Here is a 249,336-nt window from a genome sequence, read left to right as displayed (position 1 = left end):
CATGTGGAAAAAGTCATTATCCAACATGTTCATGCTCCATCAGCATTACAGCAGATCGTTTGCTGGATTGGATCAAGGTGGTAAAAGGTGGTGGCACTGCTCCACCAGTGCAGTCCACTGCTTTTGAGGAGCGTGATGTGTTCAGGAGCACCTGCATCCTACTGTAGATGGACTAAGGCTGGCTACCCAGTACGACTGCAGCAACGCTCTGCTGCTCTGAAGGCGTGGGGAAAGTTAGTCTCAAAAAAGATATTTTAGTTGGGGAATTCATAACATCATGTGTATCCAGGTCTATAAATAATATATAAAACCAGCTAATTGTATTACAGCTTACTGTGCTAAGATTTAAGGTTCAAGCACCCATGAGTCTACTGTTCAATCCATTGTTAAGGCTTCAGTTAGCCTAACATTTTGCAAATTCAGGTCAAAATTCTGCCCTACAGAATCATAGTGGTTTGGGTTGGAAGGGACCTTCAAAGACCATCTAGTCTACTTCCTTTGCCACAGGCAGGGGCATCTTTCAGTTGAAGCCCTGTCCAACCTGACCTTGAACACTTCCAATGATGGGGCATCCACAGCTTCTCTGGGCAAATTACACCACCCTCATTGTAAAAAAATTCTTCCTTATGTCCAATCTGAACCTCCCCTCTTTCAGTTTAAAACCATCGTCCCTTGTCCTGTCACTGCAGGCCCTGGTAAAACGTCTCTCTCCGTCTTTCTTATAAGCCCCCTTTAAATACTGAAAAGCCGCAGTAAGGTCTCCTTGGAGCTTTCCCTTCTCCAGGCTGAACACCCCCAACTCTCTCAGCCTTTCTTCACAGCAGAGGTGTTCCAGCCCTCTGATTTTTTTCGTGGCCTCCTCTGGACCCGCTCCGACAGGTCCATGTCTGTCTTGTGCCCCCGGAGCTGGACACAGTGCCCCCTCCAGACAGGGCAGCATGAGAGCAGAGTAGAGGGGGAGAATCACCTCCCTTCACCAGCTGGCTGTGCTTCCTTTGATGCTGTCCAGGATATGATTGCCTTTCTGGGCTGCAAGCGCACATTGATGCCTCATGTCCAATTCTTTGGTATGCCCAAGTCCTTCTCCGAAGGGTTGCCCTCAATTCACTCATCCCCCAGGCTGCATTGATGTTGAGGATTGCTCTGACCCACGTGCAGGACCTTGCACTTGGCTTTCTTGAACTCCATGACATTCGCATGTGCCTGTTCCTCAAGCCTGTCAAGGTCCCTCTGGATGTTATCCCTTCCCTGCAGGTAATGAGGTGCACCACACAATTTGGTGTCATCTGCATACCTGCATGCAGCCCCCCTGTCTGCATCATTGATGAAGATACTGGTGCCAACTCACATCCTTGAGGGACTCCACTCATTGCCCCAGCAAATTTGGCCTTTCTCTTATAAATTGTATTTGAGCGAGTACGTATTTAGCAAGAGATCCAGGGGTTTTTTTGGGGGGGAGTGATAAAAGAGACCAACTAGAACTCAATACTTTTTCCTGTGCTTAATTACACTAAAAATGACGTGTCTTCTCATTTGAACTTTTTTTAATTTCAGCTTCTGCATCTCATATTGCTTAGTCCTGGTAACTTAAATAGCTTTATGGTATCAGAAATTTCTTCCTGCATATTTGTAGTCATAATTAACTCCATACATAATTTGCTGTATGAGCTAAAGACACTTGCTAGTCTCAGTCAAAATAGGTTTTTCTTTTGTTTTCTTTTTTTGTTGTTGTTCTTTGCTGATATATGTTGATCTCAGTGTATTTTTGGCTTTTTAAGTCCAGAGGGAGGAACCAGGAACCAACTGCGGTATTCTGTAATAGTCTGGTTTACGTAGAATACAATGATAAGGTTACTCTGCTCTTAGCTACCTCTTTTTTCCCTCACCCACTGCTTCATTATACTGTTTACATTCATTTTGTGAGTTACCCTCCAAAGCGCATTTTTTAGTTGTTCTGAAAATGCATCTGAGGGCCCATTTATTTTGTTTCTAGGAATTCAAGTTAACAGGGTTTAAGGGAGACAGCACATGATGAGCTCATCTGTCCTTTCTAAAAAATTATGTAATATTTCACAGAGTTACTCTAGCAGAGACCTTAATAATGGTATTTTTTGTTGAGAAACTTTTCCAGAAAACTTTGTTGTATAGTCAGTCTTCATTGCTTTCATTTGTCATCAGCTTTTTTAATCTGTGGATTTTCTTTGCGATTGTTTTATAAATTCATGAACGTTCTTGATAAAAAAGCCGAATAGCTGCAGACTCTGGGATTCTCTAGGACAAATCCTTATCTACAATCATTTACTAACTAGCATTTAATGTGCTCCACCAATATTTGTATAGCATGTGGGGCCAAGCGCAATGCATTTACAATGTCAGTAGCTACTTTTACCAACCCGGACTTGTAATTAATTAAAAAAATAATGTTTACAGGAAACTGTTCTTTGTGAAGCCACATTGGTTGGTTTTACTTATGATATCCTTTAATGTCAACTGTTCTGTTGGTTTGCCTGGGAGATTTCAGACTGATAACCTGTACTTACACTGACCACGCAGCTTTTAATTCTTTAAATACTGGCACAACATTAGAGTTTTGTTTCCTTTTTTTTTTTCATGGCAGAGGAGAGTGAATATCTTGTTGTTTGGAGGGTTGTTTTGGTGTTTTTTTATGTTCTTAATCCTCAATGATTTCCCCATTGTCCATGAATTGCTGAAAGCCAATAATAATAATTCAGAGAGCTTTTCAGATTACTTAGCATCCTTCACTGCAAGTTATCCGGTGCTGTAGTTTTAGAGATGTTTAAGCTGTTTTAATGGTGCCAGAATGTCAAAAAAAATGGAGCTGTTCTGTCAAGGTTTGAGGAAGCGTGAAACAGGGGATGCACCTTATGCAGAGACAACAGCAGCAATTTGTCATTCCTTTCGGCTTGAAACAGCCCAATGGGAGCGAAGGCACTGCAGCACATCACGCACATAGCTATATAGCTATATTGGTATGGAATACATCCAGCTTCTTTTTTCAAACCTCCATTGGTGAGGACACCATGCCTTCGCCAGGCAGGCTCTTCCACTGCGTCATTTTCCCTGCAGTAATGTTATCTGTAACTGGGATGTTTCACTGTGCAGCTGCATTGTGTTCAGGAGCGGGGCCAGGGCCTGGGGCCAGCTTTTGGGGCAACCTGGTCCGCAGTACTTGCCCAGTGACCTGTATGATGAGCATACGGCTGGAGCGCTGGCATCACCTTGGGACACTTCACGACCCTGATGCTCATCGTGAAACCAACACTAAGCGTGGCATTATTTCCCAGAGTGTTGCTTGACTCTGAAGGCCAGCTGTCTTCAAAATTAAGTAGGTCATTTTCATAATTAAAATACAGCAGGTTAACATTGAGATTGGGGGGGTGGTGGCAGTTATATTGGGCAGCTACACAGCTCCACTGAGACATTAATTAGTGCAGTGTCCCTTTTTATGCATGTTGTATCAGGTCCAAAATCCATCTGAGTTATGCGCAAAGGTCTTCTAAATATCAGAGGCATTTGTTTTTAAAAAGTGCAAGAAGCAAGAGCTTCAGAAGCAAGCCTCCCGCCTTTCTTCAGAAGCAGGTAACAAAAGACAGTTATTCAAATAAAGCCTTTTTTTAAACATAGACTAACCATAAACAGAAACAATCCTAGTGATTGCTGGGTGAGACAGAACCAGATAAAAGGATAAGAAAACCATGGCCAACGTTGTCAGGTTTCTCTCCAGCTCCTCGTGACCATGGCGGGCTCTTGACCCCTGCAGCAGATGCTGGCCCTTACCTAAGCTGTGGTGGACAGAGAGGCCTGCCCTCACAGAATCCCAGGCTGGCAGGGGCTGGAGGGGACCTCTGGAGATCATCCCGTCCAACCCCCGGCCAGAGCAGGGTCACCCAGAGCAGGTGGCACAGGAACGCGTCCAGGCGGGGTTGGAATGTCTCCAGAGATGGAGACTCCACCATCTCTCTGGGCAGCCTGTGCCAGGGCTCTGCCACCCTCAAAGTACTTTAAAAAGTGACACTGCCATGCATTAAACAGGATGGTTGTCTTGTTGGATGTTTGGGGAAGCATTTGGAGGAGACATTTGGCATTTTCAGTGGAGTGAGACCACTGGGGGAATCCCGTAGGGATCCACAGTAACACTGTTCTGTTCAAAATTTTCCCCACAATCTAGGAAGTGAGTGGACAGGGACTAAGACCAGGTTTGAGGATTACATAGAGCAGTAAAAACTGAAAGGTAACCACAAAGAAATGCTGAAGCATTTTAGAATACTAAGTGGTTGGGAGATGGAAGAGCAGATGAAATTGAGTATTATGACATTACAGTAACCTCTGTACATGCCCTTGCAGCCCTCAGATTCCTTCAAAGATGGTTTGAATTTCACCTGCTGAAAAGATTGCTGCATTTAAAATGGGGATAACCTGACAGCCTGCAGGAATACTTCACAATTTACTGCTAAAGCGAGCTGTATATTGATGCTCTTTCCTCTTCAAAACGTCTTGCCATGGCTACATCAAATACTATCTTTCAGGTTAGACTCCAACCACCCTTAGTTATTTAACACTGGATATTCTTTTTGCACATATGCTTCCTCTCCAGATGTAAAATTATAGGCCTCAGCAACCTTCCACATGAGGTTTATTGCAGCCCATTTGTTTGCGTGGAACTGGGGGTTAAGCATCAAATGACCAAGTGTTCATTTCACTTCAGCTCTCCCTTCTTTTAATTTATGGCAGAGAACGGTATTTTCTTTGAAAGTGTGTGTTTGTGCATGTATACAAACATATATATATGTAAAAACTTATATCTATATACTGGACCTATTGCTCACCAACGCAGTAGAACTTATTGGAGAGGTCAAGACTGGTGGTAGCCTGGGACGCGGTGATCGTGCCCTCGTGAAATTCATGGTCTCGAAGGGTATATGCCAGGCAAAAATATAGCCATGACCATAAACCTTAGGAAAGTGAACTTTCAGTTGTTTAAGGCAGTGGTGGATGGGACCCCCTCAGAAACTGCCCTCAGGAGTAAAGGAGCACAAGATTGCTGACAACTCTTTGAACACATTTTTATTAGAGCATAAGAATTGCGAATTCCCATGTGCAAGGAATCAGGAAAGGAAGGCAGGAGACCAGCACGGCTGAGTAAGGACCAGGTCAAACTGAAACACAAGGGGGAAATGCATAGGCAGTGGAAGCAGGGACACACATCCTAGGAAGAATATAGGGATACTGGACAAGAGTTTAGGGATCACGGAATCACGGAATCTTCAGAGTTGGAAGGGACCTCTAGAGATCATCTAGTCCAACTCCCCTGCTAGAGCAGGATTGCCTAAAGCACATCCCTCAGGGCTGCATCCAGGCGGGTCTTGAAAATCTCCAGAGAAGGGGACTCCACACCCTCCCTGGGCAGCCTGTTCCAGTGCTCTGTCACCCTCACTGTAAAGAAGTTTTTCCGTGTATTTGAACGGAACTTCCAATGTTCTAGCTTGTGCCCATTGCCCCTTGTCCTGTCGCTGGGAACCATTGAAAAGAGCCTGGCTCCGTCCTCCTTAAACCCACCCTTTAGATACTTGTAAACATTAATCAGGTCCCCCCTCAACCTTCTCTTCTCCAGGCTAAAGAGTCCCAGCTCTTTCAGCCTTTCCTCATAAGGGAGGTGCTCCAGTCCCATAGTCATCTTGGTTGCCCTTCGCTGGACTCGCTCCAGTAGTTCCCTGTCCCTCTTGAACTGGGGAGCCCAAAACTGGACACAGTACTCCAGTTGTGGCCTCACCAGTGCAGAGTAGAGGGGGAGAATGACCTCCCTCGACCTACTGGCCACAGTCTTCCCTATGCAGCCCAGGATGCCATTGGCCTTCTTGGCGACAAGGGCACACTGCTGGCTCATGGATAATTTGCTGTCTACCAGGACCCCCAGGTCCTTCTCCTCAGAGCTGCTTCCCAGCATGTCCGCCCCTAACCTATACTGGTGTTTGGCATTCTTCCTTCCCAGCTGCAGGGCCCTACACTTGCTTTTGTTGAACCTCATTAGGTTCTTCTCTGCCCAGCTCTCCAGCCTGTCCGGGTCACGCTGGATGGCAGCACGGCCCTCTGGAGTGTCGGCCACCCCTCCCAGCTTGGTATCATCAGCAAACTTGCTGAGGATACACTCTGTCCCCTCATCTAGGTCATTAATGAATATATTGAACAAAATTGGTCCAAGTATTGACCCCTGAGGGACACCACTCGTTACAGGCCTCCAACTGGACTCTGTGCCGCTGATCACAACCCTCTGAGTTCTGTCACTCAGACAGCTCTCGATCCACCTCACTGTCACCTCGTCTAGCCCATACTTCCTCAGCTTCCTAATGAGGATGTTATGGGAGACAGTGTCAAAAGCCTTGCTAAGGTCAAGGTAGATGACATCTACGGCTCTCCCCTCATCCAGCCAACCCGTTATAACATCATAGAAAGCTATCAGATTGGTCAGGCATGATTTGCCCTTGGTAAATCCATGCTGACCACTTCCAATAACTTCCTGTTCCTCTATGTGTTTGGAGACGACATCCAGAATGAGTCGCTCCATTACCTTCCCAGGGACAGAGGTGAGACTAACCGGCCTGTAGTTCCCTAGGTCCTCCTTCTTGCCTTTTTTGAAGATTGGAGTGACGTTAGCCTTCCTCCAGTCCTCAGGCACCTCTCCTGTTCCCCATGACTTTTCAAAGACGATGGAGAGTGGTCTAGCGATAACATCTGCCAGCTCTCTCAGCACTCGCGGGTGCATCCCGTCAGGGCCCATGGATTTATGAATGTCCAGCTTGGCCAAGTGGTCTCTGACCCGGTCCTCCTCAACTAAGGGAAAATCTTCCTCTCTCCAGACCTTCCCCCTTGCCTCCAGGGTATGGGATGTGTGAGGGACGGCTTTATCAGTGAAGACCGAAGAAAAGAAGGCATTCAGTAACTCTACCTTCTCTGTGTCTTCCTGCAGACACAGCTTCCTGTGCAGCTGTCCCAGTCCTCAGTTGTGGTCTCTCTAGAAATGCACGGCTCTGAGCAGCCCGTGCCATGATGAGCCCTTCCTGCATGACCTGCGCTGCTCTGCATGGCTGTGGGGTGATGGAGAGGAGAGTCGCTGGCATGGCCCTGCATTTGGCAGCATTTCCCAGATCTTGCTCTAACAGTGCAGAGGGGCTTGACAGAGACTGGGTCCTCCTTGCCAAGACATTGCACAGGGCAGACAGACAGCAGCAGGAGCAGGCGCTGGGATGAGCAGGGTCAGACGTGGCTGCTGGCCAGGGACCACATCTCAGGGTAGGAAAGTCTGAAAGGGGATGGGACACAGCAGAAGGAGAGAGAGAATGACCCATCCACGAAATCAGACCTTTCCTGCCCACCAAAACTGTGTATAAGCACATGGAGGCTTGAGGGTAGGAAGTAATGATCTACAGAGGGTATCAGATGATGCAGTCAGTGGACAGAGGGGGCTGTGTGCAGGGATCCCCATGCCTTCATCTCAGCCTACAGGGGTGCTCCCTGTCAGTCTGAGAGCGGTTGGGCCAGCACAGGAGCGGGTGAGGACAGGAACGGCCATGGCCCTAACCTCAGAAATGCAGCTGTGCAGAGTAGGGGCAAAGCAGGGAGGACACTTACAGCCTACAGGCTCCAGGCACTACGTGGGAGCCCCATGACCTGATGCAGGGACAGGCCATGTCACTGTCAGCAGTGGCAGGCACAAGGTTCCGAGGCCAATCTGTGTGGTCTCATAAATCCTGCTCCCTCCAGGCAGGGTGGCTGGGTCCCCACTGTGTAACAAGATAGTCTGGTTTCCGACGTCCCTGGACACGCCTGGTCCCTGACGGCTTCCATGCAAAGGCTACCCCCCCGTCAGTCCCTGTGCTGGAGAGGGAGGTTCCATGCCACCACACCACTGCCATGCCTGGCACATGTAATACCCCAATCACAGAGGGGTCTCCCTTGCACGGGGCGCCCATGGGGCAGCGTTGTCTTGCTGTCCCGTGTCCCTGACAGTTGCCTGCCCATAGCTGGTGACATGCAGGCTTTGCACATATTTTCCCTCCTTCCCATGCCACCCTGGCTCTTCCCTGACCTTGCAGAGCACCACACCAGTGGTGCAGGTTGACACACTACCCGCGCTGAAGAGGCACCTGGAGGAGCCAGGCAGGCTGGCAGGCACAACCTCTCTGCTTCAGTCGGGAGCTTCAGCTCTACTCACAGATAAGGGGGACAATCCCACAATCACCACAAGCAAACAATGAGCAGGTGCCAGTGTTAGTGATGCAGATGGCAAACTATTGTGTCCCTGTCAGAAGCAACAGCAGGGAGGAGAGCTCAGAGGAAAGGCAGCAAGACAGCCCTTGGGGGAGGGAGGGACTGGAAACCAGATCAGCATCCCCCTGTGTCACACTGAGAGGAGTGGCCAGCCCTGGTCTCCATGCAGGCCAGGCCAATGTGGGCTCCAGTTCTACCCCCAGACACAGAACAGACCATTTCAGTCTCTGCAGCACCCTTGTATATACTTGGCAGCTGTCAGGCATATAAAGAGAAGCTGTCAGCACATCCCCCTCAGTTTCATAGTTTCTAGGCTAAACAACCCAAGCTAATTTGGGCTTTCACCATGACCTGTTTTTCCCAAACCTTCCTCTTAAGGATTCTTAGGTGAGTTTTCTCTCTTCTTCAAGCCCAAGCACCTGTCTGGACACCAAGCCCCAGAAGAGGTACCAGCGCTACCAGGCAGAAGATCATAGAATCATAGAACGTGTTGGGTTGGAAGGGACCTCTAAAGGCCATCTAGTCCAACCCCCCTGCAGTGAGCAGGGACATCTTCAACTAGATGATTTTCAAGAAGGAAGTCTGAAAGGCGCAGGAGCAGGCTGTCCCCATGTGCCAGAAGACAAGCCGTTGGGGAAAAAGACCGGCCTGGCTAAACAGGGAGCTAGTGTTGCAACTTAGGGAAAAAAAGAGGATCTATGGCCTCTGGAAGGAAGGGCAGGCCACTCAAGAGGACTACAAAGAGGTAGTGAAGCTATGTAGGGAAAAAATCAGGAGGGCCAAAGCCCAGCTGGAGCTAAACCTGGCTTCTGTTGTCAAGGACAACAAAAAAAGTTTCTATATTAGCAATAAGAAGAGGACTAAGGATTATCTCTGTCCTCTAGTAGATGGGGCCGGCAACATAGTGACCAAGGATGAGGAAAAGGCTGAGGTACTTAATGAAGTCTTTGCCTCAGTCTTCAGCAGTAGGACCAGTTGTTCCCTGAGTACCCAGACCCCTGAGCTAGAAGACAGGGATGGGGAGCAGAATGAAGCCCCTGTAATCCAAAGGGAAACGGTGAGGGACCTGCTTCAGCACCTGGAGGTGCACAAATCTATGGGGCCAGATGGGATCCACCCAAGGGTATTGAAAGAGCTGGCGGAAGTGCTTGCCAGGCCACTTTGCATCATTGATGAGCAGTCCTGGACAACCGGGGAGGTCCCAGCTGACTGGAGGTTAGCAAATGTGACACCCATCCTCAAAAAGGGCCGGAAGGAGGATCCGGGGAACTACAGGCCAGTCAGTCTGACTTCGGTGCCTGGGAAGGTCATGGAACAGATCCTCCTCAGTGCCATTACACAGCACGTGCAGGAGAACAGGGTGATCAGGCCCAGTCAGCATGGGTTTGTGAAGGGCAGGTCATGCCTATCAAACCTAATATCCTTCTATGATAAGGTGACCCACTTAGTGGATGAGGGAAAAGCTGTGGATGTTATCTACTTGGATTTTTGCAAAGCTTTTGACACTGTTTCCCACAGCATTCTCCTGGAGAAACTGGCTGCTCATGGCCTGGACAGGTGTACTCTTCGCTGGGTAAAAAACTGGCTGGATGGCGGTGCCCAGAGAGTGGTGGTAAATGGAGTTAAATCCAGTTGGCGTCCGGTCACAGAGTGGTGTCCCCCAGGGCTCGGTGCTGGGGCCGGTTCTCTTTAATATCTTTATCAATGATCTGGATGAAGGGATCGAATGCACCCTCAGTAAGTTCGCAGATGACACTAAGCTGGGCGGGCATGTTGATCTGCTTGAGGGTAGGTTGGCTCTGCAGAGGGATCTGGACAGGCTGGACCGATGGGCTGAGACCAGTGGTATGAGGTTCAACAAGGCCAAGTGCCGGGTCCTGCACTTGGGTCACAACAACCCCATGCAGTGCTACAGGATTGGGGCAGAGTGGCTTGAAAGCAGCCCGGCAGAAAAGGACCTGGGGGTGTTGGTTGACAGCCAGCTGAATATGAGCCAGCAGTGTGCCCAGGTGGCCAAGAAGGCCAACAGCATCCTAGCCTGTATCAGGAACAGTGTGGTGAGCCGGACTAGGGAAGTGATCGTCCCCCTGTACTCGGCACTGGTGAGGCCCCACCTCGAGTACTGCGTTCAGTTTTGGGCCCCTCGCTACAAGAGGGACATTGAGGTGTTGGAGCATGTCCAGAGAAGGGCTACAAAGCTGGTGAGGGGTCTGGAGGACAAACCTTATGAAGAACGACTGAGGGAGCTGGGGTTGTTTAGCTTGGAGAAGAGGAGGCTGAGGGGAGACCTTATCACCCTCTACAACTACCTGAAAGGAGGTTGTAGAGAGATGGGGGCTGACCTCTTCTCCCTGGTGACAAGTGATAGGACGAGAGGAAACAGGTTCAAGTTACGTCAGGGGAGGTTTAGATTGGATGTTAGGAAACATTTTTTCACTGAAAGGGTTATTAAACATTGGAATAGGCTGCCCAGGGAGGTGGTGGATTCACCATCCCTGGAGGTGTTTAAAAAAAGGGTAGATGGGGCACTTAGGGACATGGTTTAGAAGTGGCTTTTGTCAGGGTAGGTTAAAGGTTGGACTCGATGATCTTAAAGGTCCCTTCCAACCTCAGCAATTCTATGATTCTATGAGTCTATGATTCTAGATCAGGTTGCTCAGAGCCTCATCCAGCCTGGCCTTGAATGTGTCCAGGGATGGGGCCTCCACCCCCTCTCTGGGCAACCTGTTCCAGTGTCTCACCACCCTCATTGGAAAGAATGATGAGGCATCTGAGCCCGATCAGGCTTCTTGCAGGCTATGGGCCCATTTACACAGGTGCATGACACCTTCTTTTGCATGGCAGCTGGTCACTACAGAGCAGTGTTCAGCTTGGGATGCAGCATTTGTCCAGTGCCCCTCATCCTTTTTCTCACTGGGGTTAGCTTTCCTGCTCCAGGTTCAGTGCTTTGTACATTTCTCTGCTCATCTGCATTCTCCTTTGTACAATGAGCAATAAGCAATTGGGATAGTGAATTGTGTGGCAGCATAGACACAAGGAGTAGTGATAATTTGGTAACTACAGTAGTGTCCGAGAATGATCAGGTGCAAATCAGGGCCTGTCCCCCCAAGAAAGTGGTAGGACAATTAACCCAACTGAAGTGCATCTACACTAATGCACGCAGCATGGGGAATAAGCAGGACGAGCTGGAGGCCATCGTGCAGCAGAGAAACTATGATGTGGTTGCCATCACGGAAACGTGGTGGGAAGACACACACAAGTGGAGTGCTGTAATTGATGGCTACCAGCTTTTCAGAAGGGATAGGCAAGGGAAGAGAGGTGGTGGGGTGACCCTCTATGTTAGGGGCGGTTTTGAATGTCTGGAACTCAACAGTGTGAATGACAGTGTTGAATGTGTATGGATAAAAATCAAGGGGAAGGCCAACAAGGCAGATATCGTGATGGGAGTTTGTTATAGACCCCCTAATCAGGATGTAGAAACCGATGAAGTATTCTATAAGCGGCTGGCAGAGGTCTCGCGATCATCTGCCCTTGTTCTTGTGGGGGATTTCAACTTCCTGGATGTCCGCTGGGAATACTACACCGCAGAGAGGGAACAGTCCCGGAGGTTCCTGGAGTGTGTGGAAGACAACTTCCTAACACAGCTGGTGAAGGAACCTACTAGGGGAAGTGCCCTACTGGACCTACTGTTTGTTAACAGAGAAGGTCTTGTGGGGGATGTAAAGGTTGGAGGTCGTCTTGGGCAGAGTGACCATGAAATGATAGAGTTTTCAATTCTTGGTGAAGGGAGGCGGGGAGCCAGCAAAACTGCCACCTTGGATTTCCGAAGGGCAGACTTTAGCCTGTTTAGGAGCACGGTTGAGAGTGTCCCTTGGGAGGCAGTTTTGAAGAGCAAAGGTGCCCATGAAAGCTGGTCATACTTCAAGCAGGTGCTCTTAGAAGCACAGGTGAAGGCCATCCCCATGTCCCGAAAGACGAGCTGACGGGGAAGAAGACCAGCCTGGCTAAATAGAGAGCTTTGGCTGGACCTCAGGAAAAAAAGGAAGGCTTGCATTCTCTGGAAAAGGGGCTTAGCAACTTATGAGGATTATCAAGATATAACAAAGCTATGCAGGGGGAAGATTAGAAGGGCCGAAGCTCAATCAGAACTCAGCTTGGCCACTGCAGTTAAAGATAACAAGAAGAGATTTTTCCAGTATATCAACAGAAAAAGGAAAACTAGGGAAAACATAGGTCCACTGATGAATGAGACGGGTGCCCTAGTGGTGGAAGACACAGAGAAGGCAGAGTTACTGAATGCCTTCTTTTCTTCGGTCTTCACTGATAAAGCCGTCCCTCACACATCCCATACCCTGGAGGCAAGGGGGAAGGTCTGGAGAGAGGAAGATTTTCCCTTAGTTGAGGAGGACCGGGTCAGAGACCACTTGGCCAAGCTGGACATTCATAAATCCATGGGCCCTGACGGGATGCACCCGCGAGTGCTGAGAGAGCTGGCAGATGTTATCGCTAGACCACTCTCCATCGTCTTTGAAAAGTCATGGGGAACAGGAGAGGTGCCTGAGGACTGGAGGAAGGCTAACGTCACTCCAATCTTCAAAAAAGGCAAGAAGGAGGACCCAGGGAACTACAGGCCGGTTAGTCTCACCTCTGTCCCTGGGAAGGTAATGGAGCGACTCATTCTGGATGTTGTCTCCAAACACACAGAGGAACAGGAAGTTATTGGAAGTGGTCAGCATGGATTTACCAAGGGCAAATCATGCCTGACCAATCTGATAGCTTTCTATGATGTTATAACGGGTTGGCTGGATGAGGGGAGAGCCGTAGATGTCATCTACCTTGACCTTAGCAAGGCTTTTGACACTGTCTCCCATAACATCCTCATTAGGAAGCTGAGGAAGTATGGGCTAGACGAGGTGACAGTGAGGTGGATCGAGAGCTGTCTGAGTGACAGAACTCAGAGGGTTGTGATCAGCGGCACAGAGTCCAGTTGGAGGCCTGTAACGAGTGGTGTCCCTCAGGGGTCAATACTTGGACCAATTTTGTTCAATATATTCATTAATGACCTAGATGAGGGGACAGAGTGTATCCTCAGCAAGTTTGCTGATGATACCAAGCTGGGAGGGGTGGCCGACACTCCAGAGGGCCGTGCTGCCATCCAGCGTGACCCGGACAGGCTGGAGAGCTGGGCAGAGAAGAACCAAATGAGGTTCAACAAAAGCAAGTGTAGGGCCCTGCAGCTGGGAAGGAAGAATGCCAAACACCAGTATAGGTTAGGGGCGGACATGCTGGGAAGCAGCTCTGAGGAGAAGGACCTGGGGGTCCTGGTAGACAGCAAATTATCCATGAGCCAGCAGTGTGCCCTTGTCACCAAGAAGGCCAATGGCATCCTGGGCTGCATAGGGAAGACTGTGGCCAGTAGGTCGAGGGAGGTCATTCTCCCCCTCTACTCTGCACTGGTGAGGCCGCAACTGGAGTACTGTGTCCAGTTTTGGGCTCCCCAGTTCAAGAGGGACAGGGAACTACTGGAGCGAGTCCAGCATAGGGCAACCAAGATGACTATGGGACTGGAGCACCTCCCTTATGAGGAAAGGCTGAAAGAGCTGGGACTCTTTAGCCTGGAGAAGAGAAGGTTGAGGGGGGACCTGATTAATGTTTACAAGTATCTAAAGGGTGGGTTTAAGGAGGACGGAGCCAGGCTCTTTTCAATGGTTCCCAGCGACAGGACAAGGGGCAATGGGCACAAGCTAGAACATTGGAAGTTCCGTTCAAATACACGGAAAAACTTCTTTACAGTGAGGGTGACAGAGCACTGGAACAGGCTGCCCAGGGAGGGTGTGGAGTCCCCTTCTCTGGAGATTTTCAAGACCCGCCTGGATGCAGCCCTGAGGGATGTGCTTTAGGCAATCCTGCTCTAGCAGGGGAGTTGGACTAGATGATCTCTAGAGGTCCCTTCCAACTCTGAAGATTCCGTGATTCCGTGATAACAGATAAATTGCTTTCCCAGGGGTGCCACTGTGGGCTTTGATAGAGGCAAAGCAGCTCAGTAACTCCATCATTCATGGGCTCAATGACCATGTTAACACTGGATACTTTTGCTGTCAACACACCTCTCAGGTCCCTTTTTAGCTTTACTAGGCTCTTGGCTTCGATACCTTCACGTGGTATAAATTATCTGGGAAAAGGCTGAGTGGCAACATTATTATCAATGTATTGATAACACAGGACACTCACATCTCAAACACCACATGCTGTCTAGGTGTCCCACCTTAAAAGGGTAGAAAAAACATTATCAGCTGGGAAAGATGATAAGGATCTATGGTGTCATAAATGGTGCAGTGTATATACATAGCAAACAATTATTAACTGTTTCTTACAATAGAAACTACAAAGTGCCAGAAGAAATAATTGAGTGGCTGGTCTAAACTCAACAGAATAAATTACTTTTTGCATTGCACACAATTACATAGCAGAACTCTTGACTTCACAATACCCTGTGAAAATCAAAAGTATAAATGTCTGGTTTTGGGCAGCACTGAATTCCCCAAAACCAGTTATGCAGCATATGGTAAAAAAACACCACCACCAAATGAACCAAGAAGGAGTACTGGGAATTATTAATGATTAGCAGGGGGCTTTCCACATTTCATACAGTTCATAAAGCCTCAAAGGGCTGATATCCACAACCTGGCGACGGATCTGAGACCGTTCTTTGGCTGAAGACAATGAGGGAGTTTCCTGTAGCAGCTTTATAGAAAACATCTGTGGTTTGCTGTACCTTTGCCCTCCGTTATTATTATTATCACAAGGGATCAATGAGTTAATGCCACCTCCATGGGAAGGAAATGAAAAACAGCAGCACACAGACATGGCTGAGTTGATGTGAATGAACCCTCACAACGTACCTTGGACATTGTCTTCCAGAACAGTCAGTGCAGAAGAGCAGCCATAGAAGCTTTGGCGAGAGCGTGTGGTGGGTCACCATGGGGCCAGTTGGGATACAAGGTCTGGGGGTGCAGATCTGGTGTTTGCACCCTCTCCAGCCCTCCTCTAGGACAGATGGCAGCTGATTGAAGGATGATGCTCACCTGGAAAAGGCCACCCTGAGTCACAACAGCAGCTGCTGGCGATTTCCATAGGCATAATCCTGCCAAAGTGAGCCCCGCTCATGTCACAGCAGCCCATGGGAGGCTCTGCCCTGGGGAGCTGGGACAGCCAGGTTTTCAAGCTGGGCCAGCACTGTTCTGCCACTCTCTGGAGGCAGATACAGGCAGAACAGGGCCCACACAGACCTGCTGTGTCAGGGAGAGGATGGAGACTTGCACAGACATTCATAAACTTGGTGTTTCTTGGGGAAATAATTGCAGGAGTGTGGCGTCCCAGGAAGGGAACAGTCGGAGGTCCAGGACCGCCGGGTCAGGACCCAGTTACTGCAGGTCACGTCATGTTAATTTCTTTAGTAAATTTGTGAATGCTGGTTAAAAGCTGCCTAAGGCTTAGATTAGGGACACAAAATCCATGCATCCATTGTGGGTTTCATTTAATCAATAACATTTGTATGATACAAAGTATGGGCAGTTTCTGCACAGGCACATCATAAACCTAAAACTTTCCCAGCTTCCAAGGGCCACAGATACAGACACAGAGATAAATGCCCAATGCTCTGGGAACCTGTGCCGGTGTATTCAGTGTTGGGCAGAGACAGATGACAGCAGGGTGACATGATGCAGGCACAGGAGGCTCCTGCGCCACAGTCAGGGCATTCCCTTGCTGCCAGCAGCTCTCCCAGAGCCTCGCATTTGCCTCAGAGACTGCCAAAATGAAAGACTGATGATGAGTGTATTTAAAGGCTTCCAGAACCAGGGAGTCCATGAAGTTCTCTCTTTGCTGAGTGAGCCTCCTACGGCACATGTGTGCGCAAGGCCGGGTGTGTGGGACACAGGAGGGAGCCAGCACAGAGGCAGCGGAGCATCTGCACCCATCCGCCGTCGCACAGCCGGTGCCACACGCTGCAGCCACACAGCTGAGGGGGCAAGTGCTCCTCGCCTGCACGCAGCATTTGCCCATGGGCAGCTTGTGCGAGCGAAGAGGGGTGCAGCGCACCCCGGATGCAGGCCAGCAGGAGGGATGGCTGATGGGCAGAGCACCCTAGGGGGATGGCCAGGGATGGGGGGCACGGCCAGGGATGAGGCTCTGGCCCGGCGGGACAGCAGTGCAGGTCTGGCTGGCGGGGAGAGGAATGGAAGGGAACCGAAGCAGGCTGGGGCTGTGGGGCCCGCAGCCCAGGCTGCACGGGTGAGGATGGGATCTTGAGCCTGCTGCTGGATTTCCGCACTGAATTCCAAGTATAAGGCGCTGCAAGGCACATAATACAATTTAGATGTATTAGTTCCTGATTTGCGACTGCAAATTGAATTTCGCCTGGCCAAAAACCCAAACACTCAAATGTTAATAAAATATGTGTGGAAAGTTTGCACTCTAAGTATTTATTGTTTATAGACTGAACCCACAGATATAAATGCTATCCTCTGCTCCCAAAGCACATCGTGCTTCTCCGTGCACAGTCACAGGCTTCTCCACCGGTGCAGTGCACAAGGGGATGGTGTGGCACTGGAGAGAGATGGCTGCTAAACTCCCAGGATTGCCCAGAGAGGCACAGGGTTTCCCTTCCCCACGTCCAGGACAACCAGTCTGGCGGGTGTATGAAGCCTGGGGATGCCACTCAGCCAACAGTGGTGGCCAAGGGTGGTCAGATGTAAACTTCCACCGATCACAGCATGATACTCCCCCTGTGTGAGCAATAGGGGTGCAGCCTGGAGCGTAGGGAAAGGACACAGAAACCTCATCCCCTGAAAGTGGCTTTGTGGGGATGCAGAATAAACTGTCCCACAGTGCTAATGGACACCCATTTCTGCTATCAAAGAACCGCATTACCCACCAATACCTACACCTACAGTGCTGAGCTCTCCAAAAATGTCTTAAAAGTTGCCATGTCGCCGTCATCTGACCACACCAGTGCAGGCTACTGTAATGCCGGGCAAGCCAGGGAGCAAATGAGCAACTGCTGCAGCTATGCAATCTGAACTGAAGGGACCCAAACCATGCAACTGATAAGCAACTAGACAACATGTCAGTGTTCAAGATTGTACTCCAAGGGCTCTGAGAGATGCTACTTATGCGTAGCAAGAGCATACTGAGAAATGCCCAGAAAAGCATGCAAACATATGTATAGCAGGAAGCAAAGTCATGGTACTGATAACTATTGGAGCTGAAGTAACAGCTTAGCATGTTCCTTGGTAAACATATTATTGGTAAAATAACCAATCCACTAAAACGTAAGCATAACAAATGACAGAAGTCAATCTGCCACAGAAAAAAGCATGGCTTGAAGTTAAGCCAGTGTTTGGGAGGAAGGACCTGACTTAGGTTATTTGGGTTAGAGCTGCAGTATGACCAGAAGCTTTTGACATCTGTACACACATTTGTGCTGCTGCTTAGTGGTCTGCCTGAACAGAGGAACCTATGCTACAGAGCAGTCAGCAGCAAGGAAGCTCAGTATGGGAGAGAGGTAATATGCTGATCCACCAAGAGCACCCAAGAAACGCGATTGAACAACCCAGACAAGGCCAAAAGGCCACCCAACCTGCCATACAGCTGGAAAGCTAACCCAGATTCTGCCAGACTTCTGTTTTCACTTGGATGGAACTTGTCCCTTACACACTGACATTGCAGATTAAATCCTTCCCATGGCAACAGCACTACCCTGGTCTTCCACAGCTCTCTCCAAAGCACAGACTATAACTAGGAAAGACCTTCTGAAGTGACCGGGAAAGAGTTTTGGGGGTGCTAGTGCATTGACTTATGCATGTGCATGCTCAATGCTCATCAATGTACCTTTGCCGCAGGCTGACCACATCCAGGGCTTGGTCTGTCTGCTGTTTAGCTCCAGCTGTGCTGCACAGCCAGGACAACACAGGCTGCAGCAAATGACATCAGCTGGGCAGGGAGGAGCCTCAGGAGTCCCCAGGTCTGCCCAAAGTCGCAGCTAGTCTGAGCCACCTTAGCAGCCCCTTGGAACCAAGGGAGCTCACAGATTCCCACTTGGCTTGACTCCTCTTTTCAGTCTCCCTCGCCAACAGAAAACAGTGTTTTACTGCCTGTAGGGCAATAGAGGATGGTTTGGGTTCATTTCCTTGTTTTCCTACCACTTCACTAGCCCAGTGCTGCCTTTCTTGCAGATGGGACACAACTCATGCCTGTGCCTTCATGCTGACATGGAGCAGCACCCCGGAGAGGCCAGAGCATTCCCAGCTGCCCAGGAGCTGATGGGACTGTGCTGGGGGCACCAGCCTGAGTGTCTGCATCTCTCAGTGCCCCAGCAGTCATGGCACCAGTGAGCCAATGGTGTTCACTGTCACTGGGCATGACCATGGCCCCACTGCCCAGGACGCTTGCCTGCATGTGGAGCCCCAAGTGCTGATGGATCCCTGCTTGGATACAGTCCTCTCACATCATCCGTATGCTCAGGGACAAGCCCTCCAGCCCACTTAGAGGCGGTGCCATCGCCTCCTCAACACACAGAGGTGAGGACGGGTCGTGTTCCCCCATAAACTGGAGAAGCCATGCTTGCTCCTCTTCCCAGGCCTCACCTCACATACGACACCTCTGAGAGGTCTCCCGCCTCCTGGATTGTCTCCTCAGGGCTGTCCCATTCCTTGCCTGGTGCTGCAGCAGAAAGCACCATCACTCTAGTACTGAAGTTCCTGCAACTTCACCAGCCCCAGGCTTTCCTCGAATCTTCCAGCAGCCCCTACCTGTCTCTTGCTTCTGCCTTCTGCTGCAGCTTCTGCTTCTCTGGCAGCCTGCCCTTCCACGCTGTGCTGTGCTCTGCCATGCTGCACCACGCCATTCCTTGCGGTGCTGTGCTGTGCCCTGCCACACCACCCCACGCCCTGCCATACTCTGCCCCGCTGCACTGTGATACGCCTGGCCATGCTGTGCTGCGTCGTGCCATGCTCCGCACCACCACGCTGCTCCCTGCTACACCATGTCCCACCATGCTGTGCCCTGCTGTGCCATGCCATGCCATATCACCCCTGCCATGCTGTGCCATGCTGAGCTCTCTGTGCTCTGCTATGCCCGGCCATGCCCTGCCATGCCCTGCCCTCCCTTGCCCTGCTGTGCCTGGCTGTGCCACGCTGTGCTGTGCCCTGCTGTGTGCATCAAGACATGCTGTGCTGAGCCTTGGCCAGCCTTGGTCATGGTGCCCCCGTGGCTCTGCACACGTGTCTGCTTCTCCAGTTTGCCCCCAGCAGCAAAGTGCCAAAGGGCAGGGAAGGTCCTACAAGTAAAACCCATTATGCCCAGCATCCGACAGCTCCACACAACACCTGTTTGGTCAGACTGAAGGCAAGAAGAGGCACCTGAACATGGGCGTTTATGGTTAATCACTGCCTGTGGACAGTCTGCAGCACAGCTGGCCCTGCAGAAAGCACTGCACCTGAGTCTGAGGGGCAACAGCCTGGACTACAACAAGGATGAGTTACGTCCAGGACAGCCAGCATCCCACAAATGACTAAAGATTGCTCTCAGCAGTACTTCGAAGTGTCACTGCCTCCATTCAGACTTCTCTAGCAGGTGAGCAAGAGACCATGGCTGGACGTAGGTCTGCAGCTCAATGGGGCAAAAGGGAAGCTGTTCTGCAGTGGCTGCCCCCATTACTGAGCATTCAGGTGCCATGATGCAGGAGCATCTCCAACTGCAGCTCTCTTCCACGTGTGCCTGGCAAGAACCCTGCCCCAGGCACAGCCCCTAGGAGCAATCAGAGCTCTGCTGGGGCCAGCTCTTGTCAAACGCCCAGACAGCCCCTTGGGGTGCTCAAGGTCAGGGGAATTTTGCAAGGATAAACTCGTTAATTGATGACCACACAGATGTGAGAGGACCGTCTGAGCTGCACTGAATGGATTAGGGTGGTGGGCGAGCACTCTGCATCTGCAGCTCCAAGGGTCGCGGCTTTGGCCAGCACCACCTACACCTGTGCCAAACAGCTCAGTGTTGCAATGAAACCCCAGAAGGATGGGACAGGTTTCTCCCCATGCCTCCCAGGAACCTTCTGCAGCACAGCCCGGAGATGCAGGAGAACCCTCTGTAGGACAAGAAGGTGACTGAGGCCCCCGCCATCTGTCACCGCTGTCTGCAGCAGCACGGGCAGGGCTGCGTGGGGCGGCCCCGTGCCCCAGTGAAGTGACTGGCTGTGGGCACGGCAAGCGGACAGCCAGTGCTGGCCCAGCCTGAGGCCGCCCCATGCAGGAGCCTCCAGAGGGACCGGGGGAGAGCCCTCCACAGAGACAGACGCCATCCTTTTGCACGATGGCCACTTTCCACATACCGATGCTCCCATAGCAGGACAGAGAGTGCAGCCAGGCCCGGCACGACACTGGGGAATTGTTGTGCTGCCATGGGATGTGCAGCCTCAGCATAAACCCGTGGGGCAGGAGCCACAGGCTGTGGAGGAGCGTGTGGGTGCATGGACGTGCCACAGCAGGACAGTGGAGCAGGGAGGGTCTTTGTGCAACACGGGACCATGAACATGCCGCAGGAGGGAAAACTTCCTGGGGAGAGTTGGCACTGGTGGTTACTGGGGGTTTAGCATGCGGGGGGAGTGGTAGTTACTGGGGGTTCAGCACGCGGAGGGACTGGTGGTTACTGGGGAACTGCACAGGCGTCAGCACTGGTGGTTACGGGGGCACGGCCCGGGGCGGGGGGCAGTACTGGCGCTTTGGCGGGTACCTCCCGGGGGCGGCACTGGTGACCGGGGCCACGGCCCGGGGTCTCGGGGGCGGCACCGGCGGGGGCGGGGGGCGGTGCCGGAGCCTCTGCGGCGCCGCTCGGGGGGCGGTGCTGGGCGGAGCGGGCCGGGGGAGGACCGGGCGGCCGTTCCGCCCCCCCCCGCGCTGCGGTCGGGGCTCGGCCCCGCACCGTCCCGCGGCGCAGGGAGCCGGGCCGTGGCCGTCGCCCGGGCCGGGGCCGCAGTCCGGGCCTCCCCTGCGCCGGCCCGCCGCCATGGCCCGCTTCTCCGCCTTCCTCAACCCCGTCCTGGTGCTCTTCAGCTGCGACCTCTGCCTCGTGCGAGCCAGTAAGTGCTGCTGGGACGCCGCGACGGGGACGGGACGCCGCGCGTCGCCTTGCTCTCTGCCGCGGGGCCCGGTCGCCCGTCCCGCTCCTCGGGCGCCCGCGGCGGGGCCGGGCCAGGCCAGGCGTGGAGCCGGCGTTCCCCGGGCGGGGGACTGGGCCGGGCGCCGGGCGGGGGGTCCCCGTCCCTCGCCGTGCCCCGGCCCCGTTGCGTGACCCTCCCGCCGGCCTCCCCCCGCCCCCGGCACGGCTTCAGCCGCGACCCTGCGGGGCCCTCCCCCAGCCCCCCGAACCCTGCTGGGGCTGCGCCCGGCCCCGGGGCGCCGCGGCCTCCAGGCCAGCCGTGCCTTCGGCCGTGTCGCCCCCCTTCCCCCGGGGCGGGTGCGATCGTGTGGCCGGGCTGCCCTCCGGGGAGGGCCACCAGGCTCCTCCGGGGCACCTGGAGTCGCCCCCTGCGGCTTTGGCTCCTGGAGCCTCCCGGTTCTGGGCCGGGCGGTGGGGAAACGCGGGCTCTCCTGGTGCCCCCGCGGAGAGGGCTCCCCGTGTCCCGTCCTTGCCCCTCAGCGGAGTCCTGCGGGCGTTGGACCCCCCGGGCAGGGATGATGCGGTGCTAACTGCCGTCCCTGCGTGCCTTCCAGCATTGCCTTCTCTGGGCTGGTGTTCGCTGAAGCACGGGGTCTTGTAAGCGCCCAGGGTACCTTCTTCCCCTGGCTCATCTGAATGCCTCTCTGTCAGCGGCAGCTTTCTGCTGTCTGTTTGCCCCTTGTCAGGTTACTGATGTATTAAACTGAATTGCGGGAATCAGACATGGTCTGGTATGTTCTGCCATGTTTTCAGTCTCCTTGCAAAATACATACTCCAGAGCCTGACGGATTCAGGAAGAAATGCAGTCAGGGTTGTTAAAAAGGGGCCACTTATTTTTAGATGTGCAGTCTGATGCTTACCTCCCTTTTGCAGGGGTAAGTTGGGCAAACATCTAGGTGCCCTTGAGCAGCAGTCCCAAGGGCACGGGCTGAGGGGCAGGTGAGGTCCCCTCTCCTGAGTCACAGCGGGATGGGGAAGGCGCCGGTGGGGCTGTGCCACATCCCTCTGCCAACATCGTTCTTGAGGGGCATCTGTCTGGCCCCTTCTCTGACCCATGAAGCCAGGTTGCGTGGCAGATCTAGCCCAGTGCTCAGCTGCACACAGGGCACCCTCCATGCTGCCCAGCCTCAGGCTGGTGTGCTGTGGTGCCAGCACGCAGGACCAACTCTTCCTCTTCAGCAGGCCTGAGAGGAATGCACTGCTGTAGTGCCAGGACAAAAGGGTGCGCCAGGCCTTAAGTGATTGCTCCTTTTGTGGTAGTGCCCATTTCTTAATATGGCTTTAATCAAAAGTGAAGCTGGGCAACTTATAAATGATGCAGAATCATTAGCGATTAATGCATTGGGCAGGGCTTAACTGTGGCATGCTTTTGCCAGAGAGCCCAGCAGAGTGTTGGAGCATCTTGGCATTACAGGAATGTTTTTAACAGTTGGCTTCAGAGACTACATTTTTTGGAGCCCTTGCGCTCGCTGATCTTTATGGCAACAGCTCTAGCATGAAAATGCTCTGACCTCAGCTGCAGAGCAGGCTGGAGAACATTAGGCTTGATGTGGGGATCATATGCAAAGCTTTCTATGGTGTGGGCTGTCATAGAACCATAGAACAGCCTGGGTTGGAAGAGACCTTTAAGATCATCGAGTCCAACCATTAACCTAACATTGCCAAAACCACCGCTAAACCATGTCTGTCAGCACCACGTCTACCCATCTTTTAAATACCTCCAGGGATGGTGATTCAACCACTTCGCTGGGCAGCCTGTTCCAATGCTTGATAACTCTTTCTGTGAATAAATTATTCCTAATATCCATCCTAAACCCCCCCGGCACAACTTGAGGCCGTTTCCTTTTGTCCTATGGAGGTCTCATCTTTCATATCCTCGTGATTAAACATTGCCCCATGTTTCTAGGGTGAACTTCTCTAGTTTTGACTTCTGAAACTTCTCGTTCTGTCTCTTCCTGCTAGGCCTGCAAATCCCATGTGCTCAGAAATATCTTTTCTGCAGTTTTCTGAACTGCAAACTGACCATGGGACACTCATTTTTCCAACGAAGAGCTGCGGGCTGGACACCCTCAGGTGTCGCTGTCACACAGGTTCGGGTCTGCTTGCCTGGAGCCTGCACACTGTGTGTTTATGATGCATGAGGGCTGAAGCACTGATCAGTCACGTGTGCTGTGGCTCCGCAGTGCCCCTCATGTGCTCTTGCCCTCTTTCTATTTGGGACATTTGGAGATTGACTCTGAGTGCAATAGCAGATCATGCTGTCTTTGAGTGTGCTGTCTCTGCAGTTTGATACCAGGGTGGTATCCCCCCTGGGATGCCCTTCTGCTGCCAGCGAGTGAAGGTCCCTACACAGGGCCTGTGCAAGCTCTGGCTAAGTACGGTTCAAGCAATACTGTCAGCCCTGTGTGGACCCAGCAGCATGGCTCATGGATCAGTGCAGTGCGCTTGTTCTCAAATTGTAGAGTGACTCAGCCCCAGGGCCATGTCTCAGCATCCCCAGCTTGAAAACCTGGGCTGGGCCAGGTTGGGCTCCCTGCGTAATCCTAGAAAATTCTTGTGCAGAGCTGAGAGCCTGCTGCAAACTTCATCCACAGACTTCTATGTTGCAGAAATGTCAGACTCTGCCTTTAATTTCCTCACATACACTTAAAGGTTGGGAATTCCAACTGCCCAGTTTGGGCATGTTCAGACCTCTTCTTATTTTGTTAAAAGCTGCCCAATTTATTACTGTAGATGTATCCTGTGAAGCACCAGGTCCTCTTCTTGTCCTGAGGCCAGCTGGCAGGATCTGGTCACGTCTGTAGCACTAAGCTGACAAGTTCCAAAGAGGGGAGCACATCGATGATACCTACTAGGAATAGTTCCTGGCTTGTGCTAGCTCCTGACCCGTGCCCAGGAGTGGTTTGGGCACATGCTGCTGGTTCAGACCGAAGTAGTTGCCGGGACCGGTCTCCACCACTGGATTCCTGGGCTGTTCCTGACCTCATTACATTTGCTAGCGTAGTGGTAGCCTTGCACAACTGTTCTTACGCCTGAAGGTTAGCAGAAACATTGCAGCACCCGACACACACACACTGAAATGCTTCTGCGTGGGGCAGTGCAAGGGAGTGGTTATTTGATAGCGGACAGGGTGCTGTCTACAGCTCAGCTCTTAGTTGTGCAGCGAACTTGCACGCTGTCCGTGGCTGGAGTAGAAACCAGAGCATATGTGTGGGGAGCTCAACTCCTGTGCGCACAGAACACGCATGCCCCAGTCAGTGGCCAGTTCTGGGGAGCACAGCTTTATTCAGCCTGTTTTGCTCTTGGCTTGTGGGAGACCAGGGTGTGCAGATAAGGACGTGGCTCAGAGACTCTCTATCACAGGTTAGAGTGATGAAACAGAGTCCCACTGGTAAAACTCTAAGGAGACACACTCTTCATGGGATAAAGGATATTCAAGTGTCTTTGAATCCTTTCTAGTTTCCAGCCTCCTGTTCTGGAAAAGAGGGCGCAGCATCCTGTGATGTCCTTGTTTGTGTTGTCTCCAATGACTATCTCCTGGTGATGCAGTAGGCTTCTGTTGGTGATGCACTCAGCCCCGCTGTCTCTGAGAACGTGTTTTCTGGACTCTGTGGGTAACCCTCCTGGCTGTCTCAGTCGCCTGAGGCCAACCACAAGCCCGCATTTCTCAGAGTGCGAATCGCAGCCTTTTCCTGTTAGATCTGTCATGGGGCTGGGTGTATTCAAATGTGAATGAATGCATTTAAATAGCTGACTTGCAGAAATGACTGTGGTTGTTGTTGGTGTCTACGGTTGTCTTTTTTCCTGTTCTTAGGTATCCTCTGGCACTCTTTTTCTATCTGTATAAATCACAGCATTGAACTTGTGCTACACAAGCAGCTTGTAGAAGGACACTGCCTTGTATACAGGGAGAAATGATGCTCAAACAGCAGCCTCAGTGTCTTTATTCAGGCGCTCCTGTGTCTAATTTCCAGACAAAATTTGGCTTTGTATGTGTACCTGTGTAGGATCCTGCCATGCTCCTAGTGCTGTGAAATCTCAAAATGACGGTGGTGCAGACCATGGGTCAATCAGGACAGCTTTCCAAAGGATAGCGGCAGCTGAGTGTTGCTGCCAGCTTTGCAGCCGATGGCATTGCGCTGCTGGGAAAGTCAGCTCTGCCTTCTGCATTGGACTTTCCTCCCCACTCTAGAGCAGGGAGTAATGCCAGGCAGATGAAATCGCCAGATTGAGTTGCATAGTGTTTTTATTCCAAGCTGCCCCATTTTTCTGTCACAGTTGATATATAAATACTGTGTCTGGGCTGCTTCCTACGCAGTTCTGGGTGGCGTGCCAGGCATTCATGATGTGCACATCCGTGGGACAGCCACAGAGCTTAGAGGATTCTGATTTTACCATCACAGTCTTGGTTGAAGAATTGCATTAATGTAGGATTTGTTTGGACTTTCTGGACCCTACAGGACTTCCCTGCCAAGAATATACTCTGTTCCCAGGCTGAGCAGGAGCATGTCATGCCAGGCAGCCCTGCTTCTGCTGGTGCTGGAGCTGAATGAAGTACACTTTCCAACAGATTAACATCTGCGCAGCAGTGAAGGTACCTGAGATCTGCAAGCAGATGCCTTCATGAAGAGCTGATGTGAATGTCATCCTCCTGTCTGATAGCAGGGTCTCTGCAGTGCTCTGAGACAGGCTGCAGAGATGTTTAATGTGATTTTGAGCTGCAGGGATTGGTTAAATTATCATGACAGTCTCTTAAACTCTGTAATTCTTTTTTGTTCAGGACAGGCCTTCATGCGTTTCCCATTTCAGTGTCTGCAAGGTGGAAGGAGACCACTGGTGGCCCTTTGTGTCTTTAGCTGGGTCTTGCAGCCTGGGCACATGGTCAGCACTGCTAATCCCTTTTAGGTGGAACATGTATTATGAGCAATGGGCTATGTCTGCCACCGCAAGCAAGCCCTTTAGAGAAGAGCCAGGCAGACGCCATGCGAGCTTGTCCTCCTTTGCTGCTGTAAGACATTGCAGAGGGTAAGGTGTGCAGTGAGCGCATTTCTCACCAACAGCCAGGCAGGGAGGAGTCCTGGCCAGCAACTGAGAGCTGCTAAAGCCAGCAGGCGTCACAGAGGGGCAGCTGCACAGGCAGGGAGCTGCTCTGTGCCTGCGCACCTTCCTGTCACAGTGGGCAGCTACCACGAGGCCAGTAAGCACCATGCCGTGCGTGTGCTGCTGCTGTGAGGGGCTCAGCCTTGTGCACCAACTGTGCCACTCCTCTCCTGGGGACAGGTTCACCAGAGAAGCTGCTCCCTGTCGCCCTGGCCACTGTGCTGCCAAGGGCAGGTGTTGGAGAGGCCACGCATGGTGGTGTGCAGGGGCAAGTGCCTTTTCTGAGACATCTTCTTTTGCCTCTTTCCTGTGCCTTGCCTTTGTCCATCCCTGGCTCACCCAGACAGGCCACCATCCCCCGTCAACGTGACTGTGACACAGCTGAAGGCAAACTCTGCCACAGTCTCCTGGGACGTCCCAGAAGGAGACGTGGTCATCGGCTATGCCATCTTACAGCAGGTATCCATGCTCTGTCCCTGGGGGTTGGGGACCCCTCTCACTGATTACCAGCATGCTCCTATGTCAGCCCTTTTGCCGCAGTTTGGAGCTCCTCTGGCATCTGCCTGAGGACACTTCTGCTGTTGAGCAGCCCCTGCCAGGGCACCCTGTCTGAGCCATCCATCCTGGTGGGAGGCAGCAGACCGTGGGCTGTGCTGGGGGCAGCTGTCCCTCCAGTGGCTTCCCTGTGATTTCTCTGGATAAGTATGGTGCTTCAGCCATGACATAACTCTTCTTTGCTTGCCTTGCTCTGCCTCCACAGCCCCAGACAATGGTGGCTTCTCCAGGGAGGCACCTGGCTCTGGCCACACAGGGGTGCTGCATAGCCAAGTGCTGGCCAGCCTGGCACACCCCAGGGGTGGATGGTTGCCCAGGAAGGGAGGAGTAAGGGCAGTGTGCCCAGCACAGCCCTGCAGACAGGGGCCTGTGTCTAGTGCCGCTGGGAACAGCCTCTTGGGGATGACAGCTCTTCACTCCGGCAGCGGCAAGATGGACAGATGCAGCGGTTCATCCGGGAGGTGAACACCACCAACCGGGCCTGCGTGCTGTGGGACTTGGCAGAGGATGCTGATTACATCATCCAGGTGCAGAGCATCGGCCTCTACGGGGAAAGCCAGGCCAGTAAGCGCGTCCACTTCCGAACCCTGAAGGAGACTGACCGCCTCCCTTCCAACAGCTCCAACCAAGGTGAGGCAGCTCCTTCCAGCTCGCCCAGGTGCCACTGGTGGGGCCACACCTGTAGGTCTCCACAGCCAGCGAGGAAGGTGCTGCCCTGAGCCACAGGCTGCTTGGGACACACAGGGTCATAACTGGTAACAGGGTTGTACAGGCTGATGTTGCGTCCACTATGGCCATGTCCCCAAGCCCTGGTTTACAGCCCTCCTATCCCAGGTCTTTGCACCCTATTCACCTAAGCAGGCTGTGGCCAGGACAACTGCTATGGCCTGCTCAGCTGCTGCCTGTAGGAAGCAAATATTGAACGGGCTCTCAGATCTCCCAGCCTGCAAGCTACCGAAGCACAAATGACGGAGCCCCTCATCCTCCTTTCCTACTCATATCCATGTTGTGCCTCCTGGCCTTGACGTTGTCTACATGCTGGTCCATGAGATATGATCTAAGACTCTAAAAGACACAATGCCCAGAGGGCATCCACTGGGCATGGGAATTGGTCTCCAGCACTAGCCATAAGAGAGGGACTTGAGAAGAGTATAACAGGACAAGCAGATGGCTTACTTTCCTCAGAATTTTTGTGTTCAACTCAGGGCCTTCTAACCTGCCCTGGTCTCTATGTAGGGACTAATCACTGAGATGTATTTTGCAATCCCTAGTAGAACCCAAACAAGCTGTTAGAATCCCTGACCACCTTTGGTAGCGAGGATGGTTTATGTGAGACAGAAAAGCCACAGCCTGCATGTCCTCTCCCCAGCCAAGATGTCATCCCACACCTGTCCTTGTCTGGGGGAGGTGGGCCCCTCTGCACTGGAGCTCCTTCTCATATCCTTGAGCGTTGCTGGTCCTGAAGTAGGTTCTGGTGGGAGGGCATCTGCTGCCAGCCCTGCCTGGGCTCTCTTCTCTGCAGGTGACATCACCATGGAAGGGCTGGACAAAGACAGGCAGCTGCAGACAGGCGAGATTATCATCATCGTGGCTGTGCTGCTCATGTGGGCAGGTGAGTGCCACAAGCAGCATTCCAGCAGGATGGGGCAGAGGTGCAGTCCAGGGTCCACAAAGAGGATGGGTCTCGAGAGTTCAGAGGCATGTTGGTATGGGTCTGGCATCCTCTACAGTAAGTCCGTTGAGTCTCTGTAGAGCTCGAGCCAGTGGGGTAAAAGGAGCAACCACAGCCACTGCTCAGCAGCGATGGCCTGGAACACGTGGGCTGGCTGGCCTGACTGCTGGGCTGGAAGAGCAGGAGGCAATGTGGGACACAAATAAAACAGAATTACAGGGTGGGAGCATCCCAGCTGACATTAACTGTCATGTAACTTGGGCCTTAGCTAGCTTGTCTGACATCAGATAACATTGCCTCACTGGCTGGTAGTGGCTGTGCCTCAATCTGCTGATGCTGTAGGATGGGTGGTTTGCTCCTCTACAGCACGTGATTAAAGCCAGTGCTCCAGCAAACAGCAAGTTGTACGGGAGCAGGGAAGTCTAGGAGATAACAGTCAGCTCCTGACTGGTCACGTGCAGCTGCTGTGAGTGGGAAATCATTTGTCCCCTACTCCCTTCCCAGTAAATGTGGATTTTCTAGTGGCATCTTGCAGGAATCTCTCCTTGTCCTGGTCTTGAACACTTTTCTAGTGCACTGGAAGAAAATACAAGATGGCTGCTGCTAGCTTACACCTCGCACAGGTTGGTCTGTCAGAGTGCCAACAGGGAGAAATTAGGTCCAGTCTGCGGGTGGCTGTGATAACGCCCTGTGGTTTGAATGGGTTCAACACAGCTAATGATTATAGTTCAAAGCATTGCTCCAGAATCCTGCCGCCAGGCTCCCACGGTGTGGGACGTGTGCTGCGTGAGATGGGTGCTGTAAAACCATGACAGAGTGACCGACCCCACAGCCAGTTTGCAAGACAGGACAAAGCCAAGGGCTGGCTTTTGTGAGTCGCAAGCACTGGACCAGTAACTTCAGTGCTTTGCTGGAGGCGCTCAGAAACTCACTCAGCTGCTCACTGACCTCAAGGGCTGTCCCTCTCCGAGTGCCTCACCACCCACCTTTGGCCTCAGAGCCCTACGCCGTAGGCACCGAGCACCTCACGTGTGCCCTGATGGCTTTAGCCTTGTCTGTCTGAGGAGACTGGCCTGGCCACACGTGCAGAGGTGCCTGGGGTGGCCCGGGCTGGCACAGGTGGAGGGTGCGGGTGAGCAGACACCAGGGTGCCCTGGGCTGTCCAGCTGGGATGCTGTGGGGAGGGGAGGCTGTGGGCAGCCGGTGTGAGGGAGTCCTTCATCCCCTGTCTTTCGGCAGCGGTGATTGCCCTCTTCTGCAGACAGTATGACATCATCAAGGACAACGACTCCAACAACAACAAGGAAAAGACAAAGCCCTCCTCAGAGCACAGCACACCAGAGCGACCGAGCGGAGGGCTGCTGCGGAGCAAGGTGAGTGGGGAGGGCTACCAGGAGGGATGGTGTATGACGTCTGCTGTGGCTTGCTGCCCAGACAGGTTCTGTCTCTCTCCAAACACAGAAACACCCCGGCTCATGCTCTTACCCTAAAAACGGAAGGTTTTTGGGGTGCAGTGAGCCCTGGTCTCTCTGGGGCAGTGTGTGTGCCCCATGGGGTGATTTCAGGAGAGACGTTGGACGAGATATCAGCTCCCACATTGCAGAGTGGTACCTGTCCTCTCACTGTAACAGCCCCTTCACCGTGCCCCTCCAAGGCTGCACCTCTTCTGCATCCCATAGGCAGGTCTAGCTCCTGTTGAGGCAGACAAGCTGGGCAGCTGTTCCTATGGTTCCTGCACTGGTCTATCGCTGCTCGTTTTCTGCCTTCACTGAGGCCAGCTCCAGGCCATCACCACACAAGTTGTTCACAGGAAGGACCCCAGAGCCTCTTCCCCATCCTAATGGAGGTACTGTGCTGGGCTATGGATGGGGAGGCAGCAGTACTTTCATCTGGCTGCTCCCTCAGCACCTGACACTTCTCCCTTCCTGGTTTGAACTCCAAGGCCCCAGTTCTCCTCCTCCAGATTTTTCTAGTTTCCTGATTACTCCTTGCCAAAAAGATCCCTCCTCTTGGATCCCTTTTCCAAACCGACCCTGCTCATATAGGGCTGCAAAGGCAGGTGCAAAGGCCTGTTCCTACTGCTTGCAAAGTTCACCTGTACAGTGCTGATGCACCTCAGTTTGTCTTTATGCCACACTCTTGGCATCCTTGCAGGTGACAACACTGCAAGTTTATTCTTGCAGACCTTAATTACAAAGCTGGGAGCAAGGTATAGGAAAGAAAAAGCTCTGCATTCACTTCCCCTCCTGGCTTTGGGGCCAAGCTGCTGTAAAGTAGCAGGCAATGGTGCAGCTCTTGATCTGAGCCCTGTTATAAAGCGTGGGCATGGGGACACACCTCCTGCACCCTGCTTCAGCGTGAAAAGGCTGAGCTACAAAACACAGGTGCAGCAACCAGAACCCCTTCCCTTCCCAACACCTTCTCTGAATTCATGTATCCACTGTGCTCTTCAATAAGTACATTCCTTTTAGCATAAAGGAAAGTGCCTGCTCGTGCTTGTAACAGTTTTTGAGAAAATCTGCCTCACCACCTGCAGCCTTTAGTTCCCTTGGTACATGCCAGCGCTGTCATGAGGGACATGGCAGCGAGACGTGCCTGCCACTCAGCAGCCTCATCTGTCCCTCCGCTGCCAGTCATCCCATGCTTTGTGGATTCTCTGCCCCATGGCAGTTGGTCTCCTAACCCCGCACATTTTCTGCTCTTACCCTGCAGCTGCCTCCTGTCCAAGGGCATCAGGTGTAGCATGGCTACCACTAGGGACCAGGCAGAAGTCACCAGACATTGCAAGCCCTGGAGGTTGAAGAGTGTAGGGCACAGGGGGACTTTGTTCACCCAGGAGTACTGGGGCACAGCAGTGGGCAGAAAGGCTTCCTGGGGAGGCAAGTGTGTGTGGTTGAAGGGACTTGCCTGAAGGGAGGCACCAGGGGTGCAGCTGAGCCACCTGAACCATTCTGCAAAAGGCCGGGGTTCCAGTGCTGGCTCCCTTGGTGCCCTGAGGGAGATGCTGAAGCCTGGGCTCGGCTGCAGCTCACCCACACCTCAGCTCAGGGCAGAGGGCTCAGCTGCAGCCGGCAGCCCTTTTGCAGAGGAGATCTGCTGGCCTCAGTGCCTGCCGTGGGAGCCTGGGGGCTCTGCTGTGGGGTCTGCATCCCAGGGGCTTAGCAAAACAGGGCCTTAACACAGATTTTTCTCTCATAGAAGAAGTCTCCCTCGGTCAATATAATCGAGGTGTAAGTGCAGCACCACCTCTGCATCTGGGGTCCTGGGCGTCCTGCCAGAGCCAAAGCAGGCCTTGGAAGAAGAGGCAGCACCAGGTGCCCAGCCTGGAACTCTGCATGCGAAGATCCATGTATCAGAACTTACGCTTTCCCGAGGGCACCTGTGCGGGGGTGTGCATGGAGCCAGCTCCCAGCCGTGCATGCAGTGCACGGCCCTGCTCATCCCGCATGACTGGCCCTGCTCTCCTGCCGCTGCGGAGCGCGGAGCTGCGAACGGGCCAGGGGACACGCCACCAGCCCAGGGGGGCAGAGGGGCTGGTGTGCTGGCCTGGGGGGAGGCAACGTCCCTGCGTGATGGCTTGGCCAAAGGCCGGGGTGCAACCATGTGGCACCAGCCGCCTGCCTGCAGGCAGCCGGGAGCAGACCTTGCTCTCAGCTGCTGTGTCGGGGCTCGGAGGGCAGGGGCTGCTCCCCTTGTGGCCCCAAGACTGAGAGGATGGGCAGTGGGGGCATTCGCCCGAGCGCTGCCAGGGAGGTTGTGGCCAGGTGGCAGGAGGGTTTGTCTGCAGGGCTGGGCCCAGTGAGCACAGCTGAAGAGGGGATCCCTGCTGGAGAACAGGGCTCTGCTGCACCCCATCGTTGCTGTGCAGGGGCTTCAAGGCCTCTCCCTGCTGCAGGGGACAAGAACACAAATGAGCACAAGGAGCTAGTGCTGCCATGGCCTGCAGAGCGTGCAGCCAGGCAGGGAGGGCTGGTAGGAGCCGTTCTGTGGGGTGGCATGAGCCTCACAGAGCTGTGGGAGCCGGCAGTGCCAGGGCATGGCTGTGGCTTTGCTGTTTCCCTGGTAGGACACAGTCACGCTGTTTGCGGGGAGCTGCTGGGCACCCTGTGAGCAGAGCGGTGCCTGTGCTGCCCGGAGGAGAAAATGTGGTGAGGCCCAGCAGGGGCTCAGAGGGGCTCAGCAGGATGCGGCTGCAGAGCTCATCACTGCTCTGGGGATAATTAGCTTCAAAAACATCGCATCCTGCTCCTGGCTCCTTCTGTCTTGTGGGGGTATGGTCGCTGATGATGCTCCCGCTCCTGGAGCTGGTCCCACAGCCTGCACCAGGGTTGCTGATGTGGCACAGACCCATTGGAAAGGGCTGGCCCTGAATGCCCGGAGCTGGTGGACTGTTGGCTCGCTGTTACCTGCCCAGTCTGCCTGCTCCTGCAAGGACAACGTGAGCCATTGACCACCGTGGGGCTGTGAAGAGGTGATGTCTGCTCTGTGCTTGTTGCTCCCCAGAGCCTGCAGGCTGAAGTCTGTCACTGGGTATCCACACTGCCCTGTGGCTGAGGCCAGGCCCGGGCATGCCCCCTTGCCGGTGGTAGGAGGGAACAGGGACAGGAGGAGGCTCTCTGCTGCAGAGAGGCTCTCTGCAGCACCACTGGTGCCCTGGCTCCTGCTCTTCCTCCATGCTCTGCTCTGCAGCCTGTCACTGAGCTGGGCTGCTGGCTCTGCAGCCCTGGACTCCAGCATCACAGGATCCAGCGTCTTCCAGGAATAAACCTCCAGTAAAGCACTTTCAGGACTCTTCATTCCAGGTGCTGCTTAGCTCCTGCTGCAGGACTAGGCGGGGAAGGGACAGGATAAGCAACTCCCTGTGGCAGAGTCTTTTCAATAAAAGCATCCTGGCTCAAAGGCAGCGTTGGCCCTGCAGAGTTGCAGGTCTCTGTGTGTGCGCGCATGTGGATATGTACCAGCACTTCTGGAACTTGTGTGTTTGGCCCTCAAAGGAAGACCTGCTCTTGCATGCTGTGCAGGTCCACTAATGTCATCCTGCACACCTCGTCTTGCACAACCGCAGTAACTTCTACAGGTTGCTCTGTGTCTCAGCTGTGGGAGGAAAGGCACAAGACCAGGCCTGAACATACAAAAACCTCAAATGAGGAAAAGAGTGTGCAGCTCTTGACTGACCTTTAGGGACCCAAACCTCCCCAGAGCGCCAGCCTTCCCCACAGCACCTGCCTTCAGCATGGGCTAGGAGATGCTGAATGCAGTGAGTACTGCCCGGCTGGGGCTGTCAGTGTCACCAGCCTTAGACAGGGAGATGGGCTGCAATGTGACAGGAACGCGGCAGCAAGGTGCTCAGCCAGAAAGCAGCTGCAAACTCACTTGCTGGAGAAACCAGACATCCTGCTGTGGCTGCAGCCTCCCCTGCTCTCTCTGGGGAAGGAAACCAAGTGTGTGGCTTGCCCATGTCTGCAGACCACAGCCAGGCGTGCAGTAGGGCAAAGACACCCCAGAGCAGAGTGGGCACATGGGGTGAGAGGTTGAGACCTGCTGGCACACAGCGGGCTGGTGTCCTCCATGGCCTCAGCATGGCCAGCTCCCGCCAGTGCAGGTGACATGCACCATCCCAGCACAGCCCAGACCAGCTGCCCCCAGATAACAATGCCCACCCTGGGCCCGGGCAGCCCTCAGCACAGGGGAATGGCTCCATCAGGGCCAGCAGACAAGGAAGATATGGGAGCTCCAGGGCTCCATGAGCTCAGGGCACACGCAGCAGAGACACAGTACCTTGCACACTTGTGCTTGGCATCCCATCCAGCACTCAAACCCCAATGACAACAGTAAAAAACGTAAGTTTATTTCCCTATAAAGGCAGAGCTTTCCCTTAAAAACCAGCTCATTTCACTCATGAGAGGGTGCGGGGCTGAACTGCAGGGGCAAGGGCTTCCTCACTCACTCCTCCAGGCCAAGAGCTCCCCGAGGGGGACACATGCCCACCATCTCCAGGGGCTGCTCAGCATCAGCTGGTCCCCAGCGGCCACCATGAGGAGCAAGGCAGGACTAACAAGCGAGGCAGGTCAGAGGCAGTGCTGCCCCAGGCACGCTGGCTGCACCCTGCAGGCTGGGAGCTGGTGAGGTGGCTCTGCGTGCCCTGGGAGCAGGCAGAGTGAGAAGCACGGGTCCACCCACCCAAGCTGGGAGCAGCTGCAGCTTGAGGCGGTTCATGCAGGTGGAGAGCAGGACAAGGAGCGGGTGTCGTGGTTGGCGCGCTGCACGGCAGCGGTGCCAGCAGACCCTGCGCCTGGTGGGCAGTGCCGGGGCAGGGCAGGCACTGCCTGGCCCGGGTGCAGGCACAGGGTGAGTCCTGAGTGGCTGGTCCATTGCTGCGGAGATTTGGCTTAGCCCAGGGGAGGCTTGGGGCCAGCAGTCCTGGGGCCGGGCGTGGGGAGGTCTCCAACCCCTGCCAGCCCCTTCCAGCTGTCTGGGGGTTGCCCCAAGCGGTAGCACAGTAGCCGCGTAGTAGGAGAGCTCGCTCTGGGCACAAGAGGTGCTGACTCTGAAATGCAAGAGGGAGGAAGACCCGGTCCATGAGGCAGGTGTTTGGGAACCCAGCACAGCCTGGGAGGGAAAGCAAACCTTCCCAGGCGAGCCACCAGCCCCCTCCCCCTGCAGAGGACACGCTGGGGCATGTGGCAAAGCAGCACTGAAGGAGAGAACTTACCTGCTGGGCTGTGGGCTCCCCGTCCCAGCTCCTCCATGCTGCTTTGGAAGAGAACAGAGCACCCATCATACCCCAAGCAAGGCCTGCCGAGAGACGCAGCACGCTCGTGACCCCAACAATGCAGGCACAGTGCAGCAGTACCAGGCACTCAGTGCAGAAGGCCCAGGCCCCCTTCCAAACCCCTTCCCAGGCCAGCCTGTCCTGAGACTGTAAAGCCATATCTCCTTCCCACCAGAAGGCCCCACGTACAAAGGGCGTACAAAGGGCTGCCACATCATAGGGCCACATGCATATCTCCAGTCTGTGCACGCACTTGTTCCCAGCTGACACCAGCTCAGCCCAGGCTCAGCCCTGCGGCACTGGCAGACCCCAGCCAGGTGCTGGCTGACAGGCACATGGAGAACAGCCACAATGGAACCGGCCTCTCGCACCCAGCACCGCAGGCACCTCTGCAAAGACCTACGGGTTAATCCTCCATTGCTGGTCTGGTACCATCAACTCCTCCCAAACACAGGACACACACCAGCAAGCTCAGCCCCAGGCCCTAGTCCATGCAAAAGTCACTATGACCAGGCCTCCATCCTGGCCCAAGCCCAAGAGAAATCAGTGGGAGGAGAGGGACAGCTCTGAGTCCCACCTGAGAAAGCCCTCACGCCAAGAAAGACCTTGAGGGTCTGGAGCGTGTCCAGAGAAGGGCAACAGAGCTGGTGAGGGGTCTGGAGCACAAGTCTTGTGAGGAGTGGCTGAGGGAGCTGGGGGTGTTCAGCCTGGAGAAGAGGAGGCTGAGGGGAGACCTTCTCGCTCTCTACAGCTCCCTGAAAGGAGGGGGTAGCCAGGGGGGGTCGGGCTCTTCTCCCAAGGAACAGGCCATGGGACAAGAGGAAACGGCCTCAAGCTGCACCAGGGGAGGTTTAGGATGGAGAGTAGGAACAATTTCTTCCCCTCCCCAATGCTTGGCAGTCCCCAAGCATTGCAAGAGGCTGCCCAGGGCAGCGGTGGAGTTGCCATCCCTGGAGGTATTTAAAAGATGTGTAGACATGCTGAGGGACATGGTTCAGTGGTGGAGTTGGCAGTGCTGGGTCAATGGCTGGACTCATGATTCTGATTCTAAGCACGTCTGGGTAGGCTGGCCTCAGCAGAGTGGCAGAAACAGAACAAGTAACATCTCTGGGTACATGCTCAGGGTCACCATCTGTCCCCCACAGCTCCACTGCAAAAGCTGAGCTGCAAGATGTGCCCCTCCATAGCTCAGCTCCCTGTTCACTCGACCTCTCAGCTGGCAGAGGCAGAGAAAGCAGCTCCCCCTTGCTCCCATGCAGATCTCCTCCATGCTCCCACCATGACTGTGGCCCCAGCAGCTCCCCTTGCGTGGGGTGCAGAGAAGGAAACAAGACAGAGTTCACCAGAGAGATCCCTGAATGCAAGCAGCAGTTCACCACCTACCCAGGTAAGGTGTCACCGACATTATCATCTTCCTCCTCCTCTTCCTCCTCCTGGCAAACAAACAAACAAACCAAAACAAACAAAAAACCCACTATGACACCTCGCTGCCTGTGCAGCTCTCTGTCAGGAGTGAGCTGGGGCTGCCCAGAGCCTGTTCTGGAGCAGCAGGGCAGTCCCCAGTGCCTTCACAAGACACAATCACCCCCCAGGCATGGCACAGACAAAGGGTGCCTACAGGCAGTAGGGAGAAAGATGGCACCTGCTGAAAACCTCAGGGCTCAGACACATAGCCACACAAGTGGAGAGACAGACCACGGCTCTTCTCACATCTCCTCCAGCCAGCAGAGCACCAAACACGGGCTGTGAGCGCAGAACAAGCCACCAAGCTGAGAAGCTGCCGCCCTCAGCGCAGCTTTGCCCAGAGACAGGAGTGGGGTGAGCACATCTTGCAGCTGGATGGCCAGGCGGAGGAGACTGGGAGCGGGCTGTAAGCAAGGATGACCCCAAGCACTGCCAGGCTGGGCCAGCACTGGCAGCATGAGGCCAAGGACCAAGTGTCCAGAGGCTCCTGGGCAGGGACACAGTGAGACCGGCAATGCTCTCATCGGCCCTGGACATGCAGTAGGTGTAGTGCAGATGGGCAGGGCTGAGCCTTAGCCCAGGCTGGCAAGATGATGACTAGACAAAGGCTCCTCTCCTTCAGAGACAATGTCTCACCCCTAGGCACAGCACCAAGCGTGCAGAGCAGGTCCCAGCTCCCTGTCTGACAGTGCCAGCAGAGCAGAGCTGGGAGCTGTTGCAATGCTGGGGCTGACAGGAGAGCTCCTGGAGCAAAGACCACCTGAGGAACCACGCTGCCTTGTGAGCCAGAGCACAGAGTGCCCCTCTTCATGTCAGGCCACCATGTGTGAGGGAGGCTGCGCAGATACCGCCAGGGTCCTGGAAGCCAGGAGGAGGGAGCTGCATAAGGGTTACTCTCTTCCTGCTCTCATGTGAGACAGACCTGGGTATGGGCTAGACTTGCACATACTGTACCCCAAACTGGTGTCTGAAGGGAGGGCTCCCCGGGGGGGCTGTCTCACTTGGTCTGCCGGGCTCACTGCTCTCCAAGACACATGAAGGGTGAAGGGGCTGTTCCTGCCTAGAGCCTGGGACAGGGCAAAAGCAGCAGAGTTAGTGCTTGCAACCTGGAGAAGGCCCAGCAGGGGATGTACAGGCAGGACTGTGGGCAAGGGACAGATACCCCTGCAGTGCTCGGGGAGGGTACAAACAAGGTGGTGGTGGGGAATCACTGCTCAGGGCAGGTAGCATAGAGCCCTGAGCTGTGCTACAGCTCAGCAAAGCAGAAGAATTCAGCATGGACAGCGTGGACACCCCCATCCCACCCCAGCCAGAGACAGGGCAGGCTCCCCAGGTGGGGCAGTGGCAGAGAACACAACAGCAGGGAAAAAATTCTCCATGTTTGGCGTTTTACACCAGCCAGGCAGCGAGTGTAAACCCCATCTCTCCTCCATACAGCCCAAGACGGGGTCCCACACTGGACTCCCCGATCCCAGGGCTAGGCAGAGGGACATGTTTGAGAAATTCCTCCTACCTGCATGTGCTGCTTCCCAGAGATCCAGTGCCATCTGGAAGGCCTGGGCCACAGTCAGAGTCACAGCCTGGGCCTGTGTACAAGAAAAAGGGGGAATGTCTGCTTCCATCTGGGCCCTCAAGCCAGGACAACACCAGTACCACGAGATCTGAGAGCCCCCAGGCCTCCCTCACTGCCTTTGCCTGCAGAGCATGCACATGGAAGGCTACAGTTCAATGCTGTGTCTGTACACCCATGTGGGACAGCCATCCCCAACAGCAGATCCCAGAGGAGCTGGGACAGAAGAATCTCCTTCCACTCACCACCTGCCTCTGCAGTGTGTGAGCACACATGTGCTCCCATCACTCCATTCCCAGCTGAGATGCACAGAGGAAAGGGCCCCCTCTCTCTGACAGGGGAGAGGAAGGGCCTTGCTCCCACCCTTACCTTACAGAGCCAAAAGTGATAAGGGCAGTGCTTACAATCTTCTTCTTGGGTGAGAGGAAGGCATGGCACTCCAGTGCCCCGCTCTCCTGGCTCTGCGCAACGTAAGCAAAGACTTTGTTCTGCAGCTTGTCTGTTGTGCAGTAGGAGATCCTGCAGGCAGAGAGGAGCTGCTCAGGGCAATAGGGGACCCCAGCACAGGTCTTCTGCTGTGCTCTCAGTACACCAACAAGCAGTGCTGACAGCCTCAGGCTTTGCTTTCATCTGCCCAAATGATCAGGCAGCCCAAACCCCCAACAAAGGACAGAGGCTGCCTGGCACCTACAGCTAGTAAGAGGTCACTGCATCCACAGGCATTCCCTCCATGCTGCCCCAGTGCGCTCCTCAGTCTTCTGGTGCCCAGTTCAACCCAAGTACTGAGACAGAAGGAGCACAGAAGGGTGAGTGACTACCTCCAAGGACACGATTTGAGGCCAGGCAGCACTAGTAGATTTGAGGCCTTGGTACCTCAGCTCTGGTGCTGAGACACAAATTTTGCACCACAGAGATGTCCTGTCTCTGCTTCCCATCTGGCCACCACCCTGCAGCCATGCTCCCTTCGCATCCATCACCCACAGACACGCAACCCAGCCAAAGCACAGCTGGCAGCAGTAAAAAAGCCCACATCAGTTCTCCCAGCAACTGCCTTTAGCCAGCCCGAGTACGCTACAGTCCACGGCACCCTCATTCCATTGCAGCCAGAAGGGCGGTCCTGTGTCAGTGGAGAGGGCCAGACACGCAGTCCTGCCCTAGCTGTGGGGGCTTGGACCAGCCATCAGCCTCCACATCCTGCTTGAATGCCAGAAGAGAACAAGCAGGGCCCAGGGAAAAGACAGATGGACTGACCCAGAACTCAAGGCCACGCAGGACCCTGCCCACGTTAAGCTCCAAGCAGTGCAGTGGGGCACAGCAGGGAGAGGGCACGGGCCTCAGGGAGCCAAGGGAAGACCTAAGCTTGAAGGTACCACAAACAGAAGGCCCACCCTCCCTGGCTGCTCAAGACCCCACCCGTCTCCAGCTCGCTGCTGGGGAACACCCAGGCTCTCCCACATGCCATGCCCACCTGTAGATAGAGATGTTCTCGACCATCTCCTTTGTGTCTGCATCCTGCAGCGAGATGCCCCTCGGAGACACTGTCAGTATCACCTTCTGGAACTTGCGAGCTCCCACCCGTGCCTGGCAGAAGGGAGACACCAGACGCCTTTGCAAATCTGACAAGAATCTGGTCTTCACCCCGGCCTCACTGGCAGGAGTCCCCCAGACTCTGTATGAAGTGCCACCCACTTGGACCCTTGCTGCAAAGGCTTCTGTAGTAGGGATGGGAAAGCAGCGCCTGGACATCAGGTATGCCCTACATAGAACAACCCTGGAAACCGTTCACACTACTGCTGTGCACGTGGGAAAGGACAGACCCCACCATCCCCGGTACGTCACCCTCCTCTCCATGCTGTGAGAGGCACAGCTCTGCTCTGAGCCATGCTCCCGCTGCAGGAGCAGGCAGCGGCAGCAGCTTTCCCCACAGCACACAGGCAGAGACCAGCCAGCCTCTTGCGTGCCTCCCTCCCCCTGGGAACAGCATGGTCCCTAGCTGGGCTTCAGGGCTGGGACACGGACACTTCCCAGAGTCCAGGGGCTCCGAATTGGCTCTTCTCCGCCCCGGCACGGGAGGGCACCAGGGCCAGCTCTCACCGTGGCCACGATCCGGCGGATGGCAGCAGCAGCCATGTCTTCTCCTTTGGGTTTTTCTACCAGTGTCATGCCGAGATACTTGAGCGTGAAGCACATCCCCTCAAGCAGCGGCTCCTGCATATCAGCCCAGCTCTCGGGAAGCTCTGCAGAGACAAAATCCCTCAGCAGCATAAGCCACGTGCCAGCAGCCCCACGGCTGCCCCTAGCAGAGCTGGGGCACCTTGCTGCAGCTTCACCGCTCCCAGCAGCAGTGCCGCTACCTGCACGCAGCAGGGCACTCTCCTGGCTCTGTGACAGTCTTGAAAGAGGAACAGAATGAGAGGACAGCTCACTCTCAAAGCTTTTAGTCCTCCATCCCTGGAGATTCAGACTGTTAGCACATACAGTAAGCTCCTCCGTATCTGCACAGAGCCTCAGATGCTGCAGTGTTCAGTGCTACCTGCAAAAACCTTCCATTCCTGGGTCTCATCTATTTCATTACAAGCAGGTTGTGCTCTGTACTGCATTCATCTCACCCACCTAAGCTGCTGGCACACCTCAGGAATAGCACCATTTGCTGCCACACTCGGTCAGATCAAAATCCCCAAGCTGTCCCAATGTAACCAAAGCCGGACCCTCTGTTGCAGCAGCAGGCTGCCAGGGAAAGGGTAGCTTGTCCAGCACTCACGGTGCAAGCTGAGCGACTGGCAAGATTCTGTGTTAAGGAAGAGCTTGGACTAGTATTTCAAGGACACAAACTAGCTTCCAGGAAAACACATTTTATGGATGAACTCCAACACACAGAGGGAGGAAGATCATCAGTTGGACTAGATGACCTTAAAGGTCTTTTCCAACCTAAATGATTCTGTGATTCTATGAGGGCTCCCACGTGCATTACTTTGCAGGTCACAGATTTAAAGGGGCACTGGCTTCTGTTTCCTGTGTCCTCTCTTTTCAAACCCCATTGCTGCAGTCAAGAAAAATAATAATAATAAAAAAAACAGTGGTCAGAGTGTCTGTTCACTCAAGGAATATTCCCCTAGGGACAATCCTCAGCATCTCTAGCTTCCTCCAGAACCCAGTCCCCTTCACCAGCACGTTCTGCCACACAGTCGGTCCCAACACCACTACCGTGTGCAGAGAACACACAAAGCAAGCACCGTAGAAGCATCCATTCAACCTCTGCTCCCGCAAGACAATGCTGTTGGCTTCAACAGGGAGTTCACTCTCATTGAAGGCAAACACTTTAGTTATCAGACTAGTGTGCCACACGCAAAGGAACACTTCTCTTGTGCCAAGTACTTCCTGGTGATAATTTTGAAGGACAGCTGAAGCAGATGTTAGCACACATTTACTTTCCTGTAATACCAAAGAGCACAAGGATGGTGAGAGAGGAGATACGCGGAAGGGCTAAGACACAGGGAGTCACAGTCTCTCTCTCCTTCTTGGGGATTCATCCCACACAGGAGGGAAGGAACAGGAACACAGAAGTTACACACTCTGCTGCAAACACCAGGTTTGTACACTTCCCTGGGAATTGCCTAGGTATCTACTATTCACACTAAGCTAATACTTTTCAGGGTTATTTTTCATCTCTTTCCTGGGATTAGCTCCCTGAGCATTACTGGCACACTTGCAGAAGGCTCTGACTCATAATTGGAATAACCTGAACCCACAGGGAAATCAGGAGACCTTATTTGCACAGCGTCCTCCTGCACAAACTACAACTACCAGGGAACCCGCCTCGTGCTGTGCGGACATCAGGGATCTCTCCCCAGGGCAGAGGAGCACCGTCTCACTCTGAGCTTTGAGAGCAAGCTCTGCTGCTCCGATAGAGCCTCTGAGCAGCGACAACTGGCAAAGCCCAGGCACAGCCCAGCTGTGGGGGCTGTGGGGTCAGTCTCAGACCTGGCTGTGCTGCAGATGGCGGAGCAGCCAGCGACATCCATGCCCACCACACTGGCTGCACGCACGTCCATGCCTGCGGAGGACTGGGTGCAGCCATTGGGGAGGCCAAGGCCGGGAGGATGTCTGCGGACAGATGGGGTACAGCCTGCTCCAGCGCCAGCCCACGGCGCTGCCCGCCGCAGCCACCCGAGGCCTTTCGGCCGCGCTGGGCAGGTGGCCCCAATTGGAAAGTGGGGCAGGAGGCTGGCAGCCAGGGCAGCAGGTGGGGGGGCCCGGGCAAGCGGCTCCTAGCGCTGCTGCCCGCCGCAGCCTACACCCCACTGCCCGCCTCACAGCCCCCCACTGCCTACCGCTGCTCCCAGCCCACCCCGGCCCGCGGCACCACGGCACGGCCACGGCCCGTCCCCGGCCGACGGCCCCCGCTGCCCCCCGCAGCATCACCAGTCCCCCCTGACCCGCGGCACCGCCCGTCCCCCGAGCCCCGCACCGCTCCCCACGGCGGGCAGCGGCCGCCTCCCGAGCCCGGCCAGCCCGAGATGCGGGCTCCCCGCCCCATCCTCGCCGCACCGGCCCCGGGGCAGCCCAGGAAGGGCAGCCCAGGAGCGACCCCCCGCACGCCCCCCGTCAGCCACGGCCCGCACTCACTGCGCCGCCGGCGGAGCGCCAGGCCGTGACGGGCGAGGCGCGGGCTCCGCAGCACGGCGCGCCCCGCCGCCCGAAGCGCCTCCATGGCCGAGCCGAGCCCGATCGCCGCCGGTACAGGCGCAGCGCGAGGCGCGGGCGGGGCGGGGGGGCGTCCGCCGCTGAGCTCGGCGCGCTGACGTCAGCAGCGGCGGAGGCGCTGGGGTTGCCGGGGCAACGGCGGGCGGGGCCAGGCTAGGTGGGCCCGACGGTGTCGGCGGCACGGTCCCCCCGGTCCCGGTCCCGGTCCCGTCCCGGCGCGATGCAGCTGCGGCACGTGCGGACTCTGCTGGCCCCGCAGGTACGGTGGGTCGGCCCGGGGGGGTCGGGCCGGGCCGGGCCGGCCCGGGGAGGGCGGTGGCGGTGCTGAGGCTGTGTGTGCCCCGCAGGACGGGACGGCGCGGGTGACCTGCATGGCCTGGTCCGCCAGCAGCGCACGGTTCGCCGTCTGCACCGCCGACCGGGTGGTGCTGCTGTACGATGAGCAGGGCGAGCGGCGCGACAAGTTCTCCACCAAGCCCGCCGACGCCAAGGTGAGGGCCTGAGGGCCCGGGGCCGGGGCCCGGCCTGCTGGCGCCGGGGCTGCTCCGGGGCAGAGCTGCGGCCAGGGGCCGGGCGCCGGGGGCAGAGCAGCCTTCCCCTGCGGCTCACACTGCCGCTCTCTCTGCAGTACGGCAGGAAAAGCTACGTGGTCAAAGGCATGGCCTTCTCCCCGGACTCCACCAAAATCGCCATCGGCCAAACGGACAACATTGTCTACGTCTACAGGATTGGAGAGGAGTGGTGAGTCTGGTGTGGAGGGTCCAGCGGCTGTGAGGAGGGGATGGCACCCTCCTTCCTGCCGTACAGCATGCTCGCCAGGCGTTGATGCTGCCTGCATCTGTGTCCTGGCCTGCTCCTACACCCAGTACGTGCTGTGCATCGTCTGACCTGCAGTGAAGCACTCAGACGTTTCTGTGGTGAGCAGCAGATAAGATTTCCTTGAACCCCTGTGACCACGCACCAGCTGAGCTTCTGTGGAGCTGGAGCTGTAATGCCCGTGCTGCTCTCCCCTGTTTCATAGATGTGGAACTGTGTAACCTGCCTCACTTCAGCCTCGTTTGCTGGTGTGTGTTGTGCTAAAGCTGCTCAGAAAGGCAGGTCACCAGAGTTTTGTAAGCTCTGGAGTTGTTTTTTTTTTAATTTTCTGCCTAAAGTTGCCTTGTGATAGATAGCCAGTGTGCAAAACTTAAAGGGCCTGTGTTTGGCAATACTAAAACAGACTGAATACAAACAGCAGGGTAACCAGAATGGGCAGTATTACTAGCTTCGCTGACAGTCGTTTTTGTCTGCCTTTTTCTGCAGGGGTGACAAGAAGGTGATATGCAACAAGTTCATCCAAACGGTGAGACCCAGACTCCTGTTTAACTCCATTTTCTCCAGCATATGTAGGATAAAGACAATTAAATGTCTCTCTGCTGATACTCAGAGGTGTACTTGGCCAAACTGCCAGTGGTACTTGGTCTTCAAAAGGTGCAGGAAGATCGTAAGGTAATCTCTACATTTTGAGGCTTGTATTCCTCATCAAGCTTCAGAGGCCTCATAATGCCTGGGTACAACACAGTAATTAATTGTTGAATGAACAATGCAGCCAATTACAAAACTTTGGGGCTACTTCAGGCGTCAGAGGACAGAATGTTTTAAGGGAATTGAAAGGGAAAAACAGGAGAGACTCTGAGCCCAGCTGTTTTTCACAGGTTGGCAACTCTAAGCCCCAAGATTCCTTATTAACCCAAATGTAAAGTGTGCAGAATGCAGTCAAACTGCACAGTTTCTGCATGTTCAAAGATCTCAGGTTTGTAAGTCTGGTTTTGTCCTTGGCCGCCTTCATGTTCTGCTCCCCTAGCTCTGCCTGTGTGGTCAGAGCGTACTCTACTCAGGAGGTCTCTGGCAAGGATTGTCCGAGGTTGATGTCAGTATCTGGAAAAGACAAAGGTGTTATAAATTCTTCCGTTTAAATGTGAAGCAGTTTCATTAACTCTCTTGGCCCTCTCTTGTAGTTTGGTTTTGGGCTCCCCCACCTCAGTTTTTGAGAATACCTTTGGTTTGGGTTTAATGAACCCATTTCTACTTGACCTACTTTGTAGTATGTGATAACCGTCTTGCTTGTAAACAAAAAATATAAATAAAGACTATTTCTGATTAATCAAATGAAGATCCAATGTACAAATATTCTTGTATTTATTACAGAAGCTAGCAGAGTCAAATTATTTTTATGTTTTATACTTGTTGCAAAAGAATCTTAAAATAGCCGTGATTTTATACATTCAACAATAGCATGTGGAAAACCACACGTCTGATCAATAAGTAATCCTCTCAGAAGAGCATCCATGCTAGTATAACTCTGATGCCGTGCTTTAGCCCTTCTGAGCCTGCTACTTTACCCCAGCTCACTATTATCTAGTTCAAGCTTCAGCATGGGAGGCCTCAATCCTACTTTAAGGTCTGTCCAAATGCCCCCATCTCTTCTCTTTCTTGGTCTGAGTCGTCTTTGTGTTTGTGAGCTGTGTTATGTAGCAATGGGGCAAGAAGCTTTCTAAGTAGGGTGGAGCTCTTATCTCTCTTTTTACCTCCTCCTTGGCAGAGTTCTGTGACCTGCTTGTCGTGGCCAGCGGAGAATATCATTGTCTTTGGTCTTGCTGAAGGAAAGGTAGAGAAGCTTGTTATTTGCCTGATTTCCTCTTCCATGCAGGGGCTACCAGCACCTGGGCTGCAGGGTAGGAGCTGTTACTGTGTGGCTCTGGGCACCAAATAGTAACAAAGGGATTACACCACTGACTTTAATTTTCTGGTTCCCTTGGAAGGAACCAAGTTCTAGTCCTTGGAGGTTCTACTGGACCATTTGGTCCTTTTCCTGAGCCTTTCTAGAAATGTGGAAGTGCGACTCCAACTCTTCCACTTCTTCTCCAACCTGCTGGAAAGCAATGAGCTTCCTGTTATTTCATGGACAGGGAAACCTCTAGGGATGTTACGCTGGGGGAAATCCACATTCTGCAGACAGAAGCAACATTGATCAGATTCTCTTTCTCAGGTTCGTTTAGCAAATACAAAGAACAACAAGTCTTCCACCATTTATGGGACAGATTCCTATGTGGTATCGCTAACTTCCAAGTGAGTATGGCATTGCTTTAGCCTATGCTGCTTTGGCTCAGTCTCCTACCCCACTATTGGCCCTGGCATAACTGGTGGCACTATGGGAGGTTGCCAGAGTGTGTTTCTGCTGTCAGTTCCTTGTCGAGATAATAAAGGACTGTGCTTTCCAGAAGGAATTCCTTCTTAAAATCTGACACCTGGCGATGCCACTCCGGCCCATGCATTTTGGTTGTCCCTCAAACACATATCAGGATGCCAGTCGCCATGAGATTACTTATATATATTGATTTATTTGAATCCAGGACTTTATAAAGATTAAATTTGTCAACTCCGTCTAGCTAATTACTACATTAGTTGAGTTTAAGGGCTAGAAAAAGTGAAAATATTCTGCCAGATAAATTGTGACAAGGTTATGATTAGAAATATAACCATAAGGTGCAATTTTAAATTAATTAAGATTTAATTTTAACTACTTCAGTGTCCTTTTCCTAAAAAAATTAAGATATGTTGTGGTCCTAGCAGTGAGATTTTCACTAAATGGTGACATTCTGGGTTTTGAGTGCTAATCAAATTTAAAAAACCTAAAGCTAGTCTCAGACTCTGACTTCCTACTGCTGAGAAATCTCTCCAAAGTCTGTCTGCCTTTGTCCAGAGGGTTTCTGTTTCCTCGCTCTTCACCCCTACTCCCTCACCCACATCTCTTCCCTGTTTGCCCCCCTCTCCCTCAGTCTTTCCCCACGCTCTCTCCCCCTCTTCTTTTATTTCTAAACACAGCTTATGCTATTATTGCTATGGTATGAATGGCAAATCTGGGATTGCAATCAACAGAAGACAGATGTATGATTCCTGGATTGTTAAAGTGTTCATAGAATTTGTATTCTATACTTGAATCATCGTTAAAAAGTATCTTTCTAGTACGTTATGTTAGGCTTCTCTCCTCTTCCGTGCCCTCTTCTCCTTGCTCGTGTCAAGAATTACACAAGACGTTAGTGCTACAAATAATGGACTTAGGCCTGGAGTGTTTATCCAGATGTTTTTTTCTCTAAATTGTGTTGCTTTTAGAGATTCCTGGCATCACAATATCCAGCCTCATTTCTGGAACAGTTCCAATGCAAGAGTTGTTTCATGTATCTTGTTATAAGAAATTGTGTGCATAGTTATTATTCCACTTAAGGTAACTTAGTCTGTCTGTGTTTTAGTAATACCAAAAGTTGGTTATTGTGATTTTACATGATGAAGTTACTTAACTGGCTGCTCTCCTTTCCACTCTCCGTACTTTTATCTGCTTTGTTTTTACAGACACCAATACAGGTACCAGATATTCTTGTGTTCATCACCCAGCTTGTCTTTGGTAAAAGTTCCTTTAATGAAGAACATCAGTGATGACCCTATGACTGGCTCCTGTGGGCAGGGATATGGGATATGAAAATAAAGGTGCAAGTCTTACGGCAGTATTGCATCATCCTGTCTGTGTTTCTTTGCAGTGTGTCGGGGAAGGGAATCCTGTCTGGCCATGCAGATGGAACCATAGTACGCTTCTTCTTTGATGATGAGGGCTCAGGTGAATCACAGGTATCAACGATTCTTCTTCAGTGAGCAAAATTCCTGTTTGCACAGCCTACTCCCCAGGTCAAGAGCTCTGGAAAGGGATCAGGCCATGGAGGGAGTGCGAGTCTGGAGAAGAGCTGCAGTTTGTGCTTGCTAGCGTAGGTTTTATGGAGCATTGATGAAGACAGAACAGTGACTAGATGCTTTGAAGTACACTGAATGCAGTGGTAAGAGCAGAAATTACGTTTTTGTGTATGAGACATAAGACTTTTCAGGTGTCTAGAAAGATCTGATGTTAGAGTGTCCAGGAGAATGATGCTTGAATAGGTTGGGTTCCAGGGAATAGCAACTGTCGTCTTCTCAGTAAGCAATGTATAGTTATCTCAGTTAACTCCGAATCCCAGGTTCAGACTCTGCCTGTGGATGGGATACTCTAGTCACCCAGCATTTCTCCTGAGCCTCCTGCTGCTCCCCAAAAGACGTAGTCTCTGTGCTTCAAACTGTGGTGAAGGGAATGCTATTGTCACTCAGATCTTTTCTCTTCAGCTGAAGCAGTTTGAGTATGTCTGCTCTCTAGAATGACACGCTGAATGCCCCTATATCCTCTGATGTGTTAAGAGTGTATCCCAGTCTAGTTAATGGTACTGGTCTTTTTCTGGCACCAGGAATCTTCTCTTCCAGTTAAACGCATGGAATAGTCAAAACATTTCTCAGTTCTGGTTTCTGTCTACCTTCCTACAGACGGGCAGGCAGACAAAGCAACCTTCACGAACTGGACGTTACAGAAGGGCCTCAGACTGGTCTCGTTGTGATAGCTGAATACAGAGGCCAGCTGGGGGCTAGAGCCATTCACGTTTTCAGGATGTTCTTTCTTGTCTAATGTAGGGTAAGTTGGTGATGCATCCCTGTCCTCCTTATGCCCTCGCCTGGGCTTCCAACAGCATTGTGGCTGCAGGCTGCGATAAGAAGATTGTAGCTTATGGGAAGGAGGGCAATGTGATTCAAACCTTTGACTATAGCCGGGACCTCTCGGAGAAGGAATTCACCACAGCAGCTGCCAGTCCTGGTGGCCAGTCTGTGGTCATTGGCAGCTATGATAGGTATGGTGCTTGATAAAGTCTCCCCTTTATGCTGCTTTCTTCTTCAACCATACGCAGTTCTTCATATCTCTGCTGGCTCATCTGTTCTCACAGGTTACGGGTTTTGAACTGGAGCCCACGCCGCAGCGCCTGGGAGGAAGGCAAACCCAAAGAAATAGCTCACCTCTACACCATCACAGCTTTAGCGTGGAAGAGGGATGGTTCACGGATCTGTGCGGTTTGTATCATCAGTCAGCAACCTTGAGCCTATGAGTCACACACCAGGAACAGTCTTACACATGCTCCTGAGAACAAAGTGACGTGATACAAGGAGAGCTTATAAGAGTGGTCACACCATCACCAAGGTGTGCGATGCAGGTGCCTGGGCTGAGACGTCGTGCAAAGGACTCTGCTGCAGTCAGATGTGCAGCATGCAGAGTATGAAGCTGGAAAATATAATGGAGGATTGTGTAATGGCTCATTGGCAGCAGCAGTCCTCCTTTTTTCATAGAAGCGTAATAAGGTCAGGATAGCTTCTCTAGAGCAGTCTCGTGAGCATTCTTTCCTCTGAGCACCTGTGAGAAGCAGTATAAAAACTGATCTTATACCCTGTGTTTATGTGCTATGTTTTCACTTCAGAGTTGTCTTTCTTCTACTTTCAGCCATTGGGCCTTGGTCTGCCTTTCTCTATCAAGTTTAATTCCTTAAAGCTCTTTAAATTAATCTTTCTGCAAATCTTTGTGTATTAACCTCTCCTCTTCCTTTGCCATGTATGTGGCAGTATTTGCTAAGCTCTGTTTCTCTGAGAATTTCTCAATATTTCTGTTCTCTCAAAAAAGTCAAGATAGGGCTGGTCCTCATGCATCTGGGGCTTGAGCCGTGTTCCTCAGAGCATCCAGGACCTGTGGATTTCTGTCTCACTTTTGATCCTCTTCATGAAATATGGTCTGGAATACCTCTTCATAACAGAATTCACTGACTGTGTGCAATGTGTTTGTTTCCCCAGGGCACTCTCTGTGGAGGAGTTGAACAATTTGACTGCTGCCTTCGCAGAAGCATTTATAAAAATAAATTTGAAATTACATATGTGGGACCAAGCCAGGTAAGAGAATATCCAGTGAGGTAATGTCTGTTGATGAAAAGGGTTACTTACTAAAACTAGACATGTTTGGAGTTCTTGGTGCCGTCAGCTTCTTTCCTGTCCGTCATCTGCCTCTGGTCCTTGGCCCAATCTTTCATAGAATCACAGGATGGTTTGGGTTGGAAGGGACTTTTAAAGGTGATCTAGTCCAAACCCACTGCAATGAGCAGGGATGTCTTCAACTAGATCAGATTGCTCAGATCCCCATCCAACCTAGCCTTGAACACTTAGAGAGATGGGGCATCTACTGCCTCTCTGGGCAACCTCAGCCAGTGTCTCATTACCCTCGTTGTAAAACATTTCTTCCTTATACCGAATTTGAATCTACCCTCCTTTAGTTTAAAACTATTACCCCTTGTCCTATCACAGCAGGCCCTGATAAAAAGTTTGCCCCCATCTTTCTTATAAACCCCCCCTTAAGTAGTAAAAGGCTGCATTAAGGTCTCTCCAGAGCCTTCTCTTCTCCAGGCTGAACCCCCCCAGCTCTCTCAGCCTGTCCTCCCAGCAGAGGGGCTCCAGCCCTCCCAGCATCTCCGGGGCCTCCTCTGGCCCCGCTCCAACAGCTCCGTGTCTCTCCTGTGCCGAGGCCCCAGCGCTGGAGGCAGCACTGCAGGGGGGTCTCCCCCGAGCGCAGCAGAGGGGCAGAATCCCCCCCTCGCCCTGCTGCCCACGCTGCTGGGGATGCAGCCCAGGCTGCGGGGGGTTTCTGGGCTGCCAGCACACGGTGCCGGCTCATGGCCAGCTTTTCCCTGCCCCAGCACCCCCAAGCCCTCAAGCCCTTCTCTCAGGGCTGCTCTCCATCCCTCCATCCCCAGCCTGGCCTGGGACCAGGGGCTGCCCCCACCCAGGTGCAGGACTCTGCACTCGGCCTTGTTGGACCTCATGAGGTTCACACAAGCCCACTTCTTGAGCTTGTCCAGGTCCCTCTGGATGGCACCTCATCCCTCAAGTGTGTCACCGCACCACTCAGCTTGGTGTCATCTGCAAGCTTGCTGAGGTGACACTTGATCCCACTGTCTGTGTCATTGATGGAGACATTAAACAGTACAGGTCCCAATACGGACCCCTGAGGAGCAGATTCCTTGTAATCAGCTGAGGGAACTCTGTAAATTCTGTAGTTAGCTTCAGCCCCATTAAAACTATACTTGAAAGAATTAGGAGTGATGGTGATTTCTCTGAGTTCATTTACCTCATTCCCTCCTCCCTTTAAAGCAGTTACACTGTTCATAGCAACTTGTCGGGAAAGGCATAGGGAATATTCCAGGGACAGCATCAAAGTTGTGTGGAAATTGGCTAGGAGCAAAGACAATGCAGTTTATTCCCTCGCTTGTGAATTTGTGTGGGGTACCTCCATGCCAAATGCAGGCTCCTTAATTGGTTTAAATTCAGCCAACTTTACCTGTTTCAAAAGCAGGTAGTAAGGGTGATCTGACAGTCTAGACACCCTGCTGTAGTCAGTGGAGAGACTGTAGGACTCTCAGAGGGTGACTCATCCTCAAGGGCCTGAGTAGTCCTCCGGTTAGGCTAGAAACTTCTAAATGGCAGAAGTGAGAATTCCACACTTTATTACAGTTGTCATCCCATACAAAAGGAATGATAAGGTTTCTTTAAAAAGCAGAGTGAAATGATGTGAGGGGACATCTAAATATCCGAATTTTGTCTGTTACATAAGAACCTCATGAAGTTCAACCAGGCCAAGTGCAAGGTCCCTTCACCTGGGTCATGGCAGTCCCAGGCACAAATACAGGCTGGGTGGAGAATCGATGGAGGGCAGCCCTGAGGAGGAGGACTTGGGGGTGCTGGTGGACGAGAAGCTCAACATGAGCCAGCAATGTGCGCTTGCAGCCCGGAAAGCCAACCGCATCCTGGGCTGCATCAAAAGAAGTATGGCCAGCAGGGCGAGGGAGGTGATTCTGCCCATCTGCTCCACTCTGGTGAGACCCCACCTGGAGTACTGCATCCAGCTCTGGAGTCCTCACCACAAGAAGGACATGGACCTGTTGGAATGGGTGCAGCGGAGGGCCACAAAGATGCTGCGAAGCCTGGAGCCCCTCTGCTGTGAGGACAGGCTGAGAGAATTGGGGTTGTTCAGCCTGGAGAAGAGAAGGCTCCGGGGAGACCTTTGAGCCCCTTCCAGTCCCTAAAGGGGGCTTACAGGAAAGATAGGGAGGGACTCTTTATCACGGAGTGTAATGATAGGACGAGGGGTAATGGTTTCACACTGAAGGAGGTTAGATTTAGATTGGACATTATGAAGAAACTCTTTACAGTGAGGGTGGTGAGACAGTGGAACAGGTTGCCCAGAGAAGCTGTGGCTGCCCCATCCCTGGAGGGGTTCAAGGCCAGGCTGGATGGGGCTTTGAGCAGCCTGGGCTGGTGGGAGGTGTCCCTGCCCATGGCAGGGGGGTTGGAACTAGATGGTCTTTAAGGTCTCTTCCAGCCCGAACCATTCTATGATTCCATAGGGCAAGAAGTCTGCGTTCTTCCTCTGTATGTGGAAACAGGGCCTTGTATTGGTTTTTCCTACTTTCTCTAGGTCATTGTGAAGAACCTCTCAACAGGAACTCGAGTTGTGTTGAAATCCCAGTATGGTTATGAGATTGATGAGGTGAAGATCTTAGGGAAAGACAGGTATCTGGTGGCCCATACCTCAGACACGTTACTGCTGGGTGACATCAGCTCCAACAAGCTCAGTGAGGTACTGGAAAATCTGTAGCATTTCCTGAGTGTCAAACTTTGTAACTCAAAGGATATGTTTTCTGCGTGGGAACAATACATTTATTTTCAAAGATTCATAGAATAATTTTGGTTGCAAGGGACCTTGGGAGGTCTTTTATCAAACTTCCTACCCAAAGGAAGGTCAACATTAAATTCAGATGTCGTTGCTCAGGGCTTTATCCCGGTTGGTCTTGAAAACCTTCAAGGATGGAGATCCCACAGTTTCTCTGGTCCCCTGTTCCAATCCTTTACTGTCCTCATGGGGGAAAGCTTTTTTTTTTTTTTTTTTTTTTTTAAGTCTTTTTGGAATCTCTGTTTCAGCTACATATGGTGTGAAGGTTCTGAGGAAAAGATTTACTGAGGCAAAGGGGCTGCTGGGGATGCTTTTTATAATAAAGTTAGTCTAGGGGAAGGTGGAGAAGTGCCTGTGAGAGAACAGGATAGAGGGAGTACATTGGTCATGTAAAGGCCTCTTGTCCAGAAGGCAGTAAGATACCACACAAAGAGAATAGGAGTCTGAAGCAGAGGGAGACTTTAAAAAAAGGAGAGGGAAGTGAGGAACTTGGAAGCTGGGAATGGCTGAACAACACCGTTGGCAGCTGAAGTGTTGGAACATGATCCCTTGTGGGGTGTAATCCTTGCTGTCTGTTGTGGGAGTTGACAGCTGGACAATAGAGCACAATGTCTGCAACCTGGTCCCCTGCAGGAGCTCACTCCATGCCATTGTATTGTAGGTAGCCTGGCAAGGATCTGGAGGGAATGAGAAGTTCTTCTTTGACAATGAGAACGTAAGTTGGATGGGACAGGATGATACCCATGAATGGTGAGTAAAGCTGTGTGTGCACCGGCAGAAAAAGTGTCAGCTGCACTTCTGGAAAATCCTGTTTCCCAGGAGTTTCCTGGACTTACCCTTTCCATGCAGATCCTGATCTGCATTCTCCCCATACTTGCCCTTTCCATATGCCAGGTACAGAACACACTCAGTGTGGTGGAGGAGCAATAAAAGAGCAACGGCCGGAGAGGATGTTAGAGGTACAGAATACAGCTGCCAGGGTGACAGTTTGGCTCCTCCTGCAGGTTACTGATAGGCCCAGAACTAAAATCCCCAACTCTGAGGAAAAGCTGTCAGTCACAACAGGAAGCCAAGGACAATTCCCCACTCATCCCAGAGGGTCTGAATTTAGACTTGTGTGCAGCAGAGTTGTCTTCTGCACACTTCACTGGTAGGTATGTGTGCTTACCTGGGTTTTCTGTAAGAGTGTATTCCCCTCTCACCTTCAGGTCTGCATGATCTTTAATGCTGGAGAGCTGACACTGGTGGAATATGGAAGCAATGACATCCTAGGGTCTGTCCGCACAGAGTTCATGAACCCTCATCTTGTCAGGTGAGTGTCAAACCTGCCTGTGTGGCTAGTACTGTATTTTGAGAGAGTGACCTCAGATATAGACACTTGGAAGTGTACCACTGTGTAGAATGCAGCACCCAGACACCAGGACCTGAGTAATCTGCTTTTGACAGTGAACAATGGTCATAGCATCATAGAATGGTTAGAAGTGGAAGGGACCTTAAAGACTATCTAGTTCCAACCCTCCTGCCATGGGCAGAGACACCTCCCACCAGACCCGGTTGCTCAAAGCCCCGTCCAACCTGGCCTTGAACACTTCGAGGAATGGGGCAGCCACAGCTTCTCTGGGCAACCTGTTCCACTGTCTCACCACCCTCACTGTAAAGAGTTTCTTCATAATATCTAATCTAAATCTCCCCTCTTTCAGTTTAAAACTGTTACCCCTCGTCCTATCATTACACTCCCTGGTCCAGAGTCCCTCCCCAGCTTTCCTGGAGCCCCTTTAGGGACTGGAAGGGGCTCGAAGGTCTCCCCGGAGCCTTCTCTTCTCCAGGCTGAACAATCCCAACTCTCTCATCACGTCCTCACAGCAGAGGGGCTCCAGCCCTCTCAGCATCTCTATGGCCTCCTCTGGACTTGCTCCAACAGGTCCATGTCCTTCTTGTGGTGAGGACTCCAGAGCTGGATGCAGTACTCCAGGTGGGGTCTTACCAGTGCAGAGCAGAGGGGGAGATTTCCCCGCCTCGCCCTGCTGGCCACGCTGCTGGGGATGCAGCCCAGGATGCGGTTGGCTTTCTGGGCTGCAAGCGCACATTGCTGGCTCATGTTGAGCTTCTCGTCCACCAGCACCCCCAAGTCCTTCTCCTCAGGGCTGCTCTCCATCCATTCTCCACCCAGCCTGTATTTGTGCCTGGGACTGCCCCGACCCAGGTGCAGGGACCTTGCACTTGGCCTTTTTCAACTTCGTGAGGTTTGGGCCCACCTCTCAAGCCTGTCCAGGTCCCTCTGGCTGGCTTCCCTTCCCTCAAGTGTGTCAACTGCTCCATACAGCTTAGTGTTGTCGGCAAACTTGGTGTTGTTGTCAAACTTGCTGAGGGTGCACTCAGTCCCACTGTCCGTGCCACCAACAAAAACGTTAGACAGCACTGGTCCCAGTACCGAACCCTGAGGAACGCCACTCATCACTGGTTGCCACTTGGACATCAAGCCATTGACTGCAACCCTTTGAGTGCGGCCATCCAGCCAATTCCTTATCCACTGAGTGGTCCATCCGTCAAATCCATGTCTTTCCAATTTAGAGACAAGGATGTTGTGCGGGATGGCATCAAATGCTTTGCACGAGTCCAGGTAGATGACACCAGTTGCTCTTCCCTTATCCACCGATGCTGTAACACCATCACAGAAGGCCACCAAATTTGTCAGGCACAACTTGCCCTTAGTGAAGCCATGTTGGCTGTCATCAGTCACCTCCTTATTTTCCATGTGCCTTAATGGTGGGATTTAATTGCTCGATTACACTTAATGGTTGTAAAGTTTTAGAAGCACAAGAGCCCATTTTCCTCTGGTACATGCTTATTGAATCCTGACTTGAGTATTGCTGAAGAGGGACCTCCTGTGCATGTACTCAGGCTCTTCTGCATCTAGCTGGTCCTACCACAGCATTAGCATGGACTCTATGCCAGTGTGTCCTCCTTTGTGGCTCTGAAATACCATACTCCATTTTCTGATTGAAGAGAAGGAAGGATCATGGGCTGCTCAGAGGTGGAAGCTGAACTGTAACTAATTTGCTGTTGGGGACCCTGGTTCCAGAGGGGCAGCTTCCAAAGTGAAGCCATGAATCAGAAAGGTTTGCTCTCATTTGAGGCAGCTGTAGGTACTGTGCAAGAGTCACAGGTCAGAGAACTGCAAGAGGATCGATGTGCTTGGGGAAACTGCAGTTAAGTCTGGGGTGGACTATGTGATTCAGTCCTGTGAATTTAGAACGTAGTAAAGGTAACTGTCATCATTTCCTTCTACTAATAGTGTCCGTATCAATGAGAGAAGGCAGAGAGGCGTGGAGGAGAACAAGAGACTGGCTTATCTGATAGACATCAAGACTATAGCAACAGGTAAATGTTAACCTCTGTCCCCTGTATTTTGCCAACCTTACTAATACCTTTGTATTTTCTGTGCCCAGCAGCGTGTCCCGGAAGGCCCCTGTCGCATTCACTCTGCCTGGCAGCAGACCACTAGAGACCAGGGTACCCTGCTTTTGGCAGGTTGGCTGCCTGGTGCGGACACAGCTGTGGGGTGGCTGTGACTGTCCTGGGCCTGAGATTCTGTGCACTTTAGCAGATGATATCGCTGCCTGCAGTGCCTGTAATCTGTGCATGCGCACAAAAGGGTGGAGAGAGTCACTGCTGTTGATAAGGCATCAAGATAAAATGTCACTGCAGTCTGCTTTTCATGTCACAGTGTGTTTGCCAGTGGGTCCTGCCCTAATTATGTCCCAGGCACCTGGTCTCCGTGGGAAAGAATTGAATGTTCAGCATTTTGGGGCACGTTAGGTACTTACACTGTTTCCTTTCTTTCCTTCCCAAGTGGACCTTGTTGGTAGCTACAATGCTGGCACTATCAGCCATGACAGCAAGATTGATTGGCTGGAGCTGAATGAAACAGGCCACAAACTACTCTTCAGGGACAAGAAGATGAGGGTGAGGCGGGCACATCTGTGGGAGTGTGGCAAGATGGCATGCCTGGGGAGAGGTAAAGACAGATAGGCCCAAATGGAGGGAGGGAGGTGAGAAGCACATCTGAAGTGCTTCTGATTTTTTGACTACTGCTTTGGGAAAGATAGACCACGTTCAGATTGCATGAGCTGGCAGCATTGCATGTTTGGTCTTGAGTCCCGGCTAATTCTGAAGTTAGTTACTAAACATCTTGCTTCATCTCATCACCCCTGAAAATCAAGATCATAGACTCTTCTGCTGTGAGATGGAGACAAGTGGGTTAATCTCAGGATGAGGACCCTCATGTTGCATCTAAACATGTAAATTGAAAAAAGGTGTTCTCTGCAACAGCTTGGCTTATGTCTGTAAGGTGAACTCTCTAATTCTCTAAAACATAGGTAGTCATAACCAAGTAGCTTTTTCGGTATGGACCTTGGCTTGTGCTGATTCCTAGACCATGACTGAATGTTGTCTGGGAGAGCACTAGTAAGCCCAGGACAGAATTATGCCCAAAATCATGGTAATGGTTTCACACTACAGATTATGAAGTGCAGGTACTCACCTCATGTACTAGCCTTGTTTAGTTTAACTGTACAGATAGAGCTGAAGAAGCTCACTGCAGCAGGCCAGAAGGTGTATTTATCAATTGCATTACAGTTCCACTCAGTTCAGAGTGGCAGACCCCAGCTATAGCACTGCAGCTCATCACAGGATGGTTTTAATTGCTCCAGAGTTCAGATCGCGTTGGGGGTTGTCAGTCTGTGGAAGAATATTTCCATGTTGGCTGTACCTCTCTCCTTAGTCCAGGGATGGGTGAAGTGTTATGTTAATACATGCATATGTCTTGAAAGCCCTGAGAACTTTCTCAGCCTCATCTCGGAAGAAACTCTGAATTCACCCCTCACATTTCACACAGGAACCCCAGGCTTCCTCACCGTCATTTTTGCAGCTTGACCCCTAAGGTTGCATCATAGATTGTAGGGGTTGCAAAGATATCTTCTTGCTTGGGAATCACAGATCTCCAATTAATTACCTGTCTGCTGATTCATTGCTGCCACGCTGATCAGCTAGCAACTAGAGTGCTCAACTTTGCAGTCAAAGATTGCAGTGCACACATCTGCTACCTCACAAACTCTTTACCACAGACCACTCACAAGAGTGTGCTGGAGATGGGCTTTCTTGCACGAAGACTGTAGTTCTGGTTCTGGGCCATCACAGAACCAGGAATCCTACAGGTACCTTGTGATTCCAGAGAAACAGAATCATAGAATCTTCATGGTTGGAAAGGACCTTCGAGATCATCAAGTCCAACCATACACGCACCAAAAAAAACCCCCCAAAAACCAACCAACCAAAAAAAAAAAAAAACCCACCCAAAAAACCCACAAACCACCACAAACAACCAACCTACAATCTCTGCCACTAGAGCATGCCCTGAAGTGCCACATCTAGACGTTTCCTAAATACCTCCAGGGATGGTGACTCAACCCCCTCCCTGGGCAGGCTGTTCCAGTGCCTGACCACTCTTTCAGTAAAGTAATTCTTCCTCATATCTAATCTAAACCTCCCCTGCCGCAGCTTCAGACCATTTCCTCTGGTCCCGTCATTATTCACCTGGGAGAAGAGGCCAACCCCCACCTCTCTCCACCCTCCTTTCAGGGAGTTGTAGAGGGCAATGAGGTCTCCCCTCAGCCTCCTCTTCTCCAAGCTAAACATGCCCAGCTCCCTCAGTCTCTCCTCAAGGAGCAGCCCAATGTGGATTTGCAAAAAATGTAATGCCTGCATCTGCATCAGAGTGCCTCTCTAATCAAGACCCTCTTAACTCTCAGAAGGAGGATTGTTCCGTGTCTACAGCTCTTTAGGACACTACTTTCACGTATCATAAAAGAATCAAGAAAAACCTTTGCTAGAAAGGAGACTGAATCACTGCCAGTAGCGAGGGCTTCTGTTTGGGTTTTGCTGCACTGACACTCTTCAGAAAGGTACTAACAGTCATTGCAGCCTGCAGCAAGTGAAACAGGCTTCTATTTGTGACTTGTCCATTTCCACAAGGCCGTATATGTCCTATCATGTGAGAAGAGAGAACTTTCACAGCAACATATCTTTTTATATTTATTTCAGCAGTCTTGTTCAGTTTATATTTGGGTCCTGTAATTCACTGTCTCAGCAAGAGGCAGTGGCATCATCAAGATCACTGCTGCCTCTTCTGGCTCCTTTTCAGACAACTCAAGAGGCTACATAGCCAGCCCCTTCATTAGGCACTGCCACCAGCCTCAATCAGGCAGTACCACAATTCTCCTAAGCTATGTCTGTGCATATTTCTCCAGCCAGTTCGGTACAGACTGAAACAGGGACTTTATTGTTCTCTTTTGATTAGTATGTCATGAGATTAGCACAATTCCCTTGTCTCTGTCTCATCTTTGCTAGGTGAGGACAATTATGACGAGGCGCAGAGACAGCCTAGAACTTTTAAGTTACAAGGCATCATACACCTTTGTGTCAGGTTACACCTTCCAAATTGTCAGGTTTGTTTCAGGGCAGTGTATTTTACAAACAAGCACCCTCTCACCTTATTGGCAACAGTTCTTGCAATAGTATGTTGCCTAAGATGGACAATTCAGCCAGAACTGCAGAGGAAGGCCGTTCTTGGTCCCCCAGTTTGTTTGCATTAAGAGACCATTCTCCTGTTCCAGCTCTATAACTGAGAGGGAATTGAAGTACCCTCTCAGGGTGTATTCTGGTTTATGTATTTATCAAGGAGGCAGGATCTGAGCATGCTGCTTAAAATACTGCAGGGGTTAAAAAGGTCTTAAGTCTTGGATAGTAAGGCATATAAATAACAGTGTGGAGGTTTGGGCTATGTATTTTGGAAAAAGTTTGATTCCTGGTTGGTAATACCTGTTCACAAGATGCTTGCTCAGATGTTCCTACCATGTTCATGTGAGCTAACAGCCCAGCCATGAGCCCAGCTGAGCCTTTTTCTCCTCTTCCCCCCTCTAGTTGCAGCTCTATGACATTGAAAGCAGCACCAAGACTACCATTTTGAACTATTGCTCCTATGTGCAATGGGTCCCAGGCAGTGATGTGGTGGTGGCTCAGAACAGAAACAGCCTCTGCATTTGGTATAACATTGATGCTCCAGAGCGAGTCACCATGTTTCCTCTGAAGGTAAACCTCTTGAGACTTTGACCACCTCCAGCGGTTTCTGTTACTTGCTCACATGTTTGGAAATAGTCAGGCTAGTATTGCAAAAGGAAGACAGAAGGGAATTGCTAGTTTCTCTTGGACAAAATGTGAGCTCATCTTGTCAACTTTGTAGCAGGGATTTCTGGCAGAACATGGAGACAGTTAATACGGGAAGGAGCTGCTCAGTGGCTTTTTCCTTCCCTCTGGTAAGATAAGGATGATGTCTGCTCAGTGTCAGCTCATTCAGCAGAACTAAATCAGCAGAGCCGTCGCAGTGCTCTCCTCACATCCCTGCTACCCCACATGCTTTTGGAAAACATGGGAGTGTTGACAGCTGGTACTCTTTCCAGGGGGATATTGTAGACTTGGAACGGAATGATGGAAAGACTGAAGTGATAGTGTCTGAAGGGGTGAACACTGTGTCCTACACCCTGGACGAAGGCCTCATAGAGTTTGGAACTGCCATTGATGATGGTGATTATCACAGGTAAGTGCCAGGTACCCCACATGGTGATGGCAGGTAGCCCACTTCACGTAGCAGACATCTGAGAGTCATCAATCCATGAACTACAGCAGCACAGCTTTCCACACAGAGTTGAAGTTTAGTCTCAGAGCATGAAGTTGATGCCAGGTCTGGCTATAATGCGCAGCAGAGTCCTTCAAGAGTGAATATTCAGCTTTTTCATCCTCACAGCTTTGTGGTTTCAACTCTGTGGCACAAAAGACTGGCCAGTCTGGTCCCATTGACACGGACAGGAGTTCACTGAAGGCAGTTTTCACTTAAATGTAGTGACTAAGTGTGTCTTCTGTAGTAACCGGGTGTGAAGTGGTGGTACTCAAGCGCTTTTGCTGCTACCCCTCCAGGGATGGTGACAGTGTCATGGAAACATTCAGGAGCTGTGCAGGGTGAAAACTGACTGACTGAAGCAGTCATGGTAGCCACCTGAATATGACTGACATGGTTATAGGGCTTTAAAATCGACCAGGGAAGAAAATTTCACATGTTCATAGCACTGATACCACTTGAAAGACTTCTTTGCAGCAGGGAGTTACTTCAGACACGCTTTGGACTTCTCCCACGCTGCTACAGCCTTCTGGTGACCATACGCCTCTAAGTACCTTAGCCCAGATAGGGATCGCTTTGATCACTGATTTTTTTCCCTGATGCGTTAAGCCTTACGTTATACAGTCCTCTTCAGAACTGGTCACACACAGCTTGCTTTGTTTTCAGTGCAACTCTTGTTAGGAAGCTCCTGCCTCAGCCTAGGACTTTTCTCAGAGAGCTCTTCTGTTCTGTTATTGAAAGTCTGCAAATCTCTCTGTCTTAAGGGCTACTGCATTTTTGGAGACACTGGAAATGTCCACAGAGACGGAAGCCATGTGGAAGACCCTAAGCAGACTGGCTTTGGAAGCTAGACAGCTGCACATTGCAGAGAGGTAGAGGAAGAAGCTATAACATATTTCTGTCTTAAACACTCCCTCTGCTGAATCCCTCACAGAAACCCTTTTTACGGTCTCACTAAAGATGTGATTTTTTGTGTGGCCTAGAATATTCACTGCATTGGAGAATTAAGTGTTCTCTATTCCAGACAATGACTTTGCCCTTTCATCCTAGACAGTAATGCTAGAACTGGGGACAGGAAGACATCACTCTGTAGCACAAATTTTTGCTGATGACACCCCAAAGCAGTGTATAGCAAGGCTTCGGGGAGCTGACAGACATGGACAAGCTCAGTGCATCTCTGAAGTATGGGGAAATGAAGCATGAGGTTGCCCTGAGAAGCTGTGGATGCCCCATCCCTTGAAGTTTTCAAGGCCAGATTGGACAGGGCTTTGAGCCTGGAGAAGAAAAGGCTCTGGGGAGACCTTAGGGCCCCTTCCCAGTCCCTAAAGGGGCTCCAGGAAAGCTGGGGAGGGATGTTTGATCAGGGACGGCAGCGATAGAAGGAGGGATAATAGTTTTAAACTGAAAGAGGGCAGGTTTAGGTTAGATATTATGAAGAAATTCTTTACTCTGAGGGTGATGAGGCACTGGCCCAGGTTGCCCAGAGAAGTTGTGAATGCCCCATCCCTGGAGGTGTCAAGGCCAGGTTGGATAGGGCTTGGAGCAACGTGGTCTAGCGGGAGGTGTCCCTGCCCGTAGGAGGGGGTTTGGAACTGGAGGATCTTTAAGGTCCCTTCCAACCCAAAGCATTCTGTTATTCTATGATTCTGTGAGCACTGGTCATGTCCATGGCTTCTCCCATGGAGTAGGGCTAGAGGGCGTGTCTTGGCAAAATTCTTCTCTTGAAGCAGGGCTAGCCCACCTCTCCAGCTTGCAGAGCTCGGTCTGCTGCCCAGGTTCTGATTTTCTTTTCATGGACCAAAAGTGGGCAACAAAACCCAGTTATTGACTAACTGTTTTGCTCTTTCCAGGTGCTTTGCAGCTCTGGGCAACATGGCCAAGGCTCGATTTCTGCATGAAACCAATACCATTGCTGACCAGGCAGCTCAAGAGCACGTGAGTCAAACTTTTTCTACTGTGCAGGGCAGCTGCTTTTCTGTAAACACTTGCATAGACATTGTCTTCTGTGCCCATGCTCACCATTATCCTGCTAGAGACCAGGACCTGGTCATGTAGAAACTGCTGACAAAATCCTTCATCCACGCTTGCCAGGTCCCTCTTCTGGCTAGCCATTTCACATTGCTCCTGTCTTGTCACTTCTGTGTTTCTCATCTGTCTTCAGTTTCTGTAATGACACAGAGCCCACCTGCAATCACCTCCCTTGTACCACTCCAGAGCCTGTTCTTTCACTCAACAAAGTGATCGAGCTAACTGATGTTGTCTGCAGGGTGGGGATGGTACAGACCATTATCTGGTGCGTGCCCGCTTGGCCATGCTAGACAAGAACTACAAGCTGGCAGAGATGATCTTCCTGGAACAAGTGAGTAAAGGAGCCAGGAGCAGAAAAGGTCTCACTTATTTCTGAGCAGGGCATTTTCTGTCCTGGTGTGAAAGAGAAAAGGAAGAGGTTGCTTATTCCTGGGAGTAGAGTTTTTGCCATGAAATAGGAGATATTTCTTGTTCCAAGGTGTAGGATTGCCCTGAGGTGCATGAAGAGGGTAAGGGAGGATGTATATCTGTGTAAAGGGGACGGTACACTTTTTCAAGTGTTTTCTGCACATCTAACCCTGTCCACTGTGAGACCTTAATGGCAGCATGTCTGCTAAACTGAGCCTTCAGGTTGACACTTTGCTCTCTGACACAGAATGCCACAGAGGAGGCGATGGACATGTACCAGGAGCTGCACATGTGGGATGAATGCATTGTGGTTGCTGAGGCCAAGGTACAGAATATAGCTGCACTGGGTGGTGGGCTGGGCTTGCTTGGTAAGTTGTCTGGTTGGGAGTACATTCAAGGTGTGGGTTCTTTTCACCTGCTCTATCAGAACATCACTTCTGCTTGGAGGGGCTCCAAGGAGAAGGGAAGGTTGCAGTGATGTAAGTATGGACCTGGGTGAATAGTGGGGGAGAAAAGCTACTGAAATTGGTTTAGGAGTGTCTAGGGCTTCGGAAAAGAATAGATGATGCGTGGTACACAAGACTGGCATTGTGGTTTCTGCTAACTGCAGTTGCTTAGTTTAACTGGGCAGCAAGGAGCATGGTGCCATGAGCTAGTTGTTCAGAGCCTGCAGGATGAGTAGGACAACATCTTGCCTTGCCCCGTCAACCAATGCTGCATTTCTCAACAGGGACACCCGATGCTAGATAAGTTGCGTCGGGGTTACTACCAGTGGCTGCTGGATACCCAGCAGGAAGAGAAGGCTGGGGAGGTCCAAGAAGGACAGGGCGACTACCTGGCAGCCATCAGCTTATACCTGCGGGCAGGGCTGCCAGCCAAAGCAGCACGGCTGGCCATGGGCAGGGATGAGCTCCTGACCAACGGGGATGTCATCAATAGGGTCTCCACAGCACTGATCAGAGGGGAACTGTATGAACAGGTGAGTGGACCAGCCCCCTGGAATTTCTTCTTAGTGGCACCAAAGCTCTTACCCTGTCCTCTGCATCTGTGAAATGCAGGGGGACTGAGCTGGAAAGCAGCAGATGTAATTCTGTATCGATAAATTTGCAGTTAACGTTTGGGAGGAAATCATAACTGCATCCATTATACATAAGTGGGGTCTAGAATTGCTGTTATTAGTCAGGAAAAAGATTGGCAACATGTCTCTGAAACATCAGCTGAGTTCAGTAACAGTCAAGGAGGCCCTTGGAAAGATAGCAACCAACAGGAAAGGAGTTGTGAATCAAACAGAAAGCTTGATATCGCTGTGAAAATGTACAGTGCTTCCTCATAGTAGAATAAAAAATGATGGTACAGCTTTCATATAAGGATAGTCTAAATGGAAAATCTAAGGAAGAAAAACAAAGGAGGTTATGAAGACAATCTGTGGAACCGTTAATATCATAGAGAAAGGAAGTGATTATTCTCTGTGTCTAATAACACAAAAAATTGGTAACTAATTATTATTAGGTTTTAAAACAAAAAGATGTTTTTTACATAGCACATAATCATGTGCTGAGTCTGACCAGTGTACAACTTGGTATCCTGGCCAACAGTGGCCTCTTGCAGATGTTTAAGAAAGGAATATAAAGAACAGGGCAGGCAAATACAGGGTGATACTTCCCCTAGTGGATATTCGTGTTTTACAGCAGTTTGCAGACTATAGCGTACCTGAACAGTTTTATTTTTATGTTTAAGAGCTCCTGATAGATTTTACTTCCGTGAGCTTGTCAAATTGCTGTTTGAACCATCTGTACTTTTTGATATACAATATTGGCTATGAGTTGTCCCATTCAGTTATGTGTGTGAAAAAACTCCACGTCTTTTTGATGGCCTACTTTATGTGCCCTGCTTAAGGTACATTTCTCCGGTCTCATTTTACCTTCAGCATTTCCTGACCATTTCATTTTGACCCAGGAGAGTTCTGTGATTTTTCCAAACTTGTCACCTTTTCTTAAGCCTTCAGTTGAAAGCGTAACTGTGGAACTTATTGCTGCCAGATGCTTTGTTACCAAAAAGTATAAAGTACAAAAGTGATTAGAGAAATCATGGAGGTAGAGTCTGTCAGAAGCCTTTAAGTATGATGATATGAGGGCATCATGACACAAACTCGGGAAGCTTCTACAATGCAGATGGTCAGAGATGGATAGATATAACAGAGGAAAGGCTGGTGTATACTTGATCTGTTCTTGCAGTCTTTCTCCAGACTTGTGCTTTCATCACCATTCAGATACAGAAGGGAATGAATCTTTGGTCTGCTGGGATGGCCTTTCTTCTATTATGTTCTAAATTCTACAAGCTTTGAGCCTCATCCCACCCTGTTGGCTGCCACCCTTTCCTACAGGGAAAGAACTTTCTGATGCAAGAGGCTGAGATTCCCCCTTTGCTACTCATGCCCAGAGCTCCTGTATGAGCATCTGCATAGCAGAGCTCCTAGGGGCTGTAGTCGTAGAAAAGGCTGTTGCTGTACCAGACACTGTGCGAAGAAGAGAGGTTGTCTCAAAAACTCATCCTGTTAGAAGATGATGCCCCAGAAAAACACTTGGGATATGTGGATCGGCAGAGAGGACAATGGTCTCGGCATATGCAGTCTTTCGTAGAAGTTACCTTTATCCCCATGCTCTTGGTTAGTGGGGAAGGCATAGCTGATGGAGAAGTCTGTGTGGTAGGACTGACAAGCTCTGTACATGGGGCTGGTAGGGTACATGATGGTGTGGGGAAGTAGTGGCTCTGGAAACTGGCAGCTTTTATTTGTCATTAGGCTGGAGACCTGTTTGAGAAAGTTGGGAACCCACGGAAGGCTCTGGAGTGCTATTGCAAGGGCAATGCCTTCCTGAAAGGTATTGTGCTAAATATGTTCCTCCCCGCATCCATGCCCAGAAGGAGCCTGGGTGCTCTGGCCTGGTGGCAATGGCAACATGAGCTATTGCCCTGGAGCCCAGAGATGCCTAGATGCTCTGAAGCTTCCATGTATCATCTCATTCAACGTATGTATTTTCACATAGTTGTACCTGCACACATAGTCCTAGAACAGCATCCTGTTCCCAAGGCCTTGATCATGCTGGTTGCACCAGCATGGATTTGGTCCAGCTCTCCAGGGGTCCAGATTGTTGGGTAGCCCATGGGAGCTGGAATGGATCAGTCAGTCACCATTCCCCTCCCTCTGTGCCCCATCCAAGGCCCTTGTTCTCCTCGCAGTTCTGGCTCCTTGCTGGATTCTCTGTAACAGCTATCATGTCCCCTTACAGCAGTGGAACTGGCTCGCCTGGCGTTTCCCGCAGAAGTTGTGAAGCTGGAGGAGGCCTGGGGAGACCATCTGGTACAGCAGAAACAGCTGGATGCTGCTATTAACCACTATATTGAAGCCAGGTAGAGGCAGGTGATGGCTATATAACCTGCAGTATAACTGGGCAAGCTCTGAAGTTGTTATGGTTTGCTTAAATCAGCAGGGGGTTTGCCTGAGTAAGCCCCTTTGACCCCACTTTGCCAGTGCCACTGGTGCTTATGTGCAGTCTCTGCTGGCCCCAACTGTGGATGCCTTCCTGCATCTCTCCCAAGGTCTTCCAGCCCTGACTACTCTTCCCTGCTGTCCTAGCTTTTCGTTCTTTCCCCTTAGCTTTGCCAGGTATTCAGATCCCTTTTTCTGCTCTAACCCAGGAAGAAGTATCAAGCAGCAGACCACTTTGCTCTCCCTGCCTTAGCTCAGCTGGAGGAGATGGCTGCTGGCTGGCTATAAAGAGTTATGTTTTTGATGCTAGGTGCTCAATTAAGGCCATTGAGGCAGCCTTGGGAGCCCGGCAATGGAAGAAGGCCATCTACATTTTGGACTTGCAGGACAAACAGACAGCAGCCAAATATTATCTCAAGATTGCCCAGCACTATGCAGCTTTACAGGAGTATCAGGTGAGGCCACAGAGGACCATCATTGCTGCTCTTTGTGTCCCTTGTAACTGCTGAGTATGGTCATTTCCCTGCAGGTTGCAGAGGAGCTGTACATCAAAGGAGACCGGACCAAGGATGCCATTGACATGTACACACAGGCTGGGCTCTGGGAACAGGCTCACAAGGTAGAGTCGGGAGCCAAAGCTTCTGGGGACCTCACCCTGCTTGGTGAAATGTCTTTCATCAGAAGGTGGCAGTGCCTTGTACAGCAACACCTGATCAACAAGCACTCTTCCCAAAGGATGCACGTGGGGGCATCCAGAAGTAGTCCCTGGTATTCATATGCTGTCTGTGCCCAGCCCTGTGTGGGTGCGCCTGTGACACAAAGAGCACTCTCCAAGGGGGTTGGTCCTGTGTGCTTTGACCACAGTGACAAATGGCTACCCATTCTCTGCAGATCATATGGCATATACACCTGGTTGTAATGGGAAGGAGGACGGGTTCCCCCTTTTCTTTCACTACCACGTATCAAGAAATTGCTGTGCAGCGTGCTGTAGTTTCTCCCACGTGTGTTCCTTTTGGCAGCTGGCAGTCAAGTGTATGAGTCAGGAAGATGTGTCGGTGCTCTATGTGACCCAGGCCCAAGAGATGGAGAAGCAGGGCAAGTACAAAGAAGCAGAGAGGTGAGCATCTTCCTTGGTACTAGTCCAAGACTGAGTTCTGAAAACAGGGCTGCAGTGAGGAGGAGCCCTTTCCGGGTGGGTGAGTAGAGTTTGAGACTAGGGTTTGGGAAGGTCAGAGGTACGCTGTCCACATGTGGAGACTTAGAGCTGATATTTCAGAGTTCATAGGAAGAGAAGTCACTGACTATTAATGTATCTTTGTCCACCAGAACAGAAAGGAGGTCCAGGTTGGGTGCAAGTGTCTCATGGAGTAGAGGAAATATGTCAAGGCTTTTCCCCACTGCAGAGCGCTACATCTGATCTGTCATGGTCAGCTGAGGATAAGATATGGAAAGTGGAGTGTTTCCCATCCAGGTTACTAATGTCAGTTCTAGATTAATAACAACACAATAGCGTTAGTGGGTACATGAACAAACACAGCTGTGTATCTGATGCCATGGTGCTTGATCTCAAGGATGCCCGGTACGTGAAAGGGGGCATTACAGCTGGTGAGGTCACATTTGGTTTAATCTTTCTGCTGGCCTGTATGAGTAAGTTGAGCTGACATTGTCATGTTACCATCCCAACAGGACAGACAGCCTCAGGTTGGAGGCCAAGATGAGAACAGGTCACAGAAGCCCAGAGGCTCCCTCTAAGTCACAGCTTAGGTTGACAATTGAGGATGGAGGGAATAACTTTGCCCTACTGCAGCTGATGGTGGCATAACAGAAGGGCTCTATCTAAGCAGTGTTCAGCCTTGCATGCCACACCACCAGTCATGCCTTTTGACAGTGTGCCCAGGACCTGGCTCCAGGAGGGCAGGATGCAGAGAGGCTGCAGGGACTGCTCGTGTCCTTGGCTGAACCGTTTGAATGTGCTTGTGTTCCCAGGCTGTATATCACTGTGAATGAACCTGATTTGGCCATCACCATGTACAAGAAGTGTAAGATGTATGATGAGATGGTTTGCCTAGTGGCCAAGTATCACAAGGACTTACTCAGCGATACCCACCTGCACCTGGGCAAGGTGAGTGCATCTCATGGCAGGGGATCAACTGGGCCAAGCAGAGACAAGAGCGTCACTAACTCATGGCCTCTAATTGCAGGAGCTGGAGGCAGAGGGGCGATTACAGGAGGCCGAGTACCACTACCTGGAAGCTAAGGACTGGAAGGCCACAGTAAACATGTACAGAGTGAATGACATGTGGGAGGAAGCTTACAGGGTATTAATCACTTCACAGCTATCCCACTGTGCAGGGGTCAGGCTTTGACTGCAGGATCCTGGTAGGAACTGCTCTGTCTCTGTTCACTGCAAAATTTGAAGACTTGGCATACACTACCTAGCTTCAGCATGTGGCACAGCACTGGAGGCCCTTGCGCCTTCTGCTCTGCAGCATCGCACCCCAAAAGCAGGGCTTGGCCCCTGGCCACTGTGCAGCACTGCCTTCCTGCAGGCACTGGTCTGCTCCTAACCACTGCACCGCATTGTACCGCAGAGGTGTTGCTCTGCCCATAGCCACCCTGTCACAGCCCCCCCCGGCACTGCTCCCCTCCAGTGGGGACACAGACTGCCAGGGGTCACTTCTGCTGACCTAACATCAGTGTGAACCAAGCTGAGGAAGCAGCAGCCTCTTCTTTGCTTTGCTGTATAAACCTTTGTCTCATTCTCCCCGGTCCAGTGGTGGCTACAGAAGGGTTCCTCAGGAGAGAACAGTTGGTTTTGGTGCTCCCTCATGACAACAGGGATCATGTGAGAGGGAGTCCTGGCTCAGCCTGCGGAAGACGAAATGGATGAATCGGGCTCTTCCCCTTTCTTTGCTCTGAATAGGTGGCCAAGGCACACGGAGGAGCAAACTCCTATAAGCACGTGGCTTATATGTGGGCAAAGAGCCTGGGTGGAGAGGCAGCTGTGAAACTCCTCAGTAAATTTGGACTTCTGGAGATGGCCATTGACCATGCAGCAGACAGCGGGTAAGGAGGTCCATCAGCGCAGTACTTCTCTCCCATCTGCCTGACCTAAGAAAAAAGGGGTGACTCAAGATAACCGTATGCAGATGATAGCTGCAGGTGCAGGATATGGCATGTCTTCCCACCCCACCTGTACTTCTTCACACAGGCGTTGCTCTTCCTTGACACATCATGTCCACCTGTTAGCCTCTCTAATGTCAAGTCAGAGCTGGGCAGGCAAAAGGAGTTTGCCCTTTAGCCTCAGCAGGGGGGCCTTGTGAGAGCCTCTGAACACGGGAGGAGGTATTCCTCATGTCACCATAAGTAACTGCCTGCCAGAAGAGTTTTGGCCCCACTCTGCACCTGGCTAGCCATCCGACTGCACTGCCATTCCCTGCTGCTCTCCCCCAGCTCTCCCACATCGCCAGGCTCGGGGGAGTCTTGTGATGTCCCCTTAGGGTTGAACTAAGGGCCTCTGGCACTAATGACGAGTGTGAAGGAGTTGAATTTCCTTAGTGGGGACTCTGAAAGTTCCTGTTCTCTGGTCAGGAGCACGAGTGGGCAGTGCCCATTCACTTGGCACCCTCTGTGTTCCCCTCTCTCTTCTCACAGTGTCTCGTGCTGTAACTGATGTCATGCGCTTGATGAAGGCATGACCTCACAGAACATAGTCCTGCTCTCACCCCGTTTTCTCTTTTGTTGCAGGGTCTTTGAATTTGCTTTTGAACTGGCTCGCCTCTCCATGAAGCAGAAGATGCCAGAGATCCACTTAAAGTATGCCATGTTCCTAGAAGATGAGGTAATTTTACCCCCTGGAACAGGTGAGAGTTCCCTGGTTGCTCAGGTCATTGAATAGTTGTCCTTAAGGGTTGCTGCAGCAGGGCCTTTAATGGCTGTGGTCACTGTTCACCCACAAAGCTCCATGATTACCGCCTCCAGCTTCCACACAAATCTTTGTTTCATAAATCTCTCTGCCTCATAGTCAGTAGAGGAGGTCATGCAATGGTATCAGGGCAGGAAGGCATGCAAGCAAATTCCTTCCTCTCTCCTAGGGCAAATTTGAAGAGGCTGAAGCAGAATTTATTAAAGCTGGGAAACCCAAGGAGGCAGTGCTGATGTATGTATCCTTCCCTGTCCTGGCCTGCTGCATCTCCTCTCCCTACCTGATGCCAGCCTGGTTGCTTCCCCAGCACTGGTCTGCTCCTTGCTGTCCTTCTTATTACATCATATGTTGATTCCCCTAGGTTCGTGCATAATCAGAACTGGGATGCTGCACAGCGGGTGGCTGAGGCTCATGACCCAGACAGCGTGGCTGATGTGCTTGTGGGACAGGCACGTTTTGCCTTTGAGCAGAGAGAGTTCCAGAAAGCAGAGGCCTTCCTCCTGCGAGCACAGAGACCTGAGCTGGCAATAAAGTACTACAAGGTGAGTGTAGTCTGCAACAATATCATTGTCTTCCTCACTGGACAAGAACCCAGTTTGGATGGAGGAGGAGTGAAATCCATCTCCCAGCCCTCCCTGTCAGCAGCTAAAGAGAAACCATTTACTCAGGTGGTTCCTAGTAGAACTGCTATTAGAAGATTGAACCAGTAGAGATTTCACAGCATAGCTGAGCTCTCTTACAGCTCTGGGAGAAGTATCGTGCCAGAAGGCTATGAGCGGTCCTCAGGGGTAGCAGGAGGGGACGCATTTGGAGACTGTAAGTGTCCATTCCACAGAGGTAGCTAGAATGGATAAACACTTTCCGCCGAGGTAGCCTGGGTGAATGGATAGACATAGGTGCTATTTTGGGGGAGGAAAGAATTGGATGGTGCTGCTGTGGTTGTGTCTTCCAGTGGGTCCTGTGATGACATGAGAGGCAAGATGCCATGAGAGGCTAGATGTGTTGTGTGATGCCAGGAGCGTGGGGGATCCTGGTCAACTGGTGAAAATTTTTCCTCCCTTTTGGGCTTGTGCAGGAGGCTGGGATGTGGAGTGAGGCCCTGCGGATCTGCAAGGAATACGTGCCTAGTCGGCTAGAAGAGTTACAGGAGGAGTGTGGCAGGGAGGCTGCCAAGAAGGGCACCAGGTAAGGAATGCTGTGGTCAGGCTGCAGGGAACAGACGGGTAGCTTTTCCCCTAGAGCATTGTGCGGACTGATGCCTTACAGAGATAGCCTGACCCTGGACTTCTTCCTACATAGATTTCCTAACATCCTTCCTCCCTGCTCTGGGAGACTCCAGGCTGCTTCTTGCCATACAAGGTCTCCCAGATGTCTTCTCGCCACTTACAGATCTCCCAGGTCTCCTGTACCACCAGTGCATCTCCCCAGGGTCCTTTATCAGCTCTCCCCTCAGCACTGGCTGTGTGCATTCCCTGTTACACGCACAGCCCCCTTTGAGGTCCCAGCTTACCTCTGCTGTGCACCTCCCTGCCCATGCCCTACACACTGTCTACAGGATCTCTGTGGCAGCATCCCAGTCTTGCTCACAGCCTGCATTCCTCCCTGCAGAGGAACAGAAGGGCTGCTGGAGCAGGCACGGGAGTGGGAGCAGGCTGGGGAATATGCCAGAGCAGTGGACTGCTATCTGAAGGTGCGGGATCCCAGCAACAGCGTCCTGATGGAGAAGTGTTTGCTGAAGGTACAGTCAGGAGGCTATGATTCCCTTCATCTGTTCTGTGGTCTAGGAGCTCTCCCACAACCTGCAGAGCATCCCAGAGATAACCTCAATCACTGCAGGGCAAGAGAGAATCTGCAGACTCCAGTGACCACAGGGTCTGAAAGCCTTCACGGCCATTCTCTTGAGCCATGATGGGCTGTGTGCTTATCCTGCATTGCACTGACATCCTTGCTGTGACACCACTTCCAGGAGCATGACAGTGTCTTTGTGCCCATACCTCCGTGCATGGAAGAGCTGGACTGTATGAGTTAGACCTTGCCTAGATGAGCACCCTTTCTTCTTCTTGTGGTCCATGTCCACCAGCCTTTGGGTTGTGTTCTTGTTCATACTTTTCACTTGTACCTGTGCCCTTGTACCAGTTTCAGCAACAATTATGTCCTTGTCTGATCTTCTCCCATGTGTGAAAGTAGCTGGGCTTTGCTTCTCTGAATTGCTCAAGTGTGCTGTCATTTCTTCTCTTACCTATAGTTCAAATGCTCATGACTCTCAGTCTTTTAGCTAGGACTGAGCTCTTCCTAGCTTCATCCCTCTCTCAAAGAACTCATCACTTGTGCTGCTGATAATTTCTCTTCACAGGCTGCTGAGTTGGCCATTAAATTCTTGGGTCAGTCACAGAGCATGGAGGTGACGCGGACTGTGGCTCCTCAGCTGGTGGCCATGAAGAAATACAGTGCGGTAAGGGCTGGCTTCTGCCCCCAGACTACTGAAGAAGCGGTGACATAGGAAGGGAGAGCTCTATCCAAGGGAAGGAGGCCAAATCACATCCTGAGGTGATGGGTGGGTGGCCCTATCCAGAGTTAGGCAGCACAGAGTCCTCAAGGAGGAGGAAGGAGGGGAAGGGATAAGATCCTGGAATAGAGTGAGAGAGCCAGGCCTTGGGAGGAGGCAGGAAGCAGAGAAGGGGAGTTATCTTTTGGGAAGAGACTTTCTGTCATTGCTATGTGCTGGTCATTTCCCACAGCATCAACTGCAGCCTGGGCTGCAGGGTGCCTTTGGGTTTTCATCTCCCATGGAACTGTCTCTGACCCTGCAGGCAGCTGAACTCTACCTCAACTTGGACCTCATCCAAGAAGCTATCGATGCCTTCATTGAAGGGGAGGAATGGAGCAAAGCCAAGCGCGTCGCTAAGGAGTTGGACCCCAGGTATGCCCTGAACGTCTCAAATTCTACTCTTTCTGCTCCCTCTCCCACCCCCAGGTGATTCCTTGTCCTGGCCTGGTGCCCCCAGGTTCCCTGGATTCTCCCCACAGTGGCCTTCCCAGGCTCAATAGGGCACATACTCCAGCTGCCCTTCCCAAGCCATTTTCCGTCCTGACACCTTTCTGTTGCCACACATCCCATGGAAATTGTTATCCCCTTTTACCCCATCCCTATTTCCCCTTCCCTTGTCATAATCCTGTACATGCACTTCCTTCTGAAAGTCCTGTGATGCCATATGCTCCTCACACATTACATTGCAAAGTCTAGATGTCTAGACCCTTTCTTTCCCCTTCCACCTATGCTCCCAGCTGGCACGAGAAAGACATGGCACAGCTGTAGGTCCTCTTTTTCCCAAAGTAGACAAAGTTGAATCCAGTCTCTGCACTGACGCAAGACACTATTAGTCTTGCTGCCTATTAAGATTCTTTCTGCCCAGCAGGTCAGAGGAGTATGTGGACCAGCGTTACAAGGAGTATTTAAAGAACCAAGGAAAGGTAGATTCGGTACGTATTTGGGGTGTCTCACAGGCTAGGGAGTGATGTCAGGATCTGTGTCCATCCTTGGGGCCTTTCTCATGGGGCTTTTGCCTGAGTATGCCCACAGGCGAGGAGTCTGTATGTGCCTGTGAGTCATGGTTTCTGCACACCAGATGGGTCTCACTGGCTCTGTGCTTCCATGCCGTCGAGGGGGAGGGACTGTGTGTATGCAAGACCTGGGTGGGCTGATGGCCTGCCTTGATGCTGGTAGGAAACCTTGCCTGCACAGTGAATTTATGGTTGTTTCCATCCCCAGCTGGTGGGAATAGATGTCATGGCCGCTTTGGATATGTACGCAGAGCAGGAGCAATGGGAGAAGTGCCTAGAGGTTGCGGCTAAGCAGGTGAGTGCCTGTGTGAGCCCCCAGGAGACAGACATGGGTCCTGGCTGGCTGAAGCAGGATCAGCAGGAACGAGTGGGAAGGACAAAGCAGTCGTTCCTGGGGGGAGCACGGGGGTCACTGCAGCAGCTCAAAAAACACCTCCTCACTGTCCCCATGTTGCCCAATCAGGCCTAGTAGGCCTAGCATTAGAACCCAGAAGCATATTGGGTTTAAATTTTGTGATTAATGGAGCATTGGGAAAAGCTAAGTGAGTTGTTTGGGCTGGAAGTAATTGGTACCCTGGAAGCAAAGAGATTTGTAAAAGAAAGCTGCCTTTCTACATGTTCTGTAGAGGCCTGGTGTTGGTAGAAATTAGACATCCTTGGTCTCTTCTCCCGAGGAACAGGCAATTGGACAAGAGGAGACAGCCTCAAGTTGCACCAGGGGATGTTTAGACTGGATATTAGGAAAAATTTTTATGCTAAAAGGGTTATTAAGCATTGCAACAGGCTGCCCAGGGACGTGGTTGAGGCACCATCCCTGGAGGTATTTAAAAGATGGGTAGATGTAGTGCTTAGAGATACGGTTTAGTGATGGTTTTTGTCTGTGTTAGGTTGATGATTGGACTCAACGATCTGAAAGGTCCCTTCCAACCTAGGTGATTCTATGATTCTATGAAAGCAAATTTTACATATTTTAGTTTTTATTGACCAAAAACTAACAAAACTACCTCAGCAGAGTAATAAAAATGGAGAAAAGCAAAATGAGACTTTTACAGTGCTATTCCAATGCAGTAACAGGAGGAGAAAACTCTAGATTACCAGGATCCACTTCAAGCATCTGTTTGTATTCGATGGTTATTGATTGGTTATTGGTTATTGATTCAATAGTTATTGATAAAGGAGCTAAACTAAGAGCGGGTGCTGATTCTTCGAAGTGAGGTGTTACTTCAGATTAAGTAACAGGGCAGCCCCTGGCAATGGAGTCTGCAGTTAGTGGAGTCATCACAGACAGTCACTTGGGCAAACACTGGTAACTCGGACAAGCACTGGTATTGTGTTGTGCTGTATTTTTATAACTAGGTTTCTAATGCAGTAACCAGTAACCTGAGTTTGGGCTCTACTACAGTAAACTTGATTTATTTTTGACTCGGGCTTCTCTGGTGATACAAATGGTCTTTGCTGTAGTAGCTGTTATCTTGGAGACTTCTCTGCTGATGTTCTAATTATCAGGGGATACCACTGTTGATCTTCTTCCATAAAGAATAACTTCATGCTCAATTTAATGGTAAGGGCTTAATCAGTTTTATTGTGAGCACACAGTGCTACCGCATTCAGTCCAAGAAGATGTTAGTCTGTTTATGCCTCTAAAAGAGCGTTAGCACAACCTTGCTCCAGGTTGTGCACAACCTTGCACTGACCAGTGCAGAATTTCATGACTTTTGACTCACCTGTTCTACGTTGATTGTACAGGAAAAAAGTTACATTTATCAAAAGAGGTCATGTACCAGACTAAGTCTTTATCCCAAACTGTCCTGCCCCTCGTGTTTCACCAGCATCCACATCTGGGTGTTCAAATTGTAGGCATATCACTGAGGCGCTGGTCTCTCTTGTGCTTAATAAACTTGTTTCCATTGCTCAGTTTTGACAGGATTGCACATTTTGCACCATGTTCTTCATCTCATTAGTGGATTTAAGCCTGGGTGAAGTGGGTCTTTGCTTAGTTGAATTTCTGTAAGGCCTATGACACTCAGTCCTTAGCAAAGTGTTTATGGGATCAGCATGTGTGTAAGCCAACACTCCAAGGAGGCCTCCAGTCCCAGAGACCTGACAGCATTTGAGTAACGGACTAGAGCAGCCTTGCAAATTACAAATATCTTCAGTCCACAAAGTGTTTTGATCCATTCTTTCATTAGACAAAGGGCCAGTTTACAATTGGTACCTGAGGTGCCACATTGTGGAGATACTGCATCCTTTAGGTATTTGGCAGTATTCCTTTGGCAAGTTCTGCAATTTGGCAAAATTCCTTTGAAAAACAGCTTTATTTGCATGTGTGAAGGATCAGCACAGTACCAGCTAGCCAGGACTAGAGGTGTCCAGTGAGGTCCAGATGCAGTCTGTCTCGGATTAGCTGGTCTCGCCCTTTGGGACTCAGGTGTATGGGTGTGTGTCCATGCATCTGAAACTGTCCCTACTGAGTGACAAATGTTCAGGTCATGAATCTCATGCTGCTGCTTTCTGTGTGCCTTCTCCAGAACTATAAAGTCTTACACAAGTATGTAGCTCTGTATGCAACCCACCTCATCCGGGAAGGAAGCTGGGACAAAGCCCTGAGCCTGTATGTCCACCATGGAGCACCTGCCAACCCACAGGTAATGAAGACAGCGTGACATCCCAGTGGGAATTGCCAGAGTGTGCTATGACCTACATGAGTCAGGCTTCCCGTCCAGAACTGGGACTGCCAGGGGTTCAGCACGTCCAAGGCCCTTCAGCCCTACTGTGCATTCTTCCAGAGGCTCCTCAGCTAGAGGACTAAAGGCAACCTCCTTCCAGAGGGAAGGAGCAGGGGGAAGCTGAGTATTCGTGTTTGTTTTGAACACCTTAACCACCAGAACCATGTTTGTCTCTCTGAGAGCACTGGCTGCAGGAGGCGTTCTTCCTCATTTCCCTGCCGTGTCCTGCAGCAGCCCTTGCCGCGAGCAGCAGGTCTGCTCCAGGAGCCTTCGTGCAGAGCAGCCATTCCCTTGGACTGTGCTTGACAGCAGGAGAGCTCCAGACTTCTGCTGGCTCCCTATCTGTCTCCCTGCAGATTCCTCTCCTTTTTGTTGCAGAATTTCAACATTTACAAGCGTCTCTTTGTGGAGATGGTGAATGCGGCCGGCATGAATTGTGCCGAGGCCTACTCCAGCTGGGCTGACCTGCGCGAGGTTCTCTTCCATCTGGTGAGTGTGGACCATGGCTACCAACTGCCTGTCAGACTCCAACACCCTGCTGGCTCCTAGCAGGGGAGAAAGAAGAACCAGACTCTAGCCAGGTGACATGGGAAGTATTTGTAGAACACAAGCGGAGGGGAAATGAGGAAATGTCCACAATGTGGACAATAGAACAACAGGATCCTGTGAAGTGGACGGGCAAGAGAAGTCAGGGAAGATGACCCTGCACTCGAGGCCAAATCATAGAAGTGGGTCTGGACACTGGTACTTGCAGAGCTCACTGTGTCCTTGCTACATGGGAGCCTCGCACAACATGCTGCTTTTCATCCTACACCTATATTCAGCAGCCTGGGTGGGCAAGCACAGAACTATGGACCCTAGGAAATGAGAGTCCTCCCCATCTCCACATCTGTAGAACCAGAGCACCCAAGGCCCAGCCCGTCTTCAGTCCCCAGAGGTGCCTAGATATTTCAGATCCTTCTCTCCCACAGCTTTTCCCTGAACTCAAGTGGATGAAGAGTGCCCAGTGCTCTCAAGTTCTCATTTACTCTCCTTTTCTTCAGTGTGAAAACTTAGTAAAGTCAAGCGAGGCAAACACTCCAGCACATGAAGAGTTTGAAACGATGCTGCTGATCTCTCACTACTATGCCACCCGCTCCGCTGCTCAGGGCGTGAAGCAACTGGTAAGGTTTTTGAAGTTCCTTTGCCAGGTCACCACCCTGAGTGCAGAGCCCTGTGGGGACGTGCAGGTTCAGGGCTATCCATAGTTCACTATTCCACTTCATGGATCACTTGCACATCATGGATGCATGAGAATGGGACTATAGTGATCTGTGAGCCCACCACTATCAGGTGGAACTGGAGATAGTCTTCTCTGGCTCCTTATAGTGGGACCTGCCCCCAGCCACTGGGACTGAGATGTAAAGCAGTGGGAAGCTGATCCATATGCTTGGCATGACTTGTGAGAGCAGAGGCACCAGCAGAAATGTAGGGATCACAGAAAAATCTGGTCTTCCCAGGAGAGGCATTGCTTCCTCTTAAGCTGTCCTGGGCCATGAGAGCTGCTGGGCTTCACGCATGGTCTGGAGAGCAGATTGGCATTGCACAGGGCTTTGGGAGCTCATGGGCCTTGGTGCTTGCCATCACACAGGGCTTTGGCAGATACTGGACCTGTGTGTTGGGCCTTCTATGGGGCTTCCCCATGGCTGCACGTGTAGATACTGGGGGCCCACAGACTTGTCAGAAAGAGCCAAGTCTGATGTCTTGGAAACCTGTACAGACCCACACAGTTTTGAAATGTTGAGGTGTTGGGTAGTCTGTCTGGGGCCATGAAGAAGGGGTGGTCTTCCCAGTTCTGGTGTGAAGAGACCCTATCTGGCAAGCAGAAAACTGAAATCTCCCTTCAATTCTTCACCCCTGCTCTAAAATTCTTACATGACTGAATACAAGAAAAAACTTACTGTGACTTTGGCTGAGCACCGGAACAGGTTTCTTGGAGAGGGTGGAGAGTTTCCGTCCCTTGAGATACTCAAAACCTGACCAGACACGTTCACGAACAACCTGCTGTAGCTTACTCTGCTTTGAATGGGGTGGGGGAGGATGGACTAGGCAATCACCAGAGCTCCCTTCCAAGCTCAACTGTTTGGTGACTCAAATGGTGGGATTTTGAGTGTGGCTTCTAGTTAAAAAAAAAAAAACCCGCAAGGTTTATAAAGCAGAAGAACTTCATCTTCTGGTGACAGTCTTCCTGTGTGTTCACATAGTGAGGGTACTTACAGTCAGGACTGAAGTTTTTAACCTTTGTTGCATGTCAGAAATATGTGGGTGCAGTGTCCCTGCCATGAGTGCGGGGCAGGATGATCTCATGAGACCCCTTCAGACCTGATTTTTCTGAACTGATTGTTGTGGCTTTACTGTCCCCTGTGGCTGCAGGACACTGTGGCTGCCAAGTTGTCCATTTCCTTACTGCGCCACACTGAGCTCCTGCCTGCAGACAAGGCTTTCTATGAAGCTGGGATAGCTGCCAAGGTAAGAGCTATCTGCCACCAGAGCAGCTAAGGAAGTGGAGGACCCTGGGCTCAGGGATTCTCAACTTTATCTTCCCCTATCGTCCCCTAGCTGCACTGGTAGACCAGTAGCCAGACACTGGCATTGGAGGCCTTTCCTCAAACAGCTTGCTAGCCTCTGTACTTTGTCATGGAACAGCAGTAGGTGTGGGAGGGCAGACCTGAACTAGCAAGGGGGACATGAACCGCAGACCCAGGGGTAGACTGGGGGCCACATTGTATTTCATGGCTCTGTTAGTGTAGATTCAGGACTCCTAACTGATCTGCCTTGCTCTGGGTCACCTACGTGTTACCTTACTCCTGAGGCTATAGGCTCTGCCAGCCCATAGCAATGCCACATGGAAGGCAGAGCAGCATGTTCTCACTGTCTGATGCTGCCTGTACAATAATGCCCAACTCAGTCCTGTAGGACAGCCTGTGGCCAGTGGGCTGGTTATCCCAGTGGTCACCTGTGAAGCAGTCTCCGGGATGGTGAGCTGGGATGTGCACTCTCCTTCTGCATTACCCATGCTGCAAGCAAGATGTAGTGGCACAAACAGAACCACGTGCTTTCTAGCCATCGCTCAGGCAGGACAGTTGTGTCTGTGCAGATAAGCTGTCTGGTCTTACCTGGGGTTTCTCTCTCTACTAGGCAGTCAGCTGGGAGAACATGGCATTCATCTTCCTGAACCGCTTCCTGGACCTCTCAGATGTGCGTATAGTCTGATGGAGGGAGGGCTATTGTACTGAAAATGACAAGGGGCTGTAGGGCCAAAACAGGCCTCAGCCTGGCCACAGGACTCCTGAGGTCTGAACGTGGCAGCACGCAGTTGAGCTCGTGCTGATGGAGGACACTGCTGGGTGTACCTGTGTGTAACACTAGCTGTGGAGGCACTTGCCACACAGAGCACCTGAGCAGCTCTGGCTGTGTCACCATGCGTGTGCCACCATGCGTGTGCCAATGCCACCACGCATGCGGGCTGCAGCAAAGAGCAAGTTGGCCTAACAGTTCAGGCCTGTGGTCTTCATGGCTGCAAGTGCCATTACAGTTTTCATGATGATCTGAGTTGTTCCAAGGGAAGGAAAATTTCCTGAGGGGTGGAGGGCATGGCCCAGTGCTTTAGCCACTGTGATACAAGACTCAGGCACACCCCCCTGCCAGTCATCGCCTTCCTTGACTACCAGGTTGGTCACCAGACAACACCAAAGCCCAGGAAGCTGACAGACATTTCTGCACTAGTCTTCCAAGTGCTGTCACCAGCTGCTGGGGAAAAAAGCTCCCCATTTCATTTTTCCCTTCTCTGAGGCCACCTGACAAGTTTTAATTCAGTGTTTCAGGGGCACACATCCTCTGACACTGCAGAGGATGACCATAAATGCCACGTCCCAGGAGGGCCCAGTCACCCCAGCGCTATTAAAGAGGGGCATCAGTAATGGCATCCTCACAATGTAGATTATGCTCTCAACTCCAAGGAGGGGTTGCCTAGTGCTCCACCACTTTTCCTTCCTCAGGCCATTGAAGAAGGGAACCTGGATTCTCTGGACCACTCTGATTTCCAGAACACAGACATTCCCTTTGAAGTGCCACTTCCAGCCCAACAGCACGTCCCTGTGAGTGTCATCTGCCGTCTCCAGCTCCCATGACCAGTGATGCTGCTTCAGGGCCCTCTCTGACCAAGGACTGGGGCAAGGGTGGGACAGCAGGTGCTAGAGGAGATGGAAATGTGCACAGCATTGCCCCCTGCACACAGCCCCAGCACACACAGGCACATACACACATTCTTTCTCATGTTCTCCTCCCAATATACACGTGTGTTTCTGCACACATGCAAACAATCCCCCACCCCCAGATATGTGCACACGCACGTGTGTGCACATCCTGTGTGCACACGCATGTCCTGCCCCCTCCGTGTACGCCCTCGCACTGTGGAGCAGCAGCTGGGCAGGATCACAGGTGCCGTGTCAGGAGGTGCCCTGTCCTCTGCCCTGCAGGAGGAGAAGCGGGAGGAGGTCAGGGACTGGGTGCTCACCATGTCCATGGACCAGCGGCTGGAGCAGGTGCTGCCACAGGACGAGCGGGACACATACGAAGCCTCACTGGTGGCAGCAAATACCGGGGTGCGCTCCCTGCCCTGCGTGCTCACAGGTACGCTCCAGGCAGCTCACACATGGTGCCAGATGGGGAGTGGGAATACATTGCAAAGGGGGATCTGGGAGGGAATTCAGGCTCTGCTGAAAGAGGAGCAGGGAGACTGGCTGGCTGCGGGACCAGTTCTGCTGGAGGAGATAGAAGGGTCCATTTTCTACTGTGAGGGTGACTGAGCACTGGAACAAGTTGCACAGACGTTGGGGCATCTCTGTACTTGGAAACAGCCGAAAGCTGTCTGGACACAGTCCTGGGCAACTGGCTGTGGCCCTGCTTGAGCTGGGGCAGGGTTGGGGGTGGACTGGACCATATAGACTCCAGAGGTCCCTTCTAACCTCCACCATACTGTTTCTACCATTCTGTGACTATGATTAACAGACTGCCTGGGCAGCACTGACATGTGCACTCGCAGTGCCTGGCCCTGCTTTGCCCCGCTTTACAAAATCTGTTCTGGCAAGTGCTAACCGCGCCCCCCCCCCCAGGTTTCAGACAGCAGGGGATTGCGCTGCAGGACTCAAAAGAGTGGGTTGGAGAAGGGGGAGCTGGCATAGGCCACCAGCAGCAGGGCTCCGTCTCCAAAGATCAGGGGCAGGATGCACGCATTTCACGTCGCTGGGTGCCCTCGCCAGAGACACAGGCCTCCATTTTCCTTTGATCCTACCACTGCAGGCACCCCCTTCCTCAATCTGTCTCTAGAAGCCAGGGGTCTGCTGTGGGTCTTGGCTTGTTTCTGAGGGTGTCACTGTGTGACCAGGGTACCCTGTGCTGAGGAACAAGATAGAGTTCAAGCGGCCAGGCCGAGAAACCAACAAGGACACATGGAACAAGTTCCTGATGGCTGTCAAGGTGAGCCAGGCACCCCGTGGGGCAGGGAGATGGGCTGGGAGGGGTGTGCAACCCCTCACGCTGACAATAAAACATTGTCCTGTGGGGTGGAGATGGGGAACTGGGGTGGTTTTAGGGGAACCTGGGCAGGGGTTACCCTCGCTCGTGGAGCCGGGGCAGGCCCAGCCCTGGCTGTGCAGCTCTGTCTGCCCCAGGGATATCCTTGGCAGGGAGAGATGGCACTGCCCCTGGCCACTGCCAAGGCCTCTTTCGTTCTGCAGACGTCCCACAGCCCTGCGTGCCAGGATGTGCTCAAGTTCCTCAGCCAGTGGTGTGGGGGACTCCCGAGCACTAGCTTCTCTTTCCAGTGAGCTGGACCATGGCAGCTCTCGGGCCTGTCCTGCAACACCCTCCACTTTCACCCCCAGTAAACATGTTTCTCAACCCTGCTGTGCTCCTCTTTGTCAAGGGATGCGAGTCCAGGAACACGTGTAGCTCCCAGCGCACAGGGTGATAACCCTGCACACGTGTCTGCTGGCCCTGCTGGGTGACTGTCACACTGCAACCATGCGTTTGTCTACATCCCTGGTCCTGGTGGGGCGAGCATGGAGATGGGCTTACACACCAGCTGCGCCATCGTTCCATCACTGGGCCCATCTCCCAGCTGGCATCCACCCGGGGGAGCCACTTACAGCAGCCAGTGTGAAAATTAAAAGTTTATTTACCCAGAGAAACAACACAGGCTCCCAACAAAGGGGTTGTTCGCCTTCCCCTCTTTGGCCGGCTGGCCCTGCAGCAGGCCCACCAGCACCAGGACAGCCCTGGCTGTTGCCAGGCCCCAGCACCTCCGCCTGCTCCCATCACCACACGTAAAACACCAATGGAGCCTTCGGTGTCCCAGCAAGGGCCTTGGGGGAGGACGGGAGGGTGTCTGGGGCCCATGGCGCCTGCTGGGCTAAGGCTGCCTGGTGACCCCTGGCAGCTCGTGTCTGGAATCTGCGGGGTTTGTCCCAGGAGGGGTGGTGGGTCTGGGGGGGAGGAAGATGCACCCCTTCCCCCTGCAGCCCACCCTCCCCACGCCTGCCTCTGGGGCAGGAGCACAGTGCAGCTGAAACGTCACCTGGCTGATGGCAGCCCTCCTGCAGCACCACCTGGAGTGAAAGAGGACTCGTGAGAGCAGGACCACGCTGCAGGGCCAGGCACACGCCAACACCCATGTCCAGTACTTGCGTTTGGAAAGAGGCGTTTCAGGGAGCTGGTGTGGGCAGGGGCGCTCTTGCCAGCAGAGCCTGCCCCCGCTCGCCCCCTGCCAGGCACAGCCCACGCACAGCACTCACCTCTCCAGCTCTAGGCACGAGTCTCAGCCAGGAGTTGCTGCATCTCACGCGGTGGACCCTCCTTCACTGTACTCAGCCCGGCCAGCTACAGAGAGAAAAATGGAGGTGGAGGGTCCCAGTGATGTATGAAGGGCTGGGCCAGGTGGGGGGGTGGGGGTGGCACTCGCTCAGGGCAGCCAGGACAGACCAGCTTGGCTATCAGTGGGATGAAGAGGAGGGTCCCTCTGCAACTCCCCAAGGTGAAGGGGTGCCAGTCTGTCACCAAGGCTAGACAGAAGATGTTCAAACTTGTCATTCCCCCCCCCCGCCATCACCTTCCCCTTGCACACATTCCCCCCCTCCCCTTGCTGCACAGCCTGCTTGTACAGGAAGGATGACCGAGCAGCACCCAGCACCTTCAAAAGGCAGCAAAAAGGCAGCAATGGTGGGGCAGAGGCAGGGAGCCCAGTCCGGGCCAATGGGACATACCTGCTCTTTGCTGTAGCCGCGTGCGCAGGGCCCAATGCCCCGGAAGATCAGGGCCACCAAACAGCACCTGCCAGACAGCACAGCTTCTGCGGCTGCCAGCAGCATGGCAGGGAACCAGAGCGCCAGGGCCGTGTCCTGCAGGGCAGAGGGTTGCAGGTCCCTCAGGGAGCCAGGTCCATGGCACCCAGCCTGCCTGCAGGCGGCTGAGCAGGGGCTGCGCAAGCAGCAGGGGAAGGAGAGAACGAAGGGAACGGGGGGGAGAGGGAGAGGGGCAGAGAGAGGGTGGGCGAGAGAGAGTGAGAAAAAGGAAAAAGAGAGGAAGCAGAGACAAAAAGAGGAAGAGCGGGAGGGGCCCTGCAGACTCACGTAGATGCGTGTGGTGTTGAAAGGACAGTCGTTGGTCGCTATGGCTGCACGGGCATCATCAGGCAGCGCGGAGCTGTCACAGCCCCTGACAAGGTGCATGCCCCGGCTGTGAACGGTGAGGGCGATGGCCAGCGCCAGGCCCACACTGCACGCTGTGGACAGGAGGCAGTTCAACAGGGACATGCTCAGCAGGGTCCAATGCTGCGGGCAGCAAGAACACGTGAGAGCTGGGGGAAACACCAGGGGCTGGCACTGCAGGGGGCCAGGCACACCGCACTGCCGCACGCCAGCTCCGCAGGGTAACCCCGCAGACATTGGCACCAAGTGAGCACATGCGGTCTCCTGCCCCTTCCAGCACGGCTCAGCCCCGCACTTGGATGGGGCTTTTGCACCCTTCGCATCCCTTGCCCCCCCCATGAGCCCAGAGCCACCGGAGAGCGCCATCCATCCCACCGGCTCCTGCACCCGGGAAGCCCCAGCCCGGGCCCAGCTCTGCCGAGAGCCGAGGCCCCACCAGCAGCTCTGCCTGAAGCAGGCCCACCCTGTGCGACCACAGGGAGATGCCTGACCCCGGACGCAGCTTCGCCCACGGGCACGGTGCCCGGTGCCCAGGCTGCTGCCCACCCGCCCTCCCTCCTTCCCAGCGGGGCTTATCCGGGGCGAGAGGCGAGAGGCGACACCCGCAGCCCGCGCGAGGCCCAGGCGGAAGGAGCCTCCGGGGACAAGGTCCAGGGGAGCGGCGGCGGGCGGGGGCTGGGCGGCGGCGAGGCCCCCGTCCCGCTCCGCTGCTGTCCCCCCGGCCCCGCACTCACCAGCGCTGCCCGGGACAGGTTGTGCGACACCAGGATGGCCACGATGCCCGCGGCGATGCTCTGCGGGGAGAGACCCGCGCTCAGCCCGCGCCCGGGGCCGGGCCGGCGCCCCCCTCCCGCTGCCCGGCCCCCGGCGCGGCCCAGCTCTCACCAGCAGCCCGGAGCCCACCGACACCACGTTGGCCGCCGCGTACTCGGGGGTGACGGCGCGGCTGGCGCCGGCCACGTGCCGCAGGACCGAGCCATGGACGATGCCGCCCAGCACCAGGCTGCCGTGGCCCAGCACGATCAGCCCCAGCCCGCCCCGCATCAGCCGCCGCGGCTCCGCCAGCGCCCCCGGCGCCCACCGCCCCCCGCGCCCGCCCGCCATGGCTGCCGCCGCCGCCGCCCCACGGCACCGCCCCGGGGCCGGGCAGCCCCGTCCCGCCCCCGCCCGCCCCGGAAAGAGGCAGCACTCGCATATTTACAAAACAGTTTATTAAAAATAGGAAATGATAGAAATGAGATGCAGGAGCGGCACTGGGCCCAGCCCCGCACCCCGGGACGGGACGGGAGGGGTGTCCCAGCGCTCCGCCGGGAGCGGGGCGGAGGTGGCGGGGGGGCCCCAGGGGGCAGCCCCGTGTCCGCACCCGCCGCAGCCGCAGGGGCGGGCGGGCGGCCGTGCAAAACCAGTAAACAAAGTGCGGCCCGGGGCGGGGGGTCGGCGGGGAACAGGGGGCGCCCAGGCACCCCCGTCCGGAGGGGGGGGAAGGGGAGGGGGTGGGCGGTGCCAGAGGCAGCGGCAGAGGGGGGTGCAGAGAGGGGGCGGGGCTGGCGGGCTCCCCCCCCGCTTACCTTTAAATTAAAAAAAAAAAAAAAAAAAAAGAGAGAAAAAAAATTTCTGTGCTGTGCAAAAGACACTTTGTACAATTCAAACAGAACAAACTCCATGCACATGAATGGGGCTACAGAACACCCCAAGCCAGGACCCGGCTCCCCGGCACCACCTGGCAAAATCCCAACAAAAACAGGGCTGGAAATAATACTGATGCTCAAAGTCCCCTTTAATAGGCGGGCAGGAGGGAGGATTGTCGCAGCCCAGCCACGGCACATGCAGGATGAGCTTCCAAGCGCTGCAGCTGGGGTCTCGCTGATGCCCTACAGTGATGGACAGACACAGAAGGGGTCACAGGCAACAAAGCCGCACTGGCCGCCCGTGAGCCAGGGCTGCTAAGATGACACAGTCACTGCCGTCAGGGCTCCGTTCCGGGTGTAGTAGAACTTGCTGAACGCCTCTTCAAGTAAACAGGTAAGTCTGCTCTGGTCAGCCTGGGAAGAACAAGCTGCAGTGAGGGGCAGGCCCGTGCAAAGCAGAGAGCTTGGCCAAAGCCTGGCAGGGCACCAGCGCAGGGACACGTCTCATTTCTCCCACCTTCCCAGCTAGAAAAGGAGTGATCTGGCATAAACCATTTGAGAAGGGAACGCAGACCTGTTATCCCTACCTGAACCCCAGGACTGCTTACCTCGCTAATGAATCCAAGCTGGACCAGTTCAGCTGCCAGCTCCTGGATGTTGTCATCTGCAACACAGGGACGGCTGTAAATCCTGGCTCTGAGCGTGCTGCTGGCCCCAGAGCACAGGAGGAAAGGTACTTACTGGGCTGCAGGTCACAGCTCAAGTGTCGATTCAACTTGTCTTCCAGTTTCAGCAGCAGCGTTAACTGCAGGGTAGAGAAGTTCTCATGAGGGACCACACCGTGGCCACAGACAGCCAGGAGCATCCCCAGAACTCCCCACTGGGGTATGAACCACCCCCCTCCAGAGTCCCACAGGGGTCTAACAGAACCACCACAGCCAGTTCCGCTCCAAACCCAGCCAGCAGCGCGCTGGAGCCATTTCTCTCAGCTGCCCTGGTATACCCTGACACATGCTCAACCAGGAGCTGGGAACGTACGTGATGCTTCACTCCCTCCTCCACGGACTCGATGTTGCACTGCATCAGCACCACCTGAAACAGAAGCAGAGATGCCCTGTGACCAGCTGCAGCTGCGGAGCTTGGCCAGGGAGGGGGAATGGAGCTCCCATCACTCACCTTGCGGGTCTCCACCTCAGCAGGCTCCGGAGTTGGTGTCTTCACTGATGGAGGAGCAATGGGAGATTTCACCACTACCTGCTGGGGCTGCTGGGGTCGTGGCATCCCAAAGGCTGTGAGTGGGTAGATCCCATTCCTACAAGAAAGGAGCCGTGTCCAAGGTTATGCCTCTCCAAAATTTTTCCAGTCTCACACACAGTTAAAATCACCCTTTATAAAAAAGAAAAAAAAAACAAAACACAAACAAACCCTCTTACCTTACATCCTCCAGGAACTTGTCCAGCTCCAGTGCTGGAGACTGTGAGAAGCTGGGGTGGGAAAAAAAAAAAAGTGTACTGAGGTGAGAAGTCATTTAACAGAACCATCACTCAAGCCTCTTTGGATGCAATTTCAAATCCCCATGTCCTAGCCTGCAGCCGTGTCACTGGGCAGGATGGGTACAGCCAGCCAAAGGTGAGACGGACTCCAGTCTTCCTGCACAGGAAGGAACCATTCACAGGAGCTAAGGATGAGGCAACATTTTAATTATGGCAGAACAGGTACCGCCTCCCTGTAGAGAGCTGTCTGATGTGAACGATTACGTGGAATCTGGCCCAATAACACCACGTTCTAGCGAGGTTTTTCAAAGACATCCGTCACAGCAGACCCACAAAGCCGGCATCCCATCTCCAGCAGAGCGAGGACACTCGGCACTGTAAAGGCAAGAGCCCCTCAGCAGCTGGTGGCACAGCATGACCGGCCGTATCACTCCAGACCAGAAACTACACCTCAGGATTTAACGTCCTGCCCAAATACTTCTCACTGGAGTCCAGGATACTTTTGTTCCCTCTGCAGTTTCTTTCCTAGATTGCTCATTCATCTTGGTGGCTGCTTAATGAAGTACCTCGGAGGAAAGTCTTCCCACCAGTTCTTTTTTAATTTGCCAGCCTCTCATCTGCTCCAGGACTGCTCACAAAGGTTGCCATTTTGTACCCGCACATCGCACTGATAACGTCTTCAGACACTTCACCCAACCACCGTAACCTTCTCTCCCACGATCGGGCACCCTGAGACCACATTTGCTCTCGTTTGCAGCTGCACAGAAGAGCATTTCCAACAAGCTGGAAATGGCGTTTTCCTGTGCTGTTACTTCAAAGCCTTCTCAGACAGAAAAGCAGCTATTATTGTCCCTTGCGCGGCACAGGGAGTTAGCAACACCAGCACTGTCCACAGCGAGTACCTCACTTTCTGGTTTTGACTAACAAGGAGACACAGGTTCTCCTACTTTACTAATTCCCCAGTAAATCACTTTCCTCATCACCTTAGTCAATTCAGCTTTTCAGTGCCCACTTGCCCACAGCTTCTTTTAGACTCGTTAAACAAAAGTTCTGAACAGCCAGCATTCCCCGTACCGCTTGTTTTAAGAATTTCAGAGGTTAGCCAGAGGCTGCAAATGGGTCGAATGCTGTCACGGTGCCCTCCAGGGGCTTTGCGGTTCCATCAGATCTGGCAGGGGCTGCACGTCTGCCTCAGTTCCCCAGACGGCTCCACAGCCCTCTTCAACACACACAACTGTCACTTTCCCATCCTCTACTATATCAGGAGTTTTCAGCAAAATTTACAATTTTTTCTAGCAGCTCAGTTTGCATGGCACTCCAATAGCCATCTGGAAAGGACGCTCTCTGACATTTCAAGTCATTCCTGCACTTTCTTTTTCTTTTTCCAGCACTCCAGCCTGGTGTGTGCCAGCTAGCCAATGCTCTGCAGACTGACACCCAATATATGCAAATAATTTCTCTTGCACAGCTTTGGCTATTCACTCTTTATCCTCCATTTTCAACCTTTAATTAACAAAAAACATTCCAAAGGGAATTCAATGCTATTATTTACTAGCGCTGTGAAGACCGGAATGTCAGTTCTTAGAAAGGTCTATATGGGCCAAAGAGCTTTTTTTATTTTCCTTGTTGTCTTGATCACTTTTGTTCAGTAGCCTGAGCATCCCAGAGTGCTGGGCTACCCTGGAAACACCCTGGTCTTCTCTGGAAATACAGTATCCACATCTTAGTCTTTTCAGCTAAACCCTCAACCAGCTGAGGTTTCATTATCCAGAATCTACCATCAATTCTCAGCACCCTACTTGCCCCATACATACTATGCTCCCTCACTTAGGAAGCCACCTCCATAGTTTAGGCGGCTGCAGCGTGTTACTGACAGCTGCCCAAAACAGCCTTTCCCTTTGCATATCGCAGAGTAAGCTGCTCCGTTAAGAAGACGCTGAGGAACTGTTTCTCCAGTGTATTGGATTCCATTTGACAAGCCTGTGGCTGGTCCGAGTCACCTCCCCTGACTGTTCAGCCAGGCTTTGCTAAGGGCTGTTCCAATACAGTGAGTTAACTTCCCACCTCTCCATCTGGGTAACAATTCACATCTCCGCTGCACGGAATCTGTTCACAGAACATGGCTGCAAAGTCGTCTTCCACCCAGGAGATTCCCTCCACAGAACATGTTCTGTGCCCAGAGCGTGACTGCTCCTCACCAGCAGCACCATCAGCTCCCTTTTGTTTCCCAGTGGGTGGTGAAATGCCAACACTAACTTGAAGGGATCCTTCAGTGCTCACCCCGGTGCCCCGGCACCCATTCCACACGCACCCCATCAGCCCCCTCCAGGCAACAACACAGGTACTCACATCATCTTGACTCCTTCCCTGTCCGCATGATTAATCTCTGCCAACACTGCACTCATGTCAAGGTTTTTGGTCATTTCTTCTAAAGCATTTTCAGGAATCATATCTATTTAAAAAAAAAAAAAAAAAAAACAAAACCGAACAACTGCAATTCCTTTCCAACCTAAGAAGAGCAATAAAACCCCCAGAGGCTCCTGGCTGTTAATCCCCTGTGCCTCTCAGAGCAGGCAGGGCACCACCGTCCCCCAGGCCCTGCAGTGACGGCAGCTCTGTTTCACCAGGCTTGGTCCCTGCCTGTTAAGAGCAGCCTGAAGGTCCCGTTTTCCAGGATGCCAGCAGCACTGACAACTTAGGGAAGCTTTGCAGAAGGCAAGATGTAGCACCCTGGGGCTCCATACTCACGCTGATGTCCAACGATGCAGTGAGCAGCGAGCAGCTTTAGCGATGGCACCTCAAACAACGCCTGATGAAAAAGGAGCTCCCGGGCAGTAGGACGCTTGCCAGGGTCCTGTTCTAGACACTTCTGAATGAACTCCTGAAAGACAAAAATCACATGAGACCACGTGCAACGCCAACACGTCTGCAGGGATGCTGATCCCTCCTCGCTCACCCTCTGCAGGGGGTCCTCCAGCAGCTGGATGGCACTGTTAATGGCCTCCTGGGGCACGTACGACGACTCTCCGTTACCCTGTATTTCCAGCACCGCCATCTGCAAACACAGAGCAGGGCGTCAGTCTTCACGGAGAACTACTGACTGCACTGGACAGAGCTCGAGGAGACCACTGCCAAGCGTGAGATGGCAACAGCCAGGTTGGTTGGTGCTATTTAAGGTCACAGTGTGTGGAGGCAGAGAGAGAGTGACTGCCTCGTTACAATAGCTTGTTTGCAGCACCCCAACGGCTTGCCAGGAGACCTGAAAACTACGCCAGCATCACCTCGGACAGTAAGTATCTCCATTCTGAACCTCATGATGCATTGGCCTGTACTTGTGCTTGATAATTCCCACCCTCTAATGAAGCAGTAACTGGATCACTGCCAGAATCCAACAGCACACCCCCGGCTGGATGAATAGCCCTGTAATACAGGCAGAAAAGCAAGCAAACAATGCCATCCAGAACTGGCTCCAGCCAACACATATTCCAACATATGCACTAATTCCCAGCTAGGAAAGGCTGGCAAGAAGATTCCAGAGAACACCTTAGGATGCAACTCAAGTTTTGTGTTCCCACAGTTCTCTTCCTGCTTCACTTAGGGGATGTGCAGCATCGGTTCAGAATTCTTTGTGTTGGCTCTTTCTGACAATTCTTCCCAGAAAATACTCTTACCAACAACTCCCATTTCCTAGACTTGGGCCTGCAGATTGCAAGGACAGAGAACCACTAAGCTGCTAAGGTCAGGTACCTCAGACTCACGCCTGACTGCAACCAGCACCTGTATCAGGTGGGGACAGGCTGTCCCAGAGAAGGTACGGACTACATCTGTCCTCTCCTCCAGACCCCACAGGAAGAACGGGTCCTCCCCAGACAGGGAGGTCCATTCTCCATGTACATTAAGCGCAGTTTGTAGCGGTGACTGCTCCCACCAGCCAGCACATCATACTTCAGAACTGGCCAAGACCCACAGAGTAATGAATTACATGTTAGGAATTTCAGAAAGAACTACACATTACTGAGCTATTTACTCCTCAGTAAGGCATTTGGGGGAGCCTCGACAGGGATCCCCCCCAAGGCAAAGTGCAGTTGGCTCAGGGAACAAAACGCACTTGTTGCCAAGCTAACCCACCCACAACCACGGCGTCCCCACAGAGCCATCTCCTTCCCTCAAATTCATTCTCTCTGTCCCACAGCCAAAGTGTTCCATACTCACCTCCAGCGCGCACATCCCAAAGGAGTAAATGTCCACAGCAGTGGTGACATTGGCAACTTCTGTAACACAGAAATAACGCTGTTATCAGCCCATCCCTGCATGCAGCAGTACCAGCAGGACCGCCTCTGTATCAGGTATCCTCCCCCGCCCCGCTATCAAAAGACAGAAGAGTTGAAAAATTTAAGCAGGCAAATAACTCAAAATCATTAATGTGACATTTGTCATGAGCCTGTAGTTGAAAACAAGACACAGAACAGCTTGGAAGCATTAGTAAGGCCAACAAAACCAGGCTGGCAGCTGTAGCCACACCATACCTCCATATTCTGGGGCAAAGAAGTGCAGGTTCTTCTGCTCCTCGCGACAGGTCTTCACGTGGTTGTTAATTGTGTCCGGTGCCACTAGAAGAAAGTAATGAATGCTCAGGGTACAGGAAACCATAGCCCATCCCCGACAAGATCCCAGGGAGCACATGCAGCTCCAGGGCCTTCTGGTGCCTAAAGGGGCAGCACAGTGGAGTTAAGTTGACCCTTCATCAGCCCCTCATCTCATGTCACCTGCCCTGATACACTTCTCCATTGTGTCCTTGGCTGCAGATGGATTAAGGCAGCTCAGCATTACTCTCCAAGAGCAAACCTGGAGACCACAGCTTCTCCCGAATGGGAAGACAAGCTGGGAAGGACTCCTTGTTGAAGTGCAAGTCCTGAAAGCACCTAACTTACATCAGTTCTACAGCGTTTGTCACAAGCAACTCAACAGGAGCCCCAGGAACAGCCAGAGATGCCCAAGATCACTGTAATTAGTCACTGCCTCAGGGCTCTAGGAGAGGGACAGAACTACAAGGCAACTCTTCCACATGTCAGCAGGGCACCCATGCCAAAGTGCCTCAAGACAAAAGTCGAGCAAAGCTGCTGAATGAGGAGACATGACCACGCTGACAACAGAGGCCTCCCAGCAGCCAACACCTCCACAGCAACAACCGCACTCAGAGATACAGGGAGGGAACAGATCCCAGCCACAAGGACAACGAGCAGAACACAAGTATGGGCCCCCCATAAAAGATAAGCTTTCAGGACAGCCACCTCTGAAAAGACCACAAACAACTCTCCAAAGCTAAGCAACTGCTCCACCAGGGAGAAACACCGAGGTAGGGAGGGAGCACGGAGTCACCACCCCATCTGAAGCTCCACTTCCACGCTTGAGCACGGCCTGTCCCAGTCTGAGGTCCACCTCCCGCTTTGTCAACCTCCTGGACAATCGCAAGTGGTCCTGGTGTCCGTACTGCTACAACATGGACTTACAAGGGACATGCCAAACCACCTGTACTTTTTCAGGTGTTCCTGGATTAGGGCAGGACACACCAAAGAGGATTCCCAGTTGAACGGGACTGAACTATTTACCAGCCTCAGGGGAGAGATGTTCTTTGGGCTCTAGTCCGACATGAAGGATCTTCCTTGGTAACTCAGCTCAACTTTGCTGTGCGGCACATACCAAATCATATTATCTTATTCAAGCACCAGAAACTGAGCTTGCTCCAATGGCCGGTGTCTACTGTCCCAACCAACCATCCATGAGCGGCTTACTGCTTTTTGTTCTTGTGCTAGCTTTTCTCTTGCGAGTCCAGTGAGATTACTTCATTCCTAGTGCTTACGTGTTTACTTCACAGCACTAAGCAGAATTCTTTGTCCTCTTCTGAAGACCTGCTCTGCGTTTTCCCAGTGACATTGACCGCTTTAGACGAGCTCTGGCTGGGGCCATGCACAATCACACCAACTCCCTCTACTGGGGACTCTGCCCCATCGGACCTTAACACTGCACACTAGGCAAGTGGGTCAAGTTCCTCCCTTGAATGGCTCGTAGCCACCAGATCCTCCTCAGTTCCCGAATGATGAGCTCTTTTGTGCAGCTTTGCATTACCAAGTTACAACTGGAATTTGTCCAGTCCTCTGATGTCCTGTGCTTCTGGAGGATAACCTGACCTACCTCAACATCACACGTTCCCCCGTTTCTATTAACGGCCCCAACGTTCATGAGCTCAGTGCCTGAGGGACCCCAAGCCCCCTGGCAGGGCAGCCCTTTTTCCACTTGCACCCCATCACCCCGCCTCCAGCCAGCGCCTGACCGGCACAAGGGCAAACCACCCAGCACAACCCGTTCTCCCACCGGGCCTGCTGAAGAGGTTCTGTTAGACCTGCTCTTGTCTATGCCGGTATCTGCCTTAAGGAGCCCACCGTGTGTGTCTGGTCTATAGGTGGCTACTAAGAGAGGAGAGGCTACGTCGGGTCTTTTCCAGCAGCTGGATTTCCTCATTATTCCTGCTCTTTACTGTTTCTTTCTGTAGATGTTTTGGCCCAGGAATCAAGATAAGGTTTAACAGTATTGACCCCTCCCCACTCTAAGTAAGTTATTCTTTTCTACTCAAAAGAACAATCCACCACTGTAAACCCAAAAAATTTAATGCTGTCAAGTGAGGTTTTGCCTTCTTAAAAAAAGCGCCACACACATGCACACCACACACAAAGCCACTCATGACTTTCAGAATTGCTGCTGGAGACTTGCAGGAGCTTAAAATAATTTCACCTAAATCTGTAGTGGCGGCCGGAGGGCGTGAGAGGTGGAGATACGGATGGCTACAGCCCCTGTGAGGGGCCAGAGGCTGATCGCATCCAGAAACACAATATCGCTGCAGAGGCACAGACACATCAATACTGCGAAGTTTTTGATCAGAAACAAGTTTTTCCTCAGAGTGACCAACACCATTAGGATTTTAGCATTCCCCCGAGGCCTAGGCTGTAACGCAATCACAGGATCTCGCTGACCCAAACCTGTTTGCTCTCTGTCTACAAGAACTATTACTTTGTCACAGTTTTTGTAGAAAAGGGCATTCAAGGCTTCAGAAACCCTTCTGCTCCGAAGTCTGAATTTTATTTTTTTAATGGAATACTATATGTCTTTGTGCAGCATGCAGCACATGTGAACTATCACAGAGGTGTTTTTGTGAACCCTGCCAATCCTAACACCCATCACATGCATGATGGCCTCTGACTGCCGAGAACTAACTAGACCATCTGAGGATATAAAAATAAGACTTATAAGTCTTCTATTCACTCTGCCTTTCTTATCGGTACAATGGTCTGTAAGAGCAAACAGGAACCCAAACCCCACCTCAGCTTTGCAGCTTTGTGCAGCCAGAGGTCTGTGAACCACCACCGGGAGCTGCTGCCAGCCAGGGCACTGGAGAAGGGCAGAGACATCAAGGTCTGCCCCGAGAGAGGGGCACGTGTCAACAGCGACAGCCTTGGGGAAATTCAGCAACACCCAGGACAACACTATCCCATCAAACACGGAGCAGGATCAGCCAGGTATAAAGTCACCTTCTTTATTAGCTTCATTTTCCAACATGTGTTTAAATACTGTTACTATGCGTGCTGGATGGCAAGGGTCAGTTCACTACCCATCCATTTGCTCCTGTTTCACAACAGGGCAGAGGCAGTCATCAACCAATCAATCACAAAAAGGCGTGATCGACAGAAACCTCAGCCAGTGATGCAACTTAGGCACTCCCACACCAGAAAGGCGAGTACAATGGAATCCTTGCCCAACCTCTGTAGTGGCTGTCTGCGCCTCACTAAGGACTTGATAATAAGCTTCTCTGTGTCCAAGTCCTACGGACGTTCTGCAGTGGCATCAGCATTTCTGGGAGGAGCGGGGCTTGCACCATCTGTGGGAACTTCCAACTCAGACACACCAAAAGGCGGTTTGGAATTTGCTGTTGTAGGTCATCCAGGGACCTCTCCACTCTGATACTCTGGTCCTTGTGCCTCCAAACTTGCAGAGTCCCACTGGAACTCCCCAATGCATTTCTCCGTCACTGTTGCAGAGACTGGCTATGCGGCTGGCTTTGATTAGCCATGCATGGCAAGCTTTTTTCCTGTCCTAGCACTTTATATCACAGCTCATGTGCAACTTGGCTGGAAGTCACATGCATAACCTTGCTCTGCTATTGCAAAGCTGAAGCGATGCAACAGTAGAGCAACAGCGTAAGACTGTACCAGGTTCTTCCACTGGGTGCCTTCACACCGAGCAGAGACGGCCTGGCCGGACACACATCTCTTCCGTTCATCACCACAACAGCAACAACCCGCTATTGAAGTCAGCTCGGGAAAACCCACTGCTGGCATGTTAAACAAGGCAGACAAAAGTGATCTTACACCTTGTGACAGTATTTTAGATGTTGGGGCAAGAAACTTTGGGTTTGGTCTGGTCTAGTCACCATTGCAAGTCCATTACATCGGTGTTCAAGCCACTTAGCTTGAGAGGAGTTTCACCTGAACATGCATTTTAAAACAAACTGTTAACTGCAAAAGATAAGAATACACACTTTAAGGTACCTCTGACACAAACTCTTCTGACCGATTTGCACATGGTTGCTACCTGCCATCCACTACTATATCTGGTGATGACTCTTAATTCTGTGAATGATCAGGTGCATGAAGGCTAAGGACAGTTACGGTCAGCAAGACAAAAAATGAAGGCCAAAAAGGAAAGCCAGATCACCAACATTAACAACAAACAAGCCTTTCTCAGCCACAGAGAAGACGACAGCAAGGGAGACAGACTACAAGACGTAGCACCGCATGACTGACCAGCGTGGTAGGAAATTAGCAAAGCAAAGATGAACTTTAGAAAGGATTCAACCAAATATGGTGTCCATGCAGAGCAGACGACAGGAAGAGACGTGATGTACAGTAGAAGGTAGGACAAGCAACTTGCCTTTGGCAAGCTGAACTCAATCTGACAATAAAAGCACAAAGAGAAACAATCAGTACAGGAACACGCAGAGCTTGCTAGGCTTCTCAAACCCCCAAGGACAAGCTAGAGCAGAGAGCTCAGCAGGGTCAATGGCTTGTCAGAGCACCCATCAGTCAATAGGTGTGTCAGCCAAGAACGCACTGGGTGGTTTTGCTTCCCAGCTATCACCAGCAGCAGGTTTGAGCAGAGATGCCCAGCCGCATAGCAACTTGCCCTTTCAAACACTACACGCTGCAGGAGAAGTTGTCCTCTTGTCCTGTGTCCAATTCACACCCACCTTTGTTCCACGTTCAACACTTCCTCCTCGCAAGAAGGAAAGAGTCTGCCCAAGTCCTCCCTTTCCTCCCGAGGACACCACTGAACCACTCTGTCTCTTGGAAATGCCTAAGCGTTCTCTAAAGCAAGAGTATATGACTCTGCTCTTCTAGCAAAGTGCTCAAGTACTCTGCACTCCAGAAAGCAGAGGAAAACAAGATGACAACGAGCAGGATCAACAACTAACCCTTCAGATTCGTCCCAGGCTTGCTATGCAACGCAGCAACAAGGGACAATTAACACGTTACCTGTGCTGCACCATACCAGCACCACAGGGACCCAAAAATAACCAGCTGAGTGCAACTATAAAGGGATGGCCACAGGATAGGTATGAGGCCACATTATTATCCCTGCACTCATACACTCAAGGCATTTTCACCACTGCAGAAGAGCATAAGGCTGCACAAAACCAGGACATTTCACAGTTCATTTCATTTGCACACTAAGATGACAAACGCATTTTTATTAGGGAGGGCAAAGCCTAGAAAATAAGCAACTAGGAAGCTACTGGAAACAAAAAGAGGCAGCAAGCCATTAACCAGCCAGTCAAACACGAAAAGCAGTGGCAGATTTAAGTTGATCACAGAACACAAGCATCCTACAGCCCTGCAGATCTATGTCAGGGATTGTAAACAGTATCTGCAAAGTTATTTGCAACATTGAGCACCAGAAGAAAGAGGATTTTATTATTTTTTTTAACAGTTGAATATCTAATGAGATGAAGAGACAAAGACGGTCACTACATAGTTACCAGTGCCAGGTAACAATCCCCCGGCTGCTCACATCCATGTTCATTCTTGCCACATCCATTGAATTCTATAAGTAATCTCTTCTTAAAACATTGTCCACGTCTTACTTCTGAGAAAACACTGCTGAAGCAGAACCAGTGGTACTCGCAACAGAGAGCTGGCATCATACAAGAACTCATGTACCTTGAAAGAGGTATCCCTCTCCACAGAAATAAATATAGAATCATAAAATCATGGGATGGTTCAGGTTGGAAGGGACCTCTGGAGGTCACCTTGTCCAACCCCCTGCTCCAGCAGGGACACCCACAGCCAGTTGCCACACAACTTACGAATAGCTCCAAGGATGGAGACTCCATCACCTCCCTGGGCAACCTGTGCCAGTGCTCAGTCACCCTCACACTGGAAAAGTGTCTCCTGATGTTCAGAGGAAACCTCCTGTGGTCCATTTTATGCCTGTTGCCTCTGGTCCTGGCACTGGGCACCACTGGAAGAGCCTGGCTCCGTCCTCTTGGCACAGCCTCTCCAGGTATTTACACACATGGATTTAATCCCTCTGAGCCTTCTCGGCTCCAGGCTGAGCAGCCCCAGCCCCCTCAGCCTCTCCTCACCGGAGAGATGCTGCAGTCCCTCAGCATCCTGGTGGCCCCTCGCTGGGCTCTCTCCAGCCTGCCCATGTCCCTCTTGTGCTGGGGAGCCCAACACTGGACCCAGCGCTCCTGGGGTGGCCTCTCCAGCGCTGAGCAGAGGGCAAGGATCCCCTCCCTCGACCTGCTGGCAGTATTTTGCCTAACACAGTCCAGGACATCTTTAGCCATCTTTGTGGCAAGGGCACATTGTTGGCTCATGTCAATATGAAGGCATACAAATGAATGATGGGAAGGAAAACAATCATGCTGTGTCAGGTTTCTTGTGAAGCAGTGGATGATGTTTTCATGTTTAAATAAAACATGTGTGACCACATCCATTACATGGAAGCAGAAAGCGGAAGTAGGCAGAGCAGGAAATGCAAGACCGTAGACCTAGGAGAGATAAAGAGGACCTGTAAGATAAGTACTTGTCGATCCTGGCTGCATGCAGGCTCTTAAGCAGGGACTCAGGAGCTTATTAGCACTTTATCTGGAAGAGTTCATGGTACAAACAACTTCATTCCGAACAAAGTGTGTAGGGAGATCTGAAATCTGCACTTAAAACCAAGTTCTAATTTCTAGACCAGAGGAACGAAGGTCCTACGGACCGGGGAAACCCCTGCTTGGGTTGCATCATCCAACTGCAATGCAGTATTTATATCAGAAAGATGAAGGGGCAGCAAGACTGCCATTCTTGCTCAGTTCTTTCATAACTGAAGTGGCAGGGCACTGATTAACTGCCGTAGCCTCACATCACAGCGCAAAAATTACATGCAATCAGAAAAACAAGAAAAGATACTCACTGAAATGCTACGGACTGAGCTACTCTGGGGAATCTTTTACTCCCAGAAGACACACACTGGAAAACAAAGTCCTCAGAAACAAGACTATGAAAATTATTTTATGTTTTGATTGGCTCTGCTTAACAGAAGTTTTGAACTTGCATACATACATATTTGATTAAAATGCAATTAGGGTCCACAAGTTTGAGTATTTCAAGTTTAACCTCCCTGAATTTCAGACTCTGATTACTGTTGTTTCACAACATGCCAGTGAAGCTGCACAAATGACCTTGGAAGACTTAATAACTAGAAGAGGTCATCCCCTGAAAGCAGAAGCCAGAGGGAAAACACTACTTGTCCCACACGCCTCAAGGCCTAAATCACGAAATTGTCTAGGTTGGAAGGGACCTCTTGAGAATACAGCTCACCCCCTGCTCAAGCAGGGGCAGCTACAAGTCACCCAGGACCGTGTCTGGTTTGAATTATCTCCAGGGAGGAAGATTCCACAATTTCTCTGTGCAACCTGTTCCAGGGTTTGATACCCCCAAAGTAAAAAAAGTTTATTCTTGTGTTAGATGGAACTTCACGTATACCAATTTGTGCCCATCGCCTCTTGTCCTGCCCATGGGCACTATAGAGAAGTGACCGTCTCCCTCCTCTTCATTCTGTCCCATCAGGTATTTATATACACTGAAATGATCCCACCGAGCCTTCTCCTCCCAGGTCAAACAGTTTCATCTCTCTCAGCCTCTCCTCCTGTGGACAGACGCTCCAGTCCCTTAATTGCCTTCATGGCCCTCTGCAGGATTTACTCCATTAAGTCCATCTCTTTCTTGTACTGTGCAGCTCAGACGTAGGCACAGCACTCCAGATGCATCAGAGAGAAGAAGGATCACCTCCCCCAGTCTGCCAGCAATGCTCTTCCCAACACAACCCAAGATGCCGCTGGCCACCTTTGTTTGTCAGGGTGCGTTGCCGGCTCATGGTCCGGAGGACCTCCCCTCCAGGACCCCAAGTTCCCTCTCTGCAGAGCTGGCTTCCAGAAGGTTAGCCCTGAGCACGTTCTGGTACACAGGGCTATTCCTGCCCAGCTGTAGGACTTTACATTCCTCCTACTGATGAACCAAGAGACTCCCCTCTGCTTAATTCTCTAGCCTGTCCGAGTCCCCGTGAACGGCAGCACACCCACCTGGTGTACCACCACTCCTCCCAGCTTTGTATCATCTGTGAAGTTGCTGAGGGTGCACACTGTCCCACTGTCCAGGTCATTAATGAAAATGTTAATCAGTACTGGCCCCAGCATTTACCCCGGCGTACACCACTAGTGACGTGCCTCCAGCTAGACTTTGTGCTGCTGATCACAGCCCTCTGGGCCTAGACGTTCAGCTGGTTTTCAACCCACTGCACTGTTCACTTATTTAACCCATACCTCTACCCTGTATACCGGGCCAGTCACCTCACTGCAGAAGGCCATCAGGTTTGTCAAGAACAATTTCCCTTTCATAAATCCGCACTGACTACTCCCAACCACAGTTTTGTCTGTCTTGTATTTGTAAATAGTTTCCAGGATTAGTTGCTCCATCATCTTCCCAGGGACAGAGCCGAGGCTGACTAGCCTGTGGTTCCCCAGATCTTCCTTCTTACCCTTCTTGAAGATAGGAATGACATTTGCTCTCTTTCAGTCTTCAGGAGCATCTCCAATTCTCCATGACCTTTCAAAGATAACGGACAGTGGCCTTACAATGGCAGGAGCCAGCTCCCTCAGCATTTGTGTCTGCATCCCGTCAAGCCCCATGGAACTAGGTACGTCCAGTCTTTTTTAAAGTGTTTCCTGAACTGATCCTCCTCCACCGAGGGTAAGTCTTTATTGCTCTAGACTTTCCCTCTGGCCTCAAGGGCCCGGGATTTCTGAAGGCCAGCCTTAGCAGTAAAGACTGAGGCAAAAAAGGCAGTGAACACCTTGGCCTGTGTGTCCTTTGTCACCAAGGCCCCTATCCTAATAAACAGAGGGCCACCATTTTCCTTACCCTTCCTATTGCTGTTTACTTGTAGAATCCTTGCTTGCTGCCCTTCACATCCCTTGCCAGATCCAACTGGTGGGCTTGGCTTTCCTAACCTCACATGACTGGACAGCATCTCTACAGTCCTCCTGCATCAACTGCCTCTGCTTCTACAAAAAAATTTCACATAAAATTCCAATAAAACTGTTCAGCAATTAGGGAGAATGCTGAGCATTTCATCCTGTAGATGTAAAATACTTGCTAAGTTTGTATTCAAGTGATTTTTCAAGAACTGGCACAAAGGAGCCTTCTAAAATGCTAATGTTCCACATGCCTTCAACCAAAGGACCCCAAAAGGAGCAGACACGTGTAACTGCCTTACTAATACTAAAATGGGTAGATGAAGACCTGGATGACTATAAGATATTCCCCGACCTATCCTGGGAATCCACAGAAAGGCACAGAAAAAACACAATCCAGCAAAGCTGAAGCAGCAGGTGCCTTCAATGCAACACAAAGAATAAATCTGACGACAGAAAAGGCAAGTTCTTATAACCTGCAGCACTAAACTGGGAAATTGAAACCTTTTCAGAAGATCCTATTTAATTGAAAATGACAACCAGTCTAGAAGATAATTGTTTTCTGGTGTTTTCACGAATGAGGTAACTCATAGCAGCACACAGAAGGTATACTGAGCAAGGAAGGCAAGCACATGAAGCAAGAGCCAGCTTTTAAACCTTCTGCAAAATAAAAATGAGAGTTCATTACCATCACGGCACAGCAGGAGGTAGATCTGTTAAGTACACATTCCACTCAGTGACTTTGCAATAAAGCCAAAGACACCAAATCTTACCACTAAATCTGACTTTAAAAACAAACCAACACCCTCCCCACAAAAGCACACAGCACATCATCACACACACGCACATTCAGTCGGGTCTTAGTGGCAATTTCAGAAACTAACCCCAGCAACTAGAAGCCCACCGATTGTCACTTACCTATGACTGCTCCTCCTGCCTTGAGGGGTGAGCTTAGATACGAAATCAAGGCAGGTCTCTGGTAACCATTTTTGCCACTTTAGCGGCAGCCAGATCATGAGATGTTTGTCAATTTATCACACCTAGAAATAAACCTCATGCTATTCCATCTGGTTTGTTCAACAGTTTCTCAAGAACAATCCAAATACGAAGAATCTTCACTTTATGACAGGCTTTTACACTACTGGGAGTCTCAGGGACTCGAACACAGACCAAGGCGAGACAAAAAAAAAAAAGAAGTAACCTGCATACCACTTTGGACTTTCTGAAGCATTCTGGGCAAAAAAAGTTCCTCTCAAGCCACATCTCATTCCCAGCAGCACCTGTAGTCAGAGACAAGCTTCTTCCTCTGCTTGTGAAAGTCTGCCTCAGTTTCGCCGAGTTTCTAAGCAACTGAAAGTGTTTGGCTTGGCAGGGGACGTGCTTGGCTCTGCACACAAAACTGTATGGCGAGAAGGTAAACTACATCAACTCATGTTATATCTTCCTAAATGAATGCCAACACGGGTGAAAAAGTTTTCCATTTTTATAATAGATTTGTCCATGTTCGTTGATTTCAACTGTCTATTATTTTTTCTCTAAACCACACTTGCCTCAGTTAAAAAAAAAAAAACAGATCCAAAATATCCTAGTAACCCCTATTTTATTTCCACATCACCTATTAAGTGCCTCAGGTGTCTGTTAATAGCAGCATGACAACTCTTTAAGCATCAGGTAACAAAATCCAAGAGAGTGAAGTAATGACTAAAATAAGATTAGTTACGAAAGCATGTCACTCACAACCTTATTAGCTCAACGCTCAAGCAAAACAGGAGCTTTATATCCTACATTTAGTGTTTTCAAACCCAAATCACAGTTCAAGATCTAAGGATTAAACAATTCCCAGCTCTCATATGAACAGTACATAGTGACATGACAGTACTGTTAAAACAAGTTCTCAGGAAACTGCTCTGGGTGACCCTGCTCTGGCAGGGGTTGGACTAGATGATCTCCAGGGGTCCCTGCCAACCCTGCCAGTCTGTGATTCTGTGAAACCAGCCAAGGAAGCTCAGTATTTCAAGGCCACTGATGCTGTTTCAGCACAAGAGAGGTACCGCAGCATCTTCTCCAGCCTGAACACCACTGTCTGCAGCCCTTTTCTTGCCTTGGCAGAACAAGGGCCTTTTGTTCTGCTCGCAGCGGCAACTTGATTCCTGAAAAATGGCTTGTTAGTCTTCAGCCTTGTTGCCGTCAGCGTGACTGAGCCCCCGCCAGAGCCCAGACTCAGTCGTGTCCCCACTCTGGGCTGGTTCTGGACCACCACCCTGCTGCATGTCCCCTCACCTCTGCCACCCGAAAGGCAGCCCAGCCTGCCCGACTCGCAGTGCTCCGGCAAACCAGCCATCCCCAAGGAAACCTGGCCTCCCAGCGCCGCGAGCCCCGAAGACATCAGCTTCCCCCTCAGCTACGCAAGATCCCAGACTGAGCTTTTTGAGAGCCTCTGCTCCGCCGGCGACGCGGAGAGCACACCACGTCCTCCTCCCGCACACAGAGGGAGCCCCTTCCCACCACCTCCAGCTGACAGTTGGTAGGTTCCTGACACAGCAGAAACAATCTCTAACCATCGAGAACAACCCTGATAGCAAAAAAAAAAAAAAAAAAAAAAATTATTTTAAACATAAACATGGCATTCTATTTAATAGAGTTACAAATTGCAGCACTCAAATTCTTCTCCAGCCCCCGGCACCCCAACTCCCTCCTCATATGCACAAGTTTCCCCCAAACCAGAGCTTTGTCCGGGGGAACAGAAATAGCAAACCTTACTTCACAATCAGGGACTCATTTGGGCGGGACGTCTCTCTGGCCATCGGGAGCCAGACACATTCACTGAAACATTCATCTTAGAAACAAAACATCTAAGGAGTTAAAACTACAAGCAAGCAATTGGATAGCCAAGCACAAAGCAAGGGCTAGTCCAGGTTTGGTGCCCAGCCAAGTCTAGCGGAGCAGCAGCAGGACAGAGCCTAATGTATGTGGAAAGTTCAGCCGGGAAGAGCTCGGAACAACGCATCGGCTTGGCTTGACATGCAGGAGCCGGCATGCACAAGGGTCCACAGACTAGCACGCTCTAGGAACAAGGAGAGGAGGAGAACTAACAACCAGGAGACTTCACAAATGGCGGTGCTCCCTCTCTGTAAGGCTTAGGCTGAGAGCACCGGGAACAGTCGGCATCCCAGCACAGAACACAAGGTCTCACAGGAGGATGCACCTGAGCCAAACGGTGTTACATCCAGCCTTATAGCAAGGGAACACGGTAGAAATAAATTAGAGTGTGTATGTTTGTGTGTGTTACAAATATAGATATACACACACATATATATATAAATATATATATATACACACACAAATAATGTACATTACATATATAGTGGTAGTCACATCACAGGAGCGGAGAAGTTTGCTCACCATTAGCAAATATCCTATGAAAGACTGTTGGTAACAGAGCAGCCCGTAAGCGGGAAGTAAAACAAGATAGAAGTCAATGAGTTGATGAAATAGCAAGCACTTAACGTTGATAGAGACAGCTAGGTCAGAATCATGGCAAAACACGGACAAGACTGAGAATCTGGCCCTGCCTCCAGTCACCTTCTAAAAATAAATGTACATAAGGAACATTAGCGTTTCTAATTGAGAACCAGGCTGGGCAAGGGAGACAAGACACCTCTGACCAAATAGAAAATCACGGCTGACACTGAGGCTACGCAGCTGGAAATTCTCTTCTGTCTGCGAGCGCTCTACAGTCCCGTAGCACCCCTTCAGCAGACAACTACCTTTCTCTACGTCCCAGCAGCTTCTCCTGGGCATGGATCTTGGCAGCAGAACCCACACTTACACACCCGGCCACATAATTTAATAGCAGAGATAATACCAAGTAAGACTCGGTCTCCTGGCACCTTGGCCTGGAACTGGAAGACGACTCTGGACAGACTGCCGTTAAATACATAACGGGTCCTAGAGGTCAGGTACATTGAAGACAGGAAAACACACGCATCAGCTGAGTGCCTGGAGGCACTGTTTGGAAATGCGCTAGCACAACATTGAGCTTCCCCCTAGCTCTGCTGAAGTCTCGCTCAGCACATGCCGATACGCGGCCATGTCTCAGGGGCACCAGAAGACATTACAAGACACTACAGTTTGAGGCCTCAGTTCTGTTAGGGCACTCCAAGAGCTGCCCAAAAGGATTTTTAATTCAAAACCCATCACCTCTTTCCACCTGTGACTGGTTCTTACACTCCCGATGAGAATTACAAGACACAACTCCATTGCTGCTCAAGAGGCAGCAGCATCCATCCCGTCTAAACACACCACTCTCCTTCGTGCTCAGAGTACCTGCGACCGCTCGCAGCAAAACACCCTGCAACGTGCTCCCTTCGCAGGTCCACTTGCTAGACAAGAAATTCACACGTGGATCCTGGGGAAGGGTACACAGAAAACAGCTTGGGCCTCTCACAAGGAACATTTTCACCTGACCACAACTCCAGAAAGCAGCTGGAACATTCCAGTCTCTGGGATCACCACTGGCAAGTTTAAGAACTATCGGTGTCTTTCCTGTTCTGATCACAAGTTCTCCAGAGCTCCCCACTCATTTGACACTCTTCCTCCTTAAATCTATTAGCCCTGCACTTTATGGCACTGAAAGATAAAGTGAGTAAATTAATGGATTATGGACAGCTTTTGCACTTAAGCAGCATGAGAAATCCTCCCTCTTTCCCACACCCTTTTTCTTCTGCAGATAGCCCCCAGCATATAAAGACTTCATCCCTCTTCCCAAAACTCAGTGCAATAGTAACAGCAATACCCTGCTACTAAATTAATTTATTTTCTTCCTGCAGTGCACAGGTGGCTCTAGAAAAAAAAGAAAATAAAAGAGAGACTGATCCAGAATTACATGTAGAACAAGAAAAGCAGTGTTCAGTCCTGCTAGCGCTTGTGCTTCTGCCTGAAGCAGCAGTGAGGAACGACAGGCAAAGGGCTGCTCTCACACCTAAACACGGGTGTTATGGGAACACACAAGTACCGGCCATTTCCAGCGCGACAAGTCACGGGCACGACTCTTCTAGCACTTCCTTACCTCGCAGACAGAAGGATGTTCTGCAGAATACACTAGGAGCTTCCTTTCCCCACATTTTTGCCCCACATTCAGCAAGAATTCTGTTTTGCTTAAATCAGAGGGAAGAGGAGCTTTCAGGAGCGCAGCCCGGAATGGTGCCGGGGACAGAGACAGTATCAAAGCACAGATCATAGTGCATTGAATCACTGTTCACCTTAGATACATGAGAATTACTGCCCCACTTCTTTTAAGTAAACACGGGGAAGTTTCAGATACCAGCCAGCTGTAAGAAACAAGGACATGAAGCAATAAACATGGGGCTAACATTGTCGGTGACCCCAAAGTGACTGCTGCTCGAGGGCCTGGAAGTGAAAACAGCCTGTCTGGCTACTGCAGTGTCAGCAGTACGAGAGAATCTCCAGCTCTGCTGCAGCCAGCAGTTCCAGTGGTGTAGTTCTGATGTTCCCAGTTGGGTGGACACTACAAGAATACGAATGTATTCTGCAACGTGGGCAAATTTAATTCCAGCCTGCGCTGGAGCCACAGCGTTCACATCTGGAGGATTCCTCTTCTGACCACAAGTCTTCTCGTGCTCACTTCCTTTTATATCTAAGAAAGGACCAGAATCTCCCAGATAAATTATTTTGCTACTGAACACAAGGTGAGCAAAGAAGGGTAACAACTGTGGAGGAGAAGAAAGCTTGCTCGGGAGCAGCTGCAATTAAGCATGCTCGCAGCATGCATCCCCTTCTCACTGAAGATACATTTGTTACAGCAGGCAGACACCTGCTACTCTTCCAAGGAGCCCTTCAGTCTCACCGCCTCCATCCCTCCTGCCATGCCTAACAGAGACAAAGCTCTGTGGAACTGGAGGGAGCAGGCAAAGGTGTAAATCCTTGAGGCAACTGTTTGTGACCCACGCTCAAAGAGCCGCCCTTCTTCTGGACAGCCTCTGAACGCTCTTGAGAACATCGCGTCTGCTGATCAGCCGAGCCTCCTCTGGTAAAAAGCCGTGTCTCTAGATACCAATGTCAAGTGGTTTGTTTTTACAAACAAAGTGCTGGCTACCAATCAGAAAGACTGCACCTGTATAATACCTTCAGACTAAACTAGAAAGAGAGGGATCTCTTATGTACTCGAGCCTACAATAGACTTCCCGTAAGTGGCCTGAACTGAATGCCAGGAAGCCAGTTCCACTTGCCAGCATACGGGTATCAGATATACACAACTCTTGGAAATTCCTCCCACTTGAGCTAAGTCAGGGAAAGATGACGAAGTGAACTCCATCAGCCTGTATGAAGAGCAAGACGTCACCAAGTTTTCAGGCAGGTAGAGAACTGAGCGTTCCTTCTGCCATGACCCCACCTTCCTGGGTACAGGCTTTGTTACAGAGAACAGAGACCCCAATTCTGGAACAAAGAGACAACACAAGAGTTCTTTGATGGGAAGAAAAGCCACAGAGGTCTGCAGTTTGAAGAGAGGCTATTTTTAGATGCCAGGCAAAGCAGAGCATTCTTTCCTGTGCGCTGTCAACATCAAACCAGGAATTCACCCAGACAAAAGCCTACAGGGTGGCAAGCGCACACTCCAGGTTTGAGGATACTTGCAGAAGTTGGATGACAGATAGCAAAGCTGTCACGTGAAATGGTACGTCAAAGTACAATATAATGCACCCTGACTGCAGACAGATTTTTAGAGACATAAGAACAGCAACAGTGAAAAACCCAGAGTATGCAAGGATGCACTGCACTGCCAGAAAAATCACTTCCTTCTTCCGAAATGAAACATTTCAGCACACGTGACTGCCTGAACGGGGCATGTCTTTGCCAAACAAGCCCAAGGCAAGCTAGCACCCTGAAGTCCAGGCCAAAGTGAGTGATGCTGGATGAGGATGCCAAGACAAGCAGCTTGCTGCAGCCAGAGTCTATAACCTTGATTATAAGCGTTGGTTGCTACAAGAAGCACTCATGTGGCCTCAGCGGACACAGCTCTTCGGAGAGCTCCCAAAGCCTCACAACACTGGGAAGAGAACTCTGTGTATTAATGTGAAAAAGACTGCAGAGAAGATGAATCCAAGGATAATGTGCATAGGAAGTTTCAGTGCCATTTCTCTGGTCAGTCCTTTGAGATCAAAAACTGGAGAAGTGGATAACAAGGGAAACAGTATGCAGTATCAGTCCTTCCTGCACATGAAGGTGGTCCACCCAGAATCGAATTCTACTACCAATTGCTGGCACAACTGATGTGGAGGAACATGTGTACGTACATGATTATCATGCCAGATAACTTTGAAAGGATTAGATGCCTTTTTCTGTTGGAGTAGTTCGTCTCATAGGCAAGGGTCACCTCCAACAAGTCTTACCTGACCCAATTTTGATCAGTCCGTTGTGCTGAATGAAGATGGTGTCGCAGGTCAGGTTACCGTGGATGATCGGGGGATCACAGGAGTGGAGGTAGCTAGAGATGCAGAACAGAGCACTGGTCAGGCTGAGGCCAGGAATCCCTCCCTTCATCCCTTCCCTGTCCCAACCAACATCAGAAGAGAACGGGAGGGCAACGGGCACATGCCAGGGATTTACAATAGCAGGGAGGTACAATTAAGTGACTGTACGTCAACCTCTAGGCTAGGAGAGAATCATGAAAACTAAGCAATTGTCTCTAACGAACAACCTCCAGAACATGAGATAAAAATAAAGCTTTCTCTGATCGGTTCCCAGGAAACCCAGGGTACCATGGGTAAAGAAGCCATTTCATCAATCCCGATACTGCTAGGTTGCTGCTAAAAGGGTTCTGATTTTATACCAAAAAGATTAGAGCCTTATTCTGGCCCTGCTCACAGGGCATCAAAAAGGCGCTCAGTGCTGCACAAACACGACGGGTCAAGTTTTCCAGCTGGCACAAATAAAGCTTGGCAGTGCTAGGGTCCCAGGTACATTTGAGGCTACCTGGTTTTGTGCCTCACTCTGCTTAGTTTTACGTTAGCAGCCAGCACAAATAAGGACTGTCAGCTCCCAAAAGCTTATTAGAACCCCAACTATTTATCAACAGCTATATCTAGCCAAGCAGCAATAGAATTTTCATTATGGAGCAGGAGCCTTGTTCTGACATCTGGGTTATTGTTTTCCAAGGCTGTTACTAGCTACACACCAACTCTGGCTCAGGCAGAGGAGTCTTTAAAATCAAAACAAAAAAATCCCACATTCTATTCAACTGGGTTATACTCGGATGGCTTCAGAAGACCTGCATCATCTCCACAAACACTTCTAACAATATCACACCAGAATAACCATGAAGCTACTGCATGATACAGGACCACAGCCTGCCAAGACTAAGACAATTTTCCTCACTCCTCTCATGTGGAATTTGATTTCTTTGAGACTTCTTTGCAACAGCCTCTTGGCCGTGGTTAGATCCAGGTTATAAAGCTGGATGCTCTGGAGAGCTCTCTGATGCTCAACTCCCACACTCACTATCACATCAGTCGCAGCTGTTGGGATCTAAAACCTACATTGCACATGTGCGTCTATTCTAGAAGCTTCAATACTGTCTAACTGAAGACTCGGATTGTTATAGGAAGCACAGTTGACTCTCTGCTGACCATGACTGGGATAGAAATCAGGCTGGTTGACTGAAAGCGCTCTCTAGGCTCCATTCCATGAAGTCTGCTAACATTTGGCAGCACGTATGTTTATAGCTCTTAACGTTCTAGCACAAGAGAGGCTCCACTTAAACAGATGGCTAGACCACAAAATCAGTAACTCGCATACCTGAGAGCAGAGAGGATCTGGGTACACCATCGCTTCCAGGCCTACAGACACGAGAGAAAAAAGGATAAAAATCATTCAAGGAAGAGGAACTAAACCATAGTTCTGCAATTCGTAGCCCATTCATATGAAGGAATACACGCTCCATTCTGTGTTACCTTAGCTTTTACTTCCTACACACCTGTACTGGGTAAGAATTTAGAGGATCAGTACTCCCCCACTCAGTTTAGTTTCTATGTATTTGTATGGGTCAAGAAACACACCTCCCCTCCTAACTCTTCTCATACACAGACGCCTTCCCTCTTTCCTGTGTGCACACATGGACGGGGATGTGCCTGTCACACCATACCTATGAAGCTGCAGAACTGCTGGAAACAAAGCAAAGAGCACAGAACTGCTGTCCAAGAGAACCTGCAACTAAACTACTTTACAGTAATAAAAAGGAATTGCAGCCACATGTTATCACCAGGTTGCCTTCTCATCAGGATCCTCTGCTGAAGGAGCTTGCAGGGGCTGATGGCACTAAGTGGAAACAGGCATACACAGAAGAGTTACCTTTTCATTCATAGTTTTGTGGTTTTTCTTTGTCTTCTTCAGGAACTGTTTCAAGCTCCCTGAAGACATATATTCAGTGATGAAGATCACCTGTAGGGGCAGCACAAGGCACAAGACATTACCCTCTGCTTCACTAAGTACCTACAGGACATACAGTGAGAAAACCCCACACTTAGCTTTACTTACCCTGGCCTTATTCTCCTTCACATCGGCCCAGTATTTGTGAAACTTCACAATGTTCAGATGTTCCAGCTGAATTAAGTTGTCAAACACCGCTTTAACTTTTTCCTTAACATCAGAAAGACAAAGACATGTTACATCAGAGGCCACATCAGCCCACATCTTCCTTTCTTCTTGGGTCTTGGTCCCCTTAACACTGTACACTTCAAGCTCCTACGCGAAGAACAAACAGCATCTGATTTCATCCTACACTGCACCTCAGCTGAGCACGGTTTGATCACCAAGACTAAATCAACACAAGAGACCATGGAAATAGCAGAACAGCAGCTCTCCACCACATTTTCTGCACAGACCAGGTTTAAGCTGAATTTGCTACATTTGAGCAGCGCAGCACTCCAAATCCAGCCAATAATCCACACAAAAGGTCACCAGTATCTATAATCCCACCCTCGCGCATTGTATGTTTCCTGCATCTTGTCGGGAAACACATCAACTTACTTCCTGAAGCTTGAAGTTCTTCCGCTCGGAAAACTGAACCTCATTCCAAACAACTTCCACACCTTCCTCCGTATCCATGGCCAGGTAGGCACTATCGATCCCCGGGACATTGCGCTGATTCACCTGTACAGGAAGGATGGAGACAGAAGTGAGTTCTAGAACAGCAAGACCAGATTACTACCATGCATCCTTCATTTGAGTATTAGGAACTTTGTTCGTTAACTTTTAATTAAATGAGCATTCCAGGACAGGATTGTGCACATTTGTTTCAGGAATGGGACATACCCCAACGCGAAGACACTGTAGGCCACATAAGCAGCAAGGCCTGGGCATATTTGAGGGAAAACTTTTGCACAAAGGATGTTTTGTAGTAAAAGCTGCCTTTTGGCAACAATACATGGGATTTTTATGTTTTATGGTATCATTAGTTAGTTTAACCACAAAAAAATACCAACTCCAACCCCAAAGAAAGGGATACAAAGAGTCTCAAGAACTCAGACACAACTTTCTGGAAGAATTTTCTGAAGGTGATGAAACACAAAACTCAAGAGGAAATTGATCCAAGCAGAGAGAAACAAAGTGAAAGCTGAAATTTGGGAACAGACTTAGGAATGGATTACACAATTGAAACTGCCACAATAATTTCTTTAGTTAATAAATGCAGAAGTTAACCTAGCACAAGTACATCCACACCAGGTGTTAAAGACGTCAGTGAGCACTAAGAAAGCTAGAAGGGGAGGGGACCTGACAAAGCCGGAGTTTAAAGCCCGGCATGAGAATAGCTAGGGCTGTGGAAGTATCTAATGCTACAAGACTCGCTTAGATGCAAGATGAACACTCCCAGCAGCAAATTTACCATAATCCTGTTTTTCCTCAGATATGTAGTGGCATCCGAAGATGTACCTGGATTCCTTCCTCCAACATCTTGAGCATTTTGCTGTTCTGTAATGCCTTTTACAGGCTATTTCACGGGCCTGTACCGTTACAGTCATGGTTAAAGTCCTACTGCACCAGGCAATATACAGTGATAAAAAGGGGTTCCTATCTCAAAGTACTTAGAGGAGACAGAGGGTAGAATTTAACTTTTAATTGTCAATCATCAACCATTACTATTCACTATCAACTGGCCACATACCCAGAGTCACTTCACTTTCAGCTGATCCAATTCCCCTCTTGAAGTAGAAGTTAACACAGACATTTGGCTAGCAAATCCAGACTCATCTTCCATTTATATTCCCATTTCACAGCTTTTCCTGCTCATATTGTCTCATCTTCTCTTCCCTCACCAGGGACCAAATCAGCATCCGTTTGCTGGAAGCTTCTCACCATATATAAGGGCTTCCTCAAAAATCCCTTCCCCCGGGCAGCCACTTTTAACATGATCAAATTTACTCAATCTCAGCTACAGTGTTATGCTAATGAGAACTGACCCAAATGTTCTGCCATCCATGAAACTTAAATGAATGAAACACTACACTATAGGAAACAACTAGTGGCAAGGGGCTGGGAGGCCCGTCCTCTGGGGGCGGCCGAGGGCTCAGGGCTGGTCTCCTCTGGAGAGAAGGCGGCCGAGGGGCCACCTCATGGCTCCCTGCAGCCCACTGAGGAGGGACGTGGAGAGGGAGGTGCCGAGCTCTTCTCCTGGCACCCGGGGACAGGGCGCCTGGGAACGGCTCAAAGCTGCGCCCAGGGAGGCTCAGGCTGGACACGACGAGGCATCTCTGTACCGAGAGGGTGGTCAGACCCTGGCACGGGCTTCTGGAGAGGTGGTTGATGCCCCGAGCGGGGCAGAGCTGGAGAGGCATTTGGGCGATGCCCTTAATGACGTGCGTTAGCATGGGGTCTGCCCTGAAGGGGTCGGGCGGTGGGACCAGATGGTTCCTGGAGGTCCCTTACAGCTCAACTATTCTACTCTACTCCATCAGCAGGCTGACACTTCAACTGACAGACAATCAATAGAGCTGGGATTCTTTTTCATGATCTTTCAAGGGAATCCTAACAGGCCCGGTGACATTCAATATTCTGAAATTGCAGACGACACACTGGAGCGATAAACAAGAAGAGCATAACTAGTGAAACAGATTGCTCTGTAAGCTGAGCAGTAAATTACTGTGACAAAACCAAATGCAATGGGGTGACACAGGCAGCAATAAAGCATATAGGCCATAATTACACAAAGACAGCCTGAGTTACAGAAAATAACTGTTGAAAACAATCACAAGAGACAAGCAGCTTAGCATGAACAACCCTGTTCCCTTCCCACCTCTCACCTCCTGCAGAGCTGAGGGGTGAAAGGCCTGAGATTTGATTTAAGGAGACATTCATCATATCTATCCTAAGAACTTGATTTGATATATACATACACACACACAGAGATACTGACAGCTAAGTAGCAGGCCAGGCCTGTCATGCTTCATCATTAAAGAAAGCTGAAAGAATGAAGATAATTAAGGAGACATAAAATTTATTCCTTCAAATTTTAGTATGAGAAATAGCTTAGGGGTGACAGTAGTATAAGAACGCCTAGTACAATTAATAAAGCTGAATGCCAAAAGGCTTTGACTTTAGAGAAGTTTAAACGAGCCCCCAGCCAACAGAAAGGCAGGTACGCACCAGTAGTGCGGGGACAAGATAAAAGCCATGGCTACCGACACCCAATGCCCATGCATCCCTCATATGCTATTCCTTCCGCGTATTTGCTGCCTATTCAAAGACCTTCTAGCTTTACTGGATTAATTAAGTCCTCACATACGGACAATAACTCAAAATCTTACAGCCAGTGGATGTGGATTCATCATATCTTCTCCCATTTCTGGGGAAGTTTACCAAACGTAAATAATTTCCATGACTCATAGGCAATATTCCAGCGCAACAGATATGACTCAAACACCAAACCCATCTGACATCACCGATGGCAATTGTCAGTTCAAGGGGAGTTTCAACAGCTTGCGCAGAAGAGTAAAAGGGGAAAAATGCAGACAGACAACTGAAAGGGTAGCAGCAAATTCATCCTTTGTTCAGCTTGCCAAATCACTGTTCCAAATCCCTCTCCACGCTCAGCAAAGTGGAATCCCAGACCCTCATGACAGCATGCTCTGGCGCTTGTCCTGTGCCTTCCCGAAGGCTGCGGCTGGCTGTTGCCCCCAGACAGCTATTGGTGAACGATGGATGGTTTCAAACTTAACAGCCCAGTTCAGAAGCAAAATCACGGAATCACGGAATCTTCAGAGTTGGAAGGGACCTCTAGAGATCATCTAGTCCAACTCCCCTGCTAGAGCAGGATTGCCTAAAGCACATCCCTCAGGGCTGCATCCAGGCGGGTCTTGAAAATCTCCAGAGAAGGGGACTCCACCACCTGCCTGGGCAGCCTGTTCCAGTGCTCTGTCACCCTCACTGTAAAGAAGTTTTTCCGTGTATTTGAACGGAACTTCCTATGTTCTAGCTTGTGCCCATTGCCCCTTGTCCTGTCGCTGGGAACCATTGAAAAGAGCCTGGCTCCGTCCTCCTTAAACCCACCCTTTAGGTACTTGTAAACATTAATCAGGTCCCCCCTCAACCTTCTCTTCTCCAGGCTAAAGAGTCCCAGCTCTTTCAGCCTTTCCTCATAAGGGAGGTGCTCCAGTCCCATAATCATCTTGGTTGCCCTTCGCTGGACTCGCTCCAGTAGTTCCCTGTCCCTCTTGAACTGGGGAGCCCAGAACTGGACACAGTACTCCAGTTGTGGCCTCACCAGTGCAGAGTAGAGGGGGAGAATGACCTCCCTCGACCTACTGGCCACAGTCTTCCCTATGCAGCCCAGGATGCCATTGGCCTTCTTGGCGACAAGGGCACACTGCTGGCTCATGGATAATTTGCTGTCTACCAGGACCCCCAGGTCCTTCTCCTCAGAGCTGCTTCCCAGCATGTCCGCCCCTAACCTATACTGGTGTTTGGCATTCTTCCTTCCCAGGTGCAGGACCCTACACTTGCTTTTGTTGAACCTCATTAGGTTCTTCTCTGCCCAGCTCTCCAGCCTGTCCAGGTCACGCTGGATGGCAGCACGGCCCTCCGGAGTGTCAGCCACCCCTCCCAGCTTGGTATCATCAGCAAACTTGCTGAGGATACACTCTGTCCCCTCATCTAGGTCATTAATGAATATATTGAACAAAATTGGTCCAAGTATTGACCCCTGAGGGACACCACTCGTTACAGGCCTCCAACTGGACTCTGTGCCGCTGATCACAACCCTCTGGGTTCTGTCACTCAGCCAGCTCTCGATCCACCTCACTGTCACCTCGTCTAGCCCATACTTCCTCAGCTTCCTAATGAGGATGTTATGGGAGACAGTGTCAAAAGCCTTGCTAAGGTCAAGGTAGATGACATCTACGGCTCTCCCCTCATCCAGCCAACCCGTTATAACATCATAGAAAGCTATCAGATTGGTCAGGCATGATTTGCCCTTGGTAAATCCATGCTGACCACTTCCAATAACTTCCTGTTCCTCTATGTGTTTGGAGACGACATCCAGAATGAGTCGCTCCATTACCTTCCCAGGGACAGAGGTGAGACTAACCGGCCTGTAGTTCCCTGGGTCCTCCTTCTTGCCTTTTTTGAAGATTGGAGTGACGTTAGCCTTCCTCCAGTCCTCAGGCACCTCTCCTGTTCCCCATGACCTTGCAAAGACAATGGAGAGTGGTCTAGCGATAACATCTGCCAGCTCTCTCAGCACTCGCGGGTGCATCCCGTCAGGGCCCATGGACTTATGAATGTCCAGCTTGGCCAAGTGGTCTCTGACCCTGTCCTCCTCAACTAAGGGAAAATCTTCCTCTCTCCGGACCTTCCCCCTTGCCTCCAGGGTATGGGATGTGTGAGGGACGGCTTTATCAGTGAAGACCGAAGAAAAGAAGGCATTCAGTAACTCTGCCTTCTCTGTGTCTTCCACCACTAGGGCACCCGTCTCATTCATCAGTGGACCTATATCAGAGGTAGCTGCAGCAATATAAATTTCACCTTCTGCAAAACCTGACTGAGCAAGAGGAAACAGAAACAGCCCGTTGAAAACGCTGCCCTCCATGCCTCCTCCCCTGAAGGACAAGGAGAGCAACCAGCAAGGTCTGCAGCCTGGTACAGCCATGCCCTGAAGAGACAGCAGAAATACTGTTCTTGCCCCAAAGAGCGCTGGTGACCCAGGCATCACACAGGATGGAGATGACAACGGTCCTCTCCTCACTTTGCCCCAGCTTCCTGCATCCTCTATCATGTAATTTAAGACTGACTGTTTAAACTGGTTTAATTTTCAGTGCTCTTTTATGACCCAGACCAAAGACAACAAGCCGCCCATGAACTATGCTGATGAAATGACAAAACAAGACTGTCTCAAATAAAATACCCTGTGTTGCTACAGATAAAGTATTACTCTGAAGTGTTTCTTTTCCAGAAAGCCCACGTAGACAAGGCAGCTGCTAAACTATGAAGGAAGATGCTAACTCAGTTTAGCGTGAATCTCTGACATACGACAAAGGAAGCAGTTTCACAACCACAAAAAAGTCTATAGCAGAAACACTAATGTAGCTCTTTGTCCATATACACAAGAGGTAAAGAAACTCAAGAAGAATTTCAAGTTAATTTAAGTAATTAAAGGGGAGTGGGGGCAAGAGATTTAAATGCTGTTACTTCAAGGCATAACTTAGCTCTAAGGGAAAAAAGTCTGGAAGATGTATTTCCCTTAGGCAGGTTATTCCAATTGTCCAGTGCATGTTTTTTGCAAAGCTCTCAAACTTCTGGATATCTATCACTGAAAGCACACAGACTTTTGGAGAGATGTTCTGTAGTTCACATGATCTGTCAGTTTAAAAATACAGCCTAAGCCAAAAGTGACAGCGATGATTTACAATTAAAAAAAAAAGTATAAAAATTGGAAAAAAACCCATAATAATTAGAATATCAGTACAGAATGAAGCTGCACATTGAAGAAAAGAGGTTAGGAATGGCAGCACATTAGGCCAGGCACTTACAAAAAGTCATATATCTGATTAAGAGTAGCATGAATACGTTAAAAAGTTACCCTGGCCACTTGTTCGGACCAGAGAAAGAGATCAAAGCTCTGTTCGACCAGCTTGGCAAAGGCTTGAGAACAGAGACAATACACCTACAGAGGAGAGCAGCCGGAGCAGAGGACCTTCACTTGGCGCTGAACTGTGGTGAAACAAAAAGTAGCATATTTACCAGGAGAAAGAGGAAACAAAAGCAGCTGTCTCAGAGATTTGAAGCTGATCTAGAGTGTAACAAAGTCAAAGAACACAAAGGGAAATGGAAAAAAAATCAAACAAAATAAAGAAGCAAGCCTACTTCATGTCTGAATTAAACTGACAGCACTGGCCTTTGCAATTATATTCGTGGTAGTAAAATGCTTAGGTGTTAATTCAAAAAGAAAATGAAAATAACTAGTGTAATATAACAATCTCAAGGAAAGGAAGATATCAATTATCACCACGGCTATACAATCCAATTCATACAGCAACCAAAGTATAAGGAAAAGAAATGCAACACCTGATTCTTCCAGACAGCTATGTGCTGGAACAAGTAATAAGATAAAACACAGAACTGCCCACCCCCGCCCCCCGCAGCCTGGGCTGCATCCCCAGCAGCGTGGGCAGCAGGGCGAGGGGGGGATTCTGCCCCTCTGCTGCGCTCGGGGGAGACCCCCCTGCAGTGCTGCCTCCAGCGCTGGGGCCTCGGCACAGGAGAGACACGGAGCTGTTGGAGCGGGGCCAGAGGAGGCCCCGGAGATGCTGGGAGGGCTGGAGCCCCTCTGCTGGGAGGACAGGCTGAGAGAGCTGGGGGGGTTCAGCCTGGAGAAGAGAAGGCTCCGCGGAGACCTTCCAGCCCCTGCCAGTCCCTCAAGGGGCTCCAGGAAAGCTGGGGAGGGACTCTGGAGCAGGGAGGGGAGCCGTGGGACGAGGGGGAAGGGTTTTACACTGGAAGAGGGGAGATTGAGATGAGCTATTGGGAAGAAATTCTTTGGTGTGAGGGGGGTGAGCCCCTGGCCCAGGTTGCCCAGAGAAGCTGTGGCTGCCCCATCCCTGGAGGGGTTCAAGGCCAGGTTGGCCGGGGCTTGGAGCAACCTGGGCTGGTGGGAGGTGTCCCTGCCCAGGGCAGGGGGTGGCACTGGATGGCTTTTAAAGGTCCTTTCCCACCCAACCTGTTCTATGATTCTACATTAGTAATAAGCTTGTCTATGTAACCAAACAAACCTTGACCATTTAAATAGAGAGTGAAAAGTCTTCCATGAGTTGGAACTTGCCCTCACTTGTAATTTCACACACAATAGCTCAGGAGATGCCATCTGGAGAAACACGTCAAAACCAGACAGGCTTGAAGCACACACACCAAGTGTCCCTGCCACCTCCCAGAGGCTCCTGCTCCGTGCTGGCGCACAGGGTGGGCTACAAAGGGCAGAGCACGGCTCGGAGCCCAGCTCCATCCTGCCAAAAGCAGTGAGATTTGAGTCACACCACCATCACCAGACTGTAGCCCAGTGGCCAATGCAGCCTCTCCAGAAGCATTTTGACAGTTCTGGCTAAACAGCATACTGAGGGACAGGCTTCACTAAAAATTCATGTCTGGTAACTCTCCGGTCAGTGGATTGGCAACTTTTTAAAAAAAAAAAAAAAAAACACACACACAAAAGTATGACAAGGGTCAAGTTGCTCTGAACAGAAAAAGCACTGCTCTTGATATCCCACAGGGAGACATGCATCATTCCCATCCATTTAATGGATAATGGAAACGAATACATAAGTTGTCTACTGGGAGCACAAAGGGACAAATGCTTGGTTTCGTTTGGTGCTTCACAACAAACAAGCAACCCAATGGAGCCAAAGAGAGTTCAGTATTACTGAGCTGAACTATGGAAGTAGGAAGAGGCAACGAACTCCCCATCCCTAATTCCCAGAGAGAAACAGAAACAGCACAGCAAAATAAATAAGGGAGTAGGGGAGAAAACCCAATATCCTACAAGGAGAAACCATTCAGATATAAGTCCATCAGGAAGGTTACGGTAACTCTCCAGTACCTCTGTATTTACTGTACTATTATCACCCCTGTATCATTATTAAAACCCTCATCAAACACACAACAGCAAGGACATACCACAGACAGTTCATATCCCCGAGAACAGCCAGAAATAAAACTGACCGTGAGGTTCTGGAAGTTCTCAGCACAGAACCCAAGGGCACTAAGCTCAGATGAGCGCCAGTAATGCAAAACACCACAACGAGGGGAAACACCAGGCAGGATAAACTCCAAATTAGCTACTTTCACTCTGCGCTAGCCCATCCTGTTATGCTGTGACACTTTTCACCTGGTAAAGCCATCTTCAAATCACTGCAGGTAACTCTGAAAAACATCACTTCGTCTTAGGAGGCGTTAAAAGCTCAACAGTAGGAATTACAGGGAAAGGAAGAGAAAATGTCATAAAAATTGGTATGCTGCTGTAAGTACAAATCTTAAATAGGCTTACAAAAATCGCTCATGGCACACAGAATACGAATAGAAAGTATTTCGTGTTTCTGATAATACAAGAGCAAGAAAGCAGGCAATGAAGTGATCAAACACTGTATTTTAAAGCAAATTATGAGGAAGCATGTGATCCTGACACATATACATATATATGTATATATACATATATATATATATAAAAAAAATTAAACTGTAAAGCTGACTACCACAGGATATGTGTCAGAAGTAAAAATGGCTGCAAGTTGAGACTAAGCTAGCTATCGGAAATGTGTGCATTTGTAACTACTAAATACAACAGTCCAAATCAGTACCTGGCTCAAATTGCCTCAACTCGTGATTACTGTGAGAGCATGTCACAGCAAAACATCTTAGTGTTTTTTCCATTCTCTCCTATTCCCTTTCTTATTTGGTGGTTTAACAGCAGGAGCTCTGGCTCTGACACCTAAACATGAAAAAGTTAGAGCAGAATTCCACATACTCACAAGATACTCATTTTCTATCCAGAACGGGTAGTATTATAATTATACATTTTCTCTTCATTCTTGCTACTGCTGTAATTACAATTTTAAAAGCTGTATTTTTCCACCTTCTGCGTTGTAACAGTTGTTCACTCAACTCCAGGCAGAGCTACAGAAGTCTCCCTGAATTAACAGGCCAGAAAAGTTTCATCAAACTCCTGTGGAAAGGAATCTGGGCAGGGGCTATTGAAAGCAGAAGCAAGAACCACATCAGTGATCAGAGGAACCACAACAGGGCAGCGAACCCAGACAGCCTAATCCGCGATGGGTGAGACACTGTACCGAGGGCTCCCAAGGCCAGAAAGGTGTGCAATTAAGTCACCGTCCCAATTAGGAAAACCCACGTAGGCAATTCAACAGGAGAAACCCCTTCAGCAATATTACACAAGCCAAGTGGAGATGCCATGTAAAGGAATACAGGACTTATAATAGGATGTCAGAGATAGGCAATTTTGGGATTGAGCAGGAGAATTCAGGCACAATATTCATAGGATGTTTGAGGGAAGGGCCCAAAGTGTGAAAAAAGAAGGATCAAGGAGAGTCACTAGCCAAGTCCTGTGCCTGATCACCATCACCTGTACTGCCTTTTTGTTAAATTATATTTATAACTATTTTCTGTGTAACCATGCTCCTACTCTCTGTGTATGTGCACACACATCTGCTAGGACAAAAGGTCTTGGGGCCAGATTTTGCAGAGACAAAGGGCCTGAGACACAGGCACTAGAGACAGCCGTGAAATGGGATTTTCCCTGAGCACTGACCCTTAGAACCAAGGGTACGGCTATTCATGTTACCAGTGTTAACACGGGATGCTTGAAAAAGCACTGTGCTCCCGTTTGTGCTAACCTGTGTCTGGCTGGCCACACTTTAACAGTGTTCCTGTCCATCAGCATTTGCCGTGTGGCCTCTCCATGGGCAGGACCCGGAGCCAGAGATGTCAGTCAGCCTCTCCCTTCCGCTGGCCCGGCAGTGAGCTCCTTCCCCAGTGCTGACCACCACCGAATGGGCAGCAGCAGCCACCACACTATGATCACTCCCCCTGGGCCTCCCAATGCAGGTCTAACGAGACAGAGCTGTGACGAGGGGAAGGCTTTGGTGCTGCTGGTAAGCTACGCGCACCACATGAATGCTACAGGCTAGGGGACAGAGTGGCTGGAGAGTTGCCCGGTGGAAAAGGACCTGGGGGTGCCCAGGGAATTGGTTGAGGCACCATCCCTGGAGGTATTTAAAAGACAGGTAGATGTAGTACTTAGCAATATGGTTTAGTGACAGTTTTCATCAGTGCTAGGTCAATGGTTGGACTCGATGGTCTGAAAGGTCCCTTCCAACCTGGGCAATTCTATGGTTCAATGATTTATAGAACAGCTCTATGAAGAACGCAGAGCAAACACTATCCCTCGATTGCAGGCGTCTGGAGTAACCAGCACCTCCAGCCACCCAGGAGAGTGGCAGGGAGCTGCTCCAGCTGCAGAAGGGCTGAGCAGCAACGCTGGCACCGAGCGAGCTGCCAGCCGTCTGCTACAGTCCACGAGCAGGAATGTAATGGGTCTTCTGACAACCAGCCCAAGACAAAGGCTCAATTCCCTCTACGTCCTGCAGTGCCCCTCGTCTCATTCAAGCACATCTCAACAGTTCTTTCCTTCCAGGAAGCTCCCAGATGAGCCAATGAAAACGTTAAAAGGCTTCACATACTCCCTCTTTTGAGCATCTTCCCAATGGTCAAGTAAAATCATATCAACTACAGCATGTCATTGGTTTTCTCCACCAGCTGGAAAAAAACACATCTGTTGCCAAAGCCTGTCAAAAAGCTGGCAGGCCTCCTAGCACTAGTTTGCTTTGAGAATCTCCACAGTCTGTCGTCATCCAGCAGCAGAATCCAAAGCTCGGAGCATCTCAAATGCCACCTTTCCAAGGAACAAGGCCTCACTTTCACCACAGACAGAAACTCAGATGTGTGATAAGAAAAGACAGACTGGTGCTTATCTTTTACTACCCCAGCAAGTTTCTTTTCAGTTACAACAGCATCTAAGAAATCAGGCTTAAGCATCAGAGAATCCAAAAACCTAGTCTATTGGCATTTTCTCTCCAAGAACCCTGCACCCTGTCTCCTTGAAGAAATGTAAATCCAGAGGTGTGAAAGTCACCAACTGGCTCCAGATGAAGTCACCAACTGGCTCCAACTGGCTGGATGGCCGTGCCCAGAGAGTGGTGGTAAATGGAGTTAAATCCAGTTGGTGTCCAGTCACAATTGGTGTCCCCCAGGGCTCGGTGCTGGGGCCGGTTCTCTTTAATATCTTTATCAATGATCTGGATGAAGGGATCGAATGCACCCTCAGTAAGTTCGCAGATGACACTAAGCTGGGCGGGCATGTTGATCTGCTTGAGGGTAGGTTGGCTCTGCAGAGGGATCTGGACAGGCTGGATCGATGGGCTGAGACCAATGGTATGAGGTTCAACAAGGCCAAATGCCGGGTCCTGCACTTGGGACACAACAACCCCATGCAGCGCTACAGGATTGGGGCAGAGTGGCTTGAAAGCTGCCCGGCAGAAAAGGACCTGGGGGTGTTGGTTGACAGCCGGCTGAATATGAGCCAGCAGTGTGCCCAGGTGGCCAAGAAGGCCAACAGCATCCTAGCCTGTATCAGGAACAGTGTGGTGAGCCGGACTAGGGAAGTGATCGTCCCCCTGTACTCGGCACTGGTGAGGCCCCACCTCGAGTACTGCCTTCAGTTTTGGGCCCCTCGCTACAAGAGGGACATTGAGGTGCTGGAGCGTGTCCAGAGAAGGGCTACAAAGCTGGTGAGGGGTCTGGAGGACAAACCTTATGAAGAACGACTGAGGGAGCTGGGGTTGTTTAGCTTGGAGAAGAGGAGGCTGAGGGGAGACCTCATCACCCTCTACAACTACCTGAAAGGAGGTTGTAGAGAGATGGGGGCTGACCTCTTCTCCCTGGTGACAAGTGATAGGACGAGGGGAAACGGGTTCAAGTTACGTCAGGGGAGGTTTAGATTGGATATTAGGAAACATTTTTTCACTGAAAGGGTTATTAAACATTGGAATAGGCTGCCCAGGGAGGTGGTGGATTCACCATCCCTGGAGGTGTTTAAAAAAAGGGTAGATGGGGCACTTAGGGACATGGTTTAGAAGTGACTCTTGTCAGGGTAGGCTAAAGGTTGGACTCGATGATCTTAAAGGTCCCTTCCAACCTCAGCAATTCTATGATTCTATGAGTCTATGATTCTATGAAAAATGATTCGAGAAACTAAGAGTCCCACTAGAAGTGAAAAAGACAACAACTAGGTAAAATAAAGATGCAGTAGACACAGCATTTCATTTAATTTATTTCTGGGTTCAGGTCCTCATAAACCACAGCTCCTTCCTTAACATTTGATAGCAGTAGCGTGGATCAAGAGCATCTGTTGTCCAGCCAGCTAGCCATCAAGGACCCCCTGCATGGCTGGGAACCACCTGCCCAAACGACAGCAAGGTCTTTCACAGAAAAAGAGAAGCGAACTAACGGCAGCGGTGTTGCCTGTATTAATTTTCTGAACTTCCAGAAACAGTATACGATGAAGAACAGCAAGACTGAACGCCGTACTCAGATATACCCACAGGCACAGTACATACTGCTTCAAACCCTTCTCTCAAGTCCTGCACCTGACCTGACACCCAGGTCCAAATGGAACTCCATCATCCTACCTTAGCCTGCACACCAGTGTAAAGGGAGCTATGAAGGACTGCACCTTTCATCTAGTTTACCTGACAGCAGAAGATACCAGAGACAGGAAGACAAGGATTAATCAACACATCAACCACTGTACGCACAGACACACTATATACAAGAGATTTGTCTCCAAAACGAACCTCTCGATCTCAGCAGCCACTAAGTGGGGGCACAATGCGGAAAGCACTGTAGCAGCTGAGCTTGCAAAAAAGTTAGTAATATGTCAAGCACAGAACAACGATCACACAACAAGGTCATTTCTTTCTCAAGGGAGGTTGCTGATGGCTAGCAAGAAGTCAGACAGCACCTTTCAGCCACCTCAGAAATCACCCCCAAAATTTCAGAATCTGTAGAAAAGTACAACCCCTCTGTCTGCCACCCACACAGGACAGAGCTAGTCAGCACTCGGGCAAGTTTCCAGTCAAGGGACTGAACAAAAGCAGGACTGCAAGAACAGTACAAGGTTCTCCTGCTAATCTTGAATGGCCTGACATATCCTCAGGGAAAGGGTAAAGGTGTTTAATCAGAGACCTGTACCCTTTCTCCCATTATCTCTCTTTTCCCCTGTAAGTGCCAGGCTTCACATCCTTGCAAAGTCTTCTGTATGAGGGAACGAAGCAGCAACTGGCAAGAGCTGTACCACCACTGGCGATACCTCCCAAGGAGCCTGCAGGAGAGGAAGCCCAGCATACCCGCGTCTGCTTGGTCCTTTTCTCTCCCTTAGCCATGACAGACGTGCTCATACAGATACCGAAATGGGAACCTGCTTGCTCCCACACCCACAATGATACAGATTCACTCAATAGCTCTAAATGGGTTATTTGCTAAGCATGTTACAAAGATGTCAACAAAGTGTTTATTATAAACTCTTGGCTTATGCAATCACACAGTGTTTTCCTACCCAAAAAAGGTATAGAGAAATCCAGTCAATAGATAGCTATCAACACATGAGAAACTACAGGACCACCTAAGTCTGGGCGTGGTTAAGTCTCTCCCACTAACATGAGCTTCACAAGCCCGACACAGCAATACCGGGATGAAAACTAAAAAGATTCTGCTGCAGCAGAGCACAAGTTTTCCTACAATTCTGTTTGGGTGACTTTTCTGTTTGATCTGTGCAGCTCTCAGGGACAGCAGGCTCTCAGTCCAATCTCTCAGTTTCAGGTCTAATACCAGCCAGTGGCAGGAGTCTAAAAATGAACTGCAAGTGTGTCGCTGCAATCCATCTCTTAAGAAGTTTCTATTCCTAGGAGGCATAGCAGATAATTCTGAAGATACTTGGACAACCTAAGAAAAATAAATTATGCATGCTGAGTGAAAGAAGAAAATAGTGTGTCACATGGGGACAGCAGAAAAAGAGGTTTTTGTCAGGGAGAAAAGCCAAAAGGGACCGAGGCATGCACAAGCCTGGAGAGCCTGTTAGCCTGGGGCTGTCCCTCCTATGACCCCCCTAACCTCATGCTGTAGGTCCTTTCTCTGTGCCTCTCTGCTATGAGACAAGATTCCCCTGTTAAAAGTTTATTTTCAGTTCCTTGCAGAGGCTAAAGCCTCACCTTTGTATACATTCCAAGAGCAACCAGGGGTGTGGTTCCCATTGCAGAGAGGGATTCAGCTCAGGTATTCAGCAACACACTCTGCAACACACCAGGAGACCCACACTTCGATGTACACTCAGCAGCAGCAGGAGAAAGGAGATTGTCATGGCCCCTGCAGCACTTCAGGACAGGAGAGACACGCCTGAAAATGCCCACATTGGTCATACACTGCAGGAAAGAGCAGAGCGATGCCAAGTCTTCTCTTGTGTAAGTCATTCAACCAACAGGAAATAAGTATCTTATGGGACAAGCCACAGTGACCCTCCACCCTCCCCCCCGTCCATCTCCCCCTGCAGCAACTTCACCCTTCAGGTGACCACACGCACGATTCATTAAACATTCCACAAAGAAGTGAACTTTGGGGAAGGTAAACGTTGGGAAGGTAAGCGTTCTCTGTCTAGTTAAAATAGGTGCTCAGTTAAAAACTTCACAGCAGTGTTTAATTTTAAAAGACTACTCTGAACTTCCACAGCAATTACACAATTACCACTACAGAACTTCCTTGTGTATAGGAAAAAATTGCAATCAGTGAACTCAACACAACTCTTTTACATTTGAAGTTTACGTAGGACTAGAACAGAATACAGAATAGTTCAGCTGTAAGGGACCTCCAGGAACCATCTGGTCCCACCGCCCGACCCCTTCACGGCTGACCCCACGCTAACGCACGTCATTAACGGCATCGCCCAAATGCCTCTCCAGCTCTGCCCCGCTCGGGGCATCAACCACCTCTCCAGAAGCCCATGCCAGGGTCTGACCACCCTCTCGGTACAGAGATGCCTCGTCGTGTCCAGCCTGAGCCTCCCTGGGCGCAGCTTTGAGCCGTTCCCAGGCGCCCTGTCCCCGGGTGCCAGGAGAAGAGCTCGGCACCTCCCTCTCCACGTCCCTCCTCAGTGGGCTGCAGGGAGCCATGAGGTGGCCCCTCGGCCGCCTTCTCTCCAGAGGAGACCAGCCCTGAGCCCTCGGCCGCCCCCAGAGGACGGGCCTCCCAGCCCCTCGCCAATCTTGGCTGCCCTCCTCTGGGGACATCCTGGCCCTTCACACCCCTCTCAATCGGTGGGGCCCAGCACCAGCACAGAGCTCCTGGTGGGGCCGCCCCAGCACCGGACACATCGGGGGGACCCCTCTCTGGACTGGCTGGTCCTGCCATGTGTGACACGGTCTGTGCTCAGTTCCAGGGCAGCTGCTGGCTCCAGCTAAGCTGTGCCCACCAGCACCCCGGGCCCTCTCTGTCCGCCTGCTCTCCAGCCACTCTCTCCAGCCTGTACCAGTGCCCGCCATTATTGTCCCATGTGAATGAGCACATTTTCAGTTATATCATAGAATGGTTTGGGTTAGAAGGGACCTTAAAGATCATCTAGTTCTAACCCCCCTGCCCTGGGCAGGGACACCTCCCACCAGTCCACGTTGCTCCAAGCCCCGGCCAACCTGGCCTTGAACCCCTCCAGGGATGGGGCAGCCACAGCTTCTCTGGGCAACCTGGGCCAGGGGCTCACCCCCCTCACACCAAAGAATTTCTTCACAATATCTCGTCTAATTCTCCTCTCTTTCAGCGTAAGCCCATTACCCCCTCGTCCCATGGCTCCCCTCCCTGCTCCAGAGTCCCTCCCCAGCTTTCCTGGAGCCCCTTGAGGGACTGGCAGGGGCTGGAAGGTCTCCGCGGAGCCTTCTCTTCTCCAGGCTGAACCCCCCCAGCTCTCTCAGCCTGCCCTCCCAGCAGAGGGGCTCCAGCCCTCCCAGCATCTCCGTAGTCTCCTCTGGCCCCGCTCCAACAGCTCCGTGTTGTTCTTGTGACGAGGACCCCACAGCTGCACGCAATACTCCACATATATATATATGTATCTCGGTTAGTATAGCTCAGGCTGGGCTGCTGCAGCTGAAATACCACCAAGTAACTCACAACCCCACTCACGCGGCTGCGCTGAGACTCCCCCCCGCCTCCACGACGGCCCCTGCTGACTCGGTAACTCCGGGCACACCCCACCCGGGGCGCTGCGGGCACCGGGCGGGGCTGCGAGCTGCCGTGTGGCTGCAGCGGGACAAAGGGCCGGGGCTCCGGCAGCCCCCGGAGTCGTCGTCCCCCCCCCTCCCCCCCTGCTCCCGGTCCCGCTCCCGCTCCCAGCCCCGGGCCGGGCCCCGACGGCGGCGGAGCCGCCGACGACGCGAGGGCGCCGCTGGGCGTGCCCAGGGCGGCCAGCAGCCTATGGGAGCGGGCGCTGGTGATGTAACGCTTATCGCACCCTGCCATTGGCTGTCTTAGCCGTCCTTCGGGGCGCCGCCCCGCGGCCCCCGCCCGCCCCGGCCCCGGAGCGCTCCCACCGCGAGGAGGGGCGTCTCGGCGCCTCGGGGAGGCAGCGGGACCCGCGCGGCCACCGCAGGCCCCTCTGCCGCCCCACGGCCACTCCGTGCCCGAAACCCGCCGCCCGGGTGCTGCGCGGGGCGGGCGTGCTCCGGCAGTGAATTCTGCCGAAATGCGCTCATTTACGGCAAATCCCGAGCGTTTACACCCGTTCACGCGGACAGCCCGCCCTCCGCACAGCCCCCGTGCGACATCACCACTGCTCGGTGGAAGGTGATAACAAAGAGGCTACAGCTATTAAAAGTAATTCAGAAAAAAAAAAAAGTGACGTTATTACATTTCCAAACGTACATCCAAACTCAAAGCAAGTAGTAAAGAGCGTTAACACCCAGGAATGCCGGACACGCAATCTCACTGTGATCACACGTGCTGTTTTCTCCCCGGAATACCGCATTAAGTCCAAGGTGGCCGCCCAATTCAGCGCCCAGCGAGGTGTTGCTGAGGTAATGGTCCCGGATTGCTCCACGTCCCTTCCCCACGCCGCAGCACCTCCTCCCTGCCCAGGGGCCATCGGGAAGAGCCCATCCACCCGTCACAGGACCCCAGGACCACTGACCCGTCCACCTGCCACATGGCCCCAGGACCACTGACCGGGCACCACAGGGACAGCCCCACACAGGGACAGCGCTGGCGCCGAGACACTTCACTCCGGTGTGCCAGGATGCTCAGAAAGTAAAGCTGTTATTCCTAAGTAAACTTCATGCTGGAACATCTGCAGTGGGAGAGTTTACTCCCAGGAACAGATCTGCCCAAAAGCTGAAGGCAGCAAAAAGAGTATGATGTCATACAGTTAAAGTGTGTGAATGCAACTCCACACGCCAGGGTCTCATCAAGCCACAAAATTAGATACAAGATTAAGAGGCAAAACTGAATTTAACTGCATGATCCCTAGAAGCCCGTGTTCTCCATACAGGCACAAGACCCAGGGCCCACACATGGGGTATCACCCTGTGGGGCAGTGGTGCAGCCTTGACAGGCAAAGGCTTGAGAACCAGAGGCCCCGAGTTTACCACAGGACAGTCAACGATTCATTTTGTGGCCTTCAACAGCCATTCCTCTATCTGCAAGGTGGAACAAAGCTCCTACATTTAACACACAGAGGCAGCTTTTGCCTTCACACCAACCAGCCACTCTCGTTCTCAAGCCAGAAGACAGTAACTTAGCCATGCTGAAATTTTAAGGAACTTCTTGTGTTTGGGTCTTAATTTGTCTGCAGATGGAGAAAAGGAAATCTAAAGAAAACACTAGAGCCTATCAAACCCTACATTTATGTAGAAGAGTACAGAAAAGCCTGGAAGGAAATTTATCTTTCTATGTCAAAATGACTGGTACTAAATAAAACATATTGAAAAGACTACACGAATGAACATCGGCTTTGTTCCCCAACGTTTGCCAATTCAGCACAAGTCACAGGAAAAATCACTTCAGGTTATTGTCAGGATCATATTCTGGAAGCTAGAATTAACACTTCATACAGATACCCTCCCCGTTCCAACCCAAACCATACAGCTTCACCAGAAAAGGCACATTCCTACTACACCATGCTAGGATTTGGCTTATGTTAACAAAACCAAGAGAGCTTTCAAGCAAGCAAAGGTAAGGAACTGCAGGGAATCCTTGACCTTACTTTGACCTCCAAATTTACATCAGAATAAGTGATTCTCTCACCACCACCAGAGTCTGAACTACCCATGTCTACAATAATGGATAAAGCAGACAAACCTCTATGCTCAGCCCTGACTTGGCTGAGAAAAGCTACATCAGCACTTGTGCCGCAGCATTGGAGTTGACGTTTGCTGTCTTTCAGCAACTACCACAGCTTACGCAGCTTGCCCAGACAGCGCAGGTCTTACTGAGCCAACACGAAGCAGAAACCAGTTTGCAGAGACAGCCCCCAATAAGATAAACAGAGCACGGCAAAGGATGGAAAAAGGGAGAAGTCCAAAACAACAAGATCTAATCTACTTCTGTCATCATACAGCAAAATTCTGATACATGCACAGAGCAATGGATGCAAATTGGGCAAGCCAAGAAACAAGTCTGCATGAACTGGCTACTCTTTACCCAACTGAAGGCTTCAAAGCAAACCAAAACCAGGGCATAATCAAAAAGCAGATGAGACTGGGTAACTAGCTGCCTCTGCAGTGGGTACCATTCCCTTCACACTCTCTAACAAACACCAAGGACTATCTAGTCATTGCTCTTCATTATTATCAGAGAAAAAGACCCATGAAACACAAGGCACACAGGAGTGCCAGAGGCACTCCCTGCTCCGCACAGCAACACCACCTGGCCCTGACACCACCGCACAGAGGGGCCGGCAGCACGATGGACACGCAGGGAGAGCGACAGGCGCTGCTCCGGCCTCGGCACTCCGCAGCCCGAGGAGGGACTGCCCGGCAGCTGGCGAAGGGCCATCCATCTCCCTGCGGCCCCGGGAGCATGACGGGCGCTCGGCACCGGGCCCGAGCTGACCCGGGGACAGGTGGGGGGCGGGCAGCCGGCGGGGAGGATGAGGGCCCGGCCGTGGCCCCCCCGACCCAGGCTCCCCTGCGCACCCGGTGCTCACCTCCTCCCGCCGCTTCTGCCAGCGCCCGCACGGCGACTCCTCCAGGATCTCGGACTCGTCCTCACTCTCCTCCTCCTCCTCCTCCTCCGGGGGCGCCGCGGAAGTCACCGGCGCAGACACCGAGGTCATCCCCGGCCCGGACGATGCCGACTCCGGCTTCGAGTCGGAGCCGCCACTCGGCACCTGCTTGGACTCGCCCTCCGACATACTGCGGTCGCACAACCTGCGGGCCAGAGGCGTGGGCCGTGAGGCGCGGTGCGGCGGCTGTAAGGCCAGGCCAGGCCCGGCGGGCCGGACCGGGCCGCGCCCCGGGCCTGTCAGCGGGGGCTGCGGCCCGCGCCCGCTGGCAGCGCCGAGCCGCGCCGGTTCCGGTCCGAGGCAGCAGGCAGGACAGGGAGGGGGGGAACGTGGGGGGGGTCACGCACTCACCGGGCTCACCCGGCGCCTCCCGGTCCCCGAGCGCGACGCTGCTCTACCGAGGGGCCGCCGCCAACCGCCGCGCTGCGTAACGCGCCGTCCGGGGCGGGGCCTGCCGCGCCTCGGCCAATCAGAGCCCGGAAGCGTGCCGTCAGCCTCCGCAGTGGCCGGTGGGCGGGGCTTCGCCGTACACAGCGCCGTAGAGGGCGCCCGCGCGCGCGCTGTGTGAGGGGCCGTGCGGCGGGGCGGGGGGCGGGGACACTTGGCCGTGTGCGCCAGCCAATGAGAGCCCGGAAAGCTGCCATCAGCCTCTGCTGATTGGCCGGTGGGCGGGGCTTCGTTTATATAAGCGGGGGGGGGGCGCGGTGGGGCGCGCGCGCAGAGCCCGGCAGTGTCTGAGGCGTGGGGGTTAGTACGTGCTTTCTGGCCCGGCGGCTCCGGGCGCCAGCCCTGGGGCCCGGCGTGGCGGGGCCGCCGCCCCGCCACGGGTAGGCGGGGGTACCGCCAGTCCTGAGTCCCCTGTTCCTCTTCCCCAACACACGATGGGCGCGCTCCAAGCGTGGCTGCCTGGGGCCGCCTCCGTCTCCCCGGCCGGCAGGGCCAGCTGGCCCACCTAGGGCAGCTCGCAGCCAGAGGTGGGCAGCGCCGGGCCGGGCCCGAGCACTGCTGACACGGGGATGGAGGGAGCAGCGGCCGATCCCCACGGGCCCGGGTCCGCCTGTCGGAATGCGCTCCCGGCCCCTGGTGCCGCGCTAGCCGCCGCGCGTCTCTATGGTAGGCGCTTCCGGCCCATGTGCGGCAGCCGCGCGGGCAGAGCGCCGTCCCCCCGCGGCGACGCTCTAGCCCGCGCTTCCGGCCGCGCGACTTCCGCTCGGCGGCTCCTCGGTGGGAGGTTCTGCCGCCTCGCCGGGCCGTTCGCGCCGCCGCCCGCTCCGCTCCCTTCCCGCCGCCGCCCCTCCGCCCAGCGCCGCCGCGCCGCGAGCCGGGTCCGCCGGCGGAGGCCGCCGCGGCGCCATGGGCGCCTACCTGTCGCAGCCCAACACGGTGAAGAGCTCGGGGGACGGGGCCGGGCTCGGGCCGCGCCCGCTCCACTTCGGCTTCAGCGCCATGCAGGGCTGGCGCGTCTCCATGGAGGTGAGCGGGGCACGGTGGGGCGGCTCCCTTCTCCCCCCGCCCTTTCCCGCTGTCCCTGCCGGCGCCCAGCGGAGGGACGGGGCGTGCGGGCGGTCCTCGCCGAGGCCGCGGTGCCCCCGCCGCCGGAGCGGGAGGGGCTGCCTGCCCCGGTGCTGCCGTGGCCTGGCCGGTGTCCCCTGGGCCGCCGCTTGCCCCAGCTGGCCCGCTCACCCGCCGGTGAGTCGCCCCCCGAGGCGAGGGGGCAGCGGTGCCTCGTCGGGGCCTCTCCGGGCATGCACAGCCCGGGAAACCGCGGCTGGGAACGAGATACTAAGGTTAAAAAGTGGCGGCAAGGACAGCGTAGTGCTTGGGGTGCATGAAAGCAAATGGAAAATCCTCGGCTGAAATCCCTGCTTTTTTTTCCAGGCAGAAACGAAGCATCAGTCTCTTTCTATTCTCTCTCTCCCTGTCCTTGTTTTTTTTCTAGGCAAATTTATTGGAGAAATTCTCAGTGATACCTGCAGTCTCCTGTAGCCAGGCCTGGCTTTACCATCCTGTTAGCTGGGCTTGTTATGTGGCAAATGAATTATCACAAGATGAATATCTGGGTGCAGGACACGGGTGTTTGCCCACGCTTCTCCCGGTGGGGAACTTTGCTGGAACTTCTTTGTAAAGCTGCTTATGTAAGGGTGATGTTGAGCTGCTGGGACTGCTCTGCCTGGCCAGCAGTCACTCCTTCTTTGAATTTATCACCCTCTGTGAGCACCATTAATGTGCAGGTTTATTTTCCCTTCCAGGCAGCCAGCAAAGAGGCTAAATTAGATAAATATTAATATTGGTCCCTGCAGTTCCCCCCCCGGGTACATCTTCTCTGAACACGGTAAAACAGCCTTCTTGTTTGTAGTTTGGAGACAGGGTCCCATTCAGGCTGACAGGGATTGATTTTTTGCAAATATAGTTTCATAAGCCATGCTCTCAGATACTTTACAGCTACTGAAAAGTTACAGCAGTCTCAATGGTGATAAAACTGCAACCAGGTGTTTCCTCCTTTCTGTGTGCATCAGAACTTTGTGAAACCATGGGCTCTGGTCTGCAGGGTAGAAGGGGCAGGAGAACTGATGCTTGTGCTCTTGAGACAGACTCAGAGTATGTGTGTGTTTAGCTGGCTGTGACTGAGGGTGTCGCAGCTTGTCCCTCCTGGTGACCTCTGGAGGGGTGAAATGGTGGCACAGAGACATTGCTGGAACATTGAGGTGATGCGCAGTATAATCTCTGCAAGGCGATTAGCTCGTGTGTAAGAGGCTGAATGCAGGTAGTGTTCTGGCATCCTTGGTGCACAGAGGCTGAAAGCATTTTAAAGAGGTGGGCTTGGGTGAGGGAAAGCAGAGAGCTGCCCCTATTTATAATGCTGATGGGCTAAAGTAGTCCTCCCACAGGTGGGACATTGGCTCATAATTTCACTTATTTGAGGTCTGTTCTTGCTGTTGTTGACCTTTATGGACATTGGGTGAGGCCCAGAGCTTGCAGCTGTGTTTTCTGCACTAGCTTATCTCCCTGTTGGCAGAAACAATGCTGAGGCCATTGGTGTGGACGTGTTTTAGCTGTGTTATCACAAGAAATGAGAAGACAGCAGGAGCGCTTCTGTTACAGGTTGAACCTGCTGGAAATTCTTTCTAAGTCTGTGATGGGAGAGAGATCACCACGACACATGTATTGTTTGACATACAGCTGAGCAGAAGTTCTTCTGCATTCCCCACTTGCATGGGGAAGTGGTGTTCTCCAGGGCTCGGTGTTGGGGCCGGTTCTGTTTAATATCTTTATCAACGGCCTGGATCGAGTCAGGGAATCGAGGGGATTGAGTGCACCCTCAGTAAGTTGGTGCAGGAGTGTTGATCTGCTGGAGGGTGTAGAGAGGGGGGGGGGTCAGTCTCTTCTCCCAAGGAACAGGCCATGGCACAAGAGGAAATGGCCTCAAGTTGCGCCAGGGGAGGTTTAGGATGGATATTGGGAACAATTTCTTCCTGGAAAGGGTTGTGAAGCATTGGAAGAGGCTGCCCAGGGCAGTGGTGGAGTCGCCATCCCTGGAGGGATTGAAAAGCCGGGCAGACGTGGTGCCGAGGGGCGTGGGGTAGTGGTAACTTGACAGTGCTGGGTTAATGGTTGGGCTCGATGATCTTAAAAGTCTTTTCCAACCAAAACAATTCTGTGAATCTGTTTTCTTGCATTCCAGTGCTATGTGTTCCTCTCTGTGTCTCGTCTTGTGTTTTTACCTTTTCTTCATGTTTAGTTGTACTTTTGCTCCTCTGCAAGGCTTGGAGAAAGTTCTGAGCAAATGTTTAGGCTTTAGTTATGGATTATGTTAGTGAAGCCAGTCAGAGTGTGTGCAAGTGGTAGGACACAGGCTTTTTTGGGTAGCAGAAATTTGTGTAAAAGAGTGGTCTGTTGTCTTTAACTTACGTTTTAGGAGCCCCCAAGTGAGGTAGGTGTGCAGGGGCCTTAAGAAATACTACAATAAAAATCCATTCTTAGTCCAGAGGAGTTGCTTTGTGTATATGGCAGTGTTTTGGGCAGATGAGTGACTCAAAGGATACGGATACCAAAAAATAGTGTTAGGTACTACGAGCAAATAAGAAAAGAGAAAAAGCTGAAGACGGCTTTATGGTACAGAGAGGAGTGCTCTGGGATACAGTGAAAGGTGCAGGAGGCATTTTGGAGGTGGATGGTTGGTATCTCTGAGCTCTAGTGCTCTTCTGACTCCGTCTCCAAGATGAGACACCAACAACCCCTGTGCAGCTTCATTTCATCCTGGGCTCAGAAAAAAGTCCTTGTTTGGGTGGGTTCAAAATATGGATATTTGTCAAATTAATTCTCAGTTTTAACTTGTTTGCTAATTTCAACTGAATTTGGTGTTTCACCAAATTTCAAGCATACTCATTTTCAGTACTGCTGTAGCAACCACTGAGGTAGCTGGGGGAGTCCTAGAATCGTGCCGCCCTTGAGGGGAAGCCTTGATAGCAGAAAGCTGGTATGGAGGGGGTTGCTGGCATCCAGGCTTCGTGAGCTCTTGCTCGATCTGAAGAGGATGAGATCCTGGTTACTTGGAGGACAATGGCTGCAGACAGCTTACCAGCTCTACTTGTAGCTGACAGCCCCTTCTCCTGGCAGCACAGGGTGGTCTTGGTGGTCAGTTGGGTGCTCTCTGGGCTGCTCTCAGTGTTGAAAATGCCAGGGACTGGTGTGCAGCCCGGCTGGTGGAACCACCAGCACTCGAGCTCAGAGCAGCATAGGACAAGCCCTGTGTGTGGCATGGAGCTGAGCCCTGTCCTGCCAACGTGACTGCAGTGAGGACGAGTTGCGGTCGGTGCTCTACAAATGGAGAAAAGAGACTCTTTTGGCTGCCAATATTGGGTTTCCTCCCCAGCAGCATTTGCATTACTTGCTCTAATTAAACTGCTCTTTAGTCACCTGGGACTTATCCCAGTTACTTTGTTGTGGTTTTGCCGTCTCGCTAAATTCTGTAAATGCTCTGAAAAGTGAGCATAAAAATGTTGACTTTTTGCTTATTCTTATTTTCATTTACTATCTGCAGTGAACTCTTTGGTTAAATTGCCAACATTATAATTCAGAATCATTTTTTTCATTTTGAACTAAGTTTGTAATTGGTATGTTCAGATATTGTTTTCATCACGGTGTCAGGAGTTTTGTTGGACTAAGTGCTGCATAAACCCAGAACCTCTCTTTTTCTGTTTTTGATAGAAATTGCACAGCAATGTAGTTCTCTTCTTATAAGATTGTAGGACTTCCGAGGGTGAAAAGCTCTTATCCAAGGAGTCCTACAATAAAAAAGTAAAGGAGCTCAACAGTTGCTTGGCTGAGCAGCAAATGTAGCTCTGTGTGTATATAGAAATTTTGGGTTATGGCTGGCAATATGGACACATGCAAATCTTGGACCCAGCTATCTTGAAGTAAGCACAGGGTTTTGGGGCAACTGTAGCACATTTAACTTTGAGGGGATGAACTTGAACCACAGCAAAGAGACTAGATCACATTTTTTAGAATATCCCATGATTGCTCTTGAACAAAAGCACATGGGGTGTAGTCAGGCTGTAATTTGGTAGGTTAGGGCTTGAACTTTAAGGAAAGTTACATTAGTTGGGCAGGGGAAGGGTTTAAGAGCAGATTCAGTCCATCCATCGGTTCTAGGCTTTGCACTGGAATAGCTGAGTTGGGTTTGGTTACCCATAGGCTGATAGAGGCCAGGCGTTTGGGTGTAAAATCCAGTGGTGCCTTCTTCAAAGTCTGCTGTTCCTGTGAGACCTTGCGGAGAGAAGGGTTGCTCAGTGTATATAGCTTATATGTTGTTGATCTTTGTAGTTTGGGAGCACGCACAGGGAAAGGCTGGAGGCAGTTTGATATTTCCGCCCAAAATGCCCCAGGACACACCATCCCTCCAGTTTGTCCCCGGAGATTCTCAGAGTTTCTGGACAGTTGACAGAACCAAGACATATGTCTTACCTTAGGAAGTGATACCTGGGCTTGTACTTTGGTTTTTGCACTGTTAGGTGACTAGTTGCTTGCTTGTCCTTTGCTTCACTGCTTAAGAGGCCCTCGAGAGGCCAGCCTTTGTGACTTGCTTGTCAGGTAGCCATGCCTGAGGCAAGCAGTGCCTTCATGGAGCATCCTACGTGGCAAGAAGAGCAGGAAGGAGCCTTTGTCCCAAGAGAAGGTTGGTTGTTCTCACTGGATATGGTAGTCCTGTGTCCTGCAGGGCTGCCTTTCATCGGGCTGTTGGGATAGACAATTGCTGTTGCCTGCAACCATATTCACCAGGACAAGCAAAGGCAAACCCTCATGGTTGAAGGCATGAGGTCAGGAGGCTCCATATTTGACCTTTTGGCTTCATCATCAGGGCATCACAGTGGCTTTTCAGTTTGCGTGACTCTTGTTTGGCAAGAACTGGGGAAGAGAGCATCTGTGGGAATGGCCAGACTCCATAGGTGACCCTCAGCTAGTTGCGCTTGTCTGTGTGGGGGAAGTTGCCAGTGTACCAGTATAACTTGTATTTCTGTAGTTACACTCGGCTAGACGGCCCACAGCATTACAGCAGTTTGTACACTGCAGCACAGCTTGCTGCCTCGTGTTCGCTAAGGACCGTGAGCTGCTACGGTAACGCAGGCATTACAAGTGAGCAGAGGGATTTGATTGTGGCTTGAGCTTGGGCATATCTAGAGGATATGTACTGAGGATCTGAAGGGGTTTCCAGTACGACCTCATGGTGACAAGGATGTGTTACTGCTCTAGCACAGAGCACCATAACATTAAAGATCCGTGCCCTGTTTTTGAAGAAGGGTGCGCACCAGGTAAGCTTTCAAGCATGAGAGGAGGCTTTCTTACTGTTCTTGCTCTCTCTCCAGATTGGAGAATCCCCGTGTCAGTGCTCATGGCCTCCCTGCTCCTTTCTCCCACTTCTCTGCAAGGTCTAGTGCTATCCACATCATTGCAGACTTCTGCTCTCTCTCTTTCAGGATGCGCACAACTGCATACCCGAGCTGGACAGTGAAACAGCCATGTTCTCAGTCTACGATGGACACGGAGGTAACTGCATCCCGTTCTCTCCTGAGTCCTTCGGTGTGCCTCCTCCAGGCTGCTCAGGGGCTGCTGGGGCAACCATCTGTCTGTCGTTAGAAATCGTACTTCTCGGGAAGCAATTTCTTTGATAGCTATCATTGAAATTTTCTTAGGGTTTCTAGAAGGAAGGTCTTGGGTTGATACAAAATTGAAATGGGATTTGCATCCCATCTTCTAAAACTTTTAAGAATGACTTTTTTTTTTTTTGGTGGGCAAGCTGGACAAATAGTCACAGAAGAGTGGCAGTAAGAAAAACTGCATGAGATTGGACTGAAGGTCTGACTTTAGTCAGTATATTCTGGTGGTTGCCAGTACTGGTTGCCCCAGGAAAGAGTGGAGGAAACAGACCAGGCAGATCCATTCCCTGACACCTTCCCAGTTGCCATTCCCCGCTTAAGGGCTCCTTGAGCTACAGGTTGTGGCCATTCGATCTTATAGACACACTCGAGTCTTCTTGACGCCTTCATGGATTTGTTTAATTGCATTTTAAAACCATGTTTATATGTTTGGTAATTATTTGCTTAGGATGTTTTATATAGAACTTAATTTATTATTTGAAAAAAATACTTCGATCTAAATGTGCTGCCTGATAATTTCACTCAGTATCCCAACACTTATGAGAAATCAGTGAATAATCACTCCGTTAGCACTTTTCACTTCCATAATTTTGGATTCTATGTCCTTTCTTGCAGTCAGAAGAGTCCTAGACTTGTCTCTGGTCATGCAGCCGAATGTGTACTGTTAAATTAGGGCAGGACCCATTTTCTGTCCCTGAGGTCAGTTGGCGCAGTCCGGCCACATTGATGCCGTTAAGCTCTTAGCGTTTAGCACAGTGTGCCTGCATCCAAACTGGCTGTTGGTCCCTGCTTCCTACTAGATCCTGAACTGTGTCCAGAATTTATGGGAGGCTAACTAGCTTATGCCAAAATCACACCGAGGATCATTCTAGTAATTTTTAGCGTAGGTGATGAAATGCCTGGGCTGTGGAACTCATTAAGCTACTGCTGTTGGACGCATCCATGGATTCCAGACATTATATTGTACCACAACTCTGATTATATATGTCCTTTTGTTTGGACATGGTCCAGTTCTGCAGCATGCTTTTAGTTAAACTGACTAGAGCTGCCTATAGCTTTCAAGTTACAGATATAACATGAATTTATTGTGATGTGTTTCCTGCTTTGTTCTCAGTTTCTTTCATAACAATTCCTAACATGTTAACTGTTTTGGTACAAATAAACTGTTATCTGACATTTTTAGAACTCTGTCCCCGATTTCTTCCAGATCTTTCCTAAGTGGTATTAGGTGGGTTTGAGTCCATCCAATATGCATATGGAGGCTGGTTGTCTTTTCTGTTTTTCATGTTCTTGTCTTTGTCAGTGAGGAATTTCATCTGCCAATGTAACGTAAAAGTGCAAGATCCTGGTGTTAAATTTTGCAGATTATTTTAGTTTTGATCATCCCAAATGATCCATCGCTTCTTTACTGACCTATTTTTCAGATTATTTATGTAAATATTGGACAACATAAGTCTTCAAGGAGCTCTCCCAGTGGCCATCCTCCATTTTTAAAACTGTCTGCTTCTATCAAACCTTACTTCTTTTCCCACGGCAGCTTAATATATAAAGCATTTGATGATTTATTTGAAAGCTTTTTGAAAATCTATATGGAGTATATCAACTACACTGCCTATTTCCTCCTGCTCATTGACTCTTTGAAAAAACGTTGACCAGTTTGTGACATTCTCTGCTGTATATTTAACCCCTGCCCATTCTACCATATGTATCCATGTATCTGCTAATTCTCTTTATTACAATCTCTACAGTTTGCCGTGTTCACATACCGGATATGCTGGTCTTTAGTGTTGTGAATCCAGTTTCCACCACTCTGAGGCTTTTTAGTTTATTTTTTGGTACCGTCTGCATGCCTTTCGTTTCTCTGATAGTGGAGCAGATTCAAGTGGAAGGTTACATACTATAGTTCATAATTTCTTGCTTTCCTTTAGAACTGAGTTATCGAATTCTACCAATTTGTAAATGTGAGTTTAAGACCTTTTTTTGCAATAGTCCTTATTAAACAGGTCAGCCTGGGTAGGTAGCTCATTAGTAGCTGCTCTTAAAAAGATATAGTCTTCATTTGAAGCATTTAGATTAAATCTTTTGATGAACTTCATCTTGGAGTGTGCAGAGACCTGAGTGGAGCAATTGCTGATATCCTGAAGATTATCTTTGAGAACATCGGGGTGATGGGTTGGTTTTGAAAGGCAGAGAAGGACAAAGGAAAAAGGATATAGGGGTTTAGCAACTATTCAACTTAATATTATTTCTTGCAGAAATTCAGAAACCATTTGTAAGCATCTAGCAGATAAGAAGATAAGTAGCACCAAGCAAAAACTGGCCAAGAATGAAGAATATCAAACCAATCTATTCTTCTTTCAGATCAGCGTGTTAGTTTCTCAGCTAACAGGAAGGTGTATTTCATGTATTGGGTTTTAGAAAGACTTTGGGCACTTTTACGACATTCCCGTTAGTGTAAGACATGAAGTAATGTGTCTTGTTTTCTTTAAAATACAATAGGAAAGATGCAAAATAGACATCAAGGAAAGGCACTAATCAGAATGGCAAAGCACTGGTGTGATTTTCTAACTTGTGTCTTAGATTTCCAGTGGTTCAATCTCTACAGCTCTTCCTAGACAAACCTTTTCAGGTATAATTGAACCTGGCTCTGAAGGTCAACTTCTGCCTATCCCTACTTTTATATAATTGTATTGATGCATTAGTTCTTTACTTTGAAACAGTTCCTCAGGCCTGTCCCATGTAAAAGAAGTTTTTAGGCTGGGGAATCTCTCTAAGCTTTATTAGCTGCCAGTGCAAAGAATTAATTTAGCTTTTCTTTTATAGCTTGCTCATCTATCAAGTTTAAACTCTCCAGTAAGCTTCCTGCTCCAGGCAGGTTGGGAAAAGTTTTTATTATTGTATTCCTTGAAACAGGGGGGTGGTGGTTGTTGTGGTTTTGTTTTGGTTTGGTTTTTTTCTTCATATTTAGCTTTCTATTTCACTTACCAGTTTTTCTTTTACCTTTTCTCCCTGTGGACAAGACTTCCAGTTTTTGAAAGATGCTGCTGGTTTTTACATTCTAATAGCCTTCCCCAGTTGCCTGTTTACTTGCCCTGGCCTCCTTGCCCCCAGATCTTGGAGAATGATATATGGGTACCCTGCGCCTCCAGTATGGCGTTTCTGATCAACCTCTGTTGCTGTCTACCTGTGCTTTATCCTTTTAGCTGTTTAACGTGTCCTCATTGACACTCCACCTTCTCGGAGGTCAATGTTATCATAGTGAGGTTTTCTTTTTGCTCCTACCAGGGTGTTTAATTTGCATACAGCAAGTCCTGTTGTATTTTTTTTCCGGTTTGTACGCAGAGTAATGGATCTCTCTTGTCCTGTTCTTGGTCACCTTGCCTTCTGTTCTGCCTTAGCATTCTGCCTCCCTGTCGTGGGAGTTAATACTCTGTTTTTAAAATTTTTCTTTTTCTGTTTTGGCACAGTGTCTCAGTCCACAGGGATTCTGTAGTATCTGTTGTTAGCTAGTTTATTTGTTATTTGATGCTAAGCTTTCTCTATTTTATATTAGAATGGTGTGTATGTGTCTAAATACAGATCAAACCTTTGAGTGGGATCTACTTTCGGCCTTGTGAAGGTGAGATAGGATGGGGTTCTGCATGTGCATGCACTGGAAAAGATTTGATCTAGGAACCTGTGTCTCTGGAGGCCTTTTCCTTGGCTCGGATTCTGCCCTGAGGCTGCTGCGCGTTCTTGTCTTCACATGTTGGATTCAAGCCTGTGCTCCTGGAGATAGAGAGATCATATGGCAATGAGACTGCATGTACTCTGGAGCCAGCCTTGCCTGAAATATTGAAATAAATTGATCATCTGAATGTGACTCCTGCTTTTAAAACTGAATCAGGTGTAGGTTTTGGCAGTGGCATCTAGAAATGTGCTCTGAGACTTGACCTTTCCCATGTACGCTTTCACCTTTCTGCATGGGTCTTTCAGACATCAGAAAACTCCACATGCTCTTTTGCAAACAAAAACAGTCTCTTTTTATAAAAAGTACACACTCTGGAGAATCCTCCAGATATTTACTTTTTCACTGAATTCCGTGTTATGTGTTAAATATCTTACTTTAGCCTCCTGAAGACCTTCATGCTACTGCATCTGTGTTGCGTTATGCAGGAAACGCAGCTGAGGCTCTGGCATTACTTAGCTGGATGCCGCTCCTCTAGAAAACATTAATAAAATGATTCATGGAGGCTCTGAGAGTTTTATGGTGGGTTTCACACCGGAAACACGGAAGGTGTGATCCCGGATGCATTGTTGTTTGTGTGTTGTGGTTGTAGCTGAGTAATTGTATTCTCTGAGTGTTCACTGCCTGAAGGCTTTTGGAGTCCCCAGCAGCTGAAGGCACTCCCACCCATGGGTACCAGCGCCTGCTTTTATACCTCTGCTTCTCCTCTGTCCCGCTTCTCGGGGAAGTGTGAAGAAGTGGCAGTTGCATTTGGTGAGGTTTTCTTTTTCCCTTGCTCTCCTAAAACTGTTGGTGCCAGACCTCCCATTGCACTTTAAAATGCATTTTGGAGTGTGTAGAGCCTTGTCTGGAAGGTAAAAGCAACAGACTTCATTTCTCCCCTTTGGGAGATTGTCCTGTGGTCTTGCCCACCTTGGTGAGGGGAAGAGCCTGCAGGGCAGTTCTTCACTCTTACCGTGCTGTGCTGTGTTGTGCTCATGGACTCATCCTTCTCTTGCTTCAGCAAGTCCAGCTGTTAACCCAGCACTGCCAAGTTACCACTACCCCGTGTCCCTCAGCACCGCGTCTGCCTGTCTTTTCAATCCCTCCAGGGATGGCGACTCCACCACTGCCCTGGGCAACCTCTTCCAATGCTTCACAACCCTTTCCATGAGGAAATTGTTCCCAATATCCATCCTAAACCTCCCCTGGCGCAACTTGAGGCCATTTCCTCTTGTGCCATGGCCTGTTCCTTAGGAAAAGAGCCCAACCCCCCCTGACTACCCCCTCCTTTCAGGGAGCTGCAGAGAGCGAGAAGGTCTCCCCTCAGCATCTTCTTCTCCAGGCTGAACACCCCCAGCTCCCTCAGCCGCTCCTCATAGGACTTGTGCTCCAGACCCCTCACCAGCTCTGTTGGTGATAACGAATGGTAATAATGAATGCCCCCCATCTGTCTGCATGTCAAAGATGAGTTCCTTGAGCCAGTTCAGTTTCGCTGGCTGTTGTGGCAGCGATGTGCTCTGAGGTAGTTACTGACTCAGCTTGTAAAACCTGTTAGATGTCACTGGGACTGCAGTGCCAGCCGCTGGACCTGAGGTCCCTGAGCTGGGCCAACAGCTGCCTCCTGTGCACCAGAGGGACACATGCCTGTTACATCCGAGGACTCATTTTGATGGATTGTCTTCCGCAGACAGAGGGCTCCAAAGGAGAATCTTGTTCTTCTAGATGTTTTGGTTATAACCCTAAGTGAGCACCTTTGTGTCCTCTGAGCAAGGGAGACAGGGCACGGGCACTGCCAGCTGCGCTCACTGCCCTGCTTTGAGGTTGAGCGGCAGCCGAGGAAGAGGGAAGTCAGGGAGCCTGCAAAGGGTCCTCTGTGAAACTCCATCACTCTGCGGCACAAACGTCTGTTGAGAGGTCTGTGCTGGAGCTACGTGCGAAGCAGCAAAGGTCTCTTGTCTTCTGTGGCACCTACAAATTCTCTCACAGTAACTTCTCTTTGGGTAGCAACAGTCAGGCACGTTGGAGATTCACGGGTCACTATTTAATCTCAGCGTCCCTGTTTCAAAGAAATGGCTTGTTTAACTGCCAAGGCTTTTCATACTGGGGCTGGCTTCCCGCTCCTGTGGTGACAGAACGAGATCCTTCCCTATGGCGCTGCTTCGCACGGCGCTGCCAGACCCGTGGACAACATCTCCCTGCAGGCCGTGCCCCAACCCCACGTCCAGCCTCTCGCCAGGGAGGCACGAGTGCCGCAGAGCTGTCAGTGGATTTATATGATCATAGAATCGCAGAATGGTTTGGGTGGGAAGGGACCTTAAAGACCATCTAGTTCCAACCCCCTGCCACGGGCAGGGACGCCTCCCGCTAGACCAGGTGATCAAGCTACTTGTTGCTGTGAAGAAAATCCCTCGTTCCCTAGCTGTGGCAGAAAGATTCCAACGTTGGGTCATCCTTTCCATCTGGTGGGTGATCGGGTGTCCACGCTGGTATTATTAGATCTGTCAGCTGCTTCCAGGCAACGCGGAGTGGCTGCCGCCTCTGCAGACCCCGCCGGGCAGGGATGGGCCCTGCCGCTGCTCCCTTCTCCCCTCCTGGTCCCAGCAGGCCGCTGTGGCCGGGTCTCTCCTGCCACAGCAGCTGCCTGGTACGAGCGATGGGGGCTTCTACCTGCCCCGTTCCTGCTTCGTGCTTGTGCCAGACCGTCAGGGAAGCCTCTAAAGAGCTGCAAGGTGCAGCATGGCTGGCGTGCAGGTCACCCACCCGTGTCCCTGCCGTATGCTCCGGATGGTGCAGCTCAGTGCCCCACGGAGACTCAAAATGAGAGGAGGGAGAGGTGTCAGCGCCGTTGTGCTGCTCCAGATCGGGCTGGCAGGAATGACTGCAGGTTGGAAAAGAAGCTGGAGGAGATGGCAGCTGCCCCCTGTGGTGACCGGCAGTCATGTCAGCAGCCTCCTGGGCCTGTTCCTGATTTGGGATGAGATATTCCTGCAGTTTTCCTAGTCTTTCTTTTTCTTGGACTGCTGAGGCATGCTCAGTGCACCACCTTGCTTGCTGGTTGAGCCTTTACATGGGAGTGTGTCGCCATGGCATCTGGGTCTCGACCAGGGTGCCAGCCAAGTCCTGGAATCCTGGGAACAGCCCTGCCTGCGGTGGAGCCCTGCATCCAAACACTGGGAACAGCCCTGCCTGTGGTGGAGCCCTGTGTCTGGACAACGGGAACAGCCCTGCCCATGGCGGAGCCCTGTGTCTGGACACCGGGAACAGCCCTGCCCATGGCGGAGCCCCGTGTCCCTGCACCAAACCGCCCCGGTGTCTTTGGGCCAGGCTGGTCCACTCCATCCGTGTCGTACACACGAGGACATCACAGCTGCTGGTGTTCTCTGCAAGTTCAGGGCCACTGTTTTATGGCCTCCTAAGTTAACGCTCTAAGTAAAAGCAGCCTAAATAAAAGGATGCACATAGTGTGCTCCTGGACTCTGTTGCAGGACCATCTTACAGAGTGTTTGGATCCCCTGGGTCATTTTCTGACATGGCCCAGGACTCCGCACACATGTTCCTTGATGACCATACTTCTCCGAGCAGCCCCTGCTCACTCCCCCCAGCTCATCCAGTGATCTGGAGACTGTCATTATTCACTCTGTCTATAATTTTCTCATAGAAATTTTTTTTTATTTTGGCTCTTCGATAAAAACGTTACCATACCATCTGGAGACAGTCCTTCAAGACTGCATATAAACACATCTTCCCCTGTGATTCTTTGTTCAGTTTCATCTCGTGACTGGTAGTTGGCAGTTCTTTAATCTATTTAGCAAGTGCCATCTTGAAAGTTTAACTTTTTAAGCAAAGTGATGACATATACATACATGTATATGTAAATTATATATAATATACAACTTATATACCTTACCTAAATCTGTTACATCACCATATTTAATCAGGCAAAATCATAGTATATTTAGGAGCAGATGTTGAGTTGGATTGGCGAGATCTGCTTCCGTAAGCCCATGTCAACGGACATTAATTGTCAGACCTCTTCATTTGAGATTCTCCAAGGGCCAACCAGTCTTTTGTTTTTCTGCCTGTTTTCTGTGATTGTCAGTTCACCTTGGTATTCATAGAATCATAGAACCATAGGGTTGGAAGGGACCCCTGGAGACCATCCCGTCCAACCCCCTGCCAGAGCACGGTCACCCAGAGCAGGTGGCACAGGAACGCGCCCAGGCGGGGTTGGAATGTCTCCAGAGACGGAGACTCCACCACCTCTCTGGGCAGCCTGTGCCAGGGTTCTGCCACCCTCACAGGAAAGAAGTTCCTCCTTGTCCTATGCTCAAGTTTGTGCCCATTACCTCTTGTCCTGTCTCCGGGCACCACTGAAAAGAGCCTGGCCCCATCCTCCTGACACCCATCCTTTCAGTATTTATAAGTGTTGATAAGGTCCCCCCTCAGCTGTCTTTTTTCCAGACTGAAGAGACCCAAATCTGTCAGCCTTTCTTCATAAGAGAGGTGTTCCAGTCCCCTCATCATCTTGGTAGCCCTTTGCTGTCCCCTCTCCAGCAGTTCCCTGTCCCTCTTGAACCGGGGAGCCCAGAACTGGACACAGTGCTCCAGATGTGGCCTCACCGAGGCAGAGTAGAGGGGGAGGATGACCTCCCTCCACCTGCTGGCCACACTCTTCTTGATGCCCCCTAGGATGCCATTGGCCTTCTTGGCCACAAGGGCACATTGCTGGCTCATGGTCATCCCGTTGTCCACCAGGACTCCTAGGTCTCTTTCCACCGAGCTGCTCTCCAGCAGGTCACCCCCAACCTGTCCTGGTGCAGGGGGTTATTCCTCCCCAGGTGCAGCACCCTACACTCGCCCTTGTTGAATTTCATAAGGTTCCTCTCTGCCCAACTCTCCAACCTGTCCAGGGCTCCCTGGATGGCGGCACAGCCTCCTGGTGTGTCAGCCACCCCCCCCAGCTTTGTGTCATCGGCAAACTCGCTGAGGGTGCACTCTGTCCCCTCATCCAGGTCACTGATGAATATATTGAAGAGGACTGGACCCAGTACTGACCCCTGGGGAGCACCACTCGTCACTGACCTCCAACGAGACTCTGTGCCCTTAATCACCACCCTCTGAGCTCTGTCTTTCAACCAGTCTAGCCACCTTACTGTCCATTCATCAAGCCCACTTTTCCTAAGCTTCCCTATGAGGATGCTGTGGGAGACCATGCTATGTTCCCTTTCAAGTTCTTATTAAAATGCTAGGGTCACTCCTATTTCTCTCTTAGATCACTTATTTTTCTGTGATCTTCCTTTTTTTTTTTTTTTTTTCCTCCCCTCTTCCTACCACTCCGCATTTTTAAGAGCACGGTCAGAACAGAGCTCAGTCTCTTTGTTGTCTAGAGCCGCAGTATTGAACTTTTTGCAGTGCTATTTTAACAGAAATGTTTTGCAAGGTTTCTGTTCTTTGTCAATGGCCACTTGATCCCTTCTCTGCAGGCACATTTGAAAAATCCCTTGTCTGCTGTTTCTTTCTTTCTCTCAAATCTCACCACCTTTTCGCTTCCCAGTGTGTTCCTCTGCCTCTCCCTTTGCTCAACTGACGGCTACCTGCTTCCCACCCTTCTCACGCTTCCCCCTCGATTGCCCTGCTCCCCGTTCCCTGATGGAGCTTTGCTCCCGTGTGCATTACTGCTCGTCCTGCAGGGCCTCTGCTCGGCTGAGGAACGGGAGGGAAGCTGGGATGTGCCAGCAGGGAAATCAAGTTTGTTTCTTAGTTTCTAGCTCTAATTTTTCTTTCTCGTGACCTGTGAGCCAGGTTGCTATGAGGTTCTTTGCCTCTCTCATAAAACCCTAAATTACTAGATTGATCTCTTGCAAGTCGCGCTATTCTTCCTGGTCCCCCTTGCCAGGATGAACTACAGAAGTTCACAGTCCTTCACTGTTTAATCTTCCTCTCTTCATAGCACCTTCATGATCACAAAGAATGTCTCTGGTGCTCTGTTGCATACTTGTATTAATTACTGAGCTGCTGGAGTGTTCAGCTGCTCTGGGAGTGGGTGCTTCGTGCGTGTTGTTGACTGTCGGTCCCAGTCATCCTCTCTGCTCTCAGCAGCCAGGTGTTCTGGCCACCTTTTGCTTGTGCTGTGCACACACACACCCCTTCCGTACCAAGATGACTGCTCTGACAATCAGGACCCCCATCTTTCTGAAAGGCTTAGCTCAAGGCCGTGGCATCATATTTTCGTTGGTCTAGAACACGCTCTAGAATACATAACGGTTTTTGTGCTGCTCATCATGTGTTGGTAACGCTCTGAGAAAGAGCTTACATTGACCAAAAGCTTCCCTTTTTCCCTGCTTGTTGTTTATACCTGCCTTTACACATGAAAATAGAGCTTCCTAGGTAGGATGGGCCTAAGCAGTTGACCTAAGTGCCAAAATGGGCCTAAGCTCCCTTTCAGGAAGCTTATAGCGTTGCCCAAACCTGATGGGTAAGAGCTCACTGAGGTTTGCCAGGGGTCACCAGCAAGTCCTGCTGTTCTGGAGACGCAGCCTGCCAGGAGGTTTGAGAGATCCCCGGCAGTCTGTTCCTGTGTGACTTTTCCGTGTCTGGGGTGCTTCTGGTTTGTGCCTCAGGAATTCAGTTGCTCAGGAGTGCGTTTTGCTTCTTGGAGGACCAGCGTCTCTAAATGGTTTCTGCTCTCTTTCAGGAGAAGAAGTTGCCCTGTACTGTGCCAAGTATCTCCCTGAGATAATCAAAGACCAGAAGGCCTACAAGGAAGGCAAATTGCAAAAGGTAAGAATCGAGCTCTGCCCTCGAACAAGTGAGCACCGATGCAGAGGAAAGCCCTTGTTTAGGGCTTTGGGTACCCAACACTTACGTGCCAGGCCCCGTCCCTCCAAGGTCTATCTGCCATGTCTTCCATTTTAATTTCCCTTCCTTGTTTCTAGGAGCGTACACCAGGTGTTGATTGTATTTTCAAAGATAAATATTATATTTTCCAGCTTTCTTTTTTTGCCTGTTTTTTTTTTTAATTTTCAGACTCATTCCAGTCAAAGCTGTGGGCTGGTTCTTTGAGTGATTTTGATGGGTTGTTTTTTGAGGGGTGGGGGTGGCTTTTGTCGGAGGTGGGAGGTTAGTTTGTGTCTTGCTTTCACCAAGCGATCCCTCTGCTGTAATCCTCCCTCACGGTACTAGTGCCTGGTCTGACACCGGGTGTCCCGTGGGTTCGTGCTGGGGTCTGTAGCATGTGGGTGGCGGGGAGGCAGCCCCTCCAGAGCTTCCATTTACATCTAGGCTGAGGAGAGCCTGCAAAGCAAACTTCAGTCAGGTTTTAGCTCTTGCTCTAGGCTGAAACACCCAAGTATCATGCTTTGCTGATCCCATGCTGGCTGTGTTTGCTGGCTGCAATCAGCCTGTCTGCTGAGTAGAGGAGCCTGCGTGCTGAGGCATTCCTCACAGTGGCTTTGAATGCTCTCCTGTCCCCAGCCCCCTGTGGGGTCCAGCAAGGCTTGTGACTCGGTGTCCCATAGATCCTCCTGGAGAAGCTGTGGAAGCGTGGGCCGGGTGAGCACAGTGAGGTCCATGGAAAACTGGCTGCGTGGCCAGGCCCAGAGCGGGGTGATCAGTGCCACAACGTCCAGTTGGAATCCAGTAACAACCAGTGTACCCCAGGGTTCAATACTGGGTCCAGTCTCCTTTAACATCTTCATTAACAATCTGGAGGACAGGGCAGGGCCTACCCTCAGTGAGTCTGTGGGTGACACCGGGCCGGGGGGAGCAGCCGTACCGCAGAGGGTCGAGCTGTTCTGTCCTGCAGAGGGGTCTGGATGGGCTGGAGAAATGGGGTGATGGGGACCCCGTGAAGTTCAGTGAGGGAAAGTGCAAAGCGCTGCCCTGGGGAGGAACAGCCCTGCAGCACCAGTACTTGCTGGGGGGCACCCGGTTGGAAAGCGGCTCAGCAGAAGAGGCCCCGGGGGTCCTGGTGGACATCAGGCTGACCATGACCCAGCAACGGGCCCTTGTGCACAGGAGGCAAAGGGCATCCTGGGCTGCTTCAGGCAAAGCATTGCCAGTCGAGGGAGGTGACAGTCCTTCCCCTCTGCTCAGCACTGCTGAGGCCACCCTGGAGTCCTGGGTCCAGTGCTCCAGCGAGGGGCCACCAAGATGCTGAAGCTATTGGAGCATCCCTCCTATGAGGAAAGGCTGAGGGGGCTGGGGCTGCTCAGCCTGGAGCCGAGAAGGCTCAGAGGGATTAAATCCATGTGTATAAATACGTGGAGAGGCCGTGCCAAGAGGACGGAGCCAGGCGCTTCCAGTGGTGCCCAGTGCCAGGAGCAGAGGCAACAGGCATAAAATGGACCACAGGAGGTTTCCTCTGAACATCAGGAGACACTTTTCCAGTGTGAGGGTGACTGAGCACTGGCACAGGTTGCCCAGGGAGGTGATGGAGTCTCCATCCTTGGAGCTATTCGTAAGTTGTGTGGACACGGTCCTGGGCAACTGGCTGTGGGTGTCCCTGCTGGAGCGTGGGGTTGTATCAGATGCACCCCAGAGGTTCCTGCCAGCCTCAGCCATTCTGCAATTCTGCGTGGTGTGGGTTCTGGAAGAGACTTGATTGCACAGGATGACACGCAGTATCCTGTAAGGAAAATGAAACTGTGCACACTCTCATGTCTGTGTTCATACGTAGGCCCTGGAAGATGCTTTCTTAGCCATAGATGCCAAGCTCACCACCGAAGAGGTGATTAAAGAGCTCTCTCAGATGGCTGGGCGACCCCAAGATGATGAAGATGAGAAGGAGAAAGTTGCTGATGAAGATGATGGTAAGTCAGATACCACTGGATAGGCAAGACTGACACTCCAGGACAGGGACTGAGAGCAGCTGGGCCAGGTCTCCTTTAGCAGAAGGCTTTCTGTCCAAATTTCTCCGTTAAATTTCAGCTGGAGTCAAACTGCCACCCCTCAGCACTGTTTATTGCTTTGGACTGGTGCTAGGAGAATTCTTTTGGTAGCTTAATTCTATGAATAACAAACCAGTCTGTCACAGTTTTCCGTAGGACCTCCTCCATGGGGTGCAGAGTTATAGGATGTGTCAGAAACCTCTGAGCTGGGAAGTGGGACAAGTTGTGAAGTGAAACAGTGTGATGTCCCTTGCTTTGCTCTCCCAGGCTGGTGGCAGATGCCAGCTGCAGATAAGACTGAAGAAGATTCTGGTCTCTTCAGCAATTCTTTTTCTCACAAAAGAAGCAAGTGTGCTTTTCCACCAGCAAGTAGTTGCCAGGCCATGAAGCCAGCTAGGAGGTGAATCCCGGGGTAGAATCCTGTGCTGCTTTCGGCTGAATATCTTGTGACGAGCCTTGAAGCAAATGTAAAGCAATACTGTCACCATGAACCCTGTGTGTTGGTCTGAAAATGATGAATTTGTTGGTCCTCATTCTCCAGCTGACAAAGTGTGTGGGTGGGTGGGTTTTTCTTCTTTCTGTCCTGTACTTTCAAGAGTATTTGGGATATGGATGTTTCTTTTCCTTTTGGGTTTAATTAACAAAGAAAATGGCAACCAAGGGGATGTCAGTAGGGAAACGGTGGTCATTGGCTCATAGTTTAGGGAAAGTCATCCTGTTTTCTGTCCTCTGTCCCACTTGGGAGACACTGCATTGACTGCCTCAAGCTATTCTGTTTGTGAGTGTCCAGACTACAGCCGGTTGGGATCCCCGTAGTGCTTAAGGCCCGCGGAGCAACCGCTGTAACAAAAACTTCTTCTTCCCGGTTGCAGTATTAAGGAACAAACCTGCACATGGAAGTGGTCTATCTGCTTCCCACACGGCTTCAGATGAGCCTGCAGTGACGAAATATGAGGCTTTTTACACTCCAACCTTACAGCTAATGTACACGCTCTGTGCCGCCTACCAGAGCCCACAGGCACCATGGTAGCTGGCGGGCTGCAGGCAACGGCTGTGGTTAGGAGCCTTTCTCCTGCCGTTTGCGTATTGTTCATCTGCAGTGCCTGGGAGCTGCGGGACGGTGCAGGTCTGGCTGCGTTTGTGCCTGATGGTGACCAGCCTGTTGAGCACTGCTGAAACCTGTCTGCAACAGCAACCTCCAGTTGCTGCTACGGTGATGTGTGCTGCTTTCTGACCCTCTTTGTCCTCATCCCCCCCTCCCCTTTCCGTTTTCAGTGGATAATGAGGAAGCTGCTCTTCTGCATGAAGAAGCTACAATGACCATCGAGGAGCTTCTCACACGTTATGGACAAAACTGCACCAAGAACCTCAAAAACAAGTCTTTAGCTCCAGCTGGGGAGAACGCTGCGGAGGGGACAGGCAAGCAGCATGATGGGGAGTCAAATATGAATGGAGAGGCTGACCCAGGGGAGCTTACCGACCACAAGGAGAGGAAGAATGGGAAGCCAGATGAAGAAATCACGGGTATTTCCTCCACCTCAGACAAAGCCAGCGCTGGAGGCAACAGTCCTGCTCTGCAGAAGCCTGAACTAGGCAAAGGTGACGAGGCCGTCACCTCTTCTACTGGGGAGGCCGGGCCCTCCTGCTCCTCTACGGGAAAGCCCCAGCGCACAACCAAATCCAAATTTTTTGAGGACAGTGAGGATGAGTCAGATGAGGTTGAGGAAGAGGAGGAAGACAGTGAGGTAGGAAACAGCACTGGGACAGAGTGGCCTTCTGGCTGGGCAGAATGCATTGCTTACTGTGGTACTTGAGCTACGAGCCTCTGGCTCATCCTAGGTGTGTCCTAGGAGTAGGGTTTTCAGGCTGATACTTTGAGACCATCTCGTGGGAGTGTCGGGGATTGTTTAGATAACCCTGAAGGAAACATACCCTCATCTGTGCAGCGGCCATAATGGGTAGCCCTCAGTCTTGCTGCATGCGCCATCCCTCCATTCACTGTGGTAGCTGAAACTAGCTGCTCTGATTGTAGGCATCAGGTGTGGGGGAAATGTACCAGGTCATCTCACTCTGCTGGGGCCAACTTATCATCTGTCCCCAGAACGGAGGGACCAGCTGTCTGGGGAGGGCAGTGCGAGTGGCCTGTGTTGACTCCTGGTGGTATCTCTCATTTCTTGTAGGAATGCAGTGAAGATGAGGATGGTTACAGTAGTGAAGAGGCAGAGAATGAAGATGATGAAGATGACACTGAAGAAGCAGAGGAGGATGAGGATGAAGAGGAGGAAATGTTGTTACCAGGCATGGAGGGGAAAGAGGAGGTGCACACCCTGTTCTTGTGTTCTGCAGCATAGTGTGGAGCCAAGGGCACCCGGGGGGGGACTCAGCAAGGAGTTATTTCCATTTAGATTGGGGTAAAACATCCTTTTTTTTTTTTCCTCCTGAAGCTGAACACAGCTGCTGACAGCCTGACTTTATGCAAAAGGCTGAGGGATAGGGCGTGAGCCTGGGCAGCAGCTTGAGATCAGAAGAGGCTGACCCACCTGCTGGGTTTGCTGGGCATAGAAACAGCGGTGGGGGTTGGTGTGGAATGAGAGTACGGGACAGCAGCAGGACTGCTCTGCGGGCGCTGCTGCTCCTGGGCAGAGCATTGCTCTTTGCCAGGCCAAGGCTGTGGCTTCTCAGCCCGTGGCAGTGCTGGCAGATGGGCCAAGGACCCAGGATGTCAGGAAAAGGGGATTACAGCTTCCAAGGGGCCAACCTTCTCGCTTTGGAGAGATGTCCTGGCTTGCAGTGGGGCTTCTGCTTGAGCTGGGCTGCAGCTGGAAGCAACACGTTAGAGCTGAGGGTGTAGCAGGACATGTTGAATGCTGGAGAGCCCTGAACCACTGATGCTTTGTGAAGCTGAAATGGAGGTATTGCTTGACCCTGCCTCCCAATGAACAGACTCCCGCTGTTTCATGCTTCCGTCGGGCTGTTCTCCATTGTTCTGTGCGTGCTTATGGGAAGAAGGGGTGAGATGCCACACCTCGGGGTTGGGGACACGGCTGGTGGCTAGTGCTCGTTCCCTTATTGACCTGATATGGAGCAAGAGAAAGGAGTCTCAGCAAAACCATTTCTCTCTTGCAGCCTGGCTCTGACAGTGGGACAACTGCTGTCGTGGCGCTGATCCGGGGCAAGCAGCTGATCGTGGCTAATGCTGGAGACTCTCGCTGCGTGGTGTCGGAAGGTGGCAAAGCTGTTGACATGTCGTATGACCACAAGCCGGAGGATGAGGTGGAGCTGGCCAGGATAAAGAATGCTGGTGGCAAGGTCACCATGGATGGGAGAGTGAACGGCGGTCTCAACCTCTCCAGGGCGATCGGTGAGCAAGACGCAGATGAATGCTGCCATGCCTGGCGGCAGGGTGCTGTGCTCAGGACACCCATGCTTCCAGCACTTGCCAGCCTCTAACCCTAAAGAATGGTTTTTAACTGCATGATGAGTAGAACCTATTCAATATTTCATGTGGTGAGATTACGGTCTAGTTAGAGAAAACAGCCGTGAAACTGTCAGACATCAGTGGAAAGCAACACCTAGCACCCATCAGGCTCCAGCGCAGGACGGTGTGTGAAGCCTCCGCGGCTGTTGTGCTAACAGCTGGGTTGTCAGAAACCACCTCGTATAAACTGTCTCAAAACCAGACGGATGACTTTTGAACAGGATTTTTTCCTGTTAGGAGGCTGTTGAAGGACCTTGGCGTGTTGCTTCCTGGGGACCTAACTTTATACCAGTTTGAGCTCATTTGGTCCTGAGCCAGCCTTGCCTTTTAATTGCACGAACTCCATCCCCCTTGCTGCAGTGCTTTTGGCAGCACCTGACTGCTGATAGTACTCCTCTTTTGGTCCCTTAATTGGAGTAATTAATGGCTCAGGAGAGTGGCCATGTCTATTAGCAGCCAAACGAGGTCTTGGCCCAGTCAATGGCCACAGTCTGAGCAGATGAGATGCTGGGAGGCATTAAGGAAAGGGTAGTGAATAACACTGCAAACATACTGTGAAGTACACAGAGAAGGGAAGGAAGTGTCAGCAGTGAAGGATGTGAGTGGAGAGAGAGTACTTGTGCAGAAAGACCAAAACCATTCAAATTATTATCCTAGGGTAAAGAGAGAAACACATTTAGGACAGAATCTAGGAGTCTGCTTATCTAGGGAGACACTGATGTTTCCACCTCCTATTTTGCGGTGGCCCTAGAAGTCCCTTCCTAGGATGTAATTCCGGATAAGCCGGCTAGTCAGAGCAGAGGATCAGTTTTCTCCAGTGAGCTTTGGCTACTGAGGGTTTGGGAAGACCTGAACCCAGCGGTGTGATGTGAACATCGCACTGAAATATCTGGTCCTGGACAGCCTAAGCTTCTGCAAAGTGAGCATCTAGTGTTATCATAGCAAAGCCAAGCTGGTGCTGGGGTGAGCTGCAGATCCTGCTCCAAGACATGGGATAGCTCATCTCAGGAACAGTCCTGTAGGATCTCAGATGCCATGTGCTGTTGGCCTGGTGTGGCCCCAGGAATTGCAAAAGTGGCACTGGGCTTGGGGTGAAAAGAGGCTGAACTGGCAAAGGCACCTCTTTCTCATTGTTTGGTAACAGCGTGTTGGGCTCGCCAAAGCTGATGCCTTGGACACGTGGCAGATCTCCCTGTCTGATGTGCCCACAGCCTGATCTCTGGTTGTGGGAGCACTGGCTCTGATTCTGCTGGCATTGCCCTTCGGCAGGGCAGTGTTTCTCACTGTTTGGGGGTAGGCAGCATCGCCCCGCCACAGCAACAACCGATCCTCCTCTCTGCTGCAGGTGATCACTTCTACAAGCGGAACAAGAATCTGCCTCCAGAAGAGCAGATGATCTCCGCCTTGCCTGACATCAAAGTGCTGACAATAAATGATGACCATGACTTCATGGTCATTGCCTGCGATGGAATCTGGTGAGTAGTGAGGGAGCATGGTGCCTCTTGGGCATCACTACTCTGGTCTTTCTCTGGAGATGGGCCTCAGGAAGCCCGAAGGCCCTGTGTGATAATCAGCCCTTCTTTCCCCACGTTCTCAGAGATTTAAGTTGGGCCCCTGAGGAGTTGTTCTCGGTGGGAGGGACATGAAGGTGTGCTGAGCTGTGAACCCTCCCGTTCCTCGCTGCCCACAGCTTTGTTCCCATCAGCTCCCTGCCACGGGGTGGCTCTCTCGGGACACTGTGGCATGACTGCTCCCTTCGCTTGCCTTTCTGACTGCTCCATTCTCCGCAGGAATGTGATGAGCAGCCAGGAAGTGGTGGATTTCATCCAGTCCAAGATCACCCAGAAGGATGAGAATGGAGTCCTGAGGCCGCTCTCCTCCATCGTAGAAGAGGTAAGGTCCAGAGCTGCCTCATCCCTTCAGTGTGCAGACTTCCTGCATCCCAGCTCGGTGCCTGACTGCCCTCCCTCACCATCAGACCGGTTTGTTCGGCTCTTGGCGTTATCTGGCAGCACTTGAGCTGCAGACGCTGGCTGCAACAGGAGCAGAGACACCTCTGAGTTGGGACGCGGTTCCTTTGGCACCCTCACCGGCGTTTCTGACCTCTAGGTTGCTGTCAAGTCGAAGGAGTTTCTGCTTTCAGAAGGCCAGGGTGGCTGAGGCTGTGTCCCTCGTCTGGTTGTGAACAGCGTTAGGGCCCAGCCCGTGCTGTCCTGGCCTGGCAGCCCCTCAGCCGCCATCCCCTGCTAGAGCGAGCCCCGTGTGCCAGGGTGTTCAAAGCGCTGTCTGATCTCTGCTAACCCCTACGGTCCTCTCCTCTCCCTCCTCAGCTGCTGGATCAGTGCTTGGCTCCAGACACCTCAGGGGATGGCACCGGCTGCGACAACATGACCTGCATCATTATCAGTTTCAAACCCCGTAACACACACCCACCTGCCGAAAGTGGGAAGCGGAAACTGGAGGACGTGGCAGCGCCGGCAGCACCAGCGGAAGAGAATGGCAGCGACAACAACAAGAAGGCCAAGCTGGAATAGCGGGCCTCGCACGGGGACTTTGCTGTGCGCTCACCAGACTCTCGTTTCTTAAACATGCTGAACTCAAGACTCCAAAGTCTTGTCATTTTTTTAGCCTTAGCAGAGGCCTTGTTTGTCCGTGTCCTGGTCGGGGGGTGGGGGGCGGGTCTGGTTAGCGAGGGCATGTCGCACTCTTCATCTGTAACCATTCCAAAGAGGGAGCCGAGGGCAGAGCCACCGCAGCCGGCAGCCTGCGAGCACAGAGCCCCCTGGTTAGAAGGAGGATGTCCCCCCATCGTCTCCATGTGGTTGTTGCCATTTCTGTGCCTGTGAATTTCTGTTCAGAGGGAAGAACTTTTTTCACTGTTGAGGTTTTTTTAATCTGCACCCGATTATTTAAGGCCCTTTCTGTTTTTATTTGTGAAACAATCTGGCTGTGGTGCTGCTGCCACACCTCGTTCTGTTGTACACTTTCAATCAATACTTTTTTCAAACTAAAAGGCCAGAAAACATAGCTGTACTTTTGGTCCTTGGTTCTTTGCCGGAGGTGGGAGGTGAGGAAGGTGGGGTGGGGAGGAGAATGTCAGTCCCTGGTGTCTTGGGGCGCTGCAGGGGATGCGTCTGCCGCTCACGAGAAGCAGCTGAATTCTGCCGTGTGGTCGCAGGGCACCGGCGCCTGCCGCCTCCCCGTTCCCCCGGGGTGGCTCGGCTGAGGACGGGCTGTTGCACCCAGAGCAGGAGACACATCTCTGGGGACAGTTTGTCTGTGAAGGGCCAGGGGTGCCGGTCACCCCCCTGAGATGACTTGCCTGCTGCACCCCATCTGTCTGCGTGCTCTCTTCAAGGTGTGAGAAGAGGCGGCTGCTGCCTGCTGTGCTGGATGGTGTAAAGCTCGTTCGACCTGTCAGCGCTGCAGCTCCCCCTCAGGAGTGAACTCCCTGGGCTATGGAAAGGTCGGACGTCCCCGCCTTTGCCTTCTGCTGGGCGCGGTGGGGAGCACGGTGAAGCAGGGATGAGGTTTGCTGGCCACTCACCTGATGAACCTCCTCCAACTGCCCTGGGGTTCCTGTGTCTCAGGGGAGAGCCCTTGGCACTGCAAGTCTTCCCTCTTCCAGGATGAACGCCACCCTCCTGGTCCTGGGCTCTTTGTCTGAGCCCCTGCAGTTCAGTCGGCCCCACCAGCCCGGATGGTGCGTCTCGTGTCATCTTTGAGCCCCTGCCCCGGTGGCCCTGAGCTTGAGCCCCTCCGTCCAGCGTCTCTGCAGTGACGTGTCCAGACCTGAACAGGTTTGGTCCCCGGATCAGCTGGGCTGGGGTCCCATGGCCCTGCTCCGGGCTGGGGGTTCAGAACCACGAACAGGCCAGTGCTGCAGCTGGAATTGCTGCTTGGGCCATTTCTGCGCTCAGGGACCTTCTGGATGAGCTGGTGCATTCCCTGGATTGGTGCTGCCCGAGTAAAGCATGAAAGGAGAGGAATTTTTCCTTTGCAAAAGTGGGCTGCTTCTCAGCACCTTTCATTTGCTGCTGGATGGGTTTGTCTCAGGACTGCGCTGGCTAAGGGGCAACTCGGCACCTGTTGCTTCCTCCCTGCAGTGAATGTCCTGCCCAAGTTGCCTCCAAACTGTGAATAAACAGACTGAACTGTCACAGGAATGAGCAGAATTATTTTCTACAGTCCTAAAAGCATTTGTTACTTCTGAAGTCTCTCTAGTTTTCACACGTCCTTTTTGGAACGGGGCCAGTAGTGATGCTGTGGAAGGGTAAACCCAGTCCTGGACGGAGCGCCCGGAGCTGCAGGGCCCTGGGAGGCTGAATGCGGAGGCAGTTCTGCTCGGTGGAGTTAAAAACTGAATTGTCAAGTGCGTGCTGTCTTGTTCCTGCGGCAAGGCATCGATCTCAAGAGGGTTTGGTTTTAAACTTTCTTCCTGGTCATTAAAGAAAGTTTTTGATGTAGGACTTAGAACCAGTCTCTGTGGAGGCCCCTAAAATGACTCTGGTTAGCGGTGGGCTCACGTTAGTGATTTGTGTTGAGGTGACTGGGTTTGGACCATTTACCATGTGCACTATTGATGTTTTATCATGCCGATTTTTAATCAAAATGCTCTGTGGTGTGTCACGTGCCGTATCAAAGGCCCTCCTACCTACAGTTATTTCTGTTAAGCGAGTGAAGCTGTTCAGGGGGCGGAATCGGGAGGTTTGCCAAGGCTGCCCCGACAGTTCTGCCAGGGCAGCTCCTGGCCGTGAAGAGGAGCCGGGGAGGGGTCCTGGCCACCAGGAGGATGGTCAGACCCAGGGCTGCCGAGGTCCGGGGGGTCAGTGGGAGGCACCTCCGGGGCTTGGACTTGCTGTGGGTGCCAGGGGGTGAAAACATGGGGCAGGAGAGACCCTGGGCTGTGTGGGGACGGAAGGGACTGCGGGGGGGAGGAACGAGCATGGGAAATGGGCATAAAAGGGGCCAGCTGCGTGTGAACAGAAATAATAATGGATCACCACAAAGTGATCTTTTTTTCTAGCTGTTTTCCTGGGTGTGGGGGCTCTTTCTGTCGTGCATGGGGGGAGTTCTGGGGGGGGGGGGGGTGCGGGTGCCACCAAAGGGAGGGACCCGCGTGCGTGGGCTGGGGAGGGACACGTACCTCGGTGCGCACTCGCAGGCGAAGGTCGGGCTGGATTTGCTGGTGAGCAGGGAAGAGGTTTGGGAGCCAGGTTGTGGTGGGGCCTGGGGCAGATCCTGGAGACACCACACATCTGAGAGATGGTTTCTGAAGGCACCAGGAAGCCCAGGCCGTCGGTGAGGTGAGACATTCAGCTGGAGACACAAAGGAGGCGCAAAGAAACAACAGCAGGAGCAGTAATTTGATTATTAACCTGACCCAGCTGCTCGCAGGCCCATCAGAAGAGAAGCGCCAGCCCCTTAAAGGACGATGCCCGAAAATCCAGACAGACAAAGAGGTACAAGAGCCGGAAGGGTGTGTGGGGGGGTGTGTGTGTGTGTGTCAAATCACAGACCTCCCCCCGGCTCCTCCCAGGGCTGTCCCAGGGCAACAGTCGTCGCCAAGGTCCAGGTGTGAAACCCATCACCTGCCTCATCGGAAGCTCTCCAGATCACCTTTCGAGCACTGAAGGGTGGCTGCCTGGGGGCAGGATGCAGGGAAAGAGCATCTGGGGACAGCACAGGAATTATTATGGGATGTTTAGGGGAGGAACCAAAGGTGGGAAAAGGGAGGGATTTAGGAGATCTGGGGAGGAAGACTGTGGGAAATCGAGGGCTAAGGGAACGAAAGGGTGTATTGCATGTAAGCAGGGACTACACCAGTGTTGCCATGCCCTGTGCCTGGTCACCACAGTCTCTCCTGACACCTGATTGAACTCCACCTTCAGCTACTTTCCTCCATGTGAGTGTGGGGCCAGGGGAGCGTCTGCGGTGCCAGCAATGGCCACACATGTGTGAGCACTGGCAAAGAGCAGCCGCACCAGCTGGGCAGCAGGTGATGGGGTCTGGGAGCGGGGGAATGAGGGGTCTCTAAGGGCAGCGCTGGATGGGACGGGAGGTGTCAGCTTTGGGACCAGGGAGGGGACCTGATGGCTGCTGGGTGGGAGACAGGCGCCCCATCATATGCTGGGGCCAGTGAATCACAACAGCGAGGAGCGTCGTGTGACCATGCACGGCTGGGGAAATGTTCAGAAGCAGCTGCTTCTCCCAAGGATGCTGCAGTGGCGTCAGACCGGTTGTAGGCAGGATCCCGCCTGGCCCAGGGTGCCCACCCACAGCCAATGGCATTCCACATGGTCCCTCCACACTGGCCTAGCTGCCGGATGGATCCCTGGTGGGGATCAGGACCCACAACCTCCACCTGTGTGGCACCCCGAAGCTTGAGGGCAGGAGTTGCCCCCACCCCAGTGCCGCAGCCTGTCCCAGGCATTCCTCAGGGGCAGCCTGGTTGTTTGCAGGCAGGGTGGGAGGCCACAAAGACCCTGTGCATGGAGGCGCCAGGTTGGTCACCGCCACCTTGTCCTCATCCACACATAGAAATGGACGCCCTGCAGCTTGTGCCAGTATCCTGTGGGATGCGGAGGGAAGACGATGCAGGGCATGGAGCACTGCAGCTGTGGTGGTGGCCGGGGGCTAACCTGGCCCCCAGCCAGGTGCTACACTGGGCAGGAGCGCAGGGCTGCGTGGGGGCCAATAATCCCAGTGCCACCAGGGAGGGCAGCAGCTTTGGGGCCGTGGTGCTGCCGGCAGCCTCACCGCTGTGCCCGCTCCAACTGGGAGAAGCCATGAGACCCTCTCCGTGGCAGAGTTTTCTTTCCTGCTTTGGCGCGGGTGCCCATCACAAGGATCCAGGCGGGTCTCCACCCTGCAGCACCCATGGCTGGCCTGGGAACCGCCCCGGGGCCCCTCCGCACACTGCCCGGGCAGCCAGGGATGCCAACACGCAGACACAGGCCAGCACAGCGAGCCCTGTGTGCCGCCGCCAGCTCTGCCCCACGCAGCGCTCGGCCTCCCACCCGCAGGGGCTGCTCCGGCCCCCGCTGCAGCTCTCCCCCACCACACTCAGGTCTGTCTGCCAGAAGCCACGCGCTGCCCCCAGGAAGCAGCCGAGAGCACGCAGGACCCACGGGGCCACACACTGCACCAGGGCTCAGCCCCTGCCCAAGGGGCTCAGTGTGCTGGAGCTGGATGAGGCCACCAGCACCATCCCCCCCCCCCCGCCCCCCAGCTGCCAGCCACGCTGTGCCGGTCCCACAGCCGCAGCTCTCACGCTAACGGGGTGTTTGCAGAGGGAATATCCCCACTGTGCTCCAGCTCACTGCCCCTAGTTGTCCCCCCGTGTGGGGAACGCTCACGGATCAGAGCCTGCTGTTATGGGGCTGTGCTGGCAGGGAGGGGGCTGTGCCGCAAGAGACTGACAGACCCTCGGGGAACTGTTTTATTTCCCAGTGGTGCCAATGCTCAAGGCTGCTTTCAGGGAAGGGGTGGATGGAGCTCAGCACAGTCAGTGCCCCCCAGCCTGGGGATGGCCAGGACCCAGTTCGTGGGTCTGGGGGTGCCCCACAGAGGGTGACCAGCTCTGCCACAGCGGGGCACAGGGACTTTGTGTCCGTGGCAGGTGGGAGCCCAGGTGGGGGCTCTGTGGATCGAGGTTCCCCCTGCTCAGTGCTGCACAGTCCCCTCACTCTGCAGGGATGCCCACAGTGCTGCACCGGTCACTGCTGCCTCCCAGGGAGTCCCCGGAGAGACTCTGCCCTGACAGCATGCTGCACAGGCTCTGCTCCCGGCCAGGACGCGGCGCTGCCTCGATCGACACCTCCACCTCGATGTTGATGCCTTCCCTGCAGACAAACACAGGGCCTGAGAGCAGGAGCCCAAAAAGGGACATTGCCACATCCCTGCCCGGTACAGTGGGCACGGGGAAGGCTGTTAGGACGGGGACATGCCAGTCCCCCACTCCCCAGCCCAGCAGCCCCAGCTCACCTGTAGGACATGTCCTGGCCCTCGCTCAGCATGCTCCCTGCGAGGGCCACCGTGCTGGCTGACTGGCTGTCCTGCTCCTTCCACACAGCCCCGTGCCGTGGGCTATGGCTGCTGCTGGGGAAGGAGGTGGTTGTGTCCGGGACCCCGTCCTCACCCCCCCTGGGGCTGGGCAGCACCGACCACAGCTCATTCACTGGCAGAGGGAGAGATGGCGCTGAGCACCCTGTCTGCAAGGACCGCTCCCTGGCAGAGTGGGGAGCAGAACGGCCCACCGGGCTCTCAGCAGGTCCCAGACTGCTCTGGGCAGCACCCGCCTCCCCCAGGACACCAGCGTGCAGCCCCCTCGCAGGGAGAGGTGTGTGTGGTACCACCCCGGGCAGAACCGACACGTGTCCACAGGGAGCCCCTGGCTCTGGAGATGTCACAGCCACTGAGACGCCAGGCAGGACCGGAGCCCCTGCGGCCCGATGGAGGGTACGGGATGGTGGACAGATGGCAGTGCAGGACTCACGCTTGGTCAGGTTCTCCAGCTCCACCACGCCGAGATCCCCAGGTGGGCTGCGGCTGCCCCCGCACCCCCAGCGGCTCCGACACAGCGACAGCACCACCACTCCGTAGACGTAGGTGAGCATCAGGGGCACGCCGACTCCTGCGGGCAGACGGGCAGCTATTTCCCCATCCCCACCAGCAGACCCGGCTGGCCTGATCCCCTGGGCAAAGCCCTGGTGCCCCAGGTCTCAGACTTTCCCCCCGGAGACACTCCACTGCAGCAGCCCCCCACTCTCTCCAACACATGAGCAGCACCCTCAGCCCTGGCCCCGCGCACTCACCCACGGTGACAGCTGTGATGATGGGGGACACAAAGAGAGAGAGGAGGACGCTGCTGGTGACAGAAAAGCACTGCTGGCACCCCGACAGGCTGCTCCTCCGGCTCTGGCCCAGCACCTCGAGGACAAACAAGACAGGTGAAGGGCTCTGCAGGGATCTCCATGCACATTCCCCAGCACTGGGGTCTCTTCCCAGCCCTGGCAGAGCTGTAGCCGCAGCTACAGCTGCCTGGACACCCCCTCCATCTCCTCAGGGACAGGCGGCCATGACAGTGCCACCACCACAGCTCAGGTGTCCCTGGACCCACAGACCCCTTCCTCCTTTCGCCCACCCCAACCCCCGCCTCTCCGGGCTGGGAGGACCCTCACTGGAGGGAGCTGGGGTGGGCAGCAGAGAGGGTCCCCGCAAGGAGGGGCCGTGGGGAGTCAGGGTGGCAGAGGGACATGCTGGGGAGAGCGGTGAGCCCCGTGCGTCTGCCAGGCTCAGCGGGGAGCGGGACCATGGGGGACTCCAGTACCTTCCTACCCATGTAGATGGGGATCCCAATGGTAATGACAGGGACAGCGATGCCCGCGACGAGGGAGATCACCATGGGCGCCCCCAGCACCATGCCCAGCTGCCACAGGATCTTCCGTGTCCGTGACCAAGGCCTCTTCCCCCAGAAGGTGCAGCCAGAGGGGCTGCAGGGACAGAGCAGGGCTGGGACAACGGTTCCTGCGCAGGGGACCAGCACAGGCCGCCCTCGCACTGGGTGAGGCCCCTGGGCCTCTGGAAAGCCAGACTCCCCCATCCCAATCCTGAGCTCTGGCCGCCACCGGGGACCCTCCCTGTGGGCTGCTGAGAGCCGGCCCCAGCCCCCAGCCCTGACAGACCCAGCAGCACAGACCACTCCGCTCCCCCCCGACCCGTCCCACAGCCCAGCCGGTCCCAAACCTCGCTGTGCTGCCCCACATCCCAGCCCCACAGCTCCTGGCAGCGTCCCCAGCCCCGGTCCAGCACCACAGCGCCCGCAGCCCAGCGGCAGCTCTTCCACCCACCCCACAGCCCCCCGCCCCAGCTCCCCAGCACAGCCCACGGCTCCCAGCGGCCCCACAGCCCCACACGGACCTCAGGAAATGCACATCGGAGATCTCCTGCAGGCAGAGCCAGCAGAAGAGGCAGCCACAAACTGCGCAGTTCATGCGGTTGCAGCTCCCGTCGTTGATCTTCATGATGAAGGCACTGCAGCGGGGACAGACTTTGATGTCCTCGGCCTCAGCTGGCGGGGGGAAGGAGATGAGATAGGATGGGGGGAGCAGGACAGGACAGTGCAGGTCCAGCTTCCACACCCTGTCCCAGAATCGCAGCCTGTCCCATAGGTGTCAGGGTGAGCCAGGCACAGCAAGGTCCCGCTCTACGCTCCCGGCTCGACTGGCACATGCCTCCACGCAGAGGCAACCAGCGGGGACCACTGTGGCTCCAGCATCCCCACAGGCAGGAAGGTGCGAAGGCATCCAACTGTGCCAAACCCCTGCCCTGCCTGCTCCCACCCTGGGCCAGGGTCTCACCGTGGGCCGAGTCCTCCGGATGGATTAGCTGTGCTGCGGGGTTGGCAAGGCCGGGGGCCGGCGGCGCTGGCGCGCAGGGGCCATTGGGGTGCCAGGGCTGCCGGCAGTGGTAGCAGAACTCAGTGCCACAGCCCTCGCGTCCGCAGGTGAGGCGGGGACACTCGGCACAGCCGTAGGCGATGACAGCGTAGCTGTGGGAGAAGGCGGTCAGTGTTGGGGGGGCCAGCGGTGCCCACGGCCCTCCCTGCATTCCCACGCAGCCACTCCCCTCCCTGGCACAGCCAGGCCACGCAATGGCAGGTCCCGGCTCCACACCGAGCCACAGCTGCAGCCCAAGCTCAGGAGAGCCTGGAGAGACCTCACCAGCTCAGACTGCAGCACAGCCTGCCCCATCCAGCACCCACACAGTTCCCCCGGGGCATCGCAGACTGGCCGGCATGGCCAGGAGCACCAACCCTGGCAGAGACACGCAGCTGCCCAGGGTCTGCAGCGGGGACAGGGATCGGGACGTCTCTCTGGGCAGGCACAACCCCACACGGGACCAAGTCACAGGGGGACTGAGCCTGGAAAAGGCTCACAGGACAGAGGCACAGTCTAATGCCCACCAGCTCCTGGTGGGGAAGGCCACGGCCTCCGCCGCTGCAGGGAGGGGACACCCACACCGTCCCCCCGCTCCTGGCTCCACACAAGGGGCCAGCGGGTCACCTGCAGTCGGGTGCGGGACACCATCGGGTGCCGGGGTCGGCCACCAGCAGCCGCCGCAGGAGGAACTCCTCGTACTTGTCACGGAGGGCAGGCTCGGCCAGGAGGCGGTGGACATCGGTGGGCTGGAGGGCGGCAGGGCAGTGCGGACAGGCCACCGGCACGCGGCTCTCGCCGACGGCAATGCGCAGGTACTGCTCCAGGCAGGCCCGGCACGAGCGGTGGGCACAAGAGGCCAGGGTGGGGAAGGCCTCGGGGGGCTGGGGCAGCAGGCACAGAGGACACTCCACCAGCTCCCCGCCCTCGCCCAGGGGCAGCACGACGTGTGTCTCCTCGAGTTCCTCCGGCTCCAGTTCTGGCGACTTCTCCCCCCCGATGGCCTGTGGCCTCCGCCCAAAGAAGCCCAGGAGGCGGAGGGGTCCGGGCACCCGTGTGGGTTGCTCCATGGTGGCCCGTCAGCTGCTGTTGGGCTACGGAGGGTAGCAGGGAGGTGCCAGCCCCATGGCCAGGCTCCTACCTGGGCCTCAGAGCCAGCATCCTCCCCACAGGCAACAGCCGAACCATCTCCAGACGCCGTCGGCACCGCTCAGCCTGTGGGGAATCACAGGAGATTGAGCTCAGGGCTCCGGACCTGGGAACAGCCCCCTGGCACCCAGGAGACCCCCCTACTGCCCTGCTGATGGGCCCTGATGCCCACCCAGACCCCCGGGCCGTCCGTGCAGCCACACCACCAAAAACAGCCCGGCAGCTCCGGGACAAGTCCGCAGCCAGTCACAGCCAGCCCGGTCCCAGCCAGACATCGCTGTGGGTCCAGGGCACGGGGCTGACCCCACCAGCAGTGCCCCGGCTCTGGCATGAGCCTTGCAGATGGAGACCCTGGTCCCCTGCCCTGGCTGGGGCTGCTCCAGATCCTCCTCCTCTGGTGGACCACAGCCCAGGTTGGGGCATTTGCCTCTCTCTGCTCCTGCGTCCGCCATCCCCTTCCACACCGAGCTTGGGCAACACAAGAGCCACCACGTGCTCCTGAGCCAGCTCTGTTCTGCCCCATCCCGTCTCCCTCGGTTCAGCATCCAAGTCCAGAGACACAGGACCTTCCAGATTCCCCGAGACTGGAAAGTCTTTGCAAGTGGTGAACACTGTGACAACCAGTTTGTACACAGGGCAGTACAATAATCACGCTCTCAGCCTCCACGGCTCTCCTCTCCAAGGACAGACACGGCTGAGGCTCAGACTTTCCGCTGGAGTTCCAGTTCCCAAGAGCCACAGATTGGGCCCAGCTGGACGCCAGCGCTCACTGCTGCGGACACAAGCTCCTAAACCCAGCCTTCACTGGGAAGCTCCTAGCGATGGAGGCAGCCCAGAAGAAAACTCAGGACAAATCAAAACTGCCATCTACTCCTCCTCAGGGATGGCTTCCAGGAGAGCAGGGAACGTCTCGCTGCCAGAGACGGTGCTTCCTCCGCAAAGGCTGGATCCTGAACTGTGCCGGGAGCACAGAGCTGCAACCCAGGCAGCAGGACACGAAGCCCCGTGGGGAGCGGTCACTTCTGAGCGGTGCTTCCCCACATCCCACGTACTGCACTAAAACCTGCACCACCCACGCTGCTGCTGCATTTGTAGAAGAGACGACCACGCTAAAGGACCCAAAAGCCAGTTAATTAAGTGACCAGAAGACAGGTGATTACAAGAGAGAGGAGGTAAATCTGCCAGTTTTTCCTTACTTAGAACTCACAGTACTCCAGGGCCACACCATAACCGCTCCTGACAGCAGAGCCAGCCCCTCCACTGCTCTCCTTGCTCTTTCCTTATCTATAGTCCAGAAAGGGGCATCCTACACTTCACACCTCCCCAGCACCGCTGCATCCCTCCACCACCAACAGCCTCTGCTGGGTTTTCCCTCTGAGCACAGCCAGAGCAGCAGAAGCGGCAGGTATTAGCGAGGGCTCAAGTAAGATCGAGGAGTCCGATCACATCTGCTCGGCTGGGAACGAGCACGGTGCTGCAGCGTGATAAAGCACTTCCCAGTGAGTTGGTAACTGAAGAGCTCATGGAAACCGGGCTGAGACTGGGTTTAAATAGTTGTTAGAGAGAGGAAGGAATGTACTCAACGCAGGGGAGGGCAGCAGGACTGCTGCTGGGGGTGACGGCTGCCGTCACTGGGGACTCTGCCTGGCAGAACAGCAGGAGCCAGCGCCAGAGCAGCAGCAACGGCTGCGCTGACACCACGGCCACCAGCTGCCCGATCGGCAGGGCCAGTCCGCGAGGAAACACCCAGTGTCCTGCGGCTCCTGCACTGGGACGGCGGCACCTCGACTAAACTGCACAACACATGCGAAGAAGCACCGGCAGGGATCTAAGTGTCCCCAAAGTACCTGTCAGCGGGGAATCATTGCTGAGGACACGGCATGGCCATGGCTCCCCTGGGACCGCCACAAAGTCCAACACATTCGGCTCCTCCTGGGACCTGCAAATAAACAAAAACTATCTGTGAGGAGGCTCAACAGCAGCAGCTCATGCACCCAGAGCCGCTGGGACATGAAAACAGCTCTATTAACAGAGAAGGCAGAACGAGTCCTGTCGATGGGGACCAGGGCAGGGACCTCAGCATCGGAGAGGATGAGCACAAGGCACGTCTGAGCCAGAGCAGGGGCTGCTGCCCCCAGCACAACCATCTGCACGCGGCCATCCCTGGAGATGGGTGGAACAAGTCCCCAGGCAGGGTAACCAGGGGTCCTTGTCCGCAACACGCAGGATGCAAAGCCCTGGATGTCCCTAGCTGGGACGCTGGAAACAGAAGCTGCAGCTAACAAACCGAAGGGGTGGGAAATGTGATGGCTGAGCTCCCCTGGGAGCAGAGGTGCGACTGGGCTGCACGAGGAGCCACCGCAGCATCCCGGGGCCCAGCAGGCTTCTCGCCTGGCAAGGTCAGGGCACGTCTGAGTGCCCAGGAGCCGAGCCACACAAACTGGGGGAGATGTGCTGGGAAGAGGGGTTATGGACCACAGGGATGTGCCAGGTGAAATCAGGAGCTCCATCGCATGGGGACCCATCACCCACACGCACTCCTGGGAGAACTCTGCTCAGCTCTGCAGCCCTTGCAAGAGCCGTGACCTTGGGGACAGGACTGGCAGAGGTACTGGCCACAGAGGAGCCACAGCACGGCCACGGCGCTCCAACTCCTGGGATTGTCCTGCAGCTGCCTCTCCTCCCACGCCTGGTGCTGGGCAGCTGGGCTCGCTCTCCTCTGCGGCCACTGCCCACAGGGGTCACCACGAACAGAACAGTTCAGGTGGAAAGGGACCTCAGGAGATCTCCGGTCCATCTTCCTGCCCAAACCAGGGTCAGCACTGTGGGTAAGGGCTTTGTGCCAGCTGGGTCTTGAAAACCTCCAAGGAGAGAGACCACACAACCTCTCTGGGCAACCTGATCTGCGACTGGACTCGTTCCACTCCAAGTACTGGGGAGCAGGACCCCAGTGGGCGTCTCCAAAGGATGGATTCAGCTGCCTCTGGAGATCAGACCACGGGAAGGACAGCGAACCCCTCTCTGCTCACCCAGAAGCCCCAGGTCCCTCCTTCCAGGAGCGCTGGAAGCACCGGGACAGTGAAAGACCCCAGCACTGCGGCTCGCGGCCACCCGAGTGTCCCGCTCTCCGGCCTCTGCCCACCCTGCCCTTTCGGCCCAGGGCAATGCGGGCTCTGGGCCACCAGCCCCATTCCACGGCACCCGGAACCGCCGGAGCTCCACGAGCCGTGCACAGAGAAGCCGGTTCAACCCTCCGCTCCAGCGGCCCATCCCCTGCCGCTGCCAGTCCTGGACACCGGGCTCCTCCGGCCCTCTCCTTCCCCCCAGGGACGGCCAGAGCAGCCAGCGGGGCTGCGGGCACCGCCGCTGGTACCGGCACGCCACTCACCGAGCTCTCCCCTCGGTTCGGGGGCCCGGCGAGGCTTCTCGCGGCCCTCCGGGGCTGGGCCGTGCCCGCCGAGGCAGCGGAGGGGGGTCACGGCAGCCACCCTGGGGAGCACAGATACTGTTAACCCCCCCCGGTGCTACGTGCGTCCCCCGCCCCCCGACCCCTGTGCCTGCCACCGGGGCCGCCGCCTGCGCCGCTCCCCCCGGCCCGGGAAGGGGCGGAGCTCCCGGTGCCCCCGCCTCGGTGCCCCTGGCCCGCAGCCGCCCGCCCCGCCCGGGACCCGCCCCGCCCCGCCTGCCTCTCCCGCGGCAGCCCGGCCCCCTGCCGCATGCCGGGGCCGCCGGCGCGGTGCCGGGAGGGCAGCGGGTGGCGGCGGCAGACCCCGCGCACACTTCCGGGCGCCCGGTCCGCTTCCGGCGGCGCCGCGCCCGCTTCCGGCGCTGGCCCCGCCCCGCGGCGGCCGGAAGCGGAAGTGCCCGGTCGAGGCGGGGCGGCGGCGGCCGCCCCGGGCTGGCGGGGGCGGCTGGCGGGCCGCGGGCGGGCGGGCGGCGGGGCCGGGCCGGGGCCGGGGCCGGCCACGATGCCCCGGCGGAAGCAGAGCCACCCGCAGCCGGTGAAGGGTGAGTGCGCAGCGGGGCCGGGGGGCGGCGGCGGCGGCGGCCCAGCGGTGACCCGCGGCGCTCGGTGTGTTGCAGCGGACGCCGAAGACGGCCCCGAGGAGACGGCGGGAGCGGCGCTGGTGCTGCCCGGCGACCTGCTGCTGGGCCGCGGCCTGGCCTTCGAGAAGGGACCGCCAGGTGCGTGCCGCCGTGCGGGCCCGGCACCGGCGCCCCGCGGGGACGGCCGCCCTGGGCGCACCTGCAGCGGCGACGCGGCCCGGCCCGGCCCCGCCGGTGCCGGCCCCCGCGCTGGGCCCCATCCGGCAGCCGCCCGCCGCGGCAGCGGGCCCGCCCGGTGGCTGCTCTGTCCCCCGGCGCGTTTTCTCGCCCGGGATCGCCCCCCGCGGGGTGAGGCCCCGGCCCCGGGCAGGGCCCCGCGCCGGTGGTCATTGCCCGCCCGGCACCGATCCCTGGCACTGACCCTCCCGTTCGGGCGCTTCAGGCACACCGCACCCTCATGGTTGGTGTGGGGCTGGGGGACACCGGTGCTGGCAGCCCGCCCCACTGCAGCCGCCACCGGGCTCGTCCCCATCTGCACCGCTCTGCCCAGGAGCCCCCAGGTCTCCCAGCCACCGGGACATGGCTTTCTGCCCTCCCGGGGGCCAGGGCCCCGTCCCTGCAGGGTCCTGCCCCACAGCCACCCCTCGGCGTTGTGAGGGTGGGGGGAGCTGGGCCGGGGCTGTCTCTCTGCCAGTCTTTGCTCCCTGCCATTCGCCCACCCCACAGCCATCCCGGCCCTTTGTGTGGCCGGCCAGTGCCTGCCCAGCTGGTGTCACATCAGGCTCCGGGGCAGCCAGAGGAGCAAACCCTGCTCTGGCTCCATTAAGGTGCCTCACAAGGACTGGTGAGAGCATCACTCGCTGCCCTCGATGGTGAGCATTGAATAATGTGGGGATACACTCAGTGGCAAGAGGAGGGGGGCATGGACTGCCCAAGCCCTGTGGCTCTGTCCCCTCGCTGTCCATGAGGGCTGTGCTTTGGTCCCTGTGCTCGGCAGCCACACCGGGTTGTGTTGTGCTGGCAGTTCCCGCGCCACGGCACAGTCCCAGCTGCCTGGCAGATGGGGTTCTGCTCCCAGGACCATGCTTCCCCACAGCCTGTGCCGGGGACAAAGCTCGCTTGGTGGCTCTGGGGGCTGGATGCTGCGAGGGCTGAAAGCCGCTCTCTGCAGCAAACCTTCTGCCATTGGAAATACCTTCCTTCCCACTCTCAGCCACCAGCCCCAGCTGGGGAGTAGGACCAGGCACCTCAGGGACTACTAAGGATGTCAGGAGAGCCATCACAGGCCCCATATTCGTCCTCACCCCGTGGGCCGTGTTGTCCCACACAGCCGTGCTCAGGGGGCAGTGCTGCAGGGATGCTGGGCCTGAGCCGAGGCGGCAGCGGAGTCCCTCAGTGTGGGGCTTGGGGTGGGGTTGAGGGCTCCCCCAGCAATAGCCAGGCCCTCGCAGGATGCCCTGTTCTGGCGTCTGCGCTTCAGGTGGTGCTTGTGAAAAGGGACTGGAGCCTGGGGGGGCCCGCCCTGTCCCGCAGCGTGGGAGCAGCCTCACCCCTGCGCCCACCCGGGGCTCTGGGAGGTGGATGCAGGAGGGTGGGCAGCAGTGAAGGGGACAGCCCAGGTTGTTTCCCGGGGCAGGGGGCAGCTGTTGGGTTGTGGGGGCTCCAGGGCTCCAGGTCAGGCACAGCTTTGGCTGCATGTCACTGCCCTTCCAGCCCCTAGCACCAGCCTGGGGGCACATCTGGGGCGTGGGGCCAGCAGGCCAGCCTGGGGCGGCTGCAGGGCGGTGGTCTCCGCTCTGTCATCCCTTCCTGGGGCACGGGCACTACCCCAGGGGCCGCAGGAGGATAGGTCTGTGCCCAGCCGGGAAGCATAAGTGCCCTCTGAGAGCCTGGCAGCGGCTTCCCCCCACCGCCATGGTGCAGCGGCACTGCGTGGGGATGGGGAAGGTCTTTTTTCCATGTGGTGGAGGGGGTCTAGTGTTGGAGCCCCATGGTCTCGGCTATGGGAGCAGGACCAGCTGCTGTCCCTGGGGCAGCAGCACAGCCGAGGGGGGGCTGGAGCAAGTCTCATGGGCACCCAGCCCCCCTGCCTGAGTCAGGCTGTGCTCAACACCTTCCTGCCACCACTGCTTCCTACCAGCCGGGTCCAGCAGCACCAGTGTGTGCTGGCTGCCCGCTGCACCCCTGTGCCCCCCTCCACCCGCCCTTCCTGGTGCCGGGGGTCTGGCGGTGAGCTGACCGCCCGGCCGCAGGGCAGAGGTGACAGGGTTTCCTGAGGCGCCCAGGACAGGGCGTCAGGGCAGGTTGTGGTCATGAGGCTCCTCGCCCTGCTGTGAGCAGCATGGTGGGCTCCTGCAGGCTGCTGGGTGCTGCCAGGGCGGGTGCAGCTGCCTGGCCCCAGTCCCCTCCTTGGGATGGGCCCTTCTGGGACCGGTGGCACAAGTGGAGGGGCTGTGCCTGGGCCAGCCAGGGGCCTGACACCGTCCCATCCCCACGGTCTTCTCAGCAGACACCCTGGTGGGGAAGATCACCATCCCAGCATATGCGCTGAGTGACGACGACTGCTCCTCTGGGTACCAGCAGCTGAGCGTGGAGAGTGACCCGGAGGAGGGCGGTGAGCCCGGCCCCGCGGCGCTGCCCTGCCGCCAGTGCGGGCTGCAGCTGGCTGCCAGCCTGGGGCAGAGCTGCCTGCAGTGTGCCGGTGCCGAGGGGGGCCGCAGCCAGCGCATCGTGTACTCCTGCCAGCTCTGCCCCTTCGCCTCCCACTACTCCAGCCACCTCAAGCGCCACATGAAGACACACAATGGGGAGAAGCCCTTCGCCTGCCCGCAGTGTGCCTACGCCTCTGCCCAGCTGGTCAACCTGACCCGACACCTGCGCACGCACACGGGGGAGAAGCCCTACCGCTGCACGTGCTGCAGCTTCGCCTGCAGCAGCCTGGGCAACCTCAAACGCCACGAACGAGTCCACAGCCAGGACAAGCCCTTCCAGTGCGCTGCCTGCGACTATCGCTGCAACCAGAGCCGCAACCTGAAGCGGCACATGCTCAGCCACCGCCTGCCCAAAGGCGAGGGGCCGCACCGGCGGGACAAGGACCCAGGTAAAATGGGGGGTGCAGGGGAGAGATGCTGGGGGGGAGCCCCCAGGGGGAAGGGGCAAGGCGCGTGTCCTGCCTGGCGCCATGTGCCACCGGCCTCAGCTGGGGCACCACTGCCCCCGGGGCTCTGGAGGGAGCTGAGCCCTCCCAGCGCTGTGCTCCCACACTCACAGCCCTGCTTGTTTCTGTCCCGCAGAGCCGCTGCTGCCAGAGCTGAGCCTGCACGTGGGCAGCGGCAGCGGCCCCTTCCTGCCCGGCTGCGCTCGGCTGCGGGGTGAGGAGGCGGCCGCGCTGCCCGAGCTGCTCTTCCCCTTCACGTGCCGCATGTGCGGGCTGGTGCTGGACGACGGCTTCGCGCAGGATGAGGGCCTGGCCGAGCAGGTCTGCGGGCGCTGCAGCCTGGCGGTGCTGGGCACCGAGCCGGGCGCCAGCCCCCGCAAGGGCACGGGGGACAAAGGCTTTGCCTGCAGCCTCTGCCCCTTCGTCACCCACTACCCCAACCACTTGGCGCGGCACATGAAGACACACAGCGGGGAGAAGCCGTTTGTCTGCCCGCTCTGCCCCTACGCCTCCGCCCACCTCGACAACCTGAAGCGGCACCAGCGAGTGCACACGGGCGAGAAGCCCTACAAGTGCCAGCTCTGCGACTACGCCTGCGGCAACCTGGCCAACCTCAAGCGTCACGGGCGCATCCACTCGGGCGACAAGCCCTTCCAGTGCAGCCTCTGCAGCTACAGCTGCAACCAGAGCATGAACCTGAAGAGGCACATGCTGCGGCACACAGGCGAGAAGCCCTTCCAGTGCCGGGACTGCCCCTACACCACTGGCCACTGGGACAACTACAAGCGCCACCAGAAGATCCATGGCCACACGGCTGAGAGCTGGGTAAACCCTCGTACTGCCAAAGCCCTCCTGGCCCCTCCAGCCGTGGGCACGGCCCTGCCCTGAGACAGCACTTAGCCCGGCTGCAGGGGTGCCCAGCCCTGGGGCACCCCAGCTGCGGCCCCTGCCCTCCCTGGGGGAGGGATGGGCATCAGACTCCACGGGGGGGGCTCAGGGCTGCCTTATGCAGGGTCCGCCGGGGTCTCCAGCAGCCCTGTCTGGCCTGGGCAGGGTGAAGCCACAACCGGCAGCTCGGGCTCCAGGCTCAGGTCTCTGCCCCAGCAGCAGCGGTGCCCGTGTCCCCAGGCACCCACGGGAGTGGTCCCTCCCTGTTCCTGCCCGCCAGAGCCTTCCTCTGCCGGAGTTTGGGGAAAAGGGGGGAGGGGGGAACGGGACTGGTCCCATGGCTGTTGCCACGCCAGTCAGTGTAATTTATATTGTGTATAAAAGCATTAAACAGTCAGTTTTGTTATCCGCTATTCTCCCTGGGGGCCTTGTCCTGCTTCAGGCGAGGGCAGTGTGGGGCTGGCAAGGTGTGCGGGGAGGGGAGGGACAGCCGCCACCACCCCAACAGACAGCCCGGTACCAATCAGGATCCATTTTAATCATCATTGCAGTATGTAAACATCGGTTACTGTCCATTAATGCTCTGGTCGGTCTGAGCAGCAGGAGATACGTGGTTACAAGCCTAGATTACGTTGGAGTCTATGAGCGGGTTAGAGAGGGGGCTCAGCGCAGAGCCCCCCGGAGACAGTTTACTGCAGCCTGTCTCGGAGCAGGAGCCTAAATGCTAATTTGGCATTACGGAGCCTCACGAGGGCCACTGTGTGCCCCAGTCACTGGGGCAGCCACCCTCCTGGGTGCCCGGACCCCGTCCCTCCTGGCCGGGGAGGGGGCAGCTCTGCCCCCCGTGCTGGGCCAGGCTCCGCGACGCTGCTCCGGGGCTCGGCCTGGGCACACTGCTCGGGTCGGGCTGAGCCCTCTCCCAGCTGGAGCCAGCAGCAGGAGGAGCTCAGCTGCCCCCACCCCGAAGGCAACGGAGGGCTGGGGGTGAGCCCCCCCAGCCCGGGGGAGCAGGGGAAGGTGGATGTAGCAGGTGAGAGGCACGTCGATTGCAACCTGTCTGCAGGTCGTACATTCCTCAGCGAAGGCCCTCGGGCGGGTGCTGTCCTAGGAAGGGGGGGCCACTACAGATCTTCATCGCCAATGCCCTCAAAGGCGTAATTGCCATGGAAGTCGTTAGCGCCCACGTCGTTAGCAGAGCTGGAGTGGCTGATCCCTCGCAGGCTGACAGAGGTGAGCTTGCTCTGTGGAGAGGGGAGACGTTAGGGAGGACCCCCACTCCCCCCGCGGGTGACGGTGACATTGTGCCCACACACAACTCACCGAGAGTTTGGCCATCGGCTCCCGGGAGGCGTCGGGCGAGTCCTGCAGGGACAGCATGGTCAGGCAGCGCTGCGGGACGTGCCACCCCCCCTTCCCACCACCTGCCACCTCCCTACCCTCAGCCACCACCTGCCCTTCTGGGACAAGGCTGGGCCACCATCCCTTCCCTGCCCCAGGAAGCCCGGTCCCGGGAGGGGGTCCAAGGCCCCTTTCTCTTCCCAGGACTGCGGGAGTGGGGCACCGCAGCTCTGCCGCCCTCGGGGCTTGTCCCGGCCCTCCCCGCTGCCAGCCCTGCTGAGGGGATAATGGCACCTCTGGGGGCGGTGGGCTCTGGTACCCGACACACAGCAAAGTCCGTGGCCACGCTTGTCTCCCCCACCAGGGCCGCAGGGTCCCCACTCACCAGCAGCGGGGGCGATTTCACAGCTTGCTGGCTGTCCGAGCGCCGCAGGGCCCCGTTCACCCGCCGGCGAAACATCTGCAGGGGAGGAGCCAAGCTCAGCAGCAGGGTCCCCAGAGGCAGCTCCAGAGATTAGGATGGCCCCTGGGGATCCCCCAGCTGGCCCCGTCCTGAGGAGAGCGAGCAGGGCCCAGCCTAGACCCTGGGGAGTCCCGGGGGCAGGATGGGATCCCCCCCCAGGGACAACAACCACCCCCAACCCTCACCTTGCGGATGCTGCCTCCAGACTTTTTCACCATCAGCTCGTCCACCATGGACTGCAGGCAGATGCTCAGCATGATGGCCTGCAAGGGAGAGGCGTCATGCACCCTGCGGCCACCCCAACACACCACCCCGAGCCCAGACCAGCCCCGTCCCTCACAGCCGCCCCCTCACTCCCATCCTTGTCCACCGCCAGCCCTACCTGCGGACTGGTGATGGTGACCCACTGCAGCCGGTCTTTGCTCATTAGATACTCGAAAGCCAACTCCAGCTTCACCTCGGACTTCCCCGGGCTGCTCCCCGAGGGACCGTTGCTCATCGGCACCTGCAAGGGCATGTGCTGAGGCTGGGATCCTCCAGTGGGAAAGCAGCCAGCTTCCCGGGCCCCTGTGCCCAGCTCCCACTGGCCTTCCACCACCATCGGGTCACCCTCACAGCAGCAGCCCTCTCAAATATCCTCACACCGATGACACCCTCAGCCCCAAAGCGCCCCCCGGGCCAGCTGGGCTAGAAGCAGGCAACAGCCAGCACCTTTCCCAGGGGAGCTGCCAGCGCAGCCCGGCACAGGAGGGTCGCACCGGACCCCACAGAGCCCTCCCTGCTCGCCAGGACCCTGCCGGCAAGTGGCACTCACCGAGGACGTGACGCGCCAGCACCGCATGCGCGTGACCTTGAAGCTGCCTTCCTTGATCTGCTCGCTGGGCAGCCGCACCTGGAAGTTGAGCTCGTTGTTGCCAGCGCTGACGATGACATGGCACCCCTTCTCCGGGAAGTCAGTGACGCAGGGGTCGAACTTGAGATAGCCATAGTACTTCAGGGTCTGCGCCAGGCGGATGAACTGCGGGCAGAGCCGGGGGAGCTCAGCACCAATGGCCACCCTCCGGGGCCAGGAACGGGCACCGAGCTCAGCGCCATGCTCTGGCATGGCAGTGGGGTCAGTCCCCTGCTGGGACTGCCCCAGTCACAGCATTGTGCCCTCCCCTACCTCCTTCTTGGAGACTTTTTCCTGCAGAGACTTTAGCTGCCGGTGCTGTTCCTTGTTGACAAGGATCCATCCATGCTCGATGTCTGACACCGTCTACCAAGAAGCAGAGGCTGGTGAGCAGCTGGGCCCGGAGCCCCGCCAGCTGTAGCTGAGGGGTGCAGTGACCCTCCTCACCCGGCTGGGCCGCTCCAACCCTCACCTGCGCATACAGCAAGTTCAGCCCCACGCGATGCTCCATTACATCGTCATCATAGGAGGAGTCCCAGTAGCTAGAAGGGAACCACAAGGGTCAACCTATTCCCCAGCTCCTAACCACGATGGGGAGAAAAACACTCCCCCACGCTGGGACAAGGCGCTGGGCTGGCTCTCTGGCCAGCTCCCCTTGGTAGCCATCAGCTGCCATGTCCCAACTCTCCCTCTCAAGCAGCTGCCTGAGGCGGGAAGGGCTGGGAAAGCAGAAACAGGGGCCAAGTCCAGCAGCGCAGCCCGGCCCCCGCTGTCATGGAAGCGAAGGTGCCCAGGTGCGTCCCTGGGGGTTGAAGCACCCGCGGGCGGCGATGGCAGGAGGGAAGGGATCCCTGCAGACCCCCAGACACCTCCCCAATGCTCCGGCAGCCGCTGTCCCCCCAGCCCTGCCGCTCACCTCTTGCGCAGGATGATCCTGAACTCAGGGTTGTGTAGGCTGGTGACGGACACGTACGGCAGCTCGAACTCCTGCAGCTTCCGCACAACTGAGGGGAAACGGCAGCTCAGCAGTGGCTCAGGGAAGCAGGAGCCCAGTGGACCCCTGCCAGCCAGGGCACCCCCGGGGAGACCCCGGATCCCCCCACCCCAGGGGTCCAAGCACGCAGCTCTCACTCCTGGCAAGGCACCGCTTTCCCTCTCCCAGGGCAGACGTCCCACCACAGCCCCCATGGGACTGTCCCCAGCGTGCGCCACTCACAGGAGAAAGCTCCATCCTTGGTCTCCCTCACTAGGAAGAGGCTGAAGTAGCCAACCAGGTCATCCGGCAGATCCAGCTTGGAGGCCACAGCCTGGCAGCGAGAGCGGGAGGTCACTTCCCACACAGAGAGGCAGCACTTCTACATCCTCGCCCTTCTACATCCAGTTCTGGGCACTCCCGATGGCAGGAAGGCAGCGCCTCTGCTGCACTGGGGACAGGGCAGGGGGGGCAAGGGGACAAGTGGGGCCCGGGGGATCGCTGCCACCATGAAACAGCTGGGGGCCTCCCCACACCAGTATGGGTGCAGAGAGGGACACGTCAGAACACCCTTCCCGGCTCCACTGCTCTTTGGCCCCCCAAGACGACCCTGCTCTGGGGTAGGGATGCAGCGGGGGGGCAGGGTGAGGGAACCCCTGCGTGCATGGGGAACCACAGAACTGGGCAGGAGGGCCTGGTCCTGCCCAGCACAAGAGCTTTGGCACCTCAAGGACATCCTCCGTCTGGTCCGAGGTGAGGATGGTGACCTTGACCTTCTGGCCGTTGGAGAGCAGCACTTCCAGCACCACCTCCTCTGTGGGTATCTGCTGTGTCTCCTGGAGGGAGAAATGGGACTGGCACCGTGGCCCCCCCACCGCCAGCCATCCTCACACCACCCCGCAGCCCGAGGGCCCGGGTACTCGCCCCACAGTCCACCACCTCCCGTGGCTCCTGCACTCCCCTCACCTGCTGGGCCTTGCGCAGGAAGCTGTTGAAGGTCTCGCTGCCTCCCAGTGTCGGGTCCTGCCGAACTGCGGGGCGGGGGAAGATGAGCGAGGAGCCGGGCGTTACACGGGAAGGAGCAGGGACCCACGGGTGAGGAGCCGGGTGTTACACGGGAAGGAGCAGGGACCCACGGGTGAGGAGCCGGGTGTTACACGGGAAGGAGCAGGGACCCACGGGTGAGGAGCCGGGTGTTACACGGGAAGGAGCAGGGACCCACGGGTGAGGAGCCGGGTGTTACACGGGAAGGAGCAGGGACCCACGGGTGAGGAGCCGGGTGTTACACGGGAAGGGGCATGGACCCACGCCGATGCCCATCCGCCCCGCAGCCCCCCAGTTTGCACCCATCCTAAGCGTGCACAGGGGCACGCTCCCCACAGGCGAGACCCCTGGACAGCACAGGGAAGGGGAAGGGGCAGGGACTGAGAAGCAGCACCGCTTTGCAATGGCTGACATCCAGCAGGCAAGGCCAATTACTACCAGAGCACTACCAATTACTACCACAGCAGTATCAAGATGGGCCAGAGCAAAGGGATCAGCGTGGGGAGGGGGATGCAGGCAGTGCCCCGGGGCGAGGCAGGGGCGGCCGGCCCCCATGCACAGCACAGGGCAGCCCCCGCTTACCAGCCTGCATGTATTTCTCCAGCTGCTCCCGCCGTTGCTCTACCTCTGCCGGGGTGAGTGTGAAGATCTTCTTTGGGGGAAAGGCTGGGACCACGTTGGCGCCATACTCTTTCCTTAGCTGGGGAGAGAGCAGAATGCTGCGGGAGCCTCCAAGGGAGACGGGGGCTGCTCTGACCCCCCGCCCCAGCTGATCTCCAGCGCCCTGGCAAGGGGAGTGGAGAGCTCGCCAGTGTTCCTTATCCTAACGGGTGGCAAGCAGTTTGCAAGAACCCAGGTGGGACATCACAGAGCGGGAGAGCAGGCCTGCACCCGATGCCAAGGAACAAAAAACGAGACCCCGGCCAGCCCCGCAGCAGCACTGGGCGGCACATGCTTGCCCACGGCCACTGCAGCACCTGAGGCTCTGGCTCCGCAGCAGCGTGCGGCGCTTTCACAGAATCACAGAATGGTCGGGGTTGGCAGGGACCTCTGGAGATCATCCCGTCCAACCCCCGGCCAGAGCAGGGTCACCCAGAGCAGGTGGCACAGGAACGCCTCCAGGCGGGGTTGGGATGTCTCCAGAGACGGAGACTCCACCACCTCTCTGGGCAGCTTGTGCCAGTGCTCTGCCACCCTCACGGGAAAGAAGTTCCTCCTCGTGTTGAGATGGAATTTCCCGTGTTCCACTTTGTGCCCGTTGCCCCTTGTCCTGTCCCCGGGCACCACTGAGAAGAGCCTGGCCCCATCCTCTTGCCCCCCGCCCTTTAGCTATTGCTGAGCACTGATGAGATCCCCTCTCAGCCTGCTCTGCTCCAGCTCAACAGCCCCAGGGCTCTCGGCCTTTCCTCAGCACAGAGATGCTCCATCTCTTGATCATCTCGGTAGCCCTTTGCTGTCCCCTCCCCAGCAGTTCCCTGTCCTTCTGGAACCGGGGAGCCCAGAACTGGCCCCAGTGCTCCAGCTGTGGCCTCCCCAGGGCAGAGCAGAGGGGGAGGATGACCTCCCTCCACCTGCTGGCCACGCTCTTTTGAATGCCCCCCCCAGGAGACCATTGGCCGTGTTGGCCACAAGGGCACATTGCTGGCTCATGGGCGACTGGGTGCCCCCCAGGACCCCCGGGTGCCTCTCTGCAGAGCTGCTCTCCAGCGGGTCAGCTTTCCCCCAGCTCCCTGCCTGCCCCGGGCACTGCAGCGCGGCCCCGCGGGAGGGGGGATGTCGGTGGCAGCTCCCGCCGGGGACAGGGGGCTCCCTACCTGCTCGTGCAGCCCCAGGAGCTGGCTGTAGCGTACTCGGCAGTGCAACACCCCGTTCACATGGATGTTGTAGGCCTGCGGGGAGAAATGCCAGTCAGATCCCAGCACCTGCTGGACAGAGGAGCCCTGGGGTCTGCCCGGCTTGGGGCCCACGAGCCACTCCAGGGAGAAGCCCTGCCACAGCCCGGGAAGAGGCGATGCTCCCAAGGACCCCGCCGAGGGGCAGGTGGGGCACCCCCAGCCCTCCCCTCCTGTCAGCAGAGCTCAGCCGTGCTCCGGGAAGCACCGGGACCCACCAGGAACCCTCATGTGCTCTACGACGGGCTGGGCACCGCTGCAGGAGCCAGTTTGCCTCGCAGGCACTGGCCCTAGCCCAGAGGCACCAATCCCGGCAGCGTGTCCCCCACCACCTGGACCCCCCCCAGCGCTGCCCCGGAGCACACAATCCCCCCAGCGCTTCCCTTGTGGCGCCGGGACACCCTGCAGCCCCCAGGGGCATCATCCCCAGCAGCCTGGAGAGGGGCAGGACTGCCCATGGAGGCCAACGGCCAACAAGGAGCCCCAGGAGGTACAGCCACGACCCCCAGCACAGCCAGGACCAGGAGGGGCTGCCATCAGCAGCCAAGGGCTACGCGTTAGCAAGTGGGGACAGGCCAAACACACAGGACTCGTGCAGGTAAGTACAGTAACAGCACTGAAAGGTTTCTGTGTGCTGCTCCTCCAAGGACGTGTCGGTGCAGACCTGTAGCCCAGTGGATATGGGCTCAGGAATCAGAATCATAGAACTGCGCAGGTTGGAAGTGACCTTTCAGATCATCTAGTCCAACCATCAACCTAACACTGACAAAAGCCATCGCTAAACCACACCTCTAAGCACTATGTAAGTGCTTAGAAAGTTCAAGCGCATCCAAGGGATGTGTCTGATGGACACCAGGAAGGAGTAACCCTGCAGCCACCCAGACACGGGGACAGTACGGAGCCACGTGGTGGACATGGGTGTCCCCAAGTCAGCAGGCAAGGACACCCCTCCCTGCAGCAAGGAGAGGCGGCTGCCAGCGGCTGTTCTCCATCCCTCAGGCCCCACGGCACATTCGGAGGAGTGAGCACAGCAACGCGACCCGGGCTGCGCTCAGGCCAGCGGAGAGGGGACCCTGGCGTCCAGCCACGGAGAGCTGCGTGGCCAAAGGCTGTGGTCCTGGGCTGGCTCCGCTGCCTCCCCGGGTGCATGGCCACAGACAGCCCTCACCACAGGGCAGGGGTTTCCTTCCTCATGCGCTGCCTGCCCGCCCTGGGGCCACCACAACATGCCACAGCGCTACTGGGACACTGGCTGCTCCAAAGCGCAAGGGTTGCTGCAGAGAGCCCAGCAGGACGTGCCCCCACGCCATGCCACCCCCCAGCCCACCCTCTCCCCAGGCCTGGGGAAAGGCTGGAACCCCTCTGGGACAGCTCTGCCCCAGCATGCACCAGCCCAGCCAGGGCTCGCCTGCCCCACAGGTTGGGGGGAGCCCCACAAGGACGGGGAGGTGGCTGCTGTGGTGGACCCCACTGCTACGGAAATTACATGTGCTAGAGCTAAATTTCAACTCAGTTTTTCTATAACACCACAGAGCGGGTCCCTGGCTGCTGCCCTGGGTGCCCCCTCTGCCCCATACCCCCAGCCAGGCTCAGCTTCCGGGCAATTCGCTGCAGGCAGCGTCCTCCCAGGGGACAGCACTGTCCCCTCTGTGCCCGAGCAGGTCCTGCCATCCCCAGAACAGCGTTTGAGGGGGCGGCAGGACCACACCACAGGGGCTGGAGATGTGCCTCCAGCTGGTCACGGCAACCCAGGCAGGCACCTCCCATGGCTGTTTCCCTTACTGGAAGCCCCAAGGGTCCTCCTGCCCCCGAAAGCTGGGGCTGCCTGGGGTCAGCGGAGGCACCCATCCAGGCCACTCTGGCCCTGCACGTGCTGGAGCTCACAAGGGCTTCTCACGCCGTCCTCCAGCCCAAAGGCAACAGCCCCGCAGCTCAAGGTCCCCACAGAGGGCCCAGGACACCACGACAGATGCCGGGTGGCCCGGGCAACACCCACAGCTGCCCAGCGCCAGCACAGGGGTCCGCAGTCTCCACAGGATCACCAGCTCTCGCCAAGACCCTGGGCTGCAGACGAGCCCTCCTCTGACACCGGGGACGAAGTCTTCCCCCACCCAAGGAGCCATCACGGCACCTGAGGGCAAAGTGCAGGGGGAGGCACGGGGCTGAACATGCCTTGGCCGTCCGCTCCTCCAGCCCTTGGGTGACCACAGCCGCCTGTGGGTCACCAGGTCCCTTCCCGCAGCTCACGGCTGCCATCGGTGTCCCCAACACACCGCCTCGGGCTGCTGAGAGGGTGGGGGAAGATCCCCCCGAGAGGGACCTCGGCAAAGGGGGCAGGCGAGGGATGCCCATAGCAGCTGGCGCGAAGGAGAGGGCGGCAGGGCCGGAGGGAGCCAAAGGGGCTGCAGAGCCCCGAGCCGGGGTCTGGGGGGAGCGCGGAGGCGGATGCAGCCCCCGCGGACGCGCAGCGGTACCTTGCTGCGGCCCCGACGGCGAGGGGGGTCTGGGTGTCGGGGAGCCCTGGGGCCGGGGCCCCACAGCAGCGTCGCCGGGGACCCGATCCCGGAGGAGCCGCCAAGCCCGGGGGCGTTCACGGCGAATCGAGCAAAACAGGAAGCCGGGACGGACGGATGGACGGGCCAGGATGAGCCGGGGGGGCGCCGGGGACGGGATGGAGCCGCCGCCCGCTGTCCTCCCCCCACCGGACCCGCCGCCCCCCCGTCGCAGGGCAGGGCCCGGGGACCCTCCGAGCGGCGGCTGCACCCCGGGGAACCCCCCCCGGCCCGGCCCCGTCCCTCCCGGGCCCGGGGCGCAGGGGCGGCGCGGCCCGGCGCCCGCCTGGCCCGGGAGCGGGGGTGTCTGGGGATGGCGAGCGGCCGGCCGGGGGCTGCCCGCCTCCCCCGGTCCCGGCTTCGCGCAGGCGGCCGGGGCTGCGGGCCCGCACGGCCCCACCGGGCGGGGACAGCACCCGCCCCGGGACGGCGGACCCGGACCCGGGCCGCGGGACCGCTCCGCCCCGGCCCCGCTCACCACGTAGGCGGCGCCGCCGTCGCCGGCGCGGGTCTCGGTCTCGGGGATGGAGAAGTGCATGGCGGGACCGGGGCCGGGGCCGGGACCGGGACCGGGCCGTGCCGAGTCGCGCGCCCCCGCTACCTGCCGCGCGCCGCCATGTCGGGCCGGGCGCTCCCCGGCACCGCCCCGCGGGGCCCCCGCGATGGCGCGGCCGCCGGAACCGCCCGCCGGGGCCGGACCGCCCCGCCTCGCTCCGCCCCGCACCGGGGGGGAGCCGCACGGCCCCCGGCAGCGGGGACGGGCCGGTGACACCCCTCTCCGAGACCCCCCCGGGGCAGCCCCGCCCCGCCGCGGCCGGTGCCGAGCGCGGGCCCGGAGCGGGACGGGCGGCGGGGGGCGCGCAGGGCCCGAGGCTCCCGGTCGTGCTGGGAGGGAGCGGCCCCCCCACGGCCATGGCGTGGCGTCACCGCGCGTCATGCGGGGGGCGTGACGTCACGGCAGAGCCCTTGGGCCCCGCCCTCCGGCCGGCAGGGGGCGCTGCGGGGCGGCGGCGGGCGCCATGGCGGAGCGGGCGGCGCCGGGCGGTGAGTGAGCGACGGGCCCCGGTGGGACGGGACGGGCCGGGACGGGCCGGGCACCGGTGGGCGGCGGGACCCCCCCGCGGCACCGGCTGGGCCCTGCTCCCGCCCCCTGCTCGGCACCCGCCCGGCCTCCCCACACCAGCCTCCCCCGGGCCCCGCGGCCGGCCCCGGCCCCGCTCACGCTTCCCCTCCTTCCAGGTACCGGCTCCGAAGCAGTCGCGCCGGTGCCGGCGGGACCGCAGGTGAGCGGGGCCAGGGGCCGGCGTGGGGCTGGGGGCCGGGCCGGGGGCCGGTGTGGGGCTGGGGCCGGGCCGGGGGCCGGGGGCTGCCTGACTGTCTGTGCCCGCAGGCCCCGGAGCTCTCCCGGGAGGAGAAGCTGCAGTTGCGGAAGGAGAAGAAGCAGCAAAAGAAGAAGAAGAGGAGCGAGAAGGGGCCGGCGGCCGAGACCCCCGAGCTGGGGACACCATCCAGCCCAGGGCAGCCGCAGGGTGAGGATCTCCTTGCCCCCAAGGCAGCCCCCACGCTGGAGACCCCCGCAGCAGACCTCCCCGGCAGCCCCATGGCGAGACCCCCGGTGGTCTCCCCTGATGGGAACACCCTCGCCTAGAGCGTCCCTGAGCCAGGAGCATCCTCTGGTCAGGGGAGGCCACGGGGGGAACTCTGGAGTGTCCCAGCTCTCTGCACCTCGAGTGCCTGCGGGGGCTGAGATCTAGAGAGGCCGGTCCCCTCCCCACCTGAACATGGGGCTGGCCTGGGGGTCCCCATGCTGGCTGTGTGGGGGTGGCGATGACGGAGAATGTGAAGCTGCCCCTCCGAAGGCAGAGCCTGGCACAGAGGAGAGTCTCCCTGCCACGGGCTGTATCTCCTGGTGATGGAGCCTGGGCTCAGACTTCTCCCTTCCGTCTCCTGCAGTGGCCGCTCACCCCACGTCCCCCCCCGCCTTGGCCGATGGCCCCAGCGATGGCGAAAAGCCCGCAGGGGGCAAGAGCAAAGCTGAGCTGCGAGCCGAGCGCCGGGCCAAGCAGGAGGCGGAGCGGGCCCAGAAGCAGGCTAAGAAAGCAGAGCTGAGCCAGGCAGCCACGGCGGCCAAGCCCAGGCTGACCCCCACCGAGCCCCAATCCGGTAAAGCTGTTGTCACCAGGGGGTGGGGGAGCGGGGAGGGGGCTGTGGCGGGGCGGCACCACCTCTCACCCCCCTCTCCGCCATCCTCACAGTGGTGAAGCGGCTGCCAGAGCATGTGCAGGTGGATGACCCTGCTGCCCAGAGGAAACTGGCCAAGAAGCTGGAGCGGCAGCAGGTAGGAGGACGGCTGGGTAACGGGCTGTGTGCTCTAGGGCAGCTGTGCTGTGGCGGGGTCGGGCTGTGCATGTGGTGGGACCAGGGCCAGCTCTCCGGGGGGCCACGAGCGAGCGCTGTGTGTGACTGGTGGTGCTGGAGCGAGCAGGGCTGTATGGCGGCTTTGGGTAAGCCATCATCCACATGTGGTCGACAGCAGCTGAATATGAGCCAGCAGTGTGCACAGGTGGCCAAGGAGGCCACCAGCATCCTGGCCTGTGTCAGCACTAGTGTGGCCAGCAGGAGTGGGGCAGTGACCGTCCCCCTGGACTGGGCACTGGGGAGGCCCCACCTCGAGGGCTGTGTCCAGGTTTGGGCCCCTCACGCCAAGAAAGACCTTGAGGGGCCGGAGCGTGTCCAGAGAAGGGCAACGGAGCTGGTGAGGGGTCTGGAGCACAAGTCTGGTGAGGAGCGGCTGAGGGAGCTGGGGGTGTTCAGCCTGGAGAAGAGGGGGCTGAGGGGAGACCTTCTCGCTCTCTACAGCTCCCCGAAAGGAGGGGGTAGCCAGGGGGGTCGGGCTCTTCTCCCAAGGAACAGGCCATGGCACAAGAGGAAACGGCCTCAAGCTGCAGCAGGGGAGGTTTAGGATGGATATTGGGAACAATTTCCTCCTGGAAAGGGTTGTGAAGCATTGGAAGAGGCTGCCCAGGGCAGTGGTGGAGTCGCCATCCCTGGAGGGATTGAAAAGCCGGGCAGACGTGGTGCTGAGGGCCATGGGGTAGTGGTGGCCTTGGCAGTGCTGGGTCTATGGTTGGACTCGATGATCTGAAAGGTCCCTTCCAACCTGGGCAATTCTGTGGTTCTGTGATTCCATGATCACCAGCACTGTTTGGCTACAGGTACCTCTGAGGCAGGACTATGGCACCAAGGTCAACCTGTTCTCCCACTTGCACCAGTACAGCCGGAAGAAGCCACTGACGCAGCAGATGAGGTATGTGGCGTCCCAGCCCAGGCCCCTGGCCATCATTTGGCTCTGTTTCGGCTGGCCCAGCTGCAAAATGGCCCTAGTGAAGGGGTGTCCTGGTCCTGTGCATGGGACAGGCATGATGGGATGGAGGGGGACCCCTTTGGTCACTTTGAGGAGCGGCGGCAGGGGCAGACAGACGTCCTGCCTGTGGGGTGAGGAGAGCTGCCCTCAGGCGATGCAGGGCCACAGGAGAAGGGGCTGTAGGGTCGGGACTGACAGCTCCCTTCTTGGGCCATCTCTCAGGTTGTTTGGCTGGCGGCCTGGTGGTGGGTTTGTTGTTCCTGGGCTCTAGAGGGTCAGCGCTCACAGCGCTCTCATGTTTGTCCCCACAGCATCCCCTCCACGGTAATTCACCCGGCTGTGGTGCGCCTGGGCCTCCAGTACTCCCAGGGCATCATCAATGGCTCCAATGCCCGCTGCATCGCCCTGCTGGAAGTCTTCAAACAGGTATGCGAGCAGCTACCCCTGCCCACCGGGCAGTGAGGGCACCAGACACAGGCCTCCCTTCCTCTCCATTGACTGCTGGGGCTGTAGCTGTGCTCAGTCGTCTTCAGCCTCTTCCCTCTGACCATGCCCAGGGCTGAGCCCTGCTGGTATCCTCTTCTGGCACTGATGCAGTAGATTTGAGTTCCTGGAGCACCCCGTTGCCCCGCTGTGAAAGTGTGTCAAGCTTAGCGATATGGTTTAGTCGTGGTTTTTGTCAGTGTTAGGTTGGACTAGATGATCTGAAAGGTCCCTTCCAACCTAGGCAATTCTATGATTTTATGGTTCTAAGCTGTGTGGTACGCACTCGTGCCTGGTCTGCAGCCTCCTGGGCAAGGGCGGTCGCGTGCAGTGCCTGAGCTCATGCTCTCTTCTCTTGTCTCAGCTGATCCGGGATTACTCCACTCCCCCCAACGAGGAGCTGTCGCGGGACCTGGTGGCCAAGCTGAAGCCGCACATCAGGTGAGGTCTCCCAGTGCCAGAGCGGAGGGAACCGAAGCTCTGCTGAGTGTGGTCCATCGGTCACCTCACCGGGTTGGTGCCCACCAAAACTTGGGCTGACTTTGCTGGGGCTCTGGGTTCTTGGGGCTCTCCCTGCCCACGACCCCCAGGCCAGCTGCACCCTCCCTCTTCCCCTCCGTGCCCTCCAGCCTGCTCGGAGCTAAGCCCATTTCCTCTCTGCAGCTTCCTGAACCAGTGCCGGCCCCTCTCAGCCAGCATGGGCAATGCCATTAAGTTCCTCAAGAAGGAGATTTCGTGCCTGCCTGACACCCTGCGAGAGGAGGAGGTGAGTGGCCTCAGGCCAGCAGCAGGCTCCAGGGTGGAGGGACAGCCCTGGCGCAGGGACAGGGCGAGGTGATGGGATGCAGACTGGGAGCAGTGCTGCAGAGGAGCTAGAAGACTTGGCCATCAGTGTCGCCTCCCACCCAAAGGGGCTGGGCGGCTCCGCAGCAAACACTGGGCTGTTGGTGTCGCTGGGCTGGGAGGACTGGAGCTCGTCAGAAGCTCCAAATTAGAGCTCCAAACATGAAATGGGAGAAACTGCAGCAGCCGCATGTGGTCTCAATGAACGCAGCACAGGCCCGGCCAACAACCAGCGTTGCACCTGCATCGAGAAGGGACTCTGGGGCAGCTGGAGGGCTTGTGGGCTGGTCTGGCTGGTGCTGTGCGCTGCAGGAAGGCCACAGCAGCTGGACGCCGTGAGCTGCCCTTGCCCAGCAGGACTGTGTGTGAGAGCTTTGACAGATGAAGAAGAATGTGTTTTTTCAGTGCTCAGCTACGTCCGATGAAAAAGCTCAACAGGATCCCATTGCTGTGGAGCAGGGGCAGGGTGGTAGTGCAGGTCAGGAGGACCCTGTTGGAACGGGTCCAGCGGAGGGCCACGAAGATGATCAGAGGGCTGGAGCCCCTCTGCTGGGAGGACAGGCTGAGAGAGCTGGGGGGGTTCAGCCTGGAGAAGAGAAGGCTCCGCGGAGACCTTCCAGCCCCTGCCAGTCCCTCAAGGGGCTCCAGGAAAGCTGGGGAGGGACTCTGGAGCAGGGAGGGGAGCCATGGGACAAGGGGGGACAGTTTTACACTGGAAGAGGGGAGATTTGGATGAGATATTGGGAAGAAATTCTTTGGTGTGAGGGGGGTGAGCCCCTGGCCCAGGTTGCCCAGAGAAGCTGTGGCTGCCCCATCCCTGGAGGGGTTCAAGGCCAGGTTGGCCGGGGCTTGGAGCAATCTGGGCTGGTGGGAGGTGTCCCTGCCCAGGGCAGGGGGTGCCACTGTGGGGGCTTTGAGGTCCCTTCCCACCCAAACCATTCCGTGATTCTGTGACCCCTGGGGCTGCGTGGCCAGTGGGCTGAGAGGAGTTGGGCTGGAGGGTCTGAGCAGTAAAATCTCCATGGGATGACCAGAGCAACTGCCCCAGGACATGCAGGGGAGACAATGGGCAGAGCTGGGCAGGTCTGATGGCAGCTCGAACGCGTGGTGAGGCACCGTGGTCTGCTGGGAAGCTTGTGCAGGGGCAGGAGTGACCACGTGTGTCCTGCGGAGTCCCTGGGGAAGGTGCCATACAGAAAACAGCAGGGCAGGGCTCGCCGCTCGCAGGGGAGACAGCAAGGGACAGCAGAGCGTGGGCCACGCTGTATGTGATGGCACTGTCTCCCCAGGCGAAGGAGAAGCTGCAGGACACTATCGACAAATATCTGCGGGAGAAGATTGTTTTGGCAGCTGAAGCCATTTCGAGGTCGGCCTTTGAGAAGATAAATGACAACGATGTGATCCTGGTGTACGGATGGTAAGAGGAGAGCCGGGGCAGCCAGGCCAGTGGGTGGAAGAAGGCAACAGAGCAGCTGAGTGGACACGGGAAGGTCTTGAAAAAGCAGTTTTTCAAGGGTGGGAAAGCCAGCGTTGCCCAAGGGGGAGGGAGGGGTTGCAGCTTTGCGTCCAGCAACCAGAAATAAAACAAGCAGGGAGGGGACAGTCAGGGGCTGCCGGCCAGAACTCGGCTGTGGTGGAGAGATGGTAAATGGAGGCACAGGGGGGACGTTTGTGACCAGCGGGGCAGGACTGTGGGTGTATGAGGGTATCAAGACAGAGCCGGGCATAACCCTGGGGTCAGCACTTGCTGACTGGCCGTGGATGTATTGTCAGTGCTTTAGAAGAAGCAGAGAGCTCGTTAGGACTCTCGTCCTGTCCTGGCAGACGGACGGACAGATGAGCTGGCGTCACGAGGTGGTGATGGGGCGCTTTCTGCCGGGCAGCTGCCGAGGGGAATGCGAAACCCTCTGTGGAGCGCGGTGCTGGCAGGCCTGGCTGCGTCCCCGCAGCGCCGCTGCCCAGGGCTGTGTCCTGACAATGGTGTTTCCGATTTCTCCACACGCTCTCCAGATGCTGGAAGCGCTGGAGCCCACGGACTCATTAGTGGAACAAAGAGGAGAGTCTGGTCAAGTAGCCTTATGGCAGCCTATACTGCGGCATTAGCGCCTCACGCTCCGTTTGTGAATGCCCGAGTTTGCAGTGCCTGCCGTTTTGGCTAACCCGGACTGCCAGACCTGCCGGCCTGTACCGTTACAGTGGTGGGCAACACCTTGACTGGGCCAAGAAATGTCTGACAGAGGTGTAAAACCATTGCCATCAGAGAAGCCTGTACCAAAGGCTCGTCCATGAGACTTTGCTGTTCCCATTCAGGGCTCAGCACTGTCCCCTGCTTGCCTGTGTCCAGAGTTAAGTGTTTCAAGAAACCCAGATTCACCGCTTCTTCAATACAGGGCATTTACAGAGCAGCCGTGGCTGTTTACTGGCATTTTAAACAAGCTGCAGCGAAGTCAAATCTCAGGAAGCAAAAATAGGGAAGCTCGTTCTTCCTTCGAGGGTCTGTGGCAGAAAGCAGAGGTGGGGAAGGGAGGCAGAGACCGCTGTGGCGAAAGAGCCCGGGTGTCATGTGGGTCCTGGGCGGTCGGCGGAGGAAGGGGCAGGGGGCCAGCGTGGGTCTGGAGCGTTATGAGGGGGAAACTCGGAGAGGGTTTTGGGGGGGATCCCTCGCTGTGGTCGCAGAGGGGTCAGGGTCAATGCTGCTCGCAGGGAGGGCTGAGACATCTCTTTTCCCAGGGGTGATCCTCTGAGTGAAGATGGGGAGAGGGAGCAAGCGTAGCAGGAGGGGGTCTGGAAGGGGCAGCGCTGGTAACAGCGAGGGTGGATCTCATCTCTGCCCAGACTTGTCTCCAGGCAGCACTACTAGCCCATCAGAGTCTCGGTGGGAGCCCAACTCCCGCCCTGGGTAAGAGACATTGCTCTGTTTGGGCTGGATGTGCCCAGGGACCTGCTGTGGCAGCCAGCCCCTGCCATCGGGCGCCTGTCCAGGCTGTCCCTGGGGTGAGACCCCATGCTAACGCGCAGGAAACCTCCTGCCCGGACGGCACCTGATGAGTCCCACACCACACCAGGAAGGTTTCCTGGCACTGGGCTGCATTTCTGGGTGATGCTGGCGGGACGGGGCAGCCTCCTAACCCGTGTCCAACAGCTCTTCCCTGGTGAACCGCACGCTGTGCGACGCCCACGTGAAGAAGGGCCGGGCTTTCCGTGTGATCGTGGTGGACAGCCGGCCGCGGCTGGAGGGCCGGGAGACGCTGCGCCGGCTGGTGCGAAAGGGCATTCACTGCACCTACGTGATGATCAACGCCATTTCCTACGTGCTGCCTGAGGTGAGGAGCAGAGCGGGGCTGCGCTGGGGGGGGCTGCGTCGTGGAAAAGGTGCCAACAGATCCCTGCGCTTCCCTGACAGGTGTCCAAAGTACTGCTGGGAGCCCACGCACTCCTGGCCAACGGCTCCGTCATGTCCCGGGTGGGGACATCCCAGATAGCCCTGGTCTCCAAGGCCTACAACGTGCCCGTGCTGGTGTGCTGTGAGACCTACAAGTTTTGTGAGCGAGTGCAGACAGACTCTTTCGTCTCCAACGAGCTGGGTAAGGCTTCTGTCCCCTTCCTGCCACCTGGGACCCGCTCTCTCTGCCTGCTGGTGGCCAGGATGGACTGATCTGCCCTGCCATTCCCCTTCCTGGCCGAGGGGCCACCACTCGGAGGAAGGGTGGCCTGGCAAGCAGCGGTCCTGCGTGCTCCTGGGGCAGGATGGAGAGCTGCCATCCCTCCCCCTGATCCTGCCTGCTGCTGCTCCCTCCACAGATGATCCCGATGACCTGATCGTGCTGCGGAAGGGCCAAGCCCAGCTGGGTGGCTGGGCAGAGAACAAGTCCTTGCGCCTCCTCAACCTGGTCTATGATGTGACGCCGCCTGACCTGGTGGATCTGGTCATCACGGACTTGGGCATGATCCCCTGCACCTCGGTGCCTGTCGTCCTGCGTGTCAAGAACGTGGATCAGTAGGAGAGCCAGCTGCACGGACCCTAATAAACCAGGCCCCACAGTACACCTTGTCTGCCTTCTGTGAGGTGGCAGGAGCCCGGGTGGCCCAGGTGCCCATACTGAGGAAGTATGGGCTTCATGAGGTGACAGTGAGGTGGATCGAGAGCTGGCTGAGTGACAGAACTCAGAGGGTTGTGATCAGTGGCACAGAGTCCAGTTGGAGGCCTGTAACCAGTGGTGTCCCTCAGGGGTCAATACTTGGTCCAATTTTGTTCAATATATTCATTAATGACCTAGATGAGGGGACAGAGTGTATCCTCAGCAAGTTTGCTGATGATACCAAGCTGGGAGGGGTGGCCGACACTCCAGAGGGCCGTGCTGCCATCCAGCGTGACCTGGACAGGCTGGAGAGCTGGGCAGAGAAGAACCTAATGAGGTTCAACAAAAGCAAGTGTAGGGTCCTGCACCTGGGAAGGAAGAATGCCAAACACCAGTATATGTTAGGGGCGGACATGCTGGGAAGCAGCTCTGAGGAGAAGGACCTGGGGGTCCTGGTAGACAGCAAATTATCCATGAGCCAGCAGTGTGCCCTTGTCGCCAAGAAGGCCAATGGCATCCTGGGCTGCATAGGGAAGACTGTGGCCAGTAGGTCGAGGGAGGTCATTCTCCCCCTCTACTCTGCACTGGTGAGGCCACAACTGGAGTACTGTGTCCAGTTCTGGGCTCCCCAGTTCAAGAGGGACAGGGAACTACTGGAGCGAGTCCAGCGTAGGGCAACCAAGATGACTATGGGACTGGAGCACCTCCCTTATGAGGAAAGGCTGAAAGAGCTGGGACTCTTTAGCCTGGAGAAGAGAAGGTTGAGGGGGGACCTGATTAATGTTTACAAGTACCTAAAGGGTGGGTTTAAGGAGGACGGAGCCAGGCTCTTTTCAATGGTTCCCAGCGACAGGACAAGGGGCAATGGGCACAAGCTAGAACATTGGAAGTTCCGTTCAAATACACGGAAAAACTTCTTTACAGTGAGGGTGACAGAGCACTGGAACAGGCTGCCCAGGGAGGGTGTGGAGTCCCCTTCTCTGGAGATTTTCAAGACCCGCCTGGATGCAGCCCTGAGGGATGTGCTCTGGGCAATCCTGCTCTAGCAGGGGAGTTGGACTAGATGATCTCTAGAGGTCCCTTCCAACTCTGAAGATTCCGTGATTCCGTGTTACCACAGGCCCAACTCTGCGCTGTCCTTGGGCACACTGGCACTTGTGCCCACTCCGCCTGACCCCTTGCCTCCCGCTCCAGGCAGCAGCGGGGAAGGATCCTCCCTGTCTCTGGGACCTGGGGGAAAGGGTGATGCTGGTTACAGCCCCTGGCTGCGGTGCTGGCAGCCGGTGGGGCTGAGCTTGGGGACAGCCGGGCACCTCTGGCTCCCTGCAGTGCCCTGGGTGTGCCGGGACTGCTCCCACCACGAGAGGGGCTCGGTGCAGGGCCCGGACCGAGCTGGGGGCTCTGGCAGGGGGAGGGGGTGTCCCTTCTGCAGCATTCCCGTCCCTTCCTGCCGTGGTGACATCAGTGCTTGGCACAACTTCGGGCAGGGATGGCTGTGGGCTGTGTGTGCCCCCCCCCAAAGCCTGTCACCGCCAGTGCCCTGCGTAGTCCCAGCCCCGGGGGGCAGCCGGGAGGGCAGGAGGCCCGCGATTGTGGTCTCTGCCCAAAAAGGCGTTTTTATACCCCGGTGTCACCTCCGCGGGGGGAGCCCGGGGCGGCGGCGGGGAGACACGTGTCCCCGGAGCGGCGGCGGGGGCGGGGCCGGGGGAGGGGGCGGGGCCACACAGAGCGCACCACCGGGCGGGGGCGGGGCCTTGTGGGCGTGGAGGCGGGGATATGCAGATCATCCCGCCACGCACGACGGGAGCCGTTCCCGCCGCGCCGCCGCCGCCCGCGGGGGAAGGCGGGCGCTGCGCGGGTGAGGCCCGGGCCGAGGTTGTGGGCGCGAGACGCGGCGTGGTTCGGGGGGGCGTGGGGTGTCGCGGGGGTTGTCGTCGTGCGGTGTGTGTGCGTGCGGCGTGGTGCGGGGGGTGTTGTGTGTGGGTTGGAGTCATACTTACCTGGCAGGGGAGACACCATGATCAGGCAGGTGGTTTTCCCAGGGCGAGGCTCATCCCCTGCACTCCGGGTGTGCTGACCCCTGCGATTTCCCCAAATGCGGGAAACTCGACTGCATAATTTGTGGTAGTGGGGGACTGCGTTCGCGCTCTCCCCTGGTGTTGGTGGTGCAAAGAGAGAGGCGAGGGCGTGGCGGGTGTTGGGTGCTGCTGTTGTCGTGCCCCGTGTTCCGCGCCCCGGACGCGGCGTGTCTGGGCTCCCGCAGACCGCGGTGCCCGCGGTGGGTCGGTGCGAGCCGGGGGAAGGGAAGGGCCTGACCCGGCGCCGTCTCCCCCCGTCCCGCTGTCGGGGGCTGCAGCGCCCCGGGGAGCTCGGGGGTCTCTGGGTTTATCATCTCCGCACCCGGAGTAAATTCTTGGACACAAATCCCCCTTCCCCCCCCGGCCCGCAGCAGCTCTTCCGTTCCCTGAATGGGGGTTCCTGAGGGTCTGGCCCAGGGACATCCCCCCCCCGGGGCCTCTGTCACCCCGCGCTGCTGCGCTGCCCCCTCCCCGTCCCGGGGCACAGCCCCCCCCGCCCCCTCGCCAGGCCAGAGACGGGCGGGACCAGGTTTTACCACACGAGTTTATTTTACATAAAACGTTAACACAGATGCAGGCTGTTGCAACCGGAGTGAGGGACCAGACAAGCGATGCGACAGGGGGACGATGGCCGGGGCCGGCGCTGCGTGTGCTGCCGCCAGACCCGGCCGGCCCCGGGGGCTCCTCGGTGGCCACGGGCGAGGGGAGGGGTCCGCAGCGGGGACCGGGTCGTCACCGAGAGGAAAGGCCGAGAGCCCGGCGCTGGGCAGGAGCGGGGTGTGCACATCCCCCGGGGGGAGGGACGCTGCGAGGGGCGCAGGACAAGCGGGGTGTAAAACCTCAGGGGTGAGGGGTGACCCCCGAGGGGTCAGCGACCCCCGGAGACGGCAGGGAGGCAGCGAGTGACACACGCTCCCGTTCCCGGTACGGGGCCTGGGCTCCCCGCAGCCCTGGTGCCGAGATGGAGCTGCCGGCTGGGGAGAGCCGGGGGCCGGGCAGGATTTCTGTGCTTCCAGGCACTGCGGGTCAGGGCCCTGTGGCACCACCTGGGGGGATCTTTAATTCCCTGGACGGGGGGGGGTCGGTGGTGCCTCTTCAGGGAGACGGGAGGGAACAGACGGGGCACGGCAGAAACTCCCCTCTGTGGCAGCGGGACCCGCCCCGGCCGGGGCTGCACCCGAAAGGTTGGTGCCTCCTGACACGAGGTGCGTCCGAGGGGAGCGGGACCCTTCTGCCCGCGGGCACCACTGGGCCTCAGTGGGACGACGTCCCCGTGGGTCTCCCTGTGCCACGGGCTCTACGGCAAAAGCGCGGCTGACAAACAGCCAGATGTGCTCAACGCCAAACCTGCGGGCTTGGCCCAGGGAGTAGCCAGGGGCCCGCAGTGACCTTGGGGCATCCTCTTCGAACACACAATACCGGCGCCCAGAAGAAAGTGTCTACGTGTCTGCTGGAATCGTCGCTCAGATCTCTGACATCAGACTCTCCCGAGCCTGAACCGCGGATGAAGTCACAGGGTGGTTTGGGTTGGAAGGGACCTTAAAGATCATGCAGTTCCAGGCCCCTGCCCCGGGCAGGGACACCTCCCGCTAGAGCAGGTAACCCACCCGTCGCATGACGTACCTGGCAAGGAAAGGTCGAGAATCCCCAGCCCCAGCTCCGTGATGGCGCTCGCCCGGTTTGAGCGGGTCTGTGCCTGGTGAGAGAGCGCGGAGGGACGGCCGTCACCCCGCCAGCGGCACTATCCTCCGTGTCAGTGACTGGCGCGATCGGTGAGTGCAGTCAGGCTTCCACAGGGGAGGAATTTGTCACATCGTTGTCCGAATAGGACAGAAATTTACACCCAGGCTGCGGCCGGGCGGCCACAGGGAGCGAGCGATGTCCGGAGACAGACAGACGTCCACGTACTCAAATGCCCAAAGCCTTTATTCTGCTCTTTCACCAGAGAACCAGGGGAGAGCGCGAACGCAGTCCCCCACTACCACAAATTATGCAGTCGAGTTTCCCGCATTTGGGGAAATCGCAGGGGTCAGCACACCCGGAGTGCAGGGGATGAGCCTCGCCCTGGGAAAACCACCTGCCTGATCATAGTGTCTCCCCTGCCAGGTAAGTATGACTCCGCCCCACGCACAACACCCCCCGCACCACGCTGCACGCACACACACCGCACGACGACAACCCCCGCGACACCCCACGCCCCCCCGAACCACGCCGCGTCTCGCGCCCACAACCTCGGCCCGGGCCTCACCCGCGCAGCGCCCGCCTTCCCCCGCGAGCGGCGGCGGCGCGGCGGGAACGGCTCCCGTCGTGCGTGGCGGGATGATCTGCATATCCCCGCCTCCACGCCCACAAGGCCCCGCCCCTGCCGCCCCGGCCCGGCTGTGGCGCGCTCTGCGTGGCCCCGCCCCTTTCGTAAGGCCACGCCCCGCCCCGGGACACCCGCCTCCGCTGCGGCCGCCCTCGCCGAGGGGATGCGGGAGCCACGTCCAGCAGCCGCGGAGACCCCGGTCCCCGGACATCGGGCCGGGCTCCGGTGGCCGGCAGGACGCTGCCGGGTGGTACTGGTTTGTACTGGAGTCCGGTACAGGTCAACACAACGGCACCTGGAAGGCCGATGGAGGAAAGCGCCCACAGCCCGGTAGCTCCGGTTCTGGACTGTGGGGGGTCCGGGCACCGGCAACAGCACGGCGAGAGCAGACGCCTATGGAGGAGCTGCCCCATGGGCACACGGTGCTGTGAAAGCACCCGGGCACCTTCCACGGGGAAGGAGAGGGGCTGGTAAGCGCCGGCACTTGGAGCACCCCAGACCCACCAGTGCTGGCCATCCCTGCCTGGCACCCCAGGGGCCCTCGCCCTCCCTTGGCAAATGCCAGCCCACCTTCCATCACTCTGCTGCTGGCTGGGCACTGCCGGCTGGGCTTGTAAACCTTCCCCCGCCATGGGGAGGCACTGGGACTCTCAGGGGCTTATCCCCGGAGCCTTTGTAGCAAAAAACATCCCAGTGGTGTTTCACACACCCACTGGCTGATTAAATGTAAACACATAACGGGGTGAAGGCCTCGGGCACGCTGCTTCCCCTGCCTGCGTGAGCCATCGTCCCTGCATGGAGCTGCCATCAAGGCCCCTGGGAGGGGGGGTGGGTGCTGCGGGTGATGCCATTCCAGCCTCATGGCTGTCGTGAGACAAACCCCAGTACCCGCAGACCGGAATGGCTCTCGGGGACATGCCGTCTGCTCGTGGGCTGGCGGTGTGTGGGAGAACAGCATGTGCTGTACTTGTGCAGAGCAAGGTCAGGGAACAGAAACACTCATACATAAAATTCTAGGAAAACTTCAGATACTGCAGGAAAAATTTGGAGGAAAAAATTTTGACTGGTAGGAACGGCTCCCAGGCATGGGAAAGTGGGTAAGAAAATGGCTTGGGACGGCACTGAGGTCTGCTTGGGTTTATTAAATCTGGTGAGTGTGGATGGGAGGGTTCAGCTGATGCTACATTGGCGCAAACTGGCAGGTGAGAGGCTGGAAGGAGGCCTGGACGGTGCACGTGAGGACCAGAGGAACGATGCTGGGTGCATCGGGGATGGGGAAGAAGAGGAAAAGAAGAGGAGATGAGGAAGAGATGAGGAGGAGGTGGAAGGGCTTGCACTCTGACTGCAAATGGTTATAAAGTCTAGCAGCAGGAGTGGGTGCTGCGACAGCGGGGCCCCAGCAGCAACGGACACTGAGCTCCCAGGGCGCCGGGAGCCACTCCGCCATAACTCCCGACCCTCAGAGAGAGACGCCATGGGTCTGCGTGGCTCATCGTGGCATGCGGCAGGAACCCAGCCAGCGCTTCACAGGCCTTTTCCAGCCCCCACAGTTACACAATACGTGCCAGCATGACCAGGGACTCGGCGCGGCAGCAAGATTTAATTAACAAAGGGGTGAACTAATATGGACATAAAAAGGCAGAAAGGAGGATCCAGGAAACTATAGGTCTGTCAGTCTGACCTCGGTAGCAGGGAAGGTCATGGAGCAGATCATCTTGAGTGCCATTGCAAGTCATCTAATGGACAACCAGGGGATCAGGCCTAGTCAGCATGGGTTTGTGAAAGGCAGGTCCTGCCTGACGAACCTGATCTCCTTCTATGACAAGATGACCCGATTATTGGACGAGGGAAAGGCTGTGGATATTGTCTAGTTAGACTTTCGAAAAGCATTTGACACTGTCCCCCATCGAATTCTCATGGAAAAACTGGCGGCTCATGGCCTGGATGAACATATGATCTGCTGGATCAAGCGCTGGCTGGATGGGGAGTCCCAAAGAGTGGTGGTCAATGGAGTTAAATCCAGCTGGTGGCCGGTCACAAGTGGTGTCCCTCAGGGCTCGGTGTTGGGACCATTTCTGTTTAACATCTTTATTGATGACCTTGATAAGGACATAGAGTGTATCATCAGCAAGTTTGCAGATGACACAAAGCTAAGTGGGGGTGTTGATCTGCATGAGGATAGGGAGGCTCTACAGAGAGACTTGGAGAGGTTGGATCGATGGGTCAACACTAACGGTATGAGCTTCAACAAGGCCAAGTGCCGGGTCCTGCACTTGGGCCACAACAACCCCACGCATCGCTCCAGGCTTGGGGCAGTGTGGCCGGAGAGCTGCCTGGTGGAAAAGGCCCTGGGGGTTCTAATTGACACGCGGCTGAACATGAGCCAGCAGTGTGCCCAGGTGGCCAAGAGGGCCAATGGCATCCTGGCTTGTGTTAGAAATGGTGTGACCAGCAGAAGGAAGGAGGTGATTGTCCCCCTGTACTCAGCACTGGTGAGGCCACACCTTGAGTATTGTGTCCAGTTCTGGGCACCTCAACACGAGAGAGATCTCGAGGTGCTGGAGCGAGGGCAGAGGAGGGCAACGAAGCTGGTGAAGGGCCTGGAGAATAAATCTGATGAGGAGCGATTGAAGGAGCTGGGACTGTTTAGTTTGAGGAAGAGGAGGCTGAGGGGAGACCTCATAGCTCTCTACAACTACTTGAAAGGCCATTGTAGAGAGGTTGGTGCCGGTCTCTTCTCCCAGGTAATTAGCGATAGAACAAGAGGGAATGGGTTCAAGCTGCAGCAGGGGAGGTTTAGGCTCGATGATCCCAAGGGTCTTTTCCAACCCGAATGATTCCATGATTCTACGGACGGGAGAGGCCGCGGCTGCAGCCCCCCCCGCCCCCGGCTGTGATGGGCGGTGCCTGGCATGAGGGGCGTGGCCTTACGAAAGGGGCGGGGCCACGCAGCGCGCCACAGCCAGGCCGGGGCGGGCGGGGCGGGGCCTTGCTGAAAGAGGGCGTGTCCATGCAGATGAGATCCCGCCGCCACGCACGACGGGAGCCGTTCCCGCCGCGCCGCCGCCGCCCGCGGGGGAAGGCGGGCGCTGCGCGGGTGAGGCCCGGGCCGAGGTTGTGGGCGCGAGACGCGGCGTGGTTCGGGGGGCATGGGGTGTCGCGGGGGTTGTCGTCGTGCGGTGTGTGTGCGTGCGGCGTGGTGCGGGGGGTGTTGTGTGTGAGTTGGAGTCATACTTACCTGGCAGGGGAGACACCATGATCAGGCAGGTGGTTTTCCCAGGGCGAGGCTCATCCCCTGCACTCCGGGTGTGCTGACCCCTGCGATTTCCCCAAATGCGGGAAACTCGACTGCATAATTTGTGGTAGTGGGGGACTGCGTTCGCGCTCTCCCCTGATATTGGTAATGTAAAGACAGATATTAGTTTTAAAACACAACAGGAGTTGTACCGGGACTGTAGTTACTACCGATGGTGCTGCGGTGTTCGATTCTGCTTCCACCTGTCGCGATATCTGCCGCTGTGAGACGCATGAACGACGCCTCCGCTCTGCTATTGCGCTGTGTCACCTCACGCATCCCGTCTCCGAGCCGTTGCCCCCTCGCTTCGGATGTCCCGCACCGCCCTGTCCACGCGTGACCCGCCCCGGCTCCGCCCCGCCCGTCAGTAATGACGTGTCCGTGACGCCATCTCCCCGCGCCTTTCCGCTTTCCCTGCTGGCGGCGGCGCGGCCCGCAGCGGCCTCTGGGATGGCGTCTAACGCCGCCCGCGGGCCGCGCTGCCGGGAACGGAGCCGCCGGGGCCGGGCGGGCCGGGGATCGGTGACCACCGGCCGCAGCCGGGAGCGGGAGTCCCGGGACCTCCGTACGTACCGGGGGGCGCTGGGTGCGGGCCTCTCATCGGGGCACGATGCGGTGCCGGGGCCCGCAGCCCGCCCCAGGCGGGCTGCGGGCCCCGGCACCGCATCGTGCCCCGACTAGAGCACCCGGGGCTGCCGGGCTCGGGTGTTCCCCCCCGCGTCCGTGTGTCCCCCGACGTGTCTGTGTCTCCAACCCCGTGTCCGTGTCTCCCTCCCCCACGTCCACGCGTCCCCGAGCCCCCTGTCTGCGCTTCCCCCCCCGGTGTCTGTGTCCGTCCCCCTCCATGTCCTTGTCTCCAACCCCATGTCCACACATCCCCCCGCCGTGTCCGTGTCTCCCATCCCGCATCCATATATTCCCCTCTGTGTCCCTGTGTCCCTCCCTGCTGGTGTCCGAGCCCCGCTGTGACCCGGTGCTGCTCCAGGATGGGGCTACTGCCCAGCTGGGCGTTAGTAGCCCGGTGGCGGCCGTGGCCGGGGCTGGCAGAACCCTGCCGTGTGCTCGTGCTGACGCTGGGGTTCTCTTTCAGCAGGAGAAACGCCGCCGCTCGGAGATGTGGATGCTTTGGGCCGCTCCGAGGAGGGCGATGAAGCCACCAAGACCCAGAAAAAACCTGCCCGAAACCAAAAACAGAAAAATATTCCCAATGACCCCAATGGCCCGGCCCCTGCGGAGACCGGGGCTCATGGCGAGCCCTCGAGGACCTCGGAGAACGGGTCCGTGCCGCCCCCAAAGGCCCCCGGGAAGCGCGGTCGGAAGTCCAAGACGGAGATGCTGCTGCTGAAACTGTCTCAGGACTTGGAGTGCCCGGCCCCGGAGCCCATCTGTGTGCAGAAGATGCTGGGGAGCAGCGAGCAGGCGTCGGAAGGCCTGGAGACCCCCCCCGGCGGGCGCCCCAAGAGGCGGGCAGCCAAAGTGTGAGCAGGGGCAGTGGATGGGGGGGCCGGGGGGCATTTGGAAGGGCAGTGGGATACTCTGCCTTGCCTTGAGGAGTCTCCGTGTCTTTCCTGAAGGATTTTGTCCCACGTCAGTGGGACAAACTGGTTCCCCATCCTGCTATTCCTGCTTTTGGAGAATGTGTGTGGGCCCAGGAGCGCGGGGCTGTGGGGCACAGCAGGGGTTGTAGATGAGCTCGCCTGCGGCCAGTGTTTGACGGCAGTGGGTTGTCTGCGGTGGGGAGGAGGTTCCCTCGGTTCCTGGCAAGCCTGGGAGGAGGATGCTTGCCTGGGGGGGAGCAGAAGAAGCTGTGGGAGCCATGTCCTGCTCAAAGCACAGTCCTGTGGGGAGCCCGCGTGCTCGGGGGGCAGCTCGGGCAGCAGCTGCGCTCTCCAAGTGCCTGTGCGACCCAGGGTTTGCAGGGTCAGAGCTGGCGGGGCTGCAGCGCCCCGGTTCCCTCGCTCCGCGGCACAGAGGCAGGGCGCAGTCGGGTGCCCGGTGCGGGAACCCCCTGTGCTGAGGTGCTTGCGGGAAGATCTCTGGCTTTCCTGCTTTCTGGCTGGCAAAGGGCCACGCGCTGCTCTGCCAGGCACCATCCCCTGCCTCTGCCGGGAGCCGGGAGGCCAGCGTTCCCTGGGGAGGGACAGGGGGTGATGGATGTCTGAGGGGCTGAGCTGGAGGCTGGCAGCATGTCCAGACGGGCTCTGCCGCAGCCCGGGCAGGAGCAAATTGCTCACCCAGACCCCGAGCTGGTGGAGTGCGTCCGCCTGGTCCTGGAGGGAGGGAGGGCTGGTCCCTATATGCTCCCCCAGCTCACCTCCGGGCAATGCCTTTGGTGTCCCAGGGCTTTGCTGTACCTGCAGGAGCTGGCGGAGGAGCTGACGTCCGTGTACCAGCCCCCGGCTCCCACTGAGGGTGCCCAGGAGCCAGAGCTCGCGCGTGTCCAGAAGAAGCGTCAGAGCCGGAGGAGGAAGGAGGAGGAAACAGACAGTGATGATCCCGCGCAAGATGCTGACTTTGTACCCTCGAAGGAGGTGTTGCTGCAGGCAGAGGAGGAGGAGGGAAGCGATGCGCCGCTCAGTGAGGCATCGGAGCCAGAGCTGGAGGCACTCCGAGGACATGGTGGGAAGGTGGCATCTGCAGGGGTAAGGGCAGGGTCTCTGCCTTGGCCGCTTCTTTGGTCTTGCATGAGCAACACGAAGTGTCTGAGCTGTCGTGTGGTGTCCCCAGCTCCGGCTGTTTGGATGCCGTCCCTGGAGCAGGACTCGGTCGGGGATGGCGTGTCAGTGCCTGTCAGACAGGCGTGAGCTGTCTGGGTTTAACTGCCAGCAGAGGCAGCTCCGAGCGAGGGTGGGTGGGGATGGGGTCCTGGAGGCTGTCCTGTAGTTCGTGGAAGTCCCCAGAATGGGACTTTGTGTCGTGATGTGGTCTGGGTGACCGCTGCGGCCGTGGCTAGAGGAGAGCTCTGTGCTCGTGGGCTGCATCGGTGCCGTTTTGGATGGGTGCGTCCCCCTGGGGCTGGTGGGAGCGTTTCGGCAGGCAGAGGCAGCCCGGGACAGGCCCTTTGGCCAGGTCCTGCTCTGAGTCTGCTCTGGTCCCCAGAGATCCAAGCCCCAGTGCCGAGGCCTCGCTCCCAACGGCTTCCACAACTCCATCATGGCCCCGGTGGAGAAGTGCTCCAGCCTCACCTGCAGCCTGTGAGTGGGGGCTCAGCATCGCTGGGGGGGGTTGGGGCGGGCTATGGGGAGCGGTGGCTGCTGGTGCCCCGGGTACCATCGCTGTCACGGGCGTGAGGAGAAAAGAGCGTGCGCTGTGGGGAACGTGGGTGCTCTGCTGGCAGCGCTGGGGATGGAGCCCCATCGCCCGGGGGAGGCACCGGGGGGTGACGGACGGGGCTGGGCCAAGGTGGGGGTGAGGGCAGGGTCTGAGAGCCCTCGGTGGGGAGCTGCCTGCGCCGGGACGCGGGGGCTGTCGCTGAGATCCATCGCATCGGCTGCAGGCGGGAGCAGAAGTACTCGCAGTGGGAGTTCCCTGACTGGATCCCTTTGGCGCACAAGTGGACGTGGCTCTCGGAGAGGTACCGTGGAGCAGCACAGGGATGGGGGGGCACCAGCTGCATGATGGGGCAGGTCCCGGCAGTGCTGGGGGTGAGCTGGGGGGGAGAGCAGGTGGCCGCACCCGTCGGGGCAGGACAAGGGCACGGTCGGTGCTGTACCCTCCATCCCTCTGGTGGGATCAGGCCCCAGCAGGAATGATGGGGATTTCTTGGTGTGGGCTTTGTGGAGTCTCATGGATTTGGCCACGGAGTCTTGGTAGCCCTCTGGGTGGCCAGCAGCAGGGCACGTGGGCTGTGTGGAGGCTGGGTGGGTGCTGGGGTACGATCCTGTGATGGGGTGAGGGGCAGGGGTGAGGAGATGTCCTCTCCTCTCACCTTCTTCTGCCTCCCCAGCGAGGCTGCCCCATACCTGCCGGCAGAGGAGAAGTCTCCCCTCTTCTCCATCCAGCGGGAGGGCATCGAAGATGACGGCGTCTTGTACAGGGTGAACAGGTCTGTGAGGGGTGGCCAGGGTCGTGGGTGTCCTGCCTGGGACAGGCAGTAGCCCTCAGGGCTGTGCTTCTGGCAGGTCCGGGGGCTGGGCGGCCACCCCGGGGCAGCAGGAGTGCCCTGGGGTCCCACCGCCCCCCGGCCCCGTGACCTCCCACCCCACGTTGTCCCTGCTCTTGCCCCGTGTCCTTACCCCCCTCCTTGTGGGCAGGTTCAACTCCCTGCAGCCCCACGCGGAGCGCCTGGACGTGTCCTTCTTCGTGGGCGGCCCCGTGTGGGCCATGGAGTGGTGTCCGTCCCCGGAGGGCTCCGCGGCCGCTCAGTACGTGGCCGTCTACTGCCACGGCAGCATGGAGGAGACGCACAGCGTGGCCGGGCTCCACGGGGGCCCCGCGCTCCTGCAGCTCTGGGGCCTGGGCACGCTGCAGCAGGAGCCGGGGTGAGTGCGCGGCGGGGGCTGCGTGGCGCCGGGGCTGGGGAGGGTCCGTGTCTCTTCTTGTCCCTCCGCGGCTGAGCGGGTGGTGAGGTTCGTCCTCCCCCAGAGCCACCTCCTGGCCCCCTCGGGGGCGGTGCTGGTAGCCAGCCTCGCTGCTGGCGTGTACTGGAGCCGTTGGGCTCCAGCTCCCGCCTTCCTCATCGCCCGACCCCTGCCCACAGCTCCGCTGACAGCGCCGCGCTGGCCTACGCCATCGCCGCCGACCATGGCTGCATCTGGGACATGAAGTTCTGCCCCAGCGGAGCCTGGGAGCTGCCCACCGCCACCAGGAAGGTGGGTGTGCGGCCGGAGGGGGCCGCCTGGGGTCTCCCCGGGGTCCCTCAGTCCCTGCCCTCGCTGCAGCCTCCCTGGGCAGGGGACGGTGCCGCGGGGCTGAGCCCGTGTGTCATTCCGCAGCCCCCGCAGATGAGCCGGCTGGGCCTGCTGGCCGTGGCCTTCTCGGACGGCAAGGTGCTGCTGTACTCCCTGCCGCACCCCGGCGCCCTGCGGCGCTCCAAGGCAACCCAGGTAAAAGGTAGGAAGAGCCGCGCTGCCGGGCGGGGGCCTCCCGCCATCGTCCCACCGCGACGGGCTGGGCGGCGTGTGAGCCCCGGGGCCCCTCTGCCCACGCCGGGGGGCCCTGCTGTGCTGGGGGTCCATGGGGCGGGTGCTGGGGGACCGTCCCCAGGCCAGCACCGGCTGCGGCGAGCCCCGGCTGGCCCTGCGCTTGGGACCTGCTGCTGGCAGGGAGGCAGGGGAGGGGAGCGCGGCTGGTTTTTGGTGTCGGAGGGTGCCAAAGCGGTGCTGGCCCAGAGGTTGGGTCGTGGGGATGCTGCTGCAGCCTGACTGGGGCGCGGGTCCCTGCCCAGAGCAGGGCCCTCGACTGGGCGGACTGGGAGGGCACTCAGGGCAGCGCTGGGATGACTGGAGGGGGCTGCAGGGCGAGGCGTAGCTGCCGTAGTGTGTTCCTGAGCCTCCCCCTGCCTCCTCGCTCGCTGCCGGGAGCGCGTCCTGTTGCGGCAGAGCTGCTTATTCCAGCCTGGCTCGAGCTGTTTGTCATAGCCGGGATCTGGGGCTCCGAGCTCTCGTCTGGCTCGGGTTAATGGTGCTTGTAATAGCCTCATCTGCTGGACGCTGGGCGAGATTGATGACCGATGCGTGCTGCTCGTGGCCGCTCAGCCGTGGCTGACAGCCTGCAGGTCCAGGGCTGACAATGGGAAATTGGTTCCCTGCACCCCAGCCTGGCTGTGGCTCCCGCCGGCACGTAGCTGCCTTTTCCACCCCCGTCTCGGCGTCCCTGCTCCTGCGCCGGGTGGTTTGCACTGGTGCCGCAGCCCCCACGTGGGGAGCTTGCGGCAGGCACGGATCTTCCCCCCCCACCCCACCCCACCGCCGGCAACGCTCCTGCGCGTCGTCCGGGTCCCGTCACGTCGCCTCAGCCCGGCTGCGGCTGCACCTCCCGTCCTCGCCCTCGCAGCCGGGCTGGGGGTGCTGGTTTGCAGACGCAGGATCGGTGCCAGACTGCGGCGTCGGGGCCCTGCCGGCGGCTCCCGGTTCAGCGTGGCTGTGCTGGCATTCCCTGGGTCTCTGGGGACCCGCACCCCATGTTTCCAGCCCACGGAGCCCGGTGCTGCTCCCCACGCCGTGCCCTGGCTGTCACAGAGGTGCCAGAGAAGATGCATGGCTCTGCCATATCTCGGCACGGCGCTGCCTCCGCCTGCGGCTGCCGCGCTCTGGGGTGCAGACGTGCTTGTCTGGTGCCTGAGGACAGCCCCGCCACGCTGGGGGATGGGGGGGTCCCTCTGGCCCGAGAAGTGGGGAGCGGGAGCCCCACAGCACTGGTGTCGTGGGTCACTGGTGGGGGAGATTCTCCGTCGGACACAGCCGGTGCATGTGGGGTCCTGCCGGCTCCTCGCCCCGAGCCGTTTGGGCGCAGGGATCTCTGCAGTGTCTGCCGTTCTGCACGGCTGCTCCTTCCCTCCCTGCGGCAGTCACCGTCTGGGCTGGCCCACGTGTGCCACGGGCTCCCCTTGAGTTTGGTGACGGCATCTTCCATGGGTGCAGCTGGTGGTGGTGGGGTGCAGCCCTTCGGGGTGCCCCTTCCTCCAGCACAGGCAGTTGTGGCTCCTGGGGGTCCTGCTGGTGCCTGATCTTGGGTTTTCTGCTCTGTTCCTGCTGTTTTCTGCTGCTGAGTGCACTCACTTGCTGCTCCTCGGCTGCAGTGGGGACACTGGTCCCAATGCATGGCAGGACGGACAGGGAGCCCCGGGCCAGGGCCGCAGGGAGCAGTGAGCCGGGTTCTGGGCTGCTGAGCAGCTCCCATCGCTGGGGGCTTCTAGGAAAGCTGGTGCCTGCCCTGACCCTCCTCTGCTCTCTTCTAGATGGGTCCTTCCACAAGCACGTTATCTGCAAGGTCAGTGTCCTCTGCCGCTGTGGTCCCCCGTCGGGGCTGGCACCCGGCCGCCTCCTGGCTGGTGGGAGAGCTGGGGAGGGGGCCGGGACACCTGCAGAGCTCGCCGGCCCCGCGGTGCTGGGGTGGCAGAGCGGAGCCGTGCTCCCATGGGTGTCCCCATCTGTTGGGACGCGGGTGGCACCAGCGTGGGGCTGTGGCTGATGTTTGCCCGCTGGCCTCCAGGTGCAGTGTGTTGCCACGCTCCAGGTGGGCTCTGTCCAGGCAGGGAATGCCTCCGAGTGCGGCCAGTGCTTCAGCCTCTCCTGGATGCCGTGCAAGCCCCATCATCACCTCGCAGCCGGTTTTTATGACGGTGAGTCCGCCCCTGCACGAAGAGCCCTGGCCCTGCAGCAGGAGCTTTGAGCTCCTCCAGCCTCAGCCCGGGGCAGGGCATGGCGGGGCTGAGGGTGAGGTGTGGGGGCAGCAAGTGGCAGACCCCCTGCAGGAGCCTCTCTGCCCATCCCTGGGGCAGGGGGACGGCTTATCGCAGGCTGGCCACAGGCAGCTTCTTGTACCTGTCGGCTCCAGGAATGTGGCTCTGGCTTAACCCCCACCTGTCTGACTCCCTGCGCTGCTAGCACCTGCCTTTCCGAGCCGTCCTGTCCCCCTCTGAGCCCTGGCTACAACTCCAGTCCTGGCTCGGCCGCTCCTGCAGCCCCTGCCTGCGCCACTGCCCATCCCCGGACGCACGGGACCCACGCTAGCCCTGGCACAGTGGCTCCCGGCGCTGGCGCAGTCGCGGGGCGGCTCCTGAGGGGCACGGGTCTCGTCCCCCAGGCACTGTGGCCATCTGGAACCTGCTCACCAAGTCCCTGCTGCAGTGCGTGCACCAGCCCGACGGCTCCTTCAAGCTCTACCCTTTCCGGTGCTTCCTGGCCCACGACCACGCGGTGCGGAGCATCGAGTGGTGCAAGGCCGATAGGTGAGGGGCGGGAACGGCGCTGGTGCGGGCGCTGCCGGGGAGAGCGGGATCGCTCCTGCAGACGGGGCTCCTTTGCCAGGAAGGGCTTAAGAGGACTCGGTGCTGATGGCACTCGTCCCCCTGAGGCACCGAGGAGGTTGGGTTGGGCTTTCTGGGGCTCGGGGGGTTTGAGCCGCTGCCTGTGGGAGGACCGCTGTGCTGCGGGAGCAGGGCCACCCCGTCCCTGCCACGGGGACGGGGACAGCCCTGCGCGGGTGTCTCAGTGCTGCCTTTCTCCTGGTTCTCAGCAACTTCCTGGTCACGGCAGGGAGCGACCGCAAGATCAAGTTCTGGGACCTGCGGCGGCTCTACGAGCCCATCAACAGCATCAAGCGGTTCCTCAGCACCGAGGTGGCCTGGCTGCTGCCCTACAACGGGGTCACCGTGGCCCAGGACAACTGCTACGCCTCGTGAGTGCCGGGGCCATGGCGGTGCCCACCCTGTGCCCGGGGACCAGCCTGCTGCTGGGGTCTGGTCCCACCTCCCCGCTGCCCCCAGGGCCCCCTCTGGTCTGTCTCTCCCCGGCAGCATCCAGCTGTGCCGTGCTGGGTCAGGCTGCGTCTGCGCGGTGTTGGAGGGCCGGGGGGATGCTGCCCCTGGCACAGGGGAAGGACGAGGCCCTTGGGCAGCTGCTGCGTGGCCCCAGGCTGACATGGTTTGGCAGAAGGGTTCTGGGGTCTCGGTGTGTTCTCAACCTCCAGGAGCCGCCCTGAGCTGCTGTGTGATGTTGTGACATGTCACCAGAGCGAGGACAGTCCCCCCTCCACCCGCCAGGGTCTCTGGGGAGGTGGGCTGTTGCCTGGCTCTTGCGGAGCTCCGTCCTCATCCATTCCCTTTCCCTTGCAGTTACGGTCTCTGTGGGATCCATTACATCGACGCCGGGTACTTGGGCTTCAAGGCTTATTTTGTGGCCCCTCGGAAGGGGACTGTGTGGGTAAGAGGCTGGTGCAGGGCAGTTCTGTGCCGGGGGCCGTGTTGGAGGGGTGGGCGCCTGCCCCAAACCCAGCTGGTCCCCACGGCACACGGTGGGGGTGACACCGCCGGGCTGGCTGAGTCCCCGGCTCGTGGGGACACCCTGTGCCCCTCAGAGCAGAGACAGTGGCAGCCGGGTGAGGTGGTGTCCTTGTTTGCGGTGCCATTTCCAAGCCTGGCCCCCCCCGGGGAGCGGAGGGGGGTGCGTGGGGGCTGGGGGTGGTGGGGAGCCTGCCGGGACCCCACACCCCTCCGCTCCCGCAGAGCATATCTGGCTCGGACTGGCTGAACACGGTGGCCGCAGGAGACATCACCGGCGAGCTGTTGGCTGCGGTGCTGCCCGACCTGGCCGTCAACCCCCTCAACGTCAAGCGCTCCTCGGACCGCAGATTTGTAAGGGGCCGCCGTGATCCCTGGGGACTGGGCAGGGTGGGAGCTGGGCTCCCGGGTCGCTGGAACGGCGTCCTGAGCTGCCGCAGGGTGTCTGCTGCCCCACGCCTGTGTGTGTTGTGTCGTGATATGTGTGTGTCGTGACGTGTGTCTTGCCTTTCCCGCCTGGGGGGACGCTGCGTGGCGGGAAGGGCGGTGGCAGCAGCCTCAGCCCTGGGGTTGGGACCTTCGGGGTTAGTCTCACGCGTGGGACAGTCCTGTCCCTCTTTGTCCCCTGCCCTTATGGTGGCACCCCCTTGCTCTCCCCTGCCCCAGACCCACCGTGCTGCGAGGCAGGGCAGGACCCCAGGGCTCCCAGCCCCGCTCGGTCCCTGGTGGTCCCTGCGGAGGAGCGGACGGAGCCTCCGGAGCCCCCGGCCCTGCCCTGAGCCCCGTCTCACCCACAGCCGGTCTACAAAGCTGATCTGCTGCCAGGGGACGGTGAGCCAGCGCTGCCCAAGACCCGGCACTACAGGGAGATGGTGACCAAGAGCTACATCCGATTCCGGGACACGGACCTGGTAGGAGGGCGGGCGGCGGAGCTGGATGGTCCCGACCCCGGGTGGGACCCATGGGAGCAGGCTGGAGTCTGAGGGGTTGTGGCAGCAGCAGGGTGACTTTGCGGCAGCCCCTCGCCTCCAACGGAGCCCAGTCTGGCCTCTGTGGCACCGTCCCCACAGCCTGGGGGAGCCCCCGGTTGCTTGGTCGCAGGGTGGTGGGGGGCACGGCCCTGGGCAGAGCAGTGCTCGGTGTCCTGGCTGTGGCAGCCGTCTGGGGCGCCCAGCCCTGGGAAGGAGCCTGGGGGGTCACAGCTGCCTGATCCCCCCCTCCCCGGTGGGCCGGGCCATGTTTGGAGGGGTTGGCGTGGGGCAAATCTGGGTCCGAGCTGCTGGAGAGGCACCAGGGTGGTGGGCTGGGGTCTGCCATGCTGCAGCCCCCCCGTGCCCAGTCCCTCCGTCGGGGTCTGGCTCCTGCTGCCCTTCGCCGTGGCTGTTTGGTGGGCGACCCGTGTCCCCTGGCCGAGCAGCAGGCGCCCGGGGCCGCGGTGTGCGCAGCCCCGGCCGCGCTGCTCACAGGGGTGCTGCCGCTCCGCAGCGCAGCTTCAGGAACTTCCCCAGCCGGGAGCCCATGCGCAGGATGCACTCGCAGGAGGCCAAGGCAGAGCTCAGCCTCGACCGCCTGCAGCTGGAGTCCCTGCACAAGGTGAGGGGGCTGCCGCCGCCGGGGGGGTGCCGGCACCTCGGCCCCCTCCCTCCTGACCCCCTTCTCCTCCCGCAGGTGCGTTTCAGCCCCAACCTGGACTCGCACGGCTGGCTGGTGTCGGGCGGGCAGGCGGGCATCGTGCGGGCGCACTGCCTGGCCGGGCTGGCCTCCGCCACCAGCCGCCGGCTGCTCCCCGAGTGCCGTGCCCGCTTCAGCTCCCTCTTCGGGGACCAGCCCGGCAGCCCCAGCCCCCCCGGGAGCCCCCCGCTGCCCACCGAATAGCGCCGGGGCGGGGATCCTCCTGCTGCTGCCACACGCACGTGCCCCCGGCAGGAGCCCGGGCCAGGGGCAGGCTGCGCCAGCCGGGGTCCGGGGGGGCTCCATGGCCGTTCTTGGTGCTTCTTACCCCTTGGGGGAGGGATGTCTGCTCCTGGCCCTCACTGGAACGCTCGGGACGCGTGTCCCCATGCTCTGGGTCCGGAAGGATCCTTTTGCGCTGTTTGGTCTGAGCTGGTGCGGGGAGGGCGGTGGGACCGTGCGTGTCCCTGGCTTGAGCTGTGGGTCTTGGGGCCTGAGGCTGGGGGAGCACCCCCCGGCCCCCCACTGGCGTGGGGCTGTGCTTGTTCTTGCCTGCTGCCCCCCGTCGCCGGCTGAGCCCCCCCGTGCAGGGGATGGACGGGGCTGGCAGCGGTGCCAGGAGCTCTGAAGTTGCTCACATTGAGCCTGTGTTCGACTGTGCAGTAAACGTGGTTTGTTTTGTAAAGGCTGGTTGTGGTGCTGGGGCAGGCGCCGGTGCCAGGGGGGCCATGGTGGTGCTGCCCTGGCCGCCATCTGCCCCTCATGGGGGAAACCGTGGCCGTGTCCCCCCTCCCCGCTCCCCTCCTGGCTGCCTGCACCGCTGCTGCTGCTGCTCTCCAACAAGTTTATTGGCGGCTGCGGGCTCTGCCGTGGCCCGCTGGACTCCTGGCACAGAGAGATGGACGGACGGATGGACGGACACTCCACGGGTGCAACAGACACGGACTGGCAACGGTGGGGACGGATCAGGCCCGGGCATGGCGGGGAGCGAGGCCAGGGCAGCCGGCGCCGGGGGCTGAGCTCCAGCCTGTGGTTCCCCCGTCCCCTAGCAGCGGCCCCCCCAGCAGCCTGGGGAGCCCCTGGGGGGGCAGTGGGGGCCAAGGCTGGGTTGGGGCTCCCCGTGCCCCCCGGGATGTCCCCTCCCTCCCCTGGCACCTTCAGTGGCTCCCTCCTGTCCCCTCTCCTGCGGGGGACAACAGGGCTCTTCCCCGGGGGGCTGCACGGTGGGGCAGGCTCCCCCTCCTCCTCTGGGGCTGGTCCCGGCAGGCTGGGGGCCAATGGCAAGCCTGGTCCCGTCCCGGGGGTGGCTGTTCCTGGAGGAGCCCCTGTGCCGTGGGGGCCAGGATGTGCGTATGTCCCCCCCGGGACCCTGCATGCTCAGGCGCACCGTCCCACCCCGGGGCTCCGCAGCAGCAGGGTGGGTGCAGCGCAGGGATGGGACCCCCAGCGCTGCACCCCCTGCTCCAGGGGCAGCCCCCGCTCCCCAGCAGGCAGAGGGGTCTCAGGCGCGGGGGTCCTGGCAGTGCTGGCAGGCTGCCGCCTCCTCCCGGTACCGCTCCACCTGCACCGTGCACCAGGCAAAGCCGAACCTGCGCCGCAGCTGGATGGTGGCTTCCCGCAGCACCGTCTCGGGGTCGGCACTGGCATCTGGGGAGGGCAGGGCAGCGTGGCTCAGCCCCGGTGTGTCCATGCGTCCCCCCCATTCCTGCAGGAGCCGCCATCCGGGGCACTCACCGACAGCCACGTGCACCGACACGGCGTGGTGGCTCAGCGTCAGCGCCCAGAGGTGCAGGTCGTGGGTGCCCTTCACCCCGCTCACCCCCAGCAGCACCTCCTTCACTGCGTCGAACGCAACGCCCCGCGGCGCCCCTGCCAGCAACGCCTGGTCACGGGGGGCGACAGACACCCCCGGCCCCACCAGGGTCAGGGCTGGTGGTGGGAGCAGCCGGAGGTGGGGGTTCCCCCAGGCTGTGAGCCGGGGACAGTGGCTCCAGGGGGAGGCCCCGCCACGCTGGAGAGGATGGAGAGGCTGGGGGGGCTCAAGGGAAACAAGGGAAGGACAGAGGAGGGGGCTGGGTGGGGGCCAAGAGGCGTGAGCTGCCCCCAGGAGCTCCTGCGCCCCCACTAGCCCCCTGCACCCGTGACCCCGCACCCTCCTCGCCTGCTGCAAACCTTCCATGAGGACTCTGAAGACGTCCTTGAGGATGGTGAAGGTGGAGCCGAGGACGAAGATGGAGAAGAAGAGGGTGCTGATGGGGTCTGCAATCTTGCACTGGGGCTGCAGAGAGCAGGGGGTGCGTGGGGCTGGGGGCGGCAGAGCCGAGCTGGGCACCGAGGCAGGGGGGTGCCAGAGCCCAGCGCCCACCCCACAGCACCCTGTGTGGGGCTAAGGGAGTCGTTCCCCTGGGTGGCGGAGGAGGGTCCAGCCTGGGCACCTTGAAGTAGATGATGGTGGCAGCCACGAGGACGCCGACGCTCTGCAGCAGGTCACCCACCACATGGATGAAGGCAGCGCGGACGCTGGTGCTGCCGGGCAGGGGGGCACGGCTGGGCAGGCACCCCCCGGTGCTCTCCAGGGGCTCGTAGCCCCCTGTGCCGTGGCCGTGGCCAGCGGGGGACTGGTGCAGGATGTAGGCCATGCTGGGGAGAGCAGGGCTGGCTCAGCGCTGCGCCGGGCAGGGTGCAGGGGCCTCGGTGGCACCCCTGGACCTGCACCCGTCAGCGGCGCCTGGGCAGAGGGGGCATGGGCAGGCACGCTTGGGGGCACGCATGGGGCCAGAACAGGGATTTGGGCTTGTGCCAGGGCTCAGGCTGGGCATGGGGGCAGGGGATGTAGAGCCCTGGCTCTACAGAGCGGGTGTAGAGAGGAGTAGAGATAGGGGGTGTACGTGCATGGGCTGGAAGCCGGGAGCGCACTGGGGACAGGGAATAGGAGGAGGCAGCGCTTGGGGACATGAGAGCTGGGGGCACAGGGACAGAAGGTGACCTGGGAGCCTTGGGGCACCGGGGGCACATGTGGGGCAGGGGCACGGGAGAGGAGGCTCAGGCCGGGGGTGTGTGGGGGGATGCGGGGACGCACAGCCCTGTGCAGGACGTACATCAGGTTGACGCCGACGGCGCTGGCGGAGGTGGCCAGCATGGCTCGCGCCTCAATCTCGTAGTCGTTGCTGACGATGCGGGCGGCCGCCAGGTAGACAAGAGCCCCGGTCACCACCCAGATGGAGAGGACGGAGGCCAGCGCGCCCAGCGTCTCTGCGGGAGGGGGGCTGTGAGTGCCTGGGGACACACACGGCCCACCCACCTGTGTGTCCCCCCAGCTCACCTGAGCGGTGCCAGCCAAAGCTCATGGTCTTGGTGGGCGGGCGGGTGGAGACCCAGAGGGAGAAGAGGCTGACGGACATGCTGCCCACGTCCGTCAGCAGGTGGGCTGCGTCCGTCATGATGGCCAGGCTGTGCGCCAGGTACCCGCCTGCGGGCGCAGGGCAGCTGGCACCGCGCGCCCCGCCAGCCCCCCGTCCCCATCCCCGTCCCCCTGTTACCTATCACCTCCCCGACCATGAAGAGGCAGCAGACGGTGCAGGCGACGCTCAGCTGCCGGCGGGCCTGGAGCCTCCCTGGGCCGGGGCTGGGGGCTCGGGGGCTGCAGTGGCAGTGGGGAGCCGGAGCCGGGGGGGGCGGTGGTGCCGGGGTGTCCTGGGAGCCTGCAAACAGACTGGGGGCGGGGGTCACTGCCGGCCGCCCCGGCTCCTGCTGCCTCTGCCCGGCACCCCCGGGGCTCCCGGTAGCCGCAGTCTGGCCCGCGGGGGTGCCCGGGCTGGTCCCGGGGGTCCGCCCCGCCGGCGGCGGTAACAAAGCCGGGGCACCGGCAGGGTACGGGGGGGCCGGGCCCGCGGCAGCCGAACTCCCCCGCCGGGACGGGCAGCCCCGGGACCGCGGGGGGCGGCGTGGGGGCCGGTGGGACCGAGGTGTCGCGTCCGCGGCCGTTGCGGGGACGGGAGAGGTGGGGAGTGGGGCGGGGGGCGGGCGGGGGCTCAGGGCGCTGGTGCAGGGGGCACCGGTGCGGGAGGGGACGGATGGACGGACAGCGTGCCGGTGCGGGGGGGGCGACGGGTGAACGGTACCGGTGCGGGTGGGTGATGGATGCACGGTACCGGTGCGGGGGGGTGGCGTTTGGGCGCCGGTAGCTGCCGGACGGGCACCGAGGGGGGAGAGGGACTGGCGCACGGCGCGGGGGGGCTGGTTCCGCTGGGATGGAGGCGCCGGCCCCGGGGAGGGGGTGGGTGCCGGTGCCGGGGGGTGGGTGCCGGTGCACGGAGGGTCGGGGCTGGCTCGGGGTCCGCGGAGGTGCTGATGCCCGTGCCGGATGGATGAAGGCGCGGGGGCCGGGGCGGGATGGACGTGCCGGGGGGTGCCCATGTCGGGGCGGTGGGAGCTGGGCAGTGCTGGACGTGTCGGGGGCTTGCGGGTCCCGGGGGACGGGAGGTGGCGCTGACGGGGGGTGCGGGTGCCGGGGAGGCCGGGGGAGCTGGGGGCGGTGGGGGGCGATGGACATGCCGGGGGTGATGGGGGACCCAGTGCCGGCGCTGCGGGTGCGGGGGATCGAAGGCTGCAGATGCGGGGGATGATGGAGGTGGCGGTGCTGGGGGATTCCGGGGGCAGCGCGAAGTGGCGCTGGCGTGGGGTGGTGGGGTGCCGGGGGTGGCAGTGCCGGGGCGACGGGGGTGCCGGGGTACTGGTGATGGAGGTGCTGGTGCCGGGGGTACCGGGGAGATGAGGGTGCTGGGGGTGCCGGTGATGGAGGTGTTGGTGCCGGGGGTGATGGAGGTACTGAGGATGCCGGAGGTGCCGGGGTGCTGGTGGCTGAGGTGCTGGGGGTGATGGAGGTGCTGGGGTGCCGCTGATGGAGATGATGGGGCGCCGGAGGTGCCGGGGTGATGGAGGTGCCGGGGATGGAGGTGCCGGTGCCGGGGCGATGGAGGTGCCGGTGCCGGGAATGGAGGTACCGGGGGTGACGGAGGTCCCGGTGCCGGGGATGGAGGTGCCGGTGCTAGGGTGATAGAGCTGCCGGTGCCGGGGATGGAGGTGCCGGGGGTGATGGAGGTGCCGGTGCCGGGGGTGATGGAGGTGCCGGTGCCGGGGATGGAGGTGCCGGTGCCGGGGCGGTGGAAGTGCCGGGGGTGCCGGCGGTACCTCTTGAGGCGCAGGCTGCCGTCGGCGCGGCCGCCCCTCGGGCTGACCAGGCGGGCGCTCTCGGTGCCGCTCGGGGGCTCCATCCCGGGGCGAGCAGCTCCGCGGGCACCGGCCGCCGGCGCCAACGCGGCCCCGCCCCCGCCGCGGCCCCGCCCCCTCCCGGGCCACGCGCAGGACAGCGGGCGGGGGGGCGGCGGGGGGGCTACGGGGGAGCGGGGCCGGTCCGGGGGCGGCGGGGGAGCGGGGGGAGCGGGGCCGGTCCGGGAGCCAGGGCCGTGCGGGGGGCTCTGGTTAATGGTAGGGGGCGGGCTGGTGGGGGGGGCTGCGTGGGCATTGGGGGGGCGGCTCGGGTATGGGGGGCTGCGTGGGCGAGGGGAGGCTGTTCGGGTACCGGGGGGCTGCTTGGGTGTGCGGGAACGGTGTGTGTAGGGGGGCTGCTGCCACTGGGGGGGCTGTTTGGGGGGGGCCGGGCTGCTGAGGTACAGGGGGGACATCTGGCCACAGGGGTCTGCGTCGGCTCTGTGACAACGTCGCCGTCAGTGTGGCTGCAGCCGGGGGTCCGTGTCTGACCAGCCCAGTGACCCGCCATGGGTGAGGGGCTGGCAGAGGAGGGGATGCAGTGGCCGTCGTCCACCTGGACGGTGCATCCCATAGATCCTCCTGGAGAAGCTGTGGAAGCGTGGGCCGGGTGAGCACAGTGAGGTCCATGGAAAACTGGCTGCGTGGCCAGGCCCAGAGCGGGGTGATCAGTGCCACAACGTCCAGTTGGAATCCAGTAACAACCAGTGTACCCCAGGGTTCAATACTGGGTCCAGTCTCATTTAACATCTTCATTAACGATCTGGAGGACAGGGCAGGGCCTACCCTCAGTGAGTCTGTGGGTGACACCGGGCCGGGGGGAGCAGCCGTACCGCAGAGGGTCGAGCTGTTCTGTCCTGCAGAGGGGTCTGGATGGGCTGGAGAAATGGGGTGATGGGGACCCCGTGAAGTTCAGTGAGGGAAAGTGCAAAGCGCTGCCCTGGGGAGGAACAGCCCTGCAGCACCAGTACTTGCTGGGGGGCACCCGGTTGGAAAGTGGCTCAGCAGAAGAGGCCCCGGGGGTCCTGGTGGACATCAGGCTGACCATGACCCAGCAACGGGCCCTTGTGCACAGGAGGCAAAGGGCATCCTGGGCTGCTTCAGGCAAAGCATTGCCAGTCGAGGGAGGTGACAGTCCTTCCCCTCTGCTCAGCGCTGCTGAGGCCACCCTGGAGTCCTGGGCCAGCGCTGGGTCCTGTTATGTCTTCTGCGGGGACAGAGGTGGCTTTAGCAGGGACAGAGGTGGCTTCGTGCCCGCAGCTGGCGTGGTGCCCTGTGTTGGGTTTGTGGTGGGATGCCATGGGAGCGCGCTGGTGGCTGCGGTTGGTGCTGGGCTCTCAAGGGCTTTTCTACTCCTCATCCCCCGCACCAGTGAGTACACTGGGGGGGCACAAGGAGCTGAGGAGGACACAGCCAGGACAGCTGACCCCAACTGCCCAAAGGGACGTTCTATGCCACATGACACCATGCTCAGCGTATAAAGCTGGGGTGGGAAGGGGGGACGTTTGGAGCGATGGCATTTGTCTTCCCAAGTCACTGTTCCGCTGATGGAGCCCGGCTCTCCTGGGGGTGCTGCACCCCTGCCTGCCGTGGGGAGCGCTGAATTAATTCCCTGTTCTGCTTTGCTGGCGTGCACGGATTCCGCTCTACCTATTAAACTGTCTTTATCTCAACCCACGAGTTTTTCCTCACTTTTACCCTTCCGATTCTCTCCCCCATCCCGAGGGGGGGTAAGCGAGTGGCTGCGGGGTCCTGGCTGCCGGCCGGGGCTGAACCACGGTGCGTGCCCGGTCCGGGAGGGACACGGAGGGACCGGAGAGAGCCCAGCGAGGGGCCGCCAGGGCGCGGGGGGACTGGAGGGTCCCTGCCGCGGGGGGAGGCTGAAGGGGCTGGGGCTGCTCAGCCCGGGGCCGGCTGGGGGGTGGATCCATGCGGATAAATCCCTGCAGGGAAGTGCCGAGGGGACGCAGCCAGGCTCCCCCAGGGGTGCCCGGACCAGGGGCCACGGGCACACACTGGCCCCCGGGAGGGTCCAGGGGCCACACACTGGCCCCCTGCTCGGTGCGCGGGTGACACGGGCGGGGGGGTGTCTCCGTCCCTGGGGACTCCAGCGGCTCCGGGGGGCCGGGCGGAGCGGGGGGCTGGGCCGGGGGCACCCCCGCGGGGCCTGGCCTCCGCCATCTGTTGGGCACCGGCCGCGCTCGGGGCCCCGGTGACCGTCCGGAGCCGGGGGGACCCCGGGGAGACCCCAACCCCCCCCCGCGGGTCACCCCCCCCCCCGGGAGACCCCCGGTCACCGAGGGGCGGGGCTCCCGGCGGGGCGGGGCCTTCCGCGGGGGCCGCCGGGAGCCGCGCGCGGCCGCGGCCCGTCCCGGCAGCCCCCGCGGCGCGTCCCGTCCCGCCCGCGGCGGGGAGATGGCGGCGGCGGGCGCCGAGGAACGCTGGGGCGCGGCGGGCCCCGAGCGCGGCCCCGGGCCAGGGCCCGGTCCGCTGGGCTCGCTGCTGAGCCGGCTGCCGCTGGCCCCGTCCCCGCGGCGGCGGACCGCCAGCCAGTGCCAGCCCGAGCCGCCGCTGCTGCGCACCAGCAAGCGGACCATCTACACGGCCGGGCGGCCGCCCTGGTACAGCGAGACCGGCGCGCCCGTGGACGAGGCCTTCGTCATCGGTGAGCGGCGGGGCCGGGCCGGGCCGGGCGGGGATCGGCACCGGGACCGGGGCCGGGATGTGGAAGGGATGGGACCGGGGCCGGGGCCGGGGAAAGAACGGAATCAGGGCTGGGATAGGGACCGGGGAAAGGATGGGATCGGGGCCGGGGCCTCGGCTGGGATCGGGACTGGGGTTGGGGAAGGGGTGGTGCCGGGGCTGGGGCTGGGGCCGGGACCGGGTCCGGGTCTGCGATCGGGATGGAGCTGGCGCCAGGGGAATGACGGAGCCGGGACAATGACGGAGCCGGGGCCCCGCTCGCCCGCAGGCCTGTGCGGCGGCAGCGCCTCGGGCAAGACGACGGTGGCGACGCGGATCATCGAGGCACTGGACGTGCCCTGGGTCGTGCTGCTCTCCATGGACTCCTTCTACAAGGTGAGGGCTGGGGGGTCTGGCGTGGCACTGGGCGGTGACGGTGCCTGCGGCTCCGCGGGGTCTGGCGTGGCACTGAGCGGTGACGGTGCCCTCAGGTGCTGGACGAGGGGCAGCAGGCGCTGGCGGCCCGCAGCGACTACAACTTCGACCACCCCGATGCCTTTGACTTCGAGCTGCTTGTCAGCGTCCTCCGCAAGCTCAAGAAGGGCAAGAGCGTGAAGGTGCCGGTCTACGACTTCACGACGCACAGCCGCCGCCGCGAGTGGGTGCGTGCTGCAGGGGAGCTGGGACGGTGGCTGGGTGCTGCAGGGAGAGCCCCCAGGACGGGGGGGATGCCTGTGGGGCAGGAGAACGGAGTGTGGGGGCTGTGGGGCCTCGGAGGGCAAAGGGGTGTTGGGGCTGGGGGCCATCAGGGGTGGGAGAGTCACTCTGGGGGGATTGGGGGTGTAGGGGCAGGGAGGGAGCACAGAGACGCGGAGATGGATGTGGACGTGGGGGCCAGTGCAGAGTTCAGGGAGAGACTGGGGTTTGGAGTGTGCAGGGAGGACAGGGGCTGGGGGAGGGCGTTTGGACAGGGTTTGGGGTTCTGGGGCACGGCTCTGGGGTTTGGGTCAGTGCAGGGGTGAGAAAAAGGGCCTGTGAAGGTTGGGTGATTTAGGATGGTTATGGGGCGTCTCACCCGTGGGTGATGAGAGCCCAGCGTGGGTCGGGGGCTGAGGCACTCTCTGTGCTGGGTGTTGGCATTGCTGCAGCATGCAGGAGTGGGGCGGGGTGACAACAGCTCTTGTCTGCCCACAGAAAACGGTGTACGGGGCCAACGTCATCGTGTTTGAAGGCATACTGGCTTTTGCGAACAAGGAGTTGCTGAAGGTATCGCTGCCTGATGCGGCTGGTGGCCTGTCTCGGCGCGTGTGGTGGGAGGAGGTGTGCAGTGGTGGGACAGCGATGGCTGGGAGCTGCGGAGGGAGAGCTCACCCACCGCTGACTGCAGAGCACCTTGTGTCAGAGGCTTCAGGGGAGGCAGCAGCGCTGGATGCCATCGCTGGGGCAAGGGGAACGAGGCAGGTCTGACGGGGGGCTGCATAGGGGGTGCTCACCCCTCCCAGTTTTCCAGCTCCTGGACATGAAAGTGTTTGTGGACACGGACTCTGACATCCGTCTGGTGCGGCGGCTGCAACGCGACATCATGGAACGTGGGCGCGACATCGTGGGTGTCATCAAGCAATACAACAAGTTCGTGAAGCCCGCCTTCGAGCAGTACATCGAGCCCACCGTGCAGGTCGCCGACATCGTGGTGCCCAGGGGTGAGACTGCGCTGTGTGCCAGACGCGACCCGAGTGTCGGGAGCGGGTGTCCTGGGACAGGCTTGGGTCAGCCCGCGCCTGACCCGGCTTCTCCGCTCTCCTGTCAGGTGGGGAGAACTTTGTGGCCCTGGACCTCATTGTGCAGCACGTGCACAGCCAGCTGGAGAAGGTGAGGTGTGGGCTGGTTGATTGCTGCTAGCGCGGGCGAGGAGGAGGAGGAGGACGGCACACAGAGGGGAGGAGGCGGCTGCTCACAGCCCTGTGCTCCTGGAGCGCCCAGAGGCGCCCGGTGTCCCCTCTCTCTGTACAAAAAGTCTTCGTGCAGCTCTCGGGGCAGACTGCGCTGTGACACAAGGGCTGGGGAGATGGGGACGGGTCTGGGCACAGAGCCTGCCCTGGCAGTGACGCTGGACACTTGCGGTCTGGCCTGGCCTCGTTCCCCTGCTGTCCCCCTCGGTCCCACTCGGCTCCTGGTGGTCTCAGCTGTCCCCACCTTGCTTGCCCCTGGCTGCACCCCGGCAGCCCACCCTTGCCCCCTGGCTGTGCCCAGCGGTGTTTTTCCTGCTCTGGGGTGGGAGCTGGACCGGGTGGATGTGCCTGGCTGGTGCAGTGACGATGTCCTTTCTTTCCCCTTTCGCCTCGCTGGATGACCCTGCTCTGCCACCCAGCGCGAGATCACTGTCAGGTAGGTGGGGACGCTGCCAGCCGCGGAGGGGCCCGTTGCTGGGCTGGGGGTGCAGAGCTGCCAGCACCTGCTCTTCCCTGAGTCCTGCCTCTTCTCTGTCCCCGCTGGACGGAGCTTTGCTGCGATGTCTGAGTGCAGCTGCTCTTCCTTGACTGCCGAGGTGCCTGCCCTGGTAGGGAGTTGGAACAAGATGATCTTCAAGGTCCCTTCCAACCCAAACCATGCTGTGATTCTTGGGGGCTCTCTCGCTGTGGCCGCAGGCTCCTGCGTGACCTGTCCCACGGCAGCTATGCCTGATTTGGGTGACGGGCTCCCTGCGCTGCTCCTGTCCCTTTCTGGAGCATGGCTCCTGCGCTGAGCGTTGGGTTGCCCCGCACTGCTCCCTTCTATGGGAGAAGCGTCCTGGACAGGGATCTTGTACCTGCGCTTTCCGAGGGACCGGGGTGGGAAGGCCAAGCACTTTCTGGTGTCCAGCCTGTGTGGTGGGTTCTCTTGGAGCCTTCGTTTGGGGGCCGCGTCCCACTCCAAGGGGATCCAGCATGGTGGCTCTGTGCGTGTGCTGTGTGGCTCTGATGGCTGCTTCCTTGTTGCAGGGCAGCTCTGGCCTCTGCCCACCAAGGGCAGCCCCTGCCGAAGACGCTGAGCGTCCTGGAGAACACGCCGCAGGTGCGGGGCATGCACACCATCATCAGGTAGGTCCCTGCCTCCTCTGGGATGTCTTCTGTGTGCACAGAAGGACTGTTCTGCGGGATCACAGTACAAAACCTGGTGTGAGTTTTCCCTCCTCTGCCTGTAGGGCTTCGGGCGTAGGTATTTTCTTGGAGCAGAACTGCTGAACGGAGCTGGCTCCGGCATACAGATGCTTTTTTGGTGATGAGACCTTGTCAGGTCTACCCTGGAGTGACTTTTGAGCCCCAGGCAGGCTTTTCTTACGATGAGAGGAGACTGGTTAGCTGTTTCCTAGCTGGAGCACAGACCCGGCAGCTGGTGGCACGGGATGAGGTGCTCTTGCTGCCCCGTGGTTTTATAGACAGTGTACAGAAGGACCCAGGCTGCTGCTTCCATGGCTTTGTCGCTCGCTTGATCTTTTAATTCCCCGCCGATGATCCTTTTTTTCTATGTGACAGTAGTTCTAGCGTAGGGTCAAGTGCTGAATCCCATGGGACTGCTAAGATGTTCATTGTTACTGCAGTTGCAGAAGCTGCAGACTCTGCGTGCGTTTCTGTCACTGGGTTGTAAAACAGAAAGGGGATGCTGAGCTCAGCAGGGCTCTTCTCCTGCGCCTTCTCGCACTCTGGGTGGCTGCCAGCACCCACAGAGTCATAGAATTGTTTTGGTGGGAAGAGACCTTTCAGATCATCGAGTCCAACCATCAACCCAGCACTGCCAAGGCCACCACTACCCCATGTCCCTCAGCACCGCGTCTGCCCGGCTTTTCAATCCCTCCAGGGATGGCGACTCCACCACTGCCCTGGGCAGCCTCTTCCAATGCTTCACAACCCTTTCCAGGAGGAAATTGTTCCCAATATCTATCCTAAACCTCCCCTGGCGCAACTTGAGGCCGCTTCCTCTTGTGCCATGGCCTGTTCCTTGGGAGAAGAGCCCGACCCCCCCTGGCTACCCCCTCCTTTCAGGGAGCTGTAGAGAGCCAGAAGGTCTCCCCTCAGCCTCCTCTTCTCCAGGCTGAACACCCCCAGCTCCCTCAGCCGCTCCTCACCAGACTTGTGCTCCAGACCCCTCACCAGCTCCGTTGCCCTTCTCTGGACACGCTCCAGCCCCTCAAGGTCTTTCTTGGCGTGAGGGGCCCAAACCTGGACACAGCCCTCGAGGTGGGGCCTCCCCAGTGCCCAGTCCAGGGGGACAGTCACTGCCCCACTCCTGCTGGCCACACTGGTGCTGACACAGGCCAGGATGGTGGTGGCCTCCTTGGCCACCTGGGCACACTGCTGGCTCATACTCAGCCGCTGTCGACCAACGCCCCCAGGTCCTCATCCGCCGGGCAGCTCTCCAGCCACTCTGCCCCAGCCTGGAGCGTCCCTGGGGTTGGTGTGACCCAAGGGCAGGACCCGGCACTTGGCCTTGTTGAACCTCACACCATTGCCCCTGGGCCATCCATCCAGCCTGTCCAGATCCCTCCGTAGAGGCTTCCTACCCTCCAGCAGACCGACACTCCCGCCCAACTTGGTGTCCTCTGCAAACTGACTGAGGGTGCACCCGATCCCCTCCTCCAGGTCGTCGATAAAGACATTAAACAGAACTGGCCCCGACACCGAGCCCTGGGGAACACCGCTGTGACCGGCCACCAACTGGACTGAACTCCATTCACCACCGCTCTCTGGGCCGGGCCGGCCAGACAGCTTTTCACCCAGCGAAGGGTACGCCCATCCAAGCCATGGGCAGCCAGTTTCTCCAGGAGAATGCTGTGGGAAACTGTGCCAAAGGCTTTACTGAAGTCTAGGTAGACAACATCCACAGCCTGTCCCTTGTCCACTAAGCAGGTCACCTTGTCACAGAAGAAGATCAGGTTAGTCAGGCAGGACCTGCCTTTTGTAAACCCACGCTGACGGGGCCTGATTGCCTGCTTGTCCTCTAATCGCACTCAAGATGATCTGCTCCATAACCTTCCTCGGCACCGAGGTCAGACTGACAGGCCTGTAATTCTCTGGATCTTGCAGCCCTTCTTGTAGATGAGTGTCACATTTACTCGCCTTCAGTCAACGGGGACCTCCCCAGTTAGTCAGCACTGCTGGTAAATGATGGAAAGTGTCTCCGTGAGCACTCCCACCAGCTCTCTCCATGTGTTGGGTTGGGGAATGTAACCTCGTGACCACGTGCAGGCTGTGCACCTCTTTGTAGGAAGCAAGGTGTTCCTTCTCCAGGCTCCTCCGGTGACTCCTCCCCGTTGAAGTTGGGCTCCGAGGGCAGTCCATGGCAGTGAAAAGCCAGGGGATGTGCCTCGCCAGGTGATGTGGCACCTTGTGTGCACTGGGCAGAGACCAGCGCAGTGTCTGAAGCCCACATACCTCACCCCTAGGCTGTGGACTTCAGTAGTTCTGAGTTCAGGTCCGGCTATGGAATTTCAGAGCAGATATGGCCCTGTCCCTGCTGTATGGGGAGGCCAGGTGGAAGGCAGATCCTGGGGGAGGAGCACCCCCGGAGGCTGAATGTTGTTTGCTTGTGCAGGAGCAGCGTTCCCTTTTCCGGGGTTATGCAAGGAGAGAAGAATGCCAGTCTTTGTGCTGTCTCTGGCCTTCCTGCTCACAGGCTCTGGCACGGACCTTCTGTGGCTTGATGCTGGCGTGTGCTGCTCTTCGACCAACACGAGCCCAGGCTGGTCCGTGAGCAGTGCCGAGGGCCAAGGCACTAGCCAAGGCAGAAGGTTTGAGCAGCCCTTGTCCCAAGGGGACGTCACCGTGGCAGGTGCTGAATCCTCGCTTGTCTGTAGCTGCGTTTCCCCTCTTCCTCCTTGAAGTCTGTGTCCTTTTGCCGTGCTGGGAACAGCCTGTTGCGCTTCCGCCTTTATGCCACAAGCGTCTAATAACCTTAATCTGCTTAGACTTAGGAGTTTGTTCAGCTGCTGCGGGGAGGGAGGGGATCAGACCCGGGCAGGTGGTGGTTGGAGTCCGTCAGCGCTGCTGGTCTCCAGGTCCCGTCGCGATGGTGTGCTCGGAGCCGGGCGGCGCGAGCGGCGGGGCTGCGGGAGGGCGGACTTTGCCCCTTCCAGATGGTAGAGGAAAAATACCACATTTGTGAGGGGCGTTGACTTGGCCTGTCAGCCGCCCCCTCAAATCCTGCTGCAGCCCAAGGAAGCAAGGCAAGCTGAGGCAGTGCTGTTACTAAGATCTCCAAGCTGAGGAATTCTTCTGGTAAAAAGTTCTGGATTCGGTGACAGCAAGGCAGCTTGTATTTCTGGTGCCTGTAGGTGATACTTGGCAGCGCTCACTTAATTCTGCGTGACTTCAGCATGGTGTGGGACTGTTAATGGTCCTCATGCATGACGCTCTGGGCTTCCCTCTGCTCCAGAGACACTGCTCCCTGCCTGCTGATGCTCTCCTGGGCTCCCCGGAGGCATCCGGACTGGCAGGGGATCGAATGCACACCTTTTGCCAAGCTTCCCACGCCTCCTTCTGTGAAATTACAGTGTCTTGGCAAAGCTGATCTCTCACCTTCGTTCCGTCTGCCGCGGTGCTGTCAGCCCCTCTCCGCCCTGGCAGCCCTCCCGCCGTGCGGGTGCTCCCACCGGTGCTGCCTTTTGGAGCGTGTGGATGCGCCAGGGAGCTGTGAACCAGGATTTCCATCCTGCCTTTCCCAGAGCAGCTCCCTCAGGGGCAGCCTGTTGATCTCGGTGTGCCAGGCTGCTGCTGGCCAATGTTGCTTCCCTGTTGCTCCAACACTGGAAGCTCTTCCGTGCTCCAGCCTTCTGTCTCTGAGGGCCCTCCCGGAGGATTGCGTTGTGGCAGCAGATGAGCATCTCGCTGACTATAGTCACGGCAAATTCAGGCTTGGCATTGCAGGGAGAAGTGGCTTCCAAAGCGGTTGTTCTGTTCCTGTGGAGAGGCGGAAAAACAGTCCTGCACTAGAGTGGATGAATGAATTTATTCATGACCACGCTGAGGATGGACAGTGCAGTAAGGGTGCGGGTCACGTCCTCCAACTTACAAGACGCTCGTGGAGGGGGCCCCAGGATGCCCCCCGCGGTGCAGCCTGTGGGTGGCGTGGGTCACCTGCCTTATTAGCAAGTTTGCTCTGGGTTGAGCCTTTGGACTTTGTGCCCTGGCAGAACATGTTGTCCTGCGCTGGAGCTGCCCTTGAGAAGCATGTCACTGCTGGCGCTTCAGTGAGGGCACAGCAAGGTGCTCCCTGCGTGCCGGGAAGTCGCCGGCGCCAGAGAAGGTGGTTCAGACACGAAACCTGTCCGTGCTCAGGTTTCCCTGGGCCTGAACGTGATGGCTGGCTTTTGGCTACAGCTGCTCCTGTTCGTGCCCGCTGGTCCCTGTCAGGGCGCTGGTGCCATCTGCTGAGGGTGCCGGGGAAGATGGAGGTCCTGGGAGCCACTGGCCGTAGCGCTGCCGTACCCCGCTCCTTGCATGAAAAGGGAGTCGTGCTCAGACCTTTGTGGCCTGCAGAGAGGGACCTGTGAGTCCTGGGGGGCACCCAGTCGCCCATGAGCCAGCAATGTACCCTTGTAGCCAACACAGCCAATGGTCTCCTGGGGGGGGCATTCAAAAGAGTGTGGCCAGCAGGTGGAGGGAGGTCATCCTCCCCCTCTGCTCTGCCCTGGGGAGGCCACAGCTGGAGCACTGGGGCCAGTTCTGGGCTCCCCGGGTCCAGAAGGACAGGGAACTGCTGGGGAGGGGACAGCAAAGGGCTACCAAGATGATCAAGAGATGGAGCATCTCTGTGCTGAGGAAAGGCCGAGAGCCCTGGGGCTGTTGAGCTGGAGCAGAGCAGGCTGAGAGGGGATCTCATCAATGCTCAGCAATAGCTAAAGGGCGTGTGTCAGGAGGATGGGGCCAGGCTCTTCTCAGTGGTGCCCGGGGACAGGACAAGGGGCAACGGGCACAAAGTGGAACACGGGAAATTCCATCTCAACATGAGGAAAAGCTTCTTTCCCGTGAGGGTGGCAGAGCCCTGGCACAGGCTGCCCAGAGAGGTGGGGGAGTCTCCGTCTCTGGAGACATTCCAACCCCCCCTGGAGGCGTTCCTGTGCCACCTGCTGTGGGTGACCCTGCTCTGGCTGGGGGCTGGATGGGATGATCTCCAGAGGTCCCCTCCAGCCCCTGCCAGTCTGGGATTCTGTGGCGCAGGGACCGAGGATGCTCCTCCACCCCTGGGACGCCTTTCGGAGGCTGTGGAGGAACCTGCCTCTGCAGCCGCACCGACGGGCCTGTCCCACCTGGGTCAGGGCTGGCTGGGACAGGCGGCTGCCCCTGCCCCTGGCACAGCGGCCCCGGGGCCGACAGCTACTGTGGGGCTTGTCGGGTGGCCCGTGGAGGCAGGGCTGCTGCCGGGCTTGTGCGCCTGGAGCTCAGGCTTCCGGAGCTGCCGTGGGTGGGCGCGTGGGTGAAGCCCACCCGTGGGGGAGCGCATGTACCGACAGCCCACGCTGTAGGCAGCACGCCTGCTTCTTCCCAACAAGAACTGATTTTCCAGCTTTCTCAGGGAGTCCCCTGCTCTCCCCAGGCTTGTTGGAAACGTCCACGTTAGTCGGGTGCTCTGGTCACTGCAGGGCGCTCCGATGTCAGCTCCGACGTCAGCTACCCGGGTCTGGCTGCAAAAACGTCTCGGGATAGTAGTGAGTGTTTATCCTTCTCCTGAGCTCCGTTGACTGTCTGCCATCGTGGTGAGATGTGTGAGAAGCGGCAGATGATGTCCTAAAATACAGAGTAAAAATATTCAGTATCCTTCTGCCTCTTCTGGACTGTTGCCAGCTCCACCTCTTCCATCTGGCTACTGGCAAATGTCTGCAGGGTTCCTTTGTTCCTCACGTTCTCCAGAAAACAGCGGGGCTGTACGCGGGCTGCGCTGCTTTGGGCACTGGCCGCAGAAGAGAACACAGATTTCAGCCACGTCTTGTTAACCACAGTCCCTCGGTGTCAGCCTGCCGCGGTTACGGGAGACAGAAGCTTGTTCTTGGTGGTTCTTCAGTAAAATGGCGCTTACATTACAGCCTTGTGCTCCAGACCCCTCACCAGCTCCGTTGTCCTTCTCTGGCCACGCTCCAGCCCCTCAAGGTCTTTCTTGGCCTGAGGGGCCCAAAACTGGACACGGTATTCCAGGTGCAGCCACAGCAGTGCCGAAGGCAGCCACGGGCTGCGAGGGGTGTAGCGGGACATCAGCGGATTCTTTATGGTCACGTTTTAAAGGAGGAGCAAATCTCAGAACCTCCTTTTCCTGCTGAGCGGCCTCTTGCTGCAGGTGCTTTGCCTTCAGGCGCTTGATGCCGAGCGCTGGTGGAGGAGCTCTGCCCACCTCGGAGCGGGGTGGGACAGGGACAACCCTGCCTGTTGTTACGTACCCCCTCGTGTTCCTGTGCTGGGGGGGACGCCTGTCGCAGGAAACGCAGGGTTTCATAGAGGAGTTTGTGTGCTGGGGGTACAAAACGCTCCCAATAAGAAAAGGCAGCCCCTGGGGTTTTCTCCCTGTGCATACAGTCGGCTTCACCCGCCCTGAGGGAGCAGGGGAGGTTCCCTGTGAATTACAACCCCACCGTGGCTTTATTACGTTTTCTGTTTATTTTACTTCTTGCTGCCCTCAGCGCTTCGGTGTTGTGGTGTGATAACGCCAGGTGTTTCAAAGTCTGGTTCCTGGCAGTTTATCTCTGAGTTGGGACATGAACGGAGGGGAGGTGAGAGCGTGTCAGGCCTTGTCCCATCGCCGGTGCCGGGTAGCCCAGCTGCTCCTGGCCCTGGCGTGGTCTGGCCTCCCGCGGTGCTGCCGGCGCCGGCTCTGCTGCCGTGCCGTGGTCCGTGCCGGGTGGGCTCCCTGCCAGACCCCGTACAAAACACTTGCCGCTTGCTCCTGAGTTGCCGCCTGGGGTTCTGCTGCTCCTGCCCCCGTTTCGCTCCCGGCTCTTTCCACCTGGTCAGCAGTTAACGTCAGAAATCTCCAGCCCTGCAAATCTGCCAGCAGAGACTCAGCAGCCATTAGAGGTCGTGCTCGGAGCGAGTAATGCTGCGCCGCTGCAAACGCTTCTTGGGCACCTCTGCTCAGGGTCGGGGTGTACGTCTGCGGTGAGCTGCTCGTGGTATGCCCGCTCATCCCTCCTTTTTGCTGTTGGCTTTATTCGCTCCGCTGCCCCAGCTAGCCCACCATGCGGAGCCAGCGCTGAACTGTCCCGTGTCCCAGAGCACGGAGCAGCGTTGCGTGGCGTCCTTTCACTTCATCCCATCTGCACGATCTGCTGCGGGCTTTGTGTCCCCCTTCCAGGGTTCTTGACCATGTGGTCCTTTCTAGACAACACCCCAGGTCTTCAGCAAGCCCTGGCACGGCGGTGGGTAGTAACCGTCTCCTCCCCAAGAGCTTCCAGGCTCCCACAGGTGTGCTCTGCTCCGTCCTCCGGAGCCCCATTTGCTCCAGGGACTCTGCTCGTCTCACACCTGGGTCCTCCCTCAACAGGAACAAGGACACGACCAGGGACGAATTCATCTTCTACTCCAAGCGCCTGATGAGGCTGTTGATCGAACATGCCCTCTCCTTCCTGCCGCTGAAGGTGAGTGGCCACTTCTCTGGTGTGGCCACAGCCACGTGTCCCCCTCCCCGGGCCACACAGCGCCCAGCGTCACCCACACTCCCTTCTCCTCCCCTTTCTGCAGTCGGTCACGGTGGAGACGCCGCAGGGGACAATGTACGAAGGGAAGCGGTTCCACAGGCAGAGGGTGAGGCGTTCTCCCGGCCCCTTTCTCCCCACAAGCACGTGGCTGCCCTGTCTTGGGTCGTCATGGGCTGGGAAAACCTGCTGCCCCCAGGGTCCCTGCCTCCGCAGACGAGCTGCTCGGGGGCAGTTGTCCCCCCTCCTGCAGTGCAGGAGCCTCGGGAGCTCGCCGGGGCGGCTGCAAACCCAGCAGACATGTTCTCCTCCCTTCCCCAGATCACCGGTGTGTCCATCCTGCGGGCAGGGGAGACCATGGAGCAGGCCCTCACCGCGGTCTGCAAGGACATCCGCCTGGGCAAGATCCTCATCCAGACCAACCACGACACGGGGGAGCCCGAGGTGAGCGGCTGAGCCTGCCGGCACCGCAGTGTGGTGACCCCCACTCCTTCCCCGGAGCCCCCCGGTACCGCGGGGTGGTGACTGTCCCTCCTTCCCTCCCCAGCTCCACTACTTGCGCCTTCCCAAGGAGATCAGCGAGGACTACGTCATCCTCATGGACAGCACTGTGTCCACCGGAGCTGCGGCCATGATGGCCGTGCGGGTGCTGCTGGTGAGTGGCCGGGGCGGTGGGGGGCATGGGGGGGTGCTGGCCCCCCTGCCTCCGGCCAGGCTCTCAGGGTGCTGTGTCGCCACAGGACCATGACGTGCAGGAGGACAGGATCTTCCTGCTGTCGCTGCTGATGGCGGAGATGGGGGTGCACTCCGTGGCCTACGCCTTCCCCCGCGTCCGCATCATCACCACCGCCGTGGACAAGCGGATCAACGAGGAGTTCCACATCATCCCGGGCATCGGTGAGGGCGGGCAGGGGGGCCCCTGCCCCATGGATCCCCAGGCCCCCGGTGGGCGCCCCGTGGCCACCTGTTTGGGGGGGGAATTGTGGTGGGGCAGGCGCTGCCATCGCCTCACTCTGTCCCCTCGTCCCTCAGGTAACTTCGGGGACAGATACTTCGGCACCGATGGCCCCTCCACCTGGTGTGAGAGCGACGGCATGGACTGCTGAGCTGGCTGGCCACCGGGCCACCAGCCGGGCTGGCCACGGGGCCGGACCCCCACCTCCGCCCCCAGGAGGGGCTCCGAGCTGCCAGCTTCTGACCCCCTCCCCGCAGGATGAGCTCCCCCCTGCCAGCCTGTAACAACCCCCGGCAGGAGCAGCCCCTCGCAGGTCCATCCTCCCCAAGGAGGAGGAGGAGGAGGGAGTGATGGCGTCTCCTGCAACCTGGGGGGCGAGGGGGGGTTCCTCCCCAGGGCCCCTCTCTGTGCCCCAGGCCAGCTGTGCATGTGGGAGGGGCCCTGGGGGGACGGTCACCCCCTTTCTGGGGAGGGGGAATGGGGTCCTGTCCCCTCGGGGCTTCCTCCGGGCCTGGCCGGGCGCTGGGCAGGCTCCTTGCTGGAATCTGTATTTATTTGTATTTATTTTGAGGAGCTGCCCCCCCCCTGCCCCCCGGCTCTCCTGTGTGGCAGGCCAGCTACTTGAAAACCATCAGGGATTGGGGATGTCCCCAAGGAACCACCTTGTCCCGTCCCCCCCCGATCACACACTCCATCCCTGGCCGGGCCCCGGCTGGCCGGTGGCACTGGGGGGAGCAGGGGCTGCCTTCGGCCCCCCCCTCCAGACGGGGGGGGTTGACATTCAAACGCTCCCCCACCGCCATCCCGGCCCCTGGGCAGCCGGGGTACCATCCCTGGGGCGGGGGGGGGACAATCCCTGGGGACCATCATTAGGGGACCATCCCCAGGAGGACCACCCCTGGGGGGAACCATCCCCCGCGGACAACCCCTGGGGACCATCCCTGGGGGGGACAACCCCTGGGGCCCACCCTGGTGCCCCGAGGGTGGCCGGAGCCCTGGCCTGCCCGGCCCCTGCTGCCCTCCTTGCTCAGGTTCTTTGCCCCCCCCCGAGGCAGCGGGGGTGGCTGTCGGGGGTCCGGGGCCCGGCTGCCCCCCCCTTCCATGGCTAAAGAGGCTCCGCTATGCCCCAGTCCCGGGGCTGCCCCCCCCCCCCGCTGCCCCCAGCGCCTTCGTTTTGTACCCCAATAAAGGAGCAGCGTGACCCCCGCGCCTGCCGCCTGCGCCGGGACAGGGACGGTACCAGCTGGGGGGGGGTCCTGTGTGCCGGGGGTGCGATGGGGGTGTCACTGGGGGGGGGTGTGCGATGGGGGTGTTACTGTGTGTGTTGGGGGGTCTGTCACTGCTTGTGTGTGGGGGTGCGATGGGGGTGTCACTTGGGGGGTGTGTGCAATGGGGGTGTCATGGGGGGGGCTGTCACCGTGTGTGTGTGTGGGTGCGATGGGGGTGTCACTGTGTGTGGGGGTGTGCGATGGGGTGTCGCTGTGCATGTGGGGGTGTGTGGTGGGGGTGTCACTTGGCAGGGTGTGTGCGATGGGGGTGTCACGGGAGGGGCTGTCACTGTGTGTGTGTGTGGGTGCGATGGGGGTGTCACGGGGGGGGCTGTCACCGTGTGTGTGTGGGGGTGTCACTGCACACCGGGGGTGCTGGGCTGTGTGGTGGGGGTGTCACCGCGTACCGGGAGGGGTGCTGGGGGTGTCACTTGTGCCGGGGGTGTGCGGTGGGGGTGTCACCGCCTGCGCCGATGCGCGATGGGGTGTCGCCGCATACCGGGGGTGCGGGATGGGGGTGTCACCGCGTCCCGGCGGTGCGGCGGGGAAGGGCAAGGGCCGGGGGGCCGGTGCCGCCCCGGCGCCTGCGCAGAGCGGGGCGGGCGCGGCGGAAGCGGCGGCGGGCGCGGGGCAGGGCCCGTCCCGGGGCGGTCGGTGCCGCCGTTCCCGCTCTCCCTCCCGCCGACATGGCGGAGCCCGGGCGGCCGCAGCGGAAGCTGTCCCGGGTCGGGGAGAGCCTCTACCGCGTCCTGGGCCTGCAGAAGGGCAGCTCCCCCGAGGAGATCAAGAAGGCCTACCGGTACGGGGGGCGGGGGGCGCGGCGGGGGCCCGGCCGGGGCCGGGGGGTGAGGCCAGGGGAGCCCGACCCGGGGTTGAGGCGGGGGGGGTCCGTCCCGCGGGGGGGCCGGGCCTGCGGGGCCTGTCCCTGTCCCCGGCCCCGTCCCGGCCCCATCCCTCTGCCGTCCCTGTCCCATCGCCGGGGGGCCAGGCCTGCGGGGCCTGTCCCCGACCCGTCCCCGACCCCGTCCCGTCCCCGACCCCGTCCCGTCCCCATCCTGTCCCTGACCCTGTCCCGTCCCGTCCCCGTCCCCATCCCCATCCCGCGGCTGTGCCCCGCAGGAAGCTGGCCCTCAAGTACCACCCGGACAAGAACCCCGATGACCCGGCGGCGGCCGAGCGCTTCAAGGAGATCAACAGCGCCCACGCCACGCTGAGCGACGAGGACAAGCGCCGCCTCTACGACCAGTACGGCTCCCTGGGGCTCTACGTGGCCGAGCAGTTTGGGGACGATGCCGTCAAGCACTACTTCCTCATGTCCAAGTGGTGGTTCCAGGTGAGCCCTGCCCGGCCCGGGCACCGCCGGGGCTGCGGGGACGGGGGCGCGGGGGGTCTCACAGGGGCTGCCGTGTCCCCCTCCGCAGGCCCTGGCGTTCTGCTGCGGTGCTCTCACCTGCTGCTGCTGCTGCTGTTGCTGCTTCTTCTGCTGCGGGACGTGCTGCCCGCCCAAAGAGGACGAGTCCTACAAGTACGTCGACCCCAAGGACCTGGAGGCGCAGATGCGTGCGGAGGACAGCGGTGAGTTGGGCTGTGTGCCTGGCCCAAGACCCGCTGGCCTTGTCTTGTGTGGGGCCCCGGGGCAGCCCCCCCGCCTCATCTCAGGGGGGACGGAGCTCTGGCCGGAGGCTCGCAGCAGACTGGGCTGCGGCTCTCGCTTCGCTGACAGCCCTCGGTGTTCCCTCTCCTGACCAGGGCTGGTGGAGGGGACCACCGCGCGGGCCATGGGGGTGCCTTCTCCTTCCTCATCTTCCCTGGACGAGGGCTCCCCGAAGCCCCTGCAGGGGTCTGCAGCCGAGAGACATTTGTGCCCGTGCCCTCCGGGAGTGTGGGGGGAGCGGTGTGCTCCAGGCTGGCTTCGTTCCTTGGGCACTGGGCATACTGGTGGCTGTGGGGACTGCCACCGGGTCACCTTTGCAGGTTTCCGTGGGACGGGAGGCACTGCTGCAGGGCTGGGTGCTGCGTAGAGGTTCGGGAGCCCTCGGGAGGGTGTTGGGATGTCCCGGCTACCTGCTCGCCAGCACCACGGGACAGGGCTCAGCCGCTGACTCGCAGCTCTTCCTTTCCAGATCCGCAGATCCCTGTTGTGGCGCAACCCCCGCCGGCCAGCGCCGAGCCCTTGCCGGTTGCCAGCGCCAGGACCGATGCCTGAGGCTGGGCTCAGTCCTGCTGGCTCCCCCAGGATGCCGGGCAGGGATCCTCCTTTGGGACTGTCACTTTCCGGGACCCCGGTCGCACCACCCGGCGTGGCTCTCCAGCCTCCGGGTGGCTAGAATCTCAGGTTAATTTGGCCAGCATCAAGGCGGGGGCTTTTCCGCCCCTGCTCGAGCTCCAGGGCGATGCCCCTGTCTCCCAGCACTGGTGGTGGCGGTGGCCTGGAGCCCGCGCTGCTGTGCCCCATCCCCGTGCCTCGCCTGCTGCTGTGCCCCCCCCGGCCCCGGGCACCGGCAGCCGTGGCGGAGGCCTCTTCGTCCCGGCTCTGTAGCTCACGAGAGGCATCCGAGCACCTCCGAGACCGTTAGCACTGTAACCTCCGGGGCTGGGCTGGGCTCCCTGCCCTCACGGGGACCCTCCTGACGGGTGCTGGGTGCCAAACGCTGCTCGTGGGGTTGGGGTGCCGCCTTCTGTGCCCCCTTCCTCCCAGTGCCGGGGCACTGGCTGCACCCCACGCTCGCTGCTGCTGGCAGGCTCCCTGCAGGGCTGGGCCCGGTACAGGCACTTTCCTTGGGTTTGTTTAGGTTTTATGGGCACCATTAAAGGATGACAGGAGGGGGGGGAGCTTGTCTCCGCGTGGTCTCTGTCCCCTCAGGGGCTGCCTGAACGCGCTGTGGTGGGCCGTGCCTCTGCCTGGCTCTACTCTGTGCGTGTGGGGTGTCGCTGTGGGTCCCACAGGGGGGTGGAGTAGGTGGGTCGTGTCCCAGGGGCTGCTCGAGGGGGTGCTGAGTGTCACTCTGTCTCCTCCTGTCACCTTCCTGGGCCAGCTCTGTGTCCCCCAGCCCGTGCTGGCTCCCTCAGGGCTGTGCTCGTCCCTTTCCTTGCTGCTGTGGCACGTCAGGCAGCCCGGCCGGGCACCCTGGTCCTGCTGGGGTGGCCGCGGGGACTGTCCCCATCTCCATGTGGCCCCGCAGGAGGTGGCCGCCCTGGGGAGGAGCAGCGGCGCTGCGGCTTGGGCTGAGGGCTCGGTGCTGCCCCAGAGCCCCACTCGTGGCTCGGGCAGCGCTGCCCACTCCTGCCCTGCTCTCAGGAGCCGTGGCCACCCCCGGGGGGACAGGGGGACGCAGTGAGGCCTTGGCCCGTCCCTCCCACTCCCCCAGGCAGCAGCCCCCGCCCACAGCTGCAGGGGCTCTGTCTCACCCCCTAAATATAGCCGGAGTGTCAGGGCGAGCGGCGGGACGGGGGTGTTCCTGGCACCGGCCCTCCCGGGCGCCCTTCCACGCTGCTCGTCAGGGGGGCTGGCACTGGACAGGGTCCGTGGGGCCCGGGAGTCCCTGGCCTGTTCCCAGCCCCACTGCCTGCAGGGCAGGGCCCCCGCCTCCCAGCGAGACCCCAGCAGCTCTGCCCTCCCCGGGCCCTGCGGACCCCGCACCGGCCTGTCCCCGCTGCCTGGGGTCTGGCGGGACGGGACCCCAGCCCCTCGGCGTCCCCGGGCTGCTTGTCCTGGGGGAGCGGGGCTCTGCCGTGGTCGGGGGCTCAGGGCTGGGATGGGCACAAAGCAGGGGGTGTGCGGCTCGGCCCCCGCTGCCGCTCCGAGGCTGCTCTGGCTGCCAGTCCCTGGGCGTCGCTTGGTCGCCATAGGTCACCCGGTCCCCGTGGGTCAGCCGGTTCCAGCGGGTCGCTTCGTCCCGGTGGGTCACTCGGTCCCCCCCGGGTCAGCCGGTCCCGGTGGGGCCCCGCCGCGGCGCCGTGACTCAGTGTCACCCGACGCCGCCGACAGCTGCGGCGGCCCCGGCGGGGCGGGGGCGGCTAAAATTAGCGCGGAGCTCAGCGGGGCCGGGGCCGGGGCAGAGCGGGCACCGGGCGGCCGGGACCGGGACCGGGACCGGAGCCGGAGCGGGGCCGTGGTGGGCAGAGCCGGGCCGGACCGGAGCCGGAGCGGGGCCGTGGTGGGCAGAGCCGGGCCGGACCGGGCCGGGCCGGGACCGCGGCGATGAACTTCGCGGTGGGGCTGAAGCCGCTGCTGGCGGAGGCGCGGAGCATGGAGAGCCTGGAGAAGCAGCTCATCTGCCCCATCTGCCTGGAGATGTTCACCAAGCCCGTGGTCATCCTGCCCTGCCAGCACAACCTCTGCCGCAAGTGCGCCAACGACGTCTTCCAGGTGCGCCCCGACCGGGCCCCCAACGGCGCGGGGGGGCTGGATCCGGCACCGGCACCGGGACGAGCCGTCGGGACCCCCGGCGGGGCCGCGCTCGGGGCCGCTCCCGGCTCGGCGGGGGCTGCCCGGTCGCGTCGGGGGCCGGGGCCGTGCCCGTGCCCGTGCCCGTGTCCGCGGGGGACGGGGGACACACGGCCGGCAGGGGCCGGGCCCCGCGGGGTCTCGCTGCCGGCGGCAGAGCCCGGGAGGGGGTGCCGGGTCGGGAGCCGGAGGGGACGGGATTGCGTGGGGGCCGCGGCCGTGACCCGCCGCCCCCCGCAGGCCTCCAACCCGCTGTGGCAGTCGCGGGGCTCCAGCGCGGTGCCGTCGGGCGGCCGGTTCCGGTGCCCGTCGTGCCGCCACGAGGTGGTGCTGGACCGGCACGGGGTGTACGGGCTGCAGCGGAACCTGCTGGTGGAGAACATCATCGACATCTACAAGCAGGAGTCGGCCAGGTGCGGGGACCCCGCGGGGGCACTGAGGACCCCACGGCGTGGGGGGGGGGGGGGACGAGTCCCGTGGGTGACGGGGAGCCCACGGCGGGGGGGGGGGAGGAGGCAGGAGCAGGGCTGGCGGTGGGAGACGACGCGGAGTGTGGGGTAATGGGGCCCTCGCGGGACTCGGGGGGCGTCCTTGGGGTCCTGGGGTTGTCTCTGGGGGCCGGTGCCCACCGGTGGGCCGCGGTGCCCGGCCCCCCCCCCCCCCCCCCACCCGCAGGCCCCTGCACGCCAAGGCCGAGCAGCACCTCATGTGCGAGGAGCACGAGGACGAGCGGATCAACATCTACTGCCTGCGCTGCGAGGCGCCCACCTGCTCCCTCTGCAAGGTCTTTGGGGCGCACAAGGACTGCGAGGTGGCCCCGCTGCCCGCCGTCTACCAGCGACAGAAGGTGGGCGCCCTGGGGGGGGGGATGGTGGGGCCAGCAGGGGGCTCGGGGGTTGCCCGTCCAGCCGGCCCTCATGCCCCGTCCTGTCCACCCCCCGCCCAGAGCGAGCTCAGCGATGGCATCGCCATGCTGGTGGCGGGGAACGACCGCATCCAGGCCATCATCACTCAGATGGAGGAGATCTGCCACACCATCGAGGTGTGTGTGTGGGGGGGGTGTTTGTCCCTGGGGCCGTGCCCGCGGTGGGGACACGGTGGGACCGGGGCAGCCCCTGAGGCCGGTGCTCCCGCAGGAGAACGGCCGGCGGCAGAAGCAGCACCTGGGGCTGCGCTTTGACTCGCTGTACGGCATCCTGGAGGAGCGGAAGAAGGAGCTGCTGCAGAGCATCGCGCGGGAGCAGGAGGAGAAGGTGCAGCGCGTGCGGGGCCTCATCCGCCAGTACGGCGACCACCTGGAGGCCTCCTCCAAGCTGGTGGAGTCAGCCATCCAGGCCATGGAGGAGCCGCAGATGGCCGTGTACCTGCAGGTCTGTGCGGGTGGGGGGCGTGGGGGGGCCTCTGAGGGGGCTGGGGCTGCCCTGCAGGGCTGGGGGGGGACTCTGGTCACCGCAAAGGCTCTGGGGGTTTCCTCGGGGATGTGCTGGGCTGTGGCTGTGGCCGGGGGGGGTGTGTTTGTGTGTGTGTGTGACATCTGGCTCCTGGGGGTCCCATTGCTCCAGGGAGTCACTAACAGCCCCCCCCGCACTTTCCTCCACAGCACTCCAAGGAGCTCCTGAAAAAGTGAGTGGGGCCGGAGGGGACAGGGCTGGGGGCACAGGGAAAAGGGGCAGGGTGGGGGGCAGAGGGTGGGGGACACGGTGGGCAGGGGCAGGGTGGGGGACTCGGCTGTGGCTGGTCCTGCTGGGCATGGCCGGGGGCGCGGGGGCCCCGTGGGTGTGGGACGCTGGCAGCTCCTGGGGCTCTGCCTGCCCTGCAGGATCACGGACATGTCCAAGGTGTCGATGAGCAGCCGCCCGGAGCCCGGCTACGAGAACATGGACCACTTCTCCATCAACGTGGACTATGTGGCAGAGATGCTGAGGACCATCGAGTTCCAGACAGGTGCCGGCGCTGGGACAAGCGCTGCCATGGCCAGGGGGTGCATGGCACTGCCCGGGGCGCCCAGCCCTCGGGTGGGCAGAGGCCCCCCCGCCCCACCTCGTGCCCTGCATGGGGATGCGTCCCCTCGTGCGCAGGAATGGGGAAGTGCGGCCCCTCAGCGCCGCCCGGGGACCCTGCAGGGGGTCCCTGTGCCGCCTCTGCTCGTGGGTTGCTGCATCCCACACCAGGGCCGTCATGTCCCCCCCGCGGGAGGGGGGACCCTGGCTGACCTGTCCCCTGCCCCGCAGAGCCCCTGGGCGAGGAGGAGGCAGACGGACCTGGCGATGGCAGCGAAGCCACGGCAGACGAGGACCGGCTGGACAGCCTGGAGGGGCCCGAAGCTGTGGAGGGTGAGTCCCTGCCATGCCGTGCCGTGCCGTGCCACGTGTGCCATGCCATGCCATGATGTGCTGTGCTGTGCCATGATGTGCCGTGCCATGCCATGCTGTGCTGTACCGTGCCTGGCTGCGGCGTGTGGCCCCAGGGCTGCGGGGGCAGTCGGGGACAGCGGAGCCCGTGGAGGGGGGGACAGGCTGTGCCATGGCCAGCACTGTGTCCGTGTGGCTGCGCCGTGACCCGCAGGTCCTGCAGCGTGCCGGGGCGTCCCTGCCTCCAGTTTTGTCACTCGCTTTCCCCCTGCAGATGTGGGGCCGAGGCAGAAACCGGCGAGTTCTCCCCATGGTGAGACCCTCGCTGGGACTGAGGGGGTGGGGACGGGGCCAGGCCGTGGGGCGGAGGAGGCACCTCCTGGGGATGGATGGGGATGGGGATGCGGATGTGGGGGGAGTGGGGTGGTCACCCCTCGGCGACCCCCAGGCCCTCCCCGTCTGCCCCGTCCCGTGGTCCCCACGGTGCTGAGGCCAGTTTCCCGCACAGGTCAGCACTGAGCCGGCGCCGAGGGCAGCACCGGCACCCGCCGGCACATCCCTGTCCCCCCTCCCCAGCCCTGATGCTGCAATTCCCCAAAAGCCGGAGCTGCCCCTCCCCGACATTAAACCATGTGTGAGGACGTTGTCTCTGCTGTGGTGTGTGGGCACGGGGCTGACCCCCCCCCCCACCATGGCTCCACGCTGACTCCCTGGGGACCCCCGGTGCAGCTTGGCACCAGCACCCCAGGGTGGGATTGTGTTCGGGAGCTTTGCGCCCCAGACCCCTGCGAGTGCAGGGGCTCTGCCCCCCGCCTGCAGCCCCTTCCTGGGGGCGAGGAACTATGTCCGGCCCCCCCTCAGCCCCCCGCCGGGCCGGACGCCGTGTCGGCCGCACGCTCCCCTGGGTGCAGCGAGCAAACAGTGCCGGGATGAGCTGGCTGAGTACACAGCCAGCAGCGTCGCCACCAGCGCCGGGGTCGGGGCCTGCGCCCCCCGCTCCGGGAGGGCCACGGCAGCGCTGTCTGCGTCACCCGCCTCGTCCCGCGCCACCGCGGCGTCACGGCTGATGCAGCAGATGATGCACATGGCGAGGGGCTCCTCGTGGGGCCGAGGATGGGGCTGGGCAGGTCCCCTGGGGCTGGGGCACCACAGGGGTGTCCCCAGCTGCCGCCCCCCTGTCCCCTGCTGGAGGACAGCAAGGGCTGGCTGCTGGGACCCCCAGTACCCGGCAGACCTGGGCACCCCTCAGCGAGCCCCAGGACATGCAGGGTGGCCAGGGCTGGGGTGCAGAACCCCGGACGATGGGGGAGGACGGGCACGGATGGGCTGGCAGGAGCCAGGGAAGCGTAATGCCAGCACCAGGCAGGTCCGGATGAACCCAGGGCTGGGGCCCAGGGGGTTGCCCAGGAGGGCAGGGGTGCCCCGGCAGCCAAGGAGAGCCCCGTGCCTGGGTTGTGCCAGCAGGACCCTTCCCCTGCTCCCAGACGGTTCCTGGCGAACGCTGGGTCCCCAGGCAGGCAGGGGACACAGCGGGGACAGGAGCCAGGCTTGTGCAGCCCCTCGGCTGCCCCCTGGGGTGCGGGGAGCTGGAGCCAGACCCCCCCCAAGGGCTCAGGGACAGCGCAGGGGCTGGTGACACAAGCTGGGGCAGAGGAAATTCCCCTCGGGTACCAAGAAAAACTCCTTCTCCCAAGAGCACGGCGGCCCTTAAAATGGGGCTGGGGACCCCAGTGTGGACCCTGCTTGGGCAGGGAGGTGGGCGAGAGGGACCAATGCTGCAGCTGAGCCCACCACGGGACACGGCCCCACACGCCCCCCCGGCCACGGGACGCGGCCCGGCACAGCTCCCTCCCCGTAGCCCGTGCTGAGCTCGCTCCCGCTGTGGACATGGGCTCCAGCTGCAGGGCTCAGGCTCTGCCCGCCCGGGGCAGGACTTTGCCTTTGTCCTTGTAAGGTCCCCACTGTCCCCTTCCTCCCGCCTGGCTCCATCCCGCTGGTGGCAGCTCAGCCCCCCGAGCAGAGCGACTGGTCCCCGAGGGTTTGTGAGCCGTTGCTTATGGCAGAGGCAATGTGGCTGGGGGGCATCGACCCCGTGGCCCAGCCTGGCTGCTCCTGGTCACTGGCTGCTCCTTCACATGCCCGAAACGTGCCCCGGGAGGGCTCGCGTGGTCCCTGGAGACCAAGGGGAGGCTGAGTGGCCTCTCCATCCCTGCACCAGCCATTCAGGGATGTGACATTGGCCTTTCGCCACCCCTCAGGGACCCCTGTCCCTGTCACTTTCCAGAGATTTGGTCATCCAGGAGGGCTCACAAGGACCTCAGCAGCCCCTCGGCACCCTTGGGTGACACCCCGGGGGTCGAGGTGTCTCAGGAGAGCTCCAGCTCAGTTCTCCTCCATTTTGGGTAGTTTTCCTCCTTGAGCCCAATTCTCCAGGTGCTTGTGGCCCGTCTCTGCCCTCCCCAGCCCCAGCCCTTGGGCAGCCCCCAACCACCCGAGGTGGGGGTGGACGCTCTCCTTGACCTTGCACGTCCCATCCCCGGCTGGTCTCTGGCCGCCTGACTCCCCCCGCCAGCCCCCCGCACACCCGGTGATGTTTGCTCAGTTCCTCCTTTGTCGTCTGTCCCTCCCATGTGTTCGTACCCGCCCGCCGCTGGCTCTCCACCGTGGGTTCCCAGCATCTCCAGGACAACCGCCGCATCCCTGCGGGCACCGAGCCGGGAGCCGGTGAGTGCACCAAGAGCTACTGCCCAGCCCTGGGGGCCCCATCTGGAGCTGAGCCCATCGAGGGATGTGAAGGGCAACACCAACAGACTCTTCCTGTGGTGACACCGAGCTGTAGAGGCGGCAGAAACGAGCTGTCCCGGCAGAGGGGGCCAACAGCAGCCGGGGCTGGGGGAGAGCCCTCCCCTCCAGGCAGCAAGGGGATGTCGTGCCTGCAGAGCCCGGGTCGGGTTGGGGCTCTGGGGTCCAGGGAAGGGCCACGGCGCTCCTGGAGGGACCGGAGCGTGTGCTGCGTGAGGGGAGCTGGGGCTGCTCAGCGCCGAGCAGAGAAGGGGGGTTGGATCCCTGTGTCCACCTGCCTGATGGGAGGGAAGGACGAGAGCCAGGACCTTCCCAGCGGTGCCCAGTGCCGAGACCGGAGGCAACAGGCACAAGCTGGAACACAGGAGATTCCACTGAAACTTTTTTCCAAATTTTTGTTTGTTTTTTTCTCAAAAAACCCCACTTTTTTTACAGCGAGGCTGATCAAACAGGTTGCCTGGAATAGGCTGCCCAGGGAGGCTGCTGCCCCTCCGCCTGTGAAGTGTCCACAGACACGCGGAGTGGGAATGGCCTCTGGAGCTCCCACAGTCCCAGCCCCAGCGGGTTGTCCAGGTCCGTGTCCAGACTGGTTTTGGGTATCTTCAAGGAGGGAGAAACTACAACGACCTCCCTGGGGAGATCATACTCCAGTATGGCCTTTCTTGCCAGTACAGTCTTCCAGTTCCAGGTTTCTCACATCCAGATGGACTTTCCTCTTGCAAAGCCCGGACGGACACAGCCTTGAGCCAGATCTCAGTGGGAGATCTCCCGAGGCCCTTCCACCCTCAGCCATCCTGGCACCTGGTGACCGCTCTCGCGCTCGTCCTCAAAGGCCTCCCGGCTTCCTCAGCTCCTTCGCCGCCGCCTGCCCACCCCCACCTACCGGTTCACTGGAATGGGCTCGGAGGGGTTGTCCCTGCTGCCTGCGTTCCCGCCTGCGCTCTGGGGCTGACCTCCGCTGCCCCATGGCTGCCGCCATCACGTCCCCAAGCAGTTCTTCCCAAACACCCTCCAGAAACCTTCCTCACCACACCAGTCCTGCTGTGCTGCCCTTCTGGCCGGTACCGGGGCGGCTGGAGGCCCCTGTGAGGACCAGGACCACCCTGGGGGAGGCTGAACCTCCCCCAGCTGTCCCTTCATCCATGTCCTCCACTTGACCAGGGGTCTGAAATGCCCCACCACGGCGTCCCCCCCTCCAGTCCTGACCCACTAGTGCTCAGCAGCACCACGTCCCCCACGCAGCAGCCCCCCCCAACCCCCCAAGTGCTCCTGCACGGGCCGGCTGTGCCTCTCCCGAGGGGTCTGCATCTGCCCCCCAGCCCACCCTGTCGCGGTGCTCCGACAGCAGCTCAGGGGTGTTGTCGCATGCAGAGCTCTGGTCCCCCCCCCGCCCCGCATTTGGGCACAGCACCCCTTTGCCCTGCTCCTCGGTGGCAAAGCGCCTGCTGCTCCCATCGCTCTGCGCCCTTCGCTCTCCACCGCACCCAGGGCGGCCTCTCCTCAGGGCTGGGGAGCCGCTTCCCCCACGGAGACCCCGCTATGTCCCCCCCACCCAGGGACACACGTAGCCCCGTCCCCAAGCCCGCTGTGCTCGGTGCTGCTCCCCCGGCTCTGCTCAGCCCGGCCCCCCCGCCCCGCGTTCCCGGTGAGCCCCGGCCGCCTTCCCCGGCCCCGCACTCGCTCACGCCTCCGGTTTCCACCACGTTTTATTACAAAATCGGTGCGGGCCCGTCGCGGGGCCGGTACCGCGCCCGCTTGCCCCGGCGCCGGGGATGAGGCGGGCGCAGCCTGCTGCCGGTGCCGGTGAGTTCGCCGGTGCGGCGCGGAGGCTGAGGCGGTGGCCGGACCCCGGCGCAGCCCCGGGGAGGGGGGAAGGTCCGGGGGTGGGGGCTCTCAGCGCCCCACGGCGTCGAGGATGAGGCGGTTGCTGTCGGCGCGGGCGCGCTGGCTCTGGGCGCGGGCGAGCAGCAGGAGGTGCCGCAGGAGGTGGAAGGTGAGGTCGATGGAGAGCGGCGGCTCGTCCCTCCGCGCCCGCCACGGCTCCGGGGGCGGCGGCGCCAGCGGCGGCCAGAGCGGGCGGCCCCGCTCCTCGCCCGCGGCCGCCGGGACCGAGCCGTCGGGGCGCGCGGGGCGGGCGGCGGCGGGCGGCGGGCGGGCGAGCAGCAGCAGGAGGGTGAGCAGCGCCCGCCGCATCCTCGGCTCCGTCCGCACCTGCGGGGCCGGGGGCTCAGCGCGACGGCGAGAGACCGGGGCGGCTGCAGGGACCGGGGCGGGGGGCCCGAGGGGATCGCGTAGCCGCCAGCGCGGGGACCGGCCCGCCGTGGGTGCCCCCCGCCCCTCCCGCGGCCACCCGCACCGTCCCGTACGCGCTGCGCCCTCCCCGGCCCCCTCCACCGGCGCGCTGCCCCCGTCCCGTGCGCCGCCCCGTACCCGGTGCGCTGTGCCCTGTCCCCTGTCCCTGCCGGTGCGCTGCCGGTGGAGCGGAGCGCGGTCCGTCCCGTGGGAGCTGAGCGGGCGGCGCGGCCGGTGGTTATATAGGTCCGGGAGCCCGGGCTGACGTCAGCGCCGAGCAAGCACCGACCGGCGGGGGGCGGGGGCGGGAGGGGCACCGGGACGGCGGCGGGGAGCGGGGTACCGGGCCGCGGCACCGAGCGCCGGGACGGCGGGGCAGCCCCGCTCCTCCCGGTCGCGGGGACAGCCACCCCGCTCCCGTGCCGGCGCCCACCCGGAGGGGCCGGTGCCGGCGGGTGCCCGGGGCCGGGGGCTTCTGGCCGTGCTGCCCCCCGGCCCCCCCGAGGCCCCCGGCTCGCCCCGCTCCGCCCCCCCCGCCCCGTTCACCGCGCGGCTCCGGTGCCCGCGGTGCCGCTGTCCGCGGTGCTGAAGCGGCGGGGCCGGCCGGAGAGCACGGGCCGGGGCACCGGGACACCGTGAGCCGCGCCGGGCCGGCGGAGCGGGCTGACCCGGAGGTCCTCGGCCCGGGGCTCTCCCGGTGTGCCGGGGCCGGCGTCGAGCAGCGATGTCCTGGGCAGACACCGGGTGCAGCGGCAGAGCCGTCTCCGGGCAGAGGTGGGAGACCACCAGCCACCGGCACCCACCGGCACCCACCGGCACGGTTGGGTGCTCCGGGCCTGGCTGTGGCCTGGCATGGCAGCACCGTGCCCCAGGCAGAGGTCGCGGTGCTGAGGTCAAACCGTTGCACGCGTGGTGGCCGGGCGCCGCAGACAGCCCCGAGCGGCAGCGAGGCACCACCAGCCAAATTCCGTGACTCATAGAGCGAAGGCACCGGAGCCGGCAGCGCTGTGCTGCATGCAGGATGTTCCAGCCCGGGGCACCGGCCGCTGCTGCCAAGAGGTGAGGTAGCTGCTGGTGCACCACACTGCTGCCGGCAAACCCCCCCGGCAGCGCTGCGGCCCTGCCTGCACCCCCTGGCAGCGCTGCGGTCGCCTGCGGGCAGAGGGGACCGGAGCTGACACCCAGTGCCGATGCTGGTGCAGGTGCCAAGATGGGCCCGGAGCGGGCTCTTTCCACGGGGCCGGTGCCAGGCAGAGCCCAGGGACGGAGGCTCAGGCTGGCCCGTCACACGGCGCGTCCCACACCGGGCTGCGCAGGGGCGCTGGGGCACGGCCCTGCCCGCAGCGAGGCAGCACACGGTGCCGTGCACCCGTGATGTGGATCTGGTGTGAAGGCTGGCACCCGGCACCGCCTCCCCACAGCTCTAGGGCAGAGCCCTCAGCAGGGGCTGGGCTCGACCCACCCCAGCCCTGGCAGCCCCCCCACCGCGGGGCTGGCTGCGCCCAGGGACAAGTGCCTGGCTTGTTCCTCGCTCGCTGCCGACACGCCAGGGCCTCCTGCGCCCCTGGGCGCAGCTGCAAGAGGTTCAGCGTGTTGGGGCTGCCAAGTCCTGCCATCCGCAGCCTCTGACCAGCGGCACCCACCCCGTGGGCTGGGGAGAGCCTGGTCTGAGCCCCGCAGCCCCCCCAGCCCCCTGAAGCCCCGGTGCCATCCCCCCACAGCCCCATCGCACGGCCCCAGCCCCACAGCCGAGTGCGGCTCCGCCGTGCTGCCCGGTGGCTGCAGCTGCAGCCCCTCACCATCCCGCAGGCGCTGAGGGCTGGCAGACGGGCAGGCTCTGCGGCTCCATCCCCGGCAGGTCACATCGGGGTCCTGTGCAGGTTTCGGCTCCCCTGTGCACCCACCTGCCAGGAATTACACACACAGCCGCGGCCAGAGCAAGGCAAGCCCCTGCCTGGCTGGTAGGAGCCAGCGCCAGGGCGGGTGTGCGAGGGCTGGCATGGACGCCGGGCTGGAAGGAGGAAGGACAGTGCATCCCCCTCAGCGAGTGCCATGGCTGCAGCCAGTCGGCAGCGCCCAGCCTGGTGCCGGCAGCGCACAGGGACGGCTCCATCCAGCGCAGCCGAGGGGGCTGGGGGTCAGGCCTCCCCGGGCGAGACTAACCACTGCGGTGCCACCAGCTCTGCTCTGGAGACCCCCGTCAGGACGTGCCAGGCAGGGCGCTGCGTGAGCCAGATCAGAGAATCATAGAACAGGATCATAGAATCTTCACGGTTGGAAAGGACCTTTGAGATCATCGAGTCCAACCATACACACACACACAAAAAAAAACAAACCAAAAAACCAAAACAAAACCTACAACCTCTGCCCTTCAGAGCATGCCCTGAAGTGCCAAATCTAGATGTTTCTTAAACACCTCTAGGGATGGTGACTCAACCACCTCAACCAGATCCTGCCCCGCAGGACGAGCCCAGATGCGTGGCTCCGCGAGGCAGCAATGCAGGCAGCGTGTCGCAGGACTCGCAGGCAGGACAGGCGGCTCGGCTGGGGCAAGGCACAGGTAGATGCGGCCCCGCCGCAGCCCCAGCCCTCACCCAGCCCCATCCCGCGCCCTTCCCTTTAATGCGCATCACGCGTCCCGTGAGCCCCGGGGGGGATCCTGCACCCAGTGCCTTTGTCCCCCGGGCGCAGCTCGCCCTGTGCCGCCACCCAGCAGCAGTGCAGGCACCACCGCACCCCACAGATCAGCCACCGCGGTCACCCTGGTGACCCCTAAACCAGACGAAGACAGCCCACCCTCGGCACCCCCAGCACCGCGGTGCCCCAGCCCCGTGTGTGACACCAGCACCGCAGCCGCACACTCGGCTCCTCGGGGAGCAGCAGAGCGGAGCCGTCGCCCTGCCCCTGCCGCAAGGCCCCGCTCGCCTGCCTGCGGGCTGGGAGAGTGGCGCCGGGTCCCCACGCAGGGGACAGGACGGGTGCCAGCAGCTCCGCCAGCGCAGGAACGATCAGCCTGAAAGCCCCGATTCTGCACAGCCCCTGCCGTGGGATGGGCAGCCGCGAGCTCAAGCGTCACAAGAATCAAAAGGGAAAAATGCCATTTATTGGGTGCTCCAACTGTCCGCAGATGAGCTGGAGAGAAACCCGTTTTGGGGGTGAGCGCACCCAAACGGCGGCAGCGGGTGCTGCCGAGCTGCAGGCGTGGGGCGGGCAGGCAGCACCCAGCCCAGCGCTGAGCACAACCCACGGCGCCACCGGCACCCGCCGCTCTGGCTCCTCGCCCTGCCCGGGATCCACACCGGGGAAGGACAGAGCAACGCCGCCGCAGGAACACCCCCAGTGCGGGGCCACGGGCCGGGGAGAGGCGTGAGCACGGACGGAGAAGGGCGTCGAGGGGCAGAGCTGCCAGACCCGCAGCAGCCCCAAGCACCGTCCCATCTTGAGGTGGACCTGTCCCCGCCATCTCCTCCGCGTGTCCCTGGAGCAGCGACAGCCGTAGCTGCAGGTGATGAGGTCCCGCGAGGAGAGAGCGGGATGGGATGGCTGTTGTGGGACCCTGTGTGTCCCGTCCCCGCGCACAGCCACGGGCACCGGTTCCAGGGGCTGCGGAGACGGGGCAGAGGCAGGCAGCGCTCAGGCGGGGGGCTGGGAGGGCACGTGGCTTCCCCTCACATCCGATTTGCTTTCCAGGAGAGGTAGCAGTTCCAGACGATGGCAACGCACTGGACGACGGCCAGCCTGGGGACAGAGGGGACAGGGTCCACAGCCGCGGGCTCGGGGAGACGGGGAGCCGGGGCCGCGGCCGCGTTACTACCTGTGCTGCAGGGGCACGAAGTAGAAGTTTGCGATTTGCACTGGCGGCCAGATCTGGGTGGAGGAGGAGACAGCGGTGAAGGGGCCCTGCTGGCACCCCCATCCCCTGCCCACCTCTGCCCGGGCATCCCGGGTGTCCAACCGGGCTCGCGGCAGCCCCCGAGGTGCGGGACAGGGACAGGGGCGTAGAGGAGCCCAGCCAGGGGCACGGCCCCCGGGCCGGGGGGCGACAGACCCCAGCACTTACGCAGTAGTTGGTCAGCAGGGCGTCCGTGTAGTCCTGGGGGAGAAGGGAGGCCGTGAGTGCCCAGAGCCACCCGCTGACACCCAGCCGCCGCGCGTGCCCACCCCTGCCACGGCGAACAGCTGGCACCGGCACGGGGCTGCAGGCAGGGGCTGGGAGCACACAGAGGGACACTGTCCCCTGCCACGACGCCCCCAGTTCCACGCCTGCTCCAGCTGGGCAGGGGGTCCCCGCATCCCCTGCACCCGTCCCGGCGCCGTGCCCACGTGGGCCGAGCGCAGGGTGGCAGGGAGAGGGCGACCACAACTGCTCTGTCCCCACCAAGAGCCTTTCCTGCCACTGCCATGGCCCACGGTGCCATGGCCAGGCCACCGCAGGCTGCTCTGCCCACGAGGAGAGCAGGGGCAGGCGTGGGGCAGGCGTGGGGCAGGCTACCGCACTGAGAGGGCAGGAGGTGAGCCAGGGCACCTGCAGCAGCCTTGGGCTCCTCTCAGCAACGGCTGTGAGCCCCCGTCCAGCCCCACATCCCTCGAGCCTCCTCCCGGCCACCGCGGGGCAGGGACGGAGAGGGCACCGAGCCAGGGCAGCCTCCCCGGGAGCCCGACGCGCTGCCCCGTCTTCGTGCCGTGCCGCAGCCCTGCCTCACGGCAGCAGGACGAGTCCCTCATCCAGCCCGGCCGTGACTCAGCCGGGAGCCCGGCCTCCTCCCGGCGCTGGCCGGCAGCCCAGGACGTGGAGAGCGGGCGCAGGGTGATGGATGCTCTGCTGACGCTTCCTCCGCGTGGGGAGAGGCGGATGCGCCCCAAGCCAGGGGTGAAGGTGGCTGCCAGACGCTGCTGCCCAGCCCCCAGCCCATCACCCCCCAGGGCAGGGGCAGCTGCAGCTCGCGGGAATCACCCACCACCGCAATCACCCACCACCAGCATCAACCACCCACCACCACGCTCAGGCCCTGGCGGGTGTCCCTGGGGGAGGCAAGGCGAGACACGCGGCACGACTTGGTCAAGATGCCGCTGGGGTGGACGGGAGCGCTGGGGGTGCTGCCCGTGCCAAGGGCCAGCCTATGTCCCAAAACACCTCGTAGCCCCCCGGCTGCTGCTCTCGCAAAGCCAGGAAGAAGACGAGGTAACTCGGTCCTCCCCCAGGATTTGCTCCCTGCACCCCACGGCAGGACTGGGGGCAGGAACGGTCTCTGCCGGCGCATACCGGCAGCCCGGCAGGCAGCTGGCCGGTGCCCGGTGCGTGCACCCGTGCAGAGGAATCCGCTCTGGGCGATGGCACCCCAGGCAGAGCCCCAGCCCGGGGCAGCGGCCAACAGCCCGGTTGGGGCAACAGCCCCCGTGGACAGAGGGTCCGGGTGGGCTGGGCCCCGGGAGGGCCACCGCACGCAGCCCCGGTGGCCATCAGTGTGCGAGCGCCGGCGCTGCGCACCCCCGGGCAGCCACGCGACCACCCCAGTGCGCCTCATCTGTGGCGGGGGGTCACCTGCTCCCCGGTGACTCACCCTCTGGACACGCTGACTCAGCTTTTGCGCTGGTTTCCAGCAATCGCCGCTAATGGGAGCCATCTCGGTAATGGCTCTGGAGACGCAGCCAGGAGAGGGGCCGGAGGCGCGCAGGGAGCCGGAGGGCACCAGGCGGGACCCCAGCACTGTAGCACAGGGAGCAGCCCCGACACCAGCGCCCGCAGGATGGGCAGCGCCAGGCTCCCGATGCCCCCCGGGTCGTGGCAGCCCGCGCTGAGCCTGGCAGGACCAGGCAGAGCTGCCCCATGCCCCACAGCAGCGGGGCAGACGCCTCCCCACCCTGGCCGTGGGGCACCCACAGAGCCAGCTCCGCGCCTGGGGTGCCGGGGCACGACGGAGCTGCGGACAAGGCTGAGGACGGGAGCATGACGGCAGGGCTGGGGACACGCAGTCGGTGCTGGGAGGGGGCTGTGCCGGGGCACGGGAACGGGCACGACCACAAACGGGAGCAGCCGGTGGCGCCGGTGCACCGGGAGGGGCTGCCAAGGCAGCCGCGGAAGGAGCACGTACCTGCTGGATCTTGGACCAGTTCTCCTCCACCGACAGACCGTTCATGGCCCCCGTGATGGCGAGGAAGCAGCCGAGGAAACACGGCGCAAAGGCCCCCTGCGAGAGAGGAGTCGGAGCCCGATGCTGGGCAGCCCACGGCACCTGCACAGGGCGAGGGGGCCGCATGGCGGGGCTGGGGGTGCCGGCGTGCTGCTCCCCGGCACAGAGCCATACAGAGGGACAGGCACCGCCATGGGAGGGCCCAAGGCCAGGCCAAGGGGGGCCCCCCTGCGGCCCCGTCTGCCCCAGTCCCCCGCCACGGCGGGGCTGCTCCTGGCCGCAGGATGGGGGCAGGAGCCAGGGCAGCACCGGGGTCTCCGTCCCCAGGACCCCCCCTCCGCAGCGGGGACACCAGGGACGGCACTGCAGGGAGACGGCAGCTCTCAACAGCCTTGGGAGAGCTGCAACAAGGGTAAAGCATGGATCCCCACGGATCACCACAGCTTCCATGGCACAGCCGGCATCCCCGGGGAGCACCATCTCCTACTCAGCACCCGCGGCACCGAGCCGGGCTCCCAGAGCGGGATGGAAACCTGCCCACACATGGCCGTGCCACCGCCCCATCCTGCGGCACAAGCCCCACACGGGCACCCTCACCCGCGTGGCACCGACCTGGTCCAGGACCATCTTCTTCACGGCCACGACTTTCGTGGCCCCCGGGACGAGCTGATCCAGGATCTTG

The 249,336-nt window shown here is 57.1% G+C and overlaps 17 protein-coding genes, 1 long non-coding RNA gene and 3 other non-coding genes across 46 annotated transcripts in view; 11 read left to right on the top strand and 10 right to left on the bottom strand.

Moving 5' to 3' along the window:
• The first annotated feature begins 21,220 nt into the window (after positions 1-21,220).
• FNDC4 (fibronectin type III domain containing 4) lies at positions 21,221-34,220 on the top strand. Of its 4 annotated transcripts, none has more exons than XM_054196605.1 (6): positions 21,221-21,418; positions 26,942-27,057; positions 27,579-27,783; positions 28,676-28,765; positions 30,065-30,198; positions 32,027-34,220. In XM_054196605.1, exons 1-6 carry the CDS (start codon positions 21,346-21,348, stop codon positions 32,057-32,059), a joined length of 651 nt encoding a protein of 216 aa, XP_054052580.1. In that variant the 5' UTR covers positions 21,221-21,345; the 3' UTR covers positions 32,060-34,220. The 4 variants fall into 4 exon arrangements, with proteins under 4 accessions (XP_054052580.1, XP_054052579.1, XP_054052582.1 ...); XM_054196604.1 differs by having other exon boundaries at positions 21,222-21,418; positions 32,024-34,211; XM_054196607.1 differs by having other exon boundaries at positions 21,223-21,418; positions 26,946-27,057; positions 32,024-34,211.
• An 809-nt stretch (positions 34,221-35,029) lies between these two features.
• Positions 35,030-43,387, bottom strand: LOC128907582 (low density lipoprotein receptor adapter protein 1-like). Of its 5 annotated transcripts, none has more exons than XM_054196599.1 (9): positions 43,258-43,387; positions 40,726-40,868; positions 40,100-40,212; positions 39,036-39,150; positions 38,575-38,647; positions 38,016-38,128; positions 36,981-37,030; positions 35,538-35,620; positions 35,030-35,372 (listed from the first exon to the last, which is right to left on the bottom strand). In XM_054196599.1, the coding sequence occupies exons 1-9, from the start codon at positions 43,340-43,342 to the stop codon at positions 35,215-35,217; spliced, it is 933 nt and encodes a 310-aa protein (XP_054052574.1). In that variant the 5' UTR covers positions 43,343-43,387; the 3' UTR covers positions 35,030-35,214. The 5 variants fall into 5 exon arrangements, with proteins under 5 accessions (XP_054052574.1, XP_054052575.1, XP_054052576.1 ...); XM_054196600.1 differs by having other exon boundaries at positions 35,538-35,578; XM_054196601.1 differs by having other exon boundaries at positions 35,538-35,575.
• Positions 43,388-43,462: 75 nt separating this feature from the next.
• Positions 43,463-82,849, top strand: IFT172 (intraflagellar transport 172). 2 transcript variants are annotated; one of them, XM_054196878.1, is made up of 48 exons: positions 43,463-43,594; positions 43,683-43,826; positions 43,964-44,076; positions 44,638-44,677; positions 45,917-45,982; positions 46,364-46,443; positions 47,910-47,997; positions 48,859-49,073; positions 49,167-49,290; positions 50,059-50,154; positions 52,730-52,891; positions 53,646-53,699; positions 54,193-54,296; positions 56,280-56,365; positions 56,838-56,950; positions 59,966-60,133; positions 60,502-60,638; positions 61,481-61,588; positions 62,567-62,651; positions 62,983-63,075; positions 63,400-63,477; positions 63,883-64,131; positions 65,953-66,031; positions 66,440-66,560; positions 66,950-67,094; positions 67,169-67,258; positions 67,659-67,756; positions 68,626-68,761; positions 68,841-68,957; positions 69,563-69,705; positions 70,387-70,480; positions 70,734-70,798; positions 70,926-71,106; positions 71,640-71,749; positions 72,173-72,302; positions 72,918-73,016; positions 73,375-73,484; positions 73,981-74,044; positions 74,334-74,420; positions 76,654-76,770; positions 77,230-77,340; positions 77,895-78,014; positions 79,264-79,359; positions 80,029-80,088; positions 80,889-80,987; positions 81,369-81,522; positions 82,277-82,368; positions 82,629-82,848. In XM_054196878.1, exons 1-48 carry the CDS (start codon positions 43,556-43,558, stop codon positions 82,716-82,718), a joined length of 5,250 nt encoding a protein of 1,749 aa, XP_054052853.1. In that variant the 5' UTR covers positions 43,463-43,555; the 3' UTR covers positions 82,719-82,848. The 2 variants fall into 2 exon arrangements, with proteins under 2 accessions (XP_054052853.1, XP_054052854.1); XM_054196879.1 differs by lacking the exon at positions 52,730-52,891 and having other exon boundaries at positions 82,629-82,849.
• A 201-nt stretch (positions 82,850-83,050) lies between these two features.
• On the bottom strand, positions 83,051-85,700 carry KRTCAP3 (keratinocyte associated protein 3). The gene is made up of 6 exons (XM_054196880.1): positions 85,482-85,700; positions 85,331-85,390; positions 84,519-84,719; positions 84,153-84,287; positions 83,685-83,769; positions 83,051-83,498 (listed from the first exon to the last, which is right to left on the bottom strand). The coding sequence occupies exons 1-5, from the start codon at positions 85,698-85,700 to the stop codon at positions 83,695-83,697; spliced, it is 690 nt and encodes a 229-aa protein (XP_054052855.1). The 3' UTR covers positions 83,051-83,498; positions 83,685-83,694.
• Positions 85,701-85,792: 92 nt separating this feature from the next.
• Positions 85,793-131,124, bottom strand: NRBP1 (nuclear receptor binding protein 1). Of its 2 annotated transcripts, none has more exons than XM_054195032.1 (18): positions 131,028-131,124; positions 130,599-130,821; positions 111,335-111,457; positions 110,843-110,944; positions 110,657-110,746; positions 110,105-110,145; positions 108,700-108,794; positions 92,244-92,327; positions 91,930-91,988; positions 90,674-90,772; positions 90,466-90,598; positions 90,067-90,169; positions 87,658-87,708; positions 87,401-87,536; positions 87,263-87,316; positions 86,966-87,029; positions 86,833-86,888; positions 85,793-86,638 (listed from the first exon to the last, which is right to left on the bottom strand). In XM_054195032.1, the coding sequence occupies exons 2-18, from the start codon at positions 130,803-130,805 to the stop codon at positions 86,540-86,542; spliced, it is 1,596 nt and encodes a 531-aa protein (XP_054051007.1). In that variant the 5' UTR covers positions 130,806-130,821; positions 131,028-131,124; the 3' UTR covers positions 85,793-86,539. The 2 variants fall into 2 exon arrangements, with proteins under 2 accessions (XP_054051007.1, XP_054051008.1); XM_054195033.1 differs by lacking the exon at positions 85,793-86,638 and adding an exon at positions 86,648-86,749.
• LOC128906914 (uncharacterized) lies at positions 123,664-125,907 on the bottom strand. The gene is made up of 2 exons (XR_008465369.1): positions 125,629-125,907; positions 123,664-125,362 (listed from the first exon to the last, which is right to left on the bottom strand). It is a non-coding gene; the product is annotated as an uncharacterized LOC128906914 (long non-coding RNA).
• A 780-nt stretch (positions 131,125-131,904) lies between the features above and the next one.
• PPM1G (protein phosphatase, Mg2+/Mn2+ dependent 1G) lies at positions 131,905-156,935 on the top strand. Its single transcript, XM_054195610.1, has 10 exons — positions 131,905-132,149; positions 137,654-137,723; positions 148,237-148,322; positions 150,220-150,352; positions 151,706-152,175; positions 152,611-152,748; positions 153,557-153,791; positions 155,254-155,383; positions 155,699-155,801; positions 156,239-156,935. Exons 1-10 carry the CDS (start codon positions 132,030-132,032, stop codon positions 156,440-156,442), a joined length of 1,689 nt encoding a protein of 562 aa, XP_054051585.1. The 5' UTR covers positions 131,905-132,029; the 3' UTR covers positions 156,443-156,935.
• A 4,398-nt stretch (positions 156,936-161,333) lies between these two features.
• On the bottom strand, positions 161,334-169,053 carry LOC128907221 (E3 ubiquitin-protein ligase RNF19B-like). Of its 2 annotated transcripts, XM_054195802.1 has the most exons (10): positions 168,885-169,047; positions 167,344-167,435; positions 164,975-165,562; positions 164,270-164,460; positions 163,830-163,980; positions 163,240-163,402; positions 162,725-162,839; positions 162,406-162,543; positions 161,895-162,087; positions 161,334-161,752 (listed from the first exon to the last, which is right to left on the bottom strand). In XM_054195802.1, exons 3-10 carry the CDS (start codon positions 165,415-165,417, stop codon positions 161,593-161,595), a joined length of 1,554 nt encoding a protein of 517 aa, XP_054051777.1. In that variant the 5' UTR covers positions 165,418-165,562; positions 167,344-167,435; positions 168,885-169,047; the 3' UTR covers positions 161,334-161,592. The 2 variants fall into 2 exon arrangements, with proteins under 2 accessions (XP_054051777.1, XP_054051776.1); XM_054195801.1 differs by having other exon boundaries at positions 161,895-162,543; positions 168,885-169,053.
• A 367-nt stretch (positions 169,054-169,420) lies between these two features.
• Positions 169,421-173,994, top strand: ZNF513 (zinc finger protein 513). Of its 5 annotated transcripts, none has more exons than XM_054195805.1 (4): positions 169,421-169,504; positions 169,580-169,681; positions 172,053-172,643; positions 172,837-173,994. In XM_054195805.1, exons 1-4 carry the CDS (start codon positions 169,465-169,467, stop codon positions 173,586-173,588), a joined length of 1,485 nt encoding a protein of 494 aa, XP_054051780.1. In that variant the 5' UTR covers positions 169,421-169,464; the 3' UTR covers positions 173,589-173,994. The 5 variants fall into 5 exon arrangements, with proteins under 5 accessions (XP_054051780.1, XP_054051779.1, XP_054051781.1 ...); XM_054195804.1 differs by having other exon boundaries at positions 172,050-172,643; XM_054195806.1 differs by lacking the exon at positions 169,580-169,681 and having other exon boundaries at positions 169,426-169,504; positions 172,050-172,643.
• A 111-nt stretch (positions 173,995-174,105) lies between these two features.
• Positions 174,106-183,399, bottom strand: SNX17 (sorting nexin 17). Its single transcript, XM_054196824.1, has 15 exons — positions 183,221-183,399; positions 180,113-180,187; positions 178,881-178,998; positions 178,221-178,285; positions 177,980-178,090; positions 177,498-177,588; positions 177,198-177,285; positions 176,754-176,823; positions 176,555-176,647; positions 176,204-176,407; positions 175,772-175,894; positions 175,575-175,652; positions 175,312-175,386; positions 174,909-174,950; positions 174,106-174,829 (listed from the first exon to the last, which is right to left on the bottom strand). Exons 1-15 carry the CDS (start codon positions 183,278-183,280, stop codon positions 174,710-174,712), a joined length of 1,413 nt encoding a protein of 470 aa, XP_054052799.1. The 5' UTR covers positions 183,281-183,399; the 3' UTR covers positions 174,106-174,709.
• A 240-nt stretch (positions 183,400-183,639) lies between these two features.
• Positions 183,640-191,476, top strand: EIF2B4 (eukaryotic translation initiation factor 2B subunit delta). 2 transcript variants are annotated; one of them, XM_054196848.1, is made up of 13 exons: positions 183,703-183,786; positions 183,982-184,025; positions 184,133-184,271; positions 184,696-184,905; positions 184,998-185,080; positions 185,958-186,049; positions 186,418-186,532; positions 186,954-187,030; positions 187,253-187,355; positions 188,722-188,849; positions 190,575-190,755; positions 190,836-191,016; positions 191,234-191,476. In XM_054196848.1, the coding sequence occupies exons 1-13, from the start codon at positions 183,762-183,764 to the stop codon at positions 191,431-191,433; spliced, it is 1,578 nt and encodes a 525-aa protein (XP_054052823.1). In that variant the 5' UTR covers positions 183,703-183,761; the 3' UTR covers positions 191,434-191,476. The 2 variants fall into 2 exon arrangements, with proteins under 2 accessions (XP_054052822.1, XP_054052823.1); XM_054196847.1 differs by lacking the exon at positions 183,982-184,025 and having other exon boundaries at positions 183,640-183,786.
• Positions 191,477-193,503: 2,027 nt separating this feature from the next.
• Positions 193,504-193,667, top strand: LOC128908003 (U1 spliceosomal RNA). Its single transcript, XR_008465817.1, has one exon. It is a non-coding gene; the product is annotated as a U1 spliceosomal RNA (small nuclear RNA).
• A 1,872-nt stretch (positions 193,668-195,539) lies between these two features.
• Positions 195,540-195,703, bottom strand: LOC128908005 (U1 spliceosomal RNA). Its single transcript, XR_008465819.1, has one exon. It is a non-coding gene; the product is annotated as a U1 spliceosomal RNA (small nuclear RNA).
• A 3,423-nt stretch (positions 195,704-199,126) lies between these two features.
• GTF3C2 (general transcription factor IIIC subunit 2) lies at positions 199,127-210,489 on the top strand. 10 transcript variants are annotated; one of them, XM_054195683.1, is made up of 18 exons: positions 199,127-199,757; positions 200,286-200,670; positions 201,534-201,834; positions 202,292-202,386; positions 202,689-202,766; positions 203,139-203,237; positions 203,446-203,673; positions 203,892-204,003; positions 204,127-204,244; positions 206,091-206,122; positions 206,345-206,474; positions 206,939-207,083; positions 207,371-207,532; positions 207,969-208,056; positions 208,359-208,487; positions 208,931-209,044; positions 209,624-209,726; positions 209,802-210,489. In XM_054195683.1, the coding sequence occupies exons 1-18, from the start codon at positions 199,643-199,645 to the stop codon at positions 210,233-210,235; spliced, it is 2,868 nt and encodes a 955-aa protein (XP_054051658.1). In that variant the 5' UTR covers positions 199,127-199,642; the 3' UTR covers positions 210,236-210,489. The 10 variants fall into 10 exon arrangements, 9 of the variants coding, with proteins under 9 accessions (XP_054051658.1, XP_054051659.1, XP_054051657.1 ...); XM_054195684.1 differs by having other exon boundaries at positions 200,283-200,670; positions 204,127-204,237; positions 207,391-207,532; XM_054195682.1 differs by having other exon boundaries at positions 200,283-200,670.
• Positions 199,128-199,291, top strand: LOC128908002 (U1 spliceosomal RNA). Its single transcript, XR_008465816.1, has one exon. It is a non-coding gene; the product is annotated as a U1 spliceosomal RNA (small nuclear RNA).
• An 816-nt stretch (positions 210,490-211,305) lies between the features above and the next one.
• SLC30A3 (solute carrier family 30 member 3) lies at positions 211,306-215,077 on the bottom strand. The gene is made up of 8 exons (XM_054195692.1): positions 214,995-215,077; positions 213,344-213,516; positions 213,127-213,273; positions 212,903-213,056; positions 212,240-212,444; positions 211,977-212,082; positions 211,539-211,673; positions 211,306-211,451 (listed from the first exon to the last, which is right to left on the bottom strand). The coding sequence occupies exons 1-8, from the start codon at positions 215,075-215,077 to the stop codon at positions 211,306-211,308; spliced, it is 1,149 nt and encodes a 382-aa protein (XP_054051667.1).
• A 2,410-nt stretch (positions 215,078-217,487) lies between these two features.
• On the top strand, positions 217,488-230,558 carry LOC128907408 (uridine-cytidine kinase-like 1). The gene is made up of 14 exons (XM_054196250.1): positions 217,488-217,737; positions 218,044-218,150; positions 218,246-218,416; positions 218,949-219,020; positions 219,265-219,454; positions 219,562-219,623; positions 220,123-220,139; positions 220,733-220,831; positions 228,258-228,351; positions 228,455-228,517; positions 228,730-228,852; positions 228,956-229,063; positions 229,149-229,305; positions 229,441-230,558. Exons 1-14 carry the CDS (start codon positions 217,488-217,490, stop codon positions 229,512-229,514), a joined length of 1,587 nt encoding a protein of 528 aa, XP_054052225.1. The 3' UTR covers positions 229,515-230,558.
• Positions 230,559-231,232: 674 nt separating this feature from the next.
• Positions 231,233-233,509, top strand: DNAJC5G (DnaJ heat shock protein family (Hsp40) member C5 gamma). The gene is made up of 4 exons (XM_054197046.1): positions 231,233-231,430; positions 231,751-231,964; positions 232,053-232,206; positions 232,755-233,509. The coding sequence occupies exons 1-4, from the start codon at positions 231,318-231,320 to the stop codon at positions 232,835-232,837; spliced, it is 564 nt and encodes a 187-aa protein (XP_054053021.1). The 5' UTR covers positions 231,233-231,317; the 3' UTR covers positions 232,838-233,509.
• Positions 233,510-234,652: 1,143 nt separating this feature from the next.
• Positions 234,653-238,072, top strand: TRIM54 (tripartite motif containing 54). 2 transcript variants are annotated; one of them, XM_054197045.1, is made up of 10 exons: positions 234,660-235,000; positions 235,319-235,491; positions 235,754-235,925; positions 236,025-236,120; positions 236,215-236,448; positions 236,679-236,701; positions 236,898-237,022; positions 237,310-237,411; positions 237,704-237,742; positions 237,938-238,072. In XM_054197045.1, exons 1-10 carry the CDS (start codon positions 234,833-234,835, stop codon positions 237,946-237,948), a joined length of 1,143 nt encoding a protein of 380 aa, XP_054053020.1. In that variant the 5' UTR covers positions 234,660-234,832; the 3' UTR covers positions 237,949-238,072. The 2 variants fall into 2 exon arrangements, with proteins under 2 accessions (XP_054053019.1, XP_054053020.1); XM_054197044.1 differs by having other exon boundaries at positions 234,653-235,000; positions 235,754-236,120.
• Positions 238,073-242,124: 4,052 nt separating this feature from the next.
• On the bottom strand, positions 242,125-242,424 carry UCN (urocortin). Its single transcript, XM_054193929.1, has one exon. The coding sequence runs from the start codon at positions 242,422-242,424 to the stop codon at positions 242,125-242,127; it is 300 nt and encodes a 99-aa protein (XP_054049904.1).
• Positions 242,425-245,606: 3,182 nt separating this feature from the next.
• MPV17 (mitochondrial inner membrane protein MPV17) overlaps positions 245,607-249,336 on the bottom strand; it is an 8,878-nt gene continuing 5,148 nt past the window's right edge. The window contains exons 3-7 of the mRNA XM_054196152.1: positions 249,267-249,336; positions 248,616-248,711; positions 246,584-246,616; positions 246,338-246,390; positions 245,607-246,261 (exon numbers count right to left, since the gene is read on the bottom strand). The exon at positions 249,267-249,336 is cut by the window's right edge and continues 23 nt beyond it. Coding sequence (XP_054052127.1) covers positions 246,192-246,261; positions 246,338-246,390; positions 246,584-246,616; positions 248,616-248,711; positions 249,267-249,336 — 322 coding nt within the window. The 3' untranslated portion in view covers positions 245,607-246,191. The remainder of the gene's footprint in view (positions 246,262-246,337; positions 246,391-246,583; positions 246,617-248,615; positions 248,712-249,266) is intronic.

Source organism: Rissa tridactyla, chromosome 3, assembly GCF_028500815.1.
Source record: "Rissa tridactyla isolate bRisTri1 chromosome 3, bRisTri1.patW.cur.20221130, whole genome shotgun sequence".
NCBI lineage: Eukaryota > Metazoa > Chordata > Aves > Charadriiformes > Laridae > Rissa > Rissa tridactyla.
Note: the sequence above shows the minus strand (reverse complement) of the source record. Positions and strands in the feature narration are given on the sequence as shown.

Excerpts from the sequence above, each read along its gene's own strand:
- FNDC4 (XM_054196604.1), top strand. The coding sequence starts at position 21,346 with ATGGCCCGCTTCTCCGCCTTCCTCAACCCCGTCCTGGTGCTCTTCAGC. Across the intron at positions 28,766-30,064 it reads TGTGCTGCTCATGTGGGCAG|CGGTGATTGCCCTCTTCTGC; the intron begins GTGAGTGCCACA and ends GTCTTTCGGCAG. Across the intron at positions 30,199-32,023 it reads GAGGGCTGCTGCGGAGCAAG|AAGAAGTCTCCCTCGGTCAA; the intron begins GTGAGTGGGGAG and ends TTTCTCTCATAG.
- LOC128907582 (XM_054196599.1), bottom strand. The coding sequence starts at position 43,342 with ATGGAGGCGCTTCGGGCGGCGGGGCGCGCCGTGCTGCGGAGCCCGCGC. Across the intron at positions 38,648-39,035 it reads TCTCACCCAAGAAGAAGATT|GCCCAGGCTGTGACTCTGAC; the intron begins GTAAGCACTGCC and ends TCTTGTACACAG. Across the intron at positions 37,031-38,015 it reads CCTTCAGACACCAGTTTGGG|GAGGAGGAAGAGGAGGAGGA; the intron begins GTACAGTATGTG and ends TTTGTTTGCCAG.
- IFT172 (XM_054196878.1), top strand. The coding sequence starts at position 43,556 with ATGCAGCTGCGGCACGTGCGGACTCTGCTGGCCCCGCAG. Across the intron at positions 56,366-56,837 it reads CATCAAGACTATAGCAACAG|TGGACCTTGTTGGTAGCTAC; the intron begins GTAAATGTTAAC and ends TTCCTTCCCAAG. Across the intron at positions 80,988-81,368 it reads CAGCCCAACAGCACGTCCCT|GAGGAGAAGCGGGAGGAGGT; the intron begins GTGAGTGTCATC and ends TCTGCCCTGCAG.
- KRTCAP3 (XM_054196880.1), bottom strand. The coding sequence starts at position 85,700 with ATGGCGGGCGGGCGCGGGGGGCGGTGGGCGCCGGGGGCGCTGGCGGAG. Across the intron at positions 84,288-84,518 it reads TCAACACCACACGCATCTAC|GACACGGCCCTGGCGCTCTG; the intron begins GTGAGTCTGCAG and ends TCTGCCCTGCAG. Across the intron at positions 83,770-84,152 it reads GCGGCTACAGCAAAGAGCAG|CTGGCCGGGCTGAGTACAGT; the intron begins GTATGTCCCATT and ends TTCTCTCTGTAG.
- NRBP1 (XM_054195032.1), bottom strand. The coding sequence starts at position 130,805 with ATGTCGGAGGGCGAGTCCAAGCAGGTGCCGAGTGGCGGCTCCGACTCG. Across the intron at positions 110,146-110,656 it reads ACAAAACTATGAATGAAAAG|GCCTGGAAGCGATGGTGTAC; the intron begins GTAACTCTTCTG and ends TCGTGTCTGTAG. Across the intron at positions 91,989-92,243 it reads CTTTGCCCCAGAATATGGAG|AAGTTGCCAATGTCACCACT; the intron begins GTATGGTGTGGC and ends TCTGTGTTACAG.
- PPM1G (XM_054195610.1), top strand. The coding sequence starts at position 132,030 with ATGGGCGCCTACCTGTCGCAGCCCAACACGGTGAAGAGCTCGGGGGAC. Across the intron at positions 152,749-153,556 it reads GCATGGAGGGGAAAGAGGAG|CCTGGCTCTGACAGTGGGAC; the intron begins GTGCACACCCTG and ends TCTCTCTTGCAG. Across the intron at positions 155,802-156,238 it reads TCTCCTCCATCGTAGAAGAG|CTGCTGGATCAGTGCTTGGC; the intron begins GTAAGGTCCAGA and ends CTCCCTCCTCAG.
- LOC128907221 (XM_054195801.1), bottom strand. The coding sequence starts at position 165,417 with ATGGAGCAACCCACACGGGTGCCCGGACCCCTCCGCCTCCTGGGCTTC. Across the intron at positions 163,981-164,269 it reads TCCGGAGGACTCGGCCCACG|CTGAGGCCGAGGACATCAAA; the intron begins GTGAGACCCTGG and ends TCCCCCCGCCAG. Across the intron at positions 163,403-163,829 it reads TCCGATGTGCATTTCCTGAG|CCCCTCTGGCTGCACCTTCT; the intron begins GTCCGTGTGGGG and ends CTGTCCCTGCAG.
- ZNF513 (XM_054195803.1), top strand. The coding sequence starts at position 169,465 with ATGCCCCGGCGGAAGCAGAGCCACCCGCAGCCGGTGAAGGGTGAGTGC. Across the intron at positions 169,682-172,049 it reads CTTCGAGAAGGGACCGCCAG|CAGACACCCTGGTGGGGAAG; the intron begins GTGCGTGCCGCC and ends CGGTCTTCTCAG. Across the intron at positions 172,644-172,836 it reads CCGGCGGGACAAGGACCCAG|AGCCGCTGCTGCCAGAGCTG; the intron begins GTAAAATGGGGG and ends TCTGTCCCGCAG.
- SNX17 (XM_054196824.1), bottom strand. The coding sequence starts at position 183,280 with ATGCACTTCTCCATCCCCGAGACCGAGACCCGCGCCGGCGACGGCGGC. Across the intron at positions 177,286-177,497 it reads CAAGGATGGAGCTTTCTCCT|TTGTGCGGAAGCTGCAGGAG; the intron begins GTGAGTGGCGCA and ends GTTTCCCCTCAG. Across the intron at positions 176,408-176,554 it reads AAAAAGTCTCCAAGAAGGAG|TTCATCCGCCTGGCGCAGAC; the intron begins GTAGGGGAGGGC and ends CTCTGCCCGCAG.
- EIF2B4 (XM_054196847.1), top strand. The coding sequence starts at position 183,655 with ATGGCGTGGCGTCACCGCGCGTCATGCGGGGGGCGTGACGTCACGGCA. Across the intron at positions 184,272-184,695 it reads CAGCCCAGGGCAGCCGCAGG|TGGCCGCTCACCCCACGTCC; the intron begins GTGAGGATCTCC and ends CGTCTCCTGCAG. Across the intron at positions 191,017-191,233 it reads TTTCGTCTCCAACGAGCTGG|ATGATCCCGATGACCTGATC; the intron begins GTAAGGCTTCTG and ends CTCCCTCCACAG.
- GTF3C2 (XM_054195682.1), top strand. The coding sequence starts at position 199,643 with ATGGCGTCTAACGCCGCCCGCGGGCCGCGCTGCCGGGAACGGAGCCGC. Across the intron at positions 202,387-202,688 it reads TCCAGCCTCACCTGCAGCCT|GCGGGAGCAGAAGTACTCGC; the intron begins GTGAGTGGGGGC and ends CATCGGCTGCAG. Across the intron at positions 207,533-207,968 it reads CAGGACAACTGCTACGCCTC|TTACGGTCTCTGTGGGATCC; the intron begins GTGAGTGCCGGG and ends TTTCCCTTGCAG.
- SLC30A3 (XM_054195692.1), bottom strand. The coding sequence starts at position 215,077 with ATGGAGCCCCCGAGCGGCACCGAGAGCGCCCGCCTGGTCAGCCCGAGG. Across the intron at positions 213,057-213,126 it reads CTTTGGCTGGCACCGCTCAG|AGACGCTGGGCGCGCTGGCC; the intron begins GTGAGCTGGGGG and ends CCCCTCCCGCAG. Across the intron at positions 212,445-212,902 it reads GCCGTCGGCGTCAACCTGAT|CATGGCCTACATCCTGCACC; the intron begins GTACGTCCTGCA and ends TGCTCTCCCCAG.
- LOC128907408 (XM_054196250.1), top strand. The coding sequence starts at position 217,488 with ATGGCGGCGGCGGGCGCCGAGGAACGCTGGGGCGCGGCGGGCCCCGAG. Across the intron at positions 218,417-218,948 it reads ACAGCCGCCGCCGCGAGTGG|AAAACGGTGTACGGGGCCAA; the intron begins GTGCGTGCTGCA and ends GTCTGCCCACAG. Across the intron at positions 219,455-219,561 it reads CGACATCGTGGTGCCCAGGG|GTGGGGAGAACTTTGTGGCC; the intron begins GTGAGACTGCGC and ends CTCTCCTGTCAG.
- DNAJC5G (XM_054197046.1), top strand. The coding sequence starts at position 231,318 with ATGGCGGAGCCCGGGCGGCCGCAGCGGAAGCTGTCCCGGGTCGGGGAG. Across the intron at positions 231,431-231,750 it reads GAGATCAAGAAGGCCTACCG|GAAGCTGGCCCTCAAGTACC; the intron begins GTACGGGGGGCG and ends TGTGCCCCGCAG. Across the intron at positions 232,207-232,754 it reads GATGCGTGCGGAGGACAGCG|ATCCGCAGATCCCTGTTGTG; the intron begins GTGAGTTGGGCT and ends CTTCCTTTCCAG.
- TRIM54 (XM_054197044.1), top strand. The coding sequence starts at position 234,833 with ATGAACTTCGCGGTGGGGCTGAAGCCGCTGCTGGCGGAGGCGCGGAGC. Across the intron at positions 235,001-235,318 it reads GCGCCAACGACGTCTTCCAG|GCCTCCAACCCGCTGTGGCA; the intron begins GTGCGCCCCGAC and ends CGCCCCCCGCAG. Across the intron at positions 237,023-237,309 it reads GACCATCGAGTTCCAGACAG|AGCCCCTGGGCGAGGAGGAG; the intron begins GTGCCGGCGCTG and ends CCTGCCCCGCAG.
- UCN (XM_054193929.1), bottom strand. The coding sequence starts at position 242,424 with ATGCGGCGGGCGCTGCTCACCCTCCTGCTGCTGCTCGCCCGCCCGCCG.